General features: G+C 42.7%; 3 protein-coding genes across 9 annotated transcripts; 1 reads left to right on the top strand and 2 right to left on the bottom strand.

Moving 5' to 3' along the window:
* Positions 1 to 43,858: 43,858 nt before the first annotated feature.
* Positions 43,859 to 56,426, bottom strand: ZNF365 (zinc finger protein 365). Of its 5 annotated transcripts, XM_032952035.2 has the most exons (6): positions 54,545 to 56,426; positions 52,390 to 53,427; positions 52,094 to 52,199; positions 51,784 to 51,939; positions 48,400 to 48,944; positions 43,859 to 44,046 (listed from the first exon to the last, which is right to left on the bottom strand). In XM_032952035.2, exons 3-6 carry the CDS (start codon positions 52,196 to 52,198, stop codon positions 43,890 to 43,892), a joined length of 963 nt encoding a protein of 320 aa, XP_032807926.2. In that variant the 5' UTR covers position 52,199; positions 52,390 to 53,427; positions 54,545 to 56,426; the 3' UTR covers positions 43,859 to 43,889. The 5 variants fall into 5 exon arrangements, with proteins under 5 accessions (XP_032807926.2, XP_032807924.2, XP_032807923.2 ...); XM_032952033.2 differs by having other exon boundaries at positions 52,094 to 52,485; positions 54,545 to 56,423; XM_032952032.2 differs by having other exon boundaries at positions 52,094 to 52,603; positions 54,545 to 56,423.
* A 5,693-nt stretch (positions 56,427 to 62,119) lies between these two features.
* RTKN2 (rhotekin 2) lies at positions 62,120 to 84,498 on the top strand. Of its 3 annotated transcripts, none has more exons than XM_032952029.2 (13): positions 62,120 to 62,630; positions 62,855 to 63,052; positions 67,686 to 67,891; positions 68,406 to 68,464; positions 69,102 to 69,155; positions 69,736 to 69,853; positions 70,540 to 70,740; positions 71,768 to 71,862; positions 73,430 to 73,536; positions 76,040 to 76,162; positions 76,391 to 76,550; positions 77,801 to 77,905; positions 82,335 to 84,498. In XM_032952029.2, exons 2-13 carry the CDS (start codon positions 62,870 to 62,872, stop codon positions 82,763 to 82,765), a joined length of 1,842 nt encoding a protein of 613 aa, XP_032807920.2. In that variant the 5' UTR covers positions 62,120 to 62,630; positions 62,855 to 62,869; the 3' UTR covers positions 82,766 to 84,498. The 3 variants fall into 3 exon arrangements, with proteins under 3 accessions (XP_032807920.2, XP_032807922.2, XP_032807919.2); XM_032952031.2 differs by having other exon boundaries at positions 62,862 to 63,052; XM_032952028.2 differs by lacking the exon at positions 62,120 to 62,630 and having other exon boundaries at positions 62,678 to 63,052.
* A 6,827-nt stretch (positions 84,499 to 91,325) lies between these two features.
* Positions 91,326 to 220,813, bottom strand: ARID5B (AT-rich interaction domain 5B). The gene is made up of 10 exons (XM_032952027.2): positions 220,669 to 220,813; positions 215,008 to 215,286; positions 142,122 to 142,650; positions 125,053 to 125,340; positions 105,205 to 105,467; positions 104,091 to 104,325; positions 101,251 to 101,303; positions 98,557 to 98,654; positions 97,738 to 97,960; positions 91,326 to 96,112 (listed from the first exon to the last, which is right to left on the bottom strand). The coding sequence occupies exons 1-10, from the start codon at positions 220,690 to 220,692 to the stop codon at positions 94,058 to 94,060; spliced, it is 4,047 nt and encodes a 1,348-aa protein (XP_032807918.2). The 5' UTR covers positions 220,693 to 220,813; the 3' UTR covers positions 91,326 to 94,057.
* Positions 220,814 to 234,720: the final 13,907 nt, after the last annotated feature.

Here is a 234,720-nt window from a genome sequence, read left to right on the forward strand (position 1 = left end):
AGATCAGCGAGGTATTGTGTGGTTCATCCTGTGGCAAGCAGTTTGTCAGTAATGAGCGCGACCTTATGCTTCAAGGTATATGGAGTTTTCTTTTTGTAATTTGCAATTGAATCTGCGTTTCAGATGAGGCACGTGTATGTTCAGTAAATCTCCAAATTTACTTCTCCCTCTTTTACGTCGTTTCGCAAATACTGTACGTCGTCACTTTATTACGAACGGCACTGCCTGATTTGCGTCGCCTTCACCCACAATAACGTCCCTGACAGCATCATCCGTCCAGCATCTCGTATCTGTCGCCTCTCAGCCTTCGACTCCACCACCTTACCCTGTAAATCGCTTTCATTGACGTCGTTTCGATATTCGTCGTCGCAGGAACGCATCCCCGGACGTAAACCGGGGTATCACTGACTGGAAGCAGATTTTGTTTGTCCTTTGCTCTCGGCAAATTACATGGTTCACTGATTATGGAAACTATATATTGTTATGATCACCAGGTGCTTGCAAGAGGCAGTAAAGCAAGTCGGTTACTGATCTCGGTGATGAATTTGAGTTGTCTCCCCTCATTTGCATGGGGTTCTCCCCAGACATTAATTTTCTACCGAATTGGGTCCGGACAGCGTTCTGAAAACGTCATAACACTCAGTTCGGCTTGTTGATTAAGCCATAACTAGTGTAATCGTAAAATGCATTACACTATATGGTAAACCAGTTTACAGCAAGATCACATTATTTTATCTAAATATCGTAGAAACCCTTCACACGAAACAAAATCAAATTAAATCCTAATTATGCATATTCAGGGCAGGTTATTCATGAAAACAAACACTGACTCATTAAAATGCATTTAAGCAAGCAGGGCCAAGCATATATCTTTTTTTTAAAGGCACGGTTAAATTATTTACGAGGATAAGACAAAGCACCGTGCGCGTTGTGGGGGCCACAGTGGCCAGATGTTAACTACCTCGCTGGGTATACGGGAGGTCGTGCGGTTCGATTCCGACTCCTGACGCCCGCTGTTTATTTGGAATTTCCATGTTCCCCCTGCAGTCGAGTGTATTTTTCTCTGGGTCCTCCGGTTGTCCCCTCCACATTCAGGATCAACATCACTGCCTTTCGAGTATTTGGCTGCTAAAAAAAGTGCTCATAATGATAAGCCACTTGTGGTGGTCGGGTCGCTTCTAAAAACAAAAAGCTACATCGCTCAGTGGGCCTTATCTCGTCAAATAAAAGTTTTTCTTTTTGTATATATAGTTTAACACGCGACACAGCTGCATTGCAAATACAATCGTGATGTTTACACAAACATTTGTATCAGACACGCACATCTGAAAAGCAAACACCACACAGTCCCCGCGCTGGCAAAGAGTATGGAGCCACCGCTAATGGCTTGCAATTATTTAATGTACACATGATCCCGAGATATAATAAGAGGCCGCAATGTTCTGTTTGAACAATAAATCGTACGGGGAGGTGGGGGGGGGCAAATAATAAGGGAGTTTGCTACATTAAAGGCAATTGATAGAAAGCACCTGCAGTGTTCTGAGTGCTTTTATGCTGAATTTTGTTTTCAGCTCCAGGCCGAGTGTCTGACTCACAACTTCCCTTTCCACTCCACGTTTGCGCCGATGCTTTTCTCCACACACAACAACGATGCAAATGAATCGGCCCTTCCGGGCATTTTGCAAAGAGATTTATTCGATGAGATTTTTTTTGGTCGTTTTGTTTTCAAGCATTCTTGGTTTCTGCTGCGATCGTGGGTTGGGTGATCCGCGCGCGTCCTTTCGGCAGCGAGGCTAGAGCGCTCTCTGCAGGGCGCGGGAGAGGACTGCATCGTGACATCTGGAAGACCACGGATTGCCTAAGCTCGCTCCTGCGTAGGATTTAGTGATCGTGCTGAAAAGTACTATAAGAATAGGTTTTACCCTTTCTGTCAATAAAACAGTTGCGTTAAGGTGTTAAAACACCAAACGGAAACCTTTTGCAAGGAATCATGTCTGCATTAACCACATATACTTGTGGTGAACATGCAACGTAAACACATGCTCTGGTAGTATATGTTGCATTGTCTTTGAAACTGATTGGTCCGCACCAGAGACAGCTTTCTTTAGAGCCTAGTCTCAAAACGGTGTTCGACCAGAGGACGCCAAAAGGCGAACAGCACAAAGACAATGCCACTATCAGGGCATTGAGAGCTCGAGGATGAGCAGCTCCATCACGGGACCTATTCTTATATTTTGATACTGGCAAGGGACGTACTGTATAGCTCTCCCAACGTGTTGTCAGGCTGTACCACGTGTGATGTCCGACGTTTTGTTCCACGTTCTTTAAGAAGCTCCAAGCACGTGGGATACAAAATCTTAAATATATTGCGAGAACAAGGGACCGTACTGGGCCAATATTCACAGTCATTTGAAATGAATCTTCAATTCCAGCAAACAGTCAATGTTTCGAACTCAAACTCTTCACAGAACTCTGAAATAAAATCTTATTGCGAAGTTTTTCACTGGTATTGAAATCTCCCAAATATCAGAAAATGGTACAATACACCATTCCCTCATTATTCACGAACTTGCTAGCCGCGAATCGCATTTGGAACGATACACAACTGCATCGAGAGAAAGTGACGAGAGAGAATGTGATGTGTTGTGAAAATGTTCATGTTTTTCATTATTTACGAATTTATTTAAGGTATTTCATTTACAAAGATAGATTTCCGTCAGCTAATATTATTATCCGCGAAATTTGCTATTCACGAGCCTCTCTGGGACGTATCCCTCGTGAATAACGAGGGAATGTTGTGCCCTTAAACATCGCCACTCGGGATACAAAGGCAGCCGGGCGTGGTGTGGCCACCTATTGTCTTCATCCAAAATCTAGGCTGCAGATGACACCTCGCGCGTGGTTGAAGCACCAGACCCAGATAGCCTCTTGCTAGAGCCCTGTCGCAGTTATTGGCCCATCCCCTGATACAAACCCTCAACAGTGCTCTCTCTGGCCGGGGCAGCTGCCACTCTCAGCGGTGGAGACCTTCATCTCATCGATTCGAAACCAGGTGACCCATGCTCCAGTCTCCCTGTTGATTGCAATATTTAGGCTTGTTCATAGAGTCTGTTTTCCTATGTAACGCGTGTTTTCAAAACGCGGATTGGATATAATTGCGATGAATGTATTACAGAACACATTTTTATCACGCAGATGCGAATTCGATATAACGCAACTGAGTGAACAGAACTACGTCACGCTAATATAAATAAGCGGTTGTACGGCTGTCTCGGCGGAGCATCATGACACCAAGGCGGGATGCTGCTGGATGCTTCTGTGCTTTACCCGATATTAAAAATTATTAAAACGCGATTTTAGCCATAACGCGGTGTTCCTCAGGAACGCAACTACTACCGCGTGTCAGGAGAAGAGACTGTATGCTCTTTCATTCGATGGGCAAAAAGCATTTTATAGTGCTGTTCAATATTATAAGTGCATCCCTTGGCCACTGCTAGAATGGTTACCGTTGTCGTCCCAGATTTTTATTTAGAAGGGATGCCCGACAGGGTTGTCTCCTTTCCCCATGGCTCAATGCGTTATCAGTCGGGACTCTGTCGAGCAATTTGCTCTCTGCTTTCGACCCGTTTTCCCTACTTTCAATGCACTATTCTCACTGCGATGCTAGATTATTAATTCTACAAACAGAGAGTGAAACAGTAAAACAACAGCAAACAGAGAGCAGAATCAGAATCTTAATTTATTCTGGAGAAATATGATGAGCTACAAAGCTCTTTTTCACACGTGTCCAGTCAGGGTGGCCTCAGAAAGTTACAATGAAGAACACATTTTATACAGAGAGAGCAAATTTGCCCCAAAGCCACTAAGACATATTGAGGAAGAGACGGAGATGCGAGACTGAACAGTGAATACACGGAACTCTGTCAAACGATTGGGAGAATAATAAGAAAATAAATCAGAGAACACGCCACAAGCATGATTGAAGGCGTCATAGCGAGCAATAGGGGTATGATATTACGGCAGCAACAAAGGAGGTTGATGATTCTAGATTTGAAGCTTTCGTGACTGCAATGATTCATACTCTTTGGTTTTATTCGTGACTTTACCGAATAAAACCAAAGAGGTTGATGATTGCCAATTCACAAGTGGAAGCACTTATGGAGAGATATTGAACCATAACTCATGACAGAGATATAATCTTACAATTTGGTGGAGACATTTTATGCAGATCTCTAAATGAACAAAAAAAATACTTATGGAGCCCAGCGGCGAAGAGGAAGATGTTTCAGATGTCACGCTCGAAGGAATAACCTTTGCCCTTCGCAGCATGAAAAAGGGAACGCTGCTTAAACCAGATGATATAAACTGTGGCCATCATTAACGTAGCGGGACCAACTGCTGAAACAAAATGATCAGATCTCTTCACAAGATGTTTACAGAGAAATGAAATATCACAAATCACGGAACGATCCCTCAGTCATCGTTTTAACACGATACACACAGCGCAGGGCCTGGCGTTGTTATTATAAAGCCCGGGCTCTTCGTTTTCCTTGACTCACATGCCCCATGGCTCATTTCACTAAGATGCCATTGTGTGATAGTGTCATGGCAAAAAACGACTCGAATATTCAAAATAAAAAAAAAAGTTCTCCAAATGACCACTCCAGAGTTTATCTTTCTTTTCTTTTTTTTTCAAATCCATCCTCATCAGTCCATTCCCTTCTTAGCTGTTATTGGTCCCATTTGCTCATCCCTTCCACTTTGCAAACTAATGTGACCTCAGTGACCAACACATTAGGAATGCTGGGAATACAGGCAAGCAAAGTCTCTCTTTCTGAATTACCACACTAAATGGTGTCTGCATAAACAGCACACTATTATACGAGTGTGTTCATCATCTGTGGGTGCCTTGCCATTTCATTTTTTAATGATCCCATCTTACACTGTATATCTTGCTCGAGTATTGACACAAATTCTCGTTCTCCCCTCGCTCCCCCCCCCCCCTCTCTGAGTTATTTAACTGCCCTAACTCTGGCTTCTCTTCCACTTCAGTAAAAAAAAAATTCTTGCTGTGGTTATTCACACCTGATGATGATTGCTTGTGTTGCAATCGAAACGTCCTGATTTAATTTATTTTATTATTTTTCCCACCTACGTGACTTTACCGAAACAACCAAAGAGCATGGATCCTTGCAGTCACGAAAACTTCAAATCTAGAATTGACACCAATATTTAAATCATAGTCACCTTTGCTTTAATCCTATTCTGGTGTCTTTCCTTACATTACAATTCACGTGACTTTACCGAAAAAAACAAAGAGTAATTCCTGCAGTCACGAAAGCACCTAATCAAGTTCGAACCACCTTTACGGGAAGGTATGAAGTCTGTGTCTTTGTGTTTCTCTGTGGGTGTATCTGCCTTTGTGTCTTGACTTGGTGTTTGTATCGCTGTCTTGTCTCTGCCTGTGTGTGTGCCTTGTGTCTTGGTGTTTGTATCGCTGTGTAGTCTCTGCCTGTGTGTGTGCCTTGTGTCTTGACTTGGTGTTTGTATCGCTGTGTTGTCTCTGCCTGTGTTTGTGCCTTGTGTCTCCGAGTGGGCGCTGCGTAATGCCTCCGCAGCCCCCTGTGTGACAACTCGTGCCCTCTATCCGCACCGTCCTTTGATATGTGCTCTCTTCATGCTAATTTGTGTCCCATTGTCTCTGAGTCCCAGCCCCGCCGTCTCTGTCTATTAAAGGCGTCGTCACAGAGATGCGGCTTTACTTCTTCACTGTGTGCCTGTCTCCTCTCCCCATGTGTCTCTTTACGGTGTGTGCTCTATCACTCTCTTAAATTTCACACTTAACTTACAATTTAGCAATCTTTGAAATAGCGTAATCTACCAGACCATGCGTTAATTGTGTTTTAACCGACCGTCTTGTTGCTTTATATAGTTTCCAAATTTTGCTAAACCCTGTTTGATTTAGTGTGCTCCGTCTCTCTCTGTGTCCCCTGGTGTGTCTGTGTTAATTCCCTCTACTTAAGGTCTGTATATGTGTTCCCTCTCTCTCTTAATTTAGCTCTTCTGTACCTGATGATGATTGCTTGTGTTGCAATCGAAACGTCGTATGCTATTATATAATTTCATTTTTCTGAGATTATTTCTACGTGACTTTACCGAAAAAACCAAAGAGATTAAAAATCACAATTAAGGTCAACTCAACCCAGCATTCCTCAACTGTCAGTAACGCAAAGTGCAACTTGACGGAAATTGAAGAGTAATTTCACCTGCGGTTCTTTTGTAAATGAAAATCTCAAATAGCTCTCAGATGCGTTTCCGGGTCCTTGCCGCGTATTGTCCAGCATGGTGTCCGACGTTTTAACTGAGCCCACCGTTAAAACCGCAGTCTTCCACTTTGTGTAAAAAAAACAGCAGTTGTTCTAAATATTAAAAAAAATCACTTAGAAATGTGACTTTCCATGTGATAACAACACTTAGGAATTTGACTTTCCATGTGATAATAACACTTACAAATGTGACATTCCATGTGATAATAACACTTAGAAATGTGACTTTCCATGTGATAACAACACTTATAAATGTGACTTTCCATGTGATAACAACACTTAAAAATGTGACTTTCCATGTGATAACAACACTTAGAAATGTGACTTTCCATGTGATAACAACACTTCGAAAGTGACTTTCCATGTGATAACAACGCTTAGAAATGTGACTTTCCATGTGATAACAACACTTAGAAATGTGACTTTCCACGTGATAACAACACTTAGAAATGTGACATTCCATGTGATAATAACACTTACAAATGTGACTTTCCATGTGATAACAACATTTAGAAATGTGACTTTCCATGTGATAACAACACTTAGAAATGTGACTTTCCATGTGATAACAACACTTAGAAATGTGACTTTCCATGTGATAACAACACTTAGGAATTTGACTTTCCATGTGATAATAACACTTACAAATGTGACATTCCATGTGATAATAACACTTAGAAATGTGACTTTCCATGTGATAACAACACTTATAAATGTGACTTTCCATGTGATAACAACACTTAAAAATGTGACTTTCCATGTGATAACAACACTTAGAAATGTGACTTTCCATGTGATAACAACACTTCGAAAGTGACTTTCCATGTGATAACAACGCTTAGAAATGTGACTTTCCATGTGATAACAACACTTAGAAATGTGACTTTCCACGTGATAACAACACTTAGAAATGTGACATTCCATGTGATAATAACACTTACAAATGTGACTTTCCATGTGATAACAACATTTAGAAATGTGACTTTCCATGTGATAACAACACTTAGAAATGTGACTTTCCATGTGATAACAACACTTAGAAATGTGACTTTCCATGTGCTAACAACATTTAGAAATGTGACTTTCCATGTGATAACAACACTTAGAAATGTGACTTTCCATGTAATAACAACATTTAGAAATGTGACTTTCCATGTGATAACAACACTTAGAAATGTGACTTTCCATGTGATAATAACACTTACAAATGTGCCATTCCATATGATAATAACACTTAGAAATGTGACTTTCCATGTGATAACAACACTTAGAAAGTGACTTTCCATGTGATAACAACGCTAAGAAATGTGACTTCCCATGTGATAACACCACTTAGAAATGTGACTTTCCATGTGATAACAACACTTAGAAATGTGACTTTCCATGTGCTAACAACATTTAGAAATGTGACTTTCCATGTGATAACAACACTTAGAAATGTGACTTTCCATGTAATAACAACATTTAGAAATGTGACTTTCCATGTGATAACAACACTTAGAAATGTGACTTTCCATGTGATAATACCACTTACAAATGTGCCATTCCATGTGATAATAACACTTAGAAATGTGACTTTCCATGTGATAACAACACTTAGAAAGTGACTTTCCATGTGATAACAACGCTAAGAAATGTGACTTCCCATGTGATAACACCACTTAGAAATGTGACTTTCCATGTGATAACAACACTTAGAAATGTGACTTTCCATGTGATAACAACACTTAGAAATGTGACTTTCCATGTGATAACAACACTTCGAAAGTGACTTTCCATGTGATAACAACACTTAGAAATGTGACTTTCCATGTGATAACAACACTTAGAAATGTGACTTTCCACGTGATAACAACACTTAGGAATGTGACATTCCATGTGATAATAACACTTAGAAATGTGACTTTCCATGTGATAACAACACTTAGAAATGTGACTTTCCATGTGATAATAACACTTAGAAAGTGACTTTCCATGTGATAACAACGCTAAGAAATGTGACTTCCCATGTGATAACACCACTTAGAAATGTGACTTTCCATGTGATAACAACACTTAGAAATGTGACTTTCCATGTGCTAACAACATTTAGAAATGTGACTTTCCATGTGATAACAACACTTAGAAATGTGACTTTCCATGTAATAACAACATTTAGAAATGTGACTTTCCATGTGATAACAACACTTAGAAATGTGACTTTCCATGTGATAATAACACTTACAAATGTGCCATTCCATGTGATAATAACACTTAGAAATGTGACTTTCCATGTGATAACAACACTTAGAAAGTGACTTTCCATGTGATAACAACGCTAAGAAATGTGACTTCCCATGTGATAACACCACTTAGAAATGTGACTTTCCATGTGATAACAACACTTAGAAATGTGACTTTCCATGTGATAACAACACTTAGAAATGTGACTTTCTATGTGATAACAACACTTCGAAAGTGACTTTCCATGTGATAACAACACTTAGAAATGTGACTTTCCATGTGATAACAACACTTAGAAATGTGACTTTCCACGTGATAACAACACTTAGGAATGTGACATTCCATGTGATAATAACACTTAGAAATGTGACTTTCCATGTGATAACAACACTTAGAAATGTGACTTTCCATGTGATAATAACACTTACAAATGTGCCATTCCATATGATAATAACACTTAGAAATGTGACTTTCCATGTGATAACAACACTTAGAAAGTGACTTTCCATGTGATAACAACGCTAAGAAATGTGACTTCCCATGTGATAACACCACTTAGAAATGTGACTTTCCATGTGATAACAACACTTAGAAATGTGACTTTCCATGTGCTAACAACATTTAGAAATGTGACTTTCCATGTGATAACAACACTTAGAAATGTGACTTTCCATGTAATAACAACACTTAGAAATGTGACTTTCCATGTGATAATAACACTTACAAATGTGCCATTCCATGTAATAATAACACTTAGAAATGTGACTTTCCATGTGATAACAACACTTAGAAAGTGACTTTCCATGTGATAACAACGCTAAGAAATGTGACTTCCCATGTGATAACACCACTTAGAAATGTGACTTTCCATGTGATAACAACACTTAGAAATGTGACTTTCCATGTGATAACAACACTTAGAAATGTGACTTTCCATGTGATAACAACACTTAGAAATGTGACTTTCCATGTGATAACAACACTTAGAAATGTGACTTTCCATGTGATAACAACACTTCGAAAGTGACTTTCCATGTGATAACAACACTTAGAAATGTGACTTTCCATGTGATAACAACACTTAGAAATGTGACTTTCCACGTGATAACAACACTTAGGAATGTGACATTCCATGTGATAATAACACTTACAAATGTGACTTTCCATGTGATAACAACATTTAGAAATGTGACTTTCCATGTGATAACAACACTTAGAAATGTGACTTTCCATGTGCTAACAACATTTACAAATGTGACTTTCCATGCGATAACAACACTTCTAATTGTGACTTTCCATGTGATAATAACACTTAGAAATGTGACCTTCCATGTGATAACAACACTGAGAAATGTGACATTCCATGTGATAACAACACTTAGAAATGTGACTTTCAATGTGATAACAACACTTAGAAATATGACTTTCCATGTGATAACAACACTTAGGAATGTGACTTTACATGTGATAACAACACTTAGAAGTGTGACTTTCCATGTGATAACAACATTTAGAAATGTGACTTTCCATGTGATAACAACACTAGGAAATGTGACTTTCCATGTGATAACAACACTTAGAAATGTGACTTTCCATGTGCTAACAACATTTAGAAATGTGACTTTCCATGCGATAACAACACTTCTAATTGTGACTTTCCATGTGATAATAACACTTAGAAATGTGACCTTCCATGTGATAACAACACTGAGAAATGTGACATTCCATGTGATAACAACACTTAGAAATGTGACTTTCCATGTGATAACAACACTTAGAAATATGACTTTCCATGTGATAACAACACTTAGGAATGTGACTTTACATGTGATAACAACACTTAGAAATGTGACCTTCCATGTGATAACAACACTGAGAAATGTGACATTCCATGTGATAACAACACTTAGAAATGTGACTTTCAATGTGATAACAACACTTAGAAATATGACTTTCCATGTGATAACAACACTTAGGAATGTGACTTTACATGTGATAACAACACTTAGAAATGTGACTTTCCATGTGATAACAACATTTAGAAATGTGACTTTCCATGTGATAACAACACTAGGAAATGTGACTTTCCATGTGATAACAACACTTAGAAATGTGACTTTCCATGTGCTAACAACATTTATAAATGTGACTTTCCATGCGATAACAACACTTCTAATTGTGACTTTCCATGTGATAATAACACTTAGAAATGTGACCTTCCATGTGATCACAACACTGAGAAATGTGACATTCCATGTGATAACAACACTTAGAAATGTGACTTTCCATGTGATAACAACACTTAGAAATATGACTTTCCATGTGATAACAACACTTAGGAATGTGACTTTACATGTGATAACAACACTTACAAATGTGCCATTCCATATGATAATAACACTTAGAAATGTGACTTTCCATGTGATAACAACACTTAAAAAGTGACTTTCCATGTGATAACAACGCTAAGAAATGTGACTTCCCATGTGATAACACCACTTAGAAATGTGACTTTCCATGTGATAACAACACTTAGAAATGTGACTTTCCATGTGCTAACAACATTTAGAAATGTGACTTTCCATGTGATAACAACACTTAGAAATGTGACTTTCCATGTAATAACAACATTTAGAAATGTGACTTTCCATGTGATAACAACACTTAGAAATGTGACTTTCCATGTGATAATAACACTTACAAATGCGCCATTCCATGTGATAATAACACTTAGAAATGTGACTTTCCATGTGATAACAACACTTAGAAAGTGACTTTCCATGTGATAACAACGCTAAGAAATGTGACTTCCCATGTGATAACACCACTTAGAAATGTGACTTTCCATGTGATAACAACACTTAGAAATGTGACTTTCCATGTGATAACAACACTTAGAAATGTGACTTTCCATGTGATAACAACACTTCGAAAGTGACTTTCCAGGTGATAACAACACTTAGAAATGTGACTTTCAATGTGATAACAACACTTAGAAATGTGACTTTCCACGTGATAACAACACTTAGGAATGTGACATTCCATGTGATAATAACACTTACAAATGTGACTTTCCATGTGATAACAACATTTAGAAATGTGACTTTCCATGTGATAACAACACTTAGAAATGTGACTTTCCATGTGATAACAACACTTAGAAATGTGACTTTCCATGTGCTAACAACATTTAGAAATGTGACTTTCCATGCGATAACAACACTTCTAATTGTGACTTTCCATGTGATAATAACACTTAGAAATGTGACCTTCCATGTGATAACAACACTGAGAAATGTGACATTCCATGTGATAACAACACTTAGAAATGTGACTTTCCATGTGATAACAACACTTAGAAATATGACTTTCCATGTGATAACAACACTTAGAAATGTGACTTTCCATGTGATAACAACACTTAGAAATGTGACTTTCCATGTGATAACAACACTTCTAAATGTGACTTTCCATGTGATAACAACGCTTAGAAATGTGACTTTCCATGTGATAACAACATTTAGAAATGTGACTTTCAATGTGATAACAACACTTCTAAATGTGACTTTCCATGTGATAACAACACTTAGAAATGTGACTTTCCATGTGCTAACAACATTTACAAATGTGACTTTCCATGCGATAACAACACTTCTAATTGTGACTTTCCATGTGATAATAACACTTAGAAATGTGACCTTCCATGTGATAACAACACTGAGAAATGTGACATTCCATGTGATAACAACACTTAGAAATGTGACTTTCAATGTGATAACAACACTTAGAAATATGACTTTCCATGTGATAACAACACTTAGGAATGTGACTTTACATGTGATAACAACACTTAGAAATGTGACTTTCCATGTGATAACAACATTTAGAAATGTGACTTTCCATGTGATAACAACACTAGGAAATGTGACTTTCCATGTGATAACAACACTTAGAAATGTGACTTTCCATGTGCTAACAACATTTAGAAATGTGACTTTCCATGCGATAACAACACTTCTAATTGTGACTTTCCATGTGATAATAACACTTAGAAATGTGACCTTCCATGTGATAACAACACTGAGAAATGTGACATTCCATGTGATAACAACACTTAGAAATGTGACTTTCCATGTGATAACAACACTTAGAAATATGACTTTCCATGTGATAACAACACTTAGGAATGTGACTTTACAGTGATAACAACACTTAGAAATGTGACCTTCCATGTGATAACAACACTGAGAAATGTGACATTCCATGTGATAACAACACTTAGAAATGTGACTTTCAATGTGATAACAACACTTAGGAATGTGACTTTACATGTGATAACAACACTTAGAAATGTGACTTTCCATGTGATAACAACATTTAGAAATGTGACTTTCCATGTGATAACAACACTAGGAAATGTGACTTTCCATGTGATAACAACACTTAGAAATGTGACTTTCCATGTGCTAACAACATTTAGAAATGTGACTTTCCATGCGATAACAACACTTCTAATTGTGACTTTCCATGTGATAATAACACTTAGAAATGTGACCTTCCATGTGATAACAACACTGAGAAATGTGACATTCCATGTGATAACAACACTTAGAAATGTGACTTTCCATGTGATAACAACACTTAGAAATATGACTTTCCATGTGATAACAACACTTAGGAATGTGACTTTACATGTGATAACAACACTTACAAATGTGCCATTCCATATGATAATAACACTTAGAAATGTGACTTTCCATGTGATAACAACACTTAAAAAGTGACTTTCCATGTGATAACAACGCTAAGAAATGTGACTTCCCATGTGATAACACCACTTAGAAATGTGACTTTCCATGTGATAACAACACTTAGAAATGTGACTTTCCATGTGCTAACAACATTTAGAAATGTGACTTTCCATGTGATAACAACACTTAGAAATGTGACTTTCCATGTAATAACAACATTTAGAAATGTGACTTTCCATGTGATAACAACACTTAGAAATGTGACTTTCCATGTGATAACAACAATTAGAAATGTGACTTTCAATGTGATAACAACACTTAGGAATGTGACTTTACATGTGATAACAACACTTAGAAATGTGACTTTCCATGTGATAACAACATTTAGAAATGTGACTTTCCATGTGATAACAACACTAGGAAATGTGACTTTCCATGTGATAACAACACTTAGAAATGTGACTTTCCATGTGCTAACAACATTTAGAAATGTGACTTTCCATGCGATAACAACACTTCTAATTGTGACTTTCCATGTGATAATAACACTTAGAAATGTGACCTTCCATGTGATAACAACACTGAGAAATGTGACATTCCATGTGATAACAACACTTAGAAATGTGACTTTCCATGTGATAACAACACTTAGAAATATGACTTTCCATGTGATAACAACACTTAGGAATGTGACTTTACATGTGATAACAACACTTACAAATGTGCCATTCCATATGATAATAACACTTAGAAATGTGACTTTCCATGTGATAACAACACTTAAAAAGTGACTTTCCATGTGATAACAACGCTAAGAAATGTGACTTCCCATGTGATAACACCACTTAGAAATGTGACTTTCCATGTGATAACAACACTTAGAAATGTGACTTTCCATGTGCTAACAACATTTAGAAATGTGACTTTCCATGTGATAACAACACTTAGAAATGTGACTTTCCATGTAATAACAACATTTAGAAATGTGACTTTCCATGTGATAACAACACTTAGAAATGTGACTTTCCATGTGATAATAACACTTACAAATGTGCCATTCCATGTGATAATAACACTTAGAAATGTGACTTTCCATGTGATAACAACACTTAGAAAGTGACTTTCCATGTGATAACAACGCTAAGAAATGTGACTTCCCATGTGATAACACCACTTAGAAATGTGACTTTCCATGTGATAACAACACTTAGAAATGTGACTTTCCATGTGATAACAACACTTAGAAATGTGACTTTCCATGTGATAACAACACTTCGAAAGTGACTTTCCAGGTGATAACAACACTTAGAAATGTGACTTTCAATGTGATAACAACACTTAGAAATGTGACTTTCCACGTGATAACAACACTTAGGAATGTGACATTCCATGTGATAACAACATTTAGAAATGTGACTTTCCATGTGATAACAACACTTAGAAATATGACTTTCCATGTGATAACAACACTTAGGAATGTGACTTTACATGTGATAACAACACTTAGAAATGTGACTTTCCATGTGATAACAACACTTAGAAATGTGACTTTCCATGTGATAACAACACTTAGAAATGTGACTTTCCATGTGATAACAACACTTCTAAATGTGACTTTCCATGTGATAACAACACTTAGAAAGTGACTTTCCATGTGATAACAACACTTAGAAATGTGCATAATAAAGGTTTTTGGGTTAGATCGCGTTTATTTATAAATGTGTCATAACCCTCCACCACCCGACACGGCCAATCAGCAAAGAAAAGTGTCACGTTGACAAAAGACAAATAATTCACTACTTCAGCCCACCGGTGTGTTGAAGAGTTAATCCACATTTACAGTTTGAGTACGACGTTTCGCTGGTAAATACTTCCAGCATCATCGGGCAATTCGCCAGAATGGTAAAGCCCTCGCTTGCTCCCGGTTTTATATAGAGCAGAAGAGTGACGTCATCACTTAACTCATCAGGTGCAGTGATTAGAGGCGGAGGGGGGGTAATGTAATTATTTAGTCGATTAGTAATCAGTCATTGGTTGTGATTAGTAATGAGTTGTAGATTAGTAATTCTTTAAATCAAAATGTAATGTGTATTATTTAATAATACGCTTCCAGGCCGCACTGAGCCGGTAGCTGTCAGAGCGATTAAAGTTATTCTTGTTCCTCTCAATTTCAATGGATTCTCTAATTAGTCTTTGCCAGTAATAATTAGTTTTACACACCACTGCAACATTGTCAAAATCAATTGAGTGTCCTTGTTGACAAGCATGTTCTGCCACTGCCGACAGTTGTGTTTGAGATAATTTAATATTTCTCTGATGTTCTTTTAGTCTTACGCTGATGTTACGTCCCGTCTGCCCAATGTAGCAGCTGCCACATGAACAATTAATCCGATATACACCTTCTGTTGATAGTTTAGGTAATGCGTCTTTAGTGCAAGATACTAGTTTTTGAATTTTGTGTACTGTACCAAATCTTACTGTAATGTTTTGCTTTTGCAAAACACGGGCTAATTTGTCAGTTACTCCTGAGATATATGGAATTTTTATTGTTTTAACAATCTGGTCGCTTTCAGTAGTATTGCTTTGCGATCATGATTTGGCATTCAGTGCTCTGTTAATTTGAGCATTATTGTAGCCATTCTGTCGTAGTGCGTCTTTAACGTGTTTAATCTCTCTCACTAGACTCTCACCATCTGACACTGTTTTCGCCCGATGCACGAGCGTCTTAATAAGAGAGGATTTTTGAGCTGGATGATGATGTGATTCTGCATTCAGATAGGCATCAGTGTGCGTTTGCTTTCTGTAAACGCTGTGTGTTATTTAACGGTAAAATAACACGGTAAAATAACACACAGCGTTTACAGAAAGCAAACGCACACTGATGCCTATCTGAATGCAGAATCACATCATCATCCAGCTCAAAAATCCTCTCTTATTAAGACGCTCGTGCATCGGGCGAAAACAGTGTCAGATGGTGAGAGTCTAGTGAGAGAGATTAAACACGTTAAAGACGCACTACGACAGAATGGCTACAATAATGCTCAAATTAACAGAGCACTGAATGCCAAATCACGATCGCAAAGCAATACTACTGAAAGCGACCAGATTGTTAAAACAATAAAAATTCCATATATCTCAGGAGTAACTGACAAATTAGCCCGTGTTTTGCAAAAGCAAAACATTACAGTAAGATTTGGTACAGTACACAAAATTCAAAAACTAGTATCTTGCACTAAAGACGCATTACCTAAACTATCAACAGAAGGTGTATATCGGATTAATTGTTCATGTGGCAGCTGCTACATTGGGCAGACGGGACGTAACATCAGCGTAAGACTAAAAGAACATCAGAGAAATATTAAATTATCTCAAACACAACTGTCGGCAGTGGCAGAACATGCTTGTCAACAAGGACACTCAATTGATTTTGACAATGTTGCAGTGGTGTGTAAAACTAATTATTACTGGCAAAGACTAATTAGAGAATCCATTGAAATTGAGAGGAACAAGAATAACTTTAATCGCTCTGACAGCTACCGGCTCAGTGCGGCCTGGAAGCGTATTATTAAATAATACACATTACATTTTGATTTAAAGAATTACTAATCTACAACTCATTACTAATCACAACCAATGACTGATTACTAATCGACTAAATAATTACATTACCCCCCCTCCGCCTCTAATCACTGCACCTGATGAGTTAAGTGATGACGTCACTCTTCTGCTCTATATAAAACCGGGAGCAAGCGAGGGCTTTACCATTCTGGCGAATTGCCCGATGATGCTGGAAGTATTTACCAGCGAAACGTCGTACTCAAACTGTAAATGTGGATTAACTCTTCAACACACCGGTGGGCTGAAGTAGTGAATTATTTGTCTTTTGTCAACGTGACACTTTTCTTTGCTGATTGGCCGTGTCGGGTGGTGGAGGGTTACGACACATTTATAAATAAACGCGATCTAACCCAAAAACCTTTATTATGAATAATATTGGTCGCGAAAGCCTACGTGTTAAACTGACTAACCTCTATGGGGAGGATACTTTTCTTAAAACCAGAAAATTGGAGAAGCTTCGCATTAAGCGGATGAAATTGATATCTTCACTGGCGTTCCTCAAAAGGTGCAGAGATTCAAAGGTAATACCAAACGCAGTTAAAATAACACATCACATAAAGTCTTCTAAAGCTAACCAAATACTACACAAAGCTAGCGAATTATTATTAATAGAGAGAATACAGCACAATAGGAGTGAATTATCTTACATTTCGGAATCGCTAAAGCAGTTACACTTAGATATAAGCAATAGTGTATCTATGCATTATTGGAATATAATCGATAACATAACACAACAATCGGCTGATAATGTGTTTAAACTAACAAAAACTAACCAAATTAATAAATTTTCTAGACTACATAATAAACAAATCCCTACTGAAAACCAAAAATGTAAAAACAAAACTGTACTGAACTTGACCAACACGGTATTAACCGGTGACATGGTCTCTATCCTTTCTAAAGGCCTTAACTTTGCCGTTACCCCACGCACAATTCCAGTGGATGAGATAATTGCTGAGGTAGAATCAGCAGTTAGACTCCTTCCACATAATGAGGCAGAGATGACTAGACATGAGGTTGCTAAAATAATTGAGAATAGCAAAGTTCCAAAAGTAAATATTAGCTCTAACGAGGCAAAAGCCTTAAGAGAGCTGCGTGTAAATAAGGATATCCAAATCCTAGCAGCTGATAAAGGCCGCACTACTGTACTGATGTCACGAGCCGATTATGATAATAAAATTAGAAATTTACTAGAGGAAAGTACCTACATTAAAATTAAACGAGATCCAACTAATACTTTAGAACGTAAGACCACTGCAATAATTGCAAATTCATTAATCCCTAAAAATGAGCAATACCTAATTAAGCCAAGGGCCTCAAAACCACCTAGACTCTATGGGCTACCAAAGATTCATAAAATCGGCATCCCATTACGACCCATAGTCAGTACAATTGGCTCTGCCACATATCAATTAGCAAAATATATAACCAAACAAATACAGCCCTACATCGGTAAGACATCTTCATTCATAAAAAATTCAGAACATCTTGTGAATGTGATTAAAGATATTAAACTTACTCCTGATGATATTCTGGTAAGCTTTGATGTGATTTCTCTATTCACTAAGGTTCCAGTGGACGAATCGCTTAAATTACTTGATACACTAGTAAAGAATACCGGTTTACAAAAAGATATTCCGAAACTTGCTGGCCATTGCTTAAATAACACTTACTTCTTATGGAGAGGGGATTTCTTTAAACAAAAGGAAGGAGCAGCAATGGGTTCTCCTTTATCCCCTGCTATAGCAAATTTGTACATGGAAAACTTTGAAATAAGAGCACTTGCCTCGAGCACATTAAAACCATCCTTTTGGTTTAGGTATGTGGATGACACTTTGGTTGTCTGGCCACATGGTAAAGATACACTTAATGATTTTCTAAATCATCTCAATGCACAAAACCCGGCCATCCAGTTCACCATGGAAATGGAGGTGAATAATACACTCCCATTCCTAGATATTTTGCTTGGACATGGCCTAACGGTAAAATAACACACAGCGTTTACAGAAAGCAAACGCACACTGATGCCTATCTGAATGCAGAATCACATCATCATCCAGCTCAAAAATCCTCTCTTATTAAGACGCTCGTGCATCGGGCGAAAACAGTGTCAGATGGTGAGAGTCTAGTGAGAGAGATTAAACACGTTAAAGACGCACTACGACAGAATGGCTACAATAATGCTCAAATTAACAGAGCACTGAATGCCAAATCACGATCGCAAAGCAATACTACTGAAAGCGACCAGATTGTTAAAACAATAAAAATTCCATATATCTCAGGAGTAACTGACAAATTAGCCCGTGTTTTGCAAAAGCAAAACATTACAGTAAGATTTGGTACAGTACACAAAATTCAAAAACTAGTATCTTGCACTAAAGACGCATTACCTAAACTATCAACAGAAGGTGTATATCGGATTAATTGTTCATGTGGCAGCTGCTACATTGGGCAGACGGGACGTAACATCAGCGTAAGACTAAAAGAACATCAGAGAAATATTAAATTATCTCAAACACAACTGTCGGCAGTGGCAGAACATGCTTGTCAACAAGGACACTCAATTGATTTTGACAATGTTGCAGTGGTGTGTAAAACTAATTATTACTGGCAAAGACTAATTAGAGAATCCATTGAAATTGAGAGGAACAAGAATAACTTTAATCGCTCTGACAGCTACCGGCTCAGTGCGGCCTGGAAGCGTATTATTAAATAATACACATTACATTTTGATTTAAAGAATTACTAATCTACAACTCATTACTAATCACAACCAATGACTGATTACTAATCGACTAAATAATTACATTACCCCCCCTCCGCCTCTAATCACTGCACCTGATGAGTTAAGTGATGACGTCACTCTTCTGCTCTATATAAAACCGGGAGCAAGCGAGGGCTTTACCATTCTGGCGAATTGCCCGATGATGCTGGAAGTATTTACCAGCGAAACGTCGTACTCAAACTGTAAATGTGGATTAACTCTTCAACACACCGGTGGGCTGAAGTAGTGAATTATTTGTCTTTTGTCAACGTGACACTTTTCTTTGCTGATTGGCCGTGTCGGGTGGTGGAGGGTTACGACACATTTATAAATAAACGCGATCTAACCCAAAAACCTTTATTATGAATAATATTGGTCGCGAAAGCCTACGTGTTAAACTGACTTAGAAATGTGACTTTCCATGTGATAACAACACTTCTAAATGTGACTTTCCATGTGATAACAACGCTTAGAAATGTGACTTTCCATGTGATAACAACATTTAGAAATGTGACTTTGAATGTGATAACAACACTTCTAAATGTGACTTTCCATGTGAAAACAACACTTATAAATGTGACTTTCCATGTGATAACAACACTTAAAAATGTGACTTTCCATGTGATAACAACACTTCTAAATGTGACTTTCCATGTGATAATAACACTTAGAAATGTGACCTTCCATGTGATAACAACACTTAGAAATGTGACTTTCCATGTGATAACGACACTTAGACATGTGACTTTCCATGTGATAATAACACTTAGAAATGTGACATTCCATGTGATAATAACACTGAGAAATGTGACTTTCCATGTGATAACAACACTTAGAAATGTGACTTTCCATGTGATAACAACACTTAGAAATGTGACTTTCCATGTGATAATAACACTTACAAATGTGACATTCCATGTGATAATAACACTTAGAAATGTGACTTTCCATGTGATAAGAACACTTAGAAAGTCACTTTCCATGTGATAACAACGCTGAGAAATGTGACTTTCCATGTGATAACAACACTTAGAAATGTGACTTTCCATGTAATAACAACACTTAGAAATGTGACATTCCATGTGATAACAACACTTAGAAATGTGACTTTCCATGTGATAACAACACTTAGAAATGTGACTTTCCATGTGATAACAACACTTAGAAATGTGACTTTCCATGTGATAACATTTAGAAATGTGACTTTCCATGTGATAACAACACTTAGAAATGTGACTTTCCATGCGATAAAAACACTTAGAAATGTGACTTTCCATGTGATAACAACACTTAGAAATGTGACTTTCCATGTGATAACAACACTTCTAAATGTGACTTTCCATATGATAATAACACTTAGAAATGTGACCTTCCATGTGATAACAACACTTAGAAATGTGACTTTCCATGTGATAACGACACTTAGACATGTGACTTTCCATGTGATAACAACACTTAGAAATGTGACTTTCCATGTGATAATAACACTTAGAAATGTGACTTTCCATGTGATAACAACACTTCGAAAGTGACTTTCCATGTGATAACAACACTTAGAAATGTGACTTTCCATGTGATAATAACACTTACAAATGTGACATTCCATGTGATAATAACACTTAGAAATGTGACTTTCCATGTGATAACAACACTTATAAATGTGACTTTCCACGTGATAACAACACTTAGAAATGTGACTTTCCATATGATAACAACACTTCTAAATGTGACTTTCATGTGATAATAACACTTAGAAATGTGACCTTCCATGTGATAACAACACTTATAAATGTGACTTTCCATGTGATAATAACACTTAGAAATGTGACTTTCCATGTGATAACAACACTTAGAAATGTGACTTTCCATGTGATAACAACACTTAGAAATGTGACTTTCCATGTGATAACAACACTTCTAAATGTGACTTTCCATATGATAATAACACTTAGAAATGTGACCTTCCATGTGATAACAACACTTAGAAATTTGACTTTCCATGTGATAACAACACTTAGAAATGTGACTTTCCATGTGATAATAACACTTAGAAATGTGACTTTCCATGTGATAACAACACTTCGAAAGTGACTTTCCATGTGATAACAACACTTAGAAATGTGACTTTCCATGTGATAATAACACTTACAAATGTGACATTCCATGTGATAATAACACTAGGAAATGTGACTTTCCATGTGATAACAACACTTATAAATGTGACTTTCCATGTGATAACAACACTTAGAAATGTGACTTTCCATATGATAACAACACTTCTAAATGTGACTTTCCATGTGATAATAATACTTAGAAATGTGACCTTCCATGTGATAACAACACTTAGAAATGTGACTTTCCATGTGATAACAACACTTAGAAAGTGACTTTCCATGTGATAACATCACTTAGAAATGTGACTTTCCATGTGATAACATCACTTAGAAATGTGACTTTCCATGTGATAACAACATTTAGAAATGTGACTTTCAATGTGATAACAACACTTCTAAATGTGACTTTCCATGTGAAAACAACACTTATAAATGTGACTTTCCATGTGATAACAACACTTAAAAATGTGACTTTCCATGTGATAACAACACTTCTAAATGTGACTTTCCATGTGATAATAACACTTAGAAATGTGACCTTCCATGTGATAACAACACTTAGAAATGTGACTTTCCATGTGATAACGACACTTAGACATGTGACTTTCCATTTGATAATAACACTTAGAAATGTGACTTTCCATGTGATAACAACACTTAGAAATGTGACTTTCCATGTGCTAACAACATTTAGAAATGTGACTTTCCATGCGATAACAACACTTCTAATTGTGACTTTCCATGTGATAATAACACTTAGAAATGTGACCTTCCATGTGATAACAACACTGAGAAATGTGACATTCCATGTGATAACAACACTTAGAAATGTGACTTTCCATGTGATAACAACACTTAGAAATATGACTTTCCATGTGATAACAACACTTAGGAATGTGACTTTACATGTGATAACAACACTTAGAAATGTGACTTTCCATGTGATAACAACACTTAGAAATGTGACTTTCCATGTGATAACAACACTTAGAAATGTGACTTTCCATGTGATAACAACACTTCTAAATGTGACTTTCCATGTGATAACAACACTTAGAAAGTGACTTTCCATGTGATAACAACACTTAGAAATGTGACTTTCCATGTGATAACAACACTTCTAAATGTGACTTTCCATGTGATAACAATGCTTAGAAATGTGACTTTCCATGTGATAACAACATTTAGAAATGTGACTTTCCATGTGATAATAACACTTAGAAATGTGACCTTCCATGTGATAACAACACTTAGAAATGTGACTTTCCATGTGATAACGACACTTAGACATGTGACTTTCCATGTGATAATAACACTTAGAAATGTGACATTCCATGTGATAATAACACTGAGAAATGTGACTTTCCATGTGATAACAACACTTAGAAATGTGACTTTCCATGCGATAACAACACTTAGAAATGTGACTTTCCATGTGATAATAACACTTACAAATGTGACATTCCATGTGATAATAACACTTAGAAATGTGACTTTCCACGTGATAAGAACACTTAGAAAGTCACTTTCCACGTGATAACAACGCTGAGAAATGTGACTTTCCATGTGATAACAACACTTAGAAATGTGACTTTCCATGTAATAACAACACTTAGAAATGTGACTTTCCATGTGATAACGACACTTAGAAATGTGACATTCCATGTGATAACAACACTTAGAAATGTGACTTTCCATGTGATAACAACACTTAGAAATATGACTTTCCTTGTGATAACAACACTTAGAAATGTGACTTTCCATGTGATAACATTTAGAAATGTGACTTTCCATGTGATAACAACACTTAGAAATGTGACTTTCCATGCGATAAAAACACTTAGAAATGTGACTTTCCATGTGATAACAACACTTAGAAATGTGACTTTCCATGTGATAACAACACTTCTAAATGTGACTTTCCATATGATAATAACACTTAGAAATGTGACCTTCCATGTGATAACAACACTTAGAAATGTGACTTTCCATGTGATAACGACACTTAGACATGTGACTTTCCATGTGATAACAACACTTAGAAATCTGACTTTCCATGTGATAACAACACTTAGAAATGTGACTTTCCATGTGATAATAACACTTAGAAATGTGACTTTCCATGTGATAACAACACTTCGAAAGTGACTTTCCATGTGATTACAACACTTAGAAATGTGACTTTCCATGTGATAATAACACTTACAAATGTGACATTCCATGTGATAATAACACTTAGAAATGTGACTTTCCATGTGATAACAACACTTATAAATGTGACTTTCCACGTGATAACAACACTTAGAAATGTGACTTTCCATATGATAACAACACTTCTAAATGTGACTTTCCATGTGATAATAACACTTAGAAATGTGACCTTCCATGTGATAACAACACTTATAAATGTGACTTTCCATGTGATAATAACACTTAGAAATGTGACTTTCCATGTGATAACAACACTTCGAAAGTGACTTTCCATGTGATAACAACACTTAGAAATGTGACTTTCCATGTGATAATAACACTTACAAATGTGACATTCCATGTGATAATAACACTAGGAAATGTGACTTTCCATGTCATAACAACACTTATAAATGTGACTTTCCATGTGATAACAACACTTAGAAATGTGACTTTCCATATGATAACAACACTTCTAAATGTGACTTTCCATGTGATAATAATACTTAGAAATGTGACCTTCCATGTGATAACAACACTTAGAAATGTGACTTTCCATGTGAAACAACACTTAGAAAGTGACTTTCCATGTGATAACAACGCTAAGAAATGTTACTTTCCATGTGATAACACCACTTAGAAATGTGACTTTCCACGTGATAACAACACTTAGAAATGTGACTTTCCATGTGATAACAACACTTAGAAATGTGACTTTCCATGTGATAACAACACTTCGAAAGTGATTTTCCATGTGATAACAACACTTAGAAATGTGACTTTCCATGTGATAACACTTAGAAATGTGACTTTCCACGTGATGACAACACTTAGAAATGTGACATTCCATGTGATAATAACACTTACAAATGTGACTTTCCATGTGATAACAACATTTAGAAATGTGACTTTCCATGTGATAACAACACTTAGAAATGTGACTTTCCATGTGATAACAACACTTAGAAATGTGACTTTCCATTTGCTAACAACATTTAGAAATGTGACTTTCCATGTGATAACAACACTTAGAAAGTGACTTTCCATGTGATAACAACGCTAAGAAATGTGACTTTCCATGTGATAACACCACTTAGAAATGTGACTTTCCATGTGATAACAACACTTAGAAATGTGACTTTCCATGTGATAACAACACTTAGAAATGTTACTTTCCATGTGATAACAACACTTCGAAAGTGACTTTCCATGTGATAACAACACTTAGAAATGTGACTTTCCATGTGATAACAACACTTAGAAATGTGACTTTCCATGTAATAACAACACTTAGAAATGTGACATTCCATGTGATAACAACACTTAGAAATGTGACTTTCCATGTGATAACAACACTTAGAAATGTGACTTTCCATGTGATAACAACACTTAGAAATGTGACTTTCCATGTGATAACATTTAGAAATGTGACTTTCCATGTGATAACAACACTTAGAAATGTGACTTTCCATGCGATAAAAACACTTAGAAATGTGACTTTCCATGTGATAACAACACTTAGAAATGTGACTTTCCATGTGATAACAACACTTCTAAATGTGACTTTCCATATGATAATAACACTTAGAAATGTGACCTTCCATGTGATAACAACACTTAGAAATGTGACTTTCCATGTGATAACGACACTTAGACATGTGACTTTCCATGTGATAACAACACTTAGAAATGTGACTTTCCATGTGATAATAACACTTAGAAATGTGACTTTCCATGTGATAACAACACTTCGAAAGTGACTTTCCATGTGATAACAACACTTAGAAATGTGACTTTCCATGTGATAATAACACTTACAAATGTGACATTCCATGTGATAATAACACTTAGAAATGTGACTTTCCATGTGATAACAACACTTATAAATGTGACTTTCCACGTGATAACAACACTTAGAAATGTGACTTTCCATATGATAACAACACTTCTAAATGTGACTTTCATGTGATAATAACACTTAGAAATGTGACCTTCCATGTGATAACAACACTTATAAATGTGACTTTCCATGTGATAATAACACTTAGAAATGTGACTTTCCATGTGATAACAACACTTAGAAATGTGACTTTCCATGTGATAACAACACTTAGAAATGTGACTTTCCATGTGATAACAACACTTCTAAATGTGACTTTCCATATGATAATAACACTTAGAAATGTGACCTTCCATGTGATAACAACACTTAGAAATTTGACTTTCCATGTGATAACAACACTTAGAAATGTGACTTTCCATGTGATAATAACACTTAGAAATGTGACTTTCCATGTGATAACAACACTTCGAAAGTGACTTTCCATGTGATAACAACACTTAGAAATGTGACTTTCCATGTGATAATAACACTTACAAATGTGACATTCCATGTGATAATAACACTAGGAAATGTGACTTTCCATGTGATAACAACACTTATAAATGTGACTTTCCATGTGATAACAACACTTAGAAATGTGACTTTCCATATGATAACAACACTTCTAAATGTGACTTTCCATGTGATAATAATACTTAGAAATGTGACCTTCCATGTGATAACAACACTTAGAAATGTGACTTTCCATGTGATAACAACACTTAGAAAGTGACTTTCCATGTGATAACATCACTTAGAAATGTGACTTTCCATGTGATAACATCACTTAGAAATGTGACTTTCCATGTGATAACAACATTTAGAAATGTGACTTTCAATGTGATAACAACACTTCTAAATGTGACTTTCCATGTGAAAACAACACTTATAAATGTGACTTTCCATGTGATAACAACACTTAAAAATGTGACTTTCCATGTGATAACAACACTTCTAAATGTGACTTTCCATGTGATAATAACACTTAGAAATGTGACCTTCCATGTGATAACAACACTTAGAAATGTGACTTTCCATGTGATAACGACACTTAGACATGTGACTTTCCATTTGATAATAACACTTAGAAATGTGACTTTCCATGTGATAACAACACTTAGAAATGTGACTTTCCATGTGCTAACAACATTTAGAAATGTGACTTTCCATGCGATAACAACACTTCTAATTGTGACTTTCCATGTGATAATAACACTTAGAAATGTGACCTTCCATGTGATAACAACACTGAGAAATGTGACATTCCATGTGATAACAACACTTAGAAATGTGACTTTCCATGTGATAACAACACTTAGAAATATGACTTTCCATGTGATAACAACACTTAGGAATGTGACTTTACATGTGATAACAACACTTAGAAATGTGACTTTCCATGTGATAACAACACTTAGAAATGTGACTTTCCATGTGATAACAACACTTAGAAATGTGACTTTCCATGTGATAACAACACTTCTAAATGTGACTTTCCATGTGATAACAACACTTAGAAAGTGACTTTCCATGTGATAACAACACTTAGAAATGTGACTTTCCATGTGATAACAACACTTCTAAATGTGACTTTCCATGTGATAACAATGCTTAGAAATGTGACTTTCCATGTGATAACAACATTTAGAAATGTGACTTTCCATGTGATAATAACACTTAGAAATGTGACCTTCCATGTGATAACAACACTTAGAAATGTGACTTTCCATGTGATAACGACACTTAGACATGTGACTTTCCATGTGATAATAACACTTAGAAATGTGACATTCCATGTGATAATAACACTGAGAAATGTGACTTTCCATGTGATAACAACACTTAGAAATGTGACTTTCCATGCGATAACAACACTTAGAAATGTGACTTTCCATGTGATAATAACACTTACAAATGTGACATTCCATGTGATAATAACACTTAGAAATGTGACTTTCCATGTGATAAGAACACTTAGAAAGTCACTTTCCACGTGATAACAACGCTGAGAAATGTGACTTTCCATGTGATAACAACACTTAGAAATGTGACTTTCCATGTAATAACAACACTTAGAAATGTGACTTTCCATGTGATAACGACACTTAGAAATGTGACATTCCATGTGATAACAACACTTAGAAATGTGACTTTCCATGTGATAACAACACTTAGAAATATGACTTTCCTTGTGATAACAACACTTAGAAATGTGACTTTCCATGTGATAACATTTAGAAATGTGACTTTCCATGTGATAACAACACTTAGAAATGTGACTTTCCATGCGATAAAAACACTTAGAAATGTGACTTTCCATGTGATAACAACACTTAGAAATGTGACTTTCCATGTGATAACAACACTTCTAAATGTGACTTTCCATATGATAATAACACTTAGAAATGTGACCTTCCATGTGATAACAACACTTAGAAATGTGACTTTCCATGTGATAACGACACTTAGACATGTGACTTTCCATGTGATAACAACACTTAGAAATCTGACTTTCCATGTGATAACAACACTTAGAAATGTGACTTTCCATGTGATAATAACACTTAGAAATGTGACTTTCCATGTGATAACAACACTTCGAAAGTGACTTTCCATGTGATTACAACACTTAGAAATGTGACTTTCCATGTGATAATAACACTTACAAATGTGACATTCCATGTGATAATAACACTTAGAAATGTGACTTTCCATGTGATAACAACACTTATAAATGTGACTTTCCACGTGATAACAACACTTAGAAATGTGACTTTCCATATGATAACAACACTTCTAAATGTGACTTTCCATGTGATAATAACACTTAGAAATGTGACCTTCCATGTGATAACAACACTTATAAATGTGACTTTCCATGTGATAATAACACTTAGAAATGTGACTTTCCATGTGATAACAACACTTCGAAAGTGACTTTCCATGTGATAACAACACTTAGAAATGTGACTTTCCATGTGATAATAACACTTACAAATGTGACATTCCATGTGATAATAACACTAGGAAATGTGACTTTCCATGTCATAACAACACTTATAAATGTGACTTTCCATGTGATAACAACACTTAGAAATGTGACTTTCCATATGATAACAACACTTCTAAATGTGACTTTCCATGTGATAATAATACTTAGAAATGTGACCTTCCATGTGATAACAACACTTAGAAATGTGACTTTCCATGTGATAACAACACTTAGAAAGTGACTTTCCATGTGATAACAACGCTAAGAAATGTGACTTTCCATGTGATAACACCACTTAGAAATGTGACTTTCCACGTGATAACAACACTTAGAAATGTGACTTTCCATGTGATAACAACACTTAGAAATGTGACTTTCCATGTGATAACAACACTTCGAAAGTGATTTTCCATGTGATAACAACACTTAGAAATGTGACTTTCCATGTGATAACACTTAGAAATGTGACTTTCCACGTGATGACAACACTTAGAAATGTGACATTCCATGTGATAATAACACTTACAAATGTGACTTTCCATGTGATAACAACATTTAGAAATGTGACTTTCAATGTGATAACAACACTTCTAAATGTGACTTTCCATGTGAAAACAACACTTATAAATGTGACTTTCCATGTGATAACAACACTTAAAAATGTGACTTTCCATGTGATAACAACACTTCTAAATGTGACTTTCCATGTGATAATAACACTTAGAAATGTGACCTTCCATGTGATAACAACACTTAGAAATGTGACTTTCCATGTGATAACGACACTTAGACATGTGACTTTCCATTTGATAATAACACTTAGAAATGTGACTTTCCATGTGATAACAACACTTAGAAATGTGACTTTCCATGTGCTAACAACATTTAGAAATGTGACTTTCCATGCGATAACAACACTTCTAATTGTGACTTTCCATGTGATAATAACACTTAGAAATGTGACCTTCCATGTGATAACAACACTGAGAAATGTGACATTCCATGTGATAACAACACTTAGAAATGTGACTTTCCATGTGATAACAACACTTAGAAATATGACTTTCCATGTGATAACAACACTTAGGAATGTGACTTTACATGTGATAACAACACTTAGAAATGTGACTTTCCATGTGATAACAACACTTAGAAATGTGACTTTCCATGTGATAACAACACTTAGAAATGTGACTTTCCATGTGATAACAACACTTCTAAATGTGACTTTCCATGTGATAACAACACTTAGAAAGTGACTTTCCATGTGATAACAACACTTAGAAATGTGACTTTCCATGTGATAACAACACTTCTAAATGTGACTTTCCATGTGATAACAATGCTTAGAAATGTGACTTTCCATGTGATAACAACATTTAGAAATGTGACTTTCCATGTGATAATAACACTTAGAAATGTGACCTTCCATGTGATAACAACACTTAGAAATGTGACTTTCCATGTGATAACGACACTTAGACATGTGACTTTCCATGTGATAATAACACTTAGAAATGTGACATTCCATGTGATAATAACACTGAGAAATGTGACTTTCCATGTGATAACAACACTTAGAAATGTGACTTTCCATGCGATAACAACACTTAGAAATGTGACTTTCCATGTGATAATAACACTTACAAATGTGACATTCCATGTGATAATAACACTTAGAAATGTGACTTTCCATGTGATAAGAACACTTAGAAAGTCACTTTCCACGTGATAACAACGCTGAGAAATGTGACTTTCCATGTGATAACAACACTTAGAAATGTGACTTTCCATGTAATAACAACACTTAGAAATGTGACTTTCCATGTGATAACGACACTTAGAAATGTGACATTCCATGTGATAACAACACTTAGAAATGTGACTTTCCATGTGATAACAACACTTAGAAATATGACTTTCCTTGTGATAACAACACTTAGAAATGTGACTTTCCATGTGATAACATTTAGAAATGTGACTTTCCATGTGATAACAACACTTAGAAATGTGACTTTCCATGCGATAAAAACACTTAGAAATGTGACTTTCCATGTGATAACAACACTTAGAAATGTGACTTTCCATGTGATAACAACACTTCTAAATGTGACTTTCCATATGATAATAACACTTAGAAATGTGACCTTCCATGTGATAACAACACTTAGAAATGTGACTTTCCATGTGATAACGACACTTAGACATGTGACTTTCCATGTGATAACAACACTTAGAAATCTGACTTTCCATGTGATAACAACACTTAGAAATGTGACTTTCCATGTGATAATAACACTTAGAAATGTGACTTTCCATGTGATAACAACACTTCGAAAGTGACTTTCCATGTGATTACAACACTTAGAAATGTGACTTTCCATGTGATAATAACACTTACAAATGTGACATTCCATGTGATAATAACACTTAGAAATGTGACTTTCCATGTGATAACAACACTTATAAATGTGACTTTCCACGTGATAACAACACTTAGAAATGTGACTTTCCATATGATAACAACACTTCTAAATGTGACTTTCCATGTGATAATAACACTTAGAAATGTGACCTTCCATGTGATAACAACACTTATAAATGTGACTTTCCATGTGATAATAACACTTAGAAATGTGACTTTCCATGTGATAACAACACTTCGAAAGTGACTTTCCATGTGATAACAACACTTAGAAATGTGACTTTCCATGTGATAATAACACTTACAAATGTGACATTCCATGTGATAATAACACTAGGAAATGTGACTTTCCATGTCATAACAACACTTATAAATGTGACTTTCCATGTGATAACAACACTTAGAAATGTGACTTTCCATATGATAACAACACTTCTAAATGTGACTTTCCATGTGATAATAATACTTAGAAATGTGACCTTCCATGTGATAACAACACTTAGAAATGTGACTTTCCATGTGATAACAACACTTAGAAAGTGACTTTCCATGTGATAACAACGCTAAGAAATGTGACTTTCCATGTGATAACACCACTTAGAAATGTGACTTTCCACGTGATAACAACACTTAGAAATGTGACTTTCCATGTGATAACAACACTTAGAAATGTGACTTTCCATGTGATAACAACACTTCGAAAGTGATTTTCCATGTGATAACAACACTTAGAAATGTGACTTTCCATGTGATAACACTTAGAAATGTGACTTTCCACGTGATGACAACACTTAGAAATGTGACATTCCATGTGATAATAACACTTACAAATGTGACTTTCCATGTGATAACAACATTTAGAAATGTGACTTTCCATGTGATAACAACACTTAGAAATGTGACTTTCCATGTGATAACAACACTTAGAAATGTGACTTTCCATTTGCTAACAACATTTAGAAATGTGACTTTCCATGTGATAACAACACTTAGAAAGTGACTTTCCATGTGATAACAACGCTAAGAAATGTGACTTTCCATGTGATAACACCACTTAGAAATGTGACTTTCCATGTGATAACAACACTTAGAAATGTGACTTTCCATGTGATAACAACACTTAGAAATGTTACTTTCCATGTGATAACAACACTTCGAAAGTGACTTTCCATGTGATAACAACACTTAGAAATGTGACTTTCCATGTGATAACAACACTTAGAAACGTGACTTTCCACGTGATAACAACACTTAGAAATGTGACATTCCATGTGATAACACTTACAAATGTGACTTTCCATGTGATAACAACATTTAGAAATGTGACTTTCCATGTGATAACAACACTTAGAAATGTGACTTTCCATGTGATAACAACACTTAGAAATGTGACTTTCCATGTGCTAACAACATTTAGAAATGTGACTTTCCATGCGATAACAACACTTCTAATTGTGACTTTCCATGTGATAATAACACTTAGAAATGTGACCTTCCATGTGATAACAACACTGAGAAATGTGACATTCCATGTGATAACAACACTTAGAAATGTGACTTTCCATGTTATAACAACATTAAGACATGTGATTTTCCATGTGATAACAACACTTAGAAATGTGACTTTCCATGTGATAACAACACTTAGAAATGTGACTTTCCATGCGATAACAACACTTAGAAATGTGACTTTCCATGTGATAATAACACTTACAAATGTGACATTCCATGTGATAATAACACTTAGAAATGTGACTTTCCATGTGATAAGAACACTTAGAAAGTCACTTTCCACGTGATAACAACGCTGAGAAATGTGACTTTCCACGTGATAACAACACTTAGAAATGTGACTTTCCATGTAATAACAACACTTAGAAATGTGACTTTCCATGTGATAACGACACTTAGAAATGTGACATTCCATGTGATAACAACACTTAGAAATGTGACTTTCCATGTGATAACAACACTTCTAAATGTGACTTTCCATATGATAATAACACTTAGAAATGTGACCTTCCATGTGATAACAACACTTAGAAACGTGACTTTCCATGTGATAACGACACTTAGACATGTGACTTTCCATGTGATAACAACACTTAGAAATCTGACTTTCCATGTGATAACAACACTTAGAAATGTGACTTTCCATGTGATAATAACACTTAGAAATGTGACTTTCCATGTGATAACAACACTTCGAAAGTGACTTTCCATGTGATAACAACACTTAGAAATGTGACTTTCCATGTGATAATAACACTTACAAATGTGACATTCCATGTGATAATAACACTTAGAAATGTGACTTTCCATGTGATAACAACACTTATAAATGTGACTTTCCATGTGATAACAACACTTAGAAATGTGACTTTCCATATGATAACAACACTTAGAAATGTGACTTTCCATGTGATAACAACACTTATAAATGTGACTTTACATGTGATAATAACACTTAGAAATGTGACCTTCTATGTGATAACAACACTTAGAAATGTGACTTTCCATGTGATAACAACACTTAGAAATGTGACTTTCCATGTGATAACAACACTTCTAAATGTGACTTTCCATGTGATAATAACACTTAGACATGTGACTTTCCATGTGATAACAACACTTAGAAATGTGACTTTCCATGTGATAACAACACTTCGAAAGTGACTTTCCATGTGATAACAACACTTAGAAATGTGACTTTCCATGTGATAACAACACTTAAAAATGTGATTTTCCATGTGATAATAACACTTAGAAATGTGACCTTCCATGTGATAACAACACTTAGAAATGTGACTTTCCATGTGATAACGACACTTAGACATGTGACTTTCCATGTGATAATAACACTTAGAAATGTGACATTCCATGTGATAATAACACTGAGAAATGTGACTTTCCATGTGATAACAACACTTCGAAAGTGACTTTCCATGTGATAACAACACTTAGAAATGTGACTTTCCATGTGATAACAACACTTAAAAATGTGACTTTCCATGTGATAATAACACTTAGAAATGTGACCTTCCATGTGATAACAACACTTAGAAATGTGACTTTCCATGTGATAACAACACTTCTAAATGTGACTTTCCATATGATAATAACACTTAGAAATGTGACCTTCCATGTGATAACAACACTTAGAAATGTGACTTTCCATGTGATAACGACACTTAGACATGTGACTTTCCATGTGATAACAACACTTAGAAATCTGACTTTCCATGTGATAACGACACTTAGACATGTGACTTTCCATGTGATAATAACACTTAGAAATGTGACATTCCATGTGATAATAACACTGAGAAATGTGACTTTCCATGTGATAACAACACTTAGAAATGTGACTTTCCATTCGATAACAACACTTAGAAATGTGACTTTCCATGTCATAATAACACTTACAAATGTGACATTCCATGTGATAATAACACTTAGAAATGTGACTTTCCATGTGATAAGAACACTTAGAAAGTCACTTTCCATGTGATAACAACGCTGAGAAATGTGACTTTCCATGTGATAACAACACTTAGAAATGTGACTTTCCATGTAATAACAACACTTAGAAATGTGACTTTCCATGTGATAACGACACTTAGAAATGTGACATTCCATGTGATAACAACACTTAGAAATGTGACTTTCCATGTGATAACAACACTTCGAAAGTGGCTTTCCATGTGATTACAACACTTAGAAATGTGACTTTCCATGTGATAACAACACTTAGAAATGTGACTTTCCACGTGATAACAACACTTAGAAATGTGACTTTCCATGTGATAACAACAATTAGAAATGTGACTTTCCATGTGATAACATTTAGAAATGTGACTTTCCATGTGATAACAACACTTAGAAATGTGACTTTCCATGTGATAACATTTAGAAATGTGACTTTCCATGTGATAACAACACTTAGAAATGTGACTTTCCATGCGATAAAAACACTTAGAAATGTGACTTTCCATGTGATAACAACACTTAGAAATGTGACTTTCCATGTGATAACAACACTTCTAAATGTGACTTTCCATATGATAATAACACTTAGAAATGTGACCTTCCATGTGATAACAACACTTAGAAATGTGACTTTCCATGTGATAACGACACTTAGACATGTGACTTTCTATGTGATAACAACACTTAGAAATGTGACTTTCCATGTGATAACAACACTTACAAATGTGCCATTCCATGTGATAATAACACTTAGAAATGTGACTTTCCATGTGATAACAACACTTAGAAAGTGACTTTCCATGTGATAACAACGCTAAGAAATGTGACTTTCCATGTGATAACACCACTTAGAAATGTGACTTTCCATGTGATAACAACACTTAGAAATGTGACGTTCCATGTGATAACAACACTTAGAAATGTGACTTTCCATGTGATAACAACACTTCGAAAGTGACTTTCCATGTGATAACAACACTTAGAAAAGTGACTTTCCATGTGATAACAACACTTAGAAATGTGACTTTCCACGTGATAACAACACTTAGAAATGTGACATTCCATGTGATAATAACACTTACAAATGTGACTTTCCATGTGATAACAACATTTAGAAATGTGACTTTCCATGTGATAACAACACTTAGAAATGTGACTTTCCATGTGATAACAACACTTAGAAATGTGACTTTCCATGTGCTAACAACATTTAGAAATGTGACTTTCCATGCGATAACAACACTTCTAATTGTGACTTTCCATGTGATAATAACACTTAGAAATGTGACCTTCCATGTGATAACAACACTGAGAAATGTGATTTTCCATGTGATAACAACACTTAGAAATGTGACTTTCCATGTGATAACAACACTTCTAAATGTGACTTTCCATGTGATAACAACACTTAGAAAGTGACTTTCCACGTGATAACAACGCTTAGAAATGTGACTTTCCATGTGATAACAACATTTAGAAATGTGACTTTCAATATGATAACAACACTTCTAAATGTGACTTTCCATGTGAAAACAACACTTATAAATGTGACTTTCCATGTGATAACAACACTTAAAAATGTGACTTTCCATGTGATAACAACACTTCTATATGTGACTTTCCATGTGATAATAACACTTAGAAATGTGACCTTCCATGTGATAACAACACTTAGAAATGTGACTTTCCATGTGATAACGACACTTAGACATGTGACTTTCCATGTGATAATAACACTTAGAAATGTGACATTCCATGTGATAATAACAGAGAAATGTGACTTTCCATGTGATAACAACACTTAGAAATGTGACTTTCCATGCGATAACAACACTTAGAAATGTGACTTTCCATGTGATAATAACACTTACAAATGTGACATTCCATGTGATAATAACACTTAGAAATGTGACTTTCCATGTGATAAGAACACTTAGAAAGTCACGTTCCATGTGATAGCAACGCTGAGAAATGTGACTTTCCATGTGATAACAACACTTAGAAATGTGACTTTCCATGTAATAACAACACTTAGAAATGTGACTTTCCATGTGATAACGACACTTAGAAATGTGACATTCCATGTGATAACAACACTTAGAAATGTGACTTTCCATGTGATAACAACACTTCGAAAGTGACTTTCCATGTGATAACAACACTTAGAAATGTGACTTTCCATGTGATAACAACACTTAAAAATGTGACTTTCCATGTGATAATAACACTTAGAAATGTGACCTTCCATGTGATAACAACACTTAGAAATGTGACTTTCCATGCGATAAAAACACTTAGAAATGTGACTTTCCATGTGATAACAACACTTAGAAATGTGACTTTCCATGTGATAACAACACTTCTAAATGTGACTTTCCATATGATAATAACACTTAGAAATGTGACCTTCCATGTGATAACAACACTTAGAAATGTGACTTTCCATGTGATAACGACACTTAGACATGTGACTTTCCATGTGATAACAACACTTAGAAATCTGACTTTCCATTTGATAACGACACTTAGACATGTGACTTTCCACGTGATAATAACACTTAGAAATGTGACATTCCATGTGATAATAACACTGAGAAATGTGACTTTCCATGTGATAACAACACTTAGAAATGTGACTTTCCATTCGATAACAACACTTAGAAATGTGACTTTCCATGTCATAATAACACTTACAAATGTGACATTCCATGTGATAATAACACTTAGAAATGTGACTTTCCATGTGATAAGAACACTTAGAAAGTCACTTTCCATGTGATAACAACGCTGAGAAATGTGACTTTCCATGTGATTACAACACTTAGAAATGTGACTTTCCATGTGATAACAACACTTAGAAATGTGACTTTCCACGTGATAACAACACTTAGAAATGTGACTTTCCATGTGATAACAACAATTAGAAATGTGACTTTCCATGTGATAACATTTAGAAATGTTACTTTCCATGTGATAACAACACTTAGAAATGTGACTTTCCATGTGATAACATTTAGAAATGTGACTTTCCATGTGATAACAACACTTAGAAATGTGACTTTCCATGCGATAAAAACACTTAGAAATGTGACTTTCCATGTGATAACAACACTTAGAAATGTGACTTTCCATGTGATAACAACACTTCTAAATGTGACTTTCCATATGATAATAACACTTAGAAATGTGACCTTCCATGTGATAACAACACTTAGAAATGTGACTTTCCATGTGATAACGACACTTAGACAAGTGACTTTCTACGTGATAACAACACTTAGAAATGTGACTTTCCATGTGATAACAACACTTACAAATGTGCCATTCCATGTGATAATAACACTTAGAAATGTGACTTTCCATGTGATAACAACACTTAGAAAGTGACTTTCCATGTGATAACAACGCTAAGAAATGTGACTTTCCATGTGATAACACCACTTAGAAATGTGACTTTCCATGTGATAACAACACTTAGAAATGTGACTTTCCATGTGATAACAACACTTAGAAATGTGACTTTCCATGTGATAACACTTCGAAAGTGACTTTCCATGTGATAACAACACTTAGAAATGTGACTTTCCATGTGATAACAACACTTAGAAATGTGACTTTCCACATGATAACAACACTTAGAAATGTGACATTCCATGTGATAATAACACTTACAAATGTGACTTTCCATGTGATAACAACATTTAGAAATGTGACTTTCCATGTGATAACAACACTTAGAAATGTGACTTTCCATGTGATAACAACACTTAGAAATGTGACTTTCCATGTGCTAACAACATTTAGAAATGTGACTTTCCATGCGATAACAACACTTCTAATTGTGACTTTCCATGTGATAATAACACTTAGAAATGTGACCTTCCATGTGATAACAACACTGAGAAATGTGACATTCCATGTGATAACAACACTTAGAAATGTGACTTTCCATGTGATAACAACATTAAGACATGTGATTTTCCATGTGATAACAACACTTAGAAATGTGACTTTCCATGTGATAACAACACTTCTAAATGTGACTTTCCATGTGATAACAACACTTAGAAAGTGACTTTCCACGTGATAACAACGCTTAGAAATGTGACTTTCCATGTGATAACAACATTTAGAAATGTGACTTTCAATATGATAACAACACTTCTAAATGTGACTTTCCATGTGAAAACAACACTTATAAATGTGACTTTCCATGTGATAACAACACTTAAAAATGTGACTTTCCATGTGATAACAACACTTCTATATGTGACTTTCCATGTGATAATAACACTTAGAAATGTGACCTTCCATGTGATAACAACACTTAGAAATGTGAGTTTCCATGTGATAACGACACTTAGACATGTGACTTTCCATGTGATAATAACACTTAGAAATGTGACATTCCATGTGATAATAACACTGAGAAATGTGACTTTCCATGTGATAACAACACTTAGAAATGTGACTTTCCATGCGATAACAACACTTAGAAATGTGACTTTCCATGTGATAATAACACTTACAAATGTGACATTCCATGTGATAATAACACTTAGAAATGTGACATTCCATGTGATAAGAACACTTAGAAAGTCACTTTCCATGTGATAGCAACGCTGAGAAATGTGACTTTCCATGTGATAACAACACTTAGAAATGTGACTTTCCATGTAATAACAACACTTAGAAATGTGACTTTCCATGTGATAACAACACTTCGAAAGTGACTTTCCATGTGATAACAACACTTAGAAATGTGACTTTCCATGTGATAACAACACTTAGAAATGTGACTTTCCATGTGATAACAACACTTAGAAATGTGACTTTCCATGTGATAACATTTAGAAATGTGACTTTCCATGCGATAAAACACTTAGAAATGTGACTTTCCACGTGATAACAACACTTAGAAATGTGACTTTCCATGTGATAACAACACTTAGAAATGTGACTTTCCATGTGATAACATTTAGAAATGTGACCTTCCATGTGATAACAACACTTAGAAATGTGACTTTCCATGTGATAACGACACTTAGACATGTGACTTTCCATGTGATAACAACACTTAGAAATGTGACTTTCCATGTGATAACGACACTTAGACATGTGACTTTCCATGTGATAACAACACTTAGAAATGTGACTTTCCATGTGATAACAACACTTAGAAATGTGACTTTCCATGTGATAACAACACTTAGAAATGTGACTTTCCATGTGATAACATTTAGAAATGTGAATTTCCATGCGATAAAAACACTTAGAAATGTGACTTTCCATGTGATAACGACACTTAGACATGTGACTTTCCATGTGATAACAACACTTAGAAATGTGACTTTCCATGTGATAACAACACTTAGAAATGTGACTTTCCATGTGATAATAACACTTAGAAATGTGACTTTCCATGTGATAACAACACTTCGAAAGTGACTTTCCACGTGATAACAACACTTAGAAATGTGACTTTCCATGTGATAATAACACTTACAAATGTGACATTCCATGTGATAATAACACTTAGAAATGTGACTTTCCATGTGATAACAACACTTATAAATGTGACTTTCCATGTGATAACAACACTTAGAAATCTGACTTTCCATATGATAACAACACTTCTAAATGTGACTTTCCATGTGATAATAACACTTAGAAATGTGACCTTCCATGTGATAACAACACTTAGAAATGTGACTTTCCATGTGATAACAACACTTAGAAATGTGACTTTCCATGTGATAACAACACTTCTAAATGTGACTTTCCATGTGATAATAACACTTAGACATGTGACTTTCCATGTGATAACAACACTTAGAAATGTGACTTTCCATGTGATAACAACACTTAGAAATGTGACTTTCCATGTGATAACAACACTTCTAAATGTGACTTTCCATGTGATAATAACACTTAGAAATGTGACCTTCCATGTGATAACAACACTTAGAAATGTGACTTTCCATGTCATAACAACACTTAGAAATGTGACTTTCCATGTGATAACAACACTTCTAAATGTGACTTTCCATGTGATAATAACACTTAGACATGTGACTTTCCATGTGATAACAACACTTAGAAATGTGACTTTCCATGTGATAACAACACTTCGAAAGTGACTTTCCATGTGATAACAACACTTAGAAATGTGACTTTCCATGTGATAACAACACTTAGAAATGTGACTTTCCATGTGATAACAACACTTAGAAATGTGACTTTCCACGTGATAACAATACTTAGAAATGTGACTTTCCATGTGATAACAACACTTAGAAATGTGACTTTCCATGTGATAACAACACTTAGAAATGTGACTTTCCATGTGATAACATTTAGAAATGTGACTTTCCATGCGATAAAACACTTAGAAATGTGACTTTCCACGTGATAACAACACTTAGAAATGTGACTTTCCATGTGATAACAACACTTAGAAATGTGACTTTCCATGTGATAACATTTAGAAATGTGACCTTCCATGTGATAACAACACTTAGAAATGTGACTTTCCATGTGATAACGACACTTAGACATGTGACTTTCCATGTGATAACAACACTTAGAAATGTGACTTTCCATGTGATAACGACACTTAGACATGTGACTTTCCATGTGATAACAACACTTAGAAATGTGACTTTCCATGTGATAACAACACTTAGAAATGTGACTTTCCATGTGATAACAACACTTAGAAATGTGACTTTCCATGTGATAACATTTAGAAATGTGACTTTCCATGCGATAAAAACACTTAGAAATGTGACTTTCCACGTGATAACAACACTTAGAAATGTGACTTTCCATGTGATAACATTTAGAAATGTGACCTTCCATGTGATAACAACACTTAGAAATGTGACTTTCCATGTGATAACGACACTTAGACATGTGACTTTCCATGTGATAACAACACTTAGAAATGTGACTTTCCATGTGATAACAACACTTAGAAATGTGACTTTCCATGTGATAATAACACTTAGAAATGTGACTTTCCATGTGATAACAACACTTCGAAAGTGACTTTCCACGTGATAACAACACTTAGAAATGTGACTTTCCATGTGATAATAACACTTACAAATGTGACATTCCATGTGATAATAACACTTAGAAATGTGACTTTCCATGTGATAACAACACTTATAAATGTGACTTTCCATGTGATAACAACACTTAGAAATCTGACTTTCCATATGATAACAACACTTCTAAATGTGACTTTCCATGTGATAATAACACTTAGAAATGTGACCTTCCATGTGATAACAACACTTAGAAATGTGACTTTCCATGTGATAACAACACTTAGAAATGTGACTTTCCATGTGATAACAACACTTCTAAATGTGACTTTCCATGTGATAATAACACTTAGACATGTGACTTTCCATGTGATAACAACACTTAGAAATGTGACTTTCCATGTGATAACAACACTTAGAAATGTGACTTTCCATGTGATAACAACACTTCTAAATGTGACTTTCCATGTGATAATAACACTTAGAAATGTGACCTTCCATGTGATAACAACACTTAGAAATGTGACTTTCCATGTCATAACAACACTTAGAAATGTGACTTTCCATGTGATAACAACACTTCTAAATGTGACTTTCCATGTGATAATAACACTTAGACATGTGACTTTCCATGTGATAACAACACTTAGAAATGTGACTTTCCATGTGATAACAACACTTCGAAAGTGACTTTCCATGTGATAACAACACTTAGAAATGTGACTTTCCATGTGATAACAACACTTAGAAATGTGACTTTCCATGTGATAACAACACTTAGAAATGTGACTTTCCACGTGATAACAATACTTAGAAATGTGACTTTCCATGTGATAGCAACACTTAGAAATGTGACTTTCCATGTGATAACAACACTTAGAAATGTGACTTTCCATGCGATAACAACATTTAGAAATGTGACTTTCCATGCGATAACAACACTTCTAAATGTGACTTTTCACGTGATAACATTTAGAAATGTGACTTTCCATGTGATAACAAAATCGTTCATTACATTATTGTATTAGCCCTCCTGTCGCTCCACTTATACTACTTGAAGTGATCCTTTATATGCTGCGATATACTTGGTGGCCCTAACGTTGTTTCGTTCGTCCGTTCCTCAATCCGCTTGTCCTGGTGTGGGTAGCGGTGGCAGCATGTTGAGTAGGGTGGTCCAGACCTCTCTTTCCTTAAAGTTCGGTTAATGAGATATGCAGACGCATTATTATTTTTTATTGATAAACCTTAGGGCTACTCTGCAATTCAAATGCCATTCCCTGTACAGTGACATTTCAGATAAATTGAAATGCATGTGATTTCACATTTAGGAAAATGAGACGCATGATATCTGCTAAAGAGTGGCCAGTTAAGTGTTGCTTTTGTCAACATTATCTAACAATATAATGGTGGCAAAATCACCATTGGTCATGGAAGGTCATACCCAAAATTGAGCATGTTTCTGAGGTCCAGGCTTTACATGGCATCCTGGATGAACAGAAATGTGTCCATCTTAAGGGGGTTTAGAGCATAGATGGGGGCCTTGATTCTGTCCCTGTGTCTCTCTCGGTTTAACTTTGTTTCACCCCCCAACCCTTGAGACAGGGGGATGGAAATCACGTACTCGGCTCACTCACTGAATATCCTTTCTGTTGAAAGACGTGTGAAGAGATGCACGCTTGGAGGTAGAGAGAGAAAGAGGACCAAATTGATCAGAGAACAAGAGAGAAACATCACATTGACTGTTAAGGAAAAAGTACGCGGGCGAAGGCAGGACAAGGATGATGGCCGGTGGTCGAGGCCAACAGTGGAGTGGACAGCCAACGGAGGGAAAAGCACCCAAGAAGAGATCCTCCAAGAAAACTCAGCGATGACATCATCTCGCGTGCAGATTGAAGATGGATTGTCGCATCCTATGATCCCCACGAGGGGACGCTTTCATCCAGCAGTGGATAAATCGCGGCTGATGATGACGATGGCCCCCCCTCTTGTATACTCGACATTGCCCCCCCCCACCCCCCTAATGGCTGTTAGTATTTCCCACCGGTTGCCAAAACAATGGAGCCTCAGGTGTTGGTGTCGGAGGCGCCCTGACGTCGGGCTGCGTTCTCGGCCATCTCCAGCCGACCGAACATCTCCTCCACGAGTTCGTGCAGACGGGCCCGGGACTCTGCCTCCCGAGCGCCCATCGCCTGCAGCTCGGCGTGCAGCCGACGCTCGTCCCTGCACGCAACGCCGCACAAACGTACAAAAACCGGAGGAAGGGCCTTTGCTATTGATGCCCCCAGGGTCTGGAATGCTATTGCCAATAAACTGCAACTTGAATCGCTACCTATGAGATCTTCACTCAAAACTGCTCTAGAGGAGTTGTACACCCCTAGCTGCCACTGCTATTCAGTGGCCTAAAATATGGCTCTAGGGTTTGGTGTTATAATTTATTTATGTAGTTTATTGTTAAAAATTCGGTCACAGTCCCTTGATCACTGTTACATTGCATTTATGGCTTTTATTTTGGTGATTTCGAAAACGTGTTTTTTGTTTTGGCCATGTTTTTGTTTATTGTAGTACGGAGTTAGACTGATGGCCTTAATCTTAGTTGTATTGTGGTTGTTGTTGTTTGACTTGCATCCCACTAGGATTTTTGCACACAGCGTTGGTGTACGGTGCTATTTCAGGAATATTTTGATGTTTTTTTCCTGGATTTTCTGTTTGCACAGTCAAATAATCACTTTAAGATGTTTTCTTGTTCATGTTTTTTTGTTTGCTGCGGTTGCACCTGATTCAAGAGCCGAATGGCTCACAGGGCTATACCAAATAAATGAAACTATGGAAATGAAATGAACTATGGAACAAACACCAGCGTGGTGGTGCGACAGCAGCGAACGGGCACGCGGGGAGGGTGGCCGAGAGGGGGGGGGGGGCGGTCCCCGGCTTGTGGGAAACCGGCTGAACGTGTCTTCGGACACCGAGAAGACGTTTGGATCGACACCGAGATGACGTTCCGCGTTGATGATTAGTCACTTTGGTGAGCTATCGTTTGTGGGCAGGTTGCTTCATAACAAACAAACAAAAACATACTTCAGCGGGCTTTGCGTGGTAGACGGGGGGGGGGGGATGGTTTCGTTAAATTTGTATGCTTTTTGCTGATTTGTTTGCCTTTCCTGTACTCTGCACGAAAAATTGTGTTTTTGTGTTGTTGTTGTAACGTTCTTACCAACCCCTACTGGACATTTATTAAAAAAAGAGCTTCATAGCTCATCGGATTCCTCCAGTATAAATACAGATTCTGATTCTGAAATAAAAAGCCAAGCGTCTGCATGGTTCACGTGTTGGTGGATTTTCCATTTCGCGTGATTATTCTGTAAAATCTACGCCGTTTGTTCCGGTGCCTACAGCTGTGTGAACCAGCAGCGAGGTGTTGTGTGCTTACTCGTTTTGTCAAGATGTCAATCTGATTCACAATGTCCCCGTGTATTTTTAGATATGTGGCTCTGATCATTTATTATTTTGCGTTGCGTGACTCGATTTGATAAGGAGTATTACCAGGTCGCCCTAGCAAACAAGGCATTATTCAAAGTGTCTCTATATTTCATGCCCTCGTTAAATTAAGAAAATAATGATACTGAGTAGGGTGTTTCTCCCACTCATCTTAAGGTTTTAGATAACTTGTTTTAATTGTATATTTTTATTATAAACAATTATGAACGCGTTGTTTTAGATTGTCGATTAATTGTACAGTAGAACGCATTTTATCCATGGCACTATTATCTGCAACTCCTATTAATGGCAGGAGTTTTCGGGTCCACTAGAACTCCTATTATCCTCTCGCTTATTTTTCATGTTATCTGCCAGAGTTTCTTCCTGCGGATAAGTCGAATAAATTCGTGGATAACCCCACTGATAATTTGTCTGTGATATTGGTCCCGCACATGATCGCGGCGGAGAAGAGGCTTTATCCTGTTACTCGATTGCGAGTTTATATTTATGGTCGGCAGTTGACTTAAGCTATCCCTTTCTCCACAGTTGGGAATAATCCCCAGTGGTTGGGCCCTTTGTAGGCTCTGGCTCATGCTATGGAAATTTACAATTTTAAGCAACGGCTCAAGGCCCTACATACCCGTCAACCCATATTCTTGTACAACCGTTTCAATACGGGCAAAAAAAGGATATTTGTTAGTGTTTTTCCCTTGTGATGGGACTTTGTAGGATGAACGTTAAGATTTATAAGGGCACGGGATGACCAATAAGATCTGAATTAGTCTGTTATAAGGTAGGCACTGATAAGGGGTTGACAGATATGGCCCTAGTCCTCGTGTGAGTACAGAGAAACGTTTTACTTGACTTTGAATTGACCTGTGATTAAACTTAATTTTCAAGTGAAATTAATTGATGCTTTTAGCCCTAACACCAATGACTACAAAAAAAAAGATTCCGTCATATATATACTTTTTATTTAAAGCTTTCGTGACTGCAGTAATTCATATTCTTAGTTCTTTCGGTAAAGTCACGTTGAAGGGAAACAACAAAATAATAAAATATATATAAAACAATAAAAATTCTCACGACGTTTCGACCATAACACAAACCGTTTGTGTTATGAACGAAAGAACTAAGAATATATACTTGTCACTTAATCCAGCATATTGCAGATCATAGGGAAGGGTGTCTCTCAATCATATAAGAACATGATAGTGCAATCAGAATACAATTTTGATGAAAATCCAAAATAAAAGAGTGCGTGGTAGATAAAAGTAATGTTAAGTACTCGACGCATTCGTACCTCCGATTAGCAGGGTTGGCTACGTATAGTGCGAAAGAAGTTCAACATGCATACATATATGTGGACAGTCCAAAATTAGTGGTGCAAATTCCACATTATTATACCAGGGACCAGACTTAATAAGAAAATCACTGTTGGCTTCTCATCAAGTGGTGCAGCCTCACTTGGTGGTGCTAAATGTATTTTCACTGAAGTGATGAGGATGATGCTAACCATGGCCCCATCTCTGCGTGATCCACCGACCAATCCCCTTAGCTGCAAGATTACGAGCATGTGCCACCGCCTCGACCGCCGGGTTTTATTTTAGAACGTTCAAGGTTAGACAGCCTTCAGCAATTCAATTTTGGACTTGATAGTAATTGTGCAGATTTTGTTTTATTATTATTAAATAATTGTTTTATTTCTACAAAGTTAAAGGTGACACAATGTCACGACACGGTGCCAATGAGATGTGATCGACCACATTTTTAACCGGAGGCACTCATCTGTGTCATTATCACCTATAATTGTATTCTGCACAATACAAAATGTATGTTGAAAATGAAACGTGAATGAAGTTCCTTTTTTTTTCTAACAAACTTGCGCCAATACCATATGGATATGTAGAGCAGTGAGTAAAAATATAACCGAATTAACACTGAGCAAGTACACCTTGGCCAATGCCTCTTGCCTGGCATAATTGTCGAGATCATCACTTTTTTTTTTCCTATTCGCTTTTGTGTCACTGACTCTGCGACACTGCTTAAAGTCACAGATATTATATAGGCAGACGAAACAGGCGTTCTGTGCACGGGTTTTACCATCGGCATCCTTTAATAATTAAAGGATCCAAGCAATTATATTGCTTTAGAACTCATGCGGAAAAGATAAAAAAAAATCACTTCAATTCTATCCTCTACTTAAATTTAAAAAAAAAATTACCACTTGTCCGGTATGGTTATGGAACTGAGGGAAATATATCTCTCCGTTTCATGTTTTTTAAAATGATGGTGCAATTCACGCATGAATGAAGAACTGTAAAATATTTTATGAGCTTATTGAACATTTAAATTTGCTGCCAAACGCACCATATTGTTTTCATGAGTTTATAAGCATTCCGTTCAAGTGTCCAATGTATTAATTTATTGTGTTGCAATGTGGAATTTTTGGCAAAAACTGAACGCTCAGCCCAAGGGAATGGCTTTTAGTTCTGCAACTGTGCAGTGAGCGACGCACTTCCTTAACTCTGTTAGTGCAGCTAATTTTCTAATTTCAAAAGTTAAAGGTCGTACTTTTGATTTCGAATTATTGCAAGTTGTGCCACGCAGTCTTTGATATCCATGCGATGGAAGAGTACCTTGGTGGTGAGATGTTTACCACCTCGCCTGGTGTGCAGAAGGTCGTGGGTTCGATTCCGACCCCGACGCATGTATATTTGGAGTTTGCGTGTCTCTCTCTCTCCCGGTGGTTGGGTGGATTATTCTCTGGGCCCCTCTGGTTTTTATCTCCACATTTACAAACATACTATATAGTCCTTTTTTCTTCTGAAAAAAGGGCTATATAGCTCAGTGGGCCTTACCCGGTAAAATCAAATTTGTTTAGTTCAGTATTCGTTTAAAGAGGGCATGCTTTAATATACATTTCCCACTAAAGTACCACACCAAAGATTGGATTCACAACGTTGAACTCTTTTAAACTATCGCATATGTGGCTCGTACCTTAAACACTTCTATAGCTTGCTTGATATTTCTTTATAATGTCGTCGACAATATGTGAGGGTTGCCACTTTTGAGGTACAAAAAAACCGGGTCACTTACTCTTGTCGTCCTTCTAACTCCTCTTCTTTCTTGTGCAGCTCTTGCTTGCAAAGGGCCAGCATTTCCACACTGATGCCGAGCTGCCGAGAGAGATCCTGAGCCTGGCTTTGCCATCCTTCCCACTCTCTCCCTGGCAAGAAGCCGCGGTCATTGTTCGGCTCCACTCCAGCCTGCAGCCTCTCTTCATTGCTGAGCCCTGTCTGGAAATTCACCACTCGGTGTTCGCTGCGCTCCGTTCCAGACTGATGCCGCGATCCACTGCTGGTCTCTGCCGTCTGATAGTTGAGACTGTGGCCATGGCTGGCTCTTGTTCTTGTCTGGAGCTTGCTCTTGCCTTGAGTAGGCCACCCGTGGAAACGGATGTCGTTACAACAGCCACCTGGCCACAGCCCGTTGTGGTGGTTGACACGGTCACCAGGAGGAGTCGCCGCATCCTGGAAGCCGTTGTGGTCATCGCATCCTCTGGACTTCTCTTCGTGCTTCGTGGACTCTGCAAATCCACATGGCCTGCAGTACTTCTCCGTGCTGCCCTGATTATCAACTGCCTTTGAACGGCAATAGAAACTGTGTCAGAATGCTGACGTCGCTGACGATAGTCAAGTCATTATTGTGCGAGTCAGGATGCGCGTTTTCACACATTGGAAGGCAGAAAGTGCCGATTGATGCTAAGAACTAGAAAGTTAATTTCTTAGTACTGAATTTACATCAAAACTCTTTTCTTCTAGATGTTCCTATCACTCTCGCCACAACATAATTAATTATACAACAAATAACTGGCCAGATCCCACAAAAGAAAATCTATATAAATTAACATAACACAAGATCACTGTTATAATTCAGTAGGTTCACATGACATTGACTTCTCCAAGACAGAGGTTATTTGCAAGCCATCTGGCTAACATGAGAGATTCGTTCATGAGGCTATCCACATATACAAACACAGAGTCAATTTCAACCGAGAAGATGGATTCTGGCTTAGCAATCATTGGAAGGATTTGATAAACCATTTCGGGTCTTAATTGATTGATCACGCTTACGGTGGCTTTCAGACCGCATCCATTATTTTCGTCTCCCCCCTCCTCTTTTCCGAACATAGATGGACTCGTCCATCTGAACAAACTGTCAAATCGCTCTCCGTGGTGCTAACGTTAAAAATAACCCGCCACTTTTTTCAAAATTTTCTTGCTGTGGTTTTCACACCTGATGATGATTGCTTGTGTTGCAGTCGAAACGTCGTGATAATTTTATTGTTTTATATTTTTATTATTTTATTGTTTCCCTTCTACGTGGTGACTTTACCGAAAGAACCAAGAATATAACCGTGGAAGAGTAGGCCAAAATTCCCTCAAAAGGGGCTTTCTGTAGCTACGTCTAGTAGAGATCCTTGCGCCAGCAGTGGCGAAAGAAGCAGTTGCAGAGCCGCGACTCGCATTATCGTGATTAAAATGCAGCAATATGCCAGGGTATATTTGACCACCATCGACATGTGAATTACTCTCAGCGTGCAATGTCTGCAATTTTACTTTGGTCAATTCATTAATTTAGCAACTTATACTATAAATGTCCACGGGTAATTTGAATATTGAACTTCTTTCGCACCATACGTAGCCAACCGTGCTAATCAGAGGTGCAAATTATGACTACATTTATTAAATGAATCACCTTCCGTTCTATGCTGCCGCGTAAATAAAGCACAGCACTACACCAGTACGTCTGCACTGATTGCCAATGTGATAGAGAGGGGCACTTACCAAGACAATAGTGTCGGTGAAACTTAGGGGCCGTCCATAAATGACGTCACGCGATTTTGGACGATTTTTAACCCCCTCCCCCCCTCGTCACACGGCGTCACAAAAAGTCAGACCCCCCCTCAAATATGACGTCACAAAGCTCTGCCCCCCCCCCAAAACCATATTTCCATTTTTAAAATAAAACATGCTTCAAATCGCTTTAAACTATTGTCTTTGTAGTGCATATTTAATGTGGCGCTGCACTCTGATGTTGTAGGAGAAAACACGTATTAAAAAGGAGGCGTTGAAAAGCTTAAATTTAGCATAAAATTCACTTGAAAATATTCAACGTCTAACTAAAACTGCAGATGTTCAGAATATTATATTGAAATTATCTTATAATTATAAAATAGTAAAAGTTATTATAACTATAAAAAAATACTTGAATCTTTGTAGTAGAACGAAGCAAAATGGAGAGTACAATTATAACAATCACATATTCATTCCCCAGAATGAAAAGCCCTGGTAGAATCATTAGAATCAAAATGTTTAATAACAATCATTAAAAAAATGTTCTAAATTTATGCTTCTCCATTCTCCCATGGAGAAGTAAAATGCTCCTTCATGGAATAAATAAAAGGTGACCTTAGTAAATTTAAATAATCAATAGTTAATAATGAAAATTTATCAAAATTAGTGTTGTTATAACAATTCTACTTATTTAACGTTGCGCATTTTGATGTGACGTCACATTTCTCAAACCCCCCCCCCCTCGTCACACATCGTCACAAATGTCTGACCCTCCCCCATCCTAGGTGCGTGACGTCATTTATGTGTTTAGCTTGCCTGTTTGGCATCCAGATAGACCCTAGAATGTCAAAACCATTTCCGTTTTTATGTTAAAATAAATGCTTCTGGTTTCAATATATTGAAGGCCAGACATTTCATGTGCGATTGCAAGGGCAGCAAAAACGTATTTTACATTAACCATGCTGTTAACCATACATTAATAACCCCTTATTCTGCTCCAGGGTGACAATGAAATGGAGATGGATTATATCCCGTCTGTGATAGCAATCTGTACCAATAATGGACCAAACATTAACACAGTTGTTAGCATATTCTGCCATATTTGTTATGGGTGCCAATGAAGATATTAGTAGGACTCTACAATTACACCGTGTGACTGACAATAGCAAAATACCGTCTCTGCAGAATAAACTAACAAGAATTACGCAATATATAAAGCGTGTTCCGTGTGTAGCGGAATTCTTCTCACACACACGCCGAGACAAAGGTTCAAGTTAATTAATTCCACCTCTGCCACACACAGCTCCCTCCTTCAGCCACGGCTCTCTCCTCTTCATCCACAGCTCTGTCTCCTCTCCTCCCTCCTCCGACGTGCCCTCTTTTCCCCACGGTCCCCTCTCTCATTCCCTCCCCTCTTCCCTGTCACCTCATTCCCAGCCACCAATCACACATCGTCACACCACGGACCATGTCTCCTCATCTCCCGCAACCACATATCGTCACACCGCGGGGTTGCTCCCGGTCCAGTAGGTGCAGGGAATGACGTCAGCGTCTAAGGGGTAGGGAATGATGATGTTGTGGGGACCGTTATGAAGGACGTTACAGGTACATGAACTTTCCTCACCTGATGCATGCAGGCCATCTTTCTGTCGAGATCCTCGGCGTGTTCATGCCACATTGTTACTTCCAGCTTGAGCTGCCGTATCAGAGCTTGAGCTGAATCCAGCTCCTGGCTCTTCTGCTGAAGTTGCTGCCTAAGTCTGCTGACCAGGCCCGCTGCCTTTTGTAGTATAAATAAACCAGCACGCACATCATATTGTGGATCTGATTATTCAAATTCACCAATAGACTTTGCTCATAAGCGATACAGCATTTTTTTTAGCAGAGAGAAAAGAATGACAAACGAGGAGGAGGTTGTTGTCATTTTTACTCACGAGTCTCTCGGTATCTCGGGACAGTTTTTCCAAACGCTTCTCGATAAAGTATCGCTCAGCCCTGTGCACCTCGGTGATGGCCTCCGCTTCTGACTGGGACCACATTCTCAAACACAGGACACATTATTACACCGCAGGGAGAGGCAAAACGGAGAGTTTGTGAACCATTTTAGCGATCCTCAACCCCCCTAATAGGAATTATGCTTTCCTTTGTGATGGATACGATTTCATTTTCATTCCTTTGTCAAACCACTGATAAAGGCCTTTCCATGGATGGTTGTATGATTATACCTTACCGCAATAGTCAATCTCGGTTGGTTATCAGGAAGGGCCCACGACTTCTGCAGATATCACTCGTCACTGAGCTGTGGCCAGGAATCGTGCTTCGGTCTCTGGGTTCATGTGCCACAGTGCGGAATGAGTCCAACATCACCAGCGCCATCATATTCATCAACATCCATTTTCCATTCGATGCTCGGAGGCACTGCCTCGCCAGTGACACCGGGGACACTGTCCAGCAACAGCACAGAGCTATGGAATAATCTTAAATCCATTGTTATTGTCATTCCACGGTGAGAGGCAATTGCCACATAATTATTGCGACATAATTGTGTGGCAATGGCCTCTTAATGAAAATGAATCTTTTTCACGAAATAGCTCTGGATACAGGAATTGCTGTCGGAATATGTTGTGTCACAGGTAAACAGATAATAGCACTTATTTCCTTTATCCACTTCTGGGTGACTCCCCGAATCATAAAGCTGCCAAACGTTCTGGTTTGGCCAGGAAAGTACAGTACCAAGTTCAGCCAGGTTGCTCCGTAGGAGGTTTTTTGGGTTAAATCCGCGTATTTACGGATTATGGATAATATTGGTCGCGAAAGTGCGCGTATTTACGCGGATTTAACCCAAAAATCTCTATTATGGATAATATTGGTCGCGAAAGTCTACGTGTTAAACTAAGCATTCGTGAGAGTGTGGATTGTGTCCCGGTTTTTAAATGTTGGCCTCACCCTTGGCTCATTATGTGGGGGGGGGGGGGGGGGGAGGACACGGGACACCGACTGAGTGAGCGTGGTTGACCGAGCAATCGGTGGGGCCAACACAAGAAAGAGCAGCCACTCATTGTGTGGGCAGGCATCATGATATCTGTGAAATAACCATGAACAGGATGCATCTATCCAGCAAATAAATGATTTTCAACGGATACATGCCAGCGATAAATAACAGGAGTCAAAGATTACTGTAATACAGGGTGTTTTGAAAAAGATGGACCCGATTTGAAATCGCTATATCTCTGCAACCACGAACCGCCCATGAATGAAACTCTTACCACTTGAAAGGGCGGGGCATAGAGAGGGAGGGGCATAGAGAGGGCGGGGCAGAGAGAGAGGGCGGGGGCATAGAGAGGGCGGGGCACAGAGTTTCAAATGATCACCGTGAGATGCTTCTCTCCCAGCGCACAAACAGCCCCTAGCCACAGTCATTCACAAGACAACACCGCCTCAACTTTGGATAGATCGCAGGGGACCCCAAGACTTGGCGCTACACTCTTGGCCCCCAAGACCCCCAGACATCACCACACCCTGCGACTTTTTATTGTGGGGATACGTCAAAGACCGTGGTGTTTTTGTGCCACCATTAGCGACTAATCTGGATGACCTTAAAAACAGAATCACAGCAGCGGTGACTTCAGTGGAAGAAGACACTTGGAGAGGCGTTTGGGACGAATTAAACTATCGTCTCGATTTACCCTTTTAACTGTGCCAGTTAAAAGGGTAAAACCTATTACTATATCGTCTCGATGTTTTCCGTACAGCAGGTGGAGGGCACATAGAGCATTTCTAAAATGGTTAGTAAAATTTGATAACTCATTAAACCGTTTGTAACTTTTTGTGTAATTGTAACGTGTTTGCCATCGTGAAATATACTGCTTTGAAATTGGGTCCATCTATCTCAAACACCCTGTATTTCTAAGTTTATTACTTAAACAAGACGAATTACAGTCCTGTATAGTACTGAATATGATATTTAATATCAACGCAGCATACCACAGTGCATGGAGATGCAGTCGAAATGTAATTGCCCAATCCTTATCCCAACTACTACATAGGTTTATATCTGGTGCACACGTTTTTGTTTCGTTATACGGTAACATACCGTATTAGTCGTGGCCAACACACGCCGACTGACCAGTTTGGTTAAAGCATGCGGCAAAAGTGGTTTGACAATTGCCTCCCTGTTTACAGGACTATACTGCACGAGTCTTAATATATCTTATTTGAACAATTAAAACACTCTACGCTCGTACCCTACAAAACTGTGCAGCGTTTCGAGGAGAGAGTCAAATACAGCACTGCAACGCGTAACTGGAAAATCATTCATCAGTAGTGAGTGAAAATAACGGTGTACTTGTTGGGCATGTGCAGTAAACTGGAATTACGGTACTCACATATTAAGATGAAGCCGACGGTTGTCAAGGTTAAAGGAAACGGTCCGTTTTGCATGCACACCCCACCAGTATTGTCGTCTGTGTTGTGTCCAAAAAAAACTCACTCGGGGCAGCGCAGTTTATTATTGTATTCTCATGTAGATGGCTGTGAAGGTTGTGGTCATGCACGGTGAATGTTAATCCATAGCCGCTTAACTGCCAAGCCAAGTGATTTACTTTTTAAGGATGTCGAGCCAGCAGTGTTACTAATCGCATGCAGTATTTTTTTTACAATAATCTGTCATTTTGTTTATATAAATGGCAGCATGCATCAGCTCCCCTTTTAAAATATTTACAATGGTTCATTTAGTTGTTGAATTTGGAAAGAGTATTTTTAGCTGGCGCTATAGCTATCCATATGCACGCCTCTTTAACAAACATGTTCTTAAAATGTAACGTTTTAAATGTTGGTTTTCCATCCAGAAGTAATATTATGGCAATATTAGTTTTCAACCCCAGGTAAAAGTCACAATTTTGTGAGCCTTTCCATGCTCTAAATGTAAACGATAAAAATCGTGCACATTCAGAGATTATGTAACTCATTCCAACATGCGTTTGTCCTCGGAAGTACCGTGTCTATGAACCTGCACTACCTACCGTGGCTAATTAATCGGAAACATGGACATTTGAGAAGAAAATAGAACGAAAACTTGGTACACTAAAAAAGGTGTAAAAAGTCTTCAGACTTTTGATTCACTGTACTGAGGTCCCAGAACATTAATTTAAGACCGGACCCCTTTTACAGGTGACACTTTATAACCCAGCTATCGTCTTGTTATCCAATTGGTCGAGGAATCAAGCAGATAACACTATGTAACATAATTTTTGTTCCAGGGTAGTAAGTATTATTTCGTAATTGCTTATGCCTAAAAAGTATAGAAAAGGGCTATTATTCCCCACAAATTTTGCTTTTGTGACGAGGACAATGATATTTTCAAATGTATCTATTTTCAATGAAAAAACGGGCGAATTTGTGTATTTTCGTTCACATAAAGTCAGAAAAACGACATATGAATAAAAATGTACATGTATTTATACTAAAGTAATACAAAAATGACTACAAAATATTTAGAAGTGAGTAGTTTTTTTAGATTTACGATTATACTGTAAATCACTTTCACGAATCAGCCCTAAAATGTAGTCTCCCATCATGTTGTCGTTATACTGTCCTTGGTAGCGGCGTTCAAAGTCCAGTATATCCTGGTGGAAGCGCTCGCCTTGCTCCTCCGAGTACGCTCCCATGTTCTCCTTGAATTTATCACGATGAGCATCAAGGATATGGACTTTGAGGGACATCCTACAGCCCATTGTGCCGTAGTTCTTCACCAGAGTCTCAACCAGCTCCACATATTCTTCTTTGGTTCTTTCAGTAAAGTCACGTATAATGAGAATAAAATAATAAATTGATAAAATAAAATAACACGATAATATTCTCACGACGTTTCGGCCACAACACAAGCGGCCTTCATCAGGTGAAGGGACGAGACCTTGTGATTGCCCAGGAAGCCACGAACCACTGCATGTATCCTTACTAGTGAGCTTCTTGGGGAATTCATTGCACTCCAGGATCTTCTTTATCTGTGGTCTGACAAAGACACCGGCTTTGACCTTTGCCTCAGACAGCTTAGGGAAGAAGTCTTGAAGGTACTTGAAGGCTGCCGACTCTTTATCTACAGCTCTGACAAATTTACTACCATAATGAGCCAAGAATGTCTGTGTCCCGCACGTGACGTCACTCCACGTCGGCCAGCCCCCCTCATTAATAATCATGAACAGGTGCCATCCTCCACATTGACCCCCACTCCTCATTAATAATCATGAGCAGGTGACGTCACTCCACATCGAACAGCCCCCCTCATTAATAATCATGAAGAGGTGACGTCTTCCATATGGACACCCCCTCCCTCCATTAATAATAATTAGCGGGTGAGGTCACTCCACATTGGGGGGCGAGGCACCTCCTCCCCCTCCTCAGCGTCAAATTACAACCCTCACTACAAAGGCAGAACCCTCACGTCACGCGATCTCCGTAACGCAATTGAGACATAAAAGTAAAAATGACGTCATGATGAACAAGGGATTATAACCTATAAATGAAATAGGTCTGTGTCGCCGCGGCCATACAAATTGCACATGAATTGATGCAATGAATATCACGTCGTGGTCTGCTTTTCGCTTGCACGTTTCAGATTTACTGAAGTACACCCGTCCTTGGACGGGAAAAAGGCGAGTAGTTTCATAAGGCCCAATTTGATGTGTAGTGGTGGCATCAGCACCTTCCGGGGGTCCACCAGTGGCTCCCACTTGACGTTGTTCCTCCACACAGAGAACTCTGTCCGCTGTGGCCAGTCCCGCCTGTGGTAGTGCGCCTTGTTGTCCCTGCTGTCCAAAAGGCAAAGATAGCAGGGAAACTTGGTAAAACCGCCGTGGAGACCCATCAGGAACGCCACTATTTTGAAGTCTCCGATGACCTCCCAGCCATACTCATCATACTTCAAGGCGTCCAGCAAGGTCTTGATGCTGTTGTAATCCTCTTTGAGGTGCACCGAGTGAGCCAGGGGAAGAGACGGGTACTTGTTACCATTATGGAGCAGCACGGCTTTGAGGCTCCTGGATGAGCTGTCAATGAAGAGGCGCCACTCATTCTGGTTACAGACGATTTCGATTGCCTCGAACAGACTGGTCACATTGTGGCAGAAGCAGAGCCCATTTTGATGGGTGAAGAAGCTGCAAAAAGGTTGGTGACGCTTCCTCTGACCTGCGACTTGCACACTTTCATCCAACAAGTTCCACTGCTTTAGCCTAGACGTCAAAAGCTCGGCATTGGACTTGGTGAGACCAAGATGTCTGATCAGGTCGTTGAGGTCTTTTTGGTTGGGGTAGTATGGGTTCCTCTCCTCAGCTCCACCTCTGCAATTGTCATCTGGATCTACAAAGTCTTCCTCACTCTCTGACTTGCTGCTCTCTTCTAAAGACGGCTGCTCTCTCTCCGGGGGAGTGGGTACGGGGAGCTCATGGCAGTGTGGCACCGGGGCGATGGATGAAGGAAGGTCCAGATACGTGATAGCAGGTGCATTCTTGCCAGTCCGACGTTTGGAAGGGTCCACCATGCAAAAGTAGCAGTTGATTAAGTGATCAGTGGGTTCCCGCCAAATTCTTTGGATAGCGAACTTCATGGCTCTCTTTTCCCCTCTACCATCCTACAAAAATAAATGTATTTCACCCATGACATGTGTAAGAGATTCTCGCAACATTTTTCAAATATGATATTTTTTTTCAATAACGATGAAAATTGTAAAACATTTTAAAATTAAAAACTTACAAATTTTTTCTACAAATTTTATAACATTAAATTCCGAGCAACAATTGTCCATCTTACCTTCCAGAGTTTTTTTTTGCATTGCTGGCAGGTGAAATGAGGTGCCTAGAGTTTGTCTTGATCCCCGACAGGCATTCTGAAAATGCCTTGTAGGCCTCACACATCTTAGCAGATGCTTCCACAGAGTACTTTTTTGCTCTTGTCTTGATAAATTGGCCGCAGACATAGCAAAATGCGTCTGCCGGATGCTTGCAGCCTCTTGATGCCATCTCAGAAAAATGCAGATATGTATCCACTTAGGCAGCTGGAACTAAACTGAACTAGTGGGCTTAAGGCCCCTGTATTTATACTACTGTTGCGGGTATGAACGTGGAGCGAGACTTCTTTGGAGGCAACACGTTTATTTCAATAAACGATAACAATGCCAATAGCCGTAACACTTACAGCTATGGTCACTGTAACACTCCGGGGTACGGCCCCGTCACCCGATAACCTAAGGGAGGTACAGCCTCCCTTCTAGCGTGCCCTACACACTCCGGGCTATGCTCTCGCGGGTCCTCCGCTACGGGGGCTAGGCGAGGCTAACCTGACCCGACCTGGCCAGGGTACGGGTCCCACCACTGGTCCGGATGCAACCCGGCTCTGACAAGAGCCTCGGTTGAGGGTCCCAGGGTGCTGGTCTGGTCTTCAGGCGTCTTCGGGTCTTGAGTGGACGAGTACTGCCAGCCCCGTTGAGAGGGACGACTTTTATACACAAGTTGGGGCTTACCCCGCCCTTAACCACACCTTCTCCAGAACCGTGCAGAAGTCTCTGGAAGGGTCTGGAATTAACCGTTGGCCCCTATCCACCAGCCCCCACCCCTTGGGGATCTGGGGTCTCTACCTCCGGTCACGGGGTACCCATGGGCGGGGGGGGGGGGGTTACCTCAGGTCAACCACCACACCTCCCGCTCACTCTCTCGGCCGCCCCCTATCGGCCTGTGAGAGTGGTAACCATAAGAATACCCACAGCGCCTTGGTATGGCGCAACACTTCTATTAATATTACTGGAACGTTCTAGAATGTTCTAGAAGTTACTCCAAGTTTACTCAGCACTGAATCTATCTGGAATGTTCTGGAAAATAGGTACATTTCAAAATATCACTGTCCTGGTCACAAAAGCAAAGTGTGTGGGGAATAATAGTCATTTTGTGCACTTTTGAGGCATTAGCAATAAGGAAATTGTTACACGGTATAATAATTGGAGTAATCAATTGCAGTACTCTATAGTTAAATAATTGTATGTCCCTGCTCTATTAACAAGATCACGTGATATGTATACATAGCTGTCAACCAAAACGGTTTATCCGTATTCTTGTCCAGGGAAATTGAGTGTTCAGGTCGATACGGCATACAGCCGTTTCAATACGGGCAAAATAATGTGTGCCTATTTGTATGTGTTTCTCCCTTGTGATGGGACTTTGTAGGTTGAACGTTGAGATTTATAAGGGCATGGGGTTGACCAATAAGGTCTGAATTGGTCTTTAATAAGGTAGGCAATGATAAGGGTTTGACAGGTATGTGTATGTCATTTACCAACAACATTTGGAAAACAAATACTGCACATAAATAGTAGAGTAATGCCTTATTTACTATGAAAATCATACTAATATCCCACTGATTGCTTACACATTTTTTGGAAGCTTATTAACATATTCAATCACTCATTTGTATTACGTTGCATGTTTGGTGTACACTTTTTTTAAATGCATGAACAGTAAACATAACATACACCTTACATTTCCCACTCACACATGGTTTATGAAATTCCCTCCCTATATTTAAAGGTTTTTTTTACAATTGCCAGTCTTTTAAATTTATGCAAATTACGCTGTTACACATTTCACTCATCTTATGATTTGTAAAAAAAAATGAAAATCTGCACCATATGCCGAGGTGTAATGATTAGTCTTTCAAACACCCCTCTGCATTAGCAACTTGTCAGTGATTTCCACATTTTCAACTGATGGGATAATTTTTTCACCGAAGTACAGATGGTGGGATACTCGATGATCAGACCTTGAGGCCTCGGCTATGAACTTGAAGAAAAATGAAGAGTTGACCAGATGCAGTGGCATCATTGGCATAGATCCTTGTGACCTCTTCACATTGAAACCTATTCGAATTGTAAGACAGAACTCTATTCATTTAAACATACATTTGTAAAGCAATGTTGAATGGAATATCACCGTTGGATCACTTCAGCTCATGATGAAATATGGATGCTTTGACATACGCGGGATTAGCATCTGCTGTGTCTGGTGCCACAACAGCGGAGCAACTCCGCAAGCGCCGCGATTGTCCACTACCCCCCACCCTGAGCGCACGCACACACGCAGCACTTGCACCGCCGTAGTGGCCTGGCAGGGGATTGCCTGGCACATCGGGTTTTAATCCAAAGGGCCCCTAGAGGTAGAGTCCCACGGTTTCCCGGTGCCAGGAGATTGGCCGGCCCTCACAGGACAGGTTACATTGCGGCGCCCCTAAATTGGCTTAAAATTGCACGGGCGCAGAAGGAAAAGGTTCACTGGGCCAACCGCAATAAGCTATTCGTGACATTGGAAGAGGCGGAGGGTGGAGTATTAGGCAAGAAGGGCAGACCAGGAGGTTCAAATTAATGAACGCGGGAGAACAATGGGTGAGCGGAGCAGCAGCACACTCCGTTGCACTCGCGTGGTACAATGCCACCCTGGGCCTTTGAAGTGAGGGGATTAGGCCACGGTAGAGACGGTGGAGAGGGACGACGGCGCAGGTAAGCGCACGATTGGCTGCGTGGTAGAGAATAAAAAGAGTAGCCCAGGATGATTTGAGCCGAGTTGTCTTCAACCTCCGGGGAATCCGGTTTCAGGTAAGCATCCGTATGGGTAGCTTTCCTGTAGACAGAGTGGCTCATTGAACCATCAGGTCTCTTTTTTATTAGGACATCCAAAAAAGTAGCTTGCCATCACCATCCATCCTAGAAGAATTCCCTCATCATGACTCTGCACCATAGAGCCCAATGTATACCCGACCAGGAGCACATAGGCAGTGAACTCAAGCACGTACACCAAGCTCTTAAGGCTAATGGTTACTCCGACTATACAATCCGCAAAGCTATCACTCAAACCACGAAGAAGGACCCTCTTGAGGAGCCTTTCAAAACCATCACTTTACCCTATATTGCGGGGATCACAAAAAAGATCTCCAAAATCTTGAATAAACACAAGATCCAGGTCCGATTCAACACATTACATAAAATCCGTAATCTGGTTCCGTCTGTAAAAGATGTGATTCCGAACATACAGTACCCTGGTGTCTACAAACTAAGTTGCCTCTGTGGTAGTAGTTACATTGGAGAAACCAAACGACATTTCTCGGACCGCATTCGTGAACACAAAGCAGACCTTAAACACGGTAGGACCAACACCTCGGCCGTGGCAGATCACTGTTATAATTCAGTAGGTTCACATGACATTAACTTCTCCAAGACGGAGGTTCTTTGCAAGCCATCTGGCTACCATGAGAGATTCGTTCATGAGGCTATCCACATATACAAACACAGAGACAATTTCAACCGAGAAGATGGATTCTGGCTTAGCAATCATTGGAAGGATTTGATAAACCATTTCGGGTCTTAATTGATTTTTCACGCTTACGGTGGCTTTCAGACCACATCCATTATTTTCGTCTCCCCCTCCTCTTTTCCGAACATAGATGGACTCGTCCATCTGAAAACAAACTGTCAAATCGCTCTCCGTGGTGCTAACGTTAAAAATAACCCGCCACTTTTTTCAAATTTTCTTGCTGTGGTTTTCACACCTGATGATGATTGCTTGTGTTGCAGTCGAAACGTCGTGAGAATTGTATTGTTTTATATTTTTATTATTTTATTGTTTCCCTTCTATGTGGTGACTTTACCGAAAGAACCAAGAACATTATGCACTAATTTAGGTTTGGAGGGATAACCTCTGATCTGGCACCGGGTATTGTAGGGCTGCTCCAAATGAGTGCAGGGGGGGGCACTATTTTATTTTTTAATTATTCACCAACACACACTTAATAATGTTTCGATCCACTTAGTTACACGAATATAATCAAGAATCGACACGATACTGTATAACAATTGTGCGCGTTACGTTATTGTTTCAGAACTATATTGACCCTCACCACCCCAACCCCCCCCCCCTAATTGAGCCTGATGGTATCGCCCTCATTACCGCCTCAATGCTAATTAAACCCGACCCGTCTATTCCACTGCAGAGAGAATTCCAGTTCAAAGCGCAACTCCACGTGAACCTCGATATATATTGAGTCCATCGGCTTGTTACGAAGCAGCATTCGTCGAAGCGGGTAACCTCTGGAAGGGGGTTTCAACGTGCGGAATCTTTTAATTGTCCTGGAGAAATCCGATGAGCTGAGAAGCTCTTTATTTACTTACAGACGTCCATTCTGGGGTCTCGGCAGCAGTCGAGACTTGTTAAACAACTGCTGTTGGATTGCACCAGGCGTTATTATTGACAAGGGCACTCCATCTAAACTCCGAGAGCGCTCCACCCCCCCGTGCATCAACAACAACAGCAGCAGCTTCGCCGGGTATAACGTTCAAACGTATGAAGCCGACGTTTCGGGCAATATCGCCGCTTAAATAGCGCACACGAAGGAGAAGGAGGAGGAGGATATCTTCTGAAAAGTTGCTCCTTCATTGACCAGGTGAAGAAAGGCTCATTGTCCGAAACGTCGCCGCGGGTGTCCACCACCCCCGCCACGACTCGCACGGGATCCGGGTTTTCAAAAGTCTCCATTGGCGGGCGAGCCGGACCCGGACCCGGTTCCCCGCGCTATTTGAATGTTGTGAGCTGGTGGCGTTGTCCGCTTGTTGTTTTAGTCCAATTCTTGTTTGTGTGTTTGTCCATCGGCCCTCGCGTCTCCCTGAGCCGCCAGAGTCGGCCATGGCGATGTCGGCTCGCTGGGCCGCGAAGCGAGAGCTCGGCTCGGTCGACGACGCCGGAGGCGCGGGGCCTCCCGCGGAGACGAAGCGACGCCGCGGGGCCTCCACCACCACCAGCCACTCCTCCTCCACCACCTCCACCACCCACTCCTCCACGTCGTCTTGCGGCCTCGCAGCTGCCGGGGTAGTGCACACTCGCCCCCCCCCAACCTACCCCCCCCCCATCATCATCTCCATCATCCTCCCATCATCATCATCCCGTTATCTCCATCATTATCATCCCGTCATCTCCATCATCCTCCCATCGTCATCATCCCGTCATCTCCATCATCATCATCCCGTCATCATCATCAACTCGTCATCATCATCATCCCGTCATCTCCATCATCATCCCTTCATCTCCATCATCCCATCCCATCGTTATCCCGTCATCATCATCCCATTATCGCGTAGTCACTTTAAGATGTTTTCTTGTTCATGTTTTTGTTTGTTGCGGGTGCACCCGATTCAAGAAGCCGAATGGCTCACAGGGCTATACCAAATAAATGAAACTGAATCATCATCTCCATCATCCGATCATCTCCATCATCATCCCGTCATAATCATCATCTCATCAATCATCCCGTCGAAATCATCCCATCATGATCCCAACATTATTCTCCTCCACGTTCCCCATTGCTGTTAGCGTTTTTGTTATTCGCCTGTTGCCGGATTCGTAACTCCTAATGCATGGAAAGTTGTAGACGACAGCAACAGTAACGAATCTTAACATGTGGACTCATCTGCACAGCTGTCAACCCATACGGTTTACCCCGTAATCTTGTACAGAGAAATTGAGTTTTCACGTCCATAAGGCGTGCAGCCGTTTCAATACGGGCAAACTAAAATATATAGTTTTTTTTATCTGTTTGTGTTTCTCCCTTGTGATGGAATGAACGTTGAGATTTATAAGGGCACGGGGTGACCAATAAGGTCTGCATTGGTCTGTAATAAGGTAGGCAACTGATAAGTGGTTGGGAGGTAAGCGTCTATATGTATGAGTGAACTTCTTTCCCACCGTACGTAGCCAAGCCCGCTAATCGGAGGTGCGGAGCGGAGGGACAACAAACTAAACACAAAAAAGCAGTTCTAAGGACCGACTCATGTAGGGCTTACAGTGAGGGAAAAAAAGTATTTGATCCCCTGCTGATTTTGTACGTTTGCCCACTGACAAAGAAATGATCAGTCTATAATTTTAATGGTAGATTTATTTGAACAGTGAGAGACAGAATAACAACAACAAAATCCAGAAAAACGCATGTCAAAAATGTTATAAATTGATTTGCATTTTAATGAGGGAAAGAAGTATATGACCCCCTCTCAATCAGAAAGATTTCTGGCTCCCAGGTGTCTTTTATACAGGTAACGAGCTGAGATTAGGAGCACACTCTCAAAGGGAGTGCTCCTAATCTCAGCTTGTTACCTATATAAAAGACACCTGTCCACAGAAGCAATCAATCAATCAGATTCCAAACTCTCCACCATGACCAAGACCAAAGAGCTATCCAAGGATGTCAGGGACAAGATTGTAGACCTACACAAGGCTGGAATGGGCTACAAGACCATTGCCAAGCAGCTTGGTCATTTCTTTGTCAGTGGGCAAACGTACAAAATCAGCAGGGGATCAAATACTTTTTTCCCTCACTGTATATAGCACGCGCTTGAGTCACGCATTGACAATGCATTGGGTAAAGGTGCAGCCCTGCAATGGCTTGCCCAAGCCACTGCTGGCGGAAGGGCCTCCACTCCAGGGGGAAATACCCACGCTTTACCCCACCGCATGCGATGTGCCGATCCACAAGCTGGACAGGCGGAGGGGTTTCTGAACATTGCCCCATTGTTTCAGCTGTCGCGCCGGGGGATCGAACGGAGCCGTCGACCTCTGTTGAAAGTCCAATCATTGTGCTTATTACGCATTACACCAGTTGTTCTTAACCTTTACTGCAGCCTTGCACTCCTTTGGTTCTCAGTCGTGAAACACGTGTATAATGTTCATAAATACATAGGGGTTTGATGGAACAAAGTAGTTGTACTTACGTGCCCGTGCTTAGTTTTTGTTTAAATTATTAACTTTCTAAAAAATCTGGCCATGTCTCACACCCCCAGAAAGGGCATCTCGCATCCCCCAGGGGATGCGTGCACTCCAGGTAAAGAGCCACTACATTACACCATGGCCGCGATCCTCGCGTGTTAATAATCAAAGATGAAGTCCAAAGTCAAAAGGCCTTTATTTAGCAGTTTGCTCGATAAATATGAGAGAGAGAGAGAAATACTTTTCAAATCACGGTCAGCGAATCGGTGACCTCCACTGCTTGGCGTATTAAACAGAATGGCTTTGACTTAGAATCAATGTTTCTGCATCATTTAGTACTATTAACTGTACAAGTATGTTTATATTACTAGGTAAGGCCCACTAAGCGATATATTGCTCTTTTTTCAGAAGCGACTTGCCCACAAATGATAGCTCAACAAAGTGGCTTATCATCATGTGCAAAATTATAGCAGCCTAAAATACTCTAGACGCACGTTGATTTTACAATTCAAATCTCTACTTAAAAAATAATAATTAGGGTATGACTGCTTGTATAACTTCACTCATTGGTCGAGTCGCCTTCTTTCCACCCACGGTCCACGCAGTCCAAAGCAAAAAACGATTTAGGATTGGCAAAGTAACACGCAACATGTGATCCTGTTTAGCCAGTTGCTGGGCTAATTTACAAGGGAAGATCTTTGGTGTGTGGGCACAGCAGCAGGGGCAACAAGAACAGAGGACAAAAACATCAATATTGCAGAGAACAGGGTCGTTCAGGAATATTGCACAACTAACGAAGTATTTGGCGGTCATAAACTAAACGCACCAGCATAAGCTCTATAATTCAGTTTGAGTGTTACACATGTCCTGTACTCATTGGGTATCGTTTTCCATCAATGGGTCGTTTTCCACTTCGCCTTTAACGCCCTCTAAGTCGTGTTCTTACGAGGAATATAGCGGCGCTAGGCAAACTGGGGAAAAAAAACATTAACGTCCACATTAGCGGTGGTCAAACGGCGCATGCACATCGTGAATACGTGCGCACAGGGGGATGGACAATCTAGCGTTGGGCGCTGCAGCCATGTCACGTGCTGCCAGATACTCGACGGCCATGTAAACAGCTAGGCTCAACAATAACAATACATGATAATAGGTTTTTCCCCTTTTTTCTGGCAACAAAACAGGTGTTAAGATGTTAAAACACCAAACTGAAACCTTTTACAAGGAATCATGTCTGCATTAACCACAATGCTTGTGGTCAGAATGCAAACAAAAAACATACTCTGATAATATATGCATTGTCCTTCAAACTGATTGGACCACACCAGAGACAGCTTTCTTTTGAGCATCGTCTCAAACGGTGTTAGACCAGAGGATGCCAAAAAGCGTACAGCCCAAAGACAATGTCACTATCAGAGTAATGAGAGCTCGGGGTGAGCATCTACATCATGGGACCTCCTTTGCCAGTACCAAAATATGATAATAGGTTTTTCCCCTTTTTTCTGGCAAAATAACAGGTGTTAAGATACTCTCTGGTTCTTTCGGAAAAGTCACGTAGGTAGAAAAAATAATAGTTCACGACGTTTCGATCGCAACAACAAGGTAAGAGAATCAGACTGCTGTGGACGAGGCATTATATTGACCCGAGCGGGGGGGGGGGGTTTATGTACTCAGTACATAAAATTAGTGATCTGATCCCATCTGTGGAGGATGTGATCCCTGACATGCAATACCCCGGCGTCTACAAACTAAGCTGTGTCTGCGGCAGCAGTTACATTGGGGAAACTAAGCGACATGTCTCGGACCGTGCTCGTGAACATAAGGCAGATCTGAAACACGGTAGGACCAATACCTCAGCCATGGCTGATCATTGTTTTAGTAACATTGCAGCCCTTTGCAGCCTGTAACACGAATGCTTCTTTACACTCTAATTAGACCAGTTAATTACTATGTCTATTTACCACAGTCTCATCAATCATACTAATTTCCCCGTGTAGACCAAACATTAAATCCACCCATGCAAACTACACTTGCACGCATATTAATGTCCTTCATAGTCTCACTCATGTTAATGACACCACTTGTTTTGATTTCGCCTTTGTTAATCAGTACTATAATTTTTGACATGTACATTAACAACGCTGAAATTAATCACGCATATTTAAACAACAGTCACATTGACGCCTATATTAGCAATACAGTACGTCGTATATTCACTATGTATTCACTCTTTATCAACCAATTTCATCAACCACATTCAATAACACACATCATGGATTATTTAAACTAACTACACATTCATCATTTAATGACAGTGGTGTTAACCACCTTCCTATTTACAACTCTTTACATTATGCTGTACATGTAACCACAGTCCTATATTCCACACCCAGTAATCACACATTAATTAAACTCGCATTAAGCATATGTAACACAATCAAGACACTGGTCACACACAAATTAAAACGATAGTTACACTAATATTTTCCAAAACGTAATAATAATGTCGGAAAATAAATGATTGCATCATCTAATAAAATATAATTTTATATGAATTTACACTACACGAAGTGTATGGTGTAACCGTCATGTATGTAAAAATACCGCAATACAATAATGAGGCTCGTGTATATATATGTTCTTAAATTCACGTGACGTTATTCCATTGCGACCTTCGCGAGTGCATCACAAATGATATAGTAGGCTGTGATCGGGGGGTTGGTGTCGCAAACCCATGTGCTTCCAGAAACACGTGCACAAACTTCGGGAGCAGCTGAGCCGAGAGGAGCGCGTGCGCGAGGGCGTGTGCCGCCTGTTGTCGGCTTGCACGCAGCGCGAGCAGGCGCTGCACGCCGCCCAGGCGCTGCTGGCGTGCAACGCGCGCATCCAGGCGTTCGTCGAGAAACTGCGCAGGGCGCAGGGTGCTGAGCTTGTCCGACGCGCGTCCCTCAGGTAACGGGCGAAATTCGGACCGCCACTGAGGTTGCTTCAGGATGTGGAGGGTGCCTTATTTGGGAGTGCTGGTGTCGGTGCTGCTGGATGTCCCGGGGTTTGAGTCTTAGGTGCCAAATGGAACAAAAGGAAGTGCGCCCAATTGGCTAAATGCCTGCGTTAGATCGGTCTTCTTTGTCGTGTCTCCTGTCCAACCTATGTGGGGTTTTTTTCCCCAGTATTCTGCATAGGACACCGCTTTTGGTGTTGGCATTGTCAAATTTTGAGGAGTGCATTGTGGTGCTGCAGGGCATCTCAGGAGATGATCCGTCGTTTGCTTCTCCTGACACCACTGAGATCCTGTGCTTGATTCTAGAAAGCCACCTCTGATTAATCCTGATTACTAAATTATAGGGATTTGATTGTTGTAGGGTTGTAACTACCAATAATACATAATGGATGGAATGTATGAACATGATGTGCCAGTCTAATGGCTGGTATCAAAGGTGAGCATGGATGTTTGTGTTCCCTATAGTGCTGCAGATGATGATAACAAGGAACGGTCAACATGCAAGGCCAAAGTCTGTCTCTCAGGTTAAAATGCACATATACTCTCATTTCGAATGGTAAATAGACTAAACATTTCATTAAGCATTCTTAGCAGGTACCAGTTTAAACCTAAACAACTCTGTGCAAGGACTGCAAAGAAATATGCTTTACTGAACATACATTGAAAATACTTTTATGTCGCAAGTGCTCTACAGAGCTCCGATTGGCCCCTCCGATTAGCATGGTTAGCTATGTATGGTGCGAAAGAAGTTGAACATACATACATAGCTAAAAACAAATCAAATGTAGACAAATAAGAAATATAAAAGCCCACAAGCTAGTAACAGGAACATGTCACCAAATAAACAAAACATGAATAAAAAAATGCATATATGAAGGAGTAATGAAGCCTTTAAGAACTGATGTTCTTAAGCCGAGAGGCTCAGCGGACAGAATATCTAGTGGAAGACAATTGATGTACCCATTTCGTATAACCTCGATTTAACACGGTTTTGTTGTACAGTGCTAAAAGGGCTGAGTAATATTTGTCTGACTTTAGTTTGCAGTTAAAGATGCTTAATGTGTGGAATGACAGATGTATAAACAACAGCCACTTCAATACATGCATATAAAGTTGGACTTTGTTCACGCAACATGCTAACAGTGCCTCCCTCTTTCACAGACATTCGAATCCCACTCATGTGGAAGGACACGGATCATTTTCAGAACAAAGGAGGTTGGTAAATACATGCTTTTTGTGTTTAGTTTGTTGTCCTTCCCGTGCACCTCTGATTAGCACAGATTGCTACGTACGGTGCGAAAGAGTGTAATTATTTTTAAACCATTAGCAATTAATAATTGTTATCTATCATATAATTGTATGCAAGTGCTGGTATTTTAAGTGAACGAAATATGAAGTATTTTAAGGCAATGTTTAACAACTGAATGGTTGCTTTGAGGATATTATGCATGAGAGGAGATACATTTTCTTTGGTTCTTTCGGTAAAGTCACGTAGAATGAGAATAAAATAATAAATTGATCAAATAAAATAACACAATAATATTCTCACGACGTTTTGGCCGCAACACAAGCGGTCTTCATCAGGTGAAGGGACGAGACTGTCTGGAGGACAGCGCTGGTGAAGGCCGCTTGTGTTGTGGCCGAAACGTCGTGAGAATATTATTGTGTTATTTTATTTTATCAATTTATTATTTTATTCTCATTCTACGTGACTTTACCGAAAGAACCAAAGAAGAGGAGATACATTGTTTATAGGTGTAAATATCTGTTCACTTCTCTGTACGCTTGCTTTCAGAATTCCACAGATTTGCTGTGTTCTGCCTGCTGAAGATGGACACGGAAGTTTTCGACACAAAGATGATCACCGTGGATCGCACAGTCACTGACATCTTGTTCGACAGCGTGGCTGTGTTGTAAGTGTCCAGGCAGATGGATGCATTGCGCTTTCTTTTTAACGTTTGTGCAGCAAAGTCAACTGGACGTCGGTCACCAAAGTTTGTAAGCTATAGGAAAAAGGTGTCCCTCCCAGTCATGTTATGAGTAAAGCAGGAAAATACCATTGTATTCTTTAAATTGAGGAATACAATGAAGATGAGAAATATATTTGCATTTAAATGTATTGTTATGTGCATGATTTGGAAGTGAAGATTTTAAAAAATCGGTTCTTTTTTAATTCCAATAATTGTGGCTCCTACAGCAACCATGCAGCGGTTTACATTTTATGGATTAAATATACGCCTGACTTAGATTTGAACTTGCAACCTTCCGATTGTGAGTTGAGTACTGTGTCAACAGTTTTAATATATAATGTTGACGTAACATGCAATTTCGCCTTCAAAAAAATTGTTGAAGTATTCCATTGCAAAGCACCGTATCCCGCAACATAAAGCTTTGCAAATCCTATGTACGGTCACTCTTGCAAACCATGATGACATATTTTATAGAACACTGCAAGATGAGAAATCTAAAGGCTAGCTGAGAATATCTTAAACACGATGGCTGCATAAACAAATTCGTTCAAATGTAAGTAACATTTTGTTGAACTCATAAGAAACTCATATCTTTGTGGTGGTGGTGGTGGTGGTGGCGGTGATGGCAGCCCTGCTACGGAGCCAGGCTTTGAGCTGCAGCTGGAGGTGTACAGCTGCTGCCTGCTGGAGGACCTCTCCATTGCAAGCACCCCACGCCGTCTCGCCAGCCGCCTCAGCTCCTCCGTGGGGCGTTCCACGGGCCGGCGGGTGCTTCGACAGCGCTCCCTCAGTGACTTGTCGAGGCCCGCTCCCCGTCAACCTCCAGTCAGGTGGCCCCACCGACCCCTACAGCAGCCTCGGGAATACAGAGCAAGGCTAACACGGTGGCGAGATGTTAAATACCTCTCCTGGTATATGGGAGGTTGTGGGTTCGTTCCTGGCCCTGCTATACATTTCTACATGATAAGCCACTTCGTTCAGCGATCATTTGTGGCCAGGTCGCTTCTGAAAAAGAGCTATATGGCTCAGTAGGCCTTACCGGGTAAAATAAAAAAATAGTTTCAGTTTTAACACGTACACCAGTGTTCTCCACTTTCGCTGATAAGACATCATCAGTGTGCGGGCCGCCACACATTTGAAACCATTGAGGCTTGACAGCACGGTGATGGGGGGGGTGTTTTCACATTTGTGTATTGTCGGGGGTGGCCGCACGTCAGGGGCCGCACTAAAGGCCACCAGGGGCCACCAGTGGCCCGCAGGCCTTAAAATGACGAACGCTGATGTACATGTTTTTCAGCACAGTTCGCTTGAACCTAGTTTGCCAGGTGGGTTTCCTTCTCTAAATGTTAAGGAGTACCCAATGGCTGTGTGTTGTCACCGACCACATGATGATTGATTTGGTGATGTGTTTGTTCATTTGAGTCTGGTGTGATTAAATGCACTTCTAAAACATTTCCAGTACTCGATGTGCTTCGTATATTAATATTTACCAATCGGAATGTGTACCAAAGCTGGCTAATCTGTAAATATGCTGAAATGTAACAATGAACGTGCCTTAGGGATGTTTCTACAGTAGCATAACCTTGAAAGTCACTTTTAAAAGTCGCTGAAGACGAACTACCACATTTTACTGCTCTTAACTTCAATATACTGCTAAGATAAGGGCTTTTATAGAGTACTTGTTAAGCCTAGCATTGCATATGTGGGTTCGGTATAGCATTGAAGAAGTCAGGGTATTATTGTTGTGCGTTTTAACCTTTGTAATATATGAACAAACTTGCCTTAAATATGTATATGCATTGTTTGTGAACCATATGTAACAATTGCCTGTGGTACATTTTGTATATATATACATAGAGCGCCTAAGTTCCACTTGCTGGCTCGTGTGGCATTGACGCTGGAGCATGTTTATGATGGCTTCCGGACTCACGACCTCACGATCACGGGCAAAGGTTGGTTTCGGGTTGGCATAGTTTGAATGGCTGTGCTCTTGACTTTGGGACACACTGGCAGATGTCGAGTTCCATCGGCTTTCAATCCAGTATTAATCATAGCTTGTATCCCGAAAAGCCTTGGTGAGTCTCAAGATCTTTTTTTTTTCAGAAGGATCTTGCTCACTATGTTTGACTATTAACATGTGGATGTGAGTACCCAGAGAAAGCTCATCAATGTAAGGGGGGGAACATTCACAGTCTGTGTAGGTAGGTCAGCAAGCTACTTGCTGCCTAGGCTCTTTCCGCATATTGTCCCAACATCATTGCCTATGAACTACACAGTGGCCACGTAACAGTGCATAGATGTGTTGATTCATATCTGTTGTTATGCTCATGGTACACGAATTGAGCAAAACTAGGAACAGAAAACGTCAGAAATAATACAAACAAGTTGGTTAAAATTTGACAAAGCATTCTTTAAATTTAAAAGTGACTCCTAATTGTGGATATTCATCGTTTAATAACTGGTGAATCATTTCATGCTTACTAAAGACACAACTAAAAATCACAGAAAGACGGATCCCCTTGTAGGTATCAGGGCATGTGGTGACAGTGATCACCTAAGATAGCCGGTAGCCACAAGCGTGTGGTGTCGTTGGCACCACACGTACCACCTGTCTGACTGTCTTTAACGGTGCATGCTTTAATTTCAAACCGAGTTAACGAGCGAATGCATGTATGATACGTAGCTTTAGCGATTTCATTTTAGGGTTACCACGATACGATATGTTCAATGCATGTTAAAAGTTTTTTTATAGCAGATAGGATTGTTTCCTGAAAAAAACTTTCTGTTAAATTGCAGTTCATATAGGTAGGCTAAGAAGTACCTTAATTTTTTACTTTACATTTTACTGTGCAATACAGTATTGTAATTAATAAATACATACAGTATATAGTTGATACTATACGGTACTGTAAATTGCTCTGTTTTGCTAAATTATCATCATTCTTTAAGACTCCTGGGTAGGCTAGGACATCTTCGACTTACGATATTTTTGACTTACGATGGGGTCGTCGTAACGCATCTCTATCGTAAGTAGGGGACTATCTGTATGTACATTAGGTATTTGTTATTCAGGGAATGAATGTATGTATGTTGAACTTCTTTCGCAGCGTACATAGCCAACCATGCTAATCGGAGGTGTGGGGAGGCAAGTATTTGATGCACTCTTCTTATTAATCATGTATACTTCAGGATAATTAATGTGACCTTGAATTGATGCTTCATGAATTAAAAAAGGTGGGACGACACGTATAGTTAGTTTTGAACAAACTTACCTGCCTCTTACAGCTTATTGTCCTTTTTATGAAATACAAGTGTACACACTCCTGTTAAGAATAACTTTAAAAATACAAGATTAGAAGTCATATGATGCCGTTATGCTGGACTGATGGTAGTGGGTTTAGTCATGTGGAACTGTGTTAATTTCCTGATTCAAGGTTCATAGTATTGCATCTTCTTTGAGCCTATGAATAGCTCGACATTGCAACACTTTTGGCTTTGTTTTTCTTACGTTCAATACAGAGGGATATTCATATTGGCTGCCACTCTACGGAAACGTCTGCTGTCGCTTAGTCGCTCAGCCAGCTTGCATGACTGAGGACAGAATGACCGGATTCCTTATCGTGCAGGTAAATGTGTAATTTTACCTTATTTAACATTTGGTCCAAAGTCTTTTGAACTAGGAATAACCCCCATTGATATTTACCATTACATTTTTGTCAGTTGAAGCAGTTGGCGGGACCCCGGGGTCCCATCACTGCCCCCGGGTGGGAAAAACCTTCGTAGCGACACGAGTCTTGTTACCTTACCGACAACAACAAAACTAGTGGTCAATTGATTGGCCTCGTCGAGAGCTACTCGGGGCACTAAGTGTCGTAAAAAGTTGAAAAATTACATAAACACGTTAAATTCACCGCCGGGGGGCGGGCTCGCCTTGACAAAGAAGCCGAGGATCGACGGCCGACCGGAGGGCGTCGTCGCCGCACGCGACTGCGGCGGACGCCCCCCGGGGCTTGCGTTTGGCCGGTGGGGTGGCGCCCATCGTGTTGATCGCCGCCTGCTGCTGGCGCTTGTTGGCACGGCGAGTCTGGGCGGGCGGCGCGTTGCTGTCGGGGTCACGAGTGGGCGGACTGAAAAATAATAATAATTATTGACCTGATTTTTGCGGGACCCCGGGGTCCCGCCAAATGATTCAGTTGTGCACTATGTATGTTTGGTACAGTGTCAAGAAAATATGAGGGTATTTTAAAGTTAACCTACACCCTTAGTACTCAGAAACTTAATTTACGGTAATAGCAAGTGAATAAAATGTACTCTATTATTTTAAAGTTATTCCGCTGCTGCACACATGCATTTTCTCCATTGGTGATGTAACACCTTGTTGCCAGAAGCATAGACACCCGTACCCCACCATTTCAGAACATGTTTTCTCATCCATACATTCATTACCAACTCACGTGCATTTGTGAACGCAAGGCCGTAGCCATGGAGTCAACATTGGGGGGGACCAAATCTTCCAGGGGGTCTAGGGCCCCCCCCCCCAGAAAAAAAAAAAATTTGAAAACAAATTTCCTGCCATTTCCTGCCTAAAATATAAAAAAATCACATACACATGGGATGGACTTTTTTTACAATAATGTCTAATAGTGTATTGTATTACATTGCTCTGTTTTTAATTTTTTACCTTTTCTTGTTTCATTGTATGTAATGGCAGAGATTAGGGATTAATAAAGTACAACCATAACCACAATCATATAAACAGAAATATATGCGTTGTTATATGAAGACAAGTCCAGATATTGTGGGCAAGGTTTAGCAAATTGTTGTTTTTACTTACATAGCATACAAATTATTACTTTTTAAATATTGTTTGTAGAAATATATTGGGGGGGACATTTTTAGCATATTGAATATTGTGTAAACGTATACACCGACTACGACTGGTATCGAAACAATTGTGTGTACCACTCAACAGCTTCGTATATTTTCGGCTGGTTTTGACAGTTTTAACCAGAAATATCATCACCATTATATTCTCACAAACACACACAACACACTGTTTGACCCCATCTTTGGAAACACCAGTACTGCTCCGCTCGGTTGTGAAGTCACTTTACATTCGAAGTTCACAGAATCTTCCAATAGTGCTCGACAAATGTACTGTCATTTTGTTTATTTTATAATAAGCCACAACAATATATGCAGGCTAACCTTGAAGGTCCCCTTATACTACTTTAAACATTGCGATGCCCATGATTCATTGTTCCTTTTACCAAAGAGGTGTTACCTTCAGTTGTGATTTTCAGATCATCGTACTTTCATACAGGTGTTAGATATGCATGATTTTTATATTTTTCTCATTTTATACTTGATGTACAACAGTGTTCTTCACTAATTTTCAGAGGGGGCCACTTTCGCCAATAAGACATCATCAGTGTGAGGGCCGCCACACATTTGAAACCAATTGGGTTTGACAGTGATGATGATGGTGGGGGGTGTTGTCACGTGTTGTGTGTTGTCGGGGGCCGCACGTCAGGGGCCGCACTAAAGGCCACCAGGGGCCGCCAGTGGCCCACGGGCCTTGCAATGAACAACACTGGCATACAGTGTGATAGACTAGATCCTATACCAGTATTAATACACACTTGTTTACGAAGGAAAGTGTCACAGATTACAAATATTTGTTAACGGCGGATCCAAATTGTTAACTTTTTCTATATTTCCGTCAAATATTTGTGCGTGCCGGAGGAGACCAGGATGGAGAAGCTTCACAGTGAATAGCACTTGAAACTAGGTGCAGATAGCCGATCCGACATCCCCTTGCTGCCCTGCCTCCTGCGGACACCTCATTACAGGTGGTAGTCTCACGCACCTGATGTTGCCATCGCTGCCTAATCTGTGCCACTAGTTTGGCAGGGATGCACCACCAAACATTAGCTCGTAAGAGAGTGACTGGTTTACCGCTAGCACCAAACTTAACAAGCTGAGATGACAAACGGGGGTCCCCGAATTCAAGGAAACTCTTTAGATTTTGGAATTGTGCGTCAACGTAAAGCAACTTGCATGATTTTTCTTTGCTTCTGTGCCAAAGTTGTGCTCGTGCAGCTCTTTTCACCATCGCGGTCTCAACAGGATGGAGACAAGCAAGATTGCAAGCTCTTCTGTGTGCTCATAGAAGGCAAGCTGTTGTGTTTCGCCACGCCACAAAGCAGGGCCAAGGGACAGGAGCCAGTGTTCATCATGCCCGTCAACAAGGTGACCCGAGAGACACACGGACACACAGAGAGAGGTGGTGGAAGACAACAACATTTTTTCTTAAACACTGCTCTTCAGATTTGCAGGACTAAAACGTACCTTTGCGTTCACCTGTAACCCCCTGCTCGAAGTCGTTTGTGTGTGCTGCCACATCTGGAACAATGAGGCGTATCCTGTAGTGTGCGTTGGCGCACGATTAGATCGGCGCGCATCGTCTTTGCCGCACAGGATACGAGGATGCGCTTGGTGGGTTGTGAGGATGGCGTGGATCGGCTTCAAGTGCGAAACATGGAGTCGGCACGGTGGCAGAGTCACACGCTGCTGGCACATCGCTCCCCAGACCTACTGGCCTGGCTGGAGGCACTCCGCCAACACGTTTGGGATCTCGGTAAGAACATCGAATGAATCCTTTGTTTCACGTTGGAACATTTCCACATTTCCACTGGAAGCTATAATGTCAGGCCAGGCAACGACAAAACCTAGTGATTTACAGAGGGAATGATAGAATCTTTAAACCATGTGTGACATCTTATTTCATAAAGCCTCAACTTTAGGTGTCGGTTAATTTTGATAAAATCTTTCATCTCGTGTTTTTGGTGAATTTTTTGTGCTGTTTTACATCAAATTTGGCATAGAATTACTTTCCACCCAATAAATGAATGTGGACACAAATATGCTTACATTGGGCGTCCGTCAGTTTACTTATCGCACGGGTAATGTACACATTGACACAAGGCTTGTAAAGTTTTGAAACAGAGGTTGCCAACTCAGCCTTGATGGCTATTGGTAATGAATATCTTTCGATGTCAGCATTATAGTTTCAATTATATGCATTTCCTTCATGTTTATTTGATGTGGTAAAATGTTTTGCCTGCAAGGCCTGGCTGTGAATGCTGATCCCTTTCCTTAATTCAATGAGCATGTCTTGTACAGAAGAGAAGCCATGTTCTGATAGCTAAATGAGGTTTTGTGAACGTAACAAACAAAATAATTTTGCACATTGACAAGATGCCATACATTTTCAGTGGATTCATTGAACACATAGCAGGACGTGTGGTCTTGGCTGAGTGTGTACAGTTTTTTTGTTTATTTGTGCTCCTATCAAAAAAGTTAAACCCTGCCAAAAATTGTACTTCGTTTGCCTGTGTAAAATAAAATAGCCACTTTGTATACAGTGCTCCAAGACAAAGTATACACTGTGAAAACTCCAAGTTGTACCCATGCAGTGTGCTGTTGTTTGCAAAACCTCATATTTGCATTGATAACATACATTTTCAAATTCCAATTGGTGTCATTCATGAGAATGTTGCAGTTGTTGGATTTACGGAGGCCTCTTTACACCGATGCCCATTGCCTTTGCAATGTATCGAACTTGCGAGCCCTGGCTGTTAAAATGCCACCCCAAAATGCTCGTCATATTCTGCCGTCTCATCTCGGTTATGCAATTCTCCTCTGCCAATCATCTCGTTGGTCAACCCATGACACCTGGGTCTGTCTCGTGACCTCCTGCCAGCAAGCTTTCGATGCTTCACATGGCCTTAAAGTGTACATTTCCTGGTACAAGCGCCGTGGTGACGTCACTACCAGTTGGTGGCGAATGGTGGTTGTTGTAATTCTCCTTGGCTTGTGCTATTCCAGACAATTGGAAGCAGTGCTGTAACAAGGTCATGGCAATTGAAGAGCTGTTGCCCAGGGCAGCTAATCTGCAGTCAAAGCCAGGATCATCTCTTTATTATGACATGGGTAAGTTGGATGTGTGCCTAAAAGATTAAATTACACAAATAATTTATCTGACTGGGAATTTTTGAAGACTGTACCAGTAGGACATAACTTTTTAACACTTTTATACATGCTATGTGTCAATTTTACAGTTTTACTTTTACAAACCAGTAGAAAATCTTGAGTTCTGAATGAGAGGGCCTACTTCTATATATGGTATTACATAGGTAGTAATTTGGTTTTGGTTTAGAGGTAATATATTTTCATGAAACCCGTGTTGAAGATTGAAGTGAAAAGACAAAGATTCTAGATTTGAAGCTTTCATGACTGCAAGGATCCATACTCTTTGGTTCTATTCGGTAAAGTCATGACAGCACGGTCCCTTCACCTGATGAAGGCCACTTGTGTTGTGGCCGAAACGTCGTGATTTTTGTCGTTTTATTTTTTACCTACGTGACTTTACCGAATAGAACCAAAGAGTAAAGACAAAGATTATGGCGGCGCAGTTCAAAATTTACATTGAAGTGCTACTAAGGCAAACTGGCACCTATGAACATTGTAAAAGCAACAGTACATTCCAAATTGGGCTCACAAGATCTGTTGTTGTTTTATGGAAAAATCATGAACCTCAATTTGCTTTCTTCTGCATAAAGGCTTGCAACAATAATAAGTCAAATCTTGACTTAAAGCTTTCGTGACTGCAGGAATTCATATTATTTGGGTCTTTCGGTAAAGTCACGTAAATAGGTTCAAAATGTATAAAAATAATCAACAAAAACCCACGACGTTTCGATCGCAACACAAGCAACCGTCTTCAGGTGGAAAAAAGGGGGGCAAACTGATAAAGGCAAGATGTTTTTAAAGGTTTAAGATGGGCATAGCCCAAGTGTCAGAACGGAGTAAAGCTATCACCCAAACCGTTGGGAAAGAACCATCTGAGGACCCAATCGAAACCATTACCTTATCATACATAGCAGGGGTCACCAAAAATATTTCCAAGATCATGAGCAAACACAAGATCCAGGTTCGATTTAACACAGTGCATAAAATTCGTGATCAGATCCCATCTCTGAAGGATAAGATCCCTGACATGCAATAACCTGGCGTCTACAAACTAAGCTGTGTTTGTGGCAGTAGTTACATTGGGGAAACTAAGCGATATGTCTTGGACCGTGTTCGTGAGCATAAGGCAGATCTGAAACACGGTAGGACCAACACTTCAGCCGTGGCTGATCATTGTTTTAATGCGGTTGGCTCACACAAAATGTATTTCTCTAAGATGAAGGTACTTTGCAAGCCCACCGGCTATCAACAAAGATTCGTTCATGAAGCCATCCATATAATAAGACACAGACACAATTTCAACCGAGAGGATGGGTACAAACCTCAGCAATCATTGGAAGGACGTCATCAACCAGTTTAAGTCATAACTGGCTGTGATGATTCCATCTTGTCACCTTCCGATGTTATTTTTATTTTACTAAAGATGTGTTGCCCCGGCATTGGGCGCACCAAAATTCGTTAATTTCTCCAGGGCTCATGCACCTACCCCTTCTCTTGATTCTCCAATTTCACATTAACATAACCATCTCTGCATGAAGTTGGACTGGCTACAAGTACGAAAAGTTGTTAATTTTCCACATTAACATAACCATCTCCACTTGTGCTGGCCGCAGGGCCTTGTGCCCCACCCACTTCGTTCTGACACTTGGGCTACGCCCATCTTAATAAACCTTTAAAAAACATCTTGCCTTTATGAGTTTCCCCCCCTTTTTTCCACCTGAAGACGGTTGCTTGTGTTGCGATCAAAACGTCGTGGGTTTTTGTTGATTATTTTTTGTTGATTTTAAACCTATCTACGTGACTTCACCAAAAGACCCTAATAATAATTCTGCAGACTGCATCTTTAGATATCTGTTGATAATGATGATAATACCTTTTAAAGCCTAATTTTCGAGGTAGGGTTGGTGATTATGCAAATGTGTATGAAGCATTAACAGCCCTTTTTATCAGCCACTGCTGGATGAAGGCTTCCCCGTGCTGTGTCGATTGTAGGGGTGTGTTTGACCATGCTTCATCATGCTGGTCGGTGTGGATCAGTGGAGTGCAGGACCGATTTAGATATCGCTTGCCACTAATGTTAGCTGTGCCCAGGAATTGAACTCGAGGTACTTGGTTCGTAGCACAGTCGTGCGAACCGCCGCACGACTGCTCTACCCCAAGGTGGCCAGTAGATGGTGGTAATTGTGTTTATGACCTGCCTGCTGGCATTATGTGCTGTTGTGTGTCGGCTAACAATACAATCTATCGACAAACTGACAATAGACATGTATATTAAAAAAGTCGTGAGATAAAACTTAGTACGGGCCAGTTCATTTGAAGGGTACTGTGAATATTTAACATGTGGAATAAAGAAAGGTATCACATAGTAAACCCAAAATATTTCATCTTGACTTAAAGCTTTCATGACTGCAGGAATTCATATTCTTTGGGTCTTTCGGTAAAGCCACGTAGATATAATAAAAATAATAATAATGTGGGCACACGTGAAATTGATCTTTCCAAGACGAAGGTACTCTGCAAACCCATTGGCTATCAGCAAAGATTTGTTCATGAAGCCATCCAGATAGATAGACACAGACACAATTTCAACCGAAAAGCTGGGTACAAAATGAGCAATCATTGGAAGGACGTTATTAACCAGTTTAAGTCATAACTGGCTGTGATGTTTCTATCCTACCTGCCGATGTTAGCAGTTATTTCCGACTCTCTGAGTTACATTACCAGGTTAAATGTCTTTACATTAACAGGCTAAATGTCTCACTAACACAGCCACTGTTGCGGTGGTTTTCTTACATTGACATGCTAATCTCCCACAATACAATGGCCACCTCCACAGCTTCGTCGTCGTGGAGGTAGCCCAGCTCTCCGATCTTACATTGACATGCAAATTTCATGTCTAGCCCCGCCCACTTCGCTTATGACCCTTGGGCTACACCCATCTCAAACCTTTATAACATTCTGCCTCAGCAGCTCTCCCGCTATATTTTTTCACCTGATGACGATTGCTTGTGTTGCGATCGAAACGTCGTGATATATATTTTTTTCTGTCTACGTGGCTTTACCGAAAGACCAAAAGAATACAAAATATTACAATTTGTATACAGCAAAAGCTCTGTCTGGCATTCATGAGGAATGGAGGGTGTCGGCTAATCAAATATGCCGGTTATCTGAGAGTAACACTTATGGATCACCAAATTTCCCAAGTACGTAAAACCTTTCCAAAAAAAAACCTAAGCCTACATTATAACTATGATGAAAATAAATAATAAACTCTTAAAGATGTACTCAGCAGTCCGTTGTAGAGCATTCTAAGTTGATTGTCGAGAAGCAGTGTGGGCCGTTTAGAGTACAGAATACAGTAGTGCAGGATTGTATGTACAGACTGCCACTAGCGCCACCACTCGGCAGCGTCCTGAAGCTTCCGTAAACAACAGGTCAATGATGAGTGCACGGCTGTCGTGAAGGACGATTCATATTGCCGTCTATGACAGATGCCGGTGAATAGAACATTCGGGATGGTAAAGTGCCGGATAATGGAGCTTTTGCTGTATAGGTTCTACATTGACTGCAATTTATTTACACTTGTAAAAACACAATGTCAAACAAAATTTGGGTAAGGCCTCGACATCCGCGAGGCTTAGATTCTTGAAAATGTGCACGAAGGTAGAATTCACGAATGTAGATGCGATATTTATATGGCGGGGAAATAAGAAGGGGTAAGGTTCCCGTGTCCGTTGAACTTACCGGAGAAAATGTAAATGTTTCACAACATTAATCCTGTACTGTACATATAAATAACATTCATATACTTGATTACAGTTTACAATAATGCAAATAAGACAACAAAATAGAGCCAATGAAGTGAAACATATCAATAAATTATCTTGAAAATTTTTAAGTTGTATTTACCCTGGATGATGATGATGGTGGTGATGTTGGAGAGGAAGTGAAAGTGATTACTACTTTTTGAGCTCTCTCTTCCTCCACTCGACGCTTAGACCCCATGATCGACATAAAATAAAAACACCACAAATAAGGAAAAAAATTGCACAAAAGGCAACGGCACTTGAACAGTAAAAGCTTCGGGCATGTGAATCACGGCACAGCTGACGACACAATGGCTTGGGTGCGCACACTGTGGTCACGATCCACTGCTGTACTGCACAGTTTACACCTCCCCCATGATGCGATATTCTCAAAAAGAACTTGTATCAAGCATTAAATCTCGAACAATCGAATTTTGCCAAAGAAAAATCCGCGAATGAAGAGGTTTTACTATATTCTGAAAAAAAGTCTTAATCCTCGGTGACTCATTCCTGCATGACTAAAACTGCTTTATTTTGTATTTATTATGGGCCCCAATTAAATTCCGCTTCATCTTTATTCACAGACATCAACTCTCCGAGCAAAAACATTTCCCCGCTGCCAAACGATAGAGCCCAGCAGCCCGCCGATATGCCAGGTGCCTGCGGCAGCCTCGCCACCGTGCAGTGTGCGGGGACGGAGCCGACGCTCGAGGCGCCGGGCGACGCGGCCGATGCGAACGAGCCGGGAAGAGGACGGAGCAGCAGCGGAATCGCTCGTCCCTTCGGCAAGAGCGCGGAGAAGCGTCCCGCCATCTGCGGGGAGCGGCGGATGTCCCTGGACGGAAAGCTGGCGGCGCTCAAGCATCGAATACTGCAATGGCCTACGGCCGGAACCCCACGCAAGATCCGGACGGCTGGCGGCCCCAGTGAGCGGCGTGTGGCGGTGGCGGAGGCCGCAGTGGCGGGAATGGGAAGGCCGCCTCTCCCCCCGCGGCGCTGCACACTCCAAAAGTGACGTGCAGAGTAGCTGCGGGATGCGTGGTTAAGGAGCCAAAAGGTGGACAGGAGCACACGTCTTGTGCTTGGGGATTAAACGTCGTATGATTAGAGTTGGGGAGTCCCTCATCGTTTCGTCGTGGAGGGGTTAGTGCTGGAGTAAGGGCTAGATTAAGGTTGTAGGCTTCGTCGGAGAACAGCGTTGCCAGATCTGTAGAATCAAAGCTTCGCAACGAATGGAATTCACACCTCGAGATGTAATGAAAAATAATTTAAAATGTGATTTTTTTTTTGTTACAAATAATGAGAGTAAAAACGATACAACATTCTTGGTTCTTTCGGTAAAGTCACTGTTACCGAAAGAGCCAAGAATATGAATCCCTGCAGTCACGAAAGCTTTCAATCAAAACGATACAACAGTTTACATACAGCTCAAGGGAAGTACGTGGGCTGAGGCGGCTGGCAGCTAATTATCTCGCCTGCAAATGCGATGCAATGAAGCCCAATGACCAAGTTAGCAATAGTTATATAAAAAAATATATATCTTAATTTGGCCAACTCAAGCTCTGAATGTGTCGGATGACTGACAGTCAAGAAAACCACCCTTCAAAGATCATTCAGGAGTGCCGTTTCGCGTTTGGTTAGATAATTAATTCCAGAAGTAATTATCTGGTGTCACCGTTCGATGTAATTCCTGAATGTGATATGATGCTCTGTTGACTTGCAGGAGTTCTGGAAAAAACATGGTTCGTTGCTTCATAAGACCATAATAGAGCATTTGGGATATAACTGTCGATTAGAACATGAAATGTAGCATGTAAACAGAAAATTACGTTTATTTCTGGTGCTAGCCAGTTAAAATCTGCAGCAGATGTCAATTGCTTTACTAATGAGATAGCCGTTTGGTGTTTTTCTGACTTTTTTTGATCTGGAAAGATTTGCAGGGTGCTAACGGTTGATGTAATCTACGTTCAACTGCCGTGCTTGTGAACATTTTGGTAATGTTATCATTGATGGTGATGCTAAAACTACTGTTGTTTGTGATACTTGATTGCTTATTTTATTTCAAAGTTGTCTTCCTTGTAGCGCACCAACTACTGAATGAACAATTACTGGGTTGCAGGCGATGCCTGTACATTTCCCATTGTTCGTACCTTTAATGTGCAGTGGGAGTTTTATAGTTCATAGCATTTAGCTTTTGAGTGTGTCTTGGGTTTAAAATAGACCTCAGTTTTTGTTGTGGTTATTTGTAGATTGAGAAAATGGTACATTTTGTCAGATGACGTAAGAGTAACGACTCTGAACGCGTTTCAGTGCTGATACGGAGCAGTGTGGTCCAGTGCTAATTCTTTGGCGGTTCTTAAGGACAGTAGTGGAAATGTAACATTTCCCAGATGGCGGAAGGGTAGTCCAAAAGGACACCCATTGACTATTACATTTGCAAAAAAGTGGTACGTAATTTATCGACTAACAAGATGATGGGCTGCATTGATCTCTTCCTGAGATTTGAACTCACAAACCTCACAAATGTGAATACAATTAACTCCAACCAAGTAACCTGGCTGGATTAAAAATGCCGGTGAGTGTGAAGTTTGGTATAACTGCGTGTTACAGTACTTGCGATGTAATATTGTTTCCCTCACTTTCAAGTGGAACTGCAAGTCGACAGTTAATGTAACGCATGCCTCTTGACATTTACCACAAATCCCCAATGCTTCGCTTTTGTTACCAATAAAATAACTGCGCTGGGAATGAAGTTCATGACGCATTTTTCAAGCGTGAGCAACGAGCGTCGCACGAATAAACAGTTCAACAGAAAGTTGCTACATTAAAGGCTGCTGTGTTGGACATTGTGTGTGTGTGGGGAGCGGTAGTGTAGCGGTTAGCACGCTGCGCCACGAAGCTGGCCACCAGAGTTCGTCTCCCGATCACGGCCAACACCACCGGTGACGATTATCTGAGCCGGTTCTGGGCCTCCCCTCCGTCGGCTCGGCCTCAAGTGAGTACCTGGTGCGGTGTGTCGTGAACATCGCCACTGGGGAGACAAAGGCGGCCGGGCGTGGTGTTGGCCGTGCCCGCCTTCATAGGTGCAACTCGCTAACAGCACTGGCCCCAACAGTTTGTTAGAAGCTATACGGGGGAGTCTTTGTCTTGTATAATCGTGCGGCTATCTTAGATATTTACCTGAACCATTTATCGAAAAGTAAATATTATCTTCGACAAGTCATTGGTTTATTCATAAGCCGGGTTTTGGTCGATGAGTTAAACGCGTTGATGGTGCCAATGAACTGATCTGTGGAGTTGCTCCTTGCCACTGATGAAGCACACGACATCATCACCTCGCCTTGCCTCGTCACGGAGCGTGAACCGTCGGTCACGCGAGCTCCCGGCGGTCATCGCTCGCAGCATATTTATGTTTTGGCTGCTCGCCGTCGAACAAAGACGGCAGATGCGCTTCTGCGGCCGTCTGGAACGTTCTTTCCTTCCGATATCAGGAAGCCACGGGGGAGCTATGCACTGCTAAATCATCCAGATTGAAAACTCGTTTCTTCAAACTACTGTGCAGTACATATTCTTAGCTCTTTCGGTAAAGTCACGTTGAAGGGAAACAATAAAATAATACAATATATATAAAACAATAAAAATTCTCACGACGTTTCGACCATAATACAAACGGTGTTAAAGACATGGCGTTTGGTTTCTCCAATTGGAGAAACCAAACGCCATGTCTCGGACCGCATTCGTGAACACAAAGCAGACCTTAAACACGGTAGGACCAACACCTCGGCCGTGGCAGATCATTGTTATAATTCAGTAGGCTCACATGACATTGACTTCTCCAAGACAGAGGTTCTTTGTAAGCCATCTGGCTACCATGAGAGATTCGTTCATGAGGCTATGCACATATACAAGCACAGAGACAATTTCAACCGAGAAGATGGATTCTGGCTTAGCAATTATTGGAAGGATTTGATCAACCGTTTCAGGTCTTAATTGATTGTTCACGCTTACGGTGGCTTTCAGACAGCATACATTAATTTTTCGTCTCCCCCCTCCTCTTTTCAGAACATAGATGGACTCGTCCATCTAAACAAACTGCCAAATCGCTGCCCATGGTGCTAACGTTTTTTTATAAATAAATAAACCGTTTAAAAATAAATAAATGCAAACCGCCACTTCTTTCAAATGTTTCTTGCCGTTGGTTTTTCACACCTAATGATGACTTTGTGTTATGGTCGAAACGTCGTGAGAATTTTTATTGTTTTATATATATTTTATTGTTTCCCTTCAACGTGACTTTACCGAAAGAGCTAAGCATATGAATTACTGCAGTCACGAAAGCTTTAAATAAAAATTTACTGTGTAGTAGTTTGTTGTCCGATTTAGCGCGGTTGGCCTACGTACGGTGCGAAAGAAGCTCAACATACAGGACGTAAGGTACATTTTACTGACCCAGTCTGACCGAAAAAAACAATTGTGCGTGACAAGTTCATCTTGTTATCGATAATTGCCAATGGATTAAAGATTTTTCGTTGAAGAGTCGTATAACAACATTATTATATTTTTGGGTCTTTCGGTAAAGTCACGTAGATAGGTTCAAAGAAAATACATTTTAAAAACCACGACGTTTCGATCGCAACACAAGCGGTCGGTCTTGTGTTGCGATCGAAACGTAGAATTATGAATTCCTTTAGTCACGAAAGCTTTAAGTCAACATTAGGATTCACGAGCATAGTCTATTTTTTTAAAATACCAATGGAATGAACGTGGGAACTCTTATCCGTTACACATTGCTGGTCGTTTCCACTTGGGCCTGCGCTCAGCAACCGTCATAAAGGACCGTCCATAAATGACGTCACGCGATTTTTGACCCCCCCCCCCTTGTCACACGGCGTCACAAAAAGTCAGAGCCCCCCTCAAATATGACGTCACAAAGCTCTGCCCCCCCCCAAACAAAAAAAACACGTGTTTCAAATCGCTTTAAACTATTGCCATTGTAGTGCGTATTTAATGTGGCGCTGCACTCTGATGTTGTAGGAGAAAACATTTATTTAAAAAGTCTATTTAATTAAGTAGAACGTGTTGTCTACGTTTATTTATAAAGTTGCGCATTTTGATGTGACGTCATTTCTCAATAACGTCACAAATGTCTGACCCCCCTCTTCCCAGGCGCGTGACGTCATTTATGCACCTCCCCTAAAAAAAAACCACAACCCGCCACTGACACGCGCTGTTGAACTTCTTTCGCACCGTACGTTAGCCAACAGTGCTCATCGAAGGTCCGACATTGGAGTCCCAACACCACAGGTGCCACCTCGTCCAATATCATCAACTGCACGTCGTCCAACCTTCGTTGTTAAGCCAGGCCCTGCCACCCTGGGCCGTCATGTCATTGGCGTTTAATGGACATTTGTGTCCAGCTACCAATTGTGGGATACGTTGGTGTTCACACAACCATAACCGGGGCGTGTTCCTGCTGTTACTGTGTGGGTTTTTAAAGAAAAAAAAGATATGTAACGACTAATGGGCATTATACATCACATTAATCTCGCCTCCACAGATTCTCATTGGATATACTAAGCATTCAAATAAGTGTCGGTTTTAAAAAGAGCCAACAGGCTTACCGAGTGCTTTCCATGGGCAAATGTTATTGACGTTCATCCAAAAAGACGTGATGTGTTCTCTGCGTGAGAACACATCACGTGTTTTCACTATGAGACATTACCACGGCTTACCAAAAGCCCCAGATATGTATAGTTGTCTGGGCAACATTGGCAAATATATATACTTTCGAAACGTGTTTTTTTCTTTGTTTTACCGCCAATGTAATGTTGCAGTGCATACTGACGCATTTAGAAACACCGCGCGAGAGCGCGCATTGGAGCAAGCACGCTGCTACAAGGGGCCGTCCATAAATGACGTCACGCACCTGGGGGGGGGGGGTCAGACATTTGTGACGATGTGTGACGAGAGGGGGTGGGGGGTGAGAAATGTGACGTCACATCAAAATGCGCAACTTTAAATAAATATAGACAACACGTTCTACTTAATTAAATAGACTTTTTAATAAATGTTTTCTCCTACAACATCAGTGCAGCGCCACATTAAATACGCACTACAATGACAATAGTTTAAAGCGATTTGAAGCATGTTTTATATATTTTGGGGGGGGGGGCAGAGCTTTGTGACGTCATATTTGAGAGGGGGGGGGGGTCTGACTTTTTGTGACGTTGTGTGACGACAAGGGGGGGTCAAAAATCGTCCAAAATCGCATGACGTCATTTATGGACGGCCCCCAATGCGGGCGCGTGTGTCGTGTTTTCCGTGGTCAAAATGCGTTCCACACAAGTGTCATGACAATGGGGTCTGCATGCGGTTTGAGTGGACTAGTGGCCACGGGAGGTAATGACAGGGGAGTCAGTTGTGGGTGCGAAGGGACTGGTGGCTCCGGGAATGATCGAGAAGGGGGCGTGGTCAGGTGACGGAAAATTACGGTGGAGTCTGTCGGTGGAGCGAGCGTCCAGAGTCAGCGAGAATGATCGAGAAGGGGGGCATGGCCTCGGTTGGTATATAAGGGAGATGTACGGGAGACTTGGGGCTGTTGCAGTGGGGATCCCCGCCTAGTGTCAAGTGAACGCGTCTTCAATAAAGTGCCATCTCAAGAGAAGTGTGTCCAGTCGTCATTACACAAGCGGCCAAATCCCCTGCCGTATTGGAGACTCGCCTAATTGACCGGTTTGCCAGTCGGAATAGTGTGCTATTTGAGCTCACTGTTCAGATATATTTTTATCTGGATAAGATTTGTTGGATTCGTGTCCTATATCCAATATAGCAGAGGGTTTTATTTGCCCGTAAAAAAATGAAAGCCCCCTCAATCCATTATTTTGCTTTCCACAGTTTGGTTGCCCACACATAATTAAGGTTAAGAGATGTAGGTGAATCGTGTCTTTGTCAAAACATTAATGATAGTATTATACAATTGTTGAGATATATTACCGTAGCCTTATAATTTTAACGGCAATTCAACGAACCCTTTAATATAAAGCATATTTATTTGGCCAATATAAAGAGTGAACAGCTGACAATCAGGGCACATTTAGCACTCAAACCCAGTCCACACCTGAATCAAAACTCTGCTTTAAGGTAGCTCTGAATCGACGGCGTGAACTGAGGCAGAGCCATGGAAATAATCCCAAGATTTAGCGCAAGAAAATGTTTCACTTGACCAGGCTTATCTGGTGGCACAAGCCTGCAAATCCAGCCCTTTGGGGGCAAAGTTGACGGACCATGGAGACATTCACACGCTGCGAGCGGAGGATCTCTCTCGCGAGCCCCTTGCAGTGTGAACCCTACCACCTGCTTCCACCCCTGAATGACCGACTCGTTTTCCAGGGTCGCTGGTTACCCCGACAGGAGTTCTGCCCCTGGGTCGATTCTTTCAAAACGGACGATAGTGGCCTTGGTCTACAGAAACCGAAGCCCCCTTTGCGGTCATGATCTTATATTCTTGGTTCTTTCGGTAAAGACACGTAGAAGGGAAACAATAAAATAATAAAAATATAAAACAATAAAACTGTCACGTTTCGACTGCAACACAAGCAATCATCAGGTGTGAAAACCACAGCAAGAATATTTTTTTTTCAAATTTTCTTGCTGTGGTTTTCACACCTGATGATGATTGCTTGTGTTGCAGTTGAAACGTCGTGAGAATTTTATTTGTTTTATATTTGTATTATTTTATTGTATCCCTTCTACGTGACTTTACCGAAAGAACCAAGAATATGAATCCCTACAGTCACGAAAGCTTTAAATCAAAGGTCATTATCTTGTTCCTCTCGCGCCTCCGCGGTCCTTTTCCAAAAAAAGTCGACCTTCAAAAGGGTGACGCTTTTCACCGACCGCAGAAATTTAAACCTCCTCTGCCACTGGGCTCGTCGCGTATCCACAGAAGATGCCATGCCACGCGCCTGGCATTCCAATTCACTCGGGTCTAACCCGGTGGTCTTGTGCATGACACGCCAGCTTTAGGTCATCACACACCGTCAATTGAATACTGTTAGCCCAGGGCTGAAGGTGTTTCATATTTTTTAGCACCACAAAAACTGTTTGTGAGTCTCTCCGACTCGTGTCTGACCATGTCTGGCATTGACCAAGCAGGCGGTCTGCTTTCAGCATCGAGGGATTGTTTTTTGTCCCGCCCTTTATCCTTTGCCACCTCCTGCGCAAGGTCACACGATTAACGTCCCCACGAAAAAAATCCCTCATTGGATCTCTCACCCCTTGACGAGCAACACTCTCCCTCTTCATGGTGGAGTTACTGCCCTATGTCTTTTTAGCCGGAGTGGACTCCTCTTCAGAGTCCTTATCCATCTCGCGAGCCCTAAGCCCCTTTTCTTTAAGGCGTTGAGGACTGCTTAAGGTCACTACCCGGATTGGTCACACCAGGCCTGGTCCTTGCTCGGAGGTCAAGAAGGTTCAGGATCCTACCTCCCACACCCGGGACCATCTCAAGGTTTTCAGACAGTAACCTCCCCTGAGCCTCCTCAAGGCTATCCTGCATTCCTCACACTTGGAAGCACGTGCTGCCGTGTTCTCAATTTTCCACCAACGCTTGGCGTTTTTGATTACACGTCCTTAACGGACTTTACAGCCGAATTTTCTATTTATATTTTTGACCACAGTGACTGCCTCTTTCACGCCAACGTATAATGTCTCAAATGTTACTATCGGACATTCCGCCTCTGCTAAATACACCCCGAAATGCAGGAGCACAAAAAATTCGGACGCCCTGCCCCACATTTTTTTTTTTAACACCGAGAGAAATTAGTTTCAACACGAGCTGCACCAACTGAGCACATTCTCTGTATGGGGTTGCGTTGCGTTTGCTTGGAAGCGTTCACCTTCAAGTGAAGTGCTGTTAACAGCTCAAAGTGCCTCGCCTTCCCTCCGTAGGGGGTGCCGCTTTGGCGAGATGTTAACTACTTCGCCTGGTATACAGGAGGTCGTGTGTTGTATCTTTGTGTGCGTCTCTCTCATCATCATCACGGTGGCTAGATGTTAACTACCTCGCTTGGTATACAGGAGGTCGTGTGTTGTATCTTTGTGTCTCTCTCATCATCATCACGGTGGTTAGATGTTAACTACCTCGCCTGGTGTACAGGAGAATTCGTGGGTTAAATACCGAACCCGACACCTGCTGTATATTTTGAGTTTGCATGTTCTCCCCCGTGGCCGCGTGGATTTTTCTCCAGGTCCTCCAGTTTATCCCTCGACATTGAGAATTAACATCACGCGTTTGGAGTATTCGGCTGCTATAAATGTCGACGCGATGAGCTACTTCCGTTGGACTATCGTTTGTGGCCAGGTCGCTCCTGAAAAAAAGTGAAAGAGCTCAATCTAAAGAATAAAATCTCCGCGAGCTTTTTCATTGGCGATGGCCTGCGTATCGCGCTTGTTGACAGTTTTTTGGGTGGCCAGCACAGGGCTGGTGGTGTTCAATGGCACGAAGTTATCATCAGTGTGTCTTTCGGCGACCATCCTATGAACGTGCAAAAAAACGACACTTGCCTCGATTCATATACTGTACTCGGGGATGGCCATTTGTCTTATTTATTGAGACAACATTACAGAGCCCTTGATAAGATACATGTTATAGGCTTAAACCTGGATGAAATCCAACCATACTGTTTTATCATATAAGGAAAACATGTTTTGTCCAATGTACTACGTAAGTTTATATAACAGTTGTGTAGAAAATAATAATAAAAAAACCGAGCATGTTCACAGTGGCTTGATGAGACAAATAAATAATTCGTTAAGCACAAACCATTACGATTAAGCAGATATATGTTGCTCTACAAGGCCCGTTGGTATGCATGCACGTGGAATTTAATTATGTACCTTTATTTCAAAGCTTGAATCAACGTATTCTTTATCAGAATTGGTGGTTAAATGCATGCATACCAAGAAGTCTGCCGACTTAAAACAGCCACCTTAAAAAAACACAATTAAGTCAAGCTTAACAAGCCTTAAATAAATACAGCAATAAAGTATTTGAATTTCTGAAGGATAATTATGTTTTATATCGACTCTTTAACTAAAGCTAGACAAAATTATGCTAAAGTTCTGCTATAAATTAGAAGTTCATGAAATCACCGTGTTTTATCAGTATTTGTTAAACCAGTAAACATTTGCTTCCTGTAAATACAAGTAATTATTTTGGCATTTATTTTGACAATTCAAGAATTTAAACAATGCTGAGAAGGGCTTACACACATTGCAGGCCACAATTCATGTTATGGGTCAACTTTAAGACGCAAACCACAGACCTAAGGAAGAGTGTGTAAAAGAGAAAAATAACAAATCAATTGCAGAAGAATTAAGGATTATGAAAACACCCTTCCCAGCTCAAACTTAAATCCTCACGCTTCAAAATAACGCAAATGCAATGATGTGTAAAATCATTACTTTAATATTTGTATGCGATTTAATTGTATTTTTTTTAAAAATCTCAAAACACTGTTTTGCACCCACACAGCTAAGATTGGCGGAAGATATATTTAATAGTGGTACATTTATTCAAGAAAGTCAATAAATACACTTAACACAAGGCCAGTTAATCAATGCCAATAGTAGCCGGCACACTGTATAGAGAGAAAATAAAATATTCCATCAGGGTTTTATGATGCCCTATTCACGGGTAGACCGGTTATAACTTTTCATTTCATGGAAGTCTTTTGTTGAACACAATATGGACACAAGAGTGCTTACTACGCTCTATGCCTCGCAGCTCAATTATCATACATGATTATAACGCCTGCGTTTACACCGCGGTGCGATTCTTGGATATTCTTGTGTGGGCTCCACGGATTACGCAGTCTGGAAACGTGAAAGGATGATGCGCCAGCCTATTGCGTTGGGCAGTTACAGCCATAACGTGTTTAACATTGGTGACTAAGCCAGCGACACGTGTCACAAACCCCAGGAGGTGGCCAAACGAGTGATTATACGAATGCAACTACGAACGGCAGGCGGACGGCGCGGACGCGTACGCGCAAACGGAATACGGCAGCGTGACCACAGCGCTGTTGTGCCAACGCGCGCAACTGTGCAAGGGAGCTGTAGTGGGGGAATCAGGAGGGGGTGGGGGGCTATAGTGTTCACACATTCAGAAAAATCCCTGCTCTGACGGTCTCATTTACAGTATATTACAACGCGTGGGGGTTAGTGTGGGCGACGACGAGGTATAAGAACCACCGTACTCGGGGTGGGGACCCTTAGCAAGGACCCTGCGACCTCCACGGCCACTGGCAGTCGGCGTCGCAACTGCCGGGCCATGGAAAGCGGGCGCAGCACTCGATGAGCTAGGCCCAAAACACGTGGAGCTTTATACAAAAGACGGCTTCACAAGGTTTCGGATGCCCTCGTTTGAAGGACTTCACACCCCTTGGCAAGTTTTACAGTGTAGGCACTTGAATGTGAGAATGAAAATAACGAGGTTGCAATTTTTATTTTATACACATGTCCACATCCAAGAATTGGTTTTTATTTTCCTTTTCTTGAAAGTGGATGAAGATTGATTTTACGTTAAAAAGTCCGTTTATCGGTGTACCATTATACCTGCGCGCATGAGTCACCGTTCAGTACAAAGTACACAAAAACACTGCCTAAAATAAACTAAATATACATGTATTCAAACAGGTTGTTGTCATCATCACATTAATAATGGTAAAAAGCCAAAACCATATGCAAATTATTTGATTTCAAAAAATCCCAGCATCTTATCATTAGCAGTTTTGTTTTCATTGTAACTGTACAGTATCGTGAAACCTGGAGATATGGACTGCCTGCGCGCGACTGAGACACGGCGCACGATGTGAAGTCCTCGGTGAACGTTGTCGCTTTTCGCTCACCAGACAGGCCACACCAGAAGAAAATAAACAAATGAAACATTTCATTATTCCAGTTAGAATTACAGAATTTGAGTTGACTGTAATTACAGTGATTAGATCTTTGACCGTAACAAAAAAAATACGCAACATTTTCCAACCTTTTTTGGAAGATATTACTTGTAAAATGTAAGTAGCGTACTTAAATTTTACAAGAATAACAACAGCAATAGAAAAAAATAATCCACTGCAAAACCGTACGTAGCACGACCGGCTAAGTACGGTGCACGAAATAAGTTCTACATACATACACACATACGTACGTTCAAGGATCTAAATAACTTAGTGCACAATCTGTACCGGCGTGCATGTGCCAGGGCGGACACCCCCCCCCCACATCCCCCCCCCCCCACCGCGTGCACTCAAATGTTGGTCCTGGGGTGCGTCGCTCTCAGTCCCATCGCGGCACAGATGCTTTCGGGGAGGTATGGATAAATGGCCGCCTGTGCTCCCCCGCCGCCACTTCCACCGTAAGCCCCCACGGGCAGGAAGGACATGCGCGGCAGAGCTCCGTACACGTGCACCGCCGACTGCGAGTAGCCCTGCAGGCCCGCTCCAAACACCGAGTGCGCGGCCTGCTGCTGCTGCTGCTGCCGTTGTTGCTGCTGCTGCTGCTGCTGGTGGTGCTGGTGCTGCTGCTGCTGCTGGTGGTGCTGCTGGTGAGCGTGCAGCGGCAGCCGCGACTGCGCGCCCTGATCGGCGTGCACGCGAGCGCTCAGCCCTTCCGGGTGCGCCAGGTAGAGCGGAGGCGGCGGCGGCGGCGGCGGCGGCGGCGGCGACAGGAACGGCCGGCCCCCGGCCGTCACGGAGAACGCCCGAGGCTCGGGCGCGCGGCACGACGCCGGCTCCTCGTGGCCGTGGCTCGCGAGCGGCGGCGGCGGCGGCGCCGGCGCCGGCGGGGATGGCGGGCGTCGCGTCGGCTGCTTGTGCGGCGGCTCGCCCTCGGCTGTCCTCGCGGGATACGAGGCCGCGGGCTTCCCGTCGTCCTCGTGCCGCTCCTTGCGGGCTTCCACCTTGGCGTACGGTATCACCTTGTTCACCCTGTTTGCAGGCGCGACCGTGCTATTGCCAATTTGTCCTTCCCCAGCTTTTTCAGGTTTCACATGAAGCTGCTGCTGCTGCTGTTGCTGGAACAAGGACGTGGCTGTACATCTTGTGATCTCCCAGCACTTCTGCTGCCCTGGGCTGGAATAATGGTTCTGCATGTGCTGCGGTGCAGGGCTCGGCGAGCCGTAGCGAAAGTTGTGGTGGCTCACCTGCGGCGAGAGAGACGTAACGACGGCGTCTCCCACAGCCCGACCGTGCTCTCGCGCCCTGGTTGCCTGCTGGCCGCTAGCGCCAGCAGCGCATGACCCGTTATGATCCAGAGCCAACAGAGACGAGCCAAAGCAGTTTGTGCCATCCTTGGCTTCACGTGAACCTGGGTTATGCGAGAGATCAATTGGCAGGCACACCGGCCGCTGCTCATCTCCTCTCATGGACGAGCTCAGGTCCAAAGCCATCACGCTCGCGGCGTGCGCCGAGTGGCGCCTCGGTGTCTCCATCCACTGTGACGGCTTCAAGAGCCCGTTGACGGTGTGAAAGTTTGCCAGCCTGGCTGGGACCCCCGTAGGCATGGAACATCGTCTCGCCGTCGCACCCCCTTCTCTTGATGTGCTCGGTGTCTCAAGAGAGGGGCACAAAGGCTGCACGGCCTCCACTTTGTGTTCCAGAGGCGACGGTGGGGATCCCGAGCACCCCTGTCTTTCCCGAGCACGTTGGGTTTCCGAACCCTGGCAGCGGGCGGGGCTTACGTCGGGCGTTTTCTTGAGACACACGGGCACCGCGGGGGCACCCCCCCCGACCACCGCCACCACCGCGGCCACCGCCATCACCCTCGTCGCATCCGTCTTCTTGACGCTCAGGTCCAGCGGCTTCTCGTCGGCGTTCGAAGCGGCCCTGGCTTCCGCCACCGCGCCGAGTCCGGCGTGGGGGCGGTTGAGCAAGAACACCCCGTCGTGGCGGGTGCCCATCAGGGCCAGCGGCGAGGGCAGGGGCACGCGGACCGTGGACGATCGTGCCTCGTCCGCGCTGACTGGGCGAGATACCCCGTTGTTGGCCTTGGAGAGCTCGAGGAAGTGGCGGTAGGCGGGCTCCGACATCTGCTTGCTCATGTAGTCCAGGTAGCTCTTCTGCTGAGCGGGCATCGAGTCTTTGAGCTGGCAGTTGATGAGCGTGATGTGGCCCAGTTCGGGGTCCAGGAGCGGCTTGAGCTCGATGGCGATGGGCGCGTTCTTCTTGATTTGAGACGGAGGCGCCTGCGTGGTGGGGATGACCGACAGCACTGTCCTCAGCTTCAGGTTCCCGTTCTTGGCGGTGGCCGTGAGTTCGGGCTTCTGTGGATCCTCAGGCTTGAGTCGCCCTTTGCTGGACAACAGCTGTTTGAGAGGACGAACAGAAGGGGGAAGTGCGGTATCAGCATCACAGCATGATCACAATGTATTCTTTTGTATGTGCGTTTGAATGAACGTGGCCTGATATTCAACTTCCACTTGATGTGTCAATTCACATTTTTTTTTTACTGGCTATGTTTATTAAATTTGTGAATTGATACAAATTTAAAGCCACGCAAAATCACACAGGATGCAAAAACTTTCTAAACTAACTTTAACGGGGTTCCACTATTTTTATAGTCAAAAGCTTGCTACTAAATATACCACTTTCTAATAACGCAATCGTGTATTAGTGGACTCACAAATGGAATGCGGTGTGTTCATGTCTGGGCAATCCAATGCACCATCTCTCCAGGGCAGATAAAAATAGCTCTCTTTCGTTTAAGTCCACATTGGCCTCAAATTTGGAAAACGTGGAATTTGCACAAGTTGACTCTGGGCTATCAACGGCCCATGCACATTTGTGTACAGAGACTTTACGCAATTATTTGAAATTTAATACAGCTTTTTAAGTTACACATTACGAAGACGTTAGCCACTGTGTCAAGGCAAAAAAAGTTTAAGCAAATGAATGACGAACTAAAATCAATGAGTGTGTGATTATAATAGACCAGTGTTTGTTGTATGGAGGCACGTTGCGTTGTTGGGGGGATGTTTTCAACCTGTAAACCCGGTCATCCTCGCAGCGACTTTGGCTGCTAGCCATCGAACAAAAACGGTCACTGCATCGCGCACTTTCAGATGCACTTCTGCGACCGTCTGGAACACTCGTCCTGCCAATATTGGGAAGCCACTCGAGCTATGCACTTTTAAATCTAGATTGAAAATTCATTTCTTAAGAACTGCTTTTTGCGTTTAATTTGATGTCCCTCCCGCGCACCTCCGATTAGCGAGATTGGCGAGATTGGCTACGTACGGTGCGAAAGAAATTCACATACATGTATACACACATATATATAAGGCAATTGAACAAAGCCATCATGGGGCTCTCACGGTACGGGTGGGTTTTCCCACTGGCAAAACGCCATGCCGGGCCATCACCAAACCACGCTACGCTGGCTTCACAGGATCTCCCAGCCGGATGACACGTCCGATGTGAGTGACGACAGGCGGTGGGGTGCACTGCGAGGGCACGACGTCACTGCATCGCTGTCTACAATGCGTTCTGACCTCGCACGTCCGCGCGCCCGGGGCCCTTCTAATCCACGACGGCTCGTCTAGGCATGGCGCAGAATGGAGTATGGTTTGTATTTGCTTCGGCACATGATGCTCCATGGCAACGCGTGATAGGTTTGGGAACATTTTTTTAATTTGGCTGGACCCCATATTTAATATGGCGTATTCTTGCCAATAACATCTGACAATACGGCAAAATTCCTGTAACAAGCCTGACTTGTGATGAGATCCCCCATCCAGGTCACGAGCGGAGAAATACTTGCTCGAACAAATTTATCGCTCGATAATATTGGTTCGGAAAGTCAATAAATATTGGTTTCGCGAACTAATTTTCTTTTGTCCCGCGCAGTTTACACGCGTAAAGTGAGAATGCGGCTATGTTCACATCTGCCGTCTCTCCCGCACAGGAGCCCGGCTGCGGCGAGGGCGGTCACCTTCTTGCCGTTGCCTTGGGCCGAGTCCTTTTTGCTTCTCTTCTCTTGGCCACAGCCCCCCTTGCCGCCGCCGTCGTCGTCGTCCCCCCCCGACGTGAGCGCCGCGCTGCCGTCGGCGGCGGCGTCGCCCTCCTTGCCCGTGCCGTGCCGCTTGCGGGGCCGCGGCGGAGGCGGCGGCCGGTCCTCCTCCCCCCGCACGTAGCGCTCGTACGGCAGGATCAGCCTGCGGGGAAGGGAGCGGACAGAGCGTCGCGCGGAGGCGTAGAGGGTGGCGGTTGGGGAGGGTCGGCATGGGGGGAGGGGGGGCACGATGACGGTGAAAACCAGAAGGAAATGTAGAAAAAGCTCGACTCGGCTGCATTTTTTCTAATTGATTGGGCTTTCAGTTAAACGCGAGGTTATCTGGTGCAACGGTTAGACCGCATGTTCAAATCCCGGTCGGGGATCGACAACCCATCATTTCTCTCGGATCAATAAACATGAGTACCGCTTTGTGGGAAGTCAACAGTGGTTGTTTTAACTAAGCCTGGCTCCGGCTTACAGGGAAGTAGAATGTCCACCACTGGCTTAGGGCTGTAAACAAGAAGATAAGCACGGGGCCCGGCTTGTGAGAGCAGGAAACCACTCAGTATACTATTACCCGCCCTGATTGCGACCATTAACACGGAGCGATCGGCATCGAGGCTTTTCAACGGCCACTCGGTGATCGGGACCGAAACGTATATTCGAGCGGGCCGCGGGGGGGGGGGCGGGAGGCGCGACGCAGAGCCCCCCATTTCATTCGGGCGTTCGTCCGCATCGGCCACCGCAGCAACGCACCTCTCGTAGTGGCGGCGGGTGCAGGTGGCGGCGCTGGTGCTCCCCGAGTCGCCCCCCAGCTCATCGTACACCACCTTCCACAGCCGTTGTGTGGTCACCTGCGGCACAACGGGCGGACCGGGAGCTCGTCATGCGGCAAACCCTCCCCGGGGGCCGCGGCGGAGCAAAACCAGACTCTTGACGGGGAGGCTCGCGACTTTCGAGCCACCGCTCCGGGGGATTGACCGCAATGGGCACCGTGTTTGCGACAGGGCACCGTCAGTGCTGCTGTGGGAGCGACTGTCCTGCGCGTACGTAGGGATGTGGAATGTACAGCGATTGCTCAGGGCTGCCAATGGAGATGAGCCCCGCACCACTTTGTCTTGGACCGATCCTAGAGAATCGTCCCCTTGCGGTGATACTCGGTCAACTGAAGCACATCACGCAGGACCCTTCCACCAACATCCAAATCTAATGATTTGGATGTTGGTGGATTGCACACCACCGGACACGGGAAAAACCTTGAGACTTGGAACACCCACCTTGGGGCAATGAGGCACCTATAGCAGGCAGTACAGCAAATAGACTGCACACCTACATTTTGATTTAAAGCTTTCGTGACTGCAGGGATTCATATTCTTGGTTCTTTCGGCAAAGTCACGTAGAAGGGAAACAATAAAATAATAAAATTATTATATTTATATATATATATTTTATTGTTTCCCTTCTACGTGACTTTACCGAAAGAACCAAGAATAAGAGTGCACACCTGTCTGTGCAGAGTTTGAGTGTTAGGAGAGTTAGATACTCATGTGTGCATGGGATGTCTATGGGGCATTCTGGAATCCTTCTGCGTAATAAAATCCCCACAGTCGAAGTGAAAGGGAGTCCCCCCCCCACGAGTCCAGGAACACTCCCAGTCTGCACACCACTCCCGTATGAGGCCAGCTCCTCCTCCAGCGACTCCTCTTCTCTCGGAGCCCCGAGCTCTCGACCCACACCCCGTGTATCCATCCGCTCACTCCCCACCTTCAAGAACCTTTCACAAGTTCCCCCACCCCCTCAGTGCCCCAACCACCCCTCCTTCTCCTTATTTCCCATCACATATCTCTTCTTTGGGTTTCCTCCAGTCTCCTTTTTTGCGCCTTCATTCCCACCGTTATCTTTAATTGCTGACCTCGTCAAGGAGCACAAACCATCACGTGACCTCCGGTCATCCTCGCAGCGGTTTTTGACTCCCCATCGAACAAACACGGTCAGTGCATCGCGAGCTTTCAGATGCGCTTCTGCGGCCATCTGGAACACTGTTCTTTCTGATATTCACATTAATCTAGATTGAAAATTAATTTATTTTGAGCTGATTTTTGTGTTTAGTTTGTCGTCCTTCCCCCGCACCTCCGATGAGCACGATTGGCTATGTACGGAGCGAAAGAAGTTTAACATTATTTCTCTTGGGTGTCGTTCCGCGTGACCCCGCCTAACCTGAGAGTGACCCCGCATGACTTCATTGCTACCTGCATGACCTTTACATTAGGATACCAAAGACCCCACACGCAGGACCCTTCTGAAAACAAGCCTTGAGACTTGGTGAGGCTTTCATTGGTAAACAAACTCGTGAAAAAATTGGCTTTTTTTTACTTGCTTTTAAAATGTTGAATACAAAACGTTTACAGCTGTCACCACAAACAAAACGGAAAATCAGACGGCACAAATGAATCGTTAGGCACGCACGCACGCACAGCTGATGGGAGTCGGTGAATTGGTGCCCTACTTTTAGCAAATTCTGCAGAGAAACATTGGTCTGAAAGAGGGCCCTTGGGCAGGTGTATTACATATTGCATTATTATTATTTATGTTATATTTATATTATATTATTATTTATATTGTTATTTATATTATTATTTCTGACCTAGAGTATTAGTTTTAATTGCAATCTTTTGCTTGAGGGGCACAATTAAATATTTTTAAAAAGTCAACGTTTCAGGCAAGGTGCTGTGTACGCAATTTGTTTTCGCGTTTATAAAGCAGTTTTGATGATGGAAAGTATTTTAGGTTGTGACTGGGGCCTATTCAACTTTTGTCGATCCATTTGAATGACTCATTTCTACGGGCAATGTATCATCATTCATAATAAATCGGGGAAATTATATGGCAGTCCAAAGCAGACTGTATATGCCTACTACTTTACACAGACACAAGAATATAAAAACACACATTTCTTTAAATGCATTCAGTTGCTTACAAAAATGTGTCACTTTGTTAACATGCGTATTTATATATAAATATGCGAATGTGTTATTCCGGTTTCTTCCTACATGCATGAAGAAAATAAACAAATCACTCATCATCGAACATCCCAAGGGAGGGCCTGATTAAAAAAAATGTATCTAGATTGATTCAACCTTTCCTGGGTAAACAAGAAAAAATCAGCTATGAGCCCAATGACGTCAGTGGTGAGCGATACCTGAACCAGTTCTGGGCAGCCGTCCTTCATCAATCCCGCACAGGCCAGTGCGGTGAAGTATGGTCCAACAACGGTGTGAGAAGGCCTTCGTCCAGCAGTGCATCGACAAAGGGCTGGATATGACACTTGTCTTTTGGCTTGTGTGAATTTTCTGTGGGATATGGCTGGGTGGTTTTGAATGCACCAGCAATACTCCATTGTGAACATTACAAAAATAAATCTATGATCTGACAACTGGAATGTTTACTTACAGAATCATATCCTCCAAGCTGTTGTGTTGTCTTGAACATAATCCAAAGGTTAACTGGAACAAAAAAAACAGACGTACGTTACCACACGTTTACCGACCACTGTACAAAGCTACACATTTTACAGCGTTTCATTCAGGTCAGTGTCAAAATTACACGATTCGGGTGAAACTTAACAATAGTTTGTTTTTATCCAGCGCTATTCGTGCAAAGTTAAATTCTTAACATTTTGATCCCCCCCCCACACACACATAAACATTCCGAAATCTCAAATACGAACATCGTGAACAAGGTGCGAGAACAGCGGAGACAAACAACGTGACTTTACTGAAAAAACTAAGAATAGGAGCACCGAGTCGACCGTAGCGTGGAACACGTGGGGCAACAATCAACTACTCAACTCAAGAAAGTCCAGGGTACAACGATAGCAATAACTGGATTTCATACATACATCTGTGATTGAGAACAATAACAAAACAGATTGTTTGGTGGTGCTCATCTCCACTGGCAGCCTTGAAGCAGTCAGGAAAGTTACACATTAGTTTGGCACGATCCAGTCCATCGATAAGGCAACCCACTACACCGGCCTCCCCGCAAAGAGGTCCTCGTTTTGTCAACCACAATTAGGTGATGGGCTGAGTTGACACCTGAAAACGGAGTGAATTCACATCCACATGAACTAGAGCCAAGCACTGTAAACACAGCATGACTCAGGCAGATAATCCTTAAATTGGACCAATAAAGAATTGTAGTGACAGAGCGCCAGCATAATTTTTTTTTAATGTATGCATTTTAATTTTTTTTAAAAGCAGTAACAATACACCAGCTAACTAACGTACCGCTACTGAACTAACGTACGAACCTATTAGCCGCCAAATAAAACAAATATGAGCGGACATACTACTCACGCTTGGCAAAACATATGCAGTGGCATTCACAAACGCCTCACGAAGAACTGTGCAAAACCGGCACGAATCCAATTCTAAACAGGTCCCTGCAGGGTGGGCTGGTAGGAACATTGGCAAAGTAACGTCACGGTGCCTTCGAACTTCGCCTCGCAAATGGTATTCGGCTGTGGGCTGTGTGTGACTTTGCCACATCCCCAAAAGCGAAGTTCGCAAATGAGATGATGTGACTTCCAAATGTTGGGTGCAATAAGACATATCAAGTCTCTGCGCTGTCTATTGCTGATTTTACACCCAACAGCACGAGATTTCACTTCGCTAAAGTATTGAAAGGGGACGGACGGACGGACGCATTAATCTATTGCAGGCTGGTACACTCAGTTTACAACTTCGTTCCTACCAGAAAAAGAAAACTATATATAAAAATAACAGTAAAACACAATGACTGAACCCAGACACAGAACTCAAAACGCGTCCGTAAACCGCGCGAGAAGTGTAAGACCTGCAAGAATGTAAAAATCTGGCGTACGAGCGGCTCGTCATTGCGCGGCCGGTTGCTCGAGCAGGCGCTCATCGCGCACGCCCGCGACGTGCTACAATTTTAGACGCGCGCTCTCGCAAGCGGTCTTATCGTGCGCGCGTGTTTGCGCGCTCCCCTAAGTTGACTTCACCAAGAAGAAGAAGAAAAAAATTTATTCCAGCAGCAGTGTCCTCAAGATGCGCCTCATTAAAAAGCAATGTCACCAAGTAAAGAACGTATAGGGCATAACAATGTTTACGGAGGCATCCTGTCGTGTAGAAAAATAACATATCATTAGCCCAGACTTTATGGCTGCGTCAACAAACGCAGCCACACACACACACGCATGCACAGCTGCTTTGCTATTAAAAAAAATAAAATAGGGGCTACAGGTCAAGTTGCAGTGGGTCGATATCCAGCCAAGTAGACATCTCGACACAAAAATCTGGCATCGGATACGTACGCAGGGTCAGCCGATTAAAGTCTACACATTAACATTGTAAGAATGTATTACAGAGGACAGCATTGTTGAAATAATGGTCTGATGCGTGGATGTGAGCCACTAAAGGCCGTCTCGTTAATATTAATGCAAAGGTCAAGAGAGGTCACCGTGCCCATTGCTCTTAGTGCCTCAGGTCTGCCATTGTTATATTTTGACCATTTGGCTCAGGCTTTCCAGAGGACGCGACGAAAATGTCCATCTCGGTAACACTGCCCCCCTCCTCCGCCTCCTCCTCTTCCATCCGGAGGTCATCACAACCCCCGCATCCTCATTTAAGTCTACATTTTTTCCAACCGTGTTGTTTTCCAAACTTCCAAGTTGCTTACCCAAATACGGGCAGAATAAATAAATAGTTATTTGCTTTGAAAGCCAAAAGTTTATTCAATATTTACTGCATAAACGTATACATCGTCTAAAAAAATGTTAACATATACGTTCTACGTTATTTTATCGTTCTAGGGTAGGCTTCTCATATTTTGTTAAATGTTTCATTACATGGCCTCTTGGCCATTGGCACTTGTTCAGGAACACACATTGTGGACCCACCCCTACTGGGCATTTGTGAAAAAGGTCTTCATAACTCATCGGATTCCTCCAGTCTAAACAAAGATTTTGATTGCGATTCCCCTCGCTCGTTCCGGAGCACTCACGTCTTTCGCTGACGATCGCTCGACCAAAATCAACTCGCGACGCCGATGCCGCCTCCATGCCTCGACGGCTCCTCTCCTCGGCAACGATCGCACGCGAGCTCCTCGCACGCCCGAGTGTTGACACCAAATGGGCAAACGCGCACAGCATCCCAGCGATGCGTTGCACGTGCTGCGCCACCACCGCCACCACCACCACGAGCGCCGCCACCACCACCACCACCACGAGCGCCACCACCACCACCACCACCACCACGAGCGCCACCTACTCTGCTTGAAGCCCAGGTGCGGCAGGCGTTCGATGGGCGTTCCGCGCTCGCGCATGAACTTGTAGATGGCGTCCAGGAACGCCTTCTCGCTGTCGCCGTCCTGGCCCGCGCCGCTCTCCGCCGAGCCGTCTCTGTGCCGCGCCGCCGCCGCCGCCACCACCACCGCGTCCACTGGCGAGGCCTTGGCCACGGCCGTGGGCTTGGCGTTAGCGGCGGCCGCGTTCGACTGGGGGTCCTGTGTTTGTTTTGTTACAGGATGAAAAAAAAGTTAAAAGGTTGAGTGGAGGTTAAAGATAAAAGGTACTTCTTTTTTTTTTACCAGGTAAGGCCCGCTGAGCTACGTAGCTCTTTTTCAGAATCGACCTGGACACGTGTAATAGATCAACAAAGTGGCTTATCACATGGACATTTGTAGCAGCCAAATACTTGAAACGCACGTTTATAAATGTGCAGGGAAAACTGAAGGACCCGGAGAAAACTCCACACGGGGAGAACATGCAAACAAATATACAGGTATCAAAGTCGGGATCGAACCCAATAACTCCTGTATACCAGCCGAGGAAGTTAATCTTGCCACCGTGGTGTCTAAAATTACAAAACGGCCAAACATGGTTATTTTCAACTGGTGGTGTGTATAAGGCACACGCGTCTTGGTGTGGCGTTAAATCTGAATATCTGCGCAATGCTGGCCCATTGCCCAGATGCAGGTATAGCAGCAGTTAGCGTCCCTCCCACTGATCCACCAGGCTACAAAAATTAATTCTACTCTATTTATGGTGTCTATAGACTCACAACAGCGGCTAAAACATGAGAATCATGGTGGAAGTTTGCATGGCCGCATTGTTGCTAATGAGCTGACGGAAGGGACGGATGATTTCTGGTGGTTGCAGCAGGCTGCTGTGCTTGGTGTTCCAAGCCCCCCAGTTAAACCCGCCACGTGCTGACCCGCCCATAACTGGACATCTGTGGAAAAGAGCTTCATAGCTTATCGGATTCCTCCTCCAGTCTAAATAAAGATTCCAAATCTGATTTGTGGCCTAAATGCAGTAACGTAACGTTTAACCGCAGCTGTAAAACACGAGGGGGGCCTTCGCTGCGCGAGAAGACGCCTCACCTTAACCAGAGGCTCCATGGCAGCTGACGTGGCCTTGTTCTCCAGTGAGCCCTCTCCTCGAGAGGTCGCCTCAGTCCGGCCCTCGGACTGGGCTGAAATTATGGCGGCAGCGGAGGCGGCAGCAACGGTGCTGGAGGTGGAGCCGACGGAGGAGGAAGATGAGGAGGAGGACGAAGAGGAGGATGAGGTGGTGACGGCTTTGATGCACGGCAGCGTGCTGCGAATCCCTCTCCTTCGCGTGCGCCCCAGCGTCAGCCCGGGCTCTGTTTCGGAGCACGGTCGAGATGACAAGAACACGCCGGCGGAAATTAACACCACGCGGCCAAATAATTCTGGACGCTGCCACCAGAATGTTCACCTGTAACCCCTTGAACATCACCATCTCTCCCCTTACCCTCAAATCCTTTCAGTGGTTCAAAAAACAGTTGCAAGAAGATCGGCCCTTCTTGTCTTAAAGATCCTGCACGTCTCCCATTCCATCTCGCTTTGCTCCTTTCCCCGCGTTCTTTACTCGATTTCCTCAGGAAACCTTTTACTCAACAGGAAGTCGCTTCTTCTCTTCTGCTGCCCCTGAGAGTCTAGATCCTCCCATCTGTCTGTACTCGTGTCTACCTCCCCCCCTTGATCTCTCTGCCCTGAACCTCCTCCAACAGTTAATGTACACTTGCTTTACTTTCACCCCTCTGCCGCAGACGTTTCCCCACGTGCAAAACGTTTCCACTCTGCACAGCAGTGGTGAGCACAATGTGCTGTGATCCCAGGGACCCGAGCTTGATTCTAGGGGCACAGCTAACGTCAGTGGCGAGTAAAAACTCTCCCAACCAGAGCGGTAAATTATGGGCAAACCCCATGACCGACACAACACAGGTAGGAGGCACTCATCAAGTAGTCAACTGATAAAGGGCTTTAAATTATTATTACATCACTTTCTTTACGCCACATTGTGCATACCACCTACCAATTACATTGACATTCATAATAATGACATTCATAATAATCCTGTCCTACTATTCCTCGCCCTGCGCACTGTCACCCACAACGTGATGTCAATCGCTCAGAGTGGTCTTGAGATACAGCCGTACGTAGGCACGTTATGCCTGCGAACAGCACTGTGTGCACACGGGATGGGGAGAAATATCGTTGGCATCGGCCCCCTTCGCCGATGTGGGATGAGGTCCCGTTGAGGGTCATCATCCCTCGCTGATAAACGCAAGGCAGCTGTTTATGAGCCACACTTCGAGGAAGTTTCTCTAAACAGCTGTTACTAATCTTGCGAAAGCTGGCGTGGTGACAATGTGTCCCCATTGTGCCACGGCATGAAGGTAGGGTTAGTGGGGATCACACCAGTGTGCTACGATGGCAAGATGTTAACTACCTCGCCTGGTATACAGGAGGAGGTCGTGTGTTCGATCCCGACCCTGACGCCTGCTGCTGCTGCTGTATATTTAGAGTTTGCGTGTCTCTTTCTCTCTCATCATCATCACGGTGGCTAGGAGATGTTAACTACCTCGCCTGGTATACAGGAGGAGGTCGTGTGTTCGATCCCGACCCTGCCGCCTGCTGCTACTGCTGTATATTTGTAGTTTGCGTGTCTCTCTCTCATCATCATCACGGTGGCTAGGAGATGTTAACTACCTCGCCTGGTATACAGGAGGTCGTGTGTTCGATCCCGACCCTGACGCCTGCTGCTGTATATTTGGAGTTTGCTTATTCACCACGTGGTCACGTGGATTTTTCTCGCCACGCGTTTTCGAGTATTTGGCTGCTAGAAATTTACACGTGATAAGCCACTTCGTTGAGCTATCATTTGTGGCCAGGTCGTTTCTGAAAAAGAGCTATACAGCTCAGTGGGCCTGACCTGGTAAATAAAAAAAAATGAGTTGACACCAAGATGACAACGTGAATTAGACTAAAAGGGTCTGAATTCCTGTGTATAAAGTAGGTCCAGCGCTTTTGAACTTTGTCTAAGATACGGGTGGGGTTTTTTTGTTGTTGGTATGAGCATTTTTGCCACGCAAGAAAACGCGGGTACATTTAACTGGCCACTTGAACAAGTTACGTTTCACATTTTAAACGACACATGCTAACAATCACGTTGGGATATATGCGTGTAGAATATGTTTCCATTGTTCCAATGTTGTCCAATGCCATCGTCATAAACAGGAAGTGGGCCACGCATTCCAATGCAGAGCCATCCTAAAGATGAATCACTAAAAACCAGTTACAGTAAAACCTTGGGTTGCGAATAACTTTGCAAGACGAGCAAAAACGAATTATGCTCGCAATCCAAGGTTTTACTGTAATAATGTTCTTATTTGTTTGTTCTTGATTAGATTTCAGTGAATATGGGCTGCACATTAAGTTATTCCTCATTATATTAAACACACATCCAGACGACTGATATTTACTTCGTACATTAAAACGATCACTTCGATATTATAACGCTTGGAATGTTCCCTATAAAATAATAAAAAAAACGGTCAGGGTCTCATAAAGCAAAGCTAGGTCCGTGCTCGTCATGTTGGAGACCCTAAGGCAACGGTAGACATTCCACATTTCTTCCATTGGGCAACCACTGTTGATTTACAATTAAGCGATACTGAATCTATATACCCCAGAAGGATGATGATTTGCCGAGTTGACCCCTGACCAGGATGCTAACTTAAAACCTTTCAATCGCACGTTCAGGAGGTTTTGCCACAGTATCACAAGGGCTGGCATTTAGTCTAAGACTTACGAAACGTTTCAAATTATAACGTCTGCGGGCGCATTGCATCGGAACTGCAATTGCTAGACGTGCACTTAGTAAACTAAAGCTACCCGTGTTGAAAATGGGGCTTTTCTCATAATCGCAAATATTACATGAAGTGAGAAAGGCAAATAGTGCTGACAAGGCTGTGCGGGGGGGCCCAGTGGAAACGCGCTCGGTAAGCCGGCACATTTCCTCGTAACCGATGACCGAATACGGAACCGAGTGAAACGCAGCCGCTCTCTGCTCCAGGAAATCGAAATCGCTCTTTATCACAGACCAGAATCTTTTAAGGATAATGCTTTGCTATGAAGAAAGAAAAAAAAATACTTCCCTGTATAACAACAATAAGAGTAATAGACGTTGGTGTTATTTGCGAACGCAATAACGTCGCGAAGGTTTTCATTTTATTCTAAGCTCTCGACTCACGATTGAAAGGTTGAAAGTTCAAATCCTACTCCAGGGTCAACGGAGCTCATCATCCGTGTGGTGGGTAACACGAGTACCACTTTGTGGGACACTGACCATGATCGTCCATCGAAAGGACTGCTCGGTCCCTGCCATAGGAACGTAGAATTTCCACCACTGGCTCAAAACCAGTTGTGGCCATGAGTATGGCCATAATTATTGCAGGGAGAGATCACGATGCTCCTGGAAATCGTTAAAATTTCGTATTAAATACGTTTCATTTAAAATAAAGTACATTTCCCTTAGCCTTTTTAGATTCACATAATAATTCAAGTAAATAATAAACCTCATTGCATGCAATTTTTTTTCCCCACAGCACGTTGACTGTAAATTTCACTTAAGGTGGACTGTGACACCGTCATAGCTTTAGGCACGAACACTGCCCAGAACATGTCCCAGCATTGAGAAGCTTTGTCTTATTTATTAACGTGAGTTCACATTTCGAAGCGACAGGCATCAAATACCGGGAAAGCGAATGCAGACCACGCCATTGTCTCAACATCCTCCCAATCCTCTCCATGACAGCTGTGATGGACCAAAGCATCACATTTCAAGACCCCCACCATGAACGACAAGGGTTTACAGAAAACCAACAGCTGCTTGTCAAAACCCGGTGTTTACGAGTAGTTGTGAATCAAAACGTCAAAGTGTATCCTTTTACTTAATCGAACACCTCTGTTGGAGGTTCGGAGTCCATGATGAAAATTCTAAATTCCTATCGCAGGGACCCATTTATTAACAGGGCAACCTCTGCTGACACACCACGCAAAGTGGCACTGTTTTATTTACCACTGGGGTTACCATTTGCTGAGTGAACCCCGACTGGGATTTAACTCACAGCATTCAGATTGTCAGGCAGGTGCTCTATCTAACCTGTCTATTACATCGTGCGCGGTGAACAGCTTGACACGGAATATTCCCCAAGCGAGCCGGTCGGCGCAACTTGGTTCCGCGCGTAATCGCCGTAAACCATCGGGACCAGCAACAGCATTACAGCTGATGACGTTTTCAGTCTGGTAGAGAACGGTCTCTCTCTCTCAAGGCCAATCGCCTCTTTTCTCCACAAGACACTTTTTGAGCGGCATTTCATTTTCACCTCCTAAAGCGTGCCACGACACTGTTGAAAGGAGTGGGCGGAGAGGTGTCCCCCGCCTTCAAGTTCAAGCCTCTGGGTGCAGAGGCTTGAACTTGTGGGCGCGTTATTGCCGGATAATCAGACGCGCGGGGCACAAAAGCCAACGTTAACGGAGATTACATTTAACACGTAGGCTGTCGCGACCAGTATTATTCATAATAAAGGTTTTGGGGTGAGATCGCATCATTATAGATATGTCGCAACCCTCCACCACCCGACACGGCCAATCAGTAAAAAATGTGTCACGTTAACAAAACGCCAATTAGTTACTGCTTCAACCCACCGGTGTGTTTGAAGATTCGAATTTGAGTACAACGTTTCGCTGGTAATTACATCCAGTATCTTCGGGAGATTTGCCAGAATAGCGAAGCCATGTTGAACCCCATCAGGTTTCGAGATCAGAGGTTCTTTGTAAGGCATCTGGCTACCATGAGAGATTCGTTCATGAGGCTATCCACATATACAAGCACAGAGACAATTTCAACCGAGAAGATGGATTCTGGCTTAGCAATCATTGGAAAGATTTGATAAACCATTTCAGGTCTTAATTGATTGTTCACGCTTACAGTGGCTTTCAGACAGCATACATTAATTTTTCGTCTCCCCCCTCCTCTTTTCAGAACATAGATGGACTCGTCCTTCTAAATAAACTGACAAATCGCTGCGCGTGGCGCTGACGGTTTTTATAAATAAATAAACACACCGTTTAAAAATAAATAAATTAATGCAAACCGACACACCTGATGACGACCGTTTGTGTCGTGATAATTTTTTATTGTTTTATATATATTTTATTATTTTATTGTTTCCCTTCAACGTGACTTTACCGAAAGAGCTAAGAATATGAATTACTGCAGTCACGAAAGCTTTAAATCAAAATACTGTGTATTACTTAATCATACGCTTCCAGGCTGCGCTAATTCTGTAGCTATCAGAGCGGTTAAAATTGTTTGCATTTTTCTCAATTTCGATGGATTCTCTAGTTAACAAACCGGCGGGCTGAATAAGTAACTAATTGGCGTTTTGTTAACGTGACACATTTTTCACCGATTGGCCGTGTCGGATGGTGGAGGGTTGCGACACATTTATAAATAAAGCGATCTAACCCAAAAACCTTTATTCTAGAGATTACATTATTGAAATGAAATAAGGATGATGAGAATGTTTAACTAGCATCCACTTTGCACCCTAGCCAATGCTCTATGCTCATTTGTCCCCAAACGGTAGTTCCACCCCCACTAATCCAACGAAGAAATTTCAACTTTTGCCTCCAATCCTAATGAGGATGTTAAAGGATGCATCAGGATAGCAGATGAATGTTTAACTTACACTGTAAGACAACACTGGAACACATGGAAGTTGCTTTCTAAAACTACAAAGCAAATGGAGGTAATTTTAACTTAAACAGCAGCAAAGGCAAAAACCCAAAGATAATTTATTTGGTACTCACTCATTTCCTTACAAGGCTCTGAGCCAATGATGGAAATTCCACATTTCCATGACGGGGGCCGGTTTACCCATGCCACCGCCACTTGACTTTAAATTTAAGTGCTGTGCACGTTATTGACCACAGAAAGACGATAGACTGAGCTGACCCCTGGATTTGAACTTGCAGCCCTTCTGATTCATGAGCTGACTGCTCTGAACCACAGTGACGTACAAAACAGATCTTAAATGCGATCACTTTCCCAAAACTAAAACGTTATGCCCTTTCTGCATCTAACATCACTTTCCACTATTTGCATTCCAATTCAAATCTTCATCGGTACGCAATTTCACTTCAACTTTATTTCACGATTTGAAAACCAATTCGTGTACAAAATGAGCTGCATACGCAATCACACTAAAAAAGTTGCTTACAGGAAAATAATTTCCTCAAATGAGAAGATTTTTGTCACGGAGGGTAATTAAAAAAAAATTCTAGACTTTGGGGTTATGGCATTAACCGTGCACTCGATGAGCTTCTGGTAACATCGGCATCCTTTTGCTAAATTTCTCAGTGCAGATTATGGGAATCGAACCTTCGGATTCAGAGAAACAGGTTCAGTGGTGGTCACACTCACTGCTTGCTGCTAGACTACACACAGGAGCCTTTATTACTTTCAATTTTGTGCACGTTTGTTTATTTCATGATAAACGGGGGGACATTTTTAGTTTTCTCTGCTCATGTCAATTGGCAGCCCTTTGCAAGTGGAGGCCAATATCTCTATTGACTTACGCACAATGGTGGTGCCCATTTTATCAATGCCACAGAAATTATGACAAGAGTCAATATGAAAACTGGGATTTGAATCTCACAAATCTGTTGCAAGTCAGGTGCTCTGCCACAGCAATACCCAGCCAGGTCATGACCAACGCCAAACCGTGTGCGCACGCAAGTTGGTATTTTTTCATTACTCAGCAAAAATGTTTTATCGACGACGAACACAGTAGTAAATAAAATTCTAAAAAGCACCTGCAAGTCTTGCAAACGCAGCAATTCTGATTGTGGCCACTGACCTGCAGCGGCGAGATGATGTCGTGGGAGGGCACGTTTCTACTCGGCAGTATTTATGAAAATCCCGACTTCTCGTTTTCAGTTGGTTCGTATTTCATTTCACCCTCTTCCGTTTAACCGCCGCTGGGCGGCTGCCTCTGCACTCGCCACTTTATCTATTTCCGACGATCAAAAACGAATCCTGCCGTGAAGCAGCGATCGCACTTCACGATGCATGTCGGCGGGAACCTCGCCAAACCTCCGATCCAGCCAGTCTCCCCCCCTCCTCCTCCTCCTTCACAGCCAGTCCAACTTCCTCAACTCAAAATAAAAGACACTCATCAGTCCTACGGTGTGAACCTCACGGGCTCGTCTACAGACGACATCGCCGCGAGCCTCCGTCAGCGCCACTCCGCCGCGACTGGGCTGCCCTCCTCCACACCCCGCTCGCCCCACTCCTCCACTCCGCGCGCGTGCGCCGCCTTCACCCAAATTCAAACGGCTCGCATGCTTTGATAAGCGGCAAACATTCTGGGAAGCGGCGCTTTTGCGTGCACCGCCACACGCCTGCGAGGATGCCGACGGCTGTTTATTAAAAACCTCCGCAAGAGCCCGCCGCTCGGCTCGCCCGCCCGCCCGCCCCTCTCAGGTCTCGCGAGCGGCAACGATGGTGCCGCTCGCCGCCGCTCGCCGCCGCCGCCGCCGCCACCGCCGTCGCCGCGTTCAGCGTCCCGGCCGACGTCGCTCGTCGGTAACGGGAAGTGGGGCGTAACGAAAAGAACGCCTTCAAGTAAACAGAATATGTTTTTTTTTTTAAAGGCAAGAGTACGAACGAGGAAAAACGTGGTCTCTCGAAAGAATGAAACTGGTCTGAAAATCACAAAGCCAATCTTTGAAAGTCACCGCGGATGTGGCAACGCAGCAGCTACTCTTGAGTAAAAATGCCACGCGCACGAAAAGTGTGTGGGGGGGGGGGGGGGCATTGTACATTTACAAATCGGCTTATCAGAATTAGAATCACAATTTTATGCAGAACATGCTTCATGCAAATCAATATTGTGAAATTATGAATTTTTTATCGTGCACACTCTGCTCATACTTCCTTGCCTAAACAGCTGCGGGCTAAGGTAGCGAAGTGGGGGGTGGATGGCTGTGGGGGTTGTTGATGTGGTTGGGGAATAGCTGGGGGAGAGAGGGAGAGGCTGCGGGACAGAGGGGGATTAATCAAGAATGGTTGCAAGAGGCAGGATTAGCTACATTCTTCTATTATATACTTCCAATGCTTGCAAAATAAGGGCCCCTATGTAAGTAAATACGGGGCCGTGCATCAGACCAGCCAGGCCAGTGTAAACTTGGTGCAGTGAACTAACACAGTTGGAGCATTTCTTGTCATATTCTTTTTTTTTTTGGCGGGGGGGGGGGGAATTACAAGAATGTGACCGTGCCACTCGTGTCTTCAACGGAAACGTCACATGACGGACACGTGTGTGTATGTGCACACACATGCATGTTGCTTTGAGTGCCCTGAACTTGTCGTCACATATCCACCATGTGACGACGCTTGGCGAAAGGCACATTAAGGTGACGGGGCTTCCTGTGAAGCACATGTTGTAACTCTTGACAAATTGTGCACCAAACGACACTTTTTCATATCTCCATAGGTCTTCTGAAAATCTAAATTACAAGTCAAATAGTATGTTATATTAATAAACTAGCCAATCTCTCTCTGTTCATCTTCCTTTCCCTCTCTATTTTCGGCTCTACCTGTCAATTTCACTCTGTCCGTGTCTTTCTGTCGCACGCGGTCTTTCTCTCTCTCTCTCTTGTCTCTCTCATTCTCCTCCCTTTGTCTCTGTTGCAGTGTCTCCCCTCTGTTTCTGCAGCTCACCTCCCTTTGTCTATCTCCCTCACCAACGTGCTCATGGTGGGGGTTGTCCTTGTTGTCACAGCTCTTCTCCCCCTTCCCTGCGCCGAGGGCCTGCAGTGACCGTGTAACTACAGAGGGCCGAAAATGCTCAACAATTTTCGGCTTCACATTGCTTCTATTGCTTCGAATCGGACCGAATACGGATTTCCCAACGAACGAGCTTGAATTCGGCTCAAATTTAAGGCAACGTGAGAGCATTCGGCACCAGCCGTAGTTTTCGTAAACACGCAGCAAAAGCCACTGTGCATTCAAGATAAAAATTGAGCTTGAATAATCAGTCGTGCATTCACACAGTCCACGTATTAAAGCGAACTTCAAACGGAATTTTCTCAAACTGAATACCGAATGTATCTTTCGCTGTGAAAGAATGACGCGTTTTTTTCAATGGAAATATGTAATTCTCTAAATATCACTGTCCTGGTCACAAAAGCAAAGTTTGTGGGGATTAATGGTCATTTTCTGTACTTTTGAGGCATAAGCAATTAAGAAAAAACACTTACTACCCAGGAAGAAAAAAATAACAAAACTTGTTACACAGTAAATCTTGACTTAAAACTTTCGTGACTGCAGGAATTCAGATTCTATGGTTCTTTCGGTAAAGTCACGTAGATAAAAAAAAAATAACAATAAAATTCTAAAAATAAAAATAAAGTGAAAATAACATTTTTTTGTTACACAGCGTATAATCGGTAAATTATAGTAACGTGTCGAAACAGCAGCTGGCCATGCTGTCTAATAACTGGGAGAACACAGAGCTGCTCAATTAATTTCTGGGAGAAGCTCCCAGCAGCACGTGGAGGCATCGGATATCGCGCCGAACACGCAGTCACAGCCCCCCGAAGCCACACCGCGAAGCGTCCTCTCCACATCCAGACTAGAAGCTGCGGGCAATTGCTTAGCAGCTCCGTTGGCAGACCTTTAGCCAGCGGTAAGTTACTCACCCCCGAGGGGAATACGTGCCGAGTCGATCCTATAAACGCCGCGATGAACACAGACGGCAGTCCCTGCGAGGTGCCCCCCCCCCGCCTTCAACAATCCGACACCTCCGGCAAAGCGCCTTCTCTGTGCTCTAGACGGCAGAGGAGTCATGGACTGCTGTAATAATTTACTACAGTTACATACTTCACCACGCTGCTCAGTGTTAATGAAGGCCAGCGCCCAGGGATCGGGTTTAATGACTCGCCACTGATGTTAGCCGTGGCCGGACACTGAACACAGGTCGTCAGGGTTCACAGTGCAGTGCGTCGACCACTGCGCGACACGGACTCTTATCTCCCATGCCCTGCAACACCCCCCCCCCCATCCTCCCTGGGTGGGGTCTCAGATTGAGGCTGGTGTTGAAATGACCTACACTGAACATTACAAACATCCACATAACAGCAACAACAAACACTCAATTGTTATTTCACCCACCTCGTCTTGTGCGATTCTCACAGACTGAAGTCTCAGGGCCACCTAATTGTCGACCGGGCAACTGGGCCAAGCGCACAATGGAGTGCGCTCATTCGCTGTTGGGTACAGCTGGGCTGGTTTTAAATATAAAATTCATAAACACGTTATCAGCACTGGCGATGATGAAACCTCCCCCGCCCGCTGAAGGATGAGAGTTGACGCGCGAGGGTGCAGCACTGTTTCCGATTACGATCTTCACTTGGGTTGTGTCTTAGGTTGGCAACTTATGGCAGCATTCTTGCGCGAATTTGAACACAGTCATTGTCATCCGAGTGTTTTCTAATTGAAACCTCAAGTTTTGCATGATGGTTATTTATTTAATTCCCTCCCCCACCCCCCCGGTTTATCGCAACTGTGCTAAAACGACAGTCAGTTTCGAACCCTAATATAACCGATATTTAAATGGTATTCAAATGTTCTGTTGATTTTATCTTAAAAATGCGAATAAACAAAAGATGCAAATTGTATGATATGAGACTGTAATATGAGACAATGATATATTATTTAAAAAAACTATATCAGACCTTTTTTGCCAGTATCAAAGTATGAAAAATAAGACGAGGTTTCACCCTTTCTGGCAATAAAACAGGTGCTAAGATGTTCAAATACCAAATAGATTCCTTTTGCATTAACCAAACGTACTTGCGATGAACGTGCAAACAAAACATGCTCTGATAACATATGCAATGTCTTTGAAACCGATTGGCCTACATCATCACCAGTGTCAGACCAGCGAACGCCAAAAGGCAAATAGCACAAAGCCAATGCACGTGTCACAGCATGCATAGCTCGAGCAACTACGTTTGGTTAATGCAGGCTTGATGACTTGCAAAAGGAATCCATTTGTTTAATTGCCAGAAAGTGTAAAACCTCGTCTTTTTTTGCCAAAAAATGTACTAATCAAATAACAATATTATGTTTCGCGGAAAAGACCTAATATGGCGTCAAATTAGATTACACTTCAAACCTCGGAGGAGTCCGCATTGATGTATTGGCCTTCAAATATAACCCTCCAAAAACAGAATGCATCTAAATAACTATCGAGAATTTAATATTTAAATTGTGCTGCCAATGGGCACATGTAACATCCTGTCAAATAGTAAATACGGGGGGGGGGGAATAAAAACTCCTCCGATAAATGTATTGCCACCCGCCATTCTTCAGTGTGTTACATAAACACGTGCACGCACAAAAGGTTACATAAACACACAGGTGCGCAGACGAAGACGTGAGAATCGCTCAAGAAGCAGTGGCCCATTGTAAATTCTGTCAGAGCAGCATTAAGCGGCAGCGTCTTAGATGGTCGCGGCAGGGCCCAAACCTGACCTGGTCTAGAATTTCACAGCGCGTTATTCCAAGGCGCTTCACAACAATTACAAAATTGTACATAGTGTGACAGCGGTTGAAATACAGAGTAGGGTTATTAAAAAGAGGACGCCCGGCACTTCCCCCCGTCCCGCCTCTGCCTATCGGACAGCGGTGTGAGGAACACGAAATATAAAATAGCGAAGTGTATTTTCTGGAAACGGGCACCACCCTGGTTCCATCAACCGCGGCGATGCTGTGGCGGTGAGTGTGAGCGAAGAGAGCGAGAGAGGAGGCAGAAGGGAGCGGCCGTCTCTGCACGGTGGGAAAAAAAAACTTAAATGAGCCCCCGACTGCGCGTTCAGAAGAGGAAGCCGGTGTTTTTTTTGCTGTCATTAATTCTGGGAGCGTTTTGTAGTTGGATGACCATTTGGGGCTTTTTCCGCATTCATTCATTTGTTGCTATATATATAGCAAAGTTCTGTTCACACAAACGAACATGTGACTGGCTAAATAAAAAAACGGCTTTGAAAATGTCACGCATTCTTTCCAACACATTTCTATTATTTTTTAAATTATTGAAATGTGTTGTTTCCCAGCAGCCCGTGGTCAAACTAATTTTGCAGACACTCTGATGTGCCTATTCTTAGTTAGACAGGCAAAAGACAAAAGTAAGAGTGGCTGTCTCCTCAAATGGTACGCTCATCTCAACTGGCAGTTCTCAGCCTGAAGTAAACATTACACATTCCTATGGCAGGGACCGGTCTTTTAAAAAAAAAATGCATTCAAATCTTTGGCAGGACAGTGCAAGCATTCATGTTAAAGAATGGCCACCACAAAAAGTGGATATCCCAGAGCTACCTTTGAGATCCCGTCAATTGATCTCTCGTACGCTCAGTAGAATGCAGCACTTTCCCAGCCGCTGTATTATGACAGTCAAAACGATGTTTGTAATTCGACAGAAACTGGTTTACTTTCACAGGCCGTGGCCTGGATTCGAGCCCTGGTTCACAAGAGACTCGAGCTCAGCGACCTGATCTCTGAAACACCCAGCCACCTCAAACAGGGACCAATCTTCATTAAAACAACACCGTTGACATCCCACGAGATTGTGTGCAAAACATATCAACTCTGGAGGAACAATGGGGCCGAGCCGATGCCAGACGAGTACTTCGACTCGCATCTTTTGGACTATGAGCCAACAACAACACCTTTGCCCCAAGCTAAACACTTAGACAAGACATTGTTACGGGTACATAATTCCGCACTCGCAATAAGGGGAGACAATCCAAGGTGCAGGATTTAAGCATTTTGACCTAAGCAATAAAATCAGCCTGTACGACGCCTAAGAGTCACGAAGTTCTGGCAAGAATACACACAAATGGTTTAACAGCATTTGAAGGAAGTGCGGAAAATTAACACAATGGACGTAATCAGGGGCCGTCGTGAACATTTACCGCTGACCTTCTCGCATGATCGCGTGGCACCAGACGGAGAGAGGTTTTATGTTAACACTTAGGCCGCGTTAACAAGCTGGCATGCTCAATCAACTGTAAGACTGATGAAAAAAAAACATTCACAGTTTGATCGGATGCTTTGTGTGATAAGAATAACACAAGCTTTAAATGCGTGCCAATTATTTGAAGCTGCCACACGTGCACATTTATATATTAATGTTGTAATTTCCCCTAGCGTATTCACTTTGAATAGTCTAAAATTCATTACCGGGGTTTAGGATATAATTTTATTTGACGATCTTACGTAACAAAACATAGTTTTAGGCCATTAAATCGGTAAACAAAACGCCCTCGCATAAATTCCTTTCTTTGACATTAAACATCATTGGTAAATCCTTTCCTGATTGACCATGCTGGTTATGTTATTGACCATCGACAAATGAAATTTTTATTATTATCCACACACAGGTCATACACTAATTACACATACTATATCTTTAATTGTATTAAAATATACACGTTGTGTGTATGTATAATATATTATAAATATATTTTACAGATTCTCACATAACAAGCTAAATAAACATTGGGTGGATTGGTGGCGCTCTTGTTAGCACACTGCGATATGACCCCGGCGATCTGCGAGTTCAATTCTCGGCCACTGCTAACATGACGAGTGGTGACTGAACCAGTCCTGGTCCTGGATCAGTCCTCTACCCATCAATGGTGCAGTATTGTCGACCAACTCCCACGACTCACACAGCGTGAGTAAGGCTTCCATTAAGTTGTGTATTAACCAAGACTGCTGTTAATCAAATAAATCAGTCAATAAACCTTTATCCTTATCTGTAGGAACATTGCTCACTAACTGTCGGCATGGCTAGATGCGCATCGGGTGTTGATAATTTTGGTGATGATGATATTGAATAGTGCTGGAAATCCCACATTCCTATGGCAGGGCTGTCTGCCTGTCCATATGGCAGCACTGCAGAGTTCACACATTTAATTGACACAGGAAGGTTATTAGGGCAAGTCAAGCACAGACTAGGATCTGAATTCACAACCTCGTGAGAGCAAGTCAAGCGCTCTGCCACAGTGCCAAAGCTGAAAGGATAAGTGGATTGAAATGTACTTTTGAGAGACCTGCTGTGGACCAAACCTAGACCGATTTTTAGTTACGTGCATTGGAATTCAAGCCTCTGCCACAAATGATGAGTCTGGCCAATGTCATCATCATCACGATACATGGGAAAATAGCCGTAGGTGTCAATTGGACATTTCGTAATTTGTTTACACATTCCTCTGTCTTGGGCCAATAGGCTCAAGTGGTGGCCACATCTTTCTGGCACTAACCCTCCCTTATGTTGTCGTTGTCAAGCCATTCTCTGTTAGATCTTCCTCTTTCCGGGTTCCTTCCTTTTTTCCCACACAACACACTTTTCATTTTCCTGTTGTTGTCCATCCCACTAATGTGTCCAAACAGTGCCAGTTTCCTTCTCATAACTGCCGGCAACATCAGATTGTCTACTTCTACGTGCGACCTTTTTCTTACTTCTACGATGGTCACTCCTTGGGTTCAGCTTAGACGCAGTATCCTGGCCAATGTGGGTGGTGAATAAAACAAACTATGGACCATATAAGTAAACCGCTGCTATCCGTGTGCCTTCTACGGAGGAATGGCAAAACCATGCAAACTCTCTCCCAAAGGCCTCTCGTGGCCAGCAGACCTCGACATGGGCATCTCACCCTTGAACATTAACATACCATCGTACGCAAGAAATCGAACTAAAACATGCCAAGACTGTACTAACGAAGAGTTCAATGTTTCAAATTCAAAGATGCCAATCCTGGCAATAGTGTTTGTAAGTTACAAGACAGTTAATAATGTGTATATAGGCAGCATATAATCTTGGTGACATTCCTAAAGTACATGCCTCATTGTTCTTTTTAAATAGAAAATCATAAAAAACATTTAGGATTTTTGTGTTTATGTTGTTGGGAGCTACCTAAGGAAAAACAAGACTTTGTATATTCTTTGAATTAATAAAAGTTGCAAAAACTCTTCTGGAAATAAAAAAAAATTACATACAGGGAAAACCCCGATCTGTGTCCCCACATATAAATACAAACATGTTTTGATTAAGTGAGCAAACGTGAGTACAGTTTGGACCTGCTAAGTTGGTGTTAAAAGTTATACAAGTTGGCAATGAACAAAAAAATGCAAAGCCGACCTGCACAATTACGTTTAACTGTTATCATGTTTTTTTTTTACGCTCGTTTACCCAGGAAAGGCTAACCGAGTGACGTGACTAATTTTTTCTGGAGGGTCCTGCCATATTTTAGTATAGTGGAGGGGGGAAATGATTGATATCTAAAATCCAAATTCAGCAATTACATTTTTTGATAAACAGAGAAAGTCACATTGATGGCCGCGCGTACTGCGGTACTTGTATTCGTGTCCATTTGAACACATCGAGCTAAAAGAGACGCAGAACACGACTGCGGCACTCAATGCGCGTTGATGTGCCGTGACATTATACAAATATAAATTTACACAAACAGACCGCCTCAATTTGGACGGCTGGGCTAGGACAGCGAGGGCTTCTTCCCCCGTGTGCTGATGCTGTCTTGGACAGACACGGCTGCATTCGCTTCCCTAGGCTTTGGCAATCATTATCGATTTATATTTGGTGACCTGCTTACGTTTTATTTATATTGTTTCCACTTCTATCGTCTTTTGCATTGTTCGCTGTTGTATAACTTACGGAAACCGCCCATAGCTCATCTGATCCCTCCTGCAGTCTAAATAAACGTCACGATTCTGAATTTCCCGGCACTGCCGCCACCCTCTACAACACGGCATTGCACCAAGTAGCTAACTAAACGGTAAAGTCACGTAGGTATAAAATAAAATAAGACCCACTGAGCTATGTGTAGTGCTTTTTCAGAAGCGACCTGGCAACAGATGATAGCTCAACGAAGTGGCTTATCGCGTGGAAATTTATAGCAGCCAAATGATCTCAACGCATGTTTGTAAATGAGAAGGGAAAACCCAGAAAAACCTGGAGAAAAATCCACGCGACAACGTGGAGAACACGCAAACTCCAAATACACAGCAGGCGTCAAAAGGGTTGAGATTGAAACCATGACCTCCTGTACACACCAGGCAAGGTAGTTAACATCTCGCCACCGTGGCACCCACTTACACTAGACTCAAGTCTTCAATCCCCAGGGCCCACATCACAACCAAGCCTACATGCTGACCAAGACAGTTGACTTAACTTTTTCACCCTGTGAAGTAATATGGTTTATTCATGTAATTTAAAGGCTGAAGATGGCCATTCTTTAATCGTTTAGATTATGTAAACTTGTGGGCCGCTCTTGGGCCACGAGCCTTAATTTAGACAGCGCTGGTTTAGATTTTTAGTTTATGTTCTTCGTGACAATGCTTTTTTTTAAAACGTATTTGACAAAATTATTCTCAAATAAAACAAAGGGGAAGAGGGTGCAGACATTTCTAAAACTCCTAAGATTGGTTTGTTCACACATCGTGGTCATGCTTTTTTGAGCTATGTCAAAAGTCATTGTTGGCAAATAAATCATCATGATAACAGTCAGAATGAACTCATATGGGCTGGCAAATTACTCAAATCCTGTGAAACACCCACAGACAACAGACCATTGCAGTTTGATTTATTTATAATGTAGACAATATTTTTTTATTAGCTTTAAATGCCCACTCCAGTCTTACCCAAAACCTCAAACTGACCTTTAACGCTATTTATACCAAATCATCCACAACCATAACCCTGACCCTATTCTTAGGCTTTAAGCCCAGCCCCAACCATAATCCCAATCCTATCATTATAAACTGAATCCTAACCCTCAATCCTATCCATAACCCTGACCTTAATTCTCACCTCAGTTGAACCCGATGCATACCATTTCTCCCAGGTCTTGTTTGCAAAAGACACACACACGTACAGCGTTCTCCATTGAACTCTCACACCGAATGCAGAAAATAAATCGGGGTCGGTACTCACGTTCGTCAAGTTCACTTGCGGGACAGGGCGCGTGGCTCTAGACTAGAAGATGTTGTTATACTTGTGTTATATAGCACTCCATTAGCCAGCCGCTCCGCTCTGTGCCCATGACTCATCACCGACCCCACGTGCTAACAACAACCGTGAATCGCATATTTCACTTTGATAAGGGCGCAAGTTCTCTATTGCCGAAAAGACTTGTATCGAAATGCAGCGGGGCTTTTTGTATTTTATTTTAACAAAAAAATATAATAAAAATATATTGTTATGCTGCGTTATGCAATATATAACTATTTATTGGTACGCAACAACAGGGGGGGAAAAACGGAAATTCACACGCATGCATTTACATGTATAAATACAAATGGAATTCTGCCAGTACACACACACACACACGCGTGCAGCGTTATCCAAAACCGAGCGGTGACGCTGCAGCCAGAGCAAATGACTCACCACTGGAAATCACAAGAACACGAATTAAAAAAAAAATCACAGTTGGGGAGTCACCTCGGCCCAATCAGGGCACCCGAGTTTCATCAAATGAGCATTGCTTCCGTTGTTATGGGAAGTTGTCCTGCTGATGATGATCTGGTCTCCGTCTTACGAACGTGGAATTTCCACCGACGGCACCGGGAGGGAGCCCACCAAGAGAGATAAACGCGACACCCGGCGCTCGTTGGTGTCGGGAGACACGAGGGGGCTCTGCGGTTTTCTCAACCGAGTACGCACTTAGGACTATAATCCACCGGGCAGGCTTAAATAAAATTTTTTTGCATAAATCGAGTGGTCTGACCTGCATTTGTATGCCATATTTTTTTGTTTGTTAAAGCAAATACACAACACTCAACGAGCCCTCACCAGGTATGCACAAATATACAAATCAATGAATACAAATGAATTAACTGACAATAAAACCTGAACAAACCGACAAAACGTCATCGGGGGGAAAAACCCACACACAACACACACAAGTCAACCTGTCGCTCTGCCCGCCCAGATGTGACCGCATCTTGCACTGTACAAAAGCCAGGAATCGAACTTTGTGCTTCGACGTCTTTGGCCTAACCACGGGGAACTTTCTTTTTTAAACACAATGACTTATTAAGCGCGCGTCTCGTTGCACAAATATTAAAAAAAAAACATCCTATCACAGATTCTCTTAGGGCGATTCCTCATCACATATGCGCCCCCTGTGCTTACCATAAAAGTTAAATAATTTCACTTGGCTTCATGTTTTTCGATTCAAATGTGTTGCTTACTTAAAATTACAGTAGTCTCTGGGGAGGCACGTATCCATTGGTGTATGAAGAATCGCTGGAATACATTTTATATTACAGCAGTCCTTGATATTGGAAAGCCTGACTTTTTCGTGAGGGGCCTGCATTGTTCAGCCAATTCCTTAATGAGCGTTTTTAGTTTGGGCAAAGATTGAGTGTCTGGCTAAAAAAACCTCACACACGAGGGAATAACAGTCAAAAGTGCACACAGATGGGTCACAAACCCGCGTGCTCTACACTGCCTTGTTATTGGCCACCGGGGCTGGCTGGGAATTTCACAACACACGATGACCTCTGCGTGATCTCCACCAATCCTGCTGAGAGAGCTGCAGCCAAGAGGTGAGAAAAGTAATCAGCTGTGATGCCATGTGACACTCAATTTCTTTCCAAGAGACAATTGTGAAGCACTTTTCACATAGCCAGTTATTTATATAAATATGTAGATTTTATATATAGTAACTCGGTTGTCAGTATTTTTTTTTTCATTTGATGCGATTTAGTGCCGAGACACCGGCAAACGCTGGCTGACCTCTGTGTAATTGGGTTAATACTTGCGTTAAGTCAGTGCTGTAAAAAGATACATTTCTGCGGTGCAGGTAGCAGCGCTCAGATGATGAATGACATGCGACAAGCGTGAGCGAGGACTATGGCTTGCAGATCAATGCATCCGTCATCACATCTATCGTGCGTATTTTCACAGCCAGGTCTCAGGAGGGCCCCACAGGACCAGACAGATATAGCATCTGGCAGTATCATCACTTACAAAGCGAGCGGGGGCACCCCTGAATGGGGTACATTTTGGAGTGGGCGGTAGTTTTGGTTATAACGTGGACTTTCGTGCAGTTGGACCACTCCTTGGGAATGTCTAATAAATGGTTCAGAGCTTCCGAATGGCGATGAAGGGTGTGCGCTCGATTTGACGGGAGTAGGGAGACACTTTGAGAGACTTAGGGACGTGAACGCTTTGGAAATACAACAATGCGTGCCATTGTGGCATAATTATACTTCAATTGCATTCATTTTTAGCCAAAGCACTGTAAATTTAAACAATATCATTTGCAGAGGTGGTTAACATTTTTGCTCTTGTAATATTTTACCTGCCAGTTAACATGAATTTGACTGAATTGCTCTTATTCCTCTCTATGCTCCACTTACTTTTGCAGCGTCACTTTCTACACTATTCTCCCAAACATTGATATGCTTCTATTTGACCCTAAGTCTCTCCCTTACGAAAGACACCGCTTCTCTCACTGGGCCCTCACCTTGTGAATCAAAGACCTCACCGAACGATGCGGACGGAAACTTTAGTTAATTTCCCCACTGCATTTTACCGGGCGGTTACAGAAATCGAACCGAGAACGCCCGCGAAAACATATTATCTCGTGAACCATCGCGCGGGTCCAGAAAACTCCCCGGCCTGCTCCCCCGGACCCGTGCGTGCAAAACATTGCTTGCGAATACAACTCAAAGAACGCGGTGGGGGGGGGGGGGGGGGGGGGGGGGGCGGGGGGGGGTGTGGGACGAATTAATATTTTTTAAAAATCCATCTGTAAACTCACGGAGCAGCACGGCGCTGGCGGCGGTGGGGATGCGTGCCAGGCTCGAGTGGTTGAAGGTCTGTCGGCAGAAGAGGACCCGCGAGCCTGACTTGGGGAGGGCCACCCCGCCGGCGAGGGCACGCAGCGTGGGGTGTGCCGCCCACGCGGCGGCCGCCGATGCCGTCGCCACCGGCGCCGTTTCGCCCGCCAGACGTCCCAGCAGCGCGCGGTAGCGGCAGTAGCGCGGATAGCTCAGCACCACCACGTCGGGAGCCGGCTGCTCCGCCGCCGCTACCTCCGCAGTAGGGGCTGCACCAGCAAGAGTACAGAGGGAGAGTTGGGAGAGAGACGGGCGGCAAATAGAGTGGGAGACGGGGAGGATGGAGTGGGGGGGGAGGGGGGGGGGGCGACGTTAGGTCAGACGCAACTCGATAATGAGGCTTTATGTTCAGTGGCAGGCTGTGAAATGAGCGGAAATAACTTTTTTCGACGTTAGCACCCTGCTATCGCTAATGTGCAACGGGCGCATAAATATATTGTGCTGTAATGACATCACGCGGCGTGTTTTACATAACGTGTTGTTCGCGGAGATGACAACTTTAAGTGTACTTTAATATAGAAATACGGTCGCGGCAAGAGACAAAAACACTTAATTGAATCTTTCACACGGTCGTAGCAAGCGCAATACTGGAGGGCCTTGAGCAATGCCATCCTGTTTTGGAACTAAAGATGAATTGCTCTCGCCTTGCCATTTAAATTGCCATCAAGGGCTTGTAAATGAAAGTCAGGGGTTTAATTAACTAAATCCGTACTTGTGCGACGCCCCGAAATAGATGAAAACCATCCAGATGGAAACTGTCCCAATTATAACCCCATTAAAACATCCCGGAGACACGCGCAATACACTTGGTGTTGATGGAGTGTGCGGCAATCGCACTTGAATTTGCCGCAGTCTTCACACCTCTTGTAAATAGTATTTGCACCTAATCCAAATAAATAAAACTTGCTTTTTGACATTAATGAGAATCTATTTCGATGAGTATTCTCACGGTTAATGTAACGATATCAACCGCTGCGCAACGTTGCAGCAAACACAAGGCAAGTGAATGTGCGAACATGCAAATTAATGCTGCGCAACCAGAAATAAATATAGGTACAGTTTTTTTTTTTACATAGAAATAATAACGTGCATGTTTGTTTGTAAAATTTCAGTTTGTCAAATGAGTACGTAACGATAAAAATCAACGCATGTAATGCTGCAAAGGTGATCAAATACCCACACACACATGTCGATAACAGACGTAAATTAATCAGAGACATCGCAGCCTTTTAACGAAAAATATTAAAACACAGGGTTCGTCACAAACCAATAACTTAAGAATAAAAAAAACAACAACTGACAATTAACATTTGCAATGAAACGGAAGCAGCAAGTGAGATGGACTTGGCCTAAAACTACTGTACGATACTCCATCGTTATTCACAAACTTGCTATCCATGATTTTGGCTATCTGCCAATCGCATCTGGAACTCTAAACGACAACTGCATCGAGAGAGAGAGAGAAAACGTGATGAGATATTAAGTGATGAGAGAAAATGTGATGCGAGAAAGTGATGAGATAAATCGATGAGAGCTAACGTGACGAGATAAAGAGGTGTTATGATAATGTTCACGTATTTAATAGCCTATTTATGTATTTAAGGTAATTCACGTATCATCCGCAAAACACCTCATTCCTGAGCATATCCGCAATGAGCATCCCTCGCGAATAACGAGGGGACACTGGCATCTGCGGGGAGACAGGGATGACGAAATCAGGGCAGGCACGGCCACAATACGGAATGGCAGCGGAGGGTGGCGCAGTGAACGTGCAGGGCGTCACGCCACACAACGCACCACCGCGGTGGTTGGCGAGGGCATGGCAGCGTGGCACCAAAGCAGTGGCATCTGAGTTGCGATCCAGGTCTGGGGTCAACTCGGCCCACAATCTTTTCTGAGGTTAGTATATATTATATATATATTTTTAAGTACCATGTACATCACGTTTTGCGAGGCACCAACAATGGTTGTCCTACAGATACATATTGGTATGAGCCATCGGAATGTGTAATATTCACCACTGGCTCAAATAAGAATACTGCCAAGTCAGAATCCGAAAATGTACTTATCCTCAAGGAATCCGATGAGCTATAAAGCTATTTTTCACAGATGTCCAGGAGGGGCGCACAGGGTCAGAACGTGACCTCAAAAGAGAATACGAAAAAAAATACAAAAACACGATAGTTGTGCAACGTACACGAAAGGTAAACAAATCACCCAAAAACAAACAAATAAAACTGAACCATCACCGTTTTTTTGATCGCCCTCACGTTCAAAAGACACTTTGGCACAAACGAAACTGCTCGCTTTTTGATTACATCGCTACAACATCTGGAGCCGTTCTCCCAAAGAATATGCATATTGTTCCTTCTGTTAAATCGAGGGCAACAATGGCGAGATCATTGTGGGAAATGCTGCTGCTGCTGCCACCACACCCCCGCCATTGCTTCCTTCCTTCTGCCAGATCCTGTAAACGTCGCCGAGCCGACCACCAAATTCACCCAACTCGCCGTTTAACACGGGACGAACTAGGGGGCCGATATGACAAAGATCCTTCTATTTGGCCTGGAAACATTCCTGTCAACAAGCACTTAAGGCCGATGCAGCACGCACGGAGGTATTCAAGGCCCCGACCCCCCATGACAAACATGGCTCCCTTCCTTTGCCTCTATTCGTTTTTACTTCTTGTAAATTATTTTTGAATTCTCTCATGAAATGACCTCTACAAGTGACATTTGTCTTGGCTTCTCTTCCATTTGAACAATATCCCGAGTGTTCCATGGGGTTGACATCCAACTCCACCACCACCCGTTCTCCTTCCCACTGGGCACATGGTCAGATTTCCAAAGACGTTAAATGCATTTTAGCGACAACAATAACTTAACCACGAATCCAATGTTTGACATTTTAATCAAGATTACCCATTTCTCCAAAACGAAACAGATTTAGTATGAAATTGGAAACCTATAATCGTGCATTTGTCACCGCAGAAATTACAATATTAAGACCAATAAAAAAACATTTTAGTCCATGCTGCCATGGTGCAATGGTTGGGACACTGGCAATCTGGAGGTCGTTGGGTCAATCTCACCGGCACGGCAGTCTCAACAACGCGTACATTTCTTAGAGCCCCGGACCAGGTTTGATATCACTCGCCACTGATGTTAGCCATGGCTGCAAAACAAAACGGGTCGCCAGGTTCGTAGTGCAGTGCATTAACTGCTACGTCACCACTCCCCCCCCCCCCTCAGGACACACCCGCACATTCACAAGATACAACACTACACGGCGACACCAAAAGCCCACCAGGAACAGCCCACGGCTGTGCAGCCACACCAAAGATCCCCCGTGTAGCCTTAACAGACTGTTGGGGCAAGTGCTGTTAGTGAGCACCTATGAAGACCGGAACGGTACACGAGGGGGTGGCTGGCCAGCACCAGGCCCGACCACCTTTGTCTCCCCAGTGGCGATGTTTACACACCGCACCAGGTACTCATTTGAGGCCGGGTCAACCCAGGGGAGGCCCAGGACCGGTTCAGATAATCGTCACTGGTCTTGGCCGTGAGCGGGAATCGAACCCAGGTAGCCAGGTTCATAGTGCAGCGTGCTAACCGCTACACTATCGCTCCCCAGTCAGCTGAGTATGCAGCCTGCCATTCCACGCGTGGGTGACAGAGGTTACACACACACACAAGGCTCTCCCTGTGTACCGCATTGTGTGCTTTGTTTTGAGTTTAATTTACAGTTAAGTGCGCGTTTATTGTGCACTGTTATTGTTTAATGGCGAGAAGTTAACTACCTCGCCTGGTATACAGGAGATCGTGGAATTCGATCCCTATCCTGACGCCTTGGAGTGTGCATGTCTCTCTCCCTGTGGTCGCGGGGATTATTCTCCGGGTCCTCCGCTCTTTCCCTCCACATTTAGAATCCACATCGCCCGTTTAAAGTATTTGGATGCTAGACATTTCCACGTGATAAGCCACTTCGTTGCGCTATCATTTGTGACAGCCAAGTGGCTCGTGAAAAAGAGCCGTCGAGCTCAGTGGACCTTACCTGGTAAAAATGAAAATAGTTGAAGTTGAGGTTTAGTGTAATCAGAGCCGCCACCATGTGGGACGTCTCAAACTTGTGGGCAGGGGGCCGTCACCAGCGCACCACTGCCAAGCGGTGGTCGATACGCACGCCTGCAATCCAGCACTGTGGAGCTAGCGAGGGTTGGTGGAGCACAGAAATGTTGCTAAAATCCTTGCCCCATAGGTGTTGAGGAGGTGCCGGTACCCTGGCTCGCCAGTAGAAGGCAGAACTTCAAAGTTCGCGGTAATATCGTCTGTGGCCTACTGCGTGGGATAAAGCGTTACCCCCTCGCACGGGCGGGTTTTGTCCGGCTGCTCCGGTTTCCTCCTAGGCGTCGTATGAACACTCATTAATCAACATCTTTATATATTGAGGACTGCAGAGCTTGGGAATTTTTTGGCACCGGCTTACAGCCTGGCTGTCTTTCAAGAAACTTGTCTGTAGTTGCGGCATGGAATTCGCATGTTTCGACACTATACGTGAAATTAAACATTAAACGTTGTATTTTAAACATTACAGGGTAACGTAAAAGTGAAATGCTGCCATTGCATTACAGTTAGTGCATCGGACGTGAAATCCAGCATTGGCCAGTTCGATGCCCCGGCACGGCCGTAGAAACAATGGGCAGGTTCCTTAAATCCCCTTCGCCCCCCCCCGCCCACCCAGCAATATGAATGGGGGACAGCCACAGTAGTCTGGTGGGGTGAAAGTGTGGGTACTCCCAATGGCGGAGCCAGGATTTTCAGGTAGAGGGGGGGGGGGGCAACCCCTCCAGCAATGAAAAATGATAGAGGAGTTGTTAGTAAGTAAGGAATTGTTAGTAAGTAAGGACTTGCCCCTTGCTTTTTATTCTACGTGTGCACGGCGATGGCGCAGCCATCGATCGAGGGTCGAATTTGAACCGCGTTGTGTGATCGGCATCGCGCTCGCTGAAGGTGTTGATGCCTTCAGGGAAGTCGTGTACTCTGTAGACGCAACTGCGCACAATTCTGTGAGTCACTTATAACCGCTTTGCCGTTAGTTATTGCCAATTATGGACTCAGGCTATTGTCCTATCATCTCATAGAGTCCCTGGCACATACCAATATGCTACACAGTGGCAGTGGCGGTCACAAAATGCCGATTTATTACTAATAAACCCCAATGATCCGATCAAAATCACTAATTTCGATCCACCCCCCCCACCCCACTGGCTCTGCCTGTGGGTATTCCATTCGCTATCTAAGAGACCTCCGTTAGCACGGTTAGCTACGTACATACATAAATCTGGCCAGCGAGGAAGAGTAGACCAAACTCTCTGGAACTCCCTCCAGTATAGGGGGGGCGCTGCAAGCAATTGCAAGGTTGCACGTACATTTTTTTCAGACAGCAATATTACGTGGTATAGTAGTACTATAGATATACAATTAATCAAGTTTCATTGCTGTACTATCATCCATTGTAAATCCATGAACACATTGAAAAGGCCAAATCCTAGCCAACATGTTATAAACTTTTAACATTCGTTTTTTTTAAGGGATGTGAAATATTACCGCTGTTGCAAGCTCGAGAAACCAGCACGTAACCTGCCGTGCGTGCACACAATCAATCCTTTGTAAACACCGATAATGAAGCGTTAGCTGAATGTACGTTTTAACGAGCGCCCGCAATGCCAATGGGAAGCGTGATACATATCTCACGGACGCTCTTAGACAACGCGCCAGATATTGTCTTTAACAAATAGGGCAGCATGTTTCATTTTTTTTTCCCTTTAGCACCTCGATAACTCTGGTTTTAACTGAACCACAACTGGGGACTGACTCCCAACATGTATTTATAGAGCAAATCTTTTTTTTTCAAACCACAGGTACATTTGCTTCCAAAGGCAGTTTTTGAGTTAAACTTGGCAAAGTGACACTTTGAAAAAAGGCATAAACACATCAAATTTACACCCCCCCCCGCCACCGCACTACTCTCTCGGTGCTGACTTTAGCGGTAAGCTAGTTCAGTGATGAAACATAAGAATAGGTGTTACCCTTTCTGGCAATAAACAGGTGTTAAGATTTTCAAACACCAAATAGAAACCTTTTTCAAGGCATCGAGTCTGCATTAACCACACGTACTTGTGGCAAAACATGGAAACAGACACGCTCTGGTAATATCAGCATTGTCTCTGAAACTGATTGGCCTACACCAGAGACAGCCTTCTCTATGGCCTTGTGTCGCTAGTGTCAGACCAGAGAACGCCAAACGCCGAACAGTACAAAGACAATGCAAGTATCAGAACATTATATTCTTTGGATCTTTTGGTAAAGTCACGTAGATAGAAAAAATAAATGTAAATAAAATATTTTATTGAATATTTTTTTTTCTATCTACGTGACTTTACCGAAAGATCCAAAGAATACGAATTCCTGCAGTCACGAAAGTTTTAAGTGAAATTTTATCAGAAGACTCATAGCTCAGGTTGACCAGCTATATCTATGGGACCGTTTTTCCAGTATGCAAAATGATGAAAAATAAGAATACGTTTGACCCTTTCTGGCAATAAAATAGTTGAAATACCTATTCTTATTTGTCATCAAGCTAGTTTACGTTCACACGACGCATCCCGTAGGCATAACACGTGGAAAGCGAGTCAGGCGTTCCAAGACACGAAAGGGAAACAGGGGGGCGCACGAGATGCTAAAAATGTATTCGCCTGCAGAATTTCTCTGCAGGCGATTCTAGAACCAAACGGACGAATAAATAAAAACCTCCCACCAACCCCAACACCGTTAAATACTTAAACAAACCGACTACAGCTTTTACGTATCATGAATATTAAATGCCCAAGGAAGGTTTGCGAACACAAAAAAAACATTATACACATTAAGGTTGTCGGTCCCCTTTTGTTTACAGGGCACATGCCATAGCAATGTGGCAGACTCCACGACTCAACCACCGCAGAGGCGAGGCATACAAAAAGCACCCGGGTATTAACGGAGACCAATTACTGGAGGGCAACGACTTCAAGTAATGTGAGAGTTGGCGAGGCATGCGTTCAACAGTGCGACTTGCAAGCCAAGTGAGCCTACATGCTTTTTTGTCACGAGCAGCTGGGTGTGGGTACCAGGGGTGACTATGAAATTGCACTGGTTTATGTCATTCAAACGCTATTCGGTCGAGTCTCAAAAAACGAGTTGCAAAAAAAAGTGCGAGCGTTACAATTTATGCCCCACATTAAACAATCCATCAATAGGATCCGTTCACACAAATTATGTCACCGCAGCTATACATCCTGTACAGTGACGGCGCTGGGGTCTGACCTCACTTCTGCGATTGGGAATTAACTTCAGCCAACTATCGATTTGCGCACACGCGCGTGCTTCGCCTACGTAAACAGATCTTTCAGAGAGACCGCAAAAGTAAGATTGGTAAACTGCAAAACAGCTGCAATCTCCACGAGCTTACTGAACAGTGAACGTACGGCTGATTAACAACACAAAGCGACTATCTTTTGCGTATCATGAATATTAAATGCCAAATGGCCGAGAGGCTGGTTGCGAACACAACAACCAAATATTACACGAATTAAGGAAGGTCCTTTTGTTTACAGGGCCCATGCCATAGCAACGTGGAGACTCCCCCAACTGACCATCAATGATAGATTTACCATCATCAGTCTCCATGATCCATCCAGTGCCGTATGAAGGTCTCCCTGCATGTCGTGTAGGCCATGAGGAATGTTTGACCATAGTTCGCAACGCTAGTCCTTGTGGGTTGGCGAAGACCGACAGCAGATAAGTAGAGTCGTATGAATACAGAATGACGATGGATTTGGACGCACTGCACCCTCCTGGGCCCTTGATGTCGCCAAAGCCGTACCTCCCCCACCCCCCCCCCCGAACGGATTCCGACCTTGTCCAGTCTACATACATTAAAAAGGGGATCTTTGCCGCTGTGTGTAGTTTAGACCTTTGTTGTACGCACGTTGAACTTATTTCGCACCGTACGTCGCCAGCCGTGCAAATAGGTGCTAAGAATTGAGTTGACACTACCACAGCATGTCTCTCACTATGAGCATGCTTTTAAAGTAGTGTAGATCACATTGTAAGATGAAGTAAATAGTACACCACGCATGCATCAAACTTTAAATCAAAACATCCCAAAAGGCTTTTACCAAAATAAGTCAGGGCAGACACATTAGCGGGAATTCATAGCAAGCTTTAAATGGTTAACATAGCAGCATGCCTTTTTTATATATATATAACAAAGAATATTACATTTCAGATTTTTTTGCGTACATTCCATTTCCAAAAAAAAATTAAGCGATCGTTTTATTTTTTGGACGGGACGACCAGCAAATGATGTTTTTAATCAGCCCTACAATCAGCGCTTCAAAGTTTCATTTTTAAAATAAAATAAAATTAGTCCTCATCAATCAGAAATGTAAACCATCACCGTTATGCCCCACTCTGTGTTTCCGAAAAAGCTTTAAAAGATTACATTGTTAACACAAAAGCAATCAGAAGAAGAGTCATATTTCAAAAACGTGTTAACGTTATATCAGTTGAAATGCCAAGTGCACATTTCGAAGCAATACGTTATACTCATTTACCATATCTAGATGATGCACTATACAAAGTTTTCTGTTAAATATTTATTTAACACGGCAAATCATCATACATATTTAAATAATTATTGTCTGAAATATATAGAAATACTGAATATGAATTGATGCCTCAATTGTATCAAAAATATTGAACGGAATATTCTGCACAATCTGGCATCTTGTGTGATGGCTAACCAGCACACAGTATTGAAGAGTTTAAGCGAACAAAGTCTTGCGTTAACATCACCCAGACATTTCTCTGCAAGTCAAGAATATGGAAATTAACAGATGTGGCAGGGTGGCTGAACGGGCCTCGCAATGGCTGTGTCACAGAACTAAGAAAACTCTGCCCTCGAGTTCTGTGACACAGCAACGCACGATTCAATCCTTATCAAGCGCAGTGAGCTAATGGTCACAGCCCGTTCACCGGTGACTACAGAAACAACAAGTCGAGTGTGCGGGAGGGAACGCCGAGACAGCGCGTACAAGCATCCACCCTCCAGGGCCAACCCCTAGGGGTCTCTCCTGGCAAAGTCCCGATATAGGAAGCCACTGGAGCTTACGCACTTTTAATGTATCTATGTACCATACATAGCCAACCGTGCTAATCGGAGGTGCGGGGGAAGGGCAAACTAAACACAAAAAGTAGTCCTAAAGAAATGATTTTCAATCTGGATTTAAAAGTGCAGATAGCTCTAGTGGCTTCCTAATATCGAAAGATTGAAAACGCATTTCTTTAGAACTTGCTTTTTGTGTTTAGTTTGTTGTCCTTCCCCCGCACCTCCGGTTAGCACGGTTGGCTACGTACGGTGCCACGTAAGTTCAACATAGACACGTACAATTGAGCTCCCTTCCTAAGAGTCCCTTTATGGCATAGTGCCCAAACGAGTCTCCCTTTCTATTCCCCGAGTCTCGACGGTGGCGGTACAAACCCGATGCAGCCACGGTGCCTGTGGTGGGGCCCGTCGGCCTCATGCTCATCCCCCCACAAGGTTCTCCCGCTCAGGGAACCTCTTGGGAAGTTGGGTCAAGCGAGAGAGGAGCCACACGCACGCCCCGAGCAACAAACGCAAAATCGGTGTTTTCCTCAAATAAACACACACAAATCCAGCCCTGAGGACTCGAACATTTGTTTGCTTGCCATGCGGTGAACGCACCTTTTGCTGTTGAAATAAATCAGAGGGCCTAAAGAGCCGTGACCTCAGAGGCGGACCCGTGACGTCATCTTCCACAGCACAATGCGATATATATATAGACACACACATTGCTAGCTGTTCCAAAAAAATTCACGACGTGACAGTTGATCGCACGACTGGATCGTTACGGAGGGAAATAAATATCCATACGCGGGCTTGGCAATTGTGGAAAAAAATAAAGAGCAATGTTTAAAGTGCAATTGTGTTAAAGCTGTAAAAAAAAATGTCTGAAGCAGCAAGGAAGACGTGAAACATAATCCATTTCCTATACTCACAATACATCCGTAGAATTGTGGGAAAAAAATATTTTGTTAATCATGTATGTAAATTACACGTTCAATTGAGCGAAAGCAACTTTACAAATGGGACAGAAGAAATGATAAGCAATACAAATAAGAGAGAGAAAAAAATAGATAAAAACAATTGATTCTCACATCGAATTGCAACCCAAACTTTGTAGACAAATTCCTGGAACGGCTGTGGGGAAAACTGGAATGGTAACATGCAGCATGAACAAGAGTGCAGTACCTCGCTTGTCCCGTACCTTCTGGGTCGCATAATCTCTTGACTTTGCAAGAACACAAACGCGACCTCAAGTCTTTCATTTTCCGTTATCAAACGCCAATCGACCTCGACAATTAAGATTTCATTAGGGCCGCTTTCCATGAAAGTAACCAGGTGAAGCGTTGGGCTCAAAAGGACATTAGATTGATTTTCTGTAAGCAACAAATGCACAGACACAGCCCACTAACGATCCAAAGCCTCTAAAATAGCTCCTTTGCTCAAAACCAATCACAGTCATCTTCTTGGTTCTTTCGGTAAAGTCACGTAGAATGGAAATAAAACAATGAAAATAAAACATAATACAATACAATTCTCACGACGTTTCGGCCACAACACAAGTAGCCTTCTTCAGGTGAAAGAACAGAACTGTCGGGACGACAGCGCTTCAATGAACACTGCTAAGCTTGGCAGCGTCTTTTAAGCTGTCAAGGAGCTCTGCTCCTCCCACCCAGCTTGAAAGACGCTGCCAAGCTTAGCAGTGTTCATTGAAGCGCTGTCGTCCCGACAGTTCTGTTCCTTCACCTGAAGAAGGCTACTTGTGTTGTGGCCGAAACGGCGTGAGAATTTTATTATGTTTTATTTTTATTATTTTATTTCCATTCTACGTGCCTTTACCGTAAGAACCAATAAGATGAATCCCTGCAGTCACGAAAGCTTTAAATCGAAATCCAATCACAGTCCCCTTCGTATTCACCGCCGTTCGTTTTTAACTCTCCACTTTTTAAAACAATACCAAACCTCTCCATTAAAATCCCACCGACAGAACCGCCGCTGTCTAAAAGAGAAAACGTGGTCGCGTTTACGAGGAACTGTTTTCGCGATTATGTTGCTCCAATTAAAACTACAAAGAGCAGATCATTTTGGGATTATGAAACAAGGTGTGGGTGCTATTTCATCTCAAGCAATTATTACGAGAGAATAAGGACCCACACAAAGAGACCAACGCAGCCTAAATGAAGTTCGACAATTTTACAAATCCCCTCCCCAAGTGAAACAAACCGACGTCTGTGGGGCAGGTTTTATTTTATTTAAACGTGAGACTAAGTTTAGATATAACATTATTGCAAATCATAAGTGCAATTATTCCTGCACTCGCCAAGGAATGAAGTGCCCTATTTCTTTAAAATCGTATATCGACTCAAAATGGATTTTAAAAATCTCAGTCACATCATTTGATAGGGGTAGCCAACATGTCAAAACTGCATTTTTTTTTTCAAACGAATCGCCAGCAAATGTTCAGATGCTCGGTTTGAGTTGGGATTTCAGCCACTGATGAGTAAATTGGGCTCTAGTTTAGAGATGACATACTAGGCCAAGCTACCATTGACTCCCCAAAAAAACCCATCAAAGGAAATTTTAAATTTTGATTTAAAGCTTTCGTGACTGCAGTAATTCATATTCTTAGCTCTTTCGGTAAAGACACGTTGAAGGGAAACAATTAAAATAATAAAATATATATAAAACAATACATATTCTCACGACGTATCGACCATAACACAAACGATCCGCAAGTTGCAGACGTTCAATATGACGTCTGCAACTTGCGAATCTCCTCCAATCCACGTGCTCCTATTTCCGTCTCTCAGTGCAACTCCAAGAACGCCATTCTGTGCTTCTTTGCACGTACTTTAGGATTTGTTTAACATTCGTTGTCAATGTCGATGCCTCTCACCCATATGGCCGATCAGCACGGTTTGGCTATGTATGGTGCGAAAAGAAGTTCAACATACATAACAGTTGATATACACTGTTCTCATAAACGTTCTTAATTAGCCACATAGGCACAACAGTTATAAAGGGTGGATAGGGATCAAAATCATATGGAGAGGCAGATGAGAGTGGGTTGTGGTGCTTGGAAAACTGAACTCAATAATGAAAGTAAATTAATATATACAAAGACAAAGATCCCCCGTATAGCCTTAACAGACTGTAGGGGCAAGTGCTGTTAGTGAACACCTATAAAGGCCAGCACAGCACTTGAGGGGGTGGGTGGCCAGCACCACGCCCGACCGCCTTTGTCTCCCCAGGGCAATGTTTACACACTGCACCAAGTACTCATTTGAGGCTGAGTCGACCAAGGGGAGTCCCAGAACCGGTTCAGATAATCGTCACTGGTGTTGGCCGTGAGCGGGAATCGAACTCGGGGTGTGTCAGGTTCGTAGCGCATCGCACTGACCGCTACACTGCCACTCCCCACTATATACACACACAAATACCTGCAGACTCGAAATCGGTAGTTTCCCTCTGATGCAGGACACAAAACAATAGTTATGGGGCTGTACCTAGCAGTGCACAACACATTACAGTGTCACTGGCTTTGATACAAAACATGTGCAACTCTTTCCAGCAAGGCAATGAGTTTGTGGTTATAATGAAAACGGGTTTTTAAAAATATTTTTTATGACTTTATCTCTCGTGAATTTCCACGCGTTAGGTGGAGGATCATTAGCCGGGTTTGACAATCGGTCGTTCGCTCCTCGCTAAGCACTACATTTCCTTCCACAAAATGATGCCTCCTGATAGTATTGGTTGCCATTTCCCCTTGGAGGCAAACGAGTTGTTATTGTGAATTGCGCTGCAGACACTCGAACGGCAACAATTAACAAGCCGCGACACGCACAGCCATACCTGAGCCGCGGCAATACGCGTCGTGACAACTCGTGGGAGATGATGGCAAGATGCAACAATACACGCGAATTAAATAAATATGCGTATCATCACACATTTCTCAGAACGCGACAACTTGCTCAATGATCAAGTGGGGAGGTGCTCAGCAGCTCTCCTGGCAGCCCTGAGGCAATGACAAAAATTTCACATTCCTATGACAGGCACCACTTTCTCCATCTATAATAATAATAATTTACATTTATAAGCCGCATTTAATCCATAGATCCCAATGTGCCGTCACGTATGGAAAGGAGGAAATAAACAGAACCTGCAGGGTAAACGGCCAGGACTAGGGAGAGGGGGACACTAAAGGCCAATTTAAAGAAGTGAGTTTTCAAGACAGACTTAAATCAATGGCTCTCACGACTCTGATTGTCTTGTTAGCAAACGCAAAGCATTGTTCAAGTGTCTGGGAGCTCCACAGTGCCAAGCGCCTGATCACCCCTGCAGGTACAGAGCCTTGTCCTCGAAGAACTTTAGCAGAAGGCGACCCGAAGATCTGGGGGACCATCGTTGGGAGTAAAAAAAAAAATTGATCAGTTCCCACAAATATTGTGGAATTAACCCATTACGGGCCTTGTAGATCAGCAGCAGGATCTCATAGTCCACTCGATACTTGACTGCTAGCCAATGAATGCATTGACAAAGAGAGCGGGTTGTTATTCTTGGTTCTTTCGGTAAAGTCACGCAGAAGGTAAATAAAAAAAATAAAACGTAATATTATATTTTATTTTATTATTTCCCTTCTCTACGTGACTTTACCGAAAGAACCAAGAATATAAATCGCTGCAGTCACGAAAGCTTTAAATCGAAAAAAAGAGAGCGGGTTGTATGATGCGCTGCTCACTCTAGCAGCCGTGTTCTGAACGGTGCTTAAGTCTACCCGCATGACTGGGAATCCCGAACAGTGATGCCTTGGGAACGGGAGTGGCGGTGAGGTGGTTAGCACACCATGCTTTCCGCACACTTGACCTACATTCAATTCCCAGTCGTGGCTAGGACCAGTAGAGCTTTTAAAAGTCGATTTTTTTTATTCTGACCTTCAAAACTCCAACCGCTACTTCAATTACAGCTATCACAAGGGAAGAAAAGAGGAAAATTCATATATTGATCTCAGATCACTCTGTCATTGGATCACTTGTAGCCGATTAACTTAGAAAACTGAAGTAAACAAATCCACATCCACGTTTGGGTGTTTACATGCACCCGAGGAAATTCGACCTCGGAAAGATCAAAGTTTGACCGAGAAAGGTCAAACTCTGGCTTTGAAATTAAGACCACGCCCAGTGTCAAGATGCCTTCTCCATCCTGTAACCTTAGCACGTGGTCTCGATACATGCAATTTTGTTGCTGCCAAATGCTCTTTAAACGTCCTCATAAAAAGGACCCTTTCTCAAAAAAGTCTTGCCTCTGCAATTCCATTCGAATGTTCACCATCATCAGCCACGGTCAATCTGCTGTTGGATGAAGACCTTCCTGTGCCCTGTGTTAATTTCATTCTGAGGGGGTCCATGGATCCAGTCCAAACATTTTTACTTGTTGGTACCATCCTGAGATGGCAAATAATGAGTGGTACCAACGCGTTTAAATCGCTTACAAAAGCGATTTATGCAATAACCCTATTGAATACAGACTATGTTTTCAAATAATCCACACTTGAAAGCCACATCCAAAATGAGAGGCCAATGTTTTTGCTATTTCTTGCTAAACAAATGGGTCCTTTACTTGGAAAATTAAAGTATGAGTGACAAAATTCGATACTGTGCATTCACCAACAGTGGCTGCACGCTCATCAGTGGCGGCGTGCAGCAGCTGTGAGTATTTATTGGGCATGCCCTTTGAAACAGGAGATGGCTGTTTTTTAAGGACTTTATTTTCGTCCCATGAAGTGCACCGGTTAATACAGGAAAAGGAAAAACTTAAACCCACAAACAAAAAGCCATTCCCACTCATTGACACCAGGGGGTGACAAGCTCGCAAAGAATACAGTGGAGAACGCAAGTGCCATCTTGAAAAGTATGCACATTCAACGCGCCATATTAGAGGGCATGTTCCAAAAGTGTCCGCACGCTCTTTTGATGAGACGTGCACAGTGCTCATGTCCGTTAGCAGTCCTGAACCGGTGGGGTGTAAATTCCACATTCCTACGACGGGCACCGGTCTCTCCAAAGAAAAATCGAAGACTTTTCACGAAGGGCTGCAGACTCATTTTCTTGACCACAAAGGGGTGACAGAGCCCCAAGTTGACCCTGGTCAGGAATTAATTGTACGTTGAATTTCTTTCGCAGTACGTAGCCAATCATGCAAATCATAGGTGCGGGGGAAGGACAACAAACTAAACACAAAAAGCAGTTGTAAAGAAACGAGTTTTCAAACTGAATTATTTAAAAGTGCATAGCTCCAGTGGCTGCCTAATAACGGAAGAAAGAGCGTTCCATACGGCCACAAAAGCGCATCTGAAAACACGCGATGCAGTGACCTTTTTTGTTTGATGGTTAGCCAAAAGCTGCTGCGAGGATGATAACCAGAAGCCATTGCAGCTTGGCAAGCACAAAGCCAAGTGAAGAGAATCTAGAATTCCACCAAATAATCTCTCTACATTGTGTCACTTAAGACTACAGAAGCTAAAATTATAAAAATGCTAAACGCACAAATCCACGGAGAAATAAACACCATTCATTTACTGCTATGGAAAACTTAAAACCTTCACTCCCACGCCTCCCAGAAGAGCACGTGTATAATTATCAGTACCCATGCCATATTATTTTTCCCCCCAGTACATTTAATTGCGCATTTTGAAAGAAACATTATTTTTATGACTTCCCATTTTGCTAAACGTGTCTCATTTTGGATAAGTTTTCCACTGTATTCCAAGAATCTTACGAAGTATGAATAAATAATAAATACAGGCTCATTCTTTAGCTATAAATGACAAAACAGAACTGGTGAGTTCATACAAAAACAGAATGATTCATCCGTTACACAAAAAAGAAAGGGTAGATGACACACAGCAAAGCTGGTAATCCAGTGCAAATTAAACAGACAATTGATATAAACAAAAACGAACGTAACAAATATCAGCAGCAGCCACCGCACATGGTCCCGCTATAACCATCTCTATAAACTTGTGGTGGAAATTAGTATTTTCCATGACAAGTATCAGTCGGTGCATGAACCATCATGCAAAATCCGGTCATCATCGCAGCTGCTTTTGGATAACCATCGAACAAAGACGGTCACTGCATCGCGCGCTTTGAAGATACGCTTCTGCGGCCTTCTGGAATGCTCTTCCTTCCGATATTGGGAATCCACTGGAGTATGCATTTTAAATATAGATTGAAAACGAATTCTTTATAACTTATTTTTGTGTTTAGTTTGTTGTCCTTCACCTGCACCTCCAATCAGCATGGTTGGCTACAGTGGGGAAGAAGTTCAACATACATACTACATGTACACAAAACCACTGCTATGTTCTACAAAGTGGTATGACTTCAACCCTGAAGCGATAACCCTCCCATACTGGTGGCTAATAGTTGAATAAAACCAGGCAATTGTGACAATTATTACCACGATCATCAAAATTAAATGGTAATTTTTGGGTTAGATCGCGTAAATATAAATGTGTCGTTAAACCCACCACCATCCGGACACACAGCCAATCAGTAAGGTTTGTCACGTGAACAATACGTGCCAATTAGTTACTAGTTCAGCACACCGGTGTGTTGGAGAATAAACCCACGACATTTAAATTTACGCGATCTCACCCCAAAAAATAAAAAAAACCCTTTATTACGGAAAACATTGGTCGTAATAAATACAGGCTCAGGTGTTAAACGTGACCGCGATTGTTATTACTCGAGAGCCGTGCGCTAACGAGGAGGCGCGAGCAACGGGGGGGGGGGGGTATCTCGGTTACCTGCTGGCGGCTCCGCGCAGTCGCAGTCCTTGTCGGCGTCCTGCGCCTCGCCGGCCGCGGCGCTCTGGGCGGTGGCGGCGCTCTGGGCGGTGACGGCGCTCTGGGCGGTGACGGCGCTCTGGGCGGTGGCGGCGCTCTGGGCGGTGACGGCGCTCTGGGCGGTGGCGGCGCTCTGGGCGGTGACGGCGCTCTGGGCGGTGGCGGCGCTCTGGGCGGTGGCGGCGCTCTGGGCGGTGGCGGCGCTCTGGCTGCGCGTGCCGACGGCGCCGCGGGCAGGCTGCTCCCGCGTGCCCGAGCGGCCCCGCTTGGCGCGCTGGGACGCCGCGTGGCCCAGCGGGTCGGGGTCTCGCGGCGGCGGCGGCGGCGACGTCGGCGGCGAAGTCGGCGGCGACGTCGGCGTGGGGCGGGGGACGTCGGCGCCAGGCGCCACCAGCCCACGCGTCCAGCCGCAGGGCTCGGCGTAGGACACCCACCGCACGAGCTCCAGCAGGCCTAGCGCCACGTCCTCCTCGGCCGCTATAAGCTCGTCCTGCAGCGAGGACACACGAGGGGGGGGTAATTTTCAACGTCATCGCGACCCATCGCCAGCACCGCCAACACCATGAGTTCTATCATCGTCGTTGTTATGGAGACTCACCATCAATGCCACTGTCACTGATGCATCACCAGCACCACCATGAATTCCATCATCATCATCATCATCGTCGTCGTTATGGCGACTGATCATCAATATCATTATAACTAATACATAACCAGCACCACCACCACCACCACGAGTTCCATCATCTTCGTTACTCATAATGAATGTTACTGTCACTAACGCATCATCATCATCCATGGCATTGTCAGGACTGAAAATCAATGTAGTAAGGAATATTGCACAAGCTGGACCATCGCCATAATGGATTCCATAATGATCATTATTATCTACATCGTCATCACGATGCATCACCAATATCACGCACAAATGAATATTCATCCGTGGTATCATCATTATAATTATCATCACCATCATCGTCATCGTTGTCATCGAAGTGTCTCCCAAATTAAATGAGCAAAGGCACAGGGCACATCACCACTCATGCGCAATCAAATCTTTAGTGAAAATTTGCATTGTCCCACGACGTATCAGTCTGCCCATGGAACAACCACTGGTGATGTTCCACTAAGTGTTACTACTTTACCGACCCTGAAGCGATGACAACACCCTCCCATACAGGTGGATAATAGTAGAATAAAACATTCAATTACTCCTACTCAAGCAATCGTCCCCAGGTGAAAAGATAGAGCGCTATATCTTTTCACCTGAGGACGATTGCTTGAGCGCTGTATCTTTTCACCCGAGGACGATTGCTTGTGTTGCGATCGAAACGTCGTGATTTTTTTTACTATTTTTCTATCTACGTGACTTCACCGAAAGACCCAAAGAGTTTGAATTCCTGCAGCGGTCACGGAAACTTTTAAGTCAAGATTCAATTACTCGTAACCTTCGAGTACCACCGGCCGATCACGATCATTATTACCATGATTAACGGCAGCAATACAGCGTGAAAATACTGCCCGTCACCCGTCGCAATTCCCTTAATGACAAACATCATCATTAACAACATCACGATTGATGCGTCAGATTAATGATAACTGCCATTACACCATCCACATTATCATCGTGGCCATTATTATCTTATACATAGCTTGTTTGCCCATCCAAGGACGGGTATATATCTGCGGTACATCGGAAATATTAAATAGAGAAATTGTTCAGCTCATGATTATTAATGTACCATGTGGAGTGACGTCACCCGCTAATGGTTATTGGGGAGGGGTGCGGCATGTGGAGTGACGTCACCCCCTCATGGTTATTGGGGAGGGGTGCGGCATGTGGAGTGACCGTCACCCGCTCATGATTATTAATGGATGGGGGGGGCCTCATGTGGAGTGACGTCACGCACGGGACACACACATTCCTTGGCTTATTATATGAGTAATGGGCGACGTTGCCCGTTTTTCACAGCGCTTGAAGAAGTGCCACTGTCAGAAACGTCGCCTATTATATATATTGCCTGGTAAGGCGGTGTTATTGACAACGTGTTTAGATACTTCTTGCTTGTGCACCACTGCCAATGCAGCATTACCAAATAACGTGCTCTCTTTACGATGGGCATCGTCATCACTTTGCTCATTTTATTTCAACATCACAATCGGTGTCATTCTTTACTCTCATTCTCGGTATTCGGGGGGGAGGGGGGGGGAAAAATTTTTTCATGAATGCTGTTGCGGGTGAAACACTCGCAACGGAAAGGCTATATTTTATTTACGTGCGAAACAGCACTTATCTATTTATACATGTGACAAGCTGAAGCCAGGGCACCCGTAGAATACCCAAACTGAGACCTGAGTTGATATCTTAGTAGATAAGACTGCAACAGTCGTTGTGTCCATCCCATAGGTACGTGGATCCCCACTCCCCCACATCCACGTTGATCAGTTTAGAATTTGTACATATTACCCTGGAGCATGCCAACCAAACCGACTGCCTGATGACGTTCAGGTGTTCACTCCCTGGCGACCCGACTGACTACCTGATTAAGTCTCGTTTTGCTACCAGATAAAGCATTGCATTTCAGAATAATGCGGGCATATGAGGTTGTACTTCTTTGGTATTGCATAAGCTTAGGATGGCTCACCATTTGCCCAGGACAAACCTGTTTGACTGGACAACAACTTGACTGCAAGGCATGGACATGGCTGAATAACTGAACAGGAATTAAATGCCTCTTGGGATAGGCCATATATCTACTGCCAGGCTACGTATACATTACATGTATATTGACTAATGTGTCGAGTGTTCTTTATACCAAGAAAAGAGGCAGCCAGACTTGGCCAGCTACACAGTGGGGCAAGTCTCAGGCTGGCCGTCCTCTCTATGCCATTCTACGAATGCAACAATCAATGTCAAAACCGATCCAGAGTTGTCTTGTGTTAGAACGGCGCTTTTTTGGCGTCCTCTGGTCTAGCACCGTTTGAGGCGAGGCTCAGAAGAAAGCTGTCTCTGGCGTGGACCAATCAGTTTCAAAGACAATGCATATATTATCAGTGTGTTTTTTGTTTGCATTCTGACCACAAGTTTTGTGGTTAATGCAGACATGATTCCTTGTAAAAGGTTTCAGTTTTGTTGCCAGAGAAAAGGGGGAAAAACCTATTATTATTTTTTAAAAAACCTCTCTATGTGGGCTCTGCCATTTTCCTCTTTAGGTGCGGCTCCGCTATTCATTCGGCCGCCCCTTACTAGAAATCTGTGAAAAAGAGCTTTATAGCTCATTGGATTCCTCCAGTATAAATTATTATTCTGAGGTCCCACCCCTTCCCTGATTTGCTAATGATTCCCTGAGCTACTTCCCAACAGCTGTGTGAATACCGTGAGAGTGAGGGCTCCACGTCAAACAGAGCCAAGTTGTTAAATCTACATTTATAAAAATCAAAATTTGTCTGTGGGTTTGTGTGTGGGTTTGTTTGTGTGTTCGCGCGCCTGCCAAGGATTTGGCTCTCCAACGGTGGGGTTTACGGAAAATAAAAATAGCCAGGTACCACCCCTCAAGCCCCGCCGTGAGCAAGCGCTATTCCTTTTTCACATCTGTCAACTTTAAATTAGTTTAATTAGCGATTTAGTGCAATTTCTGTGCTTTTATTTATTTACTTATGACGCGTGCACGGCCATACCAACTCGCGTGCCTTTGGTGGGGAGGACGGCCCATGGCAATTCGCACGACTTTCATTGGGGCATGTCTAAAATGAATCAATGTTTTCGCATCAAAATTCGAACCTCCGACGAGCACGGTTGGCTAGGTACGGTGCGAGAGACGCTCAACATACACACGTAAAAAAATCAGGCCTCAGGCGTCATGGTGTACATTGCAGTCTCCAACTCTTGTTATCCACTCTTGCCTCTGGCGTCTCGATGCATGTGCCAAGAGGAAGGGCCATTGCCCAAAACGTCGTCCATTAGATACTTATCCTTTTAAGGGCACAGTGTTAAGGACGATGGTGTTGAGTGTTTTTTTTTGTTATTTGTGCTCGTGCTCAACTGCCAATGCTTGTGACGCCGTCTAATCACCGAATAATGTTTCATCTGTGTGCAGTTAATATGTGTGTGTATGTATGTATGTTGAACTTCTTTCGCACCGTACATTGCCAACCGTGATAATCGAAGGTGCGGGGGAAGGACAACAAGCTAAACAGAAAAAATCAGTTCTAAAGAAATTAGTTTTCAATCTAGATTTAAAAGTGCATAGCTCCAGTAGCTTCCTAATATCGGAAGGAAGAGCGTTCCAGACATCCACAGAAGCGCATCTGAAAACGTGCAATGTGGTGATCGTCTTTGTTCGATGGTTAGTAGCCAAAAGCTGCTGCGAAGGTGACCAGAGTTCATGTGATGATGGTTTTTGCTCCTTGACAAGATCAGCAAGGTATTGTGGTTCAAAGCAATATGAATAGGCAAGATTGTTTAAATGTCAGTAATAGGCCACCCACTCAGCATTCCACAATGTCCTCATTTCTATTTGGCTCATCACAGATTATGCCAATGTTTGCACAAAAATGCTTTGTATTTCAAAATCATGCAACGAAATTCTCCAACCACATGTTTTTAAATGACAAACGCAATGTTTGAAAAACATGTACCCCAAAAAGGAAACAAACATTTTATGGTTTTTTGAAGCAATGAGTCGCTTAAAAGTTTTCCAAATAAATCACATTCAATGGTATTCAAAACTTCACAATCTGGCCAAACCTGCGTTGATAAAGTTTCATAAAATATTCATTTACCTGAACCAAAATATGCCAGTGATTACCTTTTGTACTCATTGTCGCTGTGTTGTTCTGCAAGAGACTTTAACAACAACAAAACTGGGAATTGTGTAAAAATACATCTGTAAGTAATTATATATTTACCAGTTATTGGCAAAGGAAAATGCCGTGTAGCCACACTTTAGCCAGGTTTGGTCTCATCGGTCACAAACCCACATTCCGCTCTATTGTTTTGGACTGGCCCGACAGTCATTGTGGTTTTCGAAGCGACAGCCATCATCATTAATACACTACATCGATAGATGTAAATCAGCTCAAGCCTCCTGCAAATCACGTGACTTCTGTGTGCCCCCCCCCACCTTATCTCTCCACCCTCTGTGAAAACAGCTGTTACTACTCGGTGCAGCTCACATCTACTCCCTCTTTCCTCCTCACCTCCGCTCATCACCATCCTCTCATCCGCGACAGCTTGGCTCGGTCATTCCTTCTCCCCCTCGTCTCCTTCCTGCCCAGTGCTCCCCTCTTCCTGCTGCTCATCTCGAGCCGTGTCTTCTCTGTCTGTCTTCAGTCCCCCTCCCGTGGTGAACCACAGCTTAAAGGATTCGCGTATAACATGTTATTGGTTTATTTATCCGTACGCTCATTTTACCCTTGCTTCCAGTCGTTTTTTAGAGTTTTTGTCAGGTCACATGGTGAGTGTCCTTCTCGTGTCTCAATGTCCTTTTTTTCCTAGGTTACCAACTTCATTTCATCAACGATTAGGCAGGCGGTCGGTCCGGCCAGGTGCTGCTGTGGTTACAGTGCTCAACACAAAACTAGAAGGCTGAGAGTAAAAATATTGTATTGTACTAAATGTGATATCTATTTCACATAAATTCATCGTAGAATACTAATAATTACTATCCATTAGTCATGCACACAATGCGACTTAATACTTAAAATACTATGGACATTGGCTACATGTCCCAAGCAGGACCCATGCTGCCGCCTGCTGCTGCTTTGGCACTTAATAAAGGATTTCTGTGGTTAATAAATGATCTTTCGTATCACTTCAGAGGTCACATGTTCAACCTCCTGGCAGGCAGTGAAACGTTGCAAGTTTATTGAATTTACCCCTACCCAGCAGCGTGACTGGCGACAGCACCGTCACGTGTGGTGGGGTAAAGTGTGGGTACTCCCACCTCTTCCAAGATCCCTGGCCAGTGTGGAAGAGTAGGCCAAATATCCTCTACAGGAGCTCTCGAGAGTTACCCTCTGATGCTCCTTCTCGCGGAGCCAAGTCCACCAGCAGTGGCGTGAACAACGCATTGCAGGGCCACACCTCTTAGCATTACGGGAGCATTCGTCCAGCAGTGAATTGTTAAAGGGCTCCAAATCATAAATTCACTTTCCAGGGTTTCAATTTACAACAGCATTCCACCGCCGTGCATGAACCCAAAGACATGGCAGTGTTGCACATGTTTTGGAAATGACGTTTTTTTCCAACCTTGTTGTATATGAGCTGAAGTCAGCTTAACCTAGTACAACGTTCTGGCAGAAAGGCAAAGTGAATATGAGCAGTCAAACTTTAAACAAAGCGATTTTTTTTAATGCCTGTGGAACGTGCAAAAAAGAGCTAACCGTTTTAAAACCCACGCAGACAAAAATCAGGTCAACAAGCTGCATTTGAAACTTGGAAAATAATAGTTAAACGTTACAATGCAAAAAATGAATTTGAACGCGTAAATTAAAATGGCGCAACATTCTAAAGTGTTAAATTTTTATGCACGTTATATAACTAACGCTGACTCGCAAGCAATGTTTTACACTGCCTTGGCTGGAATAGCCACGCACTGTGTTTCCTCTTGCAATGCAAGCAATCAGCGCAAAGGTATTAACGCAGTCCGCCGGCAAAGCCTCACAAAGTTGCCGAAATGCGTTTCAGGGTTTTTTGCGCAGTATCATAACAGCGACGCTATCCTGCATTTAAAAAAAGGACAATTATTATTTGAGGATATAAGTATAAACAAGCTAGGTCTGTACTCTTGAAGCCATAATAAAATTACATCACGATACAGTCTGATCTCCTATAACGCGGTAGTAGTTGTGTTCCTGAAGACTGCACTTTATTGTAGTCTATGACCAAATTACCCAGGGAATGTGTCCAGTCCCATGAGAGTAGCCTGGGAAGTCGCTTCATCCAGCAGTGGATTGAGAAAGGAATGTGCATTATTACTTTATTATGCAAGTGTGCATACACTTACATAGATGTTTGTAAGTTACGACAGTAAGGACACACGTGCCCCAACCTGTCCATGTGTAAACATGCACACACAATAAATGTCAAATCAAATGGATGCAATGTATATCACTCTTGATTTGTTTCATAACTTACTGAAATCTAGAGCAAGTAACAGCCAGCATCCCCTAGGGGAGATATAATAATAACCACGGCAAATAAAAATCCTTGCAAGGGCACAATCCTTTTGAGAAAATTTGCTTGCAGAATTCATTTCCCCTCCCTCGCCCCTCACCCAATAACTAGGAGACTAAAAAAATACAAACGAGGGGGGGAAAAAAAAACAGACCATAGCCTTAAAATTCCTCGTTTTTTTGTTACCAAATTGGTGCCAAGACAATCATTTTGTGGCCTTTATAAAAGTAGTGAAATGGCAAAATACTACGGCGGCTTCCTCGGGTTTCTACGTCTCCCTTTAATAACACGCAGGCTTCAATCGCACAGCTGGATGTGATTTTAATCGGTTACTTAGGAAATGTATGAGACCCAAACGACAGAATGGACACGTTCCCAGCTGCGTGCGCTCATGCAAGCCAGCACGCGCAACACCGGTGACGATTACCTGAACTGGTCCCGGGGCCTCCACGAGGCCTCAAATGAGTACCTGGTGCGATGTGTAAACACCACAACTCGGTAAACAAGGTCCCGGGGCCCAGGTGTGGCGATGGCCACCCACCCCCTCGTGTGCGGATTTGGCATTCATAGGCACTACTCGTTAAGGGCACTTGCCCCCAAACAGTCTGTTAAGGCTATGGGAGGGGGGGGGGGTCTTTGTCCTTATGCGTGCGACAAAGAGATGACATCAACGTGTCGAGAGGGATCTTTGCAAGTGACACTCAGCACCGGATCGATGTGCACAGATTTGGCAGTTCCAGGTTAAAATGCTAACCCCTGGCTGGTTGGCAAGTTTTATTATTGTTGTTATAGCAAACGTTGTAGGTGCCATAATGTCGCGTCGCGTGGCAAAACGTTCCGGGGCATGTGTTGTGGCCTCTGGTGTCGTAGCCCAAATTCCAAATTTGGGAAAAACAAAGTTTCGAGTGAGAATGATGAAGGTCAATGACTGTGTCTGCATGTACCTTACAACGCTTCCGAAGTCCATCTTGAAAAGTATCGAATGGGGCGTGTCAATTAGCCCTCACGTTCACAAATACATTTGACGTGATTTGTTTTATTGCCGGGAAAGATCGATGATGCGCAGTGTATGCTTGTGCAGTGTTACTTTTAACCTCAACAACGATGCGAATGTTATTTTTCGTTGCGGAAGAGGGCAACAAAAATACATATTAAATACATATGGAAGCAAAATAAACAAGAGCCCGGGTTAAGACCGGAAAACAGCTTCCGCATATTTCTATTGGCTGGGGTCATTGACAAAAAAATTGTTTGTAGGCGGAGAGGGGTGGGTCTGGAAAGTGCAGTTTGAGGGCCGGCTTCACTAACAATGCGGCCTTATAGCAAAGGAAGGAAGATTAAGCAGAGAATGATTGCAGTGTAAACACTGGTTCATCTTACAGGCTGCAGCATGGGAAACATTCCTGGGCGAATGATTATACGCCTTGAGTATCACCACGATCTGCCCCAATATTTCTATTGCAAGAGCAAATGGTTTATACCGTGAATGCACGAACAACTTCAATGCGATGTCCTATACTTAAGCGGTTGACAGTCCAGCGAGATTTATTTTCCTTTTGTGTGTTTAACCCAGATAGCCAAACTTGTAGAACATTATCACGTACCGTATTTGCCATGTTGTGGATTTATTGCAGGGTTGTGTTTCGTCAGGCATATCAAAATACTGTACACATTTTTGTTCAATACTGTCTTTGTTGGTACTTAAGTTGTTGATCATTTTCCAACTTGAGATTTAGGTCATGACACAGGCCTTGTCAACTATGTCAAATTATATTTCATATAAACTACAGAGCAGACACACAAGCTTTTGTAAACTCCTGCAGAAATAAATGTTCCATTGTAGGAATTCAGATATTGGCTCAATATAAATTTTGGCTTGATACAAATTTCAATACACCTCGACTTTAATGAACAAATGGCTGGTCCCAAGGCCATGGGAACGTGGAATTTACACCACTAGGCTCTGAGCCTACGGAGCCAGAGATGAACACCACCCTCCTGTTGCTCGTATGAGCAGGAAGATCGCTGACCTGACCCGAATTATTTTAAAAAGTCAAACAATGTCAATGACGACGTTCAATCAAGCATGGAGCTGTTCTAATTTGCGTTGGCAGCCCTTATCCAGTCATAGACATTCCACATTCTTATGGTGCAAGATAAGACTCTATAGAACAGCCCACGTTAACTTCCCACAACATGGTATTGCATGTCGTTAAGGTAAAGATAACACCGAATAAGTCTCACCGGTGATAGAACAACAAGAAGCGTTCAGGCTCTAGAGCCCAATAACTAGAACTATATGCTGGCAAAGTCCACCTTTTTTCAATTTAAACTGCTTTATTCTTAATGTTTATTGCACCAGGATGACTTTAAAAAGAGTACTTATTAGCCATGGCTACTAAAGACCCTTCAGCCAAACCTAAGAGTTACGGGGGCTTTTCATACATCAATAATCACTTCACATATTTTACTGACATTTCTGCGTGTTTGCACTGTACAGTACACATTATAGACTACATTATAACCCCAAAACAACCATCATCTGTTTTGGATGATGCTCAAACAATGCCCCATTCAAACCATCTGTTAGCCAAAGTTTAATTTGCAGAGCACACAACCAGCTAAATAAACAAACAAATTAATAACATCATACATGATAATGAATGAAAAGGAAGGAGCTACATATGGAAAGTTGCATTTTTTTTTAAATGCTATCAAAACACTTGCGGGGTCAAATGAACGCAACGCAACTCGTACATAAACAACATTCATTTCTAATATGATACTCAGATTATATAATGTGCCGAGAGTTGCCCAGCTAAGGAAGTTTGATGGCCTGTCTCTTACGAATGTGTTTTTTTTATTTTCTTACATGCCCAGGTTTCCCCCCCAACCCCACCACGTGTTCTACAACACTTATTTTAAGAGAATTGCCCACAACATATCTCGAACACAGGAACCCCAAAACCCACGTCCCGTCTACACTCTCATGGGGCCAGTTTTAAAATACACCAGCAAATGTCTCCTTCAGCAACCCCGGAGGAAACAAAATGCTGGAATGACCTCTGACTAGGAATTGAACTTTAGGGAGCTTGGGACTGTACGTCAAGCGCTCCGGCAACACCGACAATCGGACGGATGTTAAACGACTATTATTAGCATAACACTCGAAATGCAGTCCTTGCTCAATAGACTGATATGCCCTTCTAACTGCGCACACGTGCCCCCACCACCTGATGACGCAGATATTCACTCACTCCGGTGTTTGAAACACAAATACGAAGAGCACGAAGCAAAGAATACGCCGAGGGCGGCTTCTCTATCGGTCACCTAAACCTTTTAAACGCACTCATTATCAAAGTCACCTTAGATTCACGCGTCTCAAGCAAACTTGCAAAGGGGGCTTCAAGACACACGTGCGACCGTCTTTTATTATTTCTGTTTCGCTTTCACCGTGACCATCGATTGACCTAAGAAGCAATTATATTTTGTAAACGTGTGCCACATATTTGCATTCCTTTTTAAGCGTATGTTTGAACGTATTACCCTGCCGGTTAGCCGATCGGCCCATCATTAATTTGGGGGTCAATAAAATAATTTTAAAAAATAATGATAAACTAACATTTTATTACAAAAAATAAAAGTACCACAGGGCAGGCAGTCAACGTTGGTTGCCCTAGCAGAGGACTGCCAGGACTGCAAGCACTATTATTAAATGTTATCAAAATATGTTTTGGGTGTGAATAATCTGTCAGTCACAATGCCTGCTACGAAGCCAGTTTGTGCAGTCTGCATTTCGATTCCCACTGTAGCCACGACATAACTTCCCCAGATTGACCAGAGAATGCAGCCAAGTGTTACGTGGAGCCGAGAGACGCTTCAGCAACTTCATCCATCCATAGCCCTTATTCACAGGCTTAAGACTAAATGGTAATGGTCATAATTGTGTAAAAACATCTCTAGATCACGCTGATCTAATGCATGAGAACAATGAATCTCTTACCTGGTTGCATAAAGAGAGTGAATCAATACTGCACGGTATCATGTTATGTACTCAGCGATCTCCATAATATTACATGTATAGAAAACAAGCATAATTTTGTCAAAGCCTAACCCAGCCTCACGTGATCTGGTTGTCGTTTCTACGGACCTCTGAAATCACCTCCTGAACATCATGAACTCAAAATGCAGAGTTGCTGGTAACTACCCTCACCCTACAAGGAACTCCACAAAGACTATCAGAAACCTACTTGTTGTGCTGCCTCCTAAAAACAATTCAGTGGCCCTGAAAATAGAACACAAGCCATCAAAAACGAGCACCCGTGGCACGAGCGTGAAGGACGTACTCCAGTAAACAACACAAGACAATGTGTGACCAATGTTTAAAATAGAGGCCAAATTCAGGCTTTTATAATTCGGTGCCGTCAGCCATGAGATTACACTTTTACTAAGTGACTGCCTGTTGATTTGCCGTAAGTAAATTATTTTCAGACCGATGAGGCTGCCATCTCCGCAGGGTTGGGGGATTTGTTGCCAGCGATGGGAAGCTGGCGACCGACCGCGGTCAGTGTTTGCGCTTTCAGAAAGCGTTCAACCATTACGCTTAATAAAGGAATTGCTTTTCAGCGGCATTGCAATTCAGTTATTGTGCAGAAAAACTTCAATCCATCATCTCCAACTATGACTCACCGAACTGAGAGTTTTTTCACTCAGAAATAGCCCGGGTGACTCAAGGGGGGGGGGGGGGGTCACAATACCATTGTGGGATTTCCAGCAGGCATTGCTGACATCATATTGTTTGGCCGAGCCCAGCTGTGAGGACTCATAACGTGGGTTTTAATGTTTTGCGTTGAGCACTCTTTACAGAGCAGTCTTATCTTTGGTTGGTGTATCGTCGTCCAGCATTGGATACAGGACGCTCGGGTCCCTACCAAAGTAATGCGGCATCTACACAAATGCTTCAGGCGGAAAAAAAAAACTAGGTTAAGCACTTTCAATTATTTATTTATTATTACTACTACTTGGGCTTCACCGAGGGCGCCACCGTGGCGAGATGTTAACTCCCTCGCCTGGTATGCAGGAGGTCGTGGGTTCGATCCCGACCCTCGACACCTGCTGTATATTTGTAGTTTGCAAGTGTCGTCTCTCTCTCTCTCTCTCCCTCTCCCCGTGGTGGCGTGGATTTTTCTCCGGGTCCTCCAGTTTTCCCCTCTACATTTAGAAACACGCATTTAGAGCATTTGACCGTGATAAATGTCCAAGTGATAAGCCACTTCGTTGAGCTATCATTTGTGGCCAGGTCGCTTCTGAAATAGGTATATTGCTCAGTGGGCCCTACCTGGTAAAATAAGAAAAATAGTTAATAGTTTTAGTTTTCTGGAGTTTCAAGAGGGCCCTGCCAAATTTTCGCAGTAGGGGGATGATGTTATGTACGGTACAGTATAAACTTAACCGATAAATGTGTCGGTAATCTTTCAGCATTGGGATGTACCCGTTACGTTGCATGCATTTATTTTAGCTATGGGAGGAAACTGAAAACCCGGAGAAATATCCATGCAGAACCAAAGGAGAACATACAAACCCCACTCAGAAAGGCATTTGGTTCAGGGTTTGGACTTGGGGCATTCTTGCTGAAAAGTACGTGTGTTACCACTATACAACTCTGCACAGGAACAGAGATTATTTGACAAAGCAACAGAAATGTCATCTACATATTCTCAAAATACACCCTGCGCAAATAGTTATTCATACACCACGAAAAGTTCACAAACAAAATAAAATAAATATCCCAGAGTTATTTGGCATCATTTTCTACTCAATTTACTCAAAAACTAATCTTAAATAATTACAGCACTGCACTTGACCTCAAAATCACGTGCACACATACTGGGCACACCCAGTGTAGATTTAAATAAATCGGCATAGAGTTTTATTCGACAAAGCAATGCAGGTGTTAAAAGGCTCTGTTTACTTTCTACGTTTTTGCTTCGGGCTATGATCTCAGCGCCAGTTGTTACACCGCATACGAAAGAACATTTGGTCAATCCAGAAACTAAACCTGCCAGCACAAGAATGTTGCCAGGGCACATGGGTAATCTTTGGCAGAAAAATCTGGCTTCGTCCATTATTGCTTAAGAACAATTGCGCCAAGAAGAAAACGGAGTATCGGTGTTTTTAAACCTTTGATGAAACAATTTCGCTTCCACTTTTATGTATTTAAACTATTTGCAGCCCCTTTTCCAGTCCACGAAGGTTCCACGGTCATGTGATGTTTACTATCTCGCCTGGTATACAGGAGGTCGTGGGTTCAATCCCAACTCGGACGCCTGTATATTTAGAATTTGCATATTCTTCCCCTGGTCGTGTGGATTTTTCTCCAGGTCGTCCAGTTTTTCCTTCCACATTTATAATCAACGTGCTTTTATGGACTATTCGGCTGCCATACATTTCCACGTGATAAGCCACTTCGTTAGGCGATAAAATTTTGGCTAGTTCGCTTCTAAAAAAAGAGCTATATAGCTCAGGTGGGCCTTAACCTGGTAAAATAAAAATAGATTCGTTTAGTTTTAGTTTTTCACGACTGGATTAAGGACTCATCTTGACGCTGTATAATTCATGGGTGTCATTTGTCTACACTTCAACACGCTGACTAGGATAACGACGCAGGATCAGTTCAGACTTTCCTTGCCACCGATTTTGACCGTGTTCGGGAATCGACCTTAGCCGTCACGTTCACCACGGTGCAATGTGTCCTGACCACAGTGTGATCGTTCTAGCTATTTATGCATATTTTTTGTTTGGTTTAAACTCGAGCATTCGTTAAAATAAATTACGCTATCAAATGGAAGTGTGGACATGTTTCAAGCATAATTCATTTCAGTCGAAAACCCAAATCGCACATTGGCGTGAGGAGCAGTTGAAACCATATATTTGGCAAAAAAAAGTTAAGTTATTTTACACATTCAGTTGAAACCACATCTGAGATCAAATATAAATCATGCCACATGACTTTCCAAAATCAAAACGTGTACTTAAGGGTTTTTATTTTAAAAAAAGGTTTCTAAAGTATGTGTTGGGGATGTTGCTACCAAACGATTTTCAGACACGGAAAAAGCAATTCAAAAAATTCCACGTAAGTCAAGTAAAGTATGCAACCAAATGCCAATGTCCAATAAGGATGCCAAATAAATCTGTAAACACATAAAAGCAGCATTTTTTTTTACTTTGTCAAGTGCAGAACCACTTACTAAAAGACGTGTGCAAACATAATCCAAATCATGAGATTTCAGTATGTGCCCAGATAAACGTCATTGTGTTTTAATGGGCACTAAATCCCCAAGTGTTGTGAAAATAACTTACACGTGGCAAGGTGTCAAACACGGTCCAAAGCTGGTGGCCACGGACCAAACTGTGTAAACTCCACGATCCTATGGCGGAACAATTACCGTTGATATCCCATAGTCGTGCTCATTTCATCAACCGTGGAGGGACAATGGCCACACAGAAGAAGTGCCACTCACGATCTTCTGATTATGAGTTTATGAATCAGAAAAGTGATGACGTGACAAAAGTTAGTACATGTGACAATCACAAAAAACATGTATTGCGCAAAGCTTTCGCGAAGGTGCTGCTTCACACAAACGAGTGTAGTCTGCCAGTGGAGGGCAATGTTGCCACGTGGTTTTATAATGCCACCGCCCCACCTGGATGAGTTACTCGTGTGAGCAAGTGCCCGCCTCCCCACCTAATTCCCCTCCCATCTGTGCACTCGTGATTAACAAAGCAATTCATCAATGACCCCTCCCCTCCAAGCAGAAAAAAAATCCACCGAGGAACATGCACGCATCGGCAGCTGTAAATGGAAAATGACATCACATACATCTTAATCTCAGCGAGTTGCGCTTCGCTTCGCTGGGCCCGTCAGTAAAGCCAAAGGGCTCTCACACTGAGTCAAGAGCATACGAGAGAAATGGTTCAGCCAGTGGGGTTTCTGCCAAGGTGGCCGGCTGGCAAGTGCTGATGACAACAACGCCTGCAGTAATTTTTTGCCATTTAATTACAGAGGCAGCGGGGGGGGGGGGCTGAATATACTTGCAGCAATGCGCCTAGCGGCATCTGTCAGCCGTGCTGGGCCCAATGGCATTCGCAGATCCCACGATTGACTTGGTTAACATCCCAGCATCTTCTTTGGTTCTTTCGGTAAAGTCACCACGTAGAATGAGAATAAAATAATAAAATAAAACACTTAAATTCTCGCGACGTTTCGGCCACAACACAAGTGGCCTTCTTCAGGTGAAAGGGACAGACCTGTTGGGACGACAGAGCTTCAAACACAACTCGCTGAGTTTATTGAAGCTCTGTCGCCCCAAGAAGAAGGCCACTTGTGTTGTGGCCGAAACGTCGTGAGAATTTTATCGTGTCATTTTATTATTTTATTCTCATTCTACGTGGTGACTTTACCGAAAGAACCGAAGAAGATGAACCCTTGCAGTCACAAAAGCTTTAAATCGAAATTTAACATCCCAACACTTGACGGTGGAATTAGGACAAGGTCCCATCGGCACATACATCCGCCTCCTTGGATTGTTGTTGTTGTTTCTTACAAACGCCGCAAGCGTGTGGCTGCGAGGCTGCAAGCCAACACTTGTAACGATCGTTCGACGATGTTCGCGGAATCTTTAACCCTCGTATTCTTTTTCAAGTAATTTTCTTCTTAAAGAAATGGTACGTAATAACGAAATAACTTAAGAGTGCTCTTTATGCAAAGTAATACAAAAGAGAAAAAAAATTGTGAGGTCTTAAACGTGTATTTGTTTTAAGTGTTTGGGGTGAAGGTAAAAAAAATAAATGAGGGCTCATTCAAGCGGAGACGTTTTTTTTTAATCTCGTTGCTTTTGGTTTTGTTTTAATTGTCCTGCAGTGGGGTTTCAAGCGGCCTACTTTTTGTTGGGGAGGGGAGGGGTGCTCTGGTAAGCTGTTTGCAAGAATTAAGATAAAAGTGCACGTCTGCAGTTTCCCGGAAATGCGCTTTAAGGATTAGAATCCTGGGAAGGATGAAGGATGGGCTTGGCAGTACTGGGGGGGGGGGGGTGGGTGGGTGGTGGTTTGGTATAACTCGGGGAGTACTACTCAAGCCTCAAGTTATCCCCATTCATGTTTTTCAAATTTCTTACCACAGTGGCCACCACATTGGGAGGGAGAACGTGGTGGGGGGGGGGGGGGTGTAACGGCAAAGAATGAGTGCTTTCATTCAACACAATAGATCCTCAATGGAAGGTGTACCGATAATGTTCAAGGATGGCAAAAGGCAATTTTTTTGTTTTAAAAAAATAACATGTTTGTCCTGAGGCAAAGTTTGTAATGGGGGGGGGGGGGGGTGGAAAAAAAGAATCTCCACTTTGAATGTCACAAACTGCAGAAAAAAAACTACTTTTCAAGTATTGTCACAGAGTATTTAAGACCTTGAACAAACATAGGGTTTTTTCTCCCCCCCCCCTCACCCTTATATTTTACTACTAAGCATTTTGAAGTGACCTTTGTAATGAATCCCTTCAGATTCATTTTTTTTTGCATTTGCGACCGTTTTTTTTGATCGGCTACAGTGTGTGCCACATTTAGCCTTAATAATACAATGACTTGATTATAATAAACACTGCAACTGAGTGTAACACATTTGCATGCTGGGTCTCCACAGATATCAAGTTTGTGCCACCATCCTCCCCCCTTACTCCATTCCCCACCACCCCCCTCAAAAAAGCTGAACACGCCAGGGCCATGACAAAGGAAAAGATCAGCAGCTATTCTGCACTGCACATTACGGGGCAAAGTGAGCAAGTCAACTCACTGCACTTTCTTTAGGAGTTAACCAGAAGCTAAAAAAAAAAAACCTAAAGATGACACTAAAAACCGGAAAGCTGGACTACATGTAAACGGTTGAATGCGTCGATCACGAACTCGCTCATCATCACCATCACCCCCCCTATATATATCCAGTATGTGAGTATGAGTCTACTGGTGACACAGGACGTGGGACAAGAGTTGCATTTGGTGTGTAAATCGTGCACAAAAGTAAAACGTTCATTTCAAATTCTCTAAGAAGTCCCAGATAACAATTGGGCAAAGTGTCGGTTCAGCAACGTGAATTTCTGCCGACCAACAACATTATCTACACGAAGACCCCTTTGCAGGATGTAACGAACGAGACGTTTCCACTTAAAACACGTGGTCAAGATATTGCCATGAACAGGACGCATAAGGTGTGGCTTTGTTGGCTTGCGAAAATTACTATGGCGACAGCAGAGGCATTTTGCGCCGCATTTTAAAAGCAAGCATAACCCCACAATGAGTAACACTAATAATTATATATAGACATTATAAAAAAAACCATCATTTTAAAACACAAAACCACGTCTATTATTTTGGCATTCACGCCTATACACGTGTAGTAGTAGTGACACACATACTGCATTCGTTAACATTAAGCAAGTCTGCCTACAATTTCATAACCCTGCCACTGTGGCAAGCGGAGAGCACACGGTGTTTTAGGATTACGATGACATCCATTTCACTTCCATTTCTCTGCGCAAACCCCCTTTGCTGCCTCAAATAAGGCAACTGCACCCACTTAAGCATGCTGCTGCCGACACCACTCACGCGACACGCTCATTGCGTCAATTCTTATTCACGATCTATTCGTGTGTGTTTTTTTAAATATTTAAAGTCTTCCCTTTGTTCTCTTGGGTCCCCGCCCTTAGTTGACTAAGATTTTTTTTATAGTCTTGGTTCTTTCGGTAAAGTCACGTGAAAACCACAGCAGGAAAATGTTCTTGCTGTGGTTTTCACACCTGATGATGGCTGCTTGACTTGCGGTCGAAACGTCGTGATAATTTTATTGTTTTATATTTTTATTAATTTATTGTTTCCCTTCAACGTGACTATACCGAAAGAACCAATAATATGAATCCCTGCAGTCACGAAAGCTTTAAATCAGAAGATTTTTTTTCTCTCTCACGTGCCAATGGCTTAAAGGCTAAATAGCTCTATTCAGAAGCAGTACTTTTTTAATGCACAAAGCATTTGCGGTGTGCTTCGAAGTTTTTACCTGGTTAAAGGACAATTAATTTAATTAACTGCAACCTGAAGATATACACTCTTACGACAAACACTTCGGTAGTACGAATGTACCATTTATTTGAAGCTATAGGTAACCATATTCAATGCTAAGTTTTATCACTTCATTAAGATTGTAACCTTTTTATTTGTCATGTTAATTTCAACGTGAGTTCCATTTGTTGCAATCGGTGGGGTTTGTCTTTTAAAGAAGCCGTGTTCAAACAATCAGTACACAATCTACATGGTGGTCAGATGGTCTTGTGACCACCCAATTAATTGACCACATTTTTTTTGTTCTCTTCATTATTCATTTCCATTTTCACACCCATTAGTATACAATGTTAAGTTTTAGAGAATCAAATGGGGGGGGGGGGAGGTCACAAGACATCTGGTCCATGCTTTATTTACGGTTGGTACCGGGGACTGCGCATACTCTTCCAAGGAATGGAGAAACTTGCCACCGCAAGGAGGCATTAAGCGTTGTGCTCACAGCTTCACCTTTGCCGTTTCCCCCAAGAGGCGAAAAGGGGTTTACATGCTAAATCGGGAGAAACCGCCTAACAGTGTCAATTACGGCTCATTGGAGGCACTAGCAATTTACCAATTGCATTACAGCTTTAGACAAAGCGCATATAATCTGATAATGCTATTCTGGGTAGAGCACATGGGGGGATTGCAGTACGCGTTCACATTGTGCTTTAAATTAAATGGCGTGAGATCATTCCTCCCGGCAATTGTCTGCACCAACTCACCGAAACAGAAGCCCCCACACCTGTCAACGTGAGTCACAGCGGGTACCTAATAATAACAACCACCGTGTAAGCTGCGTACATCACGTGAACAGAGTTCACATTGCGTGGCTGCTGTGGCTTGCAAAGGCACCATCGTTCAATCTCCACTTGATGACGCTAACTCGTCTTAAAGAGGCGCCACTCCCCAGCAGAATGATATTCACCGTGCTTGTGTGAGCACCAGGCGCACTTACAAACTCTGCCCATTAACGTGACACTCAACAAATGAATGCAAATCGCTGCAGTGTCGCGCGCGGTACCATGCTGGCCAATCACCTCCGAGGTGAACTGGTCACGAGTCCTGTAATGAAACTCCATCGGAGAGAGCGGCGATTTTGTCGCTCCCAGCACTCACGTCGTTAATCCGAGCCAGAGGGTTCCCCACTATTTGTCCAGTATCACGTACGACCTTTCTACGCAACGCTACGGATATGATATTCGGGGTAGCTTTACTTATTTCTCCGTGCCATTATTTATTTATGAAAAGCACGTCATGCGCGACAGCTTGACGTTAGGCTAGCCGTCAGCCTGTTTCTATGCACAATGCAGGGTCTGTACAAGTCATTAAATAAACAACACTGCATATATCAAAACACCTTTTTTTATTTTGGACAACAAAAATAGCTGACTACTGTTGTCATCCACAATTGATTGCTATCTTATTTTAGTGAATAAGATACATAACAGATGAGTAACATTTTTGGAAACGGCCTATTAAATGGCAACACTCTTGTAAATGTTAGCTTATTCTATGTATTAGTTACCTACAAATACACAAACATGTCATGATGATTGTGTTGGTGGTAAATACATTAAACATGGAGATAAATATTGCATCTGGCTCCACATTTTTAAACAATTCCTTCCAAATGCATTTGTGTCTCCTCGTTCCACTGCTCGGCCAATATGAGAACACATGCGCTCATGAATCAATTATAACTCCTAATTTAATGTTGTAACTTAAACTGCATTTGTTACCCCATGTAAATTCCATTGTTTTTCAGTCCAGTATTTTTAATGTACGGTAATACCCCGAAATACCAGGCTTCCACCAAGTGGAATCAGCTACAGTGCTGTAATTACTTACATGCCCCGTCACCAATCACTGTAACCATAAAACCTATTTACCACATTTGATTTGAATCTACGTTGGCTTAATCATCTATTCTGGCCTAATGCTCTTGAGGGCTCAAATTAGACAATGGGTAACTGACTGACATGGCCTGCAGTCATGAAACCACCAGTGCAGGCCCGCCGGAGTGCTGTCTGATGATAAACAGGGCCTCTATTGTAGTTGCTCAATTTGACCCCTATGGGGGTCATCTCCTGAGAGTTTGGGGCGAATAAAAGCTTGTTCGTCCGATGACACGGACTGATAACGCCACGTTTAGATATGTAGAAAAGAGAAGAAAAAATACCGTAGCCTTTTTTTAAAATGCATATATCGTACAATGCTGTGCTCTGGAAAAAAAAAATTAAGTTGTGGAGAAACATGGATTTAACTTTTTAAGAGACAGTTCTCTCTTTTTCATGTTTAACATCTGACCTTTAACAAACAAGACAGAGGTGAATATACAATGAAAAAAAGGTCGACAGTGGTGTGTCACTGAAAGATCAATAAAAAACAAATATGGATCAGGAAAGATCAATATTTTGGCCAACTATCCTTCAGGAGATAATGGGGCTTAGAGGGCCGATAGTCTAAACAGTGCAATGGAAAACGGAAACTTTAAGTTGGAGTTGTGTTTAACACAGTTGATGCAACACACTACTGTGCCGTTTAAGTTCACTGAAGCAACTACTTTTTTTAATTACAATACATTATTTTCATCGACGGTACGAGTGGATAACTGAGAAGGGTGGGGGGGGATAAAGTGTGGCCACGAACAGACCACTCCAGCAAAACCCTTCACATACTTTCCATATTAAAATGGATGCCACGCGATTAAGAAGTCATTCAAGGATTCATTTTCTTCCTCAATAATTGGGTGCTCTTTGCTGGGACTGGATCCTGGGGTGGGGGCAGGGCATGAGGGAGGGTAAAGAGGGTGATGAGGGAGGGTAAGGGGTGATGAGGTCAGCTGATTTTCTGGGGGATGGGGGGGCCAAGGAGTGTTTTTGGGCCGAGGAGAAATGAGTTGGGGTAGGGTTGCTGGCTGTGTTTGTGTTAAACTTTAGCATCACAGCCGTGTTGTAAACAACGTATTCTCAAGATGTTACTTTTTTGGGGGGGTTTGGAGGGCAACTGCGAAACCGCGCGTGAACATAAATGGGCCCACACGCTGCCTTAAGTAAAACATTTGAATGGCATATGTGCTCATTGTTAATGAATTACTACACACGTTGTTCAAGCATTACAATCCTTCTTCTTGCACATATTATTAGTGACTGTAACGCATTTTTTTTTCCACGAAGCACTAAAAAATACGATGGGGGGGGGGGGGGGAAATCCACTTTGCAGGAAGTGAACAACCTTATTCATCCAATGAAGAGACTGGCTGGCGGCGGCTCTTCTGCCGTTACAGAATTCAGACCACTTGCTCAAGAGCACTGTGGGACACGAACACCACCCACCCCGCTTGTTAGAACAGCGAGACAGCTTCACGACTACTATGGCCACTGTACTGGAGTTGTTATTGTTAAATCAGGTTCAAAGTGGTGTTGCCACATCTGAGTTACACACAAAACCCAAGACGTACGTACCATGGGAAGAGGCATATCTCACAATGCCAGACGAGGGGGAAGCTGCCATCAGGAATGCATTGTCTTTCAGCGGCGTGTTATTATGCAACAGACAAACGGAGGGATTTATTTAATGTCCCGGGAAGACTTGTGACAGATTTCCCAGGACAGCTATCTCAACGATGGGAAAACCATGACAGGTAGCAGACCCTGCTGTAGCGGATGCATCGATTCATCGATTCATATATTTTCAACGGCCACGTGTGTATGTACGTTGGACGTCTTTCTCACCGTTACGTAGCCAACCGTGGTAATCAGAGGCCCGAGTAATACTGCAACAGCAATTAATGTTTTGAGGCGTATACAAATTCTACACTAACTGTTGGCTAATGCTATGTTTAGACTTGAAAGAAGACAAGGTGCAGGCCCTGCAATCCGTTGCGCACGCCACGACCCATGTGAAGGGCTCCACTCGAGGGAGCTCCATGGAGTGTTCTTCACTTTCGCCTCCAAGACATCAGCGTGAGGGCCACCACACATTTGAAACCATCGGGGGGTTTGACAGCACAATGGTGATGGGGGTGTCTTCACTCTGTGTGCATTGTTGGGGGGCCGCACGTCAGGGGCCAAACTAAAGGCCGCCAGGGGCCGCCGGTGGTCCGCAGGCCTTGCAAATTACAAACGCTGCTCTAAGAGGGTTATTGAGAGAGACAAAAAAATATATACACAAATGAGGCGCGAAATAATCCATTCACAAACTGCGTTCTTTCATCCGCTTTCACGTCATTTTAAAGACGGCGTCCTTTGGGTGTTGCCACTTGCGTGAAATGACAAAAAAAAATCTGATGAAATGTAGTAAACACTTCATTTTATGAACAGAAGTCACACGCCGAGAATGTGTAATGTGTGTAATCATTCATTCAAGTACAGTACTTTAAAGCATAATAGTAATTTACTTAGGGCACTCGCTTTTTGAGTCCACATCTGAATGGCTGAGACCAACATAATCAGGCCCTTATCAGGCAATGTGTAGATAAGACCAGCCCAAGCAAGCCGTCCTTAGAAACACACGCACGTGGTGTACACCACCACCACTAACTAACATCTGCCGTCCAGCTCAATTCACAGCCATTTTGTTAGATATAATGAAATTGTATTTTTACTAATGGTATGAACACACGCACTGTCTCGTGTTATCACGCCTTGCGCACGCCGCATTTTACCGTTATAAGTCTACGCACAAAAGGTCGAAACGATAACGAAATATTTAATAAGAAAAGGCTAAAGGGGGCTTTGTTTGATAGCTGGGAAGAGACATCCTGTCATCCATCGGCGGACCTCGCGACATTGCGTGTAATTTTATGCAACGAGCCAACCTTAGGAGTGGTTTCAACTTCACTGGGATTTATCGGCAAAGTGTGGCCTGTCGAAACAACGTGACTGGGCTGGTCCGCTGTTGCAAACAAGAATCCGCCCAAGATGAATGTGAAGCTCAAATAATGCTGAGGAAACGATGGCGAGCAAAATGATTACATTTGAGGTGCTTTGGGAAAGCCTTCGCAGCAGGGACTAAGCAAATCAAAACGTACGGTCAAAACCCATTAAGCAAAACATCTATACTAAAGCACATGACAAAACCAGCATGGCAATGTGCCCGATCTCATCGGATCTCACAATCTAAGCGTGTTTGAGCCTGGACAGAACTCGGATGGGTGACCAGCATATGCTGAAGGCAGGTGGTGTAACAGGCACTGTGGGCAGCAGAGGGCAGTGCTGCTAAGACAATTAATTGTGTTTTTCTACCCCCCCCTCCCTCCACATTTAACCGGCATTGACCAGCATGATGAAGTATGGTCAAATACCCGTCATGGCACACAAGGCATACACGGAGCCCCTCAATCAACAGCAGTGGATTTATACAATGGGCGGCACTGCAAACACATAAGCACATATTTAAGGAAATTACAGTTTTTAAAAACAGTAGGCGCATGAGTTTGAAATCAATGCAGTCTGTGGAAAAACAGTAGAACTGTTATAATATTCCATAAAAGCGTTTTGTTATATTTGATCATCTTAAGGTACTGCACACCGCTGGACTGTATACACACGACATCCAAGATTAATTCCCTAGTCACATTTAATTTTAAATTAAACGTTTGATTTTACCAGGTAAGGCTCACTGAGCTATATAATTATTTTTCAGAAGCAACCTGGCCACAAATGATCGCTCAACAAATTGACTTATCGAGTGAACATCTCTAGCAGCCAAATATTTAAAAATTCTTAACCCATTAATTCATTAATGAAGCTCTCATATTGTGTCTGCCTTATTACTACGCTATTGCACCATTTTATTACGCACGCTGTTGCAGATAATAATCACCCAAAACGGAGTTCCACGACAAAACATTAGCTCAGGGGGGGGGGGGGTGTTCGGTACAAATGTATAACAAAGCGACCCTGCCTCTAAACCAATGTTTAACTTGCTTGTACCTTTATTAACACTGTACAGTGCTTTAAATAAGTACAAGCACACACATGACCGAATGCACATACATTGGCTACAAATAAAAGCTTTCAGGCTTGAATAAAAAAAACCAACGTTGTACAAATGCAAATCAGGGGCGAGGTTGCAGACTGACTGGCGTCCCTTCTGGAGATGTTTATTATGCACCGAGAATGTCCTTTTTTTTATTTTGCAGACTCAGTTCGGCAGAGATATGGCCCTGTGATGCACGGGGCCGAGTTGGGAACACATTATGGGAAATATGGTTTTAAGAAACCTGATGTTTACCAGCTGACTTAAAGAAAGAAAGAAGGAAGCGTTGATGACAATTATTAGGGGAAACCGGAGTCGTTATAAGCTCGGGGATAACAGCCCCGTGACTCATCTCGTCAACTGTTTGCCAAGCTCTCATTTTATGTTGCAAAATCAAAATATAAAAATGTACTCCCTCGTTTTATTCCAACTTCCAATGTTACTCAAAAATAACACCACACAAAGATGTGCGCTGCATGGACAGAATCTTTTGGCCTTAATACAGGACCACCGGTTCAAAATAACTGCATGTTTGGCCGTTTTGTCATTTTAGATGCCACGGTGGCAGGATGCTAACTACCTCGCCGGTTTCCAGGTGCTAGGGTTCGATCCTGACCCTGGCGCCTGTATATCTCCAGTTTTGCATGTTCTCCCCCTGGCCGCGTGTCTTTTTCTCCAACTCCTCCGGTTTTTCCCTCCACATTTACAAACGGCACATGCTTGGAGTATTTGGCTGCTCGAAATTTCCACGTGATGATAAGCCACTTTATGCAGCTATCATTTGTGATAGACAGGTCGCTTCTGAAAACAAGCCCAGTGGGCCTTACCTGGTAAAATAAAATAAAGATTAATAACAAAAATAGACCAATTCAAAAAAACATGAGAACATTTGGCTAACCAATTGAACCAAGACACAATCTGAAGACAGGTTTCGCCATTATCAGTACTCATCAGTATAGCAGAGATCAATGTTCCTCGATCGCAAATGCTTCTGGGAGCCCCATACATGGACAGGGTTTTTACCTTTTACGCTATGAAGACCCCGTTAGCGCTTGCCTGAAGGCAAAAAGATATTTCAAATCAATGAAATGACAAGAATGGCCACCACATATTTAAGTCGTCAAGTTTCTCGTCATTTACATATATGGCTTGCGGCTTAAGATGACTACGCAATTATGAGTTTAAAAGTATTACCAAACCTTTGTGCTCTTAAACCCTATGCCCTGTCACAGAGCAAAGAATTTCCAGCGTACGCGTGTGTGCAACAACCTCGGTAGTATACACGGCATTGCATATCCTCGGTATACCCGACAGTACAGCAGACAATGAGCACAAACGTCTATTACTGATAGGAACGAAGTTGTAAACTGAGTGTACCAGCCTGCAATAGATTAATGTGTCCGTCCGTCCATCCCCTTTCAATACTTTAACGAAGTGAAATCTCGTGCTGTTGGGTGTAAAATCAGCAATAGACAGCGCAGAGACTTGTCCTACCAGCCCACCCTGCAGGGACCTGTTATTATTATTCGTGCATGTCCGTGTGGGGTATATGATGAAATCAAATGGTTGGGCGAAACTGGGCTCTGCGAGTGTAAAGGTCTCGCGTATGCTGCGATACAAAGTCCACATGCCCAACGCTCCCATTTTGAGCAGTATCGTGCGGCGGGCGAAAACATTTTGGCGAAAGAACCAAAAAAAGAAAACATAAATCATTGATACAATTTAACCAAAGCCTCGGTATCAATATACATCCACAAGCGAGAGAGGATCTACGCTGGAAAACCTTTTTCCTCTCGAGCGCATTCCACAACTTTCAAATTTCAAGTAAAAATGTTTTCCACCACACGTTTGGCTTAACCGTTTTAAGCCATGACAACCGGTTAAAAATAACCTGAACGCAGATCGCGCAATAAGACGTTCTCCTTTTCATTTAATAAGGTTGTTTTATGCGTTCGCGTTGGAGCGCATTTCGCGTTCAACATGTTAACCATTACACACGCATGCCATTTGCACCATTTCCTGACGAAATTCTTAGCAACAAATTAAGCCAGACATGCGAAGAACACTCGAAACCATAACCACATGACATTATTTTTATGATTCAACATTGCGAGGCATGCCAACAAATCAATTTGTTTTTATTTATCAGCGTGCTTTAATGCGCCTTTGTTTCGTTTTACAATGTAAATCACAGAAAACGCAAATGCTTTCCGCACGATTTCCAAGGTCTAAAGATTAAAAACAAATCTTAAGAGGCAGTGAAGCAAGGTTTTTGTTCAGCCCCATGCAACATCAGTGCGATTGGCCAACAGCTGTGATGACTATCCGATTTCTCTAGTGCTTTATATTTTTTGCTAAACATTTTTGGCATTGCATGCAACACAGCCCCTATATGGTTATACCGATGAAAACAGTGCTGTCTTGCTCATATCTGGCATAATGATCTGAACGAGTTTTATACTCTCATATTTAAAATGGAGATGTACATTAAAAGGGATACATCAAGTTAATGCATGTGTCAAAAGATGGCAGATTAATTAATTAAACCAGCGCAGCACGACAAGGCACAAACCTCTCATTTTGGAAACATGTCATTTTTACACGAGCGATATTCCCATCGAAAATAAATGTTTAACTGCAATCAGGTTACACGGGTTTTTTTTAGTTAACCTGAATTCTTTCTTTTTTTGTCAATGGTTCACATTGTTTAAAGACAGCTTTACAAATACTATTTTGTGCTTAAATGCGTAAATAACGTTTGAAATTATTTTACCCAACAAGGAAAAATCATTCGCAGGATGTTACTGTCAGGTTGTGATGTATAATAAGACTAACTTATAAACAGAGCTCACAATGGACTCGGTCAATAGCCCTGTTGAAAATACCACGTGTATATTTATAAATACATATCGCCTAAGAAACACATTTACTGTGCAATACCTTATTGAAAACGAAGTCACCGCTTAGATTTTTGCACAGAGTGGAACTCCTCCTATCTATGTTGACGGATGAGAAACACCTGGCGAATGAGCTACAATCCACCATATTATCTGCAGAAATAACCCTTATCTACGAATAAGTTCACATATTGTGGGTCTGCATGTACTGCACATCAATAGGTTATAGAAATGTATTGACTATTAACCAATTTGACAGAGCCACGATGGCTGTCGGAAGGTCACGATGGAATGAAATTTACAGGCCGACATACTTTTTTGAGGAACAGAAATCGTGTGAATGCGTGCAGTTGGCCAACTTCAAATATTACTACTGAGCCACCTTGTGTCGTAATGGTTAACTCGGCAGCAGATTAATGTTTCTCCTCCACAGATGACTTCTTATCCAAACTCGGATGGGCTTCGTGATAACACAGCACTGGCATAAACTTGAAATGACTGATAAAATACCATGCAAAGGACATGCCTTGCGTGTACCTGCATGTGTCCTCCCATAACGTAAATAATTTCAATGAATAACTGAGAATGACCAATTTCGGCCATTCGGATCACAAAATTTGGGCAGTGAAATGTTAAATATCCCGTGCGATCACTCGCCGACGTCATGGTCCAGTTTACTGGACATCTGGTGATACTGGACATCTGTGAAAAAGAGCTTTATAGCTCGTCGGATTCCTCCAGCATAAATACGTATTCTGATGCCGATTCTGTCAAATCTTAAATATTACCTGCAAGTTACTCATTTGAAATATACATAGCAATCATCGTCCGCCGACTGCGGAAATCTGGCAGGACTCTCCTGTAAAACAGTAATGAGGCTCAGTGAGACTCTGAGCCTCATGACAACACACAACTGACACACAATTATTTGGCGACACCCATAGGCTTTAAATATCAAGACTTCCTTCATTCTGTGTTCAAGCTGTACACACAGCAGCACTAAATGCTTGAATTGGTTATACATTATGAGAGAATGTAGTGTTCCATAAGTACCATAGTATATTAATGTTCTTTAAACAGGCGAACACAATACCAGCATAACCATGTTTTCTGCTGTCATTGGACGGGTCAGCATTTCTTGCATGTCAAACGCAACAGGGAGGATCCCTTATCAAACTGGTTTGCCCAGTTATTGTTTTTTTTTCCAAGCCAGGACAATGACCCAAATTATTGTTGCAAGAAAGGAATAAAAATAATGACAATTTTTAGAAATACAATTTTAAAAGAAAACAATTGATTTTCACTTGACTTAATTTGTTCACGCGTTTGTGATTTGGTATCAAGAACTTGCGCTTTTATTGTATTTTTGTACTCGTGCCAAGGGCATATATACATACGAATGGCTGACATTTAGCATGGTGAGAGTGTGTGTCCGGGTTACACGAATGCGTGTGTTGTAACAGAAAGCTGTGACAACACTGTGTGGGAAACAAAACAGACCGACAGGGGACACATTGCCTTTAGAACCCAGGTCAGAACATGCGTTTAGGTCTTCCTGTGCACACAATCATTCCATAATTCAGTTCAAATTGTAGAAATTGTATAAATACACCTGTATCTGCTGTTGGTTGCCAAAAGCCGTAAACTGAGTAAATGAGATTTGTATTTGGCCCCGTTTGCAAACAACGAAATGTTTGAGTTTTAACTGTAATGAGTTCGCTTGAATAATCTTATTTTAAATATGAATGCAGCATTCTTACCGATGGCTAGAATTAACTTTGCTTGGCTTTTTGAAAGACACAAAATAAATGTTCGAGTTTTTTAGGACAATCATATTTGAAATTCTGTCCGTTAAAAAATAATCATAAGCATTGAGCAATGCGAATCTAATTTATTAAAATTTAACTTGTCTGTGCCACTTCAAAAGCCAAGCTGATGCATGTACTGATTTTGGTCAGTTAAATTAAGCTATACAATTGCTTTCCGTTACAGAAAATATTAAGGCAAGTGAGCAAAATGAGCGTACTACTTTAACCAAGAGTACATTTTGTCAATAACCACCAAGCTACAATAACGTACCGTGTAAAACCAGCCTATATCTCTGAAATAACCTCTAGTTTATAGCATTTTAAAACGTTCGTAAATACGTATATGTAATTATTCGCCGTTTTAGTGATGTAATTATGAGTTAAGAAGCACCTAGTCTGTGCTCTCCGATTGCCTGGGTGAAAAGTGGGCACGACCTTTGTCCAATTCTGGCCAGATCGGCCCAAAACGTAATAATAAATGGAAGTTATTGCCAGGGCCGGATGATTCCACCTCGGAGTGATGAAACAAAGCATGGCGATTAAATACTTGAGGCTATATTCTTAGTTTTTTCGGTAAAGTCACGTTGAAGGAAACAACAAAATAATAAAATATATATAAAACAATAAAAAATTCTCACGACGTTTCGACCATAACTCAAACGGTCGTCTTCAGGTGTGTTGGTTTGAGTTATGGTCGAAACGTCGTGAGAATTTTTTATTGTTTTATATATATTATTATTTTGTTGTTTCCCTTCAATGTGACTTTACCGAAAAAACTAAGAATATGAATTACTGCAGTCACGAAAGCTTTAAATCAAAATTTACTTGAGGCGAATTGTTTTTTCGATACATAAAAAAACAGCAGTTATTTTTTTCGTAGGCAATATTATTTTTGTATACACTTCTACCCCCGATTAAGCTACGATAACAAATAACTGCAATACGAAAAAAAATTGAGAATGACTTTTTCCCTTCGGGCGAAGTGGCTTAGCCTGCTCGATGATGATGATGATGATAATGCAGCCCCGTCGTGCCTAATCCAGGAGGCCTCGCTACAGGCTAACGGATCGCGGACACCTGGTAGAACATTCAAAACGACGGTCCATTGATGACTTAGTGACTGCTACAACAAATATTAAATACTGTAAACTAATTCCCCTTGAAGCTGCATTCGCAAATTGACTTTTTTGTAAATGCCCTCATGGCACCACCTGCCAAAAAAACATTCCACATTGTGTCCTTGCTGCCATTTCTTATCCTGACTCACTTGCACACACAGCCTGCATGTGTGTGTGCCTCATATCTCTGTGATGTGTCATTTGTACCTTGCTGGACCGTGTTTTTTGTCTTGTTCCCCACTGGTTTGTGTTGCCATTGTTTCACTCTTTTTGTGCACTGCTGGATCGTCGTCTTCCCTTGCACGGTCTCCCACCCCCCCTCCTCCCCTTTTGTTGTGTTGTAATTTTGCACCATCTCCACTGTATTTGTGCACGAGTGCATCTTTTGAACTGTCTTTCTGTAGTGCCTACTGTACTTTGTAATGTGTTTGTCTTTTTTTTCTCTCTGCGTTGCATGTTTTAGATGTTTTGGTGCACTCCACCAGCGCTTACCCGTTTTCGTGTGCCACGTTGGTCACTGAATGAACACGACACATTAGCATATCGTGAGGATAACATTTGGAAATAATCAACTCTTCGGGAAGAGATTTGATGCACGAATCATTCAGGGGGTCAAATAATACAACAATGCATCCATTGTTCTGGCCCCAGAATTTCCTGAAGACCGCTCGACTAAAAACAGTTTTTTTTAATTTCTGCCTGCTGATAGGAAACAAACACATTTTTTGGTAACTGGCTATTTGTATGCGTTTCCCTCCCCCAAGTTTAGTCATGGTGTTAAAATAGTAACCGAGTTGCATTAAATTAATATAGTTGTTTACAGTTCTGTATAAACTGATCATCTTGGTTCTTCATATAAAATAAAACTACCTAAAGTTACCAAACAGTTCAGTAAATTCACCTTCTTTCACTCCATTCAAAGGAAGATAAAGTCCTTGTTAATTCAGACATGGTTGTTTCAATTCACTAAAAATACTTTTTGGTTATCGGCGTAACTGTGACCAAAATCAAATCAGTCTGTTTCATCTTTACAGAAATGTGTTGAACACGTGTTGTTCCCTTAATCGAAACCAGGCACACGCGTTCCCGTCGGTAAGCTATGTGCACTCACCACAGCCGTCCACGACAGTGATAAAGTGTACATTTCTCCCGATGCGAATTGCATGGCAGTTTCAATAGGGAGAGAGAGAGAAACTGCCACGGAGATGAACTGTCAATGTGAAAGTACTTCTCATGGGAAAATAACTCTACCGCTTGTCCCCCTTGCGCAAAAACACGACCTTATTTTACTAAATAATATATTTCTATTTGAAAATGCGAAGGTTTCTTCTTCTTTAAAAGCAAAAAAAAGGCAAGATGCATTTAATTGGGCATTTAAAACAAAAACGTGTAAAAAAAATCTGTCGCTATTGTACATATTAATATTTTCCCATTAGCCTCCGTCGAGTGTAAACAAATCATAGTCAATAAAAACTTAAATACATTTCAATTTAATAGGTAAAAGTAAAAGGATGCTACCCGACGATTAATTGCTGGTAGAAGGACCTCCATTGGAGGGAGTTCTAGAGAGTGGCCCTAGAGGGTATTTTGGCCTTTAACACCAGCCAGGCATCTCGGAAGAGGTGACAGTAACTACACTTTATCCCACCACATGTGACCTGGATGTCTGGCCAATTAGTGCAACTTCCATGGCCCTTTCTTAAGTCATCATCAGTCGACAAACTCAGGACCCAACGTTTACCAAATAATCTGTGCACGCTCCGTATTACTTTGTGATCTACGTGTATGAACTGGCAGGAGGAATGGCAACTTGAAAGGATACATATAGTGGACCAGAGTAGGAAGTGGGGTTTGCAAAGAGCTGGTTTGAAAGACTAATGGCATAAGCATGTGCCAAATCCAATCTAGGGATTGGCTAGATTCAACCAAAGCCTACGTGTTAAACTCAACAAAAGCTGAATGAAGTTGAATCATCGAATAAATAATCCAGAATGAGTAAGCAATGCCAACAATCCCAGTAGTCACGTACAGTGACAAGTTACAACAGGAGGAGGAAAAAAAATATGTACTTACCAAAACTGTAAAATTACACTTCAAACTAAAAAAAACATTTAACTTGGATGAGATTTGATTTATGACTACATTTTTTATTAATGTAAAAAAATGAAATAACGGGATTACATTTCGATTTAAAGCTTTCGCGACGGCAGGGATTAATCTTCTTGGTTCTTTCGGTAAAGTCACGTAGAATGGAGATAAAATAATAAAAATAAAACAATAAAATTCAATAAAAATTCTCACACTTAAGAATGGCGACTCGCGCGTCTGTGCTCTGCTGTACTTACCGTGTGGTTACAAGGGGGCTGGTGGTCCTCAAATACCAAGCCATTCAAAATAATTTGCATAACAATCTGCAGCCTGACTATCCCAATGACCCTTTGGAACTATAAAGAGTCCAATAGGTACCAGCAGCAGCTTTATAAGTCCGTAAAAAAGTTCATTCTCCACGCCCATCAGCAAACTTCATGAAATGTACAACTAGAAATTACAAAGTCACTCGGCTCAAACGAATATTGGGGAAAGTGCTCATCTGTACTGACGATCCCGAATGAGTGGTAGAAATTCCACATTCCTATGGCAGAGGTCAGTGCTACTTAAAGACGGATCAATGTTGACTTCCCATAAGGAAAGTACTCATTTTTATACAATGGCGTTGTTACGGGCCAAGTTGACCACGACTGGAATTTGAACTCAATATCTTCCGAGTACAGGCTGAGCACTGCCACATGGCTGCATAGTTAATAAAACTTCGGCATGCGGTAACATGCGCTGCACACATCCCATTACATGGAAAACATTAACATCTGAGCTTGTGAGATTATAAAACAATGCGATATACACATCTCTGTGTGCGTATAAATTAATCACCGTCCGCCCAAACACGATGACGCATAACGAGATCCGTTTGCAGGTTAAGCCGTTAATTTTCCTTATCGCCCACCGATCTCCTGCTTTGCAAAAAAAACATACCAAACGCACCATGTGATGTGGTAAAGTTACACCTCCAAGGAAAATGGGATGCAGTTGTCTGATGCACACACTCTGGAATGCAGATAACTCTGCACGTAATTTGATCGCTGCCCACGTCGCAAATGCAGCCTTGACACCAGTACCGCTCAAACCACGCAAATCGTCGTGGGTATATCGAGGCGCTTACACGATTGTGTGACATCGATTTTTTTGCGCGTCGAAACTAGCCCTACTTTCTTGAATAAAGAGCGTTTGCCTTTTCAAACCGCGCAAGATATTTCGTAGATCTCAGGCACACGACCATGTCGCTCGCGACGTGTTTGTTGATTACACACTCCCGGTGCATGCGATGTTTTTTGGTTGTCTTGGGAGACTGTGATTTAAGTTCGCGTGCACTGCTACCGATTTTTCAGGGCCCCGTCCAATTTCTCTCACTGGCACCTCGGGGACCCTCTGTGTTCAGCTTGCGCGAGTGCGAGACATCGATCAATAGAATTATAGGTGACGGTAACGTGCAAGGTTCCCCTAGTTTTAGGATGGTGACAATGGCCAAAACAACATCAGAGAGTCTCGAGGCTCCGTTACCAGGACGTCGTTATTGCGTAACAGTTCCAAGAAGCCGGCCACGGCGGTTGCCTGCAATTCCAGCACCTTTGAGAGCGGGGGGGGGGGGGTTGGCGGATCACGCACAACTGCGTGATCCTCCCAAACACGCTGGGACTGAGAGGTAGCCAGGAAACAGCAGCACACCACGTGGATCGAATCCATCCTTGCAGTGCTTTGAGTGTTATGCCGTCATGTGTGGCTATTCTCTGGGTAGTCTGGTTTACTCCCACACGTCAAATACTGATTAATGGAATTGGCTAAAACATCCCAATGCAGGACCACCCCCCCCCCCTTCTGCTAAACAGTGTTGAGAATCAAGTGAGGCGTTCCTTCTTAAACAAAGGGCATTGTTGTTAAATGTTTACTTCCTACAAAGTAGTACTACACTTTATTGACCCCAGAGGGGTAGATGGTTGGCGAAAGAAGTTCAACATACATACAATCATTTATGTAACGAGCACCTTTCCGAATGGCAGTTTAACTCTCTGATCACAGCACCCGGGTGGATGTTGCATTACTACCGATTTCTATTACTATAATTCTGGATTATGACTTGTTTTGGCAGTGACTTTTTTTTTATTATAATTATTAATGCAGGAACAGATGAAAACCCAGGCGCTAAGAAGAGCAGTTCGCTCGTAATTTATTAATTTGCGATAACGATTAAATTGAAAATCGCGCGATCATCCGCCTGAGAAAGTTGGCAGCATTCCTGTTACTCCGCGAAATGAATGCGTGCATAAAATAAGAACAAAAGCCACAACAAGTGATGACGTTGATAAGGACTGGCAGTATTTTAAAACGATTAAGGAGCTTGTGGAGAGAAATGGTACAGGAAATAGACAATTAACCCACTGGGATGCCTTTTATTAAAAGGCATCCCAGTGCACTTTGCTGGTGAGAGAAAAGCTTAGCCGGACAAGGACTTGATGGTTCCAATAACCACATCCGCCCAAAAACGACTGTGGGAATTTGATGATAAATCACTGCAGACGCCCTTTTCCTTACTTCATCGCCAAACACGCAAAATCCGAAGTGTGCAATCGCGGTCAGGACACGAGAGGCCCGGACAAACTTCCATCTGCAAGTTCCGTAAAACAAAAAAAAACAGCAGAGCAAGCGGCCAAAAATCGTGAGAAGCGTCCGGGAAGGTGACACCGCAGACTGTACTTGCGGAGCAACTTCCAGTCGGCGTATCTCTTTACGCAGCGCCGCGCACGGCACCGCTTCATGCGTGACACAGCGTACCCCCCCCCCCCAACGCCGCCCCCCTTTTACGCAGGTCAGTGTTTGGTATACGAGTGGCATATGAATATACGGTTTAAGACTTGTGCTGGGTTAAACAAAAAATTTTGTTAAAGAATATCATTCATTTATTTATCAGACGGGATGGATGCAGCCATTGGTGACCAGTCTCATTCCATGCCGGTTCAATGCATACACAGGCAATTTCCCAAGGACGCCCAGCAAATATAAATATACACATATATATAAAAACGTATATTCTAACATATTTATATGTAAGTATATACATTACTCAATCTCCCCTGCCACCGTCAAGTCAGGTGATGTTGCGTGTGGTGGGGTAAAATGTTGATAACTCCCATTTCTTCCAAGACGTCTAGCCAGCATGGAAGAGTAGGCCAAAAACACCCATTAGAGGACCTTGAGCCCATCTACTAGCAGATGCGTGAGCAAAAAATTGGAGGGCTGCACCTATGCCTGGCATATTCTCTCAAGTGGTAAATAGAGACTCTTCATGACCACTGTAAACAGGTCACTGTGCGATGGTTTCATCGTTTTAATTCACCACTTTTGAAGGTTACACACAAATGCATATTCAATATGGAAATAAAAATTGTAAGGATAAGACATTTATTGTGCCAAGCTGGGTAGGGTTTCCCCCCCTTTAGACTTAAGTGCCACTGTTTACTCGAGAGTACAAATAAATCATTTGGCAGGCCCCCGGGGTCCCGCAAAAATCAGGTCAATAATTATTATTATTTTTCAGTCCGCCCACTCGTGACCCCGACAGCAACGCGCCGCCCGCCCAGACTCTTGCCAACAAGCGCCAGCAGCAGGCGGCGATCAACACGACGGGCGCCACCCCACCGGCCAAACGCGAGCCCCGGGGGGCGTCCGCCGCAGTCGCGTGCGGCGACGACGCCCTCCGGTCAGCCGTCGATCCTCAGCTTCTTTGCCAAGGCGAGCCCCACCGCCACCCCCAGGCGGTGAATTTAACGTGTTTGTGTAATTTTTCAACTTTTTACGACACTTAGTGCCCCGAGTAGCTCTCGACGAGGCCAATCGATTGACCACTAGTTTTGTTGTTGTCGGTAAGGCAACAAGACTCGTGTTGCTACGAAGGTTTTTCCCACCCCGGGGAAAGTGATGGGACCCCGGGGTCCCGCCAGTTGCTTCAATTGCTGAAACTAATATTATTGTATGCTGGGCAATTATAGAGCAGTACTTACACAAGCATTAATATGCGCATCCGTGTTCTACTTGAGCAGCTATTCAACAATTACGGGGCGTATACAAGCACGAGACAGCCCCGGCTGACCCAAGCCTGGTTGCACTGAAAAGCAAACCTAGGACTGGCAAGAAACAAATGTCACTTATCACGCAAATCCAGCATCGCGATCTTGCATAAACCGTCCACTTATTGCAGAACGGTGTTCATTGACGGCAAAATATCAATGCACGGCAATTTGATGCGGCACGAGATAAAAATGAGCAAAGCCTTGTTGTAAGCGACTGCACCGCGAGACATTTGCTCGCAGTACTACATGAACCTAAGGTCGGTTCGCTTGCGTTGGGCAAAGCTTTGTTGGTGACCATCGATATGCATTACCGTCCCATTAATTGACCCTTTCCCGTTCAGATGACGTGTAACTTTATCGGTACCGAGGACTCCCACAATGGCCATGCGGGGATGGGTGTATGGCGCAGTTTGGCGCTAGCTGTTGTAGAGCGTGGACCCTGTCGCTCTTGTTCTCTGCGGCGAGTAAAACGCCTTTAAAAACAACGGCGCTACTTCTACGCCTAGAAATAAAATTAACGCTGAACCAGCTTGCAAGTTCCCGAGATTCAGCAGTGAACAGGGGGCGGGGGGGGGGACCCACCACCCTGCTACTTTGCAGGACGTCTTGGAAAGGGGGAGAGGGGGGACTAGACGCATGCAAAGCGATTTAAACGACCGAGCTGTGACGACGGCACCCCCCCCCCCTCCTGTTCGGGGGAGCAACGCCGCTCGGCACCGCCCCCGGTGCCAGCCATCTGGAGCCAGGAACCGAATATCAGGACGCCGCGTCACACACACACACAACGTCACACACACACGTCACACACACAACGTCGCACACACACACACACACACAACGTCACACACACACACAACGTCACACACACACACAACGTCACACACACACACACAACGTCCCACACACACACACGTCACACACACACATACACAACGTCACACACACACACAAACAACGTCACACACACAACGTCCCACACACACACAACGTCACACACACACACGTCACACACACACAACGTCCCACACACACACACACAACGCGCACGGGGATAGCTCCCCCCCCCCCCCCGCACCAACTCCCCCGCCGGACGTTACGAGATCTCAACTTTCACCATTTGGTGGCGACGCGGTGATTCACTTGCCGCCACCGCCAGGCGTCAACGTTCAGGCCTTCGATGCGAGAGTCATCTCTCAGATCTGCTCTCTCCCAATGACGACGATGTACGGCTTCCTTGCGAAGTCAAAACAGACGGCAGCAGGAGGGGGTTATTAAATGGAAATGGAATATTATCGACCGACTTATGAAACCCCCATGATTGGTTAGTAGCCCCAGAGATGATGTTATGTAATATCAGCCTAATTCCAAATATTTTACTCAGAGAAGAAAGTGGGGGGGTGGTGTATTCCTCCTTCAACGCATTCTTTTTATAACCCCCCCCCGCCATCCCCCCAAGAAAAATTACATCTAATAAATGCACAGCTTGTGCTACGATGGTATGAATTTGATTGCGGAGCAATGTGCTATCATCAGCTTACAAAACGTTCGACCATTCCGTCCTGATGAGCACTGAAGTGCCAGGGAAAAACAAAATCGCATGAGTGACGTGTGCCTCCGAATTATTTGCAAACTTAACCGTCAACTTCATTTGAGTGAAAACATGTAATGCTATTAAAAATAAAAACAAACATATACCCATTTAAGATTACCGTGTTTGAAATGCACACCACCGACATTCTATTTACAATAAATGCAGGTGGAATTTTTTCAACTCGCTTTGCCAAAGAATAGTGAAGTCGTACTATTTGGTATCAATAGGCCATTGTTCCCGTTTTTTGTAAACTCCACCCCGACGACGCAACATATCCATCACGACACATCCTAGCAGCGTACACGCCTGGAGCAAGACGCCACAACAAGATATCCCCAGCAATGCATGCCGTGTACACCTCTTATCTACGCTGCACTAAGTAGCCAATATAGCTGTGGAAGACTCATCGAGTGTACAGGTTTCCCTTGCTTTATTGCGGTAGATGCTTTCCAAAAAAAAAGAGAGAGCAGACAACGAAATCGTGTAGCACAGACCACACAGTCACCCAATCCACAATGCACAGCATGAGACACGGCTAGCTGCCTGCCCCGTAGTGCGGACAGTACACACGCGATTTTGTCCCACATCAGACCGCATAGCCACACAGGAGTGAATTCAAACCGCACGGAGCAAATTTTTGGTAGAAATAAGTTCGCCGCATATATACACACACACACAAAATTGCACACACCGAACCCGTATTCAGCAAGGGAAACTTGTACATCAAAGGTATTAATATTAACTACCAGCCCTTTGTCATTCCACTGCTGAAAAAGGGAAGGACTTTGGAGCGGTTTAGGTATCACATGACTCGTACATCACAAACATGACATCCATGGCCTGTTTTTACATTTTCAGTGGGCGGTACTCTGTAATTAAATTCAGATGTAATTCAGGGCAAATGACTGCACTGTGACTGTTAGCCATGACTCGGCAAGCGTGCTTGAACCAGGACGCTTAAGGTGGACACTCAATGCAGCCGAGTGCAGCTTTTCATGTGCACCCTTCAGAAACATATGCAATTTTCTACAAAAGCCTTGTTTAAAGCACCAGTAAAATTTTAATTAAGCTAATGACCTACGAAATCTTCATACGTATTTTTGTAAATGATAGCTATGCTGACATCTGTTTTACATTACAGAGTGCTTAATACTGTTGACTTATTCTAATTGTTAGTACCAAAATGACATTTGCTTGAACTGTCTGTTGAAACTGTTCAGTTAAAAATTACATAACCTGCAGTGAGTGACTCACAATGACAACGCATTGCCATGGTCTGATTGATGCAGGTTATCAAAGCACAGTCAATACATGCATTGATAAAGTACTCCGTTTAAGATCTTGTCAAGCTTAAACAGCTGTCCGTTGCTGTTTATTTATAAGGGAGGCCCTGAATATTTATTTACACTGGAGGAATCCGATGAGCTATAAAGCTCTTTTTTCACAGATGCGGATGATGTGTGGGTCAGAACGTCGCGGCAACAAACAATACAAAAACATTAGAGGGTGCAACGTATAGGAGAGGTAAGCAAATCACTTAAAATAAATACAAATTAAACTAAATATTTTATCTGACCAAGTAAAGCCCACTGAGCCATTAGCTTATTTTTCAGAAGCGACTTGGCCCCAAATAATAGATCAACCAACTGGCTTATCATATTGTGGAAATATATTCTTGGTTCTTTTGGTAAAGTCACGTAGAAGGTAAACAATAAAATAATACAAATATAAAACAAAAACAATTTTATTGTTTCCCTTCTACGTGACTTGACCGAAAGAACCAAGAATATGAATCCCTGCAGTCACGAAAGCTTTAAATCAAAATCATGTGGAAAGTTATATAGCAGCAGCAGCATCAGCCAAAGTTCCACATTCCCAAGTTGGGGGGCAAGTCCACACATGAGACACGACACACCTTGCTGCCTTTCAAGGAGGTGGCACCACTTATCTTATTAATTATCAACCTCGGGAGGGAATGATTGGGGCCGCATCACCCCAGGCCAGGATCTGAGATCGCCCACTGTGAGCCAAGCGTTCAGCCACAATCACAGATCAGAATTACGAACACTGCACATTTTTAATACGATATCGTAATCATAAACATGTTGCATAACCATGCAGCAACAATGCCATGCCAAGCGGTTATAAAAGTTGTCATCAACAACCCTGTGCCAACACAAACCCAAATTTCTGCATCCAAATGTATAACTTATTATGATAAGCACGATTGAATTTATTTTAATCTGCAATTGTGCCGTCGGTATAAGCAGACAATAAATTCCGCAACAATTATGGACATTTTGAAGGGTCCAAAAAGGTGCAAAGCCGCAATAAATGACGGGAAGCTATTGTGATGGCGAAAAAAATCGATACGTAATTATGTCATAACAATGTTAAAGTGGATATTTTCAACTGGACAGTATTAGAATTCACACTGCCTCGTAAGCTGGATTTCATCATGGACTATGTGCCCAACATCTCACAATTCACAGCGTAACACGATGTGCTAATATGCCACGCATTAATCAGTTAACTTTGTGCAAGTACCACTTATAAGTAAATGTGGCAACCTGCCCTGCCTATAATTATAATCATATATCAACAACAAGTTTTTTATGTGTGTGTGTATATATGTATGTGCTCGCGAACAGCACTCGTCAACACTTTGTTCAGGCTATGGGGGGGGGGGGGGAATCTTGTCTTTATTATACACACATGCAATACGAAATGGTAAGTAATATTAATTTACAGGCTGTCCGTAAAAGTATCACCCATTATTAAATAATTATGAGACCGCATTTGCACGAGTTAAAATATTATTTTGCTAAACCAGGTGAGAATTACAGTGACCCGGGACATTAATCTCAAACTAAACTATGTTTATTTACCAGGTAAGGCCCACTAACCTATATAGCTCGTTTTCACAAGCAACCTGGCCGCAAATGAGTGCTCAACGAAGTGACTTATCATGGGGAAATTTACAGCAGCCCAACACTTTTAAACGCATGTTGATTCTAAATGTGGTGCAAAAATCAGAGGACGCAGAGAAAGATCCATACGACCACGGGGAGAACACGCAAACTCCAAATATACAGGCGTCAGGGTCGGAACCGAACTCATGACCACCTGTATACCAGGCGAGGGAGATAACATCTCGCCACTGAGGGGTGGTGATGACGTCAGGGGACATTCAACTTCCACTACAAAGCGAACGGCACGTGGTATTTAAATCTAGATAGAAAACTAATTTCCCTACAACTTGCTTGTTGTGTTTAGTTTGTTCAACTTCCCCCGTATCTCCAATTAGCACGGTTGGCTATATACAGTGTGAAAGAAGTTCAACAAATACACTCGCAGTGATAACCGGGGCGTCCGCCAGATTCGTACCACAAGACCTCTGCAACGGGCGGCGATCGCGCTACCGCCGTGCCGCGCCGCCGCCCTAAGGCGGATAAAACTAAACCCCACGATTTGGTCGGGTGTATGTACGCATGTTGAACTTCTTTCGCACCGTACGTATGCCGACCGTGCTAATCGGAGGCGCGGGGGAAGGACAATAAAACTAAGTGCAAAAAAAGCAGTTCTAAAGAAACGAGTTTCAGAATCGTCCGTTTTAAAAAAAAAAATCTCCTTGCTCCCACCGCCACGGCATGGTGCGGAGCTCCGGGAACGGCGATGCGAATCGCACCGAGGATCGATACCCTGCGCCGTACAGCCCCTGTGCGTCTGCTGAAATCCCGGGAGGGGAGGGGGAGGGTTGTGACGGTCTTTCGAATGAAACTGCTTAGCGCTGCTGAATATCACTCGAGTTTTCCCAGTTTGAAAATAAGTACATGATCCATAGCTGTACATTGCCAACATGTCAATCACACGGTTAAAGCTGCTGTCAAATTACAATTCTTTAATAATGGTTTGGCCCTTCATGGACACCCTGAAAACACGAGACACGAGTTGCATGCACAAATACCGCATTAACACGTTTTTGCTGTATTTAATTTAACAGTGGATTAAGGAACCAAAAATAGCACTGGATATGCATGTACAGTGCTGTATATACGCGTTGTAATACGTGCTGCGTGAAACAAGGAAACTGATTCATGTATCAATAAACACCAGACACTCGATAAGGAAATACCTTACAAAGCCAATTTATGCAGAAAAGAAGATGATTCGTTGTGCGCAATTCACTATCCCCTGGCGTGGCAATTTGACATTCGCACGGATTCCTCACAAACGAGAATGGTGTATAAAATGCCTTACGTCTGCGTTGAAGAGATTACACCAATATACAGCCCCAACTAGTTGCAACAGTGCGTTAATGTTTGACTACACGGCGACAACATGTACTTCCTTGTACCCAAAATAAAAAATCTCCCTTTTTTTTTAAACCCAGCATTTCGACTGACGTGGTCGCAGCACTTGAACTCGCCATTAAGTTGCTTCATATATACTGCAGATTGGAAGCTCGCAGATACAATCATCTATCTTGCACATCACAGATGGCCCTCATAAGCCACTTATTGCCAAGGCCATGCAACCAGCAGTGCACAACAGTGCCACAGTCTCGGGATTAAAATACAATTTTATCCCCGTATTTGAAAGCCAAATTTGGAGAAGCATATAATCCGGATAGTGTGTACATATGCCGTGATTTTGAGACGGTAACTACCCCCCGCCCGGCACACAGGAGTTAGTTGGTTCGATCCCGACCCCAACGCCCTGCATATTTTGAGACTGCGTGTGTGTGTGTCTCTCTCTCTCTCTCCTTGCGGTCACGTGGATTATTCTATGGTTCCTCCGGCTTTTCCATTCACATTTAGAAACATGCGTTTCGAGTATTTGGCTGCTATAAATTTCTGCATTATAAGCCACTTCGTTCAACTATAAATTTTGCTTCTGAAAAAGAGTTATACAGCTCAGTGGGCCTTACCCGGTAAAATAAAACATGTTAGTTTAGTTTTAGTACGGGAACAAATTTGCATTACAGTACACTATTGACCCCAAGCACACGTTTAGCATGCGACTTACTTGACGGAGCATCTTTACCATCTGTGGAATATGCTGCATTACAAGTGAATGCACATTCCAGTGGAATAGAGAATACTGAAACCTGGTTACTTAGTAATGAGGTCAGGTGGGGCACTGTGGTTCAGAGCATTTAGCTCACAATGGGAAGCTTGTGAATTCCATTCCTGGCCGGGAATCAATGAGGTCTTCCTCATCCCTCCAATGTACACAGCCCTTTTTTGTCAATCCACCGCTTGATGACGGGCCTCCCCCACACCCGGGCTCGGCCGTGAGGGATTTTATGACCATACTTCACCACGTTGGTCAGTTGCAGGTTGAAGAAGCTGGAGGGAGTACGGAAGTGCGCTAGAATTCGCCACACTGCCCCCTACATCCCCACACACCTGCCTTGCTGCTGAGGTCTGACTTTACCGAAAGAACCGGGAATATAAATCCCTGCAGTCACGCAAGCTTTAAATCAAAACATTTCACTTACGTTGGCCATCGAGCATTATCCCTTCAGGGGGTCGATAATATGAGTGCCACTGTGTAGGGAAGTCAATTGTTGTTGGCTTACAGAGAGTGGCTTGCAGAGAAAGTGGTCCAGGATAGAGGAATGTGAAATTTCCAGCATGCGCTCAGGGTCACTTACAGACCACTACCCCGTGTTCACCCGTGCATGCTAACACTGAGTTTTGGACAAGAGATATTTACGCCGCTCATCAGCAAAACACCATCAATCGGCGCAGTACACGCCTTCGGGCAAGGCAGCAAAATAAACAAGGAAAACATAGCCATGCCTGCACAACCTAGTTGGTCATGACACTCTCCGCTGAGGTAGCAACATCTCCAATGCTCACAGATTTATTTCCGATGTAGCTCGGCTGATGAGAGGTTCTCCCTCTTCCACGCGCACTCTTTGTTACAGCAAGCGCTCTCTGTTGAAGCCCCCGGTCAACCGTCGCACAATAGGGCGTCTGTCACACATTCTCCCCTGCCGCTACCACGATGCGTAAAGCTCCCTGCCCTTGCTAAAGGCCCAGGATTCAAGGTCCTTCCTTTAGACGCAATATAAATCCAAATCTATTGTGTTATTTTTGTCCTAGGTGGGCCAATATTGACAAGTTTCAGTGGTCCAAATCATGACTCCCTGTACCCATAATTACATTCTTGCTAATAATTGATCCGAGCGTCATTCTTGTGTGTGTGTGTGCGTGTTTTTTTTAAGTGTCCGCCAATGCAATGCCCTGACTAAGGAGGCCTCCCGCAATGGGTCACAGATATTTCCCCGAGCGTCAAGGCAATGGGGCTATATAATCTGTGTGCAGATCAGACGAGATGGAATACACGTGGAAAGTTCGACCGCATCTAACTTTCCGTAACTGACGCGATTGCTGTGCAAATCTCCCCAGGTACAAATACGGCCATGGCCGACCCGAGGTCCGATAGCGGTCTAGAGGAACGATAACTCGGGTAACAAAAATCTGCGCAGGGGGGGAGGGGGGAAAAAAGAGACAGGTTTTTCTGCCGTGTTATGACAGCGTATTTGTGGGGTGGATTTGTTTTGATTCGTTATTTTAAAACGTTCACGCGGAGTGCACAACACTCTAATTTATGCATTCGTAAATTAAATTATTCCCGGAGTTATTTGATTTGTACTTAAAAACGTTTTTTGTCCCCCTCTCTTTACAGACTTATTGCATCATTTAAACCCTCGAGATAATATTTGGCCACAAGACAGAGGGCCCATGACTGTTGCAAACAGCAGGCGGTTTAAAGGCAGGCGAATATGTTGCCGGAAGGATAACTTAAAAGGCGGAGAGCAAGGAGAGCGAGAAGGCAAATGTCACCTGTGTAGCCTTCGCAGACTTTCGGGGGGGGTTAAGTGCTGTTGTATGTACGTGTGCATACATACCTGTCAATCCATACGATTTACCCATATTCTTGTATAGGGAAATTTAGTTTTTTCAGGTCCACACGGCACACAGCCGTTTCAATACGGTAAAAAAAAAAATTTATGTGTTTGTGTTTCTCCCTTGTGAGGGGACTTTGTAGGATGGACGTTGAGATTCATAACGGGTGACCAATAAGGTCTGAATTGGTCTGTAATAAGGCAGGCACTGATAATGGCGTTGACAGGTTTGCGTGCGTTTGTCTTGCACGTACGTTGAACTTCTTTCGCACCCTACGCAGCCAACCGCGCTAATCGGAGGTGCGGGTGCCGTGGCGGGTCAGGGCAACGAACTCGACACAACAACAGCAACAACAAGCGGCGCTTCTCAAAGAAATCAGTTCTCAGTTTGTCAGCGAGCACCTACGAAGGCCGGGGCGGCACACGAGGTGGGGACGGCGGCGGCGGTGGCGGCGGTGGCGGCGGTGGGTGTCCAGCGCCGCGTGACCGGACGCAGTCACTCACCCAGCGATTCATGGCCAAGAGGGCACGGGTGCCTCACGCTGTGTGTGGGGGGCTTTCTATGAATTCGGCCTTTGCCGCGAGAGAAACAATGCACCGTTTTTTGTTTTTCCCCAACCTCCCCCCCCCTCCTCTCTCTCTCTCTCCTAATAATAATAATTATTAAGTAAAACGATGCTGACAGGTTCCTAGAATTAAGGGTCTTTATTTTAATGTGCTTAGCAAACGTGAGGGTAACCAGCGGTGGTGTCTCGGCCTGGTTACTTACTTTGCCCAACGCAAAGCTGGATTCGCGCGCTCAACGTGAAGACGCAAACACGACAGCGGGGTATATATTTTTTACTTTCTTTTGTTTTTCGCTATAAAAAAATGTTCGTATTTAAAAATCGTGTTTTACCGAGGACTGTTGTTTTTTTTACTCGAGCATGCAGTTTGGAGTAGCCAAGCGGAAAATTACAAATCCTTTTTTTTAAATCTGCCACTGCTACGATTAGTTGCCAAGGAAACGCATTCCAACCAGATCAGACGTTGCAAGCAACACACCAAAAAAAAAACCTGAAACATAGTTCATTCATCGTCGGTTATCTACACCAGCTGCGATATACGCTCTCCCTGCTTAGATAAGTTAAAGCCCCTTTTTGCTCACAACCCATCCAAGCCAGGGACCTGTAGATCCCACTCACTTGACAATGGCTCTCTCTCTCTGCGCTGTTCCCTTAAAACCTGAACCGAATGGCAGCCTCGCCACTTAGCCTGGTTCACAAGGAAAAAAGAAATATCTGCTGGCAGACGCCAACTTGAGCGCTGAAACTTCGCCAAGTTCTCTCACTCTGCATTCGCAAGTTTTAAAGCGACCACTCAATTTTATGAAAAATAAAATATAAAAATTCGCGTCTGTTTGTGTGCGTGTATATAAGTGGCGGCAGTGGAGCAGTTAGCATTCTGTGCTACAAATTCGGCGACCCAAGCTCGATTCCCACTCACGGCCAACACCAGTGACGATAATCTGAATAATCGCAACTGGGGAGACAAAGGCGGCCGGGCGTGGTGTTGGCTACCTACCCCGTCGCGTACCGTGCCGGCCTTCATAGGTTCTCACTAACTACACTTGCCCCCACAGTCTCTTCAGGTTATATGGGGGATCTTATGTGATTGTATGAGTGGCAATAGCTTGTTTTTTTTTACACGCAAAAATCTATCCACAAATAGTCAATTACAAAATGAGTAAAGTATATTTTCAGGAGGGAGAAAATGCATACATTAAGAGATTCTTACACTCACAGATACCCTGTCAAAATCCTACTTGTCCTACTGCCTGCTATAGGCATATGTCGTTGCACTGGGAGTCCTGTGCAGGTCCAATCTACGCAGCGCATTCCCTAACCCCAACTCCAAATGACAGGGTTATGAGGTTGCAGGCCTTGCCACACATCTTTGCAGGCAATCAGATGGTCACGGCGTGTGGTGATGATGCATGCCCTGCCCAGTCCCAGAAATTTAGTGGCGAGATGTTAACTACCTCGCCTGGTATACAGGTCAGGGGTTCGATCCTGACCCTAACGCCTGCTATATATTCAGAGTTTGCATGTTTTCCCCGTGGTCGCGTAGATTTTTTTTCCGCCTCCACATTTAGAATCAAAATGCGTTTTAGAGTATATGGCTGCTGTAAATGTCTACGTGATGATAAGCCAATTCGTTGAGCTATCATTTGTGAAAGCCAAGTCCCTTCTTAAAAAAAGAGATATACAGCTCAGTGGGCCTTACCTGGTAAAATAAAAATAGCTTAGTTTATCGCTTGTGTTTTTACGCCCATCCCATCCCCCCCCCCAATCGTATTTGCTCCGTTTCTCTCCGCGGTCCCGTGGTTTTTTTTTAATTACCGAGCTACATCGGAAATTATCTTAATACCCAGGGGCTCGCAGCAGTGTTCACCGTTTTCGAGATTAAATTTGCGTGAATGACGCGACGTACATTTTTACCATCATTACGATCGCCACTGAATTGGCGCATCAGCGACATGCAAGGGAACGTGGCTCCAACCAACCCGCTGGCAGGAACCAACGACGCCGGCACAGATCGCCTTTTGTGTGCACCACGAGAGCCACGCAAGGCCGCTCTCTCTCTCTCCCTCTGTGTCCCTGGGAAATTGCACGTTTACAAACCGTCATAGGAACGTCACATCGAACTCTTCCTTCGCGCTCAAGAGCCGCCAACCATTCACGAGGGGCATCCTCCCCCCCGCCCCCCCCGCCCCCCCCCGCCATTCTCCGCGTTTGATAATTATGCACAAGCAGAGTTTTTACAAAACCCCTTTGTGTTGCCGGGAGTTTAGCGCACGGCGAGGCCGAGAGGGCGGTTATGGTGAAGCTCGCATCAACGTGCGAGAAGGTCAAATTTTGATTTAAAGCTTTCGTGGCTGCAGGGATTCACATATTCTCGGTTCTTTCGGTAAAGTCGCCACGTAGAAGGGAAACAACAAAATAATAAAAATATAAAACAATTGAATTCTCTCACGACGTTTCGACTGCAACGCAAGCAGTCATCATCAGGTGCGAAAACCACAGCAAGAAGGTCGTCAACAATTGAACACGACAACAACAACAACTACCGAATAAAATTATCGCACTTGATTTGGCGAAAAATCCACATCTGTGAATTCAACAGCAGTTGAACTGTCACGCAATGAAATGTCCTGGTACACGTAGAACAGGTGGGATAAGCGGTCCCCCCCTTTCACTGTGTCTAGACCAGGAGGGAGTAAACTTAAAATGATCTCAGATGTAGCTTTGTGATATCCACTTAAGTTGGCCATTCTCCGTAACATGGGGGGGGGGATGCACTGCTGCGTGACAATTCCGAACGGCTTCTTCGTCTCATGGCACGACTTTTTGAAAGTAAAAGTGGGATGTACGTGGTAGTGGTGGTGGTGTGTGTGTGTGGGGGGGGGGGGGAAGGTCGGAAATTAATAACAACGATTGAAACAATTACAGTAGGTGCTTGATTGCAGGTACCGATGATGATGATGCCGTACCCCCGAGCTTACGAAGCTCCTTTTATGTGCTGGGAATTTGTTTAACGCAAAGTAACGATCCACTCCAGTGAACCTTGCACTGAGAAGCAGGCTGTGGGTACACAGCCCGCTGAAGCTTCATAAATTTCCTCAAGGGCTGACACTAGCAATGCGATCATACGCATGCTCTCTCAGGCCCACACGCGCGCTAATGATAAAAACAGCCGTTAAAACCGGTTCATAAAAATTCCCATTTCAAAATCAATGAAAGTTTACGTACACGACAGGATGGGAAAAACAAGTTTTTTGAATGAAAGTGCTGGAGATACTCTCAAACGCATTCTTTTGGACCAATGTCAATGGAGCCAGTGTTAGGGTTCTTCCTGGATGGGTAACAACAACACTGCCAACATAATGCTCATAATTGCTCCCTGTCGATGCTAAACAATGCAACAAACGACGACGGGCATTCCGTTGTGCATGTCCAAGGGACGCCCAATATGCTCATCCTCAAATGAGGCACGCACATCTTGGCGTGCACGAAGCCACGCATCGATTACCACAATCAGCTCTACATATCTATTGGCTGTCGATGAGTTTGTAAGGCAGATAGGGAGAAACGGCACTCACAAGCAATGAAACGTTACAATGGCTATGGTGGTTTTTTTATGGGCATGAAGGTATGGACACCATCTCACGCTATGGGCCAAAGAATGTATTTTCCAATCCTTAAGCGGCTTGGAAATGTGAACAACAGCAACTGCAGTAACTCCGCGAGCAGAAGATGATGAACTTGCTCAAAGCATGTTTTGGGCCCAAATGTTTTTACGAGTGACATTAACAAGCAAAGATAAACTGCAGCAGCAAAGTTATTTTTGCTATGCAGACATCTGCACTGCAATCACCCAAGGAATGTGTATCTTTAGCAAAACGGTATGTTCCTTATTACAGACCTTTTGTCAACGCAATAATGGATGAAGGGCTCCCCACCCCAAGTCAGTCATGGCGGTTGTTTGACCATACTTCACCACGTGGGTCAGTGCAGGTTTGTGAAGCAAGGTACATAGGACCAGTTCGAAAATCGCTCACCGCTGATGTGGCTGGGAATCAAACTCGGCTTGCCCGAGTCACCTTTTCTGAACTACAAAGGTATTAATTGGCCTCACCGATTTGGGGTTCATGGCTCACATGTCGATGGGGGAACCAAGTAAACGCATTGCAAGCGCTTAAGACAAAGATGTAGGTTGCCTCACTAAGCCTGGCAAGACGTGTTAAACCCGCTGGCATAACAACGCAAGTGAACTTATCCCAATGCCCGTCGTGTATAAAAGAGACCATCCAGGGTTAAACGGTTTCTTGAGATTGACGTCACGCTTTGTAATGCAGTGCCTGGCGCGCGAACAGCAAAATACCAAAATCCGCGTTCGATTTTAAACGGGACAAGACACCACAGTTGCTGCCCACGTACCCAGTTGTCCTGTGAGAGTGGCCGGGGGGAGGGAGGCACCTCTGCTTCTTGCCAGCCTCAGGTTGCCCCCAACCACCCCGCCACAAGGGCTGTGTGACCTCAATGGGCTGACGGTGACCCCCCCCCCCACTCAGCACCCAGGAACAGCAGCATCAGACAGTGTCCACGAGCAAGGTGGTAGGTTTGTCCGCACGTATATTCACCTACAGGACTGTATCACGGATACGTTTCCCTACTTTCAAATCAATAGGAAAACGCAAAATTCGTTGGTAGATTTGAAATTTCGGATGATCTAAAAAAAATCATGTTTTGGAGTGATAAATGTGAAGTCACTTCCACGGTTTCACTTGCACGCATGCACGCTTCAAACGCACCATAAGGCTTTTGCGACCAATATTACGATTCGAAGTAGATTTTTTTCGGTCGGACCATGGATGAAATGTTGTTGCTGTATACCCTCCTCCACCCAACAACAGTCAATCCCGAAGATCGCTCACCAAGAGCGCACCGGAGCACCAGAGCAGGAATAAAATTGCACGCCTGTTCACGTGGACAACTTTATCAACTTGGCTGTATCTGGTGGAGGAGGGTGAATGACATGTTTTATTTAAGTGATGTAATCGAAAAATCAACCATGAATAAATTGCATCATTTGATATATATTAAAAAGATATACGAAAATATTTAACATAATAAAAAAATTAGGCCCAAACATACCGATCTCCGAAAAAAAATGCAACGCGCATTCCTAGACTTTTGCATTCAGCGTCTGAAATTCCATTTTTTTTATCAAGGTTAAACTTTAATTTTCTTATCATAAAAGCCTAAACTTTGGTGAATTCATTGCTATAGCAAATAAAACAAAAAGAGATATTCCACAGTTGGAGAATGAGCAACCATTTATATTAATAATAAAAACAGATCCCAAATGAAATGTACAGTAGCAGGTTATTTTAAACTTTAGCAAATTGTAATTTTGCAAGACAACTGTTGTTTAATTATATACTGCAGCCACAAACTGGTATGACTGGAAATGGAATGTTGTATTAACAGCTAAACTCTAAATTAAATCATATTTAAAGTTGACCAACACTTGCCCGCAATCGCATTAGAATATCGTCATATATAGTTGTGGTTTTAAAATAACACATTGTTGTCTCTGGTGATGAAGTCGACAAAGCCATACAGCAATGCCATCGTGACGAAAAAACCAAAGCACCGGTTTGTATTTTAGAAATCGACGTTAAGGACTCCACCGTGGCTAAATTCACAGGCATAAAGCACTCGGCACGCCAACCGGTTGTGGCAAATTAAGATAAAAAAAATAACTCGAAATTAACTTGCAAATTTCTGAGAAGGTGACCATGAATCGCAATGAGCTATTACCTGCTTGAATAAAGATATTGATTGATGAGTGATGCTGCCGCCAGAACATCATGTTCCAGAAAAAAATAATTTACACAATAAGGGCCTTGTTGTTAACACCCAACGTGTAATGATTTCCGGCTGTATTTTTGCAATAATGTGGAAATAAAACTAAATATTTCAAGTGTAAAAAAAGGTGTCATTCATTATTTTGTTCTAATGTCAACTCAATAACTTTGGATGGAGAGGATTAGGAACACTTATCAAAATAAATACCGTATTTTTTTATCTGCTTTAAATAACCACTTATCGTGGCCGTGGAATGGGTTTTAATTTCATTTACCATCAGACTGCTAGTTTATTGCCTTTGTTGGCGGAAGATCACAAATAAAAATGCATGCACGAAAGGAACGCTCAGTTTTTTATATATATAAGGGTGCCCCCCCCCCCCTCCTTGGGGCTATTACAACGTATGCTGTTAAAACAGAAAAAGGATATTAGATTCTGATGAAAGGTCACAAAAAAACTCACACTCAATTTATTTAAACATTAAGTACGTAACAAAGAACCACGGCTCGTTTCCTTAAACAATGGGTTACAAAACAAGAGTGGGCTTGTGCCTCAAGATGTGAAACTACCAAAGCAGCGGAACGCACGGACAAGTGCTTAGAGGTTGTTTTTTGTTCTTCTCTCAGCAGCTTTAGTCAAAAGGGGCTACTGGAATGTAATTATTGTACAGCGGTCGTGAGCGGGTTTCGAACATATACAATGTGCATTATTCCCATGCGAAAGCACACTCGCGTTGTATGCAAATAAATGAGCACGTGCGTATACAAGCCTTGCAATAAATATTCTAATAACCTCTTTTTCCAACCTCACCCTCCTTGCTGTAAAACTAACGAGCCAACAGGTTACCCTTATCAATGCCAAGCCCTATCACGTACCCTGACCCCAGCAAACCGAGCGTTTACCCCCTGTTAATAACAAGTTGTCGCGCATACCCGGATCAAAAAAAGTTAGGCAATTAAGACTGAGCCAACGAAAGCCAAGCCCTAACAATTTCTACAGCTACCTCTACTGTCAATGACAATCCTTACATAAAATCACTACGAAATTGCTGTGTGTCAAGAGTATTTTTTATGGGGTCTCTTATGACACAACGTCATTTTATTAACCAAAGTCTATGTTAATTTGCTTTTGGAGGGCACATTAAAGTAATGGACTCGAGTAGAGAGAAAAAAGCACACGAACACACGTGTACACACGCGCTTTAAAATGCCTCTGCCACCCAAATGCAAATCACCCGCAGTCAAATAAACCCGTTTATCGATTAGCACTGTTGGCCGAGTATGGTGCAAAATAATTCAAACAAACATACATGTTATCAACGAGAGCATGCAAAACATATTTAGGATCCAAAACAAATCAAATGTTTTTTTTTAAACTTCAACCACCTCGTTTTAGTGTTAGTTGCACAATGTTCCTTAAAGACCCCTGTAACTCTCTCTCTCTCGCAATGTCGACGTTTCAAGTTCTCCTTGTTGCTGCACGCAGCACAGTACCTCCCGTGTGAAATAGCCGGGCAATCCAAAATACACTCAATAGATATCTTCTTCTTTTTCGCACGACTGATGTTCACGCACAGCAACGACTGCAATTCTATTTCGAGATGGCCGAGCGGGATGATCGCTTCAGGAAAAGCAGAGTGGTGCGTGGCTGTTGACGATGCTTCCTCTGCATAGATCTCCGTGCGAGTCGATGGGTCTCCATGCGAGTGCACGGGTCTCGGCGTGAATCTGTAGAACTCGAAGACAGCCTGGGGAAAGTAATTTCAATAGGTGCCACTACTCAAGGGGTTAACCTATCGGTAATGTGACTTGCAACGCCACTACAAAAACAAAGGTAATAAGTCATCTGTGCTTTGGAAAGCACTTACTGTATTAAAGTTATAAAAATAAATGGAATGGCGTTGGGGTCAAGGATATGTCAAGTGTGAGTAGGACGGTCATACAGGCGTAAGTCTCTATTGATGAGAGCAGGACATCGTAGCAGGACATCGTATTCAAAATGAGCAGCTATTTTTGCAAAAAATTGTAATCAGATTTAAAAACTCGGCCTAATACAAACACAAGAGCACACGGTATTTTCGAATTAAGCACATTCTGTCTCCAATCGCTGGATAAATCATTAACTACCCGCTACGCATTCCTACCAGAACAATGCAGGCAATAACACTGAAAATAAAATGTCTACGTTATTTTCAGAAGTCTCAATTTAGAACGGCCATGGTTGAATATCGCTGCCGCATGCATTGCACATGCAGTTTTCCTTATGGGCATGCTAATAAATGTGGTGGCTAAGCATGCCGCCATGTCCGTCTTTCTCAATGTCAACAATTACTTCCCATACATTTTTAAGACCCCCCCCCCCCCGCCGCCACCCCACACTACAGGTTCGTGTGTATTTACCAAAAGCTGTGGGTATAAAATGGGCTTATTATAACTTTGCATCCTTACATCTGACATGAAAGTACGGTTGGTGAACCACGAGACTCACAAGATTCACCAATATTAAATAAATAACCCTTTCATGTACTTATTTCAACGTCTCAGGGCAGTGGAACTTTGAAATCTTTATTTCCGGAGCCAAGGATGATCGTTGACATTAACGATGTTCGCCACACGCTCTCATGCCTTCCCATGCCAGTATAATACACCGGGAGATACGCGTGTCTGTAAATATGTTGAACTTCTATCGCACCGTACGTAGCCAACCTTGCGAACCGGAGGTGCGCGGGCGGGGGGGGGGGGGTCAACAAACTAAACACGAAAAGCATCTCGAAAAAAAATTAGTTTTAAATCCAAATTTCAAAGTGCACGGCCCCAGTGGCTTCCGCATATCCGATGGAAGACCGCTCCAGACAGCATCCAAGCACACTGACACCTCACTGCCATTTGAATCCCAGGTGACTTTGTCGTGATAAGATTATAATTACATTGCCGGGTGGTCATAGAACATTGAAAACAAGATACTTAATGATGCTCTGTTATTTCACTCATTACACCCAAATCATTTTTCCTGTCATCACGTCACGGGGTGACGAAACCTGCTTATGGAAATCAAGAGAGTGGAGTGCCATGTCAGGGAACGGTCTTGGAAGGGAACACTACACGACTACTTCGGGAGTCGCTGACCCCCAACCTTTCCGAAGCGATATTGAACGGCAACTCCTTGGTGCTCTGTAAAAGACGTCCGAGTTTTGAGCTTGTTCGGTCTAACTCAGCGAGCACGCAAGAGACCTGGGTCACCAGAATGATAGAAGTAAAACCGATACATCTAAACTTATAGATGAAACTATTTTTTTCCAGGTAAGGCCCACTGAGCAATAGAGCTCTTTTTCAGAAGCGACCTGGCTATCACAATGAAGTGGCTTATCATGTGGAAATGTAGAGCAGCCAAATCCTCGAAATGCATGTTTATAAATGTGGAGGGGAAACCGGAGGACCCAGAGAAAAATACACACGACCACAGGGAGAACATGCAAACTCCAAATATAAAGCAGGCTTTATAGGGTCGGGATCGAACCCACAACTTCCTGTATACCAGGTAAGCTAGTTAACTTAATACAGCATGACAAATAAAAAAATACAGTTTTGCACAAAGATTAATCAACGCGAAATTATATATTCTCTGCAGTGTAAATCGGCCAAGGCAGATTATATTTAGACTGATCATAGTACAATTACACGTACAAACTAATATGGATTTGCTGTATGCAATTCATCCATTTCATGTTTAGATTTCACCCCTTAGGGCAGGGGCAGACTGAATGAAGCGAAAAACCAAATTTATATTGGGCCGTTTTCATCGCAGTCACTGGTGAACGTGTTATTTAACAACTTGCTGACCTTTTTTCTCTATTTAGCACTCCTATATGTGTTGTTGTAACTATCCCGTTGTTGTAACTTGCTGACCCACGCCCTACTGGACATGTGAAAAAATATAGCATTTGCTGGCTACCTACAAATTAAAAATATATTCATTGTGTGCTACTGTGTGACAAGTCTTTTCCAGCACTACAGACTATATGAATTTGTCTTCACACAGCCACAAGATGTGGTGATCATTGACTCGCAAGTGAGTAGGATGGCAGAAAACCATTACTGCTGTTGTTGTTCTCATCTTTAACCATTGTCTACTTTAGTGTTTGTCTCTTCCTTCTGAGTTTGCTGAATGCTGAATCAGGAGTTCCGGACTATGTTATTACTGCTGCACATATGTGCAATAATAATATAACCGAAATACCAACATCCGTGAAACCTACTGGACACCTGTGGAAAAGAGCTTTAAAGCTCATCGGATTCCTCCAGTCTAAATAATAAAGATTGCGATTATGATAAAGATTCTAAGTCGATCGCCTCATTCAAACATAACAACCCTGGTTTAATCACAGGTGGCTGAAACCTGGATTTAAATCCCAAAAATTGGCAGTGTCATCTCACGGCTTTTAGCCATTTACTTGACGCTTACTTTTGAGGCCCCATTGTTTACGAGCTAATAATATAAATGAGTGCATTGATGTCACAGGTTACTACTGTGTCGTGAAAATAACACGCATGTGGAAATTACTTTCATGTGAAATAACATTCGTGTGGATGACCTGTTGTGTAGCTACTCCTCTTCACAAAGTCCACAGTGATCTGCAGGTTAAATTGTAACCACGGCTTACCGAAGTGATGCTGCGCGTTTCATAAAAGTTTCCCCCCCCCCCCCCCCCGAGAAAGATAGATTGCACGGCATGCCAACGGAACAACAGTTTTGTGCGGAATGGGAAAATACAACGATGCACATTTTTTAAAAATTAAACAAATTCACACCTTTGTCAAGCTGTGGTCAAAATTTAATTTGAAAAACACAATGGACTTTGTGAAGAGGACACCCGCCGCCTCATCCTCCACACTGATTTTCACACTAGCCAGACAATTGGCCACACTGGCAACACGTGCTGACAAGTGGGGTGAAGTGTCGGAGTGAAACGACAAAACAACTTTAAATTAAGACACACTGCGCTGGCAGGGTACTCAAATTAAATGCTACAGTGCCCAGAAAAATATAATTCCTTGCCCTAACCTAACTGCTGTATAACTTTGGTCTTAATCGCAGATACATGGTCTTTATTTTAACCCCAAGTCACAGTAATTACCCTAGCTAGAACCACGAGCATGACCCTAAACACCATGCCTGCACCCTAACCCTATCCATCATCGTAAGACGAGCTCCAACCTCAACCACACCCTACGCCTCCACTACATACCAACAATCCAATATTATTATCCTCAGATCTGTATTGTGAAAGAGTCCTGTTATCTGAATTGACACCCACGTTGCGTAAAATTTGTGAAATAACTTTAGCATAGCCACTCCAACGCAGTTAACCATAAAACCCCATTCCTAACACAAGCCACATCACTTAACAGCAGCTTTATCTCACAACCGTAATCTCAACAATGTTAGCTAAAACACAAACTCAATTACCATACACCATACAGTTGTCGCTCTTGGTACCCAGAGATTCCCATACATACCCAGCAATTCCCATACATGCCCGGCGATTCCCATACCTACCCTGCTGTCATCATGGCTGATGAAATCAGAGTTGCAAGAGAACGAGGACCAGGCAAGTGCTGAAACCCGTCCACGAGGACATCACCAAAAGAGAGATGGAGCGATGAAATCGACTTTTTGTGCAGGTGCTGGTAGGGAAGCCTTCCTCCAGCAGTGGATTAATCACATCAGTACAACCATTCACTCTGATCATCTTTACAAACAGACGCACACAGAGACAGCTAACACGTTAATGCTTTACACGTGACTTTTAAATCGTTAAGAAGGAAAGGGTGAGCGATGATTTGGAAGAGGTCTTCACCTGGCAACAGAATGAGCATGACTGGCATTGACGATGACGATTTCTCTTTGATGTTACATATCTGCCGGTTAAATCAGGACATGTGCCACCACACGGTGGGTTACAGCAATCGGCCAGGAGTTACAGCGAGGGAAAAAAAGTATTTGATCCCCTGCTGATTTTGTACGTTTGCCCACTGACAAAAAAATGATCAGTCTATAATTTTAATGGTAGGTTTATTTGAACAGTGAGAGACAGAATAACAACAACAAAATCCAGAAAAACGCATGTCAAAAATGTTATAAATTGATTTGCATTTTAATGAGGGAAATAAGTATGTGACCCCCTCTCAATCAGAAAGATTTCTGGCTCCCAGGTGTCTTTTATACAGGTAACGAGCTGAGATTAGGAGCACACTCTGAAAGGGAGTGCTCCTAATCTCAGCTTGTTACCTGTATACAAGGCACCTGTCCACAGAAGCAATCAATCAATCAGATTCCAAACTCTCCACCATGGCCAAGACCAAAGAGCTCTCCAAGGATGTCAGGGACAAGATTGTAGACCTACACAAGGCTGGAATGGGCTACAAGACCATTGCCAAGCAGCTTGGTGAGAAGGTTACAACAGTTGGTGCGATTATTCGCAAATGGAAGAAACACAAAAGAACTGTCAATCTCCCTCGGCCTGGGACTCCATGCAAGATCTCACCTCGTGGAGTTGCAATGATCATGAGAACGGTGAAGAATCAGCCCAGAACTACACGGGAGGATCTTGTCAATGATCTCAAGGCAGCTGGGACCATAGTCACCAAGAAAACAATTGGTAACACACTACGCCGTGAAGGACTGAAATCCTGCAGCACCCGCAAGGTCCCCCTGTTCAAGAAAGTGCATATACATGCCGGTCTGAAGTTTGCCAATGAACATCTGAATGATTCAGAGGACAACTGGGTGAAAGTGTTGTGGTCAGATGAGACCAAAATGGAGCTCTTTGGCATCAACTCAACTCGCCGTGTTTGGAGGAGGAGGAATGCTGCCTATGACCCCAAGAACACCATCCCCACCGTCAAACATGGAGGTGGAAACATTATGCTTTGGGGGTGTTTTTCTGCTAAGGGGACAGGACAACTTCACCGCATCAAAGGGACGATGGACGGGGCCATGTACCGTCAAATCTTGGGTGAGAACCTCCTTCCCTCAGCCAGGGCATTGAAAATGGGTCGTGGATGGGTATGCCAGCATGCCAATGACCCAAGACACACGGTCAAGGCAACAAAGGAGTGGCTCATCAAGAGGCACATTAAGGTCCTGGAGTGGCCTAGCCAGTCTCCAGACCTTAATCCCATAGAAAATCCGTGGAGAGAGCTGAAGGTTCGAGTTGCCAAACGTCAGCCTCGAAAACTTAATGACTTGGAGAAGATCTGCAAAGAGGAGTGGGACAAAATCCCTCTAGAGATGTGTGCAAACCTGGTGGCCAACTACAAGAAACGTCTGACCTCTGTGATTGCCAACAAGGGTTTTGCCACCAAGTACTAAGTCATGTTTTGCAGAGGGGTCAAATACTTATTTCCCTCATTAAAATGCAAATCAATTTATAACATTTTTGACATGCGTTTTTCTGGATTTTTTTGTTGTTATTCTGTCTCTCACTGTTCAACTAAACCTACTATTAAAATTATAGACTGATCATTTCTTTGTCAGTGGGCAAACGTACAAAATCAGCAGGGGATCAAATACTTTTTTCCCTCACTGTACACTGGCAACAGACGGGGGCGGCCTGCCTCGGAGGTGACACGCTGGCGCAGTTTAAATAAACAACGGCCCAGTGGTGCATTACGGCTGGGAGGGCAGCTTAAGTCCTTGAGACTGTGCCTGGGTATGCCACAAGGCCAGTCACAGCAGTGCCGTTTGTTTTACTAGTCAGGAGTGAGATTATCGTTACACTCATGAGCATTTGGGTGCCACGGTGGCTAGGAGATGTTAACTGCCTCGCCTGGTGTACAGGAGGTCGTGGGTTCGATCCCGACCCTGACGTTTGTATATTTGGAATTTGCATGTCCTCCCCGTGGCCACGTGGATATTTCTCCGATTCTTCTGGTATTTCCCTTCACACATAGAAATCAACATGCATTTGGAATATTTGGCTGAATATTTGGCTGAATATTTGGCTGCTATTAATTTCCACATAAGCCACTTCGTTGAGCAATCATGTGTGGTGAGGTCGCTTCTGAAAAAGAGATATATGGCTCAGTTGGCCTTAATTTAGATTGTGGTATTAAGCATGCATGATGTGGCTTTTGGGTTAGATTATGGTGATAGTTATGCATTGGGTTACCCTCTATGATGGTATTATTTCAGTGATGGCAAGTAATCTTCAAGCATAATTTACAATAAAACATTTGTTATATAATTAATTGAATGCGTGTATACCCGCAAGACGTGAACACGTCTGCAAAAGTAGCATGTATTTTCATACTGTAAATTATATACAAAACATGTCCTGGTATGCATATATGTAAGCATTTATTTATGTATGGTATAGCACAATTTATTTAAAGCACTTCATTAATCCACTTCTGGGTGGAGGCCTCCACACACCATATAGGTTACAGAGGTTGTTGATGCATTATTTAGTACAAAAATAAAACTTAGAAAAGTGCACAAAATTAACTTCACAAATTGCTTTACTTATTTACCCAGGAAGCTACACTTAGCCATAGGACTCTTTTTCAGGAGGGGAATTGGTGCTGCATTAGGTTTTTATTTCAAGACGCTTTCAGCCAATTAATGTTTATTATGCACGTGTATATAATAGATGTGAATTATGTTTATTATGCACGCGTGGGAGGAAACCGGAGTGCCCGAAGAAAACCCACGCCTTGCGCGAGGGAGCAACGCTCTATCCCCATACAGATGGAAACAGGTGCCGATTTGTCCACTTGCTGTACTGCCATCTCATGGCGAGCCAGGGGTATGGCGACCTCAGCGACGCCCACAGGAAACGGGTTTCACAACGCGCGTGTGTGGTGCATCCGCCAAACGCCTCACCGGCTCCACCGTGCTGCATAACAGCGGCGCACCACCAAGGACATTCAGAGGGCAAGTCAAATCTCTCCCTGCTCAAATCAGCGTGCTAGTGCTCATCTTCTAGAGACTCTCTGTGAGAAAGAGCTCTACAGTTAATCGATTCCTCCAGTGTAAATATTCTGATTCCGACTATGAGCCACGTGGGGAAAAAAAAAATCCACATTCCCTTGACACAAGCCAGTCTTACCACAATCGTACTCACTTCATTGATCCTACAGCCACAGGACCGTGTCTACGAGTGCATTCATAGGAGCGTATATGCATGGGTAGTATACGTACGTCAATCCTGGAACGCATTCCAAACACGATGCGTGCGAATCCACGTGTAACACCCGGGCGATAAAGTAGCCTAACGCAGCGTGTAATGCCCCCTTCCCCCTTTTAGAATCGAACAAGAACTTAAAACTTCAGGAGGTGATCTGGTCAACAATAATCAATTCCCAGCAGCTTCCATCGCCACACAAGTCACCATCACGCTCTCAACTGCACATCTTTTAAAGGCATCCGCGTGACAGCGACGGACGACAACAATATAATTTGATGAACACAGACTAGTCTCAGTCACGCGCGGGCCGGAGGAGGACAACAGCCAGCCAGACATTCTGGCAGAGAAATAACAAAAAAATAATACAAATTCTCTGGCCTACGAGTATGCGGGGAGTACGGTATTTATTTTACGACGATAAAGGAAACGGGGAAATTTTACATACGTACAGTATGTTCTGTTCGTACATATGCAGCCATTCGAGCTTTCAACACTTCATTTCATCAACAACAGGTGAGAACGGACAACCCCTTTAGCATTCCTCGGAGTATTTTGGTATTCACAGCACAATATCCTTTATGTACTGAACTTTGCACACAATTAGTGTTGATCAGTAAAGTTACTTTAGATACAAACCTACACGTAAATTGCTGATGTAATTTCAGATTTGGCCGGCTGGGGCGGGTACATAGGCACGTACTTTTGAAAAACTTTTTTGTTAATATCTAAGATTCCGATTAGTGTACAGTATAAGGATCACGTGAAATGCGTGCGCAGCAATTTCATGCCCTGCGGCAATAACAGAAACACGTTCCAAGGAATCTATACACGTACAGAGCAAGTGTAAAGTGTGATGGGTGGGCCTTGTGCTCAGTTATCCAGATTGCAAGGAGGTGACAGTTGGATTCTGGCAGCTGCCCAGTAACGTCTGCAGGGAGTTACTCAAGTAAAATCATCATTTATAAAGCGGGCATTAAAGACCGTGAGACAAGGTCATTTTCAAGAGCAACACAATTGTGTGAAGACGTCATAACCAAAACCTCATAGGTCAAATTACAGTATAATCAATGTCAAATTACTCACTGCTAGAATGGAACAAAAAAAAAGACCCTACCGATATAACCATGATCTTACAGATAGGGATTAAAAGTATATTTGATCTCACTAGGATCTAACCTGGGTAAATAAAGAAAAAAACTGATTAAACATCTGCCATGGTGTACATACAGTACAAGGGAAAGTACAAAAAGGTATAAGAATTATATTTAAAAATAGACGGCTATAAAAAAACATGTGCTTATTCTAAATGTGTCCCTTTATGAATTAGCACTAATTTCAAAGTGCTTTGATGCGCCTCGTGACTTCAGTCAAGCGGCCTACAGTGCAAAGGCCTGGAAGACGATTCAAAAAGGTTGAGCATCAGAGCTCCGAATTTTAAGAGCATTAATTAAAATCCCAGCCAGGGTCAAACACAGGTCATCATCCCTTCAAGGTCATTTAAAATGACTACCACCAAATGATGGGAAGTCAACAGCAGTTGTTATAAAAATATAAAGGAACTCGGTCCCATTACAGAAACATGGAAATTCCATCTCTGACTCAGGGCCATAGATGTGTGAGCCTGAATCAGGGCCGATTAGCACGGTTGGCTACGGAGGGGGGGACCCTGTGCAGATATTTCTACCACTCTTTTTGACTAGTCACTACTCATCCTCTCGCGGGGATATCTAGACCTCCCTTCCTGCAGTGACGTGAGCAAGCAATTGCAGGAATGCTGCACCTTTATCGCTGTGCGGTACTGAAAAAAGCTACACAGCGTTCGTGTGACATTTATGCAATGGGAATACAGTTCCGCCTGTGCAAAACTACCAGGTGTACATGTTTACTCCGAGCCTCATCCAGGTGGCCAAGACAGAAAGCAATGCGCGCGCACACACACATACATTTCAACAGGCGATTGATCTTATGATTATTACTTACACAAAATGCCATTCGTCAATCGTCTTTGAGCAGTTATTTTTTATTCAAGTACTGCATGAGGCTGTTAACGAGCCACCATTAACGTATTTAACGATTTCCTAACATTGCGAAATGCTTTGCAAGTGTCGTTACATACCCGACTATGGCGTTTAATCTCTAGGAAATAGTTTTTTTTTATGACAAATGGGGATAGTTAAATTAGCGCTGCTCCAAAGTTCACCCGATGCACCCGAAGGTCAGATTTTTAAAACACACATTCCTGTCAAGGTTGAGAAACTTCCAAACACATCAATGCAGCAGCAACAAAACTACTTTTGCAAATGTTACGGTTTAAAAAGGGTTAAACGGAAGTATGCACCTGTAAAACTTTTTACACTACTCACCATACTCGACCACTAAATCTTGCAAATTCACTCGGACTAAGCATTCAACCCACCGACACACTCAAAAACATATCGTAAGTGGCACTCGGATTTCAAATTCTCAATAAAAAGGGACCTTCAATGAAAAAATTAAACATAACAATATATGTTTTATTTTTATTATTTTCCTTCTACGTGACTTTACCGAAAGAACAAAGAATATATGAATGCCTGCAATCGAAATGTATTTGAGACTGCACAAGTGCATACCTACAGTTTCCATACTGGTGTTTGGCAGCAAAACGTGTCAAAATAATGGTCACCGGTGCGTGCCAGGTGGGTTAGGGTTGGTGGGACCACCAGGTGACAGGTGTGCACTGCTTGCACGACCCAAAATGATGTAGATAGGACAAGCACCGTTTAATTGTCAAATTCAGACTCACACGTGGATTGCCTTAATATGAACCTTACAATCGTTTTTTTATTAAAATGTTATTAGATCTTTTATCCTCACAACAGGAGGCACACTTTCCCATAAGCGCTGCTGCACAGAAATATGTTGCATAGAAGTCAAATTCATAAAATAATTGACATATTGTATTATTGTCAAGTCTCAAAATTAGTCAAATAAAATGAACAAAAACTTAACTGTAATGCAATGGCTATTTTTTGTGTGCAGTCATTGGTGACTGGGCAGAGTCCATCAACTCACAATGCTTGAGAACCTGGCTTAATCACAGATAGCTCCCCTAGATGGGTACCTGGATTTAAACCCAGAATCTTGGCAGTCCTGGGTCATTGGTCTGACCCCCAAGTCACCTGGTCTCAACACCATCACAGTATAGGTATTCAAATTGACATGCACTATCAATTGAGGGCAATGGATATATTTGTTTTTCCAGAACCAATGGTATTGTGACATAGTCGGCTGGGTCGGGAATCTATCAAGTGTGCTTGAATCGTAAGCAGAAGGTTGCAATGTTCAAATCCCCATCAGGGTTGGCTCAGCTCATCGTCCTCAGGGGTCAATAAATACTATTTTTTGTTGTATAGAGACAGCCGAAAAATGCTATTTTCATCGATGGCTCAGGGCTGCTAAACGAGATGGGCTCTACCTTGGAGAGGGAGACATTATGACTCTGCCGTGATTTAATGTTGTCATGGGTTGCTTTTTTTTGTTCTTCGCTGTTACCAAACAAATCAGCTGTGACCGTGACTTTGAATTTTTTATTAAGGAAACGGTGGAAATGACACTCGATTATTACGTTTCAGCGCAAGGAAAAATTATTCCCACTAATAAAAATACAAAACAATAAAACTCTCACGACGTTTCGACCGCAACACAAGCAATCATCATCAGGTGTGAAAACCACAACAAGAAAATCCGGATATTCTTGTTGTGGTTTTCTTGTTGTGGTCTTCACACCTGATGATGATTGCTTGTGTTGCGGTCGAAACGTCGTGAGCGTTTTATTGTTTTGTATTTTTATTATTTTATTTTGTTTCCCTTCTACGTGACTTTACAAAAAGAACCAAGAATATGAATCCCTGCAGTCACGAAAGCTTTAAATCAAAATATTCCTATTCAACTTAACGACATTTCATTTCACCAGGTAAGGCACACTGAGCTATATCGCTTTTTCAAAAGCGACCTGGCCACAAATGATAGCTCAACCAATTGGCTCATCATGTGGAAATTCATAGCAACCAAATAGTCTAAAAGCACGTTTATAAATGTGGAGAGCAAAACCGGAGGGCAAAATCCATGCAACCACGGGGAGAACAGGAAAACAAATATACAACAGGCGTCAGTTTCGTAATCGAACCCACGGACCTTCTGTATACCAGGCGAGATAGTTGACATCTCGCCGCCATGGCGAGATGGATCCCAACTCATTGGCAGCCAGTGAGAGAATTTGCAATTATCACGTGCATCGTCCATCGCCACCGCAATAAACAACAATTCAGAGCCTTCGAAGGAATGCGAGCGTTCATTCAGTTGGGGGAGGTTTTCATTTATCGCATAATGCTGCAACAATGTCCTTGTGTCGCACTGAAACACGAAGGCCTAAAACAAATCAACGTGCTCTGTGCGCCGACATACTTGCCGATTGTGATGATGCATCGTGCGCAGGCTTATGCCCGGCGCGCACGCACACACACCTAAAAAAGTGTTTTTTTGGCAGGAGTCTGAGATCTTACGACGAATTGGGAACAAAAATGCTGTGTGCACGCAGACGTGCGTTTGTCACATTGTAAAATATTAAATCAGTAATGCATGAAATAGTTTATACACAACGCAGCCTTTTACTTTAGAATGCTAGATAATTTGTCGTCCTAAAAGAAAGCTTATTCAGCTAATGGTGGCCTTATTTTGAACCCCACTAATTTTAATCAAACCTAAGTACACTCACGTTAAGCAATTGACAGTTGTCAAAATACTTAAAACACATAGTACCAGTGATGCATTTGCCAATCTGAGGACACTGTTAACACCCCATGTGAGTCTCATTAAGATACAAATTTACACTTTTCCTCATTGTGTATACAGTATAACACAACATGCTACACGCAATGAATGCATCCTAGTCCAAATGGTACAGTGTAACAATGTAGCGATTGGCGCACATGCCGATATCACAAGGCGTGCAAAGTAACGCGGTGAAGATGCATTTCTTTGAGCGTCGTGCCTACCCCGTCTCTTCAACACACACTGCGCAGATGAATGTACGGATCGGTGGGCCACGTGCAGAATGGCATATCAAACGGCTGGCAGATTAGACATCAAGGTGTGGCCAACGGCACAAGGGCCATCTTCACTGTTGCACTGCTCAATAGGCAAAGTCGTTGAATGGAGTATTTTAGGAGTGGACTATCAAAAAAAAACAATGCCTACCATTGACTATCGTCATCTCAAAAATCCACTATTTCAGTGCACAGTGCTTAAGTCACTTTCGAAAGAAGTTCGACGTACATACTACACTCAAGCAAACAGTAACATTAAACTGTGACATTAAACAGTGACATTACGCCCAAAACCTGCTCTAATAACAACTACGAACACACCCAAAGCACGCAAGGTCACACGAGGGATAGAAATGGGTTGGACACGCTATACTATATGGCGCTCTCCCAACATCAAAACTCTTGCACCTTATAAACATTTACTAAATATTTGTATCATACTCGGTATGTGATCTCCGTTGACACGCTGTAACAGCTTTGCCGTTTTGCAAAAAAAAAAATTCTGACCGAAATACTGTATCTCTCCGCGGTGCTACGCACGTCCTTGTAATAGGATTTCACCCTCTCATAATGATGCCACATCGCATAGGGAGTGGGGTTTGTAAGAGGCTCTTAAATCTCTCGTGTAATATTTCTCGCATGCGCTATGGGCCCTCGAAAATCCGTTGGGACAATTCGGCTTTTGTGAGATCGACAATGCGGGGCCACGCGGTGCCACGTGCTATACATCGCCACCGAGGGCCCATGTATCTGACAGGCAAAAGGAGCGTAATGAAAATCTCGGCGATACAATGGCACAGACACGCAACAGCAGCTCAACTGCCCGTATAGCCTGTTTGATTTTTTTTTTTAAAGGAACGATCGGTGCGGTTTCGTTTGCTTTGCGGTGTGAATCATGAATTGAGAATTCATGTTGGGTTTTTGTTTTGTTTAATGGGCCGCACAAGCCGCAGCAAGGTTTTTCTGTTGTCGCACAGTCATACGATGTGTTACGATTATGACCAAGTGCAAACGACGATATCGTATGATGTTCCCTGCACGAATCCATTCATAAAGCCACCGCCCCCCCCACTCCTTCTCCCATGCCCTTGTGGTGGTAGGGGGGGGGGGGGGGTCTCGTTTGCACAATGCCGCCCCTTTACTCTGACAAACTTTTTCCCGTAAATGCCCTTTGCTGAACACAACTTCCCCCCCATGCACAAAAGTTTCCCCGGGTCTCGTCCCAAATCTATTTCACCAGCGTTACACATTTGAGAATTTCTCAATAAATATGTAAAGTATAGAAATGCTTAATAAACACACGTGTTTTTTGAATGAATGTGTATAGAAATTCAAAAGTAAAACGAATGCAGCCATTGTGATTAATTATTCTGCGTTTCTGAACATTAAGCCAGCATGAGCAGCTTTCAAGTTCACAATAAATAAATGATGGTTCTTTTCAGGCGAATGTGAGTATTCATTTCTGTCAAGCAGCCAAGACTATTCCATCTGGCTTTCAAGAAATAAGCAGAAAAAAATACAACGCACTGAAAAAATATAATAGTCTCAGTGTTTGTTGTGCACTTAACACATTAACATTCTTGTTTCTCAATTTCCATTATTTTGATGTATTGAAGAAGTTGCTCACGCAGAATGGAGTAATGTAATTAGTTTTCAGAGACCTTGCACAGTACAACCAAATAGCAATGTCAGTGGTATACAGCGCAGCGAACGCTTACATATAAACAATTATAAAATTTTACCCCATAAATACTTGCAAAGCCGCAAAGCTGATTCAACACAAGGCTAAGGAGCCACTTAAATCAATGATGATTCATCCAATACTGCACTGCCGGAATGTGCGCTTGAATTGTATAAATTCTGAAAGTCTGTATATTTTTATATGAAGGTACAGTGCATCCTTTAAATATTTGACTAATTCAGGTGTGCTATGCCCCAGTACAATGTATCCATGTTCTTAACAAACAATATTATATCCATATTCTTAGTTTTTTCGGTAAAGTCACGTTGAAGAGAAACAACAAAATAATAAAATATATATAAAACAATAAAAAATTCTCACGACGTTTCGACCATAACTCAAACGGTCATCTTCAGGTTTGAGTTATGGTCGAAACGTCGTGAGAATTTTTTTTATTGTTTTATATATATTTTATTATTTTGTTATTTCTCTTCAACGTGACTTTACCGAAAAAACTAGGAATATGAATTACTGCAGTCACGAAAGCTTTAAATCAAAATATTATATCCATCCAGACTATATCTGGTCAAGTTACATCTTGTACTGTTATTCTTGCTGCCTTTTACAGAATACAAATGTGAAGAGAAATGCATGCATGTTGAACTCCTTCCGCGCCGTACGTAGCCCGGCCCGTGCTAATCAGAGGTGCGATATACATGGTATGAAAATCACCACCCAAAAGGAGCAAATAAAAAATGCCACTGATGGGCGGCAAAATCCCAACGCTGCAGGAGATTCTGTGCAGTCCTAAACTGTGGCGGGCTGGTTGGCACGTAGCGCTTGTGTGTGCTGCGTGGGGTCGCAGCTAACAAGTCGACATGTCTTTGCAAGCTCTTCATATTTTGAGTTTCTGGAGCACAATTTTCAGTTTCTTCCACATTTCAGGGCTTTTCCAAACAACTCCATTATATGCAAGAACTGTATATCCATCCACCTTGTTTTGAGGTTAAACTGCATGTTTTTTTTTTTCTTAACAGGTACCCAATTTCAGGATTTGTTTTTATTATGCAGATACCTTTTTGGCGTGGGGTTTTAGTCACAGGAATTGCACATGACGCACAATGCTTTACTTATTATTTCCATTCAACGCTTCACTAACTCTGCAAGCCAGCCAAGCACCATCTTCCATTAATGAACGTTCTGTGCTTGCGTGATCTTTTGTGATAAAATATGTCATTCCTGAAGAACACTCACAATTTTTCATTCTCGTAAAAAAAATAACGGGGACTGCAGTATGTCTTAAAATTGGCAGGAATGACAAATATTCCTGAACCAATTATAAATATAAATGTGGTTAATTTCACATGACTGATTTGGTAATGTAGTCGCCATCTGCAGCGGTTTGTCACATCATGGCGAAGGCTAGCTATCTCCACGCCGAGTTCCATACTTGTACATTATGAATGCTTCTCTTCCCAATTGAACCATGACCCCACAAACTGCTCATTCATGTCTTCATTCGCATCTTGTTTAAGATGCGAACCCTACATTCTGTGGAAATCCCAACTGTAGCTACCCCAAGGAGTCATTTACCCGTGTCGGAGGAAAACGGAATTTTCACCACTAAGTCAAGGCTGTAAACAGGAGATGGACATCGCCCTGCACTGATAAGAACCCAGTTTTGCTTTCTGACTCTTGACTTATTATTTGATCCAAACTTCAGATTGCTAAAACTTAAATCCACACAATAAATCAAAACAGAATATTACACCGATCCTCAATATAAGCACTGCTTTGACATCAGCCAACCATGCAATTGCTTATCACCATCTTCCAGATCTTGCAACTTGAGTTGCTCCGAACCGACATCCCCGATCAAAGTACATCGCATCACTCTCAAACTTACTATGGTGGTAATTTATTATCCTCTGCTGTTGTTACCGTCGGGAAGACACTTACCCTTGCTCCACGAAATTCCAACTGCGTACCCAAATTTAAAGTAGAGGATCTGGCAATCGTCTATTACGCATTATTAAGTCATCCCTTTTACATTCATATTTACATTCCTTTACACTGGCTGTTCGCTTATTTAATGTCACTTATTAACTAATGTGTAATACATTACATGATTATATAAATGTCTTGTGTAGTCAAGGAGGGTCTTGCGTTGAGATATTTGGCCAAATAATTGATTACATTTCTAATAATAAAGTATCTCCATAATAGAGGTTAAAGTATCTGCTTAATTCCTCAATTAGTCGAAAGGTGTTCACCCCATGCTGTCAATATGTAGTGCCTGGATACATCTTTGTTTTCACGCAATGTAAATACAATTGTATTTTAAAAGCATGCAATATGTAGTTAAAAAATATTCACATGCACAGAAAAATATATATCACATGGTGGGTCATATTTAATTATAGCTCCCATTGAAGGGCAATTCCCTTCTATAGGGGCTTCAATAACTGTTTTATTTTGCCAGGGCACAGCTGCAGCACCCTTATTAGGCCCAACACATCAGAATATGTGTCTGTGGTTGCAAACAAGCACACTCATCCGCAAGTCTGTTTCATCCACAACAGCAAACACGGGCAAGCGTCCCAACCATCGGGGGGGGGGGGGGGGGGGGTCCCAGTGGCACACCATGCCACTGGCTCCTGCTTAACCGGCTGCCCACAATGGCTGTACGCAAGGTGCGTGGGGACTTTACATACATGGCAAATTAAAATCTGTAAAATATTTTTTCGTCAAAATGTTACATTCAGAATTTGAGCTCTACCGCTGGTCTATTAGACAACGAACTGGAACAATTATTTCAGCTCTTTGCCAATCAATCCACTGCAGGATGAAGGCCTCCCCACCACGCAACACTGGGGCGCCGCGGTGGTGAGATGTTAAATACCTCGACTGGTATGGAGGAGGTCGTTGGTTCGATCCCGGCCTTGATGCCTGTATATTTGGAGTTTGCATGTTCTCTGGTTTTTCCCTCCCCATTTAAAAACTTGCGTTTAGATTATTCGGCTGCTGTAAATTTTGTCCAGGTCGCTTCCCAAGAAGAGCTATACAGCTCAGTGGGCCTTACCGGGTAAAATAAAACGTTTAGTTTAGTTCATATTGCTCACGGGTGATCATTTGACCATACTTCTTCGTGCCGAAGCGAGGTGTCTAAAACCAAGTTCAGATGCCACTCACCACTGATGTTAGCCGTGGCTGGGAATTTAACTCAGGTTGGCTGAGCCACCATGTATTCATAGGAATAGTCCATTACTTGTTTGCATTGCAATTAAATTGTTTCCACTCTTAGTCTAGTCGCAGTCTTAGTCTATGTAAAGTCATCTTTTATATAGTCTGGCATGTGATTAAAATATAACATCAGCTATAGGAATGTGGAAGGCAGGTTGTGAATTTAGTCAAATTTACCAAAGACAAATTGCCCATAAGGAACAATGATTGCAAAACTACTCAGCTTTTAAGGTGTAATAACTTCTTTACAATTGGAATTCATGACCATATACTTGCAGGAGCAAAGTTACTCAGCCATGTACTGACGTTTCACTATTGTTATAGATAAACACGGTATAGTGCGACTGTTCCTTACTGCTACAGGGTGCATACACGGACTCCTTTATTAAACAAAGCATGTTAACTCTGTACCATATGTACGAGCGTGCCCTGTTAGTACTCATACATCAGGGGGAGCAGGAGTGTAGCGGCTAGTGTGCTGCGCTACGAACCTGGCAACCCGAGTTCAATTCCGCCCACGCCCAACACCACTGATTATTATCTGATGTGGTCCCGGGCCTCACCTAGGTCGATTCAGCCTAAAATGAGTACCTGGTGTGGTGAGTAAACAACTTCACTAGGGAGACAAAGGCAGCTGGGCATGGTGTTGGATACAGCACCCCCTCGTGTACCGTGCCATCCTTCATAGGTGCTCACTATAGGCAACAGGCACAAAAGTCTGTTAAGGCTATGCGGTGATTTTTTGTATTTGTTAATGTACTCAAAGTATGATTGGCTTTAGTGGAATATAGCATATTCTTTGGATTATAAGACGTTCCCTCCGAAAGTTAGACTCGTCACAATAGTTATACAAGCACACACAACATCCTACTAGATTATAAGAAGCACCCACCACTTCCGTCTTAAAATACAGGGGGGGGGGGGGAAACTGAATCATAATACAATACATATTCTGCAAATTGTTGGTATAATGACCATTGCACAATATTTATCCTATTCTAAGCGACATTCAGTGTTTCCATCAAACATAAAACTTTACAATCAACAAAGTCAACCTTTTTTCTTACCTTGGCCCGTCGTCTTGGTCGCACTGCCCCACAGGGTGCATTCAGTGTCAACTCATTCACTACACTCTCCCATATCCACTCGTTCCCTGACAATGCAGTGCAAAACCAAGCAGTTTGTGGGATGGGCAACAGCAATTACCGACTGTCCATAATACGCCACAGGAGTTACGTCATGCGCCAAATAAAAATTATTCTCCAATTCCTTTGCTCATCAGAAAATAACATTATGTAAGGGAACGGTCCCAAGAGGAGACATGGCAGAGCTACCACTGGTGCATCAGATGTGTTGTTAATGCACATTCATCATTGACTGGGCACAGACTGTCAACTCGCTTCACTTGAGAACCTAATTTAATTACGGGCACTTGTCCGGATTTGAACTCACAATGTCAGCAATTCTTGGGCAGTGCTGACATGTGCATTATCCCTGAAACCATTCTTCCAATTTCCTCCAATATTTCACTTTAATCTTTGTAGCGGTATCTCCAAGCTTTAATTTGGATAGTGAATTTCTCGAACTGATGGAGCCAAGTCATTGGTGGATACTCCACATTACTGTAAGCAGGGGTCAGTCTCTCCACAAAAAAGCAGTGTTGGCTTGCCACTCAGTGGTACTCGTTTTATTAACTCCAGATGGTTGACCCTTAACTGGGATTTTAACTTCGGATTTTCTGATTGTGAGTCGAGTTCTCTGCGACACTCTCACTGCCACCTGTCCTGATGTTGAAGAAGAAGTTTTTTTTTCCCCGTCAAGACAACTTTGTGAGACAGCTAAAATAGCTTAAACAGCCTGTTATTAGGGAAATGCAAGCATGAGCAGTTGCACAATAGCTTGCACTATAAATGCTATTCACCGGGAGTTCGATAACCTTCCACTGTGGCAAGTGATATCGGAATCGGTCCTGGCAAACACCACCATTCCTTCACCAACCCGCACTCACCAGCGTGGTGAAGTACGGTCAAACAACCCTCCTGACCCGATGGGTGCCGTGGTGGTGGGATGTTAACTGCCTCGCCTGGTATGCAGGAGGTCGTATATATTTGGAGTTTGCATGTTCTCCCCGTGGTCGCGTTGATTCTCTGCTTTCTCCCTCCACATTTAGAATCACCATGCTTTTAGAGTACTTGGCTGCTCTACATTTCCACATGATAAGCCACTTCGTTGAGCTATCATTTGTGATAGCCAGGTCGCGTCTGAAAAAGAGCTACATAGCTCAGTGGGCCTTACCTGGTAAAATAAATAAAAAGTTTAGGTTTCGTTGAGGGTACGTGGGGAAGCCCTTCGTCCACCGATGGCCTGAACTTATTTCACTCCTGAGCATGATCGGCCGGGCCCCGGCATCGCGGGTAACCCACCTGTCCGTGCTGGCTGTTGCGGCCCTGCGGCGTGTCCTCAGGCAGGAAGTAGAGGCGGGCACTGGCGACGGCCTCGCCAGCCTCTCCTGCGGGGCCTCTACCATGGGCCTCCGCTGGCCTCCACAGCAGCAGCAGCTGGGCCAGGCAGACGGGGCCCGTGGCGTCCCAGCGCACCGCGTAGAAGTGGCCCACGCTCAGCGAACGCTCGGGCGTGGAGTTGACGCGCACCGCCTGGTAATAGACGCGGCCGTCGCGCGGCGTGCTCGGGGCGCCCCCCCACTGCACGCAAACGGAAAAAGAAGGTCGCGGGTAAAACCTGGTGCAACGGTTGGCAGAGGCGTGCGCAACGATTCACACGCGGATGACTGACGAACGTATCTCATCGCCAAGTCCTGCAACGGCAGTTGTGTATAAGGTGTATGTGCGTGCGTTTGATTGGGTGGTCTGAAAAAAAACATGTGCTCCGTTTGTTTCACAACAGGAGACGTTAAAGATCCCGTGACTTAAATCGAAAACATTAAGTCAGTGATATTGCAGCATGAAGGTCCAAATTTGTCAAATTTGAAAAATGACCCACTAATTACCTAATTGGCAGATTATACACGTCTATGGAACATAGCACCTTTGTGACAGCTTTGCACTATGGAAATTACAAGAACACCGAATGCACTAATCATGATTGTTCTTTGAGAGCCAGGCTCGACTGACAATTTGTTTGCGGCTTCACCAAGTAAATACCAAGTTGCTATTTTTCAAGGGCAACCCATTATTTAAAAGGGACAACAACAACAAACAAGCAGGGATGTTGCAGAAACATGTCCAGGTTATGTATATGGGACCACTGGATGAAGAAAAAACATTTTAGTACAGAAAAATTAACTTTTAACACTTTATGTTAGGAACTGAAAGATTTCATGGAGCAGAAATGTCAACCTGTTACAACGCGCATGGAGAGAGAGAGACTGAGAGAAAAACACAACAGGAAAGGCACATCTTCTTTGCTTCTTTCGGTAAAGCCACGTAGAATGACAATAAAATAATAAATTGATAAAATAAAATAACACAATAATATTCTCACGACGATGAAGGCCGCTTGTGTTGTGGCCGAAACGTCGTGAGAATTTTATTGTTATTTTATTTTATCAATTTATTATTTTATTCTCATTCTACGTGGTGGTGACTTTACCGAAAGAACCAAAGAAGATGAATCCTTGCAGTCACGAAAGCTTTAAATCGAAAGGAAAGGCACACCTTTTACTCTAAAAAATTTTTTGCGCGAATGCATTCACAAATAAAACTTGGCGACTCGTTTCCTGTGCGCCGTGTCACGCATCATGATGTACGGGGAACGTCGCTACAATATTGGCAGGGGGGGGGGTGGGATCTCAATGGGTCACGAATGTGCAAGCAATTTAACACAGCACTGTCCATGAATTAATGCCGGGAAACCCAGGTCGAGATGTCCAAATAAACTTCATCATTTATCGAATGACCATTCATATTTGTCGTGATATTTAAACGTGCTGTACACCACACACGTGTGTTTAAAGAGTTTTTTTTTTAAACCACATGGCAGTCAGTACTTGTGGGGGGCTCCACTAATAAAACCCCACAAGTCCACCCACTTAGCACTGCTGGTCTCCAGTGGGAATCAACAGAAACGAAATGCCAGCCACACAAAAATATCAAAATATTAATTAAATCAACAAATGCAGTTTTCATGACTCGTCACTCTTCATGCATTCCCAATATAAATAACTTAACTCGCCGTATCGTGTTCGTACATAAATATTACATAAACGTGCTCTATCACGAGCTAAAAGCACGCTTATATAATGCGACATATGCATTTTATCCAAGTGTAGTTAGTTATTAGTGTATTCGCGTGGGGCTGGGCGTTTTACACGTCAACACTGAAACTTTTGTTAAATTATCATCTCAGCGTTGCCTCATTAAAGTTGGACTCCCACCAAACAGTTCACAGCCGAAAAGACGACGTGAACTAGTTGTAAAAGAGAGGAGAGGGGGGCCAAACCCCCCCCCCAAAGTAAAACTACTTCTTTAAAAAAGCGAGCAGTTGTTTAATGCACAGAGGGTAAAGAGAGACGATCACTTCGACGTAACAAATAACGTTAAAGAGTTTGGCCTGCGAACACCAATGGTAAGCCACCAAATGGCCAGCGTAGAGATTTAGCAAACACGCTCAGTGCGAACTTAAAACTCGAGTCGAGGAAATTTAAAACACAGTGGGGGGCCTCCCCCCCCCCCAGTTGATACAATAGCCCCCCCCCTAGTTGATACAATAGCCCCCCCCCTAGTTGATACAATAGCCCCCCCCCCCAGTTGATACAATAGCCCCCCCCCAGTTGATACAATAGCCCCCCCTAGTTGATACAATAGCCCCCCCTAGTTGATACAATAGCCCCCCCTAGTTGATACAACAATAGCCCCCCCCCTAGTTGATACAACAATAGCCCCCCCCTAGTTGATACAACAATAGCCCCCCCCAGTTGATACGATAGCCCCCCCCTAGTTGATACAACAATAGCCCCCCCTAGTTGATACAATAGCCCCCCCCCCTAGTTGATACAACAACAATAACCCCCCCTAGCCCCCCCCCCCCCATTGATGTCGTGAGACCGTTCAGTCGATATCAGAGTGGCCGTCTTCTCCGGGCGCCAATGCAACTTTTTATTTTATTTTAAACACGCGACACATTGCACACGCACACGTTACACACAACAGCGTGCATACTGCACACGTGGCTTTACAATGGTGTGTGCGTGTTTCATTTACCCCCCAAACTGTACACGACAAAAGCATCACAATATGTAGAGGCCTAGTTGTATGTAGATTGTGTGAATGGTGAACCTCTCACACCGTGGGATAGTTACTGTAAGCACGTGTATAGTATGCGCTAGGGTTCAATTGCAATATAATGTAACATACGTGAACATGCATGTTGCGTATAGAGAGCATGCAATGTACTGCTTAACCGTGAGATTATGTTACACAATGCGGTGTTGTAATCATTAACGTGTTTAACGCTGCACGTGGTCTTTAGTTATGTTCAAGAGTATTACTGTATGGAAATGTTCCCTATACAACAGTATCAGTATGCATATATATACTTTAATGTATTTAACATATCCTGCATATACATTGAGTGTTGTAAAAAAAGTTAGCAATGTGCTGATGTCCATACACTTGCAAGCCTAACACTTTGATTAGTCACATATGTTGTACAGTAAACAACTGGGCACAACGCGTTGACTGTACAAAATCTCATCGTGTGCCGCACAATGTTCTGTTAAGTTACTGCATGCACTGCTTTATTGCATTTATCACACGCCACTTTATTTGGTGGGTATTAGTCTATACTTTAAGTTTTATAGCGGAAATAGTCGTGGTATCTATACATAAACTACTACAATGTTAAGTGTGCTCAGTGAACGTGTGTACACATTTTTTTAAATAAACAACTTGCATTATAAAGCACCGTTTTCTGAAATGATTTAGACCCTGCAAAATCCACCGCTGGATGATAGTTTCCACGAGCATGTTGTATTGTAACACTGCACTGTACATCATCATACACTGTAAATAGTTCCCACATGGCATTCAATACAACCTTCTGCACTGTGCAGCGTGCTGTAACCTCAACCACAAGTGTAAAACATTCACTTACAGAGGGCTTCTGCCAAGTTACAATTCAACAAAGTCAACATCAGCCGTGTTCTATCTACCGTTGGATGGAGGCCCAACATCATCCTCGTCGCCACAGAACACAACAGCAATAACAACAATAACAAGTTAGTTGTTGTTGATCAACACATCATCGTGAGAAGTTTGGAGAGAAATTCCGATGGGCTGGAGACACCCACCAACACTCATAATGGCCACATGGGTTCTTGAATATGCAATACAATGAATCTAGGAGGAACGTGTTACTACTAGCAGGCAAACAACCACAACAACAACCACCACCACCCTTGGCACCAAGTACAACAACAATAACAAGGTTAGTTGTTGTTGATCAACACATCATCGTGAGAAGTTTGGAGAGAAATTCCGATGGGCTGGAGACACCCACCAACACTCATAATGGCCACATGGGTTCTTGAATATGCAATACAATGAATCTAGGAGGAACGTGTTACTACTAGCAGGCAAACAACCACAACAACCACCAAGTACAACAACAACAAACACACACACTCTCAGCTAAATCACTGCTCGACCATTGCCGGCACAGTGAGACAATATAAATTAAACTTGTACAACTTGTGCTCAGACACATTCCTATACAGAGACCGAACAACAACACGCACACACTACTCTCGTAACTTTTTGTGCGCGTTTAATCTCGACGTTTAAAGACCACCACCAACACCACCACCGCTGTACTCGCTACAAACAGGATAGTAACAAACCACAAGTTGTAACACTTTAAAACAACAACACAAACACAAACGCGAGAGTCGTCGCAACCGTAGATTAATAAACAATATTGCAAGGGTCTTGATTTAAAGCTTTCGTGACTGCTGGGATTCATATTCTTGGTTCTTTCGGTAAAGTCACCACCACGTAGAAGGGAAACAATATAATAACATTATATTATAATTGCAGGTTCGTTACAAAGTGCTGCAAGCAAGGCGACGGGCGGCGTGGAAACATGATGGGAAAGTTGGAATTAAGTTTGGGTGAATTGTACCGACGTCGCGTTTAAGAACAAAGAGAGCCCCTAAACACAGTGGTGGGGGGACGGGACGTGTAACACAAATACTACGAGATATTGAAGCACAACCACACAGCCACGCGGGTTCCACAACCACCACCACTACGATCACCAAGATCACCATCACCACGCGGGTTTCACCATCACCACGATCACCACCACGATCACCACCACCAAACCACGCGGGTTCCACAACAACCACCACGATCACCATCACCACGCGGGTTTCACCACCACCTCCTCCTCCATCAATCACATCACCACCACGATCACCATCACCACGCGGGTTTCACCATCACCACCACGATCAACAACGCGGCAACTACCACCACGCTGGTTTTCACCACTACCACCACCAAGACCACGACCAACACGCGGGTTCAACCACCACCACCCACCAACCACAACCGACTTTAAGTTTAAATACTTCACAACTCAAAGGGAACGGACAATCACGGCCGCGTTACATAAGCGGCGAGCACGCGATACGATAACTTTCAATACGCAAACCAAGAGCCGTGTGTAGCGTGTTGTATAGTGTGAGCATAGCCACACACAGCCACGCTGCTGCTGCTGTTGTAGCAGCAGCAGCAACAACCAACAACAACAACCACCAGCAGCAGCATCAACCCCTCCACCCCAAGTGAATGTAAACAAGAAGCCGACAACTCGTCCGTAGATCACTTTTTGTGTTACACGTAGGCATTAATGTAAGGCTGTGGTGTGGTGGGAGACGGTGGTGGTAGTGTTGTTGGTGGATTAAGATCGCTAACGAAACGCGACGGGACTCTTAATATTTGTAACATTTGCAGTCCGAAACCACACAACAGCGACAAACAAATCACAAACACGACCACCAACACGCCGGCTCTAACAAAAAAATATAAAGAACAGAAACACCCCGGAATTTTTTTTTGCGCTACCTTGATTGAATCCGACTCCTCCATCAAGGCGCCCTGCTCTCGATGTATTTAGTTGAGCTCGCTGCTACATTCCCAGTGGCCGCCTGTAGGCGGGGACTGTGATGGTGGTGGGTGGTGGTGGTGTTTGGTTGTGGGGGGTGGCGGCGGTGGTGAGTTGGGTGGTGCCGCACCAACAACCCCGCCCGCCCGCCCTCCTTTGGGGCAATGCAATTCGCATAGCGCAGACAAAAGGTCCCCACCCACCCAGCCACCCATCAGACAATCGCCCCAAACACCACCACCCACCCACCACCACCACACAGCAACACAACCCGCCCCTGTGTTAAAGCCTCCACGTACTTTTAGTGGCAAGTGCAGTTTGTTGTGTGAGATGTTGTGAGATAGGTAAACAACAACACAAAAAAACGCACCGCAGTCTTTAAGCCCTTATCAGTTGCCTGCTTACCTTATTACAGACCAGTTCAGACCTTATTGGTCACCCCGTGGTCCTTAAAAATCTCAACGTGCATCCTACAAAGTCCCATCACAAGGGAGAGAAACACAAAACAAATTGACAAAAACAAATGTTTTGCCCGTGTTGAAACGGCTGTACACTCAATTTCCATGTACAGGTAACCCGTTTTGTGTTGATAAATATGACAGTCTGTTAAGTCTTCACTTAAAGCTTTTGTAACTGCAGGAATTCATATTCTTTGGGTCTTCCGGTAAAGTCACGTAGAAATAAATTAAATAACAATAGAATACGACGTTTCGATTGCAACACAAGCAACCATCATCGGGTATAAATGAATGAGGAAACAAGCCTAGTAAACTTAGAAATATAATGCAATACAACACAGAGAGTCGGCCAACAAAACAGTCAACACCCACCTGGTTGATTACGTTCTTCCAAAGATTGCTCAATTTGAGAGAGAGACAAAACATAGACACGGAGACACAGACACACAAGCAGAGAGAAACTCACACAGAGACAGAGAGAGATACACATAGACAGACACACAAGCAGAGAGAGACTCACACAGAGACAGAGAGAAACACACACATAGACACGCAGACAGACACACAAGCAGAGAGAGACTCACACAGAGACAAACAGAGAGAGACACACACACATAGACACACAGACAGGCACACAAGCAGAGAGAGACACACAGAGACAAACAGAGAGAGACACACACATAGACACACAGACAGAGACACAAGCAGAGAGAGACTCACACAGAGAGAGACACACAGAGAGAGACTCACACATAGACGCACAAACAGACACACAAGCAGAGAGAGACACACAGAGACAAACAGAGAGAGACACACAACATAGACACACAGACAGACACACAAGCAGAGAGAGACTCACACAGAGACAAACAGAGAGAGAGACACATACATAGACACACAGACAGACACACAAGCAGAGAGAGACTCATACAGAGACACAAACAGAGAGAGACACACACATAGAAACACAGACAGACACTCAAGCAGAGAGAGACACACACAGCGACAGAGAGAAACACACACATAGACACACAGACAGACACACAAGCAGAGAGAGACTCACACAGAGACAAACAGAGAGAGAGACACACACACATAGACACACAGACAGACACACAAGCAGAGAGAGACTCACACAGAGACAAACAGAGAGAGACACACACATAGACACACAGACAGACACACAAGCAGAGAGAGACTCACACAGAGAGACATACACACAGAGAGACTCATACATAGACACACAGACAGACACACAAGCAGAGATAACATAGACACACAGACAGACACACAAGCAGAGAGAGACACACAGAGACAAACAGAGAGAGACACACAACATAGACACACAGACATACACACAAGCAGAGAGAGACAACACAGAGACACACACAGAGAGAGACACACATAGACACACAGACAGACACACAAGCAGAGAGAGACACACAGAGACAAACAGAGAGAGACACACAACATAGACACACAGACATACACACAAGCAGAGAGAGACACACACATAGACACACAGACAGACACACAAGCAGAGAGAGACACACAGAGACAAACAGAAAGAGACACACAACATAGACACACAGACAGACACGCAAGCAGAGAGACTCACACAGAGACACACAGAGAGAGACACACACATAGACACACAGACAGACACACAAGCAGAGAGAGACTCATACAGAGACACAAACAGAAAGAGACACAACATAGACACACACCATAGACACACAGAGACACAAGCAGAGAGAAACTCACACAGAGACACACAGAGAGAGACACACACATAGACACACAGACAAACACACAAGCAGAGAGAAACTCACAGAGAGAGACACACACATAGACACACAGAAACTGACTGTTTTGTTGGCCGACTCTCTGTTGCATTTCATTATATTTCCAAGTTGGCTATGTCTGTTTTCTCATTCATTTGTACCTGATGATGGTTGCTTGTGTTGCAATCGAAACGTCGTATTCTATTGTTATTATTCAATTTAATTTCTTTCTACGTGGCTTTAGCGAAAGAACCAAAGAGCAATTACTGCATTCGCGAAACTTTAGGATCTATAAAAACCGACGACGTTTCGATCGCAACACAAGCAAGCGGTCGTCATCACGATGACCACTTGTGTTGCGATCGTAGTTTTTAAAATTATTATTATTTTCTTTGAACCTATCCACGTAACTTTACCGAAAGACCCAAAGAATATTGACGGTCTGTTCTCTTTCGTAACGCGAATTGTGGATATCTCGCGATTAATGTTTCTTAGGGGAAATTAGCGACTGTAACGGCTGCCCGCCGGCGTAGCATCGTCACACAGGGCGTTGGGGATACTGCTGGATACTTCTAGATCGGTGGCTCTTAACCTGCTGGTTCACGCATCCCCTTGGGGGTCCCACATGCACCCTTTCTGGGGGTGCGAGACATGGACAGATTTTTTTGTTTTAAGACGGTAAATCATCGAAACACAAATTAAGCACGGACACGTAGGTGCCACTACTTTGTTTCATCAAACCCTCAATGTATTTATTCACATATAAAACAACATTTTACGACGTGCCTCGGTCTTTGTTCAGCCTGCGTACGCATCTCACGTGCTGTCTCGGAATGTAGCTTTTACCCTGCATTATATATTGTTTATTGTAACGCAAAATTTTGCCAAAACGCGGTGTTCTTCGCGAACGCAACTACCGCTTTATAGAACTGTCTTTTTTTATATTTTAGCAGGTAAAGCCCACTGAGCTATGTAACAAGAGGTGGTCCTGTTTTGAGCTGCCGTTTTGTATTTACAAGAGGTGGTCCTTTTTTGAGCTGCCCCCTCTCTCTCTCTCTGCCTCCCTGTCCGTCTTTCCTCCCTCCTTACCTCTTGGTGGACTTGTATTCTATTCTATCTATGCTGGTATGTGCAATCCAAAGGTTGAACACGAAATTTAACACTCTTCTGAAATTCGTGGTCCGCCAGGAAGTGTCTAACTATGTTGTTGGCCTGACTGGATGTGCTTCACATAATGTTCTTTCAGGTTTGTTGAATTCTCGTCTCTCATCTTTTTGTTGTATTTACCTCCGTGATTTGTTCTTGACACCTGATGAAGATCGCTTGCGTTGTGATCGAAACGTCGTGATTGTTTTTTTTGTTTTAATATAATTTTATTGCATTTCTACATACGTGACTTTACCGAAAAAACCAATGAGTAATGTTATGCAGTCACGAAAGCTTTAATACTTTAGTATGTAACTCTTTTATTCAGAAGTGACCCGTCTATCACAAATTGATTGCTGCTCAACGAAGTAGGCTTGTTAATCACGTGGACATTTTTAGCAGCCAAATTCTCTAAACGCGTGTTGATGATTCTAAATGTGGAGTGGAAAAAAAAAACCGGGGGACCCGGAGAAAGAATCCACGCGACCACGTGGAGAGAGAGAGAGAGGGACACTGCAAACTCCAAATATACAGCAGCAGCAGCAGGCGTCAGGGTCTGAATGGAACCCACGACCTCCTCCTGTATACCTGGCGAGGTCGTTAACATCTCCTAGCCACCGTGGCCCCCGATGGATGTACTTTGTCGAACTTCTTTCGCACCGCACGTCGCCAACCGTGATGAACGGAGGTGTTGGGGTGAAGGACAAATAAACTAAAAACGAAAAAGCAGTTTTACAGACATTAGTTTGTCAATCTGGATGATTTTATAAGTGCATAGCTCCCAGAGACTTCCTCATAGCAGGAGGAAGAAGCGCGGGTGGGGGGTGGCCAGCATCACCACGCCCGGCCGCCTTTGTCTCCCTAAGTGACGATTTTAGTTTGCATGTATGTCGAACTTCTTCCGCACCATACTTCACCCATATTTGCACATCGCACAAAGTACTCGATTTAAGGCCGACTCGACCTAGGAGAGACCCAGATCTGGGTTCAGAGAGACTCATACTCGTCAGTAAATGTTGGCGGTGGCCGTGAGTGGGAATCGAACTCGGGGTGGTGGGGGGGGGGTGGTAGAACCGGGTTCGTAGCGCAGCGCGCTAACCACTGCGCTACCGCTCCCCGTACAGAGAACGCGCATGGCACCCACGTGCGCGTGCGTGCGGATGATGAGGCTCTTGCCACTCACGCTGCACTTCACGACAAAACACACCGCGCGCCTTTGCAACTGCGCGCAATTACTGCCATTGGTGTGACTCAATTCGTCCTTTATTTCATCGTTTCGTCATCGGCAAGCCGCGGTCCGGCCAGACCACCGCGGATCATCCAAAACGCGCGTTTTTTGCCCACTCGTCATCCATCGGGCGTCCTCCTCTACACACAGCTGCACTACGCAGGCCACGCAGTATTCTCCTTCCCACGTCTTCCCACTTTGTAGAAGCGAGGCCGGTCTCCTATTGCGGACGGATACGTCTCAATTCTCGTGCGCACGTGTTCATCGCCCTCATGCCCGCGTGGTTGGGATAGCTTCCTACAGCTTTGGTCAACTAAAATGAGTACCGATCTAGAAAGTGAGTCAGTCCCCCTTGCATCGTGGTGCGGTCAAGCGTCGGCACTTGGAAGCATGACTAATTTGCGTGATTGCATTACCGTACACTTTTCACACGAGTCAAATATAACATTGTAAAGTACCTGCATTCTACACGACATGCTGTAGCTAAGGGGCCGTCCATAAATGACGTCACGCACCTTTTTTCAGACATTTGTGACGATGTGTGACGAGGGGGGGGGTTTAGAAATGTGACGTCACATCAAAATGCGCAACTTTAAATAAATACAGACAACACGTTCTACTTAATTAAATAGACTTATTAATAAATGTTTTGTCCTACAACATCAGAGTGCAGCGCCACATTAAATACGCACCACAATGACAATAGTTTAAAGCGATTTGAAGCATGTTTTATTTTTGGGGGGGGGGGGGGCAGAGCTTTGTGACGTCATATTTGAGGGGTGGGGTCTGACTTTTCGTAACGCTACGTGACGATTGGGGGGGGGGGTCAAAAATCGCGTGACGTCATTTATGGACGGCCCCTAACATCACGTGACTTTACCGAAAGACCCAAGAATATCACGCAGTGTGTTGTGCACGTGCTTGGGGTAGGCAGTACACACGGGACAATTACGTGCACTTCACCAAAAGAGGAAGGCACTTGTACCAGTTCCATAAACTACTTTTTGTTTTTAGGGCTTACCGGCTGATCTTTCGCTGAATTATACACAAGAGCTGCCTGACATTGTCGTGAAAGGCGTGGAGGGAGGCTTGTTGTGGTTGAACCGTGTTAAGCTAAACTTTACGGTTCTTTTTAAAAAGCATTAATCCTCTTGATGTGCCCTATCGTTCTATGGCAGGTACATCAAGACATATCTCTCTTTTTTTAATGCCATCAACTCGTTAGGATTAGAAGTGTCTTAATTACACTCAAACTGATTGCATGCTGTACAAGTGCCCTAGTAATACCACTTTATAAAGCTTAGTGTTTTTTGACACTGCTTACAACTTGTATTTTACAAATCCGTGGTTAAACATTAAGCGCAAATAGGTTTCCAATTGACAAGGGCAGTGCAATAAGTGTGTACGCGCACATGTACGGTCTTTTGTTGTGGGGAGCGATAGTGCAGTGATTAGCACACTGCACTAGGAACCCAGACACCCGAGTTAGATTCCCATTCACGGCTACAAACACCATTGACTTATATAAACCCATCCCGGGCCTCCCATAGGTCGACTCAGCCTTTTTAAAAAAATTGCAGTTACGTGGTGCGGTGTGTAAAACCATCAGCACTGGGGAGACAAAGGTGGCCGGGTGTGGTGCTGGACACCCACCTCCAGCACTTGCCACTGAAAGTCTGTTAAGGCTATACGGGGGACATTTGTCTTTGTTGTGGTACTTGTTATTGTGGCATGAGAGTGCAGTGTTGCCACATTGCTTCTTGACGCCATTTCCGGGGCTTAAAATAAGACGTATTTTTTTTTGTTTATTAAAATAACATCGCACTGTAATATATTTAAGCATTTTTTTGGGGGGGGGGGTGGGGGAGGGAGGCTCTCGTACGATGGACCAATTTAAATACGCGGTGCTATTTAAAGTGTTTGGATTTGTTTCGACATTAAAAGGCCGTGTATCGTAATTCACGGCTGCCCCTCTCCGTGGGCACTTGTTGCATTTTTGTTTGGTCGGTGGCATTTTAATGTAACCTCAAAATATGTGACAGCCATTGTGTATTTCTTCTGACGTTTTAAAAGCATCGGCGTTGCAAGTGCAATAACCCAAACCTCATTGTAAAACCAGCTCTTCGGCGCAAAACGCCGTTGGGATTGTTGCAACAGTTCTCAGGGCCATATACATATACACGTCTGTTTAAACATTAGGAAGTGTATAATTTAAAGACTGATACCGTGGGTTGGCAATGTTCCTTCTTTACGGCCAAGCCATTAAATCAAACCCACCACTTTTTTTTTACAGGTGCACAGTACGGTTTCTGATATATACTGTACCACGAGAGTTTAGATTGTCTCAGACCATGCGTGTTAAATGTTTATACCTTTCCACAGTATACATACAGGGTGGTGCAGATAGATGTCTTGTGACCCTCCCACTTAATGGGCCCCTAACATAGTTTTTTTCCTTTGTATATTCATTTCTGTTTTATAATAAACCTTACTTTTAAAAATTTTTTAGAGAATTAAATGGCAGTCACAAGACATCTGGACCACCATGTACAGACGAAATTATATATAGTGGTACCTCGGTATAAAATAATTTAAACACTACTTATTACTAAAATGCATACATAAATTCAAATAAATGAATAAATAAATTAAAAGAAATTGAAATTAAAAATAAAATTTAACATCACTTTAACCTTGCCGAGAGGAGTTGATAGCCTACGGTTCTCCGAGTGGCAGATTAGCAGAGGCTTGAGTTTAAAATCCCCACTTGCATTGCCACACAACAAGAGAGTTAGCCTGTCCTGCATTGGCTTGTGCCCTGGCAATGCCTTCTCCTCTTGTGTGATATAGGTCCTCTTTGGGATTTTCTTCCAAAACAGGCCTGGCTCATCACAATTAAAAACTTGGTGGGGAACAAAACCCTCAGCCTCTACAAACTCCCCAAACTCGGTAACAAATTCCTCTGCAGCGTCTATGTATGCCAGCCCTCTTCTTAAAATTATCAAACCAGCCATGGCTGGCTTTAAACACTTCACTAAATCTTCACTCGTTCCTGGGACATCTTTTAAAAGATCAGCATGCAACACTTTTGCCGTCTCGCAAATTATAGCCTCTGAAACGCTATCGCCGGCTAACTGTTTTTCGTTTATCCATATTAATAACAATTTTTCTACTTGCTCTAATGTCCGTGATCTTTGTTTTGATATCAATTTCACCCCCGTCGCAACGTTAGCTGATTTGATGGCTTCTTTTTTTCACAATCGTCGAAATTGTCGTCCTCAGCATACGGTATGCCACCGCAAGATCGGTGACACGCATGCCACTTTCATACTTTTCTACGATCTCTTTTTTCACGTCAACAGTGACCCTAAACATTTTCTTTGTAGCTTGGCTTTTCTCACTAACTTTCTAGGGACCCATCTTGAATTAATTCGCAAAAAACACGTGAAAATTCACAGAGAGTTACAGCAAGGGTCGTGCACTGAACGAGATCTACAGGCAGACTTAGGAGCTGCGCTTTGTCTCAGTCGTGAACGGGGTCTATTTGGGGACGTGGTGACTCATCCCATCCCATACAAGTTCCAGCAAGCACCTAGTATCCCAAGCAAGAAGTCGTATCCCAAGCAAGACGCCGTATCCCAAGCAAGCACATCGTATCCCAAGCAAGAAGTCATATCCCAAGCAAGACGCCGTATCCCAAGACGTCGTATCCCAAGCAAGACGCCGTATCCCAAGCAAGACGCCGTATCCCAAGCAAGACGTCGTATCCCAAGACGTCGTATCCCAAGACGCCGTATCCCAAGCAAGACGTCATATCCCAAGACGTCGTATCCCAAGCAAGACGTCGTATCCCAAGACGCCGTATCCCAAGCAAGACGACGTATCCCAAGACGTCGTATCCCAAGACGTCGTATCCCAAGACGTCGTATCCCAAGCAAGACGTCGTATCCCAAGCAAGACGTCGTATCCCAAGCAAGACGTCGTATCCCAAGACGTCGTATCCCAAGACGTCGTATCCCAAGCAAGACGTCGTATCCCAAGACGTCGTATCCCAAGACGTCGTATCCCAAGCAAGAAGTCGTATCCCAAGCAAGACATCATATCCCAAGACGTCGTATCCCAAGCAAGACGTCGTATCCCAAGCAAGACGTCGTATCCCAAGACGTCGTATCCCAAGCAAGACGTCGTATCCCAAGCAAGACGTCGTATCCCAAGCAAGACGTCGTATCCCAAGCAAGACGTCATATCCCAAGACGTCGTATCCCAAGCAAGACGTCGTATCCCAAGACGTCGTATCCCAAGCAAGATGTCGTATCCCAAGACGTCGAATCCCAAGCAAGACGTTTCCCAAGCAAGACGTCATATCCCAAGAAGTCGTATCCCAAGCAAGATGTCGTATCCCAAGACGTCGTATCCCAAGCAAGACGTATCCCAAGCAAGACGTCGTATCCCAAGCATGACGTCGTATCCCAAGACGTCGTATCCCAAGCAAGACGTCGTATCCCAAGACGTCGTATCCCAAGCAAGACGTATCCCAAGCAAGACGTCGTATCCCAAGCATGACGTCGTATCCCAAGACGTCGTATCCCAAGCAAGACGTCGTATCCCAAGACGTCGTATCCCAAGCAAGACGTATCCTAAGCAAGACGTCGTATCCCAAGACGTCGTATCCCAAGCAAGACGTCGTATCCCAAGACGTCGTATCCCAAGCAAGACGTCATATCCCAAGACGTCGTATCCCAAGACGTCGTATCCCAAGCAAGACGTCATATCCCAAGACGTCGTATCCCAAGACGTCGTATCCCAAGACGACATATCCCAAGCAAGATGTCGTATCCCAAGACGTCGTACCCCAAGCAAGACGTCGTATCCCAAGACGTCGTATCCCAAGCAAGACGTCGTACCCCAAGCAAGACGTCGTATCCCAAGCAAGACGTATCCCAAGCAAGACGTCGTATCCCAAGACGTCGTATCCCAAGACGTCGTACCCCAAGCAAGACGTCGTACCCCAAGATATTTTTTTCTCGTCAGAACACGACGTTTACCAAATTCGACATATTCCAAAGCGGTCGTATACCGAGCTATGACTGTAATTGGCTCGCATAACATTGCATAATAAAACACTATGCATTCGGGGTGCTGCATGCTGCAGCGGTGTCATGCTTCGCATTCTGGACTTGCAATCGCAGAGGGTCCCCAGAAATCGATCTCACCGGTGCGCCAGTTAAAACGATGTTTAAATAAATTGGCGTTTCGTTACTCCCACCTCTTCCCAAGACGCCTGACCAAGTGTGTGGATGAGGTCAAATACCGTCTCTAGGGTGGCTCTCCAGAGCTCGTCCCTGCAGTGACGCGTGCCGGCAATTGCAGGACTGCCTACTCATCCTTTGGCATTAAATTACGAGATACCTGACAACTTGCAAGGTGAATTTCAACCGTGGCCGTTGATACCATGCAACTCATATCTTTGGTTCTTTCGGTAAAGTCACGTAGGCGGAAATAAAACAATATTAAAAAATATTTTAACAGAATATAAAATGTAAATAACATTTCATTTTTTTATTTCTACCTAAATAATATTTTATATTATTTTATTTCTACCCACGTGACTTTACCGAAAGAACCAAAGAGTATGGATTCCTGGAGTCTCGAAAGCTTCAAACCATGTAACTCGTTTGCACAATGTTTGTGCCATCGATTACCAACCAGTACAGAGGCCACAGAGAATGGGTGTCGTTCACGAATTCATACAATACCGTGTGTGCTATGCTGTGCAAATAAACATCACGAATCAAATAACTACAATCATGCATTTAACTTGCCGTAGCAGCAATTCGCATGTATACTATTAACTGTTATGCAACCAGTTTGTGCACATTGTTCGTGCATCTTTCAGCACCCATCCAACATTACAGATGACCTGCTGGTGACAACTCAGAGCGCGACAAACCTACTACGTTTGCTGGCTGCGTGTACTGCAGCTTTCCAGTGGAAAATATTGACCGTGACGGGATAAAGGGGTGATTTTGTGTTGGTACTTTCAGCGAATAATGTTTATTGTTGTTTCCAAAATCACGTGCGGGAAGCTTCCACCAGCATCATCTGCACACAGCCCCCCCCCCCACCCAGTTCTTAGTTCCCATAAGTGACTAAAAATGCACGTGTCACAATAGTCAGATTTGTCATTCTTAAACTTTTGACCATCCCTAACAGGATGAGCGAATGTTTTTTTTATATTGAAATAGACACAAGATTTAAGCCATGACATATGAAATACGTATAGGCCAATCGTGAACTATTTAAATCGCCAAATACCTACAGGCCAATCACGAAATGTTTAAATCGTGAAATGCGTACGAGCCAATCGTGAACTAAGAACGGCTGCTTTTATGAACAAGGGAAAATATTTTGCCTTATACTGTACAGTGCGTTCTAACAGACGTCATCAAAAATGTTGCGACGTTAGCCACTGAACAGATAGATTCAAGTGATATCCCATCGATCGATGTGCCAAAGGTGCTGATACAACTTCAACGCTGTTCCGCCTGGAACTGGCTGGTTGGCTGCTGTTGTTGTGTGGCGACCGGCTGGCAAGAAGATAGATCCTCGTTTCGTGTTTATTTCCGAGGTTTCAAGCCTCCGTCCCAAGCTTCAAGCATCGCTCAGATTGTGTGAATCACAGCCCGTGGTCAACAACATATCCTGCATCGCCGACTTGTGTATTTCCTCCCAACCACAGGGCATACTTTTCTAAATAACTTCCACTGCCCAATGAATGAAACTGTTGTACAATGAAGTGATCTTAACAACGCATTGACACTGTGGAGTTTCCACACAACGCACACGCTTAAATGTGTTTACCGAGCCCGAATGCTGGACTGTAATTTAAATTAGATGTGTGCGTAATGCGATCACTACACCGTTTCGCTATGTTATTCCACATTGCTGCAGTTGTAATCTGCACTTTTAATGCTCTTAAAGAGCGTCGGACGGTACTTCCACCGTGCAGTGGGAATTCCACATTCCTATGGCAAAAGCCAAAGAATTGCCACCGTGGATACCAATCAGGTGCGTGGGGGATTGCCAAATGCCACGACTATCAAATATGTCGAAGGCTTCAGAAGGCATTCATCCAGCAGTGGATAGATCATGGTTATGACTAGTCTCAAATACTGTACTCTAGTACCAAATGAATTAACAATACAGTGCTGTAATTTACTTAAGCTTTTTATGCACATTAAAATTTTCCTTCAGTGTCTATTCATATGTAATTTATAAAACGTTTAATATTAGTCACAATTACGTACCACGTTGCAAGACTCAAAAGTTATTTCACATCCGCTATCAATTTGCATGAACAGGAATCCATAATGCATGCCTTGGCATGTTTCAGTACTTAAACGCTGTACTGTAAGTCCATTATTGCAGTAATGAAATTCAATGAGCAACAGCTAGGGAATGCAACCATCTTTTATAGTCAGTTTTAAAAATCGGGATCTGAAAAAATGCACCTCAATAAATTCACAATCATCCAAAGGGTTTTTAGTGGTAGATTCATCTATTTTTTTGAATCCACAGGAAGAAAAAAACGTTCCAGTTTACACACACACACGTATTGTATCTAAACTGCTGTACAGCATTATAGAATGGCAGCCACGATAACGTGGAATTTGCACCACTCAAACCTTTTAGTCTGTACTCAAATGAGCGTACAGCACTGATAGCATCAATGAAAGTACTGTAACGCAAGCTAATACTGTATATACAATTATTTGGTGATGCTGCGTTGGGAATGGTGCTCAAAAACAATTTTACAACAACAAAAAATCTAGATTTTTGTCAATAACACTGCCTTAAAAGGAAAATATATAAAAGGCTACTGGCATTTCTTCAAAGCACATATAGAGGCTAGAGAGATAAGAGTGGATACATTTTCTGATTATCAGCTTTTAACTACAGTACAAACAGCGGATATGAACAACCTTGTTGATTTTCACTGGATGCTTTAGATGGTGTAAAATGTAATAATATCCAGGGTAATAATTAATCAAACATCATAAATCCACTTCTGGATGAAGGTTTCGCCACTTCTTCACCATCCCTCACAGTTCCACAATGCCACACAATCCATCTCGTGACAAGAGAGCCGATCTCCCTTAACATGTGTTCCTCCTTCAACGTAGGCACGTCACGGTGGCCAGATGTTAACTACCTTGTCTAGTGTGCAGGTAGTCGTGAGTTCGATCCCGACCTGACGCCTGTAAACAGGTCCTCCGGTTTTTTTCCCCTCCACATTTAGAATCAACATGTGTTTAAGAGTATTTGGCTGCTATACATTTCCACGTAGTTTGCTTCTGAAAATGAGCTGTATAGCTCAGTGGGACTCACCCGGTAACATAAAAAAATGTTTCATAGTAATTCCATACATGCACATATCCGCGTTCCTTGAAATATTTTTCAGATTTTCATCCATGTGCTTCACCGGTGTGCACATGTTCAATCCATGTCATGGCTATAGCGTTGTCCCCCTTTTAGCAAAACCAAAACAGAACATATTTCTCAGTGGGCCTAAGTCTACGAAAACTGAACAGTACGCCGTAATAGAGTTCAATACCGCCAGATCTTGGTAAAACATTTTTAATTCCTACCGCCAAAAACAAAGATGCCGATTCCTGGTCAAAATGCGGACAGGTGGCTCCCAAGTCATGGCAGATAATATGCACTGGTGTATAACGTTCTTCTTTAAGGCACATTGATGTTGCTTTTCATTTAAAAAAAGCTTCCAAAAGTACACAAGCCTTACTCTCCCCTCTCTATTTCATAATTTTAATCAGTCCACCATCAAAATTTGAAATTGGTAAACGTTTTGTATGTCACTTTTATTTGCCTAATTTATCTCGTCTCGCTGTGCAGATTGCTTTGTTAAAACATTCAATCATTTCTTATCGTTCTTTAACATGTGTTGTTATACCTTTAACGACTATTGCATCACTGAAATTGAGATGGTTAATACTGGTAAATCATGCAGTATTTGCTCTTGAGAGAGCAACATTGAACCATAATGCGTTATAGAGACAGGAAATATATTTTTCGGATATACAAGTTATAAGGATTATGATGATGTGGCTATAATGGCAATGATGTTGATAGTGATAAAGATGATGGTAATTATGCTACAGCATGCTAGACTTGAGTGGCAAATTTCTCCATGAATGAATCCGTGTTTATCTATCGTTAGAAGGCAGGTGAAACGAGTCTTCAGAAGTAAACTCAGACTCCTGATACCTCTGGCCTTTGGACGGACAAGAGTTCATTACAAATATCAACAAATCACTAGTATCTGCGTTTATCCATTGATGTTTGTCTTCGTGGCTTAACGCGAACAATAGGATCCGT

This window comes from Petromyzon marinus, chromosome 11 (assembly GCF_048934315.1).
Source record: "Petromyzon marinus isolate PM22_M1 ecotype Great Lakes invasive population chromosome 11, UKy_Petmar_22M1.pri1.0, whole genome shotgun sequence".
Taxonomy (NCBI): Eukaryota; Metazoa; Chordata; class Hyperoartia; order Petromyzontiformes; family Petromyzontidae; genus Petromyzon; species Petromyzon marinus.

Excerpts from the sequence above, each read along its gene's own strand:
- ZNF365 (XM_032952035.2), bottom strand. The coding sequence starts at position 52,198 with ATGTGGTCCCAGTCAGAAGCGGAGGCCATCACCGAGGTGCACAGGGCT. Across the intron at positions 48,945-51,783 it reads AGATGGCCTGCATGCATCAG|GCAGTTGATAATCAGGGCAG; the intron begins GTGAGGAAAGTT and ends TGCCGTTCAAAG. Across the intron at positions 44,047-48,399 it reads GAGTTAGAAGGACGACAAGA|GGACGAGCGTCGGCTGCACG; the intron begins GTAAGTGACCCG and ends CGTTGCGTGCAG.
- RTKN2 (XM_032952029.2), top strand. The coding sequence starts at position 62,870 with ATGGCGATGTCGGCTCGCTGGGCCGCGAAGCGAGAGCTCGGCTCGGTC. Across the intron at positions 67,892-68,405 it reads GTCCGACGCGCGTCCCTCAG|TGCTGCAGATGATGATAACA; the intron begins GTAACGGGCGAA and ends TGTTCCCTATAG. Across the intron at positions 70,741-71,767 it reads CCCCGTCAACCTCCAGTCAG|AGCGCCTAAGTTCCACTTGC; the intron begins GTGGCCCCACCG and ends ATATATACATAG.
- ARID5B (XM_032952027.2), bottom strand. The coding sequence starts at position 220,692 with ATGGAGGAGTCGGATTCAATCAAG. Across the intron at positions 142,651-215,007 it reads GCAACAGCCAGCACGGACAG|GACGAGCTTATAGCGGCCGA; the intron begins GTGGGTTACCCG and ends TCCTCGCTGCAG. Across the intron at positions 97,961-98,556 it reads ACCCGCCGCCACTACGAGAG|GCTGATCCTGCCGTACGAGC; the intron begins GTGCGTTGCTGC and ends CCTTCCCCGCAG.